The 247186-nt window shown below is 37.9% G+C and overlaps 26 protein-coding genes and 1 long non-coding RNA gene across 37 annotated transcripts; 13 read left to right on the top strand and 14 right to left on the bottom strand.

Moving 5' to 3' along the window:
* Positions 1–2729: 2729 nt before the first annotated feature.
* On the bottom strand, positions 2730–6656 carry LOC106169286 (uncharacterized). Its single transcript, XM_013548697.2, has 4 exons — positions 6035–6656; positions 5143–5350; positions 4633–4782; positions 2730–4254 (listed from the first exon to the last, which is right to left on the bottom strand). Exons 1-4 carry the CDS (start codon positions 6376–6378, stop codon positions 3427–3429), a joined length of 1530 nt encoding a protein of 509 aa, XP_013404151.2. The 5' UTR covers positions 6379–6656; the 3' UTR covers positions 2730–3426.
* A 1575-nt stretch (positions 6657–8231) lies between these two features.
* Positions 8232–12856, top strand: LOC106169288 (uncharacterized). Its single transcript, XM_013548699.2, has 3 exons — positions 8232–8732; positions 8904–9092; positions 12156–12856. Exons 1-3 carry the CDS (start codon positions 8252–8254, stop codon positions 12380–12382), a joined length of 897 nt encoding a protein of 298 aa, XP_013404153.2. The 5' UTR covers positions 8232–8251; the 3' UTR covers positions 12383–12856.
* Positions 12857–14234: 1378 nt separating this feature from the next.
* LOC147761582 (uncharacterized) lies at positions 14235–19358 on the top strand. Its single transcript, XM_087014155.1, has 3 exons — positions 14235–14783; positions 14939–15121; positions 19119–19358. The coding sequence occupies exons 1-3, from the start codon at positions 14333–14335 to the stop codon at positions 19331–19333; spliced, it is 849 nt and encodes a 282-aa protein (XP_086870281.1). The 5' UTR covers positions 14235–14332; the 3' UTR covers positions 19334–19358.
* Positions 19359–20998: 1640 nt separating this feature from the next.
* LOC106169287 (uncharacterized) lies at positions 20999–23981 on the top strand. Its single transcript, XM_013548698.2, has 3 exons — positions 20999–22275; positions 22503–22679; positions 23412–23981. Exons 1-3 carry the CDS (start codon positions 21837–21839, stop codon positions 23627–23629), a joined length of 834 nt encoding a protein of 277 aa, XP_013404152.2. The 5' UTR covers positions 20999–21836; the 3' UTR covers positions 23630–23981.
* A 2228-nt stretch (positions 23982–26209) lies between these two features.
* On the top strand, positions 26210–39151 carry LOC147761581 (uncharacterized). Its single transcript, XM_087014237.1, has 13 exons — positions 26210–26424; positions 29669–30153; positions 30376–30565; positions 30805–31482; positions 31895–32128; positions 33075–33386; positions 33717–33863; positions 34316–34783; positions 35089–35298; positions 35701–35808; positions 36127–36303; positions 36621–36808; positions 37184–39151. Exons 1-13 carry the CDS (start codon positions 26370–26372, stop codon positions 37403–37405), a joined length of 3474 nt encoding a protein of 1157 aa, XP_086870363.1. The 5' UTR covers positions 26210–26369; the 3' UTR covers positions 37406–39151.
* Positions 39152–40202: 1051 nt separating this feature from the next.
* Positions 40203–53392, top strand: LOC106169280 (uncharacterized). The gene is made up of 14 exons (XM_087012794.1): positions 40203–40382; positions 42309–42793; positions 43063–43252; positions 45842–46519; positions 46906–47139; positions 47776–48087; positions 48474–48620; positions 49135–49602; positions 49878–50087; positions 50536–50643; positions 50946–51122; positions 51416–51603; positions 52110–52284; positions 52480–53392. The coding sequence occupies exons 1-14, from the start codon at positions 40328–40330 to the stop codon at positions 52758–52760; spliced, it is 3708 nt and encodes a 1235-aa protein (XP_086868920.1). The 5' UTR covers positions 40203–40327; the 3' UTR covers positions 52761–53392.
* LOC106169293 (uncharacterized) lies at positions 53038–65277 on the bottom strand. Of its 2 annotated transcripts, XM_013548706.3 has the most exons (9): positions 64926–65276; positions 64244–64371; positions 63361–63842; positions 63065–63146; positions 62364–62568; positions 58295–60796; positions 57766–57902; positions 54084–54312; positions 53038–53698 (listed from the first exon to the last, which is right to left on the bottom strand). In XM_013548706.3, exons 1-9 carry the CDS (start codon positions 64984–64986, stop codon positions 53466–53468), a joined length of 4059 nt encoding a protein of 1352 aa, XP_013404160.2. In that variant the 5' UTR covers positions 64987–65276; the 3' UTR covers positions 53038–53465. The 2 variants fall into 2 exon arrangements, with proteins under 2 accessions (XP_013404160.2, XP_086868919.1); XM_087012793.1 differs by lacking the exons at positions 53038–53698; positions 54084–54312 and adding an exon at positions 55886–56151 and having other exon boundaries at positions 64926–65277.
* A 613-nt stretch (positions 65278–65890) lies between these two features.
* LOC106169290 (histone acetyltransferase KAT2A) lies at positions 65891–78919 on the bottom strand. Of its 2 annotated transcripts, none has more exons than XM_013548704.2 (18): positions 78787–78919; positions 78170–78378; positions 77765–77888; positions 77313–77458; positions 76972–77061; positions 76550–76731; positions 76033–76224; positions 75633–75745; positions 74966–75142; positions 74496–74632; positions 71478–71686; positions 70921–71047; positions 70432–70542; positions 70006–70149; positions 69358–69512; positions 68949–69012; positions 68601–68685; positions 65891–68246 (listed from the first exon to the last, which is right to left on the bottom strand). In XM_013548704.2, the coding sequence occupies exons 2-18, from the start codon at positions 78371–78373 to the stop codon at positions 68053–68055; spliced, it is 2454 nt and encodes an 817-aa protein (XP_013404158.1). In that variant the 5' UTR covers positions 78374–78378; positions 78787–78919; the 3' UTR covers positions 65891–68052. The 2 variants fall into 2 exon arrangements, with proteins under 2 accessions (XP_013404158.1, XP_086868921.1); XM_087012795.1 differs by having other exon boundaries at positions 74496–74629.
* Positions 78847–83736, top strand: LOC106169292 (sorcin). The gene is made up of 8 exons (XM_013548705.2): positions 78847–79059; positions 79594–79729; positions 79908–79932; positions 80214–80235; positions 80941–81091; positions 81560–81688; positions 82095–82168; positions 82706–83736. Exons 1-8 carry the CDS (start codon positions 78847–78849, stop codon positions 82730–82732), a joined length of 777 nt encoding a protein of 258 aa, XP_013404159.2. The 3' UTR covers positions 82733–83736.
* A 3425-nt stretch (positions 83737–87161) lies between these two features.
* Positions 87162–93458, top strand: LOC106169302 (SAP domain-containing ribonucleoprotein). The gene is made up of 10 exons (XM_013548719.2): positions 87162–87348; positions 88495–88591; positions 89125–89144; positions 89575–89681; positions 89942–90023; positions 90467–90537; positions 90731–90794; positions 91277–91348; positions 91734–91811; positions 92168–93458. The coding sequence occupies exons 1-10, from the start codon at positions 87277–87279 to the stop codon at positions 92207–92209; spliced, it is 705 nt and encodes a 234-aa protein (XP_013404173.2). The 5' UTR covers positions 87162–87276; the 3' UTR covers positions 92210–93458.
* An 81-nt stretch (positions 93459–93539) lies between these two features.
* Positions 93540–106234, bottom strand: LOC147761580 (uncharacterized). The gene is made up of 4 exons (XM_087013306.1): positions 105865–106234; positions 105455–105534; positions 102408–104004; positions 93540–95355 (listed from the first exon to the last, which is right to left on the bottom strand). The coding sequence occupies exons 1-4, from the start codon at positions 106016–106018 to the stop codon at positions 94295–94297; spliced, it is 2892 nt and encodes a 963-aa protein (XP_086869432.1). The 5' UTR covers positions 106019–106234; the 3' UTR covers positions 93540–94294.
* Positions 106235–108444: 2210 nt separating this feature from the next.
* Positions 108445–124504, top strand: LOC106169298 (all-trans-retinol 13,14-reductase). Its single transcript, XM_087013187.1, has 12 exons — positions 108445–108727; positions 111517–111699; positions 112625–112734; positions 113843–113980; positions 114398–114590; positions 114943–115143; positions 116149–116268; positions 116772–116898; positions 118338–118468; positions 119068–119234; positions 119584–119743; positions 120001–124504. Exons 1-12 carry the CDS (start codon positions 108520–108522, stop codon positions 120156–120158), a joined length of 1896 nt encoding a protein of 631 aa, XP_086869313.1. The 5' UTR covers positions 108445–108519; the 3' UTR covers positions 120159–124504.
* Positions 124505–125830: 1326 nt separating this feature from the next.
* LOC106169278 (medium-chain acyl-CoA ligase ACSF2, mitochondrial-like) lies at positions 125831–131803 on the bottom strand. Its single transcript, XM_013548689.2, has 5 exons — positions 131527–131803; positions 131023–131145; positions 129680–129886; positions 128334–129237; positions 125831–128151 (listed from the first exon to the last, which is right to left on the bottom strand). The coding sequence occupies exons 3-5, from the start codon at positions 129866–129868 to the stop codon at positions 127529–127531; spliced, it is 1716 nt and encodes a 571-aa protein (XP_013404143.2). The 5' UTR covers positions 129869–129886; positions 131023–131145; positions 131527–131803; the 3' UTR covers positions 125831–127528.
* A 3388-nt stretch (positions 131804–135191) lies between these two features.
* On the bottom strand, positions 135192–140010 carry LOC106169277 (medium-chain acyl-CoA ligase ACSF2, mitochondrial-like). The gene is made up of 4 exons (XM_013548688.2): positions 139740–140010; positions 137909–138123; positions 136384–137287; positions 135192–136200 (listed from the first exon to the last, which is right to left on the bottom strand). Exons 2-4 carry the CDS (start codon positions 138095–138097, stop codon positions 135578–135580), a joined length of 1716 nt encoding a protein of 571 aa, XP_013404142.2. The 5' UTR covers positions 138098–138123; positions 139740–140010; the 3' UTR covers positions 135192–135577.
* A 428-nt stretch (positions 140011–140438) lies between these two features.
* On the bottom strand, positions 140439–145814 carry LOC106169276 (medium-chain acyl-CoA ligase ACSF2, mitochondrial-like). Its single transcript, XM_013548687.2, has 5 exons — positions 145127–145814; positions 144628–144751; positions 143313–143519; positions 141886–142789; positions 140439–141666 (listed from the first exon to the last, which is right to left on the bottom strand). Exons 3-5 carry the CDS (start codon positions 143499–143501, stop codon positions 141044–141046), a joined length of 1716 nt encoding a protein of 571 aa, XP_013404141.2. The 5' UTR covers positions 143502–143519; positions 144628–144751; positions 145127–145814; the 3' UTR covers positions 140439–141043.
* Positions 145815–146409: 595 nt separating this feature from the next.
* LOC106169275 (uncharacterized) lies at positions 146410–148997 on the bottom strand. The gene is made up of 2 exons (XM_087014203.1): positions 148102–148997; positions 146410–147882 (listed from the first exon to the last, which is right to left on the bottom strand). Exons 1-2 carry the CDS (start codon positions 148802–148804, stop codon positions 147296–147298), a joined length of 1290 nt encoding a protein of 429 aa, XP_086870329.1. The 5' UTR covers positions 148805–148997; the 3' UTR covers positions 146410–147295.
* A 4234-nt stretch (positions 148998–153231) lies between these two features.
* LOC106164817 (uncharacterized) lies at positions 153232–157812 on the bottom strand. Of its 2 annotated transcripts, none has more exons than XM_013542846.2 (4): positions 157615–157812; positions 156231–156442; positions 155086–155962; positions 153232–154021 (listed from the first exon to the last, which is right to left on the bottom strand). In XM_013542846.2, the coding sequence occupies exons 2-4, from the start codon at positions 156417–156419 to the stop codon at positions 153399–153401; spliced, it is 1689 nt and encodes a 562-aa protein (XP_013398300.2). In that variant the 5' UTR covers positions 156420–156442; positions 157615–157812; the 3' UTR covers positions 153232–153398. The 2 variants fall into 2 exon arrangements, with proteins under 2 accessions (XP_013398300.2, XP_086870076.1); XM_087013950.1 differs by lacking the exon at positions 157615–157812 and adding an exon at positions 157485–157607.
* A 1783-nt stretch (positions 157813–159595) lies between these two features.
* LOC106164816 (uncharacterized) lies at positions 159596–163014 on the bottom strand. The gene is made up of 4 exons (XM_087012357.1): positions 162871–163014; positions 161924–162135; positions 160869–161745; positions 159596–160254 (listed from the first exon to the last, which is right to left on the bottom strand). Exons 2-4 carry the CDS (start codon positions 162110–162112, stop codon positions 159632–159634), a joined length of 1689 nt encoding a protein of 562 aa, XP_086868483.1. The 5' UTR covers positions 162113–162135; positions 162871–163014; the 3' UTR covers positions 159596–159631.
* A 709-nt stretch (positions 163015–163723) lies between these two features.
* On the top strand, positions 163724–173846 carry LOC106164836 (uncharacterized). 3 transcript variants are annotated; one of them, XM_087013341.1, is made up of 9 exons: positions 163724–163869; positions 168362–168410; positions 168735–168915; positions 169451–169677; positions 169853–170071; positions 170818–171285; positions 171328–171665; positions 172065–172175; positions 172401–173846. In XM_087013341.1, exons 2-9 carry the CDS (start codon positions 168362–168364, stop codon positions 172662–172664), a joined length of 1857 nt encoding a protein of 618 aa, XP_086869467.1. In that variant the 5' UTR covers positions 163724–163869; the 3' UTR covers positions 172665–173846. The 3 variants fall into 3 exon arrangements, with proteins under 3 accessions (XP_086869467.1, XP_013398319.2, XP_086869466.1); XM_087013340.1 differs by adding an exon at positions 165985–166101 and having other exon boundaries at positions 163728–163869; positions 170818–171665; XM_013542865.2 differs by having other exon boundaries at positions 170818–171665.
* Positions 173847–173915: 69 nt separating this feature from the next.
* Positions 173916–188620, bottom strand: LOC106164837 (putative transporter slc-17.2). Of its 5 annotated transcripts, none has more exons than XM_087013343.1 (12): positions 188190–188620; positions 181385–181512; positions 180201–180439; positions 179706–179939; positions 179344–179431; positions 179062–179157; positions 178452–178582; positions 177314–177478; positions 176725–176857; positions 175983–176133; positions 175514–175604; positions 173916–175289 (listed from the first exon to the last, which is right to left on the bottom strand). In XM_087013343.1, the coding sequence occupies exons 2-12, from the start codon at positions 181476–181478 to the stop codon at positions 175083–175085; spliced, it is 1629 nt and encodes a 542-aa protein (XP_086869469.1). In that variant the 5' UTR covers positions 181479–181512; positions 188190–188620; the 3' UTR covers positions 173916–175082. The 5 variants fall into 5 exon arrangements, with proteins under 5 accessions (XP_086869469.1, XP_013398322.2, XP_013398323.2 ...); XM_013542868.2 differs by lacking the exon at positions 188190–188620 and adding an exon at positions 186777–187612; XM_013542869.2 differs by lacking the exon at positions 188190–188620 and adding an exon at positions 185481–186762.
* Positions 188621–190521: 1901 nt separating this feature from the next.
* LOC147761579 (sialin-like) lies at positions 190522–196933 on the bottom strand. The gene is made up of 4 exons (XM_087013411.1): positions 196809–196933; positions 191910–192060; positions 191520–191610; positions 190522–191330 (listed from the first exon to the last, which is right to left on the bottom strand). The coding sequence occupies exons 1-4, from the start codon at positions 196906–196908 to the stop codon at positions 191139–191141; spliced, it is 534 nt and encodes a 177-aa protein (XP_086869537.1). The 5' UTR covers positions 196909–196933; the 3' UTR covers positions 190522–191138.
* Positions 196934–197707: 774 nt separating this feature from the next.
* LOC106150815 (uncharacterized) lies at positions 197708–199307 on the top strand. The gene is made up of 2 exons (XM_087013410.1): positions 197708–197844; positions 198321–199307. The coding sequence occupies exon 2, from the start codon at positions 198327–198329 to the stop codon at positions 199299–199301; it is 975 nt and encodes a 324-aa protein (XP_086869536.1). The 5' UTR covers positions 197708–197844; positions 198321–198326; the 3' UTR covers positions 199302–199307.
* Positions 199308–201307: 2000 nt separating this feature from the next.
* On the bottom strand, positions 201308–203802 carry LOC147761578 (uncharacterized). Its single transcript, XR_015334543.1, has 2 exons — positions 202868–203802; positions 201308–201737 (listed from the first exon to the last, which is right to left on the bottom strand). It is a non-coding gene; the product is annotated as an uncharacterized LOC147761578 (long non-coding RNA).
* Positions 203803–206964: 3162 nt separating this feature from the next.
* Positions 206965–209269, bottom strand: LOC106164815 (putative transporter slc-17.2). Its single transcript, XM_013542844.3, has 5 exons — positions 209111–209269; positions 208289–208522; positions 207730–207817; positions 207438–207533; positions 206965–207110 (listed from the first exon to the last, which is right to left on the bottom strand). Exons 1-5 carry the CDS (start codon positions 209267–209269, stop codon positions 206965–206967), a joined length of 723 nt encoding a protein of 240 aa, XP_013398298.3.
* Positions 209270–215924: 6655 nt separating this feature from the next.
* Positions 215925–224888, top strand: LOC112042638 (uncharacterized). 2 transcript variants are annotated; one of them, XM_087013585.1, is made up of 4 exons: positions 215925–216016; positions 222332–222533; positions 222838–222924; positions 223386–224888. In XM_087013585.1, the coding sequence occupies exons 2-4, from the start codon at positions 222332–222334 to the stop codon at positions 224030–224032; spliced, it is 936 nt and encodes a 311-aa protein (XP_086869711.1). In that variant the 5' UTR covers positions 215925–216016; the 3' UTR covers positions 224033–224888. The 2 variants fall into 2 exon arrangements, with proteins under 2 accessions (XP_086869711.1, XP_086869710.1); XM_087013584.1 differs by lacking the exon at positions 215925–216016 and having other exon boundaries at positions 222095–222533.
* A 5409-nt stretch (positions 224889–230297) lies between these two features.
* On the top strand, positions 230298–231570 carry LOC147761577 (uncharacterized). Its single transcript, XM_087014166.1, has 2 exons — positions 230298–230372; positions 230811–231570. The coding sequence occupies exon 2, from the start codon at positions 230834–230836 to the stop codon at positions 231455–231457; it is 624 nt and encodes a 207-aa protein (XP_086870292.1). The 5' UTR covers positions 230298–230372; positions 230811–230833; the 3' UTR covers positions 231458–231570.
* A 6703-nt stretch (positions 231571–238273) lies between these two features.
* On the top strand, positions 238274–240744 carry LOC147761576 (uncharacterized). Its single transcript, XM_087013820.1, has 3 exons — positions 238274–238501; positions 238789–238875; positions 239433–240744. The coding sequence occupies exons 1-3, from the start codon at positions 238300–238302 to the stop codon at positions 240077–240079; spliced, it is 936 nt and encodes a 311-aa protein (XP_086869946.1). The 5' UTR covers positions 238274–238299; the 3' UTR covers positions 240080–240744.
* The last annotated feature ends 6442 nt before the right edge of the window (positions 240745–247186 follow it).

The raw sequence follows: 247186 nt of genomic DNA, 5'->3' as shown, positions 1-247186 counted from the left end.
TTAACGACGCAGACTTTATGATAATGACATCACTAACTCTGAACTATACCGGCATTTTTTTGCAAAAGGTAATTTGCCCGAACCCACGAGAGCCTGCATTCGTTTTCGACAGTGGGGCTATCTTGTTGCCGTGGTGAACTGATATGTGTCACCTGGGATTCGAACTCGTTACCTGTCGTTACCATGGTTTGCTGATGGCTTGGTATGTTTTTTGCAACCAAGCACGCTACCGACTGCGCCGTGAGAGACCCGCCCATCCTCCGTACGTACGAGTTTCCTCTTATAGTAACCAAACGCAATTTTTAGAAATTGTTTTTGGAGCAAAAAAATATTATTTTGACCATCTTGGGATTCGAACCAGCGTGGGGTGTCTAGCTGCACGTCCAAGACGGCGGAGTTACCACGGAGCCATACAATCTTCGTTGGTAGACCATGGATCAAATGGATACGTTCTACCTTCTCACAGAGAGGGCCAGTTTTGATGTACATGTGTATATCTGCCATAAATATCGATTGCCCGTGAGCCGTACGTATTTCATCCCGCGCAACGTCAGTCCACGAACATGGTATTATCATCAACGTTGTTATAGTTTCTCATGTTCAAGAGGACTTATTTGAGAATCCGACACGGACCGTTCCTACAAAGATTACTTTTTTACTATGACTTTATTTTATGCTTAGATTAAACTTTGCCTTCACCTATGACGTTACCTAGAGAGCACAATGGGGCGATTTTAGTTTTAGCAACCCCATTAGAGGAGGGTATCATTAAAAAAGAAGCAAATGTGTACAAGCAGGTTCGCTTTCCATTTAAGCAATATTGCGACCATGCCAATTTCGAGAGAAACATAAGATTGGCAAATACATGTAATTCTTCTGAACGCAGTTTACAGGTGGTATGACGTGTTGCTATGCCATGAAAGCTACTGAATCACTCAAGTTAGGTCTTTTTAGATGATAAGATTGCCGGGAACGTTCCTATGATGATAAGATGCTGTTCTTTTAATCTTTTTTTTTTTTTTAAGGAGTTTACGTTTGATTTCACCTGTGACGTTGTAGAGCACGATGTGAGCCAAAGCGGTTCACAATTTGACGGTTAGAGTTGTGAGTAGTCTCTACCAATTCAGATGTCGACTATGGAGTTGCCCTGGGTATTGTATGACCATATGTTCAGTCTTGATAAGCAAGGCCAAATGGGGGCGGGGCAAAAAAAAAAAAAAAAAAAAAAAAAAAAAAAAAAAAAAAAAAAAAAAAAAAAAAACAACAACAACAACAACAACAACAACAACAACAAAATTTATGAAATAAGTAAAGCAATAGCGGCGAAATGACTTAAGAAAAATACTGAAAAACTCTTCTTGCTGATATCAAAACGAGCAGATCTTTTATTTATGATCAAAGGGCAATATGGCATGCACGTCGCCATGCCGTGTAAGGTTTTGACCCACTTCGAGTGTGATCTGTTGCGTACGTAGTAGATGAAGAAAAAAGATCAATGACCATCCCTGCCTAAGTATCATTTTAAAGACCAAAGTGAAGAGAAAAGAAGTATATTAACTACGCAGACTTTATGATAATGACATCACTAACTCTGAACTATACCGGCATTTTTTTGCAAAAGGTAATTTGCCCGGAACCACGAGAGCCTGCATTCGTTTTTGACTGTGGGGCTATCTTGTTGCCGTGGTGAACTGACATGCGTCACCTGGGATTCGAACTCGTGAGCTGTCGTTACCATGGTTTGCTGATGGCTTGGTATGTTTTTTGCAACCAAGCACGCTACCGACTGCGCCGTGAGAGACCCGCCCACCCTCCGTACGTACCAGTTTCCTCTTATAGTAACCAAACGCAATTTTTAGAAATGGCTTTTGGAGCAAAAAAATATTATTTTAACCATCTTGGGATTCGAACCAGCGTGGGGTGTCTAGCTGTACGTCCAAGACGGCGGAGTTACCACTGAGCCATACAAGCTCCGTTGGTAGACCATGGATCAAATGGATACGTTCTACCTTCTCACAGAGAGGGCCAGTTTGGATGTACATGTGTATATCTGCCATAAATATCGATTGCCCGTGAGCCGTACGTATTTCATCCCGCGCAACGTCAGTCCACGAACATGGTATTATCATCAACGTTGTTATAGTTTCTCATGTTCAAGAGGACTTATTTGAGAATCCGACACGGACCGTTCCTACATAGATTACTTTTTTACTATGACTTTGTTTTATGCTTAGATTAAACTTTGCCTTCACCTATGACGTTACCTAGAGAGCACAATGGGGCGATTTTAGTTTTAGCAACCCCATTAGAGGAGGGTATCATTAAAAAAGAAGCAAATATGTACAAGCAGGTTCGCTTTCCATTTAAGCAATATTGCGACCATGCCAATTTCGAGAGAAACATAAGATTGGCAAATAATTCTTCTGAACGCAGTTTACAGGTGGTATGACGTGTTGCTATGCCATGAAAGCTACTGAATCACTCAAGTTAGGTCTCTTTAGATGAGAAGATTGCCGGGAACGTTCCTAGTTAGATTAATTAAGATGCTGTTCTTTTAATCTTTTTTATTTAAGGAGTTTACGTTCGATTTCACCTGTGACGTTGTAGAGCACGTGATGTGACGTTAAAGACCAAAGTGAAGAGAAAAGAAGTATAATTAACGACGCAGACTTTATGATAATGACATCACTAACTCTGAACTATACCGGCATTTTTTTTTTTTTTTTTTGCATGCCTGGACCCACGAGTGACATGCGTCACCTGGGATTCGAGCTCGTGACCTGTCGTTACCATGGTTTGCTGATGGCTTGGTATGTTTTTTGCAACCAAGCACGCTATCGACTGCGCCGTAAGAGACCCGCCCACCCTCCGTACGTACGAGTTTCCTCTTATAGTAACCAAACGCAATTTTTAGAAATTGTTTTCGTGCAAAAATATATTATCTTGACCATCTTGGGTTTCGAACCCGAGTTTAGTGCCTATCTGTACGTCCAAGACGGCGGAGTTACCACGGAGACATTCAAGCTTCGTTGGTAGTCTGCGGATCAAATGGAAACTTTCTTCCCTATCACAGAGAGGGTCAGTTTGGATGTACATGCATGTGTATATGCCAATCATAACAGTAGATAGCCCTTGAGCCGTACACATGTATTTTATCCCGGAGTTTCCCCGGGTACTGTATGGTCATATGTACAGTCTTGATAAGCAACGCCAAAGTGTGTGTGTGTGTGTGTGTGTGTGTGTGTGTGTGTGTCTGAGTGGGAGAGGTTCCATAAGAAACATAAATAATGAATGATCTTCCTTATTTCCTGTGTTGTGTACCATTAGATAGAATTTAAAAAAATAATTGTCGATTTATTATTATTATTATTATTATTAGTCCATTGAGCAACAACTTCATGTTTCAGCCAACAGTTGGAAGAGACATTATTCACAGACGCCGTTAACACACTTCTGATCTGGTGTACAGCAAGTGTAGTAGTCGCTGTAAGCGCAGCACGCCTCGTCCGAGGGACAGGGGTGATCTTGACAAGTTAACGGACGGGGAGGAGGGGTTGGAGGGTCGTAGGTGCATCCGTCGCCATGGCATCGGGTGTCCTGGGCGATATTGGCGACTAACAACTCCAACGCTGACGTGTCCTGCATGGGGGAAGTGAAATTGAAGGGCCCAAACCAACGTGTACCAAACACAGGCCCGGTGGAATTATGGTAGGGCCGGCCGTCTCGGTACGATATGTTACACGGTTTCTTCAGTGTTGGCTCACATATCGAACTGGACAATAGAGAACGCATGTTCATTGCTAAGTAATCCCTGTAAAGTTTAGCGTGAGCCTGATCAGAGACGTCTGCGAGATAACGTAGATTGCGCGCAAATATCCCTTTGAACATTTTTGCGTCGTCGTTACATGTTTCGTTCCCCGCGTCGCAATATTCCATCAAAACGCCGTGTCGGGACGACAAGGTCATTGTTGCATTGGCAATCTTGTGAGCAGTGTTCAGAAAATTGGTCTGATTTGTTGCTTTGTAAAGTTCGACCAAGCTACCGATAAAAACACCACTGTTGTAAGTTCTTCCATAAACTCTGTTCGACGTGCAGTTGTTCAAATATATGCCGTCTGCCACCTGAAATGTGTCCGGGTCGATCACGTGGTTGTTCACCAAAAAATTGATGGTGAGGTTCAGTTGTGACATCAACTCTTGTCGTCTGCTTTTAGATGACGTCAGGCGGTAAAGTCGGGCTCCCAGCTGCATCATCTGGAAATGGAAATGAGTTACAAAAAATGATCATATTTCGCTTTACCCTCTACCAGGGTGACAGATTGAATTTTCATAGGTATTCACAGATATGCCTCTAGATAAATAGACAGTCATTAGGCTCTCTGTTTTTTCCCCATTTTCCCTATATAATCTGCCACCCTGGTAGAGGTCACCTTCGCCTTGCTTATTTCAAAGTTCCTTAAGAGCAATTCTTTTCACTATTTATGTCGCAAAATTTTAATTGGAAGCATTTTGCTTTAGACTACTGTGTAAACCTTAAATCCCACTTATCTGCATATCACGTATTGCTCATAAAGGACGACAAACAGTTTTGTGAAGGGCTATTTAAGAACGTCTCAAACTTGCGGTGTTTACCTGGACATTGGTAATCGTCTGCTTGGCGTTGACCTGTTGGTCGAACCACATGCCTCCATGACAGTTGTTCATATTTGTATCCCAGCCGTTTTTCCAGTTCCAATCGTAGATCTGCTGAGCAGACGACAGGAAAGTCGAGTCTCCAAGGACCTGGAATATTTTAGTTGTCCATGAAGGGAACTATAGGGCAGTTAATGGCTGCATTGCAGACTCTCGAATACCGAGAAGTCTATGTCTACATTTCTTAATTCTTATCTAATATAAAGACCTGTAGTCTTGAATAAATTTAAAAAAAAAAAAACAGTTTAAGATTTATTCCTTGACAAAAAAAAATTTTAAGAAGACAAATGGACACAGAACTCGAATAAATAAACATTCCAAACGTAGACATTTTCCAAGGTTGCCTCTCCTCCACTGTGAGTTTCAACTTTTATTGAATTGCTTCGAGTCGTTGAAAGAAGCTTGTACAGTAGTTGGTTTCCAATAAACTCTAAAACTCAGGGCGCTCACCTCGGAAATTCTTGCAAAGCTCAGCCCATACCAAGCCATATCGTCATAGGAAGGCTGTGGGGCGTAGGCCTCCAGTAGACTATACAGGTACCTAAGGGAACTGCGAACCACTGAGATGTAGCGAGTGTTGTTACCGTACACCATGAAATTAGTCAGAACCTCCAGAACCGCTCCATTTTGCCAAAATCCGTCGAAGCCGTTCCATACCGTGAAGCGAAACGGAAATTTGATATTGACAGATAGATGGATGTAAACATGTGAAAGCGAATAAGAAAATATGAAGTAAAGAATAGAAAGCAAAATTAATGTAACATTTCCAATTGTATGTTTACTAGCATTTGACATCCATATTTGATTTCCGGATTTTGAGGCTCTAATGGTGCTACAAACCCCTTATTTAATAGAGCTATTCTTAACAGGATACCAACAATAATATATCGCGTTGTGCTTTAAGACCTTAAGATAAATCGCGAAAGAGAATTAAGGGGCGGTTTTATGTAGTAGGAGACAGGAAATTGTAGTCTATTTTTATGCTTTAGATTAAAAGTGTGTCATTCCATTAAGAACTCTTTACAAACAATTGGAGGTATTATAGTTTTAGGCCGATTGTTACTTAATTCTAGAAAAATACAAATAAAATCTTAGTAAATGTATGTGATTAGTTGACGAAAGTCTGGGTTTTTCCACAGAAAAGTGACCCTCTGAGTCCCGTCAGTGTTGCACATATTGTGTAATGTATATAAATACACAATGTCAGGAATATGCCAACATTGCTTCCAATTGGTTCGCCACTGCCCTGACCCACATTGTTGAATTTTGTTAAATGACCTTGGTAATTTTAAGATTTAAATGAATTATTTTTTTAAGAAGAAAAAAGGACCCAGAACGTACCTGGTAGCTGAACAAACCCGCGATGGGAGATGGCCACCAGTTCTGTTGAAAGGCGTATTCTGTCCTGCAGGCCCAGTAGGCCGCCTCGTCCCCGCCAAACATAGCCAGGGTACACTGAGACGCCGTGTCGTTTCCATCTGATACGCCGGTCCCGATTGCAGCAATTTCTCGCGACCCAACTCTTGTCTGGTGTATCGGACTGGTTAAAGAGCTGATTTCGACGCTCGAGTTAAAAATGCGTACATCCTTAGGCGTATTGTATCTGCTATCGGCCTGCGATAGCAAGCCGCATAAGAGTATTAAACTGATGTGCAGTATCAAATTTACTTGCACGAGTCGACCCATCGTCGTTAATTTAACGCTATAACTTAACAGGGGACACCGTTCACTGCGCTGCGTAAACTTTCAAATTTCGTTAAGAAAAGCACTGCGCTAAGTACGGTAAAAGGTGGATGGAAACAATAGTCCAAAGCTCATACATGTAGCAATAGGTGTTACAGTAACTGAGAAACAAATGATGATGACAACAAGGTATTCTGGTATCAAATTGTGTCAAGATTGTTAGTTTACGCTCTAATAGCTGATTATTTCACCACACCTGCTGCCAGTTAATGCCTATCTCTTAACTAGCCCTCATTTGGTTGTCCTATCTACAGAGGTGAGGAGGTGACGGAAGGACCAATGACATCAAGCGTAGTTAATTATTTACCACTGTTCGATAATCAATAGCACGACGTTGTAAGAGAGACCATAAACGCATCTTACAAGTATGCAAGTTGACAAGCGAAGATAAAAGAAATTGTCCTTGAATAAATGTTTTCCGCTATGATTAAATCAATTGATTTACTAATTTATCATAAAAGAATACTCCGGAAATACTTTCTGAGTTTCTTGCACTCACCTGTCAGTATTTTCTATATTTTAGAATCAATGAAAATAATTTCTTAACAGATTAATGCGATGAAGTAATTTCACCCCAAAATTTATATTATCATTTTCAGACACACCTCACCTCTAGCAACCATGTTGACGTGCTTTTGAATCGTGCGCAGCATGGAATGCAGTGAGAGAATTGAGGTAGAAAGAATGGCGGGATTTGAAAAAGCCACACATAAACATGGGCTAACGACCTTTCGTTACCCAGAGAGTTATGACGAGTATCAGGGAAGGAAGATCAAAAGTTAATTAGTTTGAACAAAATTATGAGATTTTCGAGTTAAAATTTTACACTGGGCTACTCTGAATATCTTATACCGGTAGTGAAATAGTGATAATATTTTTGATTAACATAATTTATTGATAAAAGTGAAACCCAGTGGTTAATGTTAAGAGCAACTATAATAAAACACTTCATGTTTGAATGAAACTTAGTTAAAGGACTGCTTCTGGAGATTTAAAACTACTGCAATAAAACTGTTCATTCTATTGAAAATTAAAAAGTGCATATTGAATAAAGGAGCATCAGATTATTTTAGTCTTCAGTTTTGTCAAATCACATATACTGTTTGATGTTAAAAGACAATTGGATTGCTCCATAAATATATGATTTAGTTTTGCACAGATCTTCCTTTAGTTTATCTAAAGTAAGCCTATCTGACAAGGTCGAAGCTTCATCATAAGAGATTAAGAGACTAAGACGCGACAAATTGGACCCCATTTCCAGAGATTAGATCGATCTACTTTAGATCGACCTTACTCCCTGGGGGTTCACGCTAAATAGCTGTCAGCCGAGCGGACACGAAAGAATATTACCCCCTTGCAGCTTGTAGTAGGCAGGACGGACATTTAAGCCGGATTATCTGACAGTAATCTAGTGAGACTCCCCGCGGGGATAGATCGATCTAAAAGCTCTGGGAATACAGCCTTGGAATACATGTATCTGGAACGATTCCTATTACAGTGTTTTAATGCTGTTTTTGCATGTAATAATAAAAATGACTTAATGATAACCAACAATTTTAATTGTGTTATACAAATGTAGGTTTACTACCAATTTAAGTCGATTTTCCCAGCATAACTTAGTTTTAAAATGCAAGTCCCCTGCTGTAAACATATAATTTATACTGGATTTTTTATCACACTGTATTATTTGACTTTATCTAACTTATCTACATTTTGAAGAGTTTTATCCAGAGATTGATTAAATAAGATTAAAAGCCACACATGTCAGACAGGGATCGTGGGACCATGAAAAATCTCACCATCATTACTAACACCAATGCTCACTTGTCTCACACTCGCAAGCGTAATTTTTGTCACAATGAAGTCCATATCTTTTTTCTCATTATGCTTGGTTTTGAGTGTTTTATACACACAAGGTGCAGTTACAAATTCAGACTACCCTCTTTCGACGCAAAGTGTTATGAATGACAGCAGTGTTGACCGTTTAGCAGCGTGGGCAAAAGCTTGGATCGATGTCGTAAGCCGCGAGGCGATCAAGGCTAGAATGAAGGACGAGAATTTTACAGCCGAAGTACAAGACTTACATAGCTCAGACAACAACTTTGAAATAGTTCTTCAGGACGTAAAACAAAAAGTAAACAATGGAATTCAAACTCATACTTCACTCCAAGCAGACAATATGGCACTTTCTGGCAAGATGACAGCACTTGAACGCCAGGTTCAGCAACTTCAAACATCGTTACAGCAATTTGCAAATGCAGTGGCGGATGTCGATAGACATCAAAACATCCTTAGAGGTATGAATCAAACCATTATTTCCATTAAATGGTAAATAATTCTATAGGCCGAATTCAATATTTAGGACGTTTTGAAGAAAGCGTAAATCTGTAACTTACATTTATTTTATCTTAAAAATGGTTGTATGTTTTGAAACAGACCAGTTAATTAATTTATGCTGTATCCAACAGATTTCCACCCAGAATGCACGGGCTGGTCTGTTACGTTCCAAAACAAAGAGTACCATTTTGTCAACCCTGTGAAAGGTACAACCCATGCTACGGCGCGAGCGTGCTGTCATGTTATGCGGAAAAACCTGTTGGCCGTGAACAGCGCTGAGGAGTTTAACTTTATTGTGGCAAATATTCCTAGAGGAGCTTGTAAGTACAATATTGTTGACTGTAGTATTTTAACAATTATCAGTGTATGGTTATTAACCGTTCTGTAAAAGAGATGCTTGTCTGTCTTAAGTATCTACAAGTAATTCTTGCATCGCTTTCTTGCCCTCTATAAGTCGTGTTGCCACTCCCATAGGTCCAATAGTCAAATCCTGCAATGTTCTTTCCTATTGTCTTTACATAAATGCATTATTTAGGGCTAGAGATGTAAAATGAGCTTGGTTGCTACTTCTGAGACGTTGGACATTTTTCAAAATGCCTGCAAATTGTTAAGGAAAAATAGAAAAACGATCAAAAGTCGCCAGATATAGCTTAATTTGTGGCTGTGTTGAATGTATAGACTGTCGGAAGAACACAGCAGGATAATAGACTACATCACAACAAGATGCTGCTATTCAAGAAATCAAAATGGCGGCAAAGCATGCAGTAGAGGGTAAAGTAGAGCCGCAAAAATAATATATTTCTTCTATTATTAATTAAATTAAAACCATCTCCGCCTTTGATTTTTCTGTTCTTTTGTTAGCCACGACCCTTAACTAAAATATCATTATCATCTTATTTGACATTCAACTATATGCTTTGTGAGAACATAACCCCAAAGTAGTTTAGATGACATTTCCAATACAAGAGCCCCATAGTCGAACCAATGCATTCTTTGAAAGAATTGTATTTGTTTGGGTAAGAAAGTCAGCTTAGCTTGGCATTTCTTGCCAATTGCACCTGTTTGTACGTTGAGCACTTCACTCCATGATTCAAGATGGCCGCCAATTTGTTACGTAAACTTCAAACATTTCAAATCCCACTACAGGTTTATTTTGTTATTTTGTTTATTATGAAAACAGAGGTGCATATTGCGATTGATTTTACATCTCACAAGCCATATGAATTAAAAATAGTATGTTGGCCAAAGCGGTATATAAAAGGTAAAGAAAAACACTGGTGAAATATGCAGTTCTGTAAAAAAAGTTAACAGAAAATAACATTGCAGCGTTAGCGTTTTGGCAACTCGACTAAGTGCAGCGCACATGCTGTTCGTATTTCTGGCTGTCTCACCTATTTCTCGAGAGCAGTCGCGCACAGGTCAAACAGGACGGCTGAACAGAAATTAGGAGGTATAATTTTTACCACAGAAAGATCTGGGGATCGAACCCACAACCTCACGCTACAGACCTTCCCCCATCCCCCCCCCCCCCCACGACCTCACCACGCTTTACTATGTAATGAACCTTTTACATATTAAATCAATCTATAAATTTAGTTAAAAGCTTATTTTAAACTTGAGCTTCAACAGGGCATAACGTTTTTCAACTTCCTTAGATCAAAAAGCAATACATAAATTCCATGGTTCGTGTCAACAAGTAAATCGTATCACTAGCCATAATGTGTACAAAGGTTTTCTTTATTCTACCTAGAGTAATACCATTTTCTTACAGTGCACCATCCTCTTGAGACCCAAAAATGACAAGTACAATTTATTGGACACATTATGGGAAAATAAGGAGACAAATACTTTAATTGATCTGCTTTGTAACTTAAAAAATTGTCGATCTTTCACGCTAGACGTTGTTTGCAGCTCGACTTTTTGATTATTGAAAAATGACACGTTTCACTATGTTCTTCAACACTGGTTACAGTATACAGATTATACACCCTTTTAATTATTTATTAATTTATTTATTTTACTCAAAGTTTGTTTTAACCTAAGATAAATAAAGCACCGTGGTTTTTCTTTAGGCACCTCGCAATGTGTTGAATTATTTAAAAATAAAAAGAATCTATGTTTTGCGTTTTGTCTCCTGGAAATATGAGATTTTATCGTTTGCGCTGTCTTTGGACGATTTTAGGAATAACTAAAGAAGTTAAATACGCTGTAATTATTGTTCTTTCTTTAACATTTTATTTCTAATATTTAAATCCAGGATTAGAAAAATTGTTACATCTCAATCCTTAAAAAACGGGTGGAATAGATAACAAATACGATGGTGCGTATTGCCATCATGCGGCGAGATCATTATCAACAAACCAATAACGAACGGCACTAATCACTGTATTGTACTATCTTGATGTAACTGTGCCCCCCCCCCCCCCCCCCCCCCACACACACACACACACACACACACCCGTCCAATTAAAGATTCACTTCATGAGATTTACTTAAAGGTACATACGAACCGAGCATCGGTGTAGCGTGGATTTCCAATAACACATGTAAACCACTTCTCACTTCTACTAGATTCTTATACATGTATGTCTCAAATAAATTCGACATGCCAAGGGATAAACTGAATAGATCACTCGATCAGCCATAAAAGACCTTTAGACTGCCCCTTTCTTTACATTTTTTGGTTGTAAATTTAACATACTTTCGTGACCTACTTTCCTGCCCCATTGACATACAGCTTAGAATGCCAGCAGAAAAATCCGTTCAAACATCATTTTCGGGTAAAATTAAACAATGCCTTTTGGTAATTCTCTTAGTTATACTACTTGAAACTATATGCTGACATTTGGTTGGTTTTTGTGACAAAAATTGACTTTGTTTGCATCTTTAAGTTAATTAAAACTGATGCAGCGGCGATAATTTACACTTTATACAGTTTCTCTGAGGGCGATCACTTGTAGAATGATGGGGTATAATGAGCATAAAATATTTAATACCATAAATCAGGCAAATTTTAGCTTTTATTGGCAATATACAATATTTTGAAAGCAAGACACATTTCATGATCAAGAGTTTGATGCGGTACAGGTTCAGATTTTAAACTCACCACACTCTTGATCATAAAATTTGTCTTGCTTTCAAAGTTCGTGATCATGTAACAAAACAATTATTCGTCGCCTTACGGATTTACTGGATCCTCATCTGGGGATATTTGACCTGTGCAGACATTATCCCATTGATTCATTAAGGCATAATTTCAAGATGACATTTCTAACAATTTATCGTACGCAAAAACTTTACTTTCTAGTAAAATTTGTACTGGAGAAAGACGCCTTCTTTCAAACATCTTTCAAAAATATCTACTCTGGAAAAATATATTTCAGATCGTGGTTATTGGTTGGACGCAGAGTGTATTAACAGCAGTTGCACTTGGAAAAACAGTCCAGGATCTTCATTTTATAATCCTGTGACGTTTCAAGTGGGAGGAAGCCTTAATGATAACTGGGGAAAGAGGTGCCTAGTCCTACCATACCAGTATAAGCCGAATCAAGGGTACGTGGGGCTGGACTGTACAACGACCACTGAGTATACGGGGTTTATTTGTGAATGACTGTCTTTTCTGCAAAACTGCACATGCAGGCCTCATTAACGATAACTGCTGTTTGTGATCTCGAGCCACGGATTTGGGATGGCGAACCCTAAATTAAGGACTCAAACCGCGATTTCATGGCTCAAACATAATGATAATGGTCGAGGGCATTACATAAAAGAGCACGAATTATTTAGCAAGCTTTCTTCCGGGTCTTTTGCTGTTAAATAGGAATTCTTTTTCTCAAAATCAAAGTGTTTTACAATTCTAATACGCTCTCTTCAATCTACGACTTTTTCCATTTTTCCCTATACAATCTCTCACTGGTAGAATGTAGAGAATGCATCAAACGGGTAGCGGATTAACCTTGCACGATTTGCATTACTTTACTATTATTATACGTTCGTGTCATGAAATTGTCTTTGTATACATGTTTTCCGCTATGAATAAATAAATTGATTTACTAATTTATCATAAAAGAATACTCCGGAAATACTTTTGAGTTCCTTGCACTCACCTGTCAGTATTTTCTATATTTTAGAATCAATGAAAATAATTTCTTATCGGATAAATGCTATGAAATAAATTCACCCCAAAATTTATATTTTCTGACAGACCTCACTTCTTGTCAACCATGTTGACGTGCTTTTGCGCAACATGGAATGCAGTGAGAGAACTGGGGTAGAAAGAATGGCGGGATTTGAAAAATCCACTCATAAACGGCCTTCTCATTAAAAGACGATTAGATTGGCCAATAAAAATATGAATCAGTTTTGCACAGATCTTTTAGTTCATCTAAAGTAAGCCTATCTGACAAGGTCAAAGCTTCACCATAAGAGATTGAGCTGCGCCCGCCACAGTTAAGTGCGCGTGCTACACTGGGCAGGCACATTCTGTAATCGAGCGCACACTGCGTCCAAAAAGCCACTTCGAGATTTTTGTTATGCTCTGTCGGTATACACTGTGCAGAAAAATCAACCTACGCTACAGCAGACAACTTTTAAAGGATGCCTCTCCTCGGAGTGTCATCGTTTTCTGAATCGCTACAATTTGTTGGAAGAATCCTGTTCTTAGTTTCTATATACTCGTAGTTTAGAAAGGGGTTTTAACTTCGTCGAAATCTTATTGCGCTTAACAAATGTTTCCATGTTTGCCCTGGACTCTTGTGTATCCCTCGTTCCCACCGTCAAATCTAGTGACAACGGTGCTATCAGTGAGAAGATAACAAACTGTATACACTGGAATTGTACAAATAATTTCAAAACAAGGTCCTTTAATTGACTTTTTTTTTTTCGGAGGAGCACATTTGATTGAGTATCGTGACTAAGCTGGTCTATCTTATCTCCATAACGCTGGGAATGTCGTCTTAGTAAGCAATACAGAAGTCAAGTGCAAAACATGGTGAATACGTACAGTTGTGCAAATGACCATTTCTACAAAACTTACAGAAAACAACCAGATATATTCGTGGATGTATTCTGTCAATTCTGTCAACTATTGTTCATTGCCGCACCCCCACGCTAGTGTGCTATTATTTCTGACCCCATTCTCCTCCTAAGACGCGTATAAATGTATTCCCATAACAATGTTTTAATGCTGTTTTCACATGTAATAACAAAGATGACTTAAGTATAACCAACAATTTTAATTGTGTTATACAAATGAAAGCCTACTACCAATTAAAGTCGATTTCTCCAACAAATGTACTTTTAAAACTTGTACTTTTTCTCCTGCTGTAAACTGCATAATGTGTACTGTATTTTTATCACACTGTATTATTTGACTTTCTTTAACTTATCCACATTTTAAAGAGTTTTATCCAGAGACTGATTAAAGAAGATCAAAGACCAGACAGGTCAGACAGGGGTCGTGGGACCATGAAAAATCTCACCATCATTACTAACAGCAGTGTTCACTTGTGTCATAGTCTTTGCTGGAAGCAAGATCGTTTTGTGTCCTCTCGCCAGCGAAATGTTTTTCACAATGAAGTTCATAGCTTTTGTTTCATTTTACGTAGTTTTGAGTGTTTTAAACACACATGGAGCGGTAACAAGTACCAGCTACCCCCTTCCAACTCAAAGCGTTAAGAATTACATCGGTACCGACGGTTTAGCAGCGTGGGTCAAAGCTTGGGTCGGCGTCCTAAGTCGCGAAGCGAACACTGTCAGATTGAAAGACGAGAATTTAACAGTTGAAGTACAAGATCTACGTCGTTCAGACGAAAACTTCAAAAATAATCTTAACAGCGTGCAGCAAAAAGTAAACAAAAATATTCAAACTGTTACTTCTCTCCAAGCGGACAAGGTTGCACTTTCTGACCAAGTGACAGTGCTTAAAAGCCAGGTTCGGCAACTTCAAACATCGTTACAACAATTTGCAAAATATGTGACGGATATTACTAGACTAAAATACACCCTTAAAGGTATGAATCAAATAATAATTATTATTATTTTATTATAATTATTATTTTTATTTCTTTTCGATGACTATTTTATTGTAGAATGTTTAAAAAAGCGTAATTATCTCCGTATCTTCGTTAAATCTGATGTTTCTTTGATTTCATTTTGTACCCAATAGATATATATGGATGCGGCGACGTACGTTTTGTTAAATTCCAAAACAAAGAGTACTATTTTGTCGACTCCTTCAAGAATAAAACCCAGGATATAGCGGAGATATGCTGTCATCTCATGGGGAAAAAGCTGGTGGCGGTGAACAGTGCAGAGGAGTTTAACTTTATAAAGACTAATTTGAAAAATGGTAGGTGAATGTTTTTGAAAGTACTCCACAATTTTGAACAAGATTTTTTAACCTGAGATACATGTATGTGAAGAATGGTTGGGTGAATGTTTTTTAAAATACTCCACAATTTTGATCAAGGCTATTTTACCTGAGATATATGCATATCATTCCACCTCTATCTTTCCTTTTTCTGGTCCTCGAATAAATTCTTGAGTTGTTGCTCACCTTTTCAGCAAACGTACTGGTATCGTCTGCGAATCTCGGGCTGTTCAGTCGTTCTCCATCGATTTCGATGCCTGTTTCGAAGTTCACTCTCATGAAAATCTCTTCCAGTGCCGCTGTAAACATTACTGGAGAAACTAGGTAATCCTTCCGGACCCATTATGATCTTAAATTCCCTGCTAAAAATGCCAGTTCCTATTTGCGCTGTGCCTCCTCCGTGTCTCTCTTTTAGGATGCTGATGTGTTTTTCCTCGACGCCATGCTCTTTTCAGCGTCTCGAGGACTGCCTTATGTTAGATGAAATTAAAGGTTTTCTAAGACTGAGTTCCCAAGCCTTGATCGATCCAAGGGGTTTCTCGCTAAATCGCTTTTAGCTTAAGCGGGTTAGGTGTGTTTCACGCTTGCAGAAGCTGCTAAACTATAATTAATTACCCCTTAGCAGCTTCAGTAGGCGTGACAGACATGTAAGCCGCTTAAGTTGATAGCAGTTTAGCGAGAATCAGGTTGTGGAAGTCGCGGAAGTATTTGACAGGACTCTTGACAACGGAAAAGGTACCGTAGACCGTAGAAATCGAAGAATAGATAACTGCAAGCTGGAGACGATTTGGCCAGTACAACTCCTTCCAGAAAGAAATGAAATGTTAATGAAATGTTAATTAGCTTGTGGTAAGTTAACCCGTGACTGGAGTCTTTAATTTGGGCATTTGTGGTCTCAAACATAGGGTTCGTGTCAGAAAACGGCAATGATCGATAATGAGGTTTCTTTCTCACTTGTAACTTCCATTAAGTTTTTTTCCACTTAATGGTGGCCACCAGCATAGGCAATAGGCCTAGTGGCTGGGTTAATGGGTGAGCTTAGCCAATCTAATAGACTGTTTGTCTCACACTGTCTGTACTGGTATTTAGTGTATCCTGAGATCAGTCGTCGGTCTGGTGTACTATCAAGGAAGCTACCTAGTTTAATGTATCTTTGAAATGCTCCACTGTACACAAGATTGTGTTTCTTAATTTGAGCGGTAAGACACTGTAAAGACTGGATGCTTTAACAGCAAAAGAACCTCCTTATTTTATGTATTGATGGTTTTGCGTGAATAATTGTAACAATCTTACATTTGCGGCATCCACGTTCAAGAAACGTTCCCTCTTCGCTCTAGAAAGTAAAGCTGACATTTTTCAAGCTGTCGCCAATAGCTGAGACCAGCTAAACCTTAGGTGTTCCTAATGTATGACTTCTGTAGAATGTGTAATATTTGCACATTTCCTGCCTTGTCCGGAGACCAAAGCTGGCTTCAGTTGTTATGGTAATACCATTTCCAAAGATTTCCAAACATTTCCATAGCGTATTTGGTCACGTGTTTGAAAGGTACGAAGTATACAAGCTATTTTATCTTTCATTGATTTGACTTTTTTTTTAGATATACATGTACAGTGTATGTAGACTGAATGTTCAATGTACAGTCAATACTCTTAGTGATCCCCCAAGACCTGTAACTAAGTTTTTCAGTTTTAACAATTCCTGTGAAAGGTACCAGTATATGGTGTCCCTTTCGCCATTGTCTCATGATCTCCTATTTGAATATGTTATTGCTCTGAGCCCAAGAGCATATTTCATTTAGACTTTTCTATAACTGCATGATTTATGACGTCTGCTGTTTTGATGGAATGTTCTACTCGGGTATCATCTGCCAAGCAAGACAGTGAAAGAGCCGTGCACGTCTCTGTTTATATATCCAAAAATGATTAGAAAGAGAAGTGGCCCTAAAACTGATCCTTGTGGAGCTCCAAATTTTACTGGCCTCGGTTCAGATAATATTTCTTTGACGCCCGTGCGGTCGTGACCGATTAAATACGGTAGGACCGATGAAAATGGTGAGCTATCGGTCCTTTGAACCGGCAAAATTTTTCTGAAAAGTATGACACTAATTCCGAGTTATTCTGACTTGAAAGTATCATGTAACATTAATTCTCACCGACGAATCGTAAGAAAATCTCCCTTTTCTCCCATTTTAATGCTTTTCGTTTGTGGAATCCCTGGTTCCGTTATTAGGCGCAGTCACTGTTTATTCATTGTGTTACACATGTCACGAGGGCTTTTTAGACTGGGTTCCCATGCCTAGATCGATCCATTTGGATCGGTCTAACTCCCTGGGGTGTCTCACTAAATTGTTATCAACCTAACCGGCTTAAATGTCTGTCACGCCTACCGAATCATCTAGGGGGTAAAGATACTTACCCCTTAACAGTTTTACTATGCGTGAAAGACATTTAAACCTGTTAAGTTGATAGCAATTTAGTGAGACTCCTCAGGGAGATAGATCGATCCAAATATCCGTGGGAATGGTCCCTCATGATTGAACTTGTTTCACAGCCTAACACGTGGAAGAAATCATCGGCAAATTTAGTGCTAAATTATGACGACTGACGCCTTTCTCAAGTGAAAAAAAAATCCGAATAGCGAAGACAGTGACAACTTTCCGCGGTAAAATTTTTAAACGCGTTGCAAATCGCCGTCTTTCTTAACTAGGATACTAGGTAGGTAACTGAACAGTTCGAAGGGCGATTCCACTTACCGTGGTTTCTGAACGTAACATTTTCTTAAATATTCATACAGGGATATCATGATTTTTTAGACTATAATATCGCTGATCCTTGGCCAGGAAGCCGTTTACATGCTGAAGAGTCTGATAAAGTGAAGCGGTCAGCATGCTTCATGCCAAACTCTCCCATTTGGACTACAATTACTGATGTGTATTGCATCAAAATCGAATAAAAAGAATAATTTGTATTCAAAAGCGTACACCGCACAAAAAGGATTGTGAAGGTATAATAAAATCAAGAGAAATAAAACTTATATGAATTATTTATAGCGAATATTGTTATTGTTGAACACTGGAAATGAGTTCTTTTTTTATTTTATGGCAATAAAGCACCCAGTAAAGCCCCAGAGTTTTCGCCATATCCGTATCTGTTTAAGAAAACTTGTCGCACCACCCCACAGTACTCATGTACAGCTCCCATTTGCCATTGATTTGTATGCCATAATTTCAGCTTTTTACTATTGAAATATATTATTAATAGTATGTATTTTCAAACTAGCAGACCCTTACAAATAAACTGAACCCAAACAGAAAATACATGTACATACACGTATAATCCTTGCATGAAATTTCATACATAAGCACTCCTAGACCCCATTCCCAGAGATTAGATCGATCTACTTTAGATCGACCTAACTCCCTGGGGGTTCACGCTAAATAGCTGTCAGCCGAGCGGGCACGAAAGTTAATTACCCCCTTACAGCTTGTAGTAGGAGGGACGGACATTTAAGCCGGATTATCTGACAGTAAGGCCACACTTTTTTATTTTTATGGATGACATCCTGCGCGCGCACCGATTTTCGTCCGTTCTCCAAAAAAAAAAAAAAAAAAAAATTCCCCCCCCCATATTTTGAGAGCATGGATAAAGACATGTTGTTAGTTTGATACGTGTTTCTGTGGTAAATAAGTGTTTCCAGCTGTGTACTGAAAACATAACTTCTCTAAAGCAATTTTTTTTGGCCTTTTTTGTTTTTTTCGCCCGCTCGCACCGATTTTGGGGTCTCCAGAGGATGTCATCCATAAAAATAAAAAAGTGTGGCCTAATCTAGTGAGACTCCCCACGGGGATAGGTCGATCTAAATGTCTGGGAATACGCCCCTAATTACGGTTTGCGATATGATCTGTAAAGAAGATAAATGAAGGTAGAATCATTTCAGATAATTATCTGCTAAACAATATCTTTCACTATATTTCAGTTCACATCATGTACTGGACTGACGGGTATTGTTACAGGAAAAGGTGTTATTGGACACACAGACCTACGACCGTGTTTTACACCCCTGCCAGTAATGGAGGTAACGTGGGCGATGGGTGCGTTGCCTTTTCTGCCGCGTTTTTCTCCAAAGGGCAGGTGAAGTACCAGTACCTGCCGCGGAAGACCGGGTATCCCGCGGGATGTGTTTGTGAATAAGCAGACTTTTTATTCCGTTTTTTTTTTTTTTTTTTTTTTTTTTTTTTTTTTTTTTTTTTTTTTTTTTGTGTGTGTGGGGGGGGGGGGGGAGAGGGAGGAAGAATGGGACAATGGGGCAACTGTGCTTCCAAAGCTTAGGGGCAGGGATGCGCGTGACTTTGCGTCCCTCCCTGTGCACGACATTGCACGACATTGCACATTGCATGTAACAACTTATAATAGTGTTTATGGCCACATGTGCTAGAATGACTTAAGGATATATCCATTGAAAAATATTTTCATATCACATTATTTGTGTTTTTTCCTGTCATTTTCTTACTTGGTATTAATGTTTGATTTTGTATAACGGACATAGATTAAATGCTTTCGAAAAGTTGAAATAAACCCCCGAACATTATGGAGAGGTGAGGAGGGCGGTGAGCTGTTGAACCCTGCAAATACAGAGCGGTTTTATTTGACTGATTTTAGATACCACGAAACGCCAGCGTTTGCCCAATTTTGCCACGATTCAGGCTTTGTTTTTGAAATATACACTGCTATATATAAAAAATGGGATATGAAAATAAAGATGAAATGAAGATATCGATGTCACTAAGGAATGTGAAAAAATAACAAATTTAAAATATGTTTATGTTTTTGAATGTAGTTACAAGTGAACACCTGGTGAAATATAAACGCGAAAAATAAAATTTATTTCATTCATGCGCGTTGATGTTAAAATTTACCTTAATCTTCCTTTTATCTCTAAAATGCAACTTTCAGATTCACCTGGACAGACTTGCTTACTAAAGAACATAAAAACTTTTAAATTTCAATATTTAATTTCAATATTGAACATGCTGCTGAAATTCAATGAGATTAACTTTACCAAAAATAGCGTATCATTTTGCTAGCTGCGAAAGGGTCATACTGCATTTTTATAATGAAATGCGGCAGACATTAAACACTAAGTTCATCCCAGGTGCATATATGCAACTCTCTCTCTCTCTCTCTCTCTCTCTCTCTCTTAAAGCCCGTCTTCTCAGAGGCTGGGAAGACTATGCTGCCTTTTACAAAGAATCTAAAAGGCAGCGTAAAACGGTTTCTACGCTTCGTGACTCCACACGGATTAGCGCACGGCGCGGCAAGTTTTTTTTTTTCTGCTCAAATGTGGTCTAAGAGCGCATTCAGAACAGGGGACTAACAGATCCACGGATCAAATATGGTGACCCACTAAAGAGTATGCTGCTTAATTCCCGATTAGACACTGAAAAGATTCCATACATGTACAGGAATTGCGCAACAAGCATTTAAGTGGGTTGGCCTTATTTTATCCGCGGATCTCTTAGTTCGCTGTTCTGAATCCGCAAGCCATTCCTCTGTTATCTGAAACGACCCTTTGTTGTAGGAATACATATTTTGGATATCCAAATAATCATTATAGAATATGAATCAATTGGTTAGTGCAACGGACAATGTGATTAATTACACAGGTGCAACAGTATTGTGGAAAGCATGAAACGGCGCTCGATGTAGAAATATGTGTTGACCAGTGTTGATCTCATACAATTTTACATCTTTAAAATTATATATCGATGTAACTGAATCATTCATATCGTCTTAGTTGTTTGTGCATTGATCTGTTTTGTCATTCATAGCCCTTGTACTTATAAAATATTAACAATGAGTTGACGGGATTGCGGTTGAACTTATACAGGGGAGGAAGACAATCCAAATGTCAACTTCCGAGATAAGTTACCATTGGAGATTAATTAACATTTCAACCCACAGTGCCCTCTCAACCCAGATTCCTCTATAGTCTTTCACAAAACTGGGCTCATTCCCTATGAAAATATCGTTCTACATGGATCAGTCCAACTCCGCGGGGATTCTCGCTGAATGCAATCAGTTCAACAGTTTAACAAGCTTCCTATTGTTTCCAACGTACTCGTAATATCACCTGCTTTTTTCTATTCTACTCAACGCCAGGAGGAGGGGGGTATAACCTAAACTACTCTATCAGCTTTTATTTACTACCGTAACGCATACGCCAGTCTGGCATTATGTCTGACACGATTCTCCACCAAATTCAGCGGAATCTCGCCCGATTTTACCATAAAACGCGAGATTTGGGCTACATGTATCTTGAGCGTATCTTGAGTGTTTTAAAGTTGGTTTTACATGTAATGACAAAAATGACATTATAATGGCGGACAATTTTAAGTGTACTTTGCAAATTTATGCCTTCTACAGCAATTTTTAAATGTAGCCCTATGCTGTAAAAATATACTGTACTTTTTATCACACTGCATTATTTGACTTTATTTCACTTACATATTTACATTTTCAAGAACCATATCTAGAGTTTGATTAAATATGATCAAAGGCCAAACAGGGCATACAGGGATCGTGGGACCATGATATAACGTACCCTCATAACTATCATCAGTTCTCACTTCTGTCCAACTCATTGCTAAAAAACAAGATCGTTTTGTGTTCGCTCGCAAGCGTATTTTAATGAACGATGAAGACTATATCTTTTGTTTCATTTTACGTAATTTTGAGTGCTTTAAAAACACAGGGTGCAGTGACGAATTCAAGCTACCCTCTTCCAACGCAAAGCGTTAAGAATTACATCAGTGCCGACGGTATAGCAGCGTGGGTCAAAGCTTGGCTCGGCGTCTTAAGCCGCGAGGTGAACACTGCCAGAATGAAGGACGAGAATTTAACAGCTGAAGTACAAGATTTACATCGCTCAGACGACAACTTTGATTTGATTATTCAGGACGTAAAACAAAACGTTAAGAATGGAATCCAATCTGTTTCTTCTCTCCAAGCGGACAAGGTGGCACTTTCTGACCAGGTGACAGAGCTTCAACGCCAGGTTCAGCAACTTCAAACATCGTTACAACAATTTGCAAAAACTGTGACGGATGTGGATAAACTAAAAGGCATTCTTAAAGGTATGCTTGAAATAATTATCGTCATTATTTTAATCACCGTGTCTTTTGAGTGATAAATAATTTTATGGTAGAATTTGATCATTAAGAGAGTGTTGAGGAAAGCATAATTATTTCTATGATTTTAATTTATGATTTATGATTTATGATTTAATTTGATGTTGAGAAGGCTTTTACATTTTCAAAATTACCAGTTATATATTTTATGTTCCTGATCAATCCATTACCAGGATGTACGGGCCGCTATACTAAGCACCAAGACAAAGAGTACTATTTTGGTGACCTAATGACGGGTAGAAATCAGGTGATGGCGCAGGCATGCTGTCAACTTATGGGGAAAAACCTGGTGGCGGTGAACAGCGCTGAGGAGTTTAACTTCATAGAGGCTAACATACCTCAAGTTGAATGTAGGTGCAATGTTGTTTATTTTTTGTGATAGTACTTTCGCAAACTATCTATGAATAATTAAAAATGCGTCAAAGAGATCCTTGTCCGTCTAGCATGTCTGACGCATCTTATTCTTGCACCACTTTCTTACATGTACCTAGAGCATGCGTACTAGTAGTTCTAGCTGAGCTAAGACATACGGTATGTAAGGACAATACTTATGGTCACCTTATGCATGAAATTATACTCTGAAATAAGAAAACGCATGGCTTCTTCTGTGTACCAGCAGTCTGTCAAAACGCAATAATTTGAAACCGTGGTACTTTTAATTTGACAGTTATCAAGCGATACGTGCGTACTGAATTGTGAATAACAGAACTGCCTGTTGAAAGACAATTCGATGTTTTAAGACAGTTAAGTAAAAAAGTCCATGAAATACTTTGAATGTGTTACCCGACGGAAATTTTGTTGATTTTCTGCCTACTGAAACATTATACCCTCTGATATTAGGGGCAGACTAGTATACTACACAAAATCACGCTTGCAACATTTTTGTGACAGACTAGCGCCCCCTGTGGTCAGAGAGTATAGGTAATGCATAGTAGCATATTTTCAAACTGACACGAGATAACAACTCTAACAAATGATAGAGCACAAACACTGACTTGTTCACTACAGTCTGAACTAGGGAACTTAAACTTCTCTCAAATATTATCTTCTAAAGACATTTGCTCTGGTAAATTTTATTTCAGATTCCGGTTATTGGTGTGACGCAGAGTGTATTAACAACAGATGCATTTGGAAAAACAGCCCAACCTCAGTGTTCTATAATCCTGGCAGAGCGGGGCATAACACTGATGGCACAAACGGGCGAGAGACGTGTCTTCTCATGAAATGGCGAGGGAGTGTCCACTACGAGGACCTGTCGTGTACATCTACAGCCTTCACTGCGGGGTTCGTTTGCGAATGACAGTTTTCTTTGCAAGAGCGCACGAGGTGTGTAACAAGTGGCAATGAAAGAGGCATGCTTACAGCTTTATTTACAGCTACAGTATCCAGCATTTACTTCTTTTAGACACAAGTCAAGCCACGAGGCAAAAATCACCTAGATATTTCGTAGTCTCGTTCCCAGCAGCTGATCATTGATTTACCATCTCCGAACTGTACACTCCAACAGGAATTGTCTGTTTCGTATAGAATGTCTTTGAGCTGTTAAGTTTCTGTTTCTGTCTAATTATTTAGTTTAGACTAAAAACATTTTGCATTAAGAATTTTTCAACGGAACAGATATACTAAATGCAGAATAAATTGCCTGCAAGTGATTGAAACATTCATGAACTGCTGTTGACATGTAACAATTATAAACAATGTTAGACATATAGATACACTGCCACGTAACAATGTTTATGATTGTTACATGTCAAACAATCTACTTCTTTTGAAGCTGACTGTTTAATGAAGTGAAATTAATTAATTACATTTGTTTTTGAAGATTCGAGGAGTCCGAACTTAAATCTCATGATGATAATTTTAAAACATTTCCATCTGGCACAAATGAGTTATATATATATATATATATATATATATATATATATATATATATATATATATATATATATATATATGTCCTGGGGTGACACAAGCTGTCCGCATCTCTACGAATTGACTTTCAGCACGTCCGGAAAATCCCACCATCGAAAAACGCAACTGAGCTTAATCAAGCTTGAGTTTTCTTTCTTAATAAAGATTCTTCTTTTATCTTGAAAAACGCGCGTATGTTATCGACTTTGTTTTAAGATTTAACAAATGTTGGAGCCCAGTTTTGTTCCTTCAACGAAATATGTGATGGATTGTTCTTTGCTTGAACCGTGATTTGAAATTCGTCAGTGATTTCTCCGTTCTCCGAAAAGACCCTTTATTTAAGAGAGACAAATATTTTGCTGTCTAAATAATCATACTAAAAGTGGATAGTGCAATCAAGTGGATAGTGCAATGATCAATCTTATAAATTACCAAAGCAATATTTGTGAAGCGCTTCAAACAGAGGTAGATTTAGAAATATATTTTGAACAATGTTGCATTTCAAAATAACATATCGATCTTACTGAGTCATTCTCGTCATCTTAATTGTTTGTAAATTGATCTGTTTTGTCACTCTTCCCACCTGTGCTAATGAAACAGAATCTTACACAATGGGTTGTCGGGATTGTGGTGTAAATCATATTAACGGAATGAAGGCAATCCAAACGTCCACTTCCCAGATTAGTTTCCAGCGGTGTTACGTGTTAACAGTATCCTCTAAACAAAGGGCAATATACCGGTATAATATGTTACAAAATTGAATAAAAGACTAATTGAACTGAATTTTAACTCTTGATATCAGAAAGTGCACCCACAGAACCTTTTGGGAATATTCCTGGTGCTCAGTAATACAATTACTTTGATGTGTAGATAGAGATGAAAACGGGGACACTTAAACAGGGACTTAAAAGTATACTACTCGCGTTTGAAAATGTCTGGATGTAATATTTTCGATTTTCGATGTCTACACATCCAGAAAAGCTTTTGCCTTCTCGTTTTCAATTCAAACCTTAAAAACTGTAAACCCCCTCACAAAAAGAACTAGATGACCATATTTCCATCTGAAACTTCTGAAATATATATATATGTATTCAGGGGCGGATCCAGGATTATTTGAAGGGGGGGTCCAACGAAGTCGACCTTACCCCCCCCCCCCCCTTGCTGAAGGGCCTAGATAATTTTGCTAATTTAGAGGGTGAACGGTGTCATTTGGTACGGTTTAGAACTAGTCAAAATTCTGATTTTAAGAGGGGACTATTGGTGTGATTTTTTCAGAAATTGAAGAGAGGGGGTCAGGACCCCCCCCCCCAACCCCCCAAATCTGCTACTGGCACTGGAAGACATGGCCGTCTGAATGCTTGGCTAGACGCGTAGAAGCGAATGGAAATGGTAAAGAAGATCAAATACAACTTCATGGACAGGTTCAGCAATGATTTGAGAGTTGGAGAATTTTACTTTTTTATTTTTATTTTTGCATTTTTTTAATTTTTATAATAGTCCAGCAGAAAATTTTTGCTTGGCAAAATCTCGGACCCGATACATGTACCTTTGTCTAAACAGCAGGTGGTTAACTTGTGTCGAACTTGTAATTGAGAATAAAGCGCCACTGTAGCGTAACGGGATAATTACATGGTAAAACCACTCAAATCACACCGGTATTGTTAAGATAATACGCTCGATGTAAAAAGACCCGAAAGTGAAAATTGATTACAATATATGTTCGTCCATTAACGATAAGTGCGTGTAACGATTACAGGATAGGGTACCCTGAAACTGCCACTGTATGTCAATAAAAAAGAATCCAGTCTAGGTGGATGAATATTTGACATCAACACTTCCCCAGTTCGATTCTTTTGGATAGAAAATGACAGGGTATAGGCTGTACACGTTTGCGGATAACGAGACCTGTTGACCCTTATAATTTAAATATATGGCCTGCAATGTGATCTCCGTTTATACTGTGTAACTTACTTCATTTTAATTGTTTGTGAATTGATTTGTATTGTCAGTCAACTTAATGTATCCTAGAAACTTAAATTTGAACAATAGGCTGGTGAAATTCAAAGGCCACCAAAAGCCTTGACGGTTAATTGCGGGCGACAGTTTGCCAACAATACTTCAAATTCAAGATGTGGTCTGTACTTGTATGTATCGTCAGCTGCCTCTGTATCTGCAGGATTGAAGGTGGGTGTAAAGGATTATACAGTAAATGACGTAACAGATAATTGTTTATACATTGTACCATGGTAAAAATGGGTGTTTGTATGGTTATTTAGAAATACAACTTGAGGAAGTATCTTGCGGTGCGTTGGCGAATTTTGGTATGGTTTTTAACAAAGAGGTGAATATAAACACATGTGTAGTAATTGACATCGCTTTCCACTCTGACTGGAAACGGAAAAACCAATAACTTCGCTGTGCACAAAGCGTATCTTAAAGTAGTTTTGCGCCATCTTTTCTTATGTTAAGTTATTGTAAAGCTATTTGAATTATTAGAATGATTTGCTGAAAATATCCAAAAAGACTTACTTTAAAATGTGAAAAAATATTTAACAGAAGACGTTTAAATATGAGTTTTAAGGTCAACTTCAAAACTGGCATAGTTACTTTCAATTCTTATATAAAAAGAAATTCGTTTCACAATTTTGGGGGAGAAACAATTAAGCCCTGTCAGTATAATATTTGTTACACTGTCCCCCTAATTCACAGTGGCCAAGTGTAGAATTGTTACACAAAGGACTTGTAGTTTGCCTATGTCGTTCAAACTGATTAATAAGTTTAAACGATTTTTGTCGGATCGGAAAAACAATCATGTACTGTATCTTTTTTAAGAATGGAGTTATACTTTATGTTCTAAACTTTGGATTTATCAAAAGTCTTTTTAACTAATGTAGCTGCTGCATTTTGTATAAGTGTGAATTTTTAAAAGTTTACTCGTACTCAATCCAAAGAGAATAGTATATAAATAGTCAGGATTAGTGGTAACAAAAGCATCTCCTAATTTTGCGGTTGTTGCTACTTCAAGTAACTTACGAATCTTGCCTATCCTCCTTAGTAAAAAAAAAGATGTTGATTTACAAATATTGTTGATTTGCTTTTCGAAATACCAGATTAATCAAAAATCGCATATTAATCTCTCCCTCTTTCAAATGCTTTCACAGACACAATACCAATGCCAACATAAGGGTTTGTTGCACAGTCACGATGAAAGTAATTTCTCAAACGGTTTTCATCCTCAGGGCACCTTAAATTCTTATATGCTTTATTCATTGTAACGTATGCATCTACATGGATAGATGAAAATGTACAAAGGAATGCAAATATATATAAATATGAATAGTGATATTGATCAATAGTGATATTGTATGACTCCTTGTATGAAAAAAAATACAAAACATATTTGGCAGAGCCCAAATAGCTCTACCTACTCAACTGGTTATGGGTGCAGCACAGTCCCTTTTTTGGAAGGCTAACCATAAATACTTGGCAAGAGCAATAATATGTTCTTTATTCTTACCAGTCATTAGGGTTTTAAATTTATCCATTCTGGTAAGACGTTCAAAGTGACTATGTTGTTTTTTTGTATATTGAATAAAGATCATATCGAAGGTCTGTATAAAGGGGGCATGACACTAGGAAATGGATTTCATCTTCTATTGGTAGATCATAAATATTATGTGTGCAGTTAATCAGTCAATACTTTATATACGTGTATCAAGCGACTGTTGTGGTCATTCTCTATACCAGAAACATTTAACAAGAACAATAAAAAACATTTCCTTGTATGCAAACGTGAAAAGATGGACAGCGAAAAAAATTGCTGGTTTGCTAGCTTTCGGAGCCTTTTAAGGCAGCTGGGGTGAGTCCTCTCCGGGAAGGCAAAAGCATTAACACCCACTCGGTGATATCACGGCCAAAAAATGACCAAGATTCTGATGGATACGGCACTGTGGAATGCGATATACGAGAACTGAAGTTCACTTTTGACTTTTTTTTTCACAAACACGTTGCTTCTTGCAACAAACGTATGAGAAGGTATTTGCCACATGTTTGTTTAAAGCCTTTCATCACCATGAATGATGCATTAATCCATGGAATTACTAAGGTGAAGGATTTAAAACAGTGATTAGTGCCTGTGGTTACATCGATATGTCATTTAATGTGCATTCATGACGATTGTCTCCTTCATTAAGAGTAAGGCCATTAGTCGATTATTTCTTTCTGAAAATACTTTATCCCAATTAAAAGAAATAATGTGGATTGTAGAATAATGTAGATTTAAGGGCACACGTAAATAGAGGGTGGATTTCAAGTAACGCGCATTAACCACTTCTTATTTACACGATTAAATAAAGTCGACATGCCGAGCCATGAAGCAATTAATCCCTCATTCAACCAAAAAATAGCTTGAAAACTGCACTTCATTCAAAGTTTTGGGTCGTATATCGACCCAATTATCTGGCCAACCAGTCCGTTAATACACGTGCATTGCATTATCATCACTGTTACTCCTTATATGGATGTAGAACTGCTGAGGGACGTGCCGAAAAATCCTTTCATATATCATATGTCGGAAAATACGACACGAAATCTTTTGGAACATCTCTTGGTTTTAATATTTGAAACTATATAGTGGCCTTTGGTAGGTTTTGTGACAAAAACTTGACTTTAAATGTATCTTTGAAGAATAAAACAAAACATCGATATCGATTCTATACATCATTGTTCGGTTGACTACATGTACAATGAGGCAGGTTGTTTTATTTGTCCTTCGAATATATTATGAAAGGATCTTCTTACAAGGTGCCGTATTTTGCTCTTGTGATACTTATTACAAATAAAATGTCTCAATTGCAATTCTTAATTAGCCACATGGAAATAATGCGTAAAACATGTTTTGTTATATAAAGACAGTGAGCGAATTTAACATCAAAACCTATATCTTTGTAATTGAATACGTCACCAAATGTTTTTTTTAAGTTTGAAAAGTAAATTAAAAAATTGCACCTTAGCTTGAAAAGAAAACATTATTTGAGGTTACACACGATGGTTTATAACCATGTCAAATTCCGTGTAATTTAGGGGACGCATTCCTGAGAGGGCAAAGGCAAGGGGGTTGAACTCTAAGACGGAGCTACGCTGAGTAGGTTAATAATTCGTTTATATTAGTAAGCCTTCGATGCACACCAAAATCAGGGCATTATTGGGACGCAGAAAGCCAAAATATGTCGTTACTCTTTGCACATACCATTTCAAGTGTACTTTGTGTAAAAAAGACAAAATGCCAGAACTATCCATCTACCGAACGTACTTCGGCCTTGGGAGTTCAACCCACTTGGAAAGTACCATTGGACGCCAAGTGAAGAACAACGAAACTCGATCAAAATTATTTTAGTATTTTCTATAAACAGTTTCTCGTTTAAACCAGGTACTTGGAGACGCCCGGTAGGCTTTTGGCCTCTGAACGCAGATTATGCACAAAGTGACATCAGTGGCGGGGGAAACCATGGTAACGGATTTTCTGTTTCCTTGACGACCGGACATGACGGAGTCAATGATACTGCCTACAATTTCGGCGGGTTGGTATCTAGCTACATACACATCCCGAATAACGGACTGCTGGACGCCCGATACTCCTTCACGTTCTCTGCTTGGGTCTACAATGGTGGGGCAACGGCAAGTCCACTGTTCAGTTTCCATTTCCCAAATTCCGTTTTCGATGATTTTGGGTTGCTAATCTGGCAGTTTCCTAATACAACCACGCTTGTTGTTGCCTCTCCAAGCAGGAGTAACGAGACTATTAAAGTGCCAGCTCTCTACGGCAGTGGTGTGCTGACGTTAAACACGTGGATCTTCGTGAGTGTGACCTACGACTATACGACTGGGGATTTGATCATTTGGAAAGATGCTGAGGTAAGTATAGAGATACGATTTGTTGCCAGTGACAAGCCAACCAGTAGCGTTGTCCCTTCAATAAAATCCCTATGCGGATTTTGGCCAGAAACGTCATCAGATAAGTTTTTATTCATCAATTATGTGGGTGAATCTTAGTTTATTTCTCACGTATTCTCTATTTGATATCCTTTGTCTTAACGGTCAGTTCATCCTTATTGGTAAAATATGACTTCATTTCAGATAAACACTCAGTCAAACATAGGCCAGGTGGAACACGCCACCCAGTATGATGTATACGTAGGGTCCAGGTATGCCGCCTATAATTCGGACAATAGGTCATTTGCCGGCAGCGTGGCGTGTATGCAATGGTACGACGTAGCTTTACCTCAAGCATACATCAGGAATGCTCGCCTGATGTGTGTCCCAGAAGGTGAGTATACAGTAGGGTGGGGTAAATAATGACTTTGTTTGGGAAACTCTAGGGGAACAAGTGTTTTTTTAGTACATTTCTGGTGAGACATTTGAGTTATTAGGCCCAACCGCTGTGGGAAGTCATCCAACTGGACATACCAGTAGTTAGCTTAAAATTAATAATTTGCAAATACGAACACCCACGCTCTTTTGATGTTTTTTTCCTTTTTTGTAGAATATCTTGTGATATCATTTCAGAACTCCCGTATCCTGTTGGATGGTGGCCTCTTGAGTCCAGCTACAAAGGAACTGACGTAACCGGAAACGGAAACCATGCAACCCTCTCATCCGAGCTATATCCAACCCAGGGCCCTTTTGGCGGGAAAAACGACGCCTACGCCTTAGCGGGCACTATTAACTCTCACATCGTCATACCTAACAATGGCAAGCTAGACGTCCGTTATTCCTACACCTTTACAGCATACTTCATGCCAAAAGGGGGAAATGGTCCATTATTTGATTACGATACAGACGATCCAAACCACATCTGGGGGTTTCATATCTGGAACTACGGGCCCCAAAGTGGTCTCGCAGTTTACCACTATGACCGCTCCTTTGTATATCGAGGATTAACAACCAGAAGTTTCTTTGCAGACAGTGTATGGAGCCATCTTGCCATTACATACGACTATACATCCAATCAAGGGTTCTACTTCCGGAACGGAGTACTGGTGCATTCTTGGAACCCTACACAGCAAGAACTTGCCACTGCAGGTAGTAAAATCCGCATTGGTTATAAGCCTTGGGCGCATGGGGCAGGCTACCTGACGAAGGGGAGAATAAGTTGCATCAAGTTGTATAATGTGGCCCTGTCCCAGCATGACATCAAGCGAACCATGCGGAGGTGTACACCAGAGGGCAGCACAGAGTTAGACAGTGAGTACATTCTAATGATAGAGACCAATATTCCATGTTTTTTGAGAATGCCTATGTTGTTGAAAAGAAGCGTTGAGAAACGCGTTAAATGGCAACAATGTTAAGCTGTTATGAAAAGGCGGTTGCCAACCTAACACCTGTACACTTACGCACCTGCTAAACACATTCAGGTTACCTACTGCACGACTCCGGCTAATACCACATCTTCAAATGCAATGGCATATCACCAGCAAGCCGTTGAGGTTAACCTCCCACAAGCATATCTATATTACATTTTACTAGTACTTCCCTATGAATTACAATATGAACGATTTTGATAATACAGTCCACTTGCAGTTCCACCCCTTCCTTGAAAACACTCATCTCAATAAATGATTATGTTAAAATTCAATTGTTTGTTTGTTTGTTTCAGCACATCCACCCCCTGTTGGCTGGTGGCCATTGGACATTGCTCATGGCACCCGTGACGTCACAGGCCATGGAAATGAAGCTACTATGAGTGGTCTGACGTATGTCACGGGTCCTTATGGCGACAACAACGGAGCTGTTCGTCTCGCTGGAAGTATGGACTCGTATATCGAATTGCCTAACAATGGTTACCTGGATACTAGGTTCTCTCAAACCTTTATGACATGGCTTAATATAGGTACGGTGTGTTGCTATCCTTCCTTCTGCCATTCTTGCCCTGATGAAGTTCTTTTCCCACCTTATTCTTGTCTGTTATTGCTCAGTGCACCTCTTTGTTTCATCACCATGTTTCTATGTCCTTTTTCTTCTTCTCTGTCGATACAATAAAGACCTTCACCTCCACTACTGTCTCCCAACTGTCGTCTCCCTCCAAAGTCCACTTTTTAAATTTTCTTCCTTGAACTTAGTGTTAAACTTCTCCTTTAACCTCCACCTTTTTATCCTTGGTTCCACCTTCACTATCCTCCTTGCCTTTACCTTTAACTATAACACCCTTACTGTTAGTTGGTGCTGTTTGGTCACACTTTCGTCAGCTACAACCTTACGATCCCAAAACTTCCCTAGGTACTTTCTCTGGAAAATGATGTTGTCTAGTGCTCCTCTCTCTTGTTGAAGTGTGCCCTGTCCAAATCCACAACTGACTGGCCTTCAGCTTTCCTTATTCCAAAACCATTTCCCCATCACTTTATCATCCACTTAGTTTCCTACTCCAATATGTCCAATATGTTCCCAAATTCCCACTCTCACTTCCACCTCTTTCCACTCCCTTCTGCTTCTAGATCTATTCTTTGCTCTACTCCCCCTTTTCCTCCTCTTTGGTTGACAAGGAGTCCCTTTTACCACCTTGACCGTGCTGATTTGCCGCCAAAATGGTGGTCCTTGTTAAACCTGTCCACGACCTTTCTGATAAAGGAGGATCATATATAAATCCGTTTTGAGCAGATTTTGCTTATGTGACTAATTGTCTCACATGTCAGATTTGATTATTCAATGACCCTTTTCTTCCAAAACGTTTGTCATTTATCGTAAGAGGCCATTACAGAACTCACGTTATTTATACACGAATATTTCCGTAACCACGTGCAATAATCTCTCGTATCTTTTCCTATATTTTAATCACACAGACTCAACCACGGGTATAGGCCCTGTGTTTCAATACGACTTCCCGACACAAGCAGACGGGTGGGGTTTTTTGGCAATGTGGGTCTTCGCTGACACCAATTCTTATCATGTCGCCTTTCGTCGTCGTACCGATGGCTGGGGAAATGAAACATCAGCTACTCACGGAAGTTACTTCCTTCACGATCAATGGATCCATGTGGCAGCCACATATGACTATTCCACTGGTGTTCATACTGTGTACCGAGATGGCGAACAATTTGCAATAAATACCTTGGGGCAGTATGAATTGTCCACACAATACGCTGTTCGAATAGGTAAGTTTGGTTTTTCCTTTTACAAGAATTGTTTTTGTGACTTTATTCAACATCCTCTTCCACATCCGTAAGACTATGAAGATGCTATTAATCTCCCCACTGAATGCAATTTGAAATGTGTTAATTGTTTGGGACCCCTTCTCCCTCCCCCTCATCATCATGATCACAATTTCCTCAACTTCATTATCGTATTCTCCTCCTCATAGTTATTTTTAATATTTATTTCATTTCATTCAACACATACTTTCTGCAGTCCAGTTTCAATTAGAGCAATGTGTCTCAAAGGATCATATCATTTTTCCTGTTCTTAATGTCTCCCTTTCTTTTTAGGTGCTAAAAATGCTACCTATAATGACCACAGATATTTAAAGGCCGATATAAGTTGTGTTAAGTTATACGACGTGGCTCTGAGTGAATACCAGATTAAGAAGGCCATGGATATCTGCTCGCCTGAGAACATCCAAGGATTCACTGAAGGTACATAGAGCCCTGCGCACGCTCACGGTATATAGGCTGAGCTACCGGTGGCATTAGTTTGCATTTTCTCCTAGTTTTTGGGGACATTTTCTAGAAAATCGATACAATTAAAATGTATTTCTAATAATCTTATATATTTGGAAACGACGGTTACTCTTGGGTTAACAACTGTAGAAGAGTAATTATTTCTCTTTCAAAGTAAATTATGGTTTGATAAAATAAATCAAATAGTCGCCTGGAGAAGAGGGTGTGGTTTTAAGCTGTCCGTTGTCCTGGAAATACATTTCTTGTACTTTACAAGGCGGCCTAAGGCAATGGCGGCACCAGCTATTTTATTGATAAGACACACTTTGTGTTAATCAGAATTTCAATTCAATTAATTGTGATAATTAATTCAATTATAGAAAGCGGTAATGATATTAAAGAATAAACCTCCTGAATATCATCACTAGGTGAAGTTCAACCACGTCCTGTGGGTATGTGGCACCTCAACCAGCAATACGGAGCCAAAGACGTGTCTGGCAATGAGAACCATGGAATTGTGGGTTCTGACGTCACGTACGCAACCGGGCCTAAAAACGAACCGAACGGAGCTTTTGTCTTCTGCAATACCACTGACTGTAATGTCATGATCCCACAAAACCTTGCTTTAGATGTTCGGCGCTCCATGACTTGGAGTGTGGACATGTATCCTGAAGACAGCTCGGCAAATATGTTATTTCTTGCGTGGAAAATGGTTGGCGGCAACACCGGCCATGGCCCACATTTTTATGTCAAACTGGACAACAAATTTCACACCCTTTTGCATAAGAGAGTAGACTCGGCTGGAAGTACCCAAGGATCTTCTGCCACAAGTACTTCTGAGCTTTTTGAGAGGCACAAGTGGGTCTCCCTCGCCTTCGCTTATGACCAAGACACAGGTATATAATGCTCGAACTTACACCTGTCATTGTTTTCGGGATACGTGGGGTGGCGGGTCTAGGGTATGAGACCGTTCAAAGCCTAAGCATGCGAATACAAAAATGTTACTATTCACCTTCTAACCTATATTTCTATATACATTTGTTTTGTTATTATTATTATTATTATTATTATTATTATTATTATTATTATTACATTTTGCTCGTGATAGTTTGATTATAATTACAATTATTATTAAATCAAAATACTTTATTTTAATGAAATAAATGTTGTTGGAACTAACTCGTATATGGTATTTTGTCAGGTATCGGCACGTTGTGGATGGACGGTGAGGTGAAATTTAGCGCAGATTTCGGGCAGTGGGACCTCGGTACTCAGTATGACCTCCTTATTGGTACAGGCGTGAGTGCTTCGCACAGATTTATTGGACGTATGTCCTGTCTACAGCTCTACGATGTGGCGCTTTCTAAATCACAGATAATCACCGGAAGACAACTGTGCCAACCGCTGCAGGGTGAGATATATAATAAAAGTTTTTTTACTTCCTATCACATTTTCATTAATCTGATCGATTTTTAGTGTGGCATATGTCAAAATCCTACCAGTAGCATCTGGCCGAAAATGAAGAAATGAATGTAGATATGAATTAATCAAATAAATAATTCTATTGGTATTTATACCAAAATGAAATGAAATGATAAAATAGAAACAATAACATTGTTAAAGACAAATTTAAAGGGACACAGGTTTATCACTGGAACCATGGTTGGGTATTTCAATGCCATCTAGGACACGAACTCGTGTAAACAAGTTGAAAATTGTGGAGTCATATGTTTTTTAGCTTTTTTTAGTCACGGGGGGATTCTGAAAATAGTCAAGGGGTCAGTAGATGAGCATTAATTTTTTGTTTTTTCAGGATTTCCGAACCCAGTTGCGTTTTGGCCTCTTGAGACGCGATACCACGAGCTCGATTTAAGCGGTAATGGAAACAACATCATGAAATACGGAGTTATCCCCGCCAAAGGTGATTGCCGCTTTGATATCTACAATTAGTATGACATTTAACAGATATTAAAATTATCAGCTTTCACTGAAACAATGTATTGGCTAAGGTACAATCAAAAACAAATCTAGAATTCAGCACTGAACAGAACAAAAAAAAAAAAAAAAAAAAAAAAAAAAAAAAAAAAAAAAAAAAAACAGAAGTAGATTTTACCACTATGTAGGCCTACCGGCGGCACACAAAGTGTGGTAACCTTTTTCCTATAAAGTGGTGTAACTATCATACAAATACATATTACATTTAAATACGTATTTAAATTATTTCCTAAATTCCGTTCAGGTCTCAAGGACGAAAAAGGTGGGAGTATAGGGTTCCCAATAAATTCTTACATAGAAGTTTCTAATAATGGATCGTTGGATGTCCGTTATTCCTTCACATTCCTTGGCTATGTATACACCTCCTCATCATCTACAAAAGGACCGATCTGCAACTTCGAGCATGAAAACGCTTCTTCCGGTAAGAATAAATCGCTCATTGCTATGTAATGCACTTGTATAACTGTAATTGCATTTGCTTTGTTACATGTCTGTTCAAAATTGGTGTTATTGAATGACCATTTTTGTTATACTTTTTGCACAGCACTAATTTGTTCTCTGATATGAAAATGACAGGGGAAACGGCAATTTAAGCTGTTTGATTATGTCTTCTATAGATCCTTTGTGCGCTTGTCAGTAAGTAACCTGTGCTCTGGATAGAACTTTTTTCAATCTCATCTTTCAAATAATTTCACATTACCACAATATTTATATTCCACTATCGATTTTATGTTTAAGGCGGTTTTGGAACCCACGTTATGCAGATTGGCAACTCCGATATTCTCGTGAGACTTGGGTACAGGGATGGTACCTTGGGACCATGGTATAACGCCAGTGGTGTTCTGGACATGGATACTTGGACATATATAGGATGGACGTACAGTTTTGGCTCAGGAATGGCCGTGATCTATAAGAACGGATACGAGGTAAAGAATATACAGAAAAAAAGCCTTTCCAGCGACCTTTCGACTCTTCTGGTGATGTTGATGTTGGCGGTCAATTGTTATGTTTGATTTTTGTCATGTTAGGCACACATTAACTATAAATGTATACAACGTACCGTTAGCGCCTGAATGTATTCTCCATTAGCCTTCCGACCCAACTCCACGTTCATGGTTTGGCAATCCAGGACCCCCTTCCTAAAATCAATCAACTACTGGACCTACACCACCCCCTTCAAATAATCCTGGATCTGCCCCTGCTCAGTGATTGTGCTAGTTGCGACGAGAGTAGTATTACACGTTTCAGGTAACTTTTATTAGTGTAGAAATGTGCTATAAACACGTCTTCTTGTTTCTCAGGTCGCCAGTACGTATTTTGGATCGGTGGAGCACAGCACAATGGGAGCGCTACGTATGGGAAAAACTGCCGGGGATTCCCGCTCGTTCACAGGGAGGTTGAAATGCATGCAGCTTTACGACAGGGCACTTAACTGTACTGAAGTCAAGAAATCCATGAATATTTGCGGTTCAAAGGGCACGTTTGTTTTATTTATTTATTTTTTATTATTTTTTTTTTTTTAATTAAGAAGCGAAATTTCAGGCATGGATTTGGCAATTTGCTTTCACGCCTTTCAATCCAAAATACGTTTCGTCACACATAATGTACTTTGAACGCTGCACCAACACCATCGTCAAACATGTTACTTAGACAACGCCTGTTGATTACCTACGTCTTTTTTTTCTTTCTAGAAAAATCAGCGGAGTTCTTTAAGAGTCCAGTGGCACTGGGGCGTGGATTGCCAGGTTTTCTCACTTTGTCCAATAAGACGACCTGTTCACTGCTGCGCTGCACTGAATTGTGCAACAGAGAGGTTAACTGCCTCTCTTTCAACTTTGCGCGCCAATCAAAAGTCTGTGAGCTCTCGTCATACCACACGAGGTTTAACGGGACACACGGCATTGTAGACCTTAGAGATGAATACGTTTATTATGAACTGATGAGTAATTTGGTCTATATTACTGAGTCTTAGTCTTATTGCAAGTGATTAAAGTCAGACTGAGACAGCCGTTCAGGCACGGTTAGTGCAGTAGGCTGCAAAAATATTATTTTATTCAAAACTCAATTTTGCTCGGTTCACGTAAACACAGAATTAATTTATTATCAATACAGCCAGCTATTTAGATTAAAAATGATGATTATATTAAATATGACGTTTAACGACAATATGATTTTTATGACGGTCTTAGCATAACGTTGATCTAAAGCCGTGATGACACGAGAACCGAGGGTGACGGTCCAATCGTGACTATTTCAGCCCTATACACGACAGTATCTGAGACCACAGGTTATTGCCCAGAGGCAGGCCATCTCAGACCAGGGATTTTGAACGGGGGCGTCTCGATAGTCCGAAGGTTCATTGGTCCGAAGGTTCATTGGTCCGAAAAGTGGTAACATTTTCATCGATTTTTTAATCAAAGGTTCATTGGTCCGAAGGTTCTCTAGTGAACATTCGGACCAATGAACCTTCGGACTATTGAACTTTCGGACTATTGCTACGGCCCCATTTCAACCGGGTGTAACGAAACCGAGAGTCCGTATAACAGAAATTCCGCCCTCCATTTACATATAATGGTTAGGGATAGCCTGACCTTAGTGGGTCAAAATATAGGGCGAAACTTACCTGTACAAATGAATGTGAAGCAGACTCTATTATGGGGGACTCACTGTCACGTTACACCAGGACGACCTTCTGCTCTTTACTCTAAATTGTCTACTCCCAACTTACTAGAGTGCAATGCAGCAGACAATTAACGTCATGTTCACCTCACGTGTAAGCTTCAAAAAGGCTATAATTCAATATTCGGCCTCCTAAGTCCCGGCAAAGACTGTTGCATTTCACAAATTGTCTAAAATGCAGCTCTTTCAATTTTTCGTACCCCTAGAATATTTTTGCTGTCTTACTATAACAAACGCCTATATTGAGTCGGTGTTTATGTTTTCTGACAGTAGTAGCATTTGATTGAATGTGAAGCTTTCTTTCACTAACCCTACAATTTATTCCGTGTTACCCCCTCTGTACATTGTAATTCTTTCAAGCTAGAGCTACCTGAGTGGGATTAAATTAACCTACTCTTTGACAGAGACCGAATGGTCAATGGCATAGTTATTGTATTTGCTTATTGTAGACCGTTCCATCCAGAAGATACTGCACAAAATATTTAAATGTGATTTGGATTTTTTAATTTGTTTAATTTATTCATTGGTTGAACAATCAGTAAATTGTTGTGAAAAATCTTTTTAGAAGTTGAATAAAGAGCATTGGTTTGTGACATTTTCTGTGTCATTTTATGCATTGCGTTAGGAGTGACACTTTTGTGCTACGGGTAGTAGACATGTGAAGATAAAGTGTATCCGCAGACTAACAAATCCGCGGATCAAATATGGCCGACCCACTTGAAAGCGTACTGCGTAAGCTGAGCAGGGAATCTATTTGGTGTGTATAAGGGGATTATGCGGCAAGCTTTCACGTTGGTCGGCCACTTTTGATCCGTGGATCTGTCAGCCTGCAGATCAACTTGTTCTAAATGCGCTATAAGTTGCATTTTATATGTTTACACATCCTCCAAAGCTTCTTACATTTTCCAATACAAACGTTTAAAACGATAAAAGCCCTCACATAAAAGTACTCGATGTCGAAATTTCCCTCTGAAAATTGTGAAATATTTCTGTACTGGAAGACATGGCGGTCAAAAGGTTGGACTTCTCATTTTTAAGTGGCTTATCAAAAAAAAAAAAATAGTATAAAATATCGAGCCCGAGTGGATGGTTCGAGAGTAGGATAAATTTGCTTCTTATTTTTTTATGTGACTTGTCGGGAAAATCTTAGATGAGATACTTTTAAATAAACAGCAGATAACGAACTTGTGTCGAACATGTAATTTAGAATAAATTCCTGCTGAAGCTTACCGGGCAAATTACATGGTAGGACCACTTAAACACACTAGTATCGCTTAGATAATTTACTCAATGTAAAAAGACCTTTTTATTTGGGAAATTGATTATGGTTATGTTCCCCATCGGGTTTAATTAATGATATCGTACCCTGAAACTGAGACAAAAACTGCATGTCGATAAAAAAAATGACAAATCCAGTCAAGGCGGATGAATATTGGACATCAATACTTCACCAAGTTCGATTTTTTAAAAGAAAAAATTACAAAGTAGGCTGTTCTAGGCTGCGGGCGAACTTTCAACCCAAATTCACTAATAAATTTAATACATGGCCCGCATGTGATATCCGTCTGTGCTGTGTATAACCACCGTCAATTTAATTGTTTCTGAATTGATTTATATTGACCGTAAGCCTACTGCGTCTTGTAAACTTAGATTTTAAACCCAAGGTAGGCGAGACTGAGTTGTGGAATCAACGGGGGCAACAGCAATTAGAAGTCTACACGAATGATTGTGGACAACAGTTTTCCAACTGCTCTTGAAACTTCAGCATGTGGTCTGCACTAGTCTGGATTTTTGGCTGTGTCTGCATCTGCAGCGTTGAAGGTGGGTTAATGGATAATGCAGCAAACGAAGTACCAGATAATGTATACATTATGGATTTATGCAAAAAATCGGGGTTTATATGGTGATATAGATGTACAAGTGGATTTTTAGTTTGGTTTTTCACAATAACGTAATTATATAATTACATATGCAATAATTCACATCGTTTTCCACACTATTTACTGCACACAACCCGTTTATCTTGGAAAAGAATTTTCTCACTATCTTTGCTATTAGAATTATCATTTTTCATTTAAATGATCTTATAACATGAAAGGTTTTAATTTAAAAGTAGAGCGTTTGGAATTACAGAGAGTCAACGGAGCGCACGGGGGCAGCCTTAGGGAACAACGTTCGTGAAAGTATACACAGTTCTCACTTCAGCTGCAGCTTTGGTCATTGTGTAAAATTTGGATATTTTAGTTTAGTTTTTCCGGGTTTAAATGAGTAGATATATATGAAACGCAGCTGGTCTTCCGTGTAAGGCCGGCGTCATCAGGCTTTTAAATGGTATCGGAACGCATATACACCCTTGTTAGAGTTTGAGGAATTTTTCAACTCTTCGTGATGTATTTAAACTTAAAGGGATAATAACTCTTCGTATGAGATCTACATTTCATAATAAAAACCTTGTGAATAACTCATAGAAATATAATATATTCTGTTTTACCACACAAACAGCAGTTATAGCTTTTATTCTGATATTTGAACTTGTCTTTAGACCACGTGACCTCCATTGATGTCTATACTCTGTTAAAATCTCTTAAGAGATTTTAACAAAAAACCAAACTTTTAAGAAAAAAACCAGGGACTAACTTTGAATGTAAAAATGGATTCATTAACCATTGGTAAGTATGGGAAAATTGTTGTTTACTCCAGGAAAATTCATTTTTTGGCCGAAACGAAGAGTTATTATTGCTTTAATTGTATGATCTACTGGCTTGCTGATAGATAATCTATTGGATAATGCAGTTAACTTTGTCAAAACTTATGCAAGGGGATATCATGCTCATTCTCCGCATCTGAAACAAATTACAATTATTGAAATTATTGAAATTTCTTCAAATGCCGTTTTACTTGCAATCAACACATAACTTCTTACAACAAACAAATGGGGACATACACGAATTTGCCACGTTTGTTTAAATCCTTCCGTCACCGTGAATGAACCTTTATCTATAAACATATTACATAAAACTATTTTCAACAAGGACAAGCGAATGTGGTTAGACCGATGTCTTATTTTACGTGCACAAGTGTCTCCTTATTGAGCGTAAGCTTCCGCTTTAACTAAACACAAAAACGCCACCAGAAAGTCACTAATCGATCGTCATTATTCCCTGTATTGACAATATTTCCCCAATGAAATGGCATGATGTGGACATTGTTAAATATAGAGATTAAAACAGAATATCGATATCGATTCTATGCAGCATTGTTGGCTACTATGTGGCAGGTTGCTTTTTGTCTCAATTTTTATGACTATTGTTCGTGTCATTTGCAATTCTTAATTAGCCACAAAGAGATGACAGCGTGCTCAAAAGAGGTTTTGTTATTTAAAGGCGAGGTGGATTGATTTTAAATTTAAAAAAATTACGTCCTTTGATATTGAGCATCACCATACGAATTTAAAGTTTTAAAAATACACTAACTACTGCGCACAAGTCCAAAGATTTCGGGTCACATGCAATGATTTATAACCATGACGAAAGACCGCATAATGTGCTTTAGGGGATGCGTTAGTGAAGCAAGGGATTGGAACTCCCAAGACGGAGCTTCATTGAGTAGGTTAATAATTCTAAAATTTTGGTGAGCCGTTCGATGCACACTAAAATCGGGGCACTTTTGGGAAGAACAAAAAAAAACTCGATCAATTAATTAATTTACATGAAGTATTTTCCACAAACAGTTTCTCTTTTAAACCAGGTACTTGGAGACGCCCGATAGGCTTTTGGCCTCTGAACGCAGACTATACATATAGTGACATCAGTGGCGGTGGAAACCATGGTAGCGGGTTTTCTGTTTCCTTGACGACTGGACATGAAGGAGTAGGTAATACTGCCTACAACTTCGGCGGGTCTGTATCTAGCTACATACACATCCCGAACAACGGACAGCTGGACGCCCGTTACTCGTGGACGTTCTCGGCTTGGGTTTACAATGGCGGATCAACGCAAGGCCCGTTGTTTAGTTTTCATTTCCCAAACTCCGTTTACGATGATTTTGGGTTGCTAATCTGGCAGTATCCTGATACAACCACGCTTGTTGTTGCCCCTCGAAGCAGGAGTGATGGAGCAGTCTCTGTGGCAGCGCTCTACGGCAGCGGTGTGCTGACGTCAAACACGTGGGTCTTCGTGAGTGTGACATACGACTATACGACTGGGGATATGACCATTTGGAAAGATGCTGAGGTAGGTTAAGAAATATGATTCGCGGACACTGCCAGCACAAGCAGTGCGTCTGGTCGAGGTGAGGCAATAGCGTTGTTCCTTCAATAAAATCTCTATGCAGTTCTTGGCCAGAAACGTCATCGGATAACAGTTTGTTCAAAAAATGGGGGTGAATCTTAGTTATTTTTCACCTTAATTTCAAAATCTATGGTATGTTTTTTATTATTATTATTTCCTCTGTCATTTATTAATCTCTTCATTCTTATTAGTAAAGTATAACTTCATTTCAGATAAACACTCAGTCAAACATAGGCCAGGTGGAACACGCCACCCAGTATGATGTATACGTAGGGTCCCGGTATGCCTCATATAACTCGGATACTAGGTCGTTTGCCGGTAGCGTGTCTTGTATTCAGTGGTACGACGTGGCTTTACCCCAAGCCCATATCAGGAATGCTCGCCAGCTGTGTGTCCCAGAAGGTAAACATGCAGGGCCTTGTCTATGTTTGCATTCTCTTGGACTCTGATGGTACTTTTGCCTCGTGGCATCTTATATGATGGCAATTATGAATTGTTTGCTCTGATTGGGACGTCGAAAGCTCTATGTGCAATTCAGATTATGGATCAATATTTCCAATGGTGCCACCACTGAAAATAATTTTTGTGGTTGGGGATGCAATTAAGAGTCATCTAATTGGTCATATATATATATATATATATATATATATATATATATATATATATAAATGAATTATGTACAATTTACAAATGTACATTATTGCATTCCGGTCGTATTGATGTCTAAGCTTGCCCCTTTATTTTGTAGTATATATATTTGGCAAATATTTGGCAAATAAGAACACTCAAGTTGTCTTTTGTATATATATATATATATATATATATATATATATATATATATATATATATATATATATATATACCGATGATCTTTATTCAATATACAAAAAACAACATAGTCACTTTGAGCATCTTACCAGAATGGATAAATTTAAAACACTAATGACTGGTAAGAAGAACGAACATATTATAGCTCTTGCCAAGTATTTATGGTTAGCCTTCCAAAAAAGGGACTGTGCTGCACCCATAACCAGTTGGGTAGGTAGAGCCATTTGGGCTCTGCCAAATATGTTTTGTATTTTTTTCATACGAGGAGTCATACAATATCACTATTGATCATAATTCATATTTATATATATTTGCATTCCTTTGTACATTTTCATCTATCCATGTAGATGCATACGTTACAATGAATAAAGCATAAAAAGCATATATATATATATATATATATATATATATATATATATATATATATATATATATATATACAGACTTGACATTTAATATGGAATATTTCAGTTTCGAAGGTATACCTAGGTAAAAATACGTTCTTTTTTAAAATAACTCCGATTTCATATAAGATTTGTGAATGTAAAAGTATGCAGTCATGTGTGTCACTACCAATTAACTGACTTTCATGCATGTTGCGCTGCTACACTATGTAATTTGCAGTGATTTAATTGGATAGTGTTCCTTTGGGCTGATCAAAGCTTGGCTTAGGCAAAGCTTGGTTCTGTCAAAAAAGTATCCATATTTCAGCAACTACTGCATAGAAAAATTTGAAATTTTGCATGCAAGCGGCCAGTTGTGCAGTGCGTAAGATGAGTCAAGAAGTGCATTACAAATTTGTTAATCTAAGGCAGAATGGCGCGAAAAAGACAGACATCACCAGACAGATCATAGCGCCAAACGGAACGGTCCCCACAGTTTTATAGAGTAATGCCCAGACTGATGTACCTACACAGAGGTGACCCCCAATGTATCAAAATTTTACCTACAGGGTACAGGACCCACTGTCTTTCGGGATACGCTGCTGCAACTAAACAAAAAACACTTAGTCCGTTCAGAACGAGGGGTAAATTGCCACTAAAATGCGTTTTTCAAAGCCCTTAGCGAACACCAAACTGGTTTTAGCAGGTAAGAACACCTAATGACCTCCGAGGTACCCACTGTATACAGCAAAACATCGTGGTCTGTTTCTCTAATGAATTGGGGGCCATGAACGATTCTGGGTAGAACACTGAAACTGCGTGGCTTTCTTTATTGAGGTCAGATTTCACCTGTAACGCCCAATTAGTCAAAACAGAGTTTACAGATATCCAGAAGAGGCCTACGACGAAGCATATGCCGGGTCTAAAGTGACAAGGGTGATTGACAGCGTCAGTATTTGGAGTAGATTCCACATTGGTGCCAAAACACCAATGGTAGTCATCGACGAAAACCTGAACCAGATCAAATAAAGGGATAATCTCGGAACCACTTGACTATCATTTGATAGGGGGCACCTTAGGAACAATTCTAGGTTGCACGAGGAGGTTGCAGGTTCACACAGAGCACTTTTAATAGCAGATAACTTACAGAACCAAGGGGATGAGCAACTACCCTGGTCATCAAAATCGCCACATTTGAACCACATAGACAATATTTCGGTAGACCATTACTCACCAATCAACTGCCTACATGTCCTACAACAAAACTGGACCAGATTGGACAATTTCAGACCGATGCCTAGAATGCTATTCCAGATTGAACTCTAAAAACCTACCCTCAAGAAATGCCTTGCCGCTTGAGAGCGCTGACAACAGCCACGAAGAGGCCAGGCGTAACAACGACCATTACTGTGACTAGCAACTGACATGAGGGTCTTTTGTGGAGCGTATTACCCTTTTACATACGATAATTTGGAAACTATGGAGATCCAAAATATCTCTTTTAATGGGAGTCGTATGACATAGAATAGGCAATGTGTTTTTGTTTGTTTCTCTGGCGAATTCCATTAATGAACTGATGTCACAATGACATCAAATAGATAATTTAAAGTTATTAAAACACGATTTTAATCCTTATTTTCATTTATCAGTCCGCAAAATAGGAAAAAACTGATAAAAAATTATTTCGAAAAAAATATTCCATATTAAATGTCAAGTCTGTATATATATATATATATATATATATATATATATATATATATATCTTGGGATATCATTTCAGAACTCCCGTATCCTGTTGGATGGTGGCCTCTTGAGTCCAGCTACAAAGGAACTGACGTAACCGGAAACGGAAACCATGCAACCCTCTCATCAGAGTTATATCCAACCCAGGGCCCTTTTGGCGGGAAAAACGACGCCTACGCCTTAGCGGGCACTATTAACTCTCACATCGTCATACCTAACAATGGCAAGCTAGACGTCCGTTATTCCTACACCTTTACAGCATATTTCATGCCAAAAGGGGGAAATGGTCCATTATTTGATTACGATACAGACGATCCAAGCCACACTTGGGGTTTTCATATCTGGAACCACGCGGACCCAAACAATCTCGGGGTCTACCACTTTGACCGCTCCTTTGTAAACCGAGGCTCCACAAGCGTTAGTTTCTTCGCAGACAGTGTATGGAGCCATCTTGCCATTACATACGACTACGCATCCAACCAAGTGTTCTACTACCGGAACGGAGTACTCGTGCATTCTTGGAACCCTACACAGCAAGAACTTGCGACCGCAGGTAGTAAAATCCGCATTGGTTACAAGCCTTATGACAATGGGGCAAACTACCTGACAAAGGGGAGAATAAGTTGCATCAAGTTGTATAATGTGGCCCTGTCTCAGCATGACATCAAGCGAACCATGCGGAGGTGTACACCAGAGGGCAGCACAGAGTTGGACAGTGAGTATATTCAATGATTGAGACCACAGTCTGTGGTTCTTAAGAATGTACAATATTGTCTTTAAAGAAGCGTCGAGGAAACGCGTTTAATGGGAACCATATTCAGCTGTTGTGAACTTGCGATGGGCAACCTATCATCTATACGCTATGCATCTGCTGACAGTACATCTTCGATTGAACTGGCATGTTACTCCAGCGCGTTAAGATATCCGCCTATAAACATATGCGTATTACATATTACTAGCACTTCCCGATAAATAACAATATGAACGATTTTGATAATACAGTTCACTTGCAGTCCCACCCCTCCCTTGAAAACGCTCATGTCAATAAATGATTATGTTAAAAAATTCATTCATCTTTTTTCCCCCTTTTGTTTGTTTCAGCACATCCACTCCCTGTTGGCTGGTGGCCATTGGACGCAGCTCATGGCTCCCATGACGTCACAGGCCATGGAAATGAAGCTACTATGAGTGGTCTGACGTATGTCACGGGTCCCCATGGCGACAACAACGGAGCTGTTCGTCTCGCTGGAAGTATGGACTCGTATATCGAATTGCCTAACAATGGTTACCTGGATACTAGGTTCTCTCAAACCTTTATGGCATGGATTAATATAGGTAAGCTTGGTCTTTTTGTCGAAAGACCCCTCTGTGCTTCGTAACACCCCTTCTTCTGTCTCCCAGCTGTTTTCTCCCTACAAAGTCCACTTATTGAATTTCCTCCTTTTATCTTAGTGTTAAGACCCTCCTTTAACCTCCACCTTCACCATCTTCCTTGCCTTCACCTTTAGTTTTAATACTCCTAGTTGATGTTGTTTAATATGGTCAAACTTTCCCCTGGTTCTACCTTACAATCATTAAACTTCCCTAGGAACTTTCTCTGGCATAGGATGTTGTGCATCTGCATTCGCCTACCCCTCCTCTCCCCCCCCCCCCCCCCAACATCACCCAACATTATTGAGAATGCGGGCGTTACCATCTAGCTTCATAATATATTGTCAATCCAAATCACGTAGGAAGTATAATTTGGTGAGGGGTGTCTCATAACCAGAGGAGCATGTACAATTTTTCGAGCACGTTTTGGTTAATTGCCTAATTGTCTCACATATCAGCTTTGATTATTTAATGGTCATTTTCTTCCAAAATGTCCGTCAATAAAGGAACAAGTTCAAATTGCACGTTATTAATGCAAACATTTCTTCCTACCTGTGTGCAATAACTACTCATTTCTTTTCCTATACTTTTATAATACAGACTCAACCACAACTACCGCCCCAGTATTTCAATTCGATTTCCCAACACAAGCGGACGGGTGGGGCTTTTTGGCAATGTGGCTCCACCCAGACACCAATTCTTATTATGTCGCCTTTCGTCGTCGTACCGATGGCTGGGGAAACGAGGCATCAGCTACCCACGGAAGCTACTTCCTTCATGATCAGTGGATCCATGTGGCAGTCACATATGACTATACCGCTGGCGTTCATACCGTGTACCGAGATGGCGAACTATTTGGAACAAACAGTGTGGGACAGTATGAATTGTCTACACAATACTTTGTTCGAATAGGTAAGTTTGGTTTTTCTTTTCAAAAAGATTTGTTTTTATACATTTATTCATCATCCTCTTGCACACCGGTATTCTTATTCTGTCGTGAAGTAAGACCATGAAGACGCCAGACTGCATGCAATATCTATGGGTAAATGTAAAACGTGTTTTTTTGCGACCATTTGTACCTCAACATCATTATCATATTTTCCTTTTCTCTGCTCCGTCGTAATGTCCTTCTCTTGTTATGATTATATTTTTTAAACTTCCACATTTTTTCACTTCATTTACTTCAACACACATACTTTCTGCACTCCGATTTCTATTAAAGCAAAGTATCTCAGGTTCGTTTCACTTTTCCAGTGCTTTCTTTAACCACCTTATGTCTCCTTTTCTTTTCTTTTTAGGTGCTAAAAATGCTACCTATAATGACCATAGATTTTTAAAGGCCGATATAAGCTGTGTTAAGTTGTACGACGTGGCTCTGAGTGAATACCAGATTAAGAAGGCCATGGATATCTGCTCGCCTGAGAACATTCTAGGGTTCACTGAAGGTACGTATTGCCCTGCGCACGCTCGCGGTATCTGGCTGGGCTACAGGTAGCGTTAAGTTGCAAAATCTTTTATTTATTTTATTTTGTTTTAATTTATTATATTATATTTTATTTTATTTTATTTATTTATTTATTTTTATTTTTATTTTTGCGGGAAGGTAGGAGATTTTCTAGGAAAGCAATTCAATTTAAATTTCTATTTAATATTGGAAAACAACTGCTGCTCATAGGTAAAGGACTGTGCAAAAACGCTCTCTTTTAAAGTAGATTGTGGTTTGATAAAATACATCAGATAGTTATTTCGAGAGGACAGGTTTCTTCGTGTGACAGCATTTCGATGCCTTCCCCTGGAAAAACAAATCGTTTCTTGTAATATACAAGTGCGGCCTTAATAATGCCATTTTTATGATTAGACATGCTAGTTTTGTGTTTTATAATCATTATTTCAACTCAATTTATATCAAAAACAGTGTTTAAGATATATATGTATGACTCTCTTGAATATCATCGCTAGGTGAAGTTCAGCCCCGTCCCGTGGGCATGTGGCACCTCAACCAGCAATACGGCGCCAACGACGTTTCTGGCAATGAGAACCATGGAATTCTTGGCTCTGACGTCACGTATGCACCTGGGCCGAAAAACGAACCGAACGGAGCATTTGTCTTTTGCAATACCGCTGACTGTAATGTCACGATCCCACAAAACCTTGCTTTGGATGTTCGGCGCTCCATGACTTGGAGTGTGGACATGTATCCTGAAGATAGCTCGACGAATATGTTATTTCTTTCGTGGAAAATGGTTGGCGGCAACACCGCCCATGGCCCACATTTTTATGTCCAACAGGACAATAAATTTGGCGCCCTTTTACATAAGAGAATAGACTCGGCTGGAAGTACCCAAGGATCTTCCGCCACAAGTCCTTCTGTGCTTTTTGAGAGGCACAAGTGGGTTTCCCTCGCGTTCACTTATGACCAAGACACAGGTAATACTCGAACTTACACCTGTGATTGTTTTCGGGACATGGGGGTGGCGGGTCTAGGGTATGAGATCGTTTAAAGCTTAAGTATGCGAACACAGAAGTTTAACGGTTCACCTTCTAACTTATTTATATATTCATTTGTTTTATTATTATTATTATTATTATTATTATTATTATTATTATTATATTTTGATCGTGATAGTTTGATTTTAATTATAATTATTATTCAATCAAAATGCTTTATTGTAATGATATATGGATATATGGTATTTTGTCAGGTATCGGCACGTTGTGGATGGACGGCGAGGTGAAATTTAGCGCAGATTTCGGGCAGTGGGACCTCGGTACTCAGTATGACCTCCTTATTGGTACTGGCACGAGTGCTTCGCACAGATTTATTGGACGTATGTCCTGTTTACAGCTCTACGATGTGGCGCTTTCTAAAAGCCAAATAATCACCGGAAGACAACTGTGCCAGCTACTGCAAGGTAATATATACAATAAAAGATCGTTGCTTTCAATCACATTTTCATTAATCTGAGTGCTCCTGTCCCGCATGACGTACATGACATGACATGACATGACATGTCCAAATTGTACCTAGTAACTCCACTTACCCAGCCGCAAATGAAGAAATGGATGAAGATGTGATATAATATAAAAATACTTCTCTTGTTATTTATATAAAAAGCAATGTCGAAAAAATAATGATAATATTATTGATTAAAAAAAAAAATCAAAGGACGCGGGTTTATTATTGGGACTATGATACGGTATTTAAATTGCAGCTGCCTTCAATAACACTAGGACACGAAATCGAGTAAACAAGACGTGCAAGAACATTACGGATAATAGGTTATTATTCGTTATTCACATGGGGATTTCAAAAATAGTTAAAGGGTCAGTAGCTGAGCTTTTTTTGTTTTTCTTTTTTAGGATTTCCGAACCCAGTTGCGTTTTGGCCTCTTGAGACGCGATACCACGAGCTCGATTTGAGCGGTAATGGAAACAACATCATGAAATACGGTGTTACCCCCGCCAAAGGTGATTCCAGCTTTGATGATCTACGTGACATTTTAAAGTATTATCTTTCCTTGAAACCAAATAATGGCCAAGTAGAATCCCATAGCCTAATACATACAAAAACTAATCTTGAATTCAGAAGTGGAGAGAAAATGCAAAACAGGTAGATTTAGCCACTGTGTAGGCCTACCAACAACACACTACCTCTGATAACCTGTTTTACATGCATTTGGATTTGTGTGACTATCATAAGAAATATTTTATATATAGATATATATTAAAAATTTTTATACTGTATATTTTTGTACCTAAATTCCATTCAGGTCTCAAAGAAGAAGACGATGGGAGTGTTGGGTTCCCAACAGATTCTTACATAGAAGTTTCAAATAATGGATCGTTGGATGTCCGTTATTCTTTCACATTCCTTGGCTATGTATACAGCTTCTCGTCATCTACAGAAGGACCGATCTTCAACTTCGAACATGAAAATGCCTCCTCTGGTAAGAATAAATCTCTGGTTGCTTTGTTATGCACTTATATACTTGTAATTCCATTTGTGAAGTAATGCCTATTGCCTAAATTGGTTGAACGACCTTTTTATTACATTTTTGCACTGAAGTAATTTTTTGGCTGACATCAAAATGACCGGACACCTGACCATTAAAATTGTTTGATTATGCCTTCCATTGTATGTATGTGAATGGTATTCTCAATCTTTGTAACTTCTTTCTCATCTTTCCAACAATCCGACATTTACTACCCATGACCATTTATTCAATGGAAATTGTTTTAGGCGGGTTTGGGACCCACGTTATGCAGATTGGCAACACCGATATTCTGGTGAGACTTGGGTACAGGGATGGTACCTTGGGACCATGGTATAACGCCAGTGGTGTTCTGGAAGTGGATACTTGGACATATATAGGATGGACGTACAGTTTTGGTTCAGGAATGGCCGTGATCTATAAGAATGGTTACGAGGTAAAAGATGCTTTGTGATTGTGTTAGCTGTGACAAGATTGTGTCTTGCTGCAACAGTTATGTTTTGCGGTTATGCTATATGTATGAATAGGATAAACACACTGTTCATACACCCTATAGTAATTTATATGGAGAAATTGTTCAATGATCTTATCGCAAAAAAGGATACAATTTTTATCACAATTTGTAATTATGGCAACGTCTTTATGACCCACGACTGATCAAGCTGTTATTGCATGGGATACTAGTCTATTATAGAAAGCGAGCTTCCATCTGGTAGTTTTAAAATACAAGGGCCCAAACAGATTCCATGAACATAAAATTGTTGATATGCATAACTTTCATCTTTACATGTTTAGAAAGGTTATTTTTATATCGAGTTTGTATGGAGGTATTTATTTCTGCGAAGTCTTTTGAAGCTGTTAGTATTCAGACAACAATTTTACTGGCCTTATTACTTTAATGATTGTAGAAATGTGGCATAAACGCGTCTTCTTGTTTCACAGGTCGCCAGTTCGTATTTTGGATCAGTAGAGCACAGCACAATGGGAGCGCTACGTATGGGAAAAACTGCCGGGGATTCCCGCTCTTTCACAGGGAGGCTGAAATGCATGCAGCTTTACGACAGGGCACTTAATAGTACTGAAGTCAAGAAATCCATGAATATTTGCGGTTCAAAGGGTACGCTTTTCTTTGAAATGAAAAAGCTCAATTTCAGACAAATTCCCCATGGATTTGGCAATTTTCCTATCACGCCTCTAAATCCAAAATACGTTTCGTCACATATAATGTACTTTGAACGCTGTGACAACACACTTCTCGAACATGTTTCTCAGACAACGCCTGATGAGTACCTACGTCTTTTTTTCTTTCCAGAAAAATCAGCGCAGTACTTTAAGAGTCCAGTGGCACCGGGGCGTGGATTGCCCGGGTTCCTCGCTTTGTCCACTAAAACGACCTCCTCACTGCTGCGCTGCACTGAATTCTGCAACAGAGAGATTAACTGCCTCTCTTTCAACTTTGCGCGCCAATCCAGCGTCTGTGAGATCACATCGTACCACACGAAGTTTAACGGAACATATGCCATTGCGGATCTTGGAGGCAATTACGTTTATTATGAACTAATGAATAATTTAGACTACATTACTGAGACTTAGTCTCATACAAAGTGATTACAGTTACCAAAGAGACCAGTCACTCAGACTTTTTTTTATTCCATCCAGGTGAACAGTACACACTAATATCTTAGTATTTAGCCTCATTAAAAAAGAATTGAACATTTGAGACCCGTCAGTTTGGCACATTTCATGTAACATTTGCATAATTCTGACGTGCCCAATAATTTTGTCTGCATTATACCAAAATGCACTTCAACTTTGACAGAAATCAACGGCGATTGTGATACAAAGCCTTCATACCAAAACTACAAATGTGTGATTTTCTCATGTGACATTTTAATGGAATGACACAATACAGACCCTACTTCATCGATGGCCAACAAACCGCCACAAATGACACCTCCTTCACAAGCATCATAATGGCCTCAACAAATTATCATATGCGTCTATTTGCAAATCACAGTTCAAAAAGAGCAATTTTCTCGAATGAAGATTTGCAATTGACTAATGAGTAACAGGAGATTAACCAGCAGTTTTGCAAAAAGGAAGTTTGTGGTAAAAATCTCAGCATTTAAATCTACAGAATATATATATATATATATATATATATATATACCACTGGTCTTATATTATATGTTACAAAAGCATAATAAAAGACAGCATGCAATTTACACTATGCATTATTTACAAAATATAGACAATCCACTAATATTATAAGTTATTTTTACAGACTTAACCACTTCTTTACTCTTGAGAGTTCAAAATAGAAAACATCTTCTCAAGTACAGTTTGAAAGTCTTCACTTTTACTACTGTCTTCAGGAGATTCGGATATCAAACTTCGGGGTATCAAACTCTCTGATGATTCGTCTTCTGTTCCATAACCCGTTGACCTTGGCACGTGACTAGGAACGTGACTAACGCCTTGTAATAAGGGATCGCCATGCTGGTGGTCGCTGTTGCTACCTTTAATACGACCTGAAAGTACACAAATTCCAGGTGCTTTGACCGAGACTTTCCTTAAAAATCCTTAATTTATCTTTCTCTTCATTCATTCATTCTTTCTATTATTATTTTATATTATTATTATTATTATTATTATTATTATTATTATTATTTGAGTGTGGTGTTAAGGTTGAGTACATTTTCCCTTCACTCATTTTCCCCTTTATTAAACATCTATTATGAACGTTTCAATAACAATAATGTTTACGTTACCAAAGAAGTTTATCTAAAGCCCCCTACCCCTCCTCCTCAAAAATAAAATAAAATAAAATAAAATAAAATAAAAGAAATAAAATAAAATAAAATGAATTAATAAACTGGAACACCCAAGTCTTCGTGGCCAACATACACAACTCACCGCTAGGGAGATGTGTCAAATAGTGGACCAGCAATGAGTCTTTTTTCGGCGACTGTTGTGTCGTGCTCCTGTGTGTTGATGGCCCCGTGTTATTTGTAATAGATTGGGATGATACAGTGGCTCCACCTACTGTTGAGGAGATTGAACTATCAGGCGCCGGCACAGAAGGGGTGTCCGTATCTAACAGGCGCAGGAAATGTAACAGGTTGTTGATATTGGAGCTGTCCAGCTGTAATAAAGCGATTTATTATTATTATTGCTACAATTATTTTTTTTTTCAATTTCTGTTTCTGGATACGAGTAACCGATGAGATAAAAGGGACAACAATATCCAATAAGAGAAATAATCTGAAAAAATCATAAAATGAAAACTTAATTAGCTGTACAAATTGTCGTTTGTTTTACCATGTCACAGTAAAATGCCTTAGTACTAGTTGCAGTTATAATCCACACGAAATACACATATACACTCTTATGAAGAATCAAAAAGTTGGAATCCAATTTTTTAAAATATTTTATTGACCCATCTCATTTTTGAAACTTTACTTCTGGGATATTTCATACTGGCGATGTTGACAAAAAATTGAATCTTAATTGTCATTGTGTTTTAGTTTTCTTCCCTTTGGAGAAGAACATAAATTTCAGCATTTTCACTAATGAAATCCCCAGGAAAAGATAAAGAAGATAAAATACACAGTTCACTACTATTTTATAGGCAATAACATCTATCAAAAAGTACTGGTACCAGTTCAGGCGGTAAGCAGCTTGGGAGTGAAAATGAAGTGTTCCATTGTGCCGAATAACATAGTTAACCCAAAACAACAATTCGTCTTGTCCAGACATAGGTGTGTCTTGCATAAGTTTGGACATCCGTATTGCATTTTCCTTGTAAGACCCGTCATTAAGAACTTTGTTTATGGCATTCTCTAATGTTGCCTCAGAAAATGAACTAAACCCCACAATTTCACCAATTTTGGCGCGTTCCTTCAACTTTCTAGCTTGGTGTTGTTGATCCCAAAGCAGCGGAATTGCCACCACAGGTACAGCATGGTACAGCGTCTCCCACGTGCTGCTCACTCCACAGTGAGTGATGAACAATTTCGTGGCAGGGTGGGCAAGAAGATCGTTCTGAGGAAACCACTCTACGAGGTGGGTGTTACTTCCAAGAGACTTTGGGGCAATGCCTTGGTAGCGCCAAATCACCTTCTGTGGAAGCTTTGCAAATACTTTGGCAAAAACTTCAGCCTTGTCTTCTGGCAAGGTAGGAACCAAGGTCCCAAAACTCATCAAAATAACTCCATGGGTTGCAGATGCCATTAAGTCATTATAAAACTTGGGGAGAGGTTTGGGTGGCGTCCAGAGGAGTCCAGAGATGGGTTTGACATGGGGCATGACTGGTCTGGGGTAATCAAAGGCAAAATTGACATTTGCTGAAATGATGAGAGACACTCGTTGGTAAGCATGTCTCGAAGATGGCCAGTTTACATTGGGAAGATATTTCTGCCTCATCTTGTCCATGTGCTCAATCTTATTATTAGTCCACTGTTCATATTCCATCAAAATGTCTGTATTTTGAAGCCGTTCCCAGAATGTCATTTTGTCCGACAAATCTGCAAATGTATATGGCATATAGGAGGGAAACGTAGGTTGGTGGAAGAAAAACCAACTTTCAAAAAATCCGAAGTTGTTGTATGCTATACTGGGAATGTTTAGATATTCATTTAAAAAATAACCAATAGCAACATTGACAAAGTCAAAGAAGAACAGAGAAAATCCTGCACTTCTTAAACTTTGCACCATTTCCTTGTCACTAAACAAATGTTCAACCAATCTGTAGTCCAGCTGTTCAGTTTCTAAAATAACCGGCAGTGGATCCTTTCCAATGTAATTCATGGTAGCATTTAAGTCTAAGTTTCCTCCTTTGTTGACCCAAGACTCTGGCATCTTGTATGCAATCAACTCTATTCCAGAAATGTTCATCCTAGGCTTGTAACGATCCCCAACCAGCATGCTGACAGAGTGACCATGATCCCGTAACAGGACAGCTATCTTCTCTACATTCATAGTTCTAGAGTTAAAGAATTGAGTAAAAGGAAATAACAGGATTTTCTCTCCAGCACTATAGCCAGAGAGCCCTAGTAACAAGCTCATGGCTAGGAACAGTGGTACTGAAACTATAAACCCCATCTTCTCACTGACAAAGTCTTCCCAGTGACTTTGACCAAGTGTTAAGTGTATATCGTAATTCAGCCTAACAGGCACACAACTTGCCAGTTCAAACCTATCTTAAAGATAAGCTCAGACAGGGGTGTCAATGCCTTGGCATAAAACTTACTGCCTTTCGCATAATCTCACATCCTGTGTAAACAAAAAGAAATCAACTCTTTATGTATACAGTACATGAACTTAGTTTACACACAAACAGTCTTTCTTTACATTAGTGGTACTTAAAAAATACTGTACACACAGGGCTAATTCCCCGACTTTGAGTAGAATACAAAAAGGGGTAGTGATTATATATTTTGGAAACAAGAGGAGGTGGCTTAATCTATGAGACCATTCCCAGAGACTAGCGAACTAACTTTGGATCAAACCATCTCTGAGGGGATTCTCTTTTAATTACAATTAACTTGGGCAGCTTTGATGTCTGTCACTCCCGCTGAGGCTGATAGAGGTAATTTACTATCCTTTAGCAGCTTTAGTGGGTGTCCCAGATGTCTATGCGACTTGGGCTGAAAGCAATTTAGCTAGGGACCTCGTGGAGATGAACCGATCCTGTTAGATAGATCTAGGGATGGAAACAATGACTTAATTCAGGTAATAAATAGGTTATATGCAAAAACACACGGGTGGAAACAATGGTATAATACTTTTTTAATGGCTATGTTTGAGGTACTTTTCAAACTATTTACTAGACAAAGTAATTTAAGATTATGTCACCCATTTATACAGTGACTTTGCTCATTTAAAAGACATTTCCTCCAGACACCAAAATAATGACAAAAAGTTTTTAAAAATCAATTAATTCATAATAAATTTTGCCTCCAATAGTGGAATGGTGACAGATAACCTCACCTGCTCTTTTCATGGTGATAACAACTTGCCTACAGGTGACAGAGTTCACAGGGCTATAGATTTGGTGGGAGGGGGCATTCTGTTGGCCAACTGAGAGCACAGGTGAACTATTCTACGTCCCGTTGCATAATCTGCACGGAAGATAACTGTTCACCCTACCCCATGTCTTCAACACAGATAAGGCAGCAGGACAGGGAATAGTTCACCTGTACTCTCAGTAGACCAGCCAAAGGCTTTGAGATAGAGATAAAACACTGTTAACTACACAAATTTGTAAGCCCAGTAAAAGATTTAAATAGTTAATGAAAATAAAACAGGATTGCTAACCTATACATAGTGTCATCAAATTTAATCAATTTAAGGCACAGATGGAAATATTTAAGGAACCAGTTTTAAATCAAGAGCTGCCACACATTTGAACACACACAAACACACACTCAGAAAAGCATCCAAATGAATAAAACCATACAAACAACTTGTCACAAGTGTATTATTCATGCCTTCTCCCATGAGCTAAGACACACAAGTACAAGCATGTACACATCCACTCAGCCACCCACCCACACAGACTAAGGGACAGACAGACAGAAAGAAAGACTGCCCATACCTTTGGTACTCCATCAGCATCCTGCCCAGCAGAGGAGCCACCACCTGTGGTATCAGCCACATTCAGCACCTCTTTGATCTTGTTGTAACCAGTTACATTGCTGCTACCTGACTGAGTTTGGCTGTCATCTGACGAGACTGTAAAAACAGAGCATTAATTTAAAAGTTTCAGGACTGAATTGATAGGGGACTTGCAGACATGTTAAAACTTCTGTGAAACATTAATTTTGTCGCCCCAGTTCATTAGGATGAGGTACGTGCACACAAAATTCTATTCAGCAATTAAATATTTTACTCAGTTCAGTTAATGTTTGTATTCTTTTTTATTTTTCTAAATCAAATCTGGAGGATGGCAGAATCATCCATACTCTGATATCAGCCATTTTTGTGTTAAAAAACAAATAAATTTTTGAAAAAATCTACAAAAGAACATCTTTCTCGGAGACTGGGCATGGATAATTACATTTTTCCCAGTTTAAATAATTCTGTTAGGAACATTTTTCATTGAATAAGAATGCCATTCAACTTACCTGGTGGTGTCATCATGATATTATCAACAGAGCTCCCAGAATCTGATAACAATAGCTGCTCCTTTTCTTGCTGAGTAATGCCAATTTGGCCTTCACCTTGACCTAGAAGAGGAACGCCAGGGGGAAGCCCACTCTGCATCACAAGTGGTAAGACTTGTGAGGCTGACAGTGGAATCAAGGTGGGCCCATTGGGTGTATTAATCAGGAGACCAGTTGGAAATGTCTGTCCAGTATTGCTCTGCACACTGGTCAAACCAGCCTGTCCAGTTGGTAGGGATGATGGCATCATGACAGGTTGATTCTGGTGGTAGGTGCTTTCAGGGGTCACTGCATTCATCAGGTGAGTGAGCTGAGATTGACTAAGAGAAGCCAGTTGCTGTCCTGCCACTGTCATTTGGTTGGTTGGTTTTTGCTGTAGACTGGCCATTTTCTCCATTTCATTCTCAGTTTTAGGTTTAGGGGCAATCTTCCTGAATTTTTCTATCTGGGCTGCCATGGCCAAAGAGACAGACCCCTGCTGCCCCCTAGTTACAATTCTCACACCAGCAGACGTAGGTGCAGATATCCCAGATCCTGCAGAACTGGCACCATGCTTGAGGAGAATGCGTTCAACTTTACCACCAGACTTCAGCTTATGATGAGTGATCTCATACTGTTTAGGAGGAGCAGTGGCAATTTGTGGCCGACTCATTGTGTTAGATGTGACAGCAGTGATTGTGTTGGAGGAGCTGTGATCACACCAAGTACTAATGGGAAGGCTAGAAGGTATTCCAGCACTGATGACTGCGTCTGTCTTTTTTGCTGTTCTAATGAAACCCACATTCTCTGAGCTAGTAGGGTTAAGAATAGGTGGATTAGGCATGGACACAATTGCTGCATCCTCTGTGTTTGAAGTCACTGTGTTAGTTGAGCTCTTGCTAACCCTGTTGGCTCCCTCAGTCACTGTGTTAGTTGTTCTTGCCACAGATTGTGTTAGGGAAGCAGAAGTGAGTGTCCCACTGCTTCTCATTATTCCTAGCAATTCTTTCAGCACACTGGGTTGTTTCTCTTGTTGTTTAGCTGCAATATTCGCCATAGACAGCAGAAGAGAAGCTGCGCCCCCTGGTGGATTAGCTATTACTGGTAAAGATTCATTTTTCTTACCATCATTCAAATGGGTAGACTGGGTTTCATTTCTTACAGAGGTGGAGATATTGCATGGTAAAGTTTTGTTAGGAGACTGTGCAGTGCTTCCACCTGAGGCTTGATGTGCTGCTACTGTTGATGTTACAGTAACTGCTGGCAGTGTGCCCATTGCTGCTGTTGGTTGCATTAGTGATGTTACTGTTAAAGATGGCACTGGCACTGTTGTTTGAGAGGTTGTTGTTGTTGTCACCACTGATGGAACTGTTACAGAGGTCAAAGCAGAAGATGAAAGTGCAATATTTGAAACTGTCACTGGCTTGGAACTTGGCACTGGCTTTGAAGACAGGAGCTGTTGAATGTGAGTTAGTTCCTCTTGGACAAGAGGCTCAATTCTGAACGCCATGCCACCTGAGCTAGATCCCTTTCCAGTGGCATTTCTATCCAGTGCGAGCATGCGGCCATATGTCGGAGCATCCCCTTCACTGACCGTCAGCTGTACTATGGCAGTGCCTGTTTGGTCAAAAGCTACTGGTTTTATCATGGGAACAGAAGGTAATTTCTGCACCCTCTCATCTGCATTATTCTGTGAAATTTGGGCAGTGGTCACTGACGTTTGGGAAAATGGAGATAATGTGGACTCATGACTGGATAACAGTGCTGCATTTTGATTGGTTGTTCTGGAGGGGGATCTGATCTGTTCAACACTCTGCTCTGGTGGAACCATGGATGCCAAAACTTTGAATTTTTCGCCTTTATAGGAGAAGACTTTCACGTCTGATGACACAGAGCTCTTACTGGCTTCCCCTTCCTTTTTCTCTCCATCAACCTCAACCTGACCAGTTACATCTTCTGGGTCTTCCTCTGATGTGTCCTTTTCAGCAGACGACACCGTTTCCGCCACTTCCTGTTGATTTTGAGGCTGGACATTACTGGAGTTCTTATTAAGCAGTTTCAATATCTCAGTAGCAATTTCTCCATGATAACTGCTGGCAGAAATGTCCATATCAGCCTCTCCTGCCTCTTCCCCAGCCTGAGCGTTAGCTTTTTCTGCTCTTTTCTTTGTTCGGCTGAGGTATTCCTGGTGATTAATAGTCATTGTGCCATCGTCAAGTTTGCATGTCATCTGACCTATCCGGCCCTTGGTTGCAGGGGTTGTAGGAACAAAGATGAGAGTCTGAATATCAGGCTTCAGGGTCTGCTGGGTGTGTTTAACAGCCTCGTGGGTCATAAGACTGCTCTTGGTGCGGAACCCCTCTCCACACAGCTGACAATTGTAGATGGAGTTACGCTTGCTATGGCACTGTGAAATGTGATAGGTGAGATTGGAGCGCTGGTTGAAGCTTCTGGAGCACAAGGGACAGGCAAATGGTCTTTCACCTAAAACAAAAATCACAAATTAATTGCAACTGAAATAAATTTTACCGTTTAATACTCTATTTATACAGGATACTTATTTTTTAATTGCTTCACTTACAAAATTTACACAAGAGTCTATTTAATTAACAGTGTTAGATTTTTTGGGTTCAGTCTAGACTGTTTAACACTGATATCCAACTACAGTATGTAAAATTATCTTCATGAGTCCACTGTGTTTTTCCAACTTGAACACTATTGAATGTTAGTTGTCTAATGGTAACTTTAAAGTTTGTTACCTTGGCAAGCAGAAACTTGTGACAAACCAAAATGTTTACTTTCATATGCTGGTATATATGCATTTAGTTTTAGAAAACATTTTAATAAACAGTAAACACAGGAAATATATAACTATTCGACAAAATTTAAATTTAAAACTTTCAAGTAAGTCCATAACATTTTAATGAATAAAAGTGCTTGCAAATAATTGGTAAAAAAATTTATAGGCCAAGTCAAGTTGAAAAAGAATTTGAAACTTGTGAATAGAACAGATACTGTAATCCAGTGTAATATACTAAACATGTCAAGCAATTAAACTGCATTTTAAAAGAGTTAACTTACTGGCTTCAAAGCCTAAAAAATTGTATCAGCTGAACATCTCAAAGAAAGAACAAAACAAAGTTCAAAATATTGTGAAAAATAAATAAATTAAATAAAAATGGTTATAAAATGTAATACAATTGGCTAAACTTAGTAAGTAAACTTTGTGACTCATTTTTAAAAATTTTAAAACCAACTTCTTCACAATGCTAAGATCAATTAATTTGAACCAAATTATGACACTCTCCAACTCTGGATGCAGATTCAACACTCACCAACTGGCCAATATTAGAGCATTTCTACAACCTCCCCCACCCCCCCACCCCCACCCCCACCCCCGAGGCTCTCTCCCCAGAGCATTTTTATAATCTCACTTACAAATGTATATTCTTTCTATAAATGTGACTTAAGGCTTTCATTTCAATGCCAAACTTGACAAATTAAAAATCTGCATCCTGTTAACTGAGAAACATACCTATAATCATCTTGAAACCAGTGACAGAAATTACACCATATCCTATATATGTACATGAAGGTTATATACCAAAGTTTATCTTTATAGAACTAAACTGAATGCAAAACAGAATTTTTTAAGGATTCCGTTGTGTTTCATATGTTTAAAGACAATTAGAGAAATAAATCAATGGCACAATGATAATGTGAAACAAGAGCTGCCACTTCAAACCTGGTGATGACAGGTGAATGGTAATGGTGGGCAGGATCAGCAGCTAGACAGCAAAGGATTCTGTCATTTGTAATAAAAATGATGTGTATATCTTGCCTACAAATTACAATGCATTGTTCATTTTTCTTTTGTCAAGTCTGCAGTAACAATTATCAAGAACCCTGTTAGTATTCTTCACAGTTCACTACATTTCATTTTTAAAGTGCCAAAATACATGACTGATTGCTTTTTTTTTTCTGCAGCCGGTGCACCATGTCTAGATCAGTCCTACAAACAAAGGGTGTTCCACTTATCCCCCACTCTTACCTGTATGAGTGTACATGTGGTTCTTCAAGTTACCCTTCTGATGGAACTGCTTGCCACACTGTTCACACTTGAATTGTTTTTGACCCGAGTGGATCAGCTTATGGGCGTTCAGGGTGGAGACCCTGGAGAAAGCTTTGTTACATGTGGCACAAACGTATGGCCTGGCAGATGTGTGGGTGGCTTTATGTCTGCATAACACGCTGGACTTGAATGAGAGGACAAAATATAAGTACATGAATAGCATTGTTTCCTGTTGAAGATGCTCTAGATACAATCAGTCTTATACAGAAATATTGGAGATGAACAATTTTTATGCTGTAACTGTAGCTGTTGATTCAAAACAGAAATTACTATCATTGTAGTTTGTTTTAGTGCATCACACAGCTGTAATTTGTTTTTTTCTGAAAGCATATGCAGCTAAGCATGTAAATATATACAGACATTATGTTGTTTATAAGGAAGTTAGTTTTGAAAAGTGGAAATGATGAAAAAGTATATGTACAGGCAGTTATTAATATGCAAAGAAGGAAAATAAACTTAGCAAGTGAAAATGAAAATTACAGTTTTCCTACAAATTCAGTAATTAAATTAGTGAAACTTGGATCAAAAATGTGAAATCATTCATCTCCAATACCCAAAATTTTACAGAATGGAGAGGAAAACACTGATGAAGAATGCCACAGATTTGAAGTGCTACAAACCTGTTTAAACATTTTGCCACAGATGTCACACTTGTATTTCCTCTCCCCAGTGTGGACAGGCATGTGGCGCAGCAGTGTGTACCTTGACAAAGAGAATATTTTGAAAAGTCAAATTCTTTAAATTGTAAAATCAAAAATAGCAATTGGCTAAAATCTGTCCTTACTACTGTTACTGTATCAACATTTTCCTTTAGAGATCGATGGAATGATTTAATCTTGTATCTTATCAAAAATGCCAGCAAATTTCAAATCAGGTATATGCATGTAATTACCACTTTCAATAAAAAAACACCAACCTGGCAGTGAACTCCTTCCAGCATATGGTGCAGATATATTTAGTGATCATTTTGCCATCAGAGTCCTTGTGGACCTCAACTTTGGTGTTCAGAACAGCATCCTCATGTGTATTATTGGACATCTCGTCTGTGACCTTGTCATCATTTTCCGCTGTGATCTCTGATGCCTCTGTACTGCCACCAGTCTCAGTCTCATTAAACTGCTGATCAATGCTTTCATGGGGAGATTTCTCAGGGTCCTTACTGTCTTTAAGACTTTCTAACTTCTCAGAAACTTTTGGCTTTTTTCCTTTTGTTACTTTTATTTTCTTGTTTTTGGCTATCATTCCAGGTCTATTATTTCTGGGGCTTTTGTTTGGTTCATTTTTCTCCTTTGCCTTGATTTGTTGTTTCTTGGAAAATTTGTCATCATATGATATTTCTTTTTCTGATGCTTGTCTGTTGTCAGTAATGCTATCTGTCTGTTGCTGCATTGTTTCTTTCTACAAGAATTACAAGTAAATATTTATTCCATTTGTATATTATGTAAACACTAATTTCCACATAATAGGAATCGAATAAAGAAATGTTTCTCACAGAATTAGCTACTGACATCAGAAATAAACTATTCAATAGTTATATGTCATTGAAGTTGTGTTCATGCCTAACAAATAAAAAAATATTTTTTTCAAAACGCAAGTATTAGAATAAGTTTACTAGTAAGTGCTTGAGATATGTTACAACCACAAATGGTTCGAAATAAAAAATCTGTAATTATGTCAACACCGTATCACATTAAACAATGTTGTTTCCAGTCACAACAAATACAATGCCACACTGAAATGTCCTTTTTCTAAATCATCAGAACTGTGCACTATTTGTTTGATATGCCCCTTTTTATTACCCCAGATGATCTGCTTCTCCTCTGTTGTTTCTTCCCTCTAAGCCCCTCCTCTGCCAGTTTCCAGGGTATTTCTGGACTATATGGACGTGTGGGGAGGGTGGGCCTTCTCCTTTTCTGATCAACCTCATCTGTGAAAATAAGCCACAATCGAGTAACTGAAGCACTTTTAATATAGGATTTTAGCACTCAATCTTATTTTCCTCAAGGAAAAAAAAAATAATATCTCGATCTACACCAAAAAAAAAAAAAAAAAAAAAAATTCTTAAAAATTCTTTATGAATATCCAAACTAAAATCTATTTGACTATTGATCAAAGTCACCACATAGCTTAATTTTGATTAACATTAAAATAAGAGAATTATATTATAATATAGGGGGGGGGGGGGATACTGCAAAAATAGATCTACAATTTTTCATTATTATTACTATTCATTTATTTAAATTTATTCATGGGCGTGAAGCCTAAGACAAGATTGGTAGGATATTTTTTAAAAATTTAAATGAATTTATTAAAATAATGGAGTAAAAAGTAAAGCACAGTCCCTTTAAGTATTAGTTTCACAAGAAGGCAAAAGGCACGCGACCTTCACCTCCAGTTAATTTCACCGCAACAAAAGAGCAGCCATTTTGGACCCAAAAACTAACATCTTTAAACAGATCGAAAGAGGTCAGTTGTACACACCTTCCGTCTCCTCTTCATTCCCTCTCTTGTGCTTATTCCTTGCCAGGAAAGCCCGAGGCATTCTCAGCAGTACAAATCAACCATCAGCTACTTGAAATTTTAGTTGCGTCCTTGCAGCCGGCAGCAATCAAAACAAGTGCGGGTTAACGCGAATGTTTCAGTCCACAGTCACTTTTTCCGCTCATGGCAACGACAACATTGTTTACATTAGGCTCGGTATTGCTTAAATTTCGACAATATAAACACTTGCACACTCAAATACTTCGCTAAAGCCGTTTTCATCACAACTTCTTCAGGTGTCTTTGAGGTCACGGTTGCGATAGCTTTGACCCAATTTTTCTAATCAACATTTGTGAAGATGGCGCTTTTCTCAAGATAAGCCAATACAATGTTCGAATCCATGACATTTTAATTAAAAAAATACCATCTTTGCTTAAATTAAAAAAAATTTTGTAAGACTTATTCTAGAGACCATATAGATTCAAATATTAAAACACAGTGGGAGAAGTTTAGCTCGTTTTCGACAAGTAGCGTCCAAAACTCACTTTCGACATTTAGATCTACATTTATAAACACGTATGTTTTACCAAAACATCCATAAAATGACAGGAAAAAAATCAGGGTGACAAAGAATTCTTATGGTTTTTGGAAGACGTTAAAGAAGTTAGCAAAAGAACTCAAACCAAGTCTAACATGTATCTGAGAGAGGAAAAATTGCACATGCATATCTTAAGATTGGCTTTGATACACAGCAATCAATGGATGTTGCATAACAAATTTAACTTTAAATGAGAGTATTATCAAGGGTTTTACAACTGGGTCACCCATTTTGCTTCAATGTAAATTACTTGGTGTGAAAAGGCCTTACGTACTTTTAATAACTTTTTCCTAATTTTTATTTATTTATTTTTCCATATCAATGACAGACAAATGCCTTCTTACATTGTAAGTCTGAAAGTAAAATGTGCAGGAATGAAAACTTTAATTTATTCACTTATTGATGTTAAGCTTTTACAGAGATCTTGCTAGTCAGCTTTCATATCAAACAGCAGTTCCACAAATGTTGAAATACTGTTTGAACTGACCGGAGATCTTTATTGCGTTTTGAAAGCTGCTGAAAATCTTCAACAATGAATTAGTAAGAAGGTAACAAAAGAACACATGAAAAAAGTGATACAAAATCAGTGTACATTGATTTTTTATCTAGATAGCATTATTGACAATGGTATTCCAGATATAATTTCTGTCTGCTATGCAGAAAACATTATCAAACAAATATGGCTATTTTCCTATCAAAATATGTGGCATTACATATTACAGAAGAAAGGGAGGATTTTAGTCCCAGTCTTGCAAATTTCCAATTTATTTCATTATCCAATCCTATTTGCTAAAGAGTTTTGCATTTTCAGAAAATGCATTTCTTAGTAGAAACTAGAGGATCAGAGAGGCGATACCGCCTCCTGTTATAGTACCACCAGCTGGAGTAAGCGCATTTGTATGGAAAACCAAAAAAAAACGGGTCACGACCATCACCACCAGTGCTGAGCTTGACAAGCTCTATAAAATGCAATAAACAAGAGTTCTCAAAATATGCAAAAAGAAGTGAAAAAACAGCATAACTGTAAAAATAGTCTGATCAAGCTTATTTTTGAATTAAGCTGTATTTTTGTAATATTGATCACTCCTGTGATTTTCAAGACAGTCGACATTTGGGTTTTCCTTGAAATGTGTTATCAGCGTTGCATATATGTTGAATAAAAAGAAAACCCAGGAGAAACACTGGGCATATCTCTGCCAGTTTTGAAGATATGAGGGGCAGAGAATATGCAAAGTGCAGTTCATGGTGAAAAAGTAGGTCAAAGGTCAAATTCAAGGTCACAGTAAGATTGCCAAAATGTGAGTTCTTATTCAAGTTCAACAGTAACATTGGGCGTATCTTTGCCAGTTTTCGAGATGTAAAGGAGAGAAAATTTGCAAAGTTCAGTTCATGGTGAAAAGTAGGTCAAAGGTCAATTTCAAGGTCACAGTTAGATAGCCAGTATATGGCTTCCTATTCATGTTCAATAGTAAATATGGGCGTATCCCTGCCAGTTTTCGAGATATAAGAGAGCAAATTTGCAAAGTTCAGTTCATGGTGAAAAGTAGGTCAAAGGTCAATTTCAAGGTCACAATAAGATTGCCAGTATTTGAATTCCTAATTAAGTTCAATAGTAACTATGGACGCATCTCTGCTAATTTTGGAGTATTTCAAATCTTATTTTCACCACTAAGTCTTGTAACGTTGTACTTTTTGATATAGCGTAACTCCTAAACCGTATTGAAAACAAAAAAACGGACACTACTGCCAGTATTGGCATTGACAAGCTCTACAAAATGCAACAAACAAGACATCTCAAGCATTTATGGTTCCAGAATAAGAGAGAGTTTTCAGTTTCAGCATCTAATGGCTGCTTCTCCCGTGAAAATGCACCAATTGACCCCAAACTCCCAAAGATGAAAGAGTCCCTAATTGTAACCCCTCACTATGATATGAGAGCTTAGGTCTGTGTAGTTTCTGAAAATTGGCAAAAACAAAGATTTTTTTGCAGAAAATTCCCATTTTTAGAAAATTTTGGCTTGTTTGACCTTGAAATAAAGGTCAAAAGTCAAATCCAAGGGCATATTTGGAATCTCCACATATGACTTTCGGTCAAGATTCTGTAGAATTTTTTCCCATAATTCCTTCAGTTTGGGAGATATTTAGCATTGAATTTTCAAAAATTTTGACGAGGGTGCATTTGAACAAACGCCACGCACAGGCCAATGCACCAACTGAGACAAAAAACCAAGGGGTTCAAGTTGAGATTATATGTGACCTAAATCCAAGAGATGGGGACACAGGTCCTCGCGGTCTCGCGGAGAAGCGATAACGGTGACTTGTATCCCACGCCATCCTGCGGAGCCGGCAGAGCTGCAGGAGCCGGTGGAGCTGTACGAGACGGGTCGGGACTAAAACCATGAGTACCGCCAGCGTACAGACTGGTGGTACTAATTAAAATACAAAATATGAATAAAAAAATTCTATTGCACCTGTAGTCACTAGTCATCATAATGATTTTTCTTCCTTAAGGAAAAAAAAATTAAGTTCTCATTTTTCCCACAGCCCCACTTCCTTCATTTTACTTTGAAAAAATCTCTCTAAATTGTTAGCACACTTGTAGTACTCGGTGTCTGGACTGTTGTATGTGCGACAGTTTGTGAAGATTCTGGTCAGATCTGCTATAAAAAGTCTTTTGTGGCAGTAGTAGCGGCAACGTAGTCTGTCACTCATTGTTTTCAGATCTGAAGACAGAGAGAGAGAAAGAGAACTGAGGTTACAATTTTTCACATGTTGAATAGAATAAGAAAACATATTTCAAAATGCAATCCTAGTGATGAATATCCAATTCACATCAAAACATTTGCGCAAATGTAGTTAGATATTTCTCATTCTGATGCAGGTAATATGGTTAAATCAATTAAAACTACTACAAAAATCAGAAGCACAGGCTAACCCTGGCAGGAGGTAAAAGTGACACTATCCTTACTAACATCTTGAGTATCTTATACAGGTATGTTTGACATGTGGTGAAATTTGCAAGGCATAAACAGTTGTAAGTTTATACACCATACATAGATGGAGGTATATGCACTCACCCATTGGGTATTTTATATGATCATAGTAGTCCGGTGCGTCACTCTTGTCAACAGGTTTTAGAAAAGGCCAAGAATTTGGATGACTCTGAAAAAAAGTTAATTACACAATTCTACATGATCAAAGCCCATAAAAGAAACTAAAGGTAAATAACCCTGCATTCTGATACCAAAGAACATGATTTCAACAAAACACTCGGCATAACTACAGACATCACTATAAAGCAGCAGACTACCAATTCCACAGAGGTAAAGAAACAAACAAATTATATCCAGCAGTATATAATCATTACAGCAGATTTGGAGTGACATTTCATGAAATTAAATTTGTATGTTTTTTTCTATTTTTACCTTAATTTGTTGCAAAACTGACTTGAGAATTCCATACAGCTGTTCTTGATCCATGGGAGTTTTACTAAAAAGGAAAAAGATTAACAGCATTTTAATGCTTATCTTCAAATTAAATAAAGGTTTGAGCACTGTTTGTCATTGGTACATTGGTATTTACCTACAAAAACAAAACAGAAACCAATATTTAATTCATTTAGTATTACTGTCCCTACATAGTTAAAGATCCATACTTTAGACACATTCACATTACCCATAATTTATGACCCTAAACAGACTGACTGACGTCACAACTGGACCTAATAACACTTACTACAGTTATCCCACCAAAAACTTCAAACTATATTTCAGACAATCTAGTCTAAGTGAGTCCTGATGTGAACACGACCAATGACTATGATAAGCTTCTCACCCATAATCTGGGTCCATGGTGGGTTTCCACCCCGCTTCACGCACCCCAGGAATGCTTTCAATGGGAATCTGACGGACACCATCTTTGAAACACTTTAAACCAGCAAAGATTTTCTGTACCTCTTCTTGTTTCTTTTCAATGAGCTTCTTGACAACCTGAAAGAAAAAAACTCAAAATATTGTTATAGTAGAAAAATTAATATGCTCAAGTTTCAAGTGTGAGTTTGAATTACGGACAGACTGCTGCTGCCATCTGTAGGGCAGTCTCCAGAAAATCTAAAAGTGCTGCAATTTTTGCAAAAATTTAGTGCATGTAATTAGTTCCTCTTATCACTGCATGTTCAAAAATTTGCAAAAAAAAAAAAAAACTACTTCCTCTGCATCTTTTATGTTATGATAATATTGTAAAAAGTGAATCACAAGACCAGTTTATTTCATTTTATATAAGGGTATTGGAAGTAAGCTTTGGTAACCAAGTGTAGGTAGTAACTTAGCTTAATATTGGTTATACCTTTGAGTTGAGTCCATTTGTTTTTTACTATACCTGTGTTCATGAGTGTAAGTACATCAGTTCATTTTGTGTCTGACACCCAATAGTAAGACCTTAGAATGGTTACAATATTAAAGTAAGCAGATGCTCTGTGCTCACCTCCTTCTGTCTCTTGATAACATGAGAGAACTGTGTGTACTGTATCTTGGGGTTAAGTTCACACCCCATCAGTGTAGCTCCCTCATAGTCCTTGATATAACCAGCATAGGCCGTCTTTGGGAGCTTGATGTCTTTGGAAAAGCCCTGAAGTTAATGAGGAACATGATCCCTAGGAATTTTTGGGCAAAGTAAGCAAGTTTATTACCCAAATTAGGACAACTAATCAATGTAGCATTGATTGTTAATCATCTGTTTCTTCCATGTGATGCTGCTCAAAGTTTTACTCATAATCATACATAATGAGAATTAAAAAAAAAAAAAAAAAACACTCTCCCCCCCCCCCCAAAAAAAAAAAGAAAAAAAACTTAAACAAACACATATATTAGAAACGCAACAATTATTAGATCTAGATGTTACTAAATTTACCTGTTTCTTGAAGTAACCTATTGCAAATTCATCAGCAAAAGTGAGAAAATGTAGAACATTGTGTCGAATGTGGTAGTCTTTTAAGTGATTCATTAGATGTGTCCCATAACCCTGGAAAAATGCAGCATTATTTTCATATAAGAATAGCATGCAACAAAAATAGGTCTAGGAAATCAAGGATCATATCTCTGCCTATAACAGAGCACACCATGGATCAAAAACAATACACAACTGCTTATGATATCGAGACTGAACTGTTTTGCCTCTAATTTTCCTCTTTCACTCACTCCATTTTCCTGGGTTTGTTTGACAGCAACCAATTTGTTCTAGAAATTGAGACTTTCTTCTAGATTTTTTTGCCTAATCTTTACAGGCTTATTTTTTGCCCAATGATCTACCCTTTTTATACATAATCTAAAATGTAGATTAAATTTGCATTTTAAACAGTTTTATCCAAGTCTTTTTTACCTGTTCCCAATCATGACCTACCTTAACCTGCTCATTGGAAGTGACAGCACAGAAGACGATCTCAGTGAACCCTTGCATTGGGAACATGCGGAAACAGATTCCACCTATCACCCTGCCATCTTTCACCAGGGCCAGACACTTGTGTTTACTGGAAGAACAGAGGTGGTGTAAGCCTATGACACAGTGGAATGGATTTCACTTGATATCATTCTTGGAAAGAAATCAAGTAAAACAAACTTTGCAGAGATGAAAGTAAATCTTTAAAAAAATTCCAAAAATGCTAGAACTGAAGGCATGCAACTGTATATAGGAAGTTTAGATAAATCGTCCAAATATCTGAATGTCCAAATAATTATGAAATACTTTCATCTCCAACTCTGAACACATTTTTCATAATTTTCTCTTAAGTAGGAAGATTTCTAAAATGTATAAATATCATCTTCAGACTAGTAGTCTATTATGTACATTAGTCACAGTGACTATCACAGCTGAAACTGGACCTCTGAAAGCTAAAAACTTTTTTTTCTAAATAAATAAGCAAATATATATGAAACTTTCATCTGTGAACTATGACTTACGGGTCAAACACCAGCCTAGTGATGTACTCCTTGGGCATCCGGGGCAGCTGGTGGGAGAAAACATTCTGCATCCCTATCAACCAGAGCAGGGTTTGTCTGGAGGGCTTGTGACTGAGAGAGTTCCCCACCACATGGAACTCAATGGTGCCCTTCTTTTCTTCTATCCTGGCTGCCTCATCTCTGGCCGAGTGGGCCGTGAAGGCTGTGGTCTGAAAGAGGTAACATTTGTGTTATATTTTAATTTTGTGTTATAGTGCAAATTTATCGGCAAATGTGAGAAAATGTAGAACATTGTGTCGAATGTGATAGTCTTTTAATGATTCATTAGATGTGTCCCATAACCCTGGAAAAACATACATATAAATATGCATATGGACTTTTTATTGATATGTGTGGTATAGTTAGCTTCGTCCTTGGTACATGCTAAATTCCTAAGGAAGCTTGGATAAGATAATGCTCATTTGTGTGAAGGTGAATACAAAAGATAAAGTGACAAACATTTCTGTCCCAGATTCCAAGTTTCATCAAGCATAAAATTGTTTTGCATCTATGCTCTCACATCTAAGGTTTATATGCATGGCATAGTCTATATCCAGCAAATGTGTGGTATGGACCACACTTCCTACTCAAACAATGCAATTACTGCGGCATATAAGTTTTAAACAACTTGCATACTAGTACAGTGTTTGTGATATTTGCATTTTCTACTCCCTGCAGAAAAACATATGAAGGTTGTGGTCTGAACATACTAGTAAAACCTTAATCCTGAAAAAAAAAAAAAAATGAGCTGCTGTCTGAGATATGATCAAGTTATTACTTGATCTAGTGTAAGTAAAGAAAATGCTGTACTATTTGAATACTAAGCCAAGTGATACCCTCATTCTGGAAGACAGTTGAATAATTAACATAACAGATCATGAATAGTTAAACAGATTGAACAGACTAAGGAAAAGTAACTTTAACGATTGTTTTACAAACAAAATGTACTAACATACACTAAAAATACTAAAAAAATTTCTAATGAGCAGGGAGGGAAAAATAGATGTAATAAATGAATACATTTAATGAAGAGGAAAACCATAAGACCAGCTGAAAGAATCACATCACTAATATTAAGCACAGTCAACTAGCATATTCGAAGAATTTTCAACATGAGACCTTCCAACCAGCATATGATTATTTATTTATTAGTCAAAAAAGAATATATCGCTCAACCATAGTCGTGACTGGTCTTAAAATGACAGATCACAAGATGAGGCTCGCAGCTTATGGCAAACTCTGTAGTCACAGAACGGAGAGATCCCAGCGTATGTATTTCTTCATACTATGTCTGCTGGGTATTTTGATTTTCTATAAAATAACAGACAGCTACATAAAAGCTGGGAGAAAGCTATCTGCAGCCTCTAGTTGCCCAGAAGGAGGTTGCCACACCAATGACAGTGTTAAACTGAATAGTATGAATATGACTGTGGCCAACAGTTTTGACTCCGTGACACCAAATACTAGGTATACATCACATGTTGGTATGGATGGCAGTACAGAGGCATCCGGGATCAATGCTGTGTCAGATTTTAAGGGAGAGACATTGCCATCTAGAACAACACTGGATTATAATGGGATAAATGCACAAGCCACAAAGAACAGTTTGCTTATTCAGAAGTTACTACCATCTGCACATCCTCCAGAAGATTCTCCAGTTTTGCCATCTGTGGTGCTGCCACCTGAAGGAGAATCTCCTGAAAAATCTGTTGTGCTGCCACCTGTAAGAGAATCTCCTGAAAAATCTATTATGCTGCCACCTGTAAGAGAATCTCCTGAAAAATCTATTGTGCTGCCATTTGTAGGAGAATCTCCTGAAAAATCTATTGTGCTGTCACCGATGCAACAGCCTCTTGAAGAGTCTTTGATGCTGCCACCTTCAGGACAAAATCTTCAAAATCCAGTAGTGTCATCGCCTTTGAAGTTTAGTGATAATGCTTTAGGGCCATCATTTGCTGGACAGAGTCCTGTAAAACCAGAAGTGCTGCAATCTGTACAGCAATCGTCTGAAAACCTAGCAGCCCCCAATGTGGGACCTCCTGAGAAGTCTTTACAGTTGCCGTCTGCAGGATCTCCAGATCTGCCCATCCTTAGACAACAGTCACCTGAAATGTTTAACCCAATCCTGCAACCTGAAACACAATTTCCTGAAAAGCCACTAGGGCTGCCCTCTATGCAACAGTCTCCTGAAAAACAACCAGTGCTGCCATCTTTTGGGCAGTCTCCTGCAAGACAGTCTTCTGAGAAGGCCATAGTAATGCCACATGTACAATCTCCAGAAAGACAAGTCAATTTCCCTATTTTGGGGCAGTCCCCAGAAAAACCTCACATTCTAGATCTTCCAACTGAAAAGCAGGCTCCAGAAAATCCACCCCTGCAGCCATCAGAGAACCAATCTCCTAATATGTATAATGTGCTGCCATCTATAGGACAGCCTCAAACACAGAACATGATGAGGAAAAAATAATCAGGCCATGAAAAGTTCCACACCGTCAGATATAGTTCTGAACAGGCCATTTTCTATGTCATATAAGCCAACACAGACTTAAAGATATCCAGGTTGTCTGGGCAGGGTGTAATTGCACTGTTTGTGGTGGGAGCTCAGCCCATATCACATCTCTTAACAAGATACAGACTACTGTCCAGATAATGGGTTCTTATACCTGGACATGGACATAGACCTGTAGCATTGCACTTCTGTTCACATATAGCAAAGTTCTTTGAAGTGTGGGAAAAGATTATCTGTCACGCTAAAGTCAGGATTTGTTTATATGCAAATGAATAATATCTTACTCAAGTTGAGGCCTTAACACCTGGACATTAAAAAAAAAAACACTAAGATTTATTTGAGGTAATAAAAGATATGGACTAGAACATAATTTCTAAATAACTTTCAGATGTCATTTTACAAATACTAAGCATCCAAATGATATCATAGCTTAATGTGTTATAAAGGGGAGGGTGGGGGAGGGAGCATACCTCTGGCCCTAACATAAGATCTGGGTCTGAGATAGTAGCAATGACTTGGTTGACTAGTTCCATTGGAACATCACCATCGATCCGTCTTCTCTTGGACTCTTCTAGGACTGGCACGTCTTCCAGTTTTCTTTTCTCTGCTGAAATAAAGTGCACTGGTTGTATAACTCTTGGAGAAGCCATAAAAGTCAAAGTACCCCAAAAAATTAAGTCATATTCTACAATGATAGACATTATACTTATAATACTTGGATTTGGGACACACAAACTTGATTTTTTAGAATTAAAAAAAAATATATATGTCTTACACTTCAAATAAAATCAACAATATTGTTTCAAATGAGAAACAGTGTGAAGTCTCGTTGTTGCCTTTGGCAGCAAATATCAATTTCAATTTTGAGTGACAAGGCAAATATCCACTTGTGAAAGGTATGACAGTATCTTGGGCCTGTGACACAATACAGCAAACCTACCTGTATCTTTGCTTTTAGATGTCCTCCTAGCACCACTAATGAGTCCAGGACTAACATTGATCTGCGTAAACCCCTCTAGACTGGACGCTGTGGACGTGGTCACTCCGGAAGTCTGGAACCTTGCCAAGCCGCTCACACCGGCACCAGATGGGGATGTTACAATGGGAGATGACACATCTAGAAAAAATAAAACACACTTTAAATGCGCAAAGACCAATATTATTTATGGAAAGGATGAAAAACTACTTTTCTGTTACTGTTTATATATGTTACACATCAATGTCAATGTAGTGCTTGTGGGCCATAATACAATATATAAGTTCGTGAAAAGTGATAATGAAATGAGTATTAATATATGAAACAGAACAGTTCTCACCTTGTTAGGTAACAGACCAACACCTTAAAGGCGTGAAAGAGAATCGAAATAGTTAACCTGCATATGTGTGTGTATTCTAGGCTCTGTATCTCGAAAGCATCGCGCATTGGAAATCACCTTTCATTTCGAGGCTATCAGGGCCTTCATGGGGCGAGTATATGCCGAATTATGGAATAGAGACGCTTGTGCAATTTGTGATGCTTTCAAGTTACGGAGCCCTGGACTGAAGATACACTGTATTTGTTGTGATGATGGAACTGTCTTGGACAGGATATTTACGGAGACATTTACCTGTGGGTGTGGCAGGTGGCGAGTTGGAAATATTTGCAGGTTTGTGTGTAAATTCAGGATCCCAGATAGGAGAGGCAGCACCATACACCTCTTCTTCTAACATGGACAGAAACCTGGAATTTCACATTTAAATTATTTTTTAATTTTCTTGTTATTTATTGGCCATAGTAGTAAGATGAAAAGGAACAATTAATAATGGAATATATTTGTTTCAAAAATCAATTTGTATAAGCAATAATCCTGTACATCTGACATGTTTATATTATTCAAATTTTGGCCTTAGTATTATGTCATTAGTATCAACAAATTCAATCTACTGTGGTTTATCTGTAAGGGTTGCTTCTTTATCAGTTATTTAAAATAAAATAAAATAAAATAATATTTTTATCCTTGACTATACCTTGGAAAATGTGTCAGCACCAGTGTTCTTTTCTCCGGTGGCATCTTATCCTTCTCAGCTCTGAACTTGTCCAGCAGCTGTCTCCTCATTGTCTGGAATACTGAGCGCAGCAGTGTGCGGCCAAATATCAGTGTCGTCTCATAGCGTGGAAGACTGTCACAGAACGCTGGCACATGGCAATAGCATAACCATCTGGGGAAAAGTTAAAGTGGTACCCTCAATTATTACTGCAGAGACTATACAAACAAATGTACCTATGCACTAATTCCACTAATTCATTCAAATCTTTATACTACTATACTACTATACTACTATCTCCTTTTACGTCAAAGCGTCTAGGGCATCAACAAAGGTCCTCCACTGTTCCCTGTCTCTAGCCAGGTGTCGGGTTGTCCACCAGCTTTCTCCCAGTTGTTTTAACTCTGCTTCGACAGTCCTTCTCCATGTGGTCTTAGGTCTGCCTCTTTTTCTATGTTTGCTATTCAAATCTTTAGTAAGAGCCAATATCACATCGTACCTTGTATAATTCACTTTGTACGCAGACAGATCATCTGTTTGAGAGTTCTGTTTGCGTGCTGTTGGTGTCTCTAACTTCCAGTGGTTCAAGCAGTGAAGGAACATCTTAGCCAGATCATACATAGTCTGCCATTCTTTCTGTGCAAGGTGGCCAAATTTGTAAACTACAAAGTTTGTTACACCCTGCAATACCAAGATAAAATCTTAATATTCAGAATTTAATGCATTATCAAAGAACAGTCTCTCCATTTGCCACTGTTCTTCAATATGAAATTTACAAATTTCTAGACAAACAATTTTTCCTCAGCAAAGAGAATCATATAGTAAGTCGATGTTAATCATTAGTTTTGTAGTGAAGAAGACAGTTATACTATCTCTAATGAAATCCACAGACAGCAATTTGCTCTGATTATGAACACAAACCTTGGCAATACTGGGTTTTTCAAAGGGTGGGTTTCCTAAAGGACCTTCCACAGATGGTTTACTCATATTCAATATGCATTTTCGCAGAAGCTGCAAGTCCAAATATTGTGTCAAAATAAGAATGTTTCAATGTTTCAATCCTTATTCTCAGAAAAATTCACACTAATCAAATGATGAAATCACAATCTTGTTATGTTGAAACATTGCTTTCACTGAAAAAAATATATATGCAAAACTACAAAATAATTTGTAAAACAATTTAATTAAAAAATTGCTTTGCAAGATCAACTAAGACAATTTTTCCATCTAGAATGTGTTACAATATTCAATAAATTGTCTACCTTGAATAAATAGAAATAAACTTGTTTTGTGTCTGCATCTTCTTCTTTGTGGACACACATGAAAAGATTCTCTACATCTACAACTATCCCAAGAAGACGGTTTAATTCTTCCTCTACTACCGTTTCTAGATGAGACACATGGCAACCTGAAATAAATTAACAAAGCCATAGAAAATAAATACACTACAATTTATTTCACTTCTTACTTTGATCACAACTAATAAACTGGACAGTCATTTAGAACTTAAATTATGGAATTAAAAATGGAATAAAATCTCAAATTCAAGTGCAGAGACAGGTTGAGTAATAACTAGTATGGAGGATAATTTTTTTTTTTTTCCTGGGGAAAATTTTGTCGATTTTGGTTGTAAATCCTGTATAGAGTTGCAAATCCTGTATAGATTAGCTAAAACGTTTACTTACAAGGATCATACTCATTTTACGCTCCTTACCTAAAGTGTGACCACAGCTTCTGCAGGGGTCAGTCAGACTGGCCAGTGGCTGAGATACATCCACCGTTGATGGTGTGGGAGGAGGGTTTGGGTTCTTCCAGCCATTGCACTTACACCCTTCAGACTGTGAAAGAACCACAGGGGTAATAATTATATCCAAAAGCAGTCTTGTGTGTATGTGTGTGTGTGTGTGTGTGTGTGTGAGAGAGAGAGAGAGAGAGAGAGAGAGAGAGTGTGTTAAAATTCTCTGGCAAGGTAACGTATCGACCATCATACTTTGCTTTTCCGTGTTTGGGGAAAACTATGACACTTGAACACCGACATATATACAAAGTGAATATGGAACATGAATATTAGCACTAAGTCTATGAAGTCTGCAGAGTTTGGAATGGATATGATGCTAACCTTGCACGAAGAATACACTGCTAACTTCTCCAATTTTTTGTTGCGAGGGTAATTTCTGACTTGTGCTTTCTTCTGTGCAATGCGCTGCAAATTATTGGGCCTCCCCATTTCTCCAGTGGATGTTTGTACCTGCCCTCCCATCACTGGACGGGAACCAAGTTCCCCAGACAATGGGGATTGTCCACCTCTGCCGGCGGAAGCCATTTTGGCTGCATATGAAAACAATGAGTCTCGAAAGGAGTTGAGACTTTCCGAAGTCGAGAGTTTCAGACAGCAATAAATACCTATTTTACTTCAAGTTTAGATAGAATGTACTTTCACCTTCAAAGTATACAATTTTGACATGGAACATACGCGTGGTAAAGAAATTCACCAAGTTTCTAAACAGTAGCAATAATATTTATTTTCCAATTTCCTTACGAGGTTAGTGGTTATTCTGCACTTTAACGATGGGATTATAATTTTCTCATTAACATTGAATTATTTTAATATCTTTTTAACTAAATAAATATATATAATATAAATCCGCAATGCAAACTGAGAAAACTTATGTGAACTTAAGAAAACTCAATTAATACTGTTGCAAGCACATTCGCTGCGGAGCAAATTTGACCTACTTTCCGTTGCTGGGAAGACGTAAACTGACTTTCAACTTCGTCAACACTCAAAAGAAAACCATGTATCCGATGGGCCAGTCAGCTCCTCCTCCTCAGGGCGGAGGGTGGGGTCAGGCGCAAGGTTGGCAACAACAGCAGCAGTTCGGCCAGCCCCAACCTACCCATGGTTACGGCATGATCAACCAGCACCAGCCGCCTCCACAGGCCAGTGCCACCTACGGGAGCTACCATCAGCCGTTTTACAAGAACGTGTTTGAGACCAATGCCTGGCAGGTGGGGAAACCAAATAAAAGTCCAAATGTTTTTTTTTTTTTAGTTAAGTAATTTAATGCATTTATTATTTACTTATTTGTTTATTTATTATTCATTGTATGAATATTCACTTGTGCAAGAACATGTTTAGTTCCATGTATAATATTTTATGTCTTAGTTTATTGTTTCATTTTTTTTCTAAAGGTAGAGATCTTTGGGTTAAATCCCCCTTCTCACCCCACCCCCATCATTTATCCCCCACCCCACCCCCATCTGGCAAGGTTTAAAGGCATATATGTTTCCATTAACAACTTAATATATTTGAGTTTGCTAAGCAGTCTGTTGGAGGGTAATATAGATTCAACAGGGAAAATAAAATCAACAGTTTAAAAGTACAGGTATAAAAATTAAGTTTGATCCCAAATGTAAAGATAGATATTAATGTTCCTAATACTGGACATGTTTTCTAAATTATACTTTTTGAACAAAATGTTTCCAATTTTTATCAATCCTAAATGAATGTGAGTATGCACAAATATATATTAATTCTTTCAGGCTATGCAGTTCAGTACAGAGCAGACTCTTCAGCAAGTCTTCATGAGTTATGCTTCCCAAAGACTAGGGGGAATACAAGGAGAGGCACTTTGCAAAATATTGAATGAAACCAAAAACATAAGAGATTACTATGGAAGTAAGCTGCCAATAGATTTAATTCAGATTAAGCCTGATTTTCAGATTAATTTAGGGATTACACTTCAAATTTTTAAAATATTTCAGTGCTAAATCAATATAAACTAAAAATCACAAATTATGGTAATATATGCATAAACTGATTTTGTTCTTCAATCATTGCATTTTTTTAATTTTAGTTAGCTGGAGTCTTGAGCTATGCAAGTGAGTATGTTCAGTTCTAGAAAGAAGTGTGCAGCATATTGAATAATTCCTTTTTATTCTTCATAATTGTAGTCATAAATTTAGAGCCTTCATTATGTAATTTACATCGTCTTAAGAAATTGTGTTTTCTAATCTTTGCCTTTTTAAGGAATATATATATTTCATATAAATCAGTTCAGCCTAGTGTGTCAGATAAATTTAAAATGGCATTTCAAACTACTTGCTGCCCTGCCCTGGATATTATTATTATTATTAAAAATATTTAATTATTTTTTGTACAGGATAATGATTGCCATGTTGGATGTATCCTTTTAAAAACACATGAAACAGCTGCACGTCATAATAATAATAATAATAGTGACAAGATTGGGACAGATGAGGTTCTGAAATTATCTGCAGTTTCTTTTTCTTTTTTTTTCCTGTTTATAAGGTCTAACACTAACATGCAGTTGGTAAGCACAAGAATCAAATGTACACACATGTGCACTGGTTTTGCATTTTGAAGTGAAAAAATTAGTGAAGTTGACAAAGCCTACCAGTGTTTACCATCTGGTTTTGATTTATTTTACTTTGTGTTGTCATCTGAATATATATATATATATATATATATATATATATATATATATATATATATATATATATATATATATATATATATATATATATTTTTTTTTTTTTTTAATAAGATCTGAAGACATTTGAATTGTTTTGAAAATATTCAATAATAATTAATGTAGAAAATGCTGTATAGAAAACTCTTTTGCTTGCCCTATTAATAATCTTAAAATATATTTTAAATTAATTTTCTCCAACTCCCTAAAGTCACCATTGAGTCCTTGTTTTGTAACAGGGCTCATATTTATTCTTCCTCTGCTCATTTTGTATATGCACATAGCTGCAGATGGTGATTACATGTCATTTAAAAAAAACACACTTTTTAACACCACCAAATGTAAATATATATTGTGGTTTGTATTGTATTGTATGCATATTAACTTGATATATCAGAGAGACAGAAATGGTATAATGGGCTGGAATGAGTTCAGCGAATTACTCAAGTGTTTGGTATACTGGTACCAGACATTTTGCCAATATGATGTCAACAGGTCTAAGTATATAGAGGCCTCAGAACTCCACACTATCATATCTACTAAGTATGGTAAGTAAACTTATAAAGAAATATTATTAAACAATTTCTATTGTTTGAGTACATATAACATTAATCATTGTTCGTTTTGGTGCATGTGTTCAGAATGTCTGCAGCATACAGTAAAGACTTGAAAATTTTGTCACACTAAAAATTGTTTTAGAATGTATTTTAATGCCTTGGCCAAATTAAGTGACAAACTTGTAAAAAATTATTCAGCAACCCATTTTCAAGCTTGACAAAGTTTTCAAAGCAAAAAAAAAAATACTTTGATTTTAGGATTCAAGTTACTAGTATCTCAGCAAGCAATGACAACACTCTTGAAGCTTTTATAAATACTAGCAGTAGTAGTCATTTATTCATGAATTCCCATAATGGATTTAAGGAGACAAGTTTTCTGTCAGCAAGTAATGACAACATTCTTGAAGCTTATAAATACTAGTAGTAATTTATCCATTAATTCATTTAATTGCTTTTTAGGATACAAGCTGTCTCAGCAAGCAATGACAACGCTCTTGAAGCGTTATTCAACTGCCATGGATGATGGAAAATGTTTGATTGCGTTTGATGATTTTGTATCTCTTAGTGTCAGATTAAGAGCCTACACAGGTCAGTGTTTAATGCTTGGGATAAAGACAGTGGACTTATACAAACAATTACAAAAATTGAATTTGGGATTTAATTTGACACTTGCTGCAAGTTCCCAACAATCAATTACATATTATAAGTCGACCTGTAGTTTCAAAAATTGGCAGTCATGGCTGGTTTGGCTGACAGTTTCCCCATGTCTGAGTCGCCAGAAAAATGTGTGAAAAAAAAATACATTTTCAACTTGTGGTATGTTCCTCAAACTTTGAAAATGATATAGTAAAAGTAACAATTGTTTGCAGTGTTTATAATTTTCATTATGATTCATTTAGTTATGAACAGATATACTTATTTTCTGTCTTAATTATTTTTGTTATCATTTATTTTATCAATATATATATATTTGAAATCTTTTTTCTCGTTACAGAGGCTTTCAGAGCTAGAGATAGACAAATGAATAGGGGGCATGAAACAGGACAATACACTTATAGCTATGATGATGTAAGCTTTATTCTGATTTAAGTACCTTCATTTTAAAGTCATCTATATATTAAATATATAGCAAAGAAGTGCAATCTACTAGTATTTCAGAATAAAAGAGTTAATGGTTCAGGATTTTACTCTTAATGTTTAGGCCAGAATGTAATACACTTAAAGGGATAATGACTCTTTGTATGAGATCTATATTTCACAAAAAAAGAAAACATTGTGAACAACTCATAGAAATTTCAATATATTCTGTTGTACCACAAAAATGGCATTTATAGCTATTATTCTGACATCTGAGCTTGTCTTTAGACCACGTGACCTCCATTGATGGCTGTACTCTGTTGTTTATTCCAGGAAAATTTGTTTTTTGACGAAAATGAAGAGTTATTATCCCTTTACTTAAAGGCTTTAAATGAATTATTTTTGCTGTGAAAATAGAAAAGTTTTATCTAGTAGAAATGTATAAAATACTGGTACCTTACAAATTCATGCAACAATTTGACATAACCAAAAAATATTTATATTTTATTTCATTTCTTATTTTTTCAGTTTCTGCAATGTACAATGTGCCTGTAAGAAGCTAGCAGTTTTCCAGTCTTTTGGAGAAGAATACCAATATTTTTTTTCTGGATAAATTTACTGAGTGCTTGCATGCACTGGTACATGTACCGTATATTTAAGATACTTTCAGCATGAACATCAAGTCTAGTTACATATTCCAGCATAATTTTTTGTGTTGTTTATCTTATGTTTTACTAGTAAGATACAAACTTATATGCTGAAATTGGGAACAAGCACGTCAAATGAAGCATTGGGGGTGGGGTATTTCTCATATGATATCAGTTTTGTGAAGGGTCTATTTATTTCTTAAGTTACAATAGCTCAGATATGAGGTCTTAATTCAGCAGATGAACCAACAATTGTAAATATTGTACGAATATTTCTGTGAAGTAACTATGTAATTCATTGATGTCTAATTTCTGTGTAAACAAAGTTTCTATAAAGGTTGTGACTTATTTTTAGAGGGAGATAAAGAGAGGCAGCTGTGATATTGGTATTGCACCAGGCATATAGATGACTTTATTTTATGAAAATATTTCTCATTGTATAATCGAAAGTCAGACCATATACTTAATTGGCAAATGACACAAAGCACAATCAGTTTATTAAGGTGAAAAGGTCAGTATGGTTAACATGGCCTTGTAAGCATTACTTTCTGACAGCATCAATTTTCCATATTAAGTCCTAATATGTGCATTTATTTTTCTTTTTATTAATATGTATATTATCATTAATTATACCACGACTTGTGACATGTAATAGTATTGAAGACATGGGCCTTTGAGATTTGGAATCATGGTTACTAAGGATCAAGGGAAGCTAGTGTAAGCGAAGGTTTTAAATGATGTGGACATATAATTTATGTCTGGTTATTTGTTACTAAGTATCTGTTGTACATGCATTGAATTTTTTAATGAACATTTCATTTCACTTTCACATTATATCTCTCTGTCCATTTTTTTTTCTTTTTATTATTTATTTATAGAAATTAATGTGAGTGAATAAAATATTAAATATTACCTTTTGAGTTTGATTGACTTAACATAAATAGTAACATGTAACTAACATACAGCATGTTAGCCACTTGTTAACAGCAGAGTATTATTTTACAGATTTGGCACTTGAGCTTTAATATAAAAGTTTCTGAAATTTTCATATCGGATCAGATGTCTGAAAAATTGTAAAAGCTGTTCTGATTATCTTCAATACATATTAAAATAATTTACAGCACCCAAAATTGTTTTTATCAGATCAATAATGTGATTAGATCTGTCAGTCAGGTATTCCTGGAAATTTAGTTGCCCAATTTTGAGAAAAATTGTGGTGAGAGGAGCTGCTTCTCTTAGGCACCATTCCCTTAGAGACCACTGGTATACATAGATAGATCCAACTCTGCGGGGACTCTTGCTGAATGCAATCAGATTAACTGAATGACAAGCCTCCTGGAATTGAGTAAAATACAGAAAAGCTAGTAATTATACAAGTAGAGTTGGGCCCATCTACGTACTCCAGTAGACTATGGGACACCTGGTATTTAAGGGAATTGGATCCAAGGGCGTTAGTCCAGAAGGCCCTAAGTTTGACTTGCCCCGTTTCACAACCAAAATTTCATTGGTGGGCTAGTGGGTGGGCATTTTTTTTTTTTAACGCATCACACTTACATTGTGGCTTTATTTTGATTTTACACTTATTTTTAGCATACATAATTCACGTGGTGTTTTCTTCTGAATTGTATTATTTTCTCATTTATTTTTAATTTTTCATCCAAGGTAAAACTCAATGAGTGAAGGCTATTTTAGAAATGATAAGAAACAAAATTTGCATTTTACTTTTTTGTATTTGCACAAATATGAGATCGTAGAAAATATTTGCAAATTTTCCTTTTCATTTGGAATGAAAAAAGAAATATTTCCCAACACGTTCTCAACATATTACTACTGTTTTCTTTATATGAACATTTAATTTTACTTTTAATGAAAAATGTCCCCCCGTCCCTGCACGCGGACGCTTGGCGCCTGCATTGTTCATTTGCACATGACAGCGATCTTTAAAAGTGCACTCTGGGGGAAAAAATGAATGACCCTTTACACTTTACGGCTTCCTTTCTGCGTCGTTTGTGCCACCATGAAACTGGCATTGCTGTGGTCGTAGAAAGGAGGCACAAGCATAGCTTTGGTTGCAAAATGAATGCTCAATGATCGACCAGATTTTTTTTACTCTCAAACGGGGCAGTAGGGCCTACTAAGGGACGCAGAAGGGTCTCCGTCTAGTGCAAAGCTTCGAGTGTTAATTAAAAAGTTTTATTTAGGGCTGAGTCCAAATAATCCTTTTTTGATATATTTAATTCTTTATCTCTCTCTCTTTTTTTTTTTTTTTTTTTTTTTTTTTTTTTTTTTTTTTTAGGCTATTAGCATTTATCTATTTATTTATTGAGTCTGAAAGTTATTATGACATTAAAATCTACCCCCATTGCCTATAATTTATTGTGATAGTATAAAGGATGTACCAAACTAACGCTGTTTAAATTTTTGTAGCAATGTCCAAACGTAGAAAATTCTAGTAAAAAAAAGCTCCAATCCTTCAAATTACTTTTTTTAAAAATAAAAAAAAGAATAATGTGCACACGATGTAGTGTTCACAAATATAATTCCCGGACACGTAAATTAATTTGATTAGAGTCGATTGCTTGTGCACTCGACTCGTTTTATGGCCTTACCTGTAGTTATGTAACTTAAGTGGACGTGTGCAATTTGAATAATTAAAATTAGTATGTACCGCCAAATACTGCAGCACAGAATCCACCTATAGATAAGAAATACGTATAAAAAGATGTCTAGAATTAAGATCGGGGAGGCAGACTGAAGAAGACTCGAAGGTGACCGCTCGACGGAGCTATGGGAGACGGCTTAGAAGTTGGAGGCTTCACGTATAGAACATGTAGTTAGAGATCGTCAACCAATAAACCATTAAACTGGTCATTATGTGGACTTGGGTTTTCTTTGCGCGACCATACGTAAAGCTGACACGAACCGTGGAATTTTAAATTGCGTTATCCACTTTATTATAACGAAGAAAGTTTATTCTCCCTTGTGTCTTGTTTCAGGTGACAGCGAATGGTCCCTGGATCGCCGTGCCTGTGTCATCGCCTCCGACCCACCGCCTGCCGCGTATCCAAGGCTGAGGGTTTCCAGCGCTTCGATCCATTAGACCTATCAGTCCTGCGCCCTGGAACCCAAGTAACTATACAGCCGAGAGTGGTGGACCCCGCCGTTTTGCCGATGATTCCATTGAAAGACTAAACACTAAAAGACTCAAATGAATTTTAAAGACTTTAAAATATAAGGCGCTCATTTGCCCGGTTTCCAGAGCTATTTTTTTTCCTAAATTGATAAAGAAAGATATGAAATAAAGGGTTTTATCTCTGGTTTTCCTCCGGGCCTGTCTGTAACGTGTTCTTTTATTAACGTGCTTCGCTTTGTATATATGTTGTAAATATAATGTAGAGTGAATGTCTCCAACGTTGTAAATGAAAAAAAAAGTATTTTTTTTTTCTGGTAAAAAGGGAAGGCGTGTAGTGTTCACAAATATAATTCCCGGACACGTAAATTAATTTGATTAGAGTCGATTGCTTGTGCACTCGACTCGTTTTATGGCCTTACCTGTAGTTATGTAACTTAAGTGGACGTGTGCAATTTGAATAATTAAAATTAGTATGTACCGCCAAATACTGCTGCACAGAATCCACCTATAGATAAGAAATACGTATAAAAAGATGTCTAGAATTAAGATCGGGGAGGCAGACTGAAGAAGACTCGAAGGTGACCGCTCGACAGAGCTATGGGAGACGGCTTAGAAGTTGGAGGCTTCACGTATAGAACATGTAGTTAGAGATCGTCAACCAATAAACCATTAAACTGGTCATTATGTGGACTTGGGTTTTCTTTGCGCGACCATACGTAAAGCTGACACGAACCGTGGAATTTTAAATTGCGTTATCCACTGAGTAAGTCTAAAACGTAATGTCCTATTTCGAGCCCACGCTTGAATTAAGCGTTCTAAATTATATAAGTTTAGGACATTCATCATACGTATATGTCAAGGTACATAACAACGAGGTTAATTGCATGGGTCCCTTGACTCGTGGATTATTCATTATTTGGCCTTTTTTACGACACAAATTCAAAACATTGTAGGAAACGTACGTAGAGAAATGTATATATCTGCTTCATTTGCAAATACTCTAAAATGCGCACAAATACATTCCGGGCATTTTCATGTATAATTGTGAAATGAAAAGTTCATAAAATCAGGATTTGGTAACTTGCGAGTGCTAGTTCTTTCGATAATGGAGGTTAACAAATCGCACATCCGGGACATTGCCACAGGCTTTAGGCATTTGATAAATTTCTTTATCCATAAACGACTCTTGATACTGATTCTGTATAATAAAGACCAATTTTTATTGAACACTTATAAAGTAGAATCTTACATGTCGTAAAAATAATTCAAAATTAAATAATAAAGGCAATATTTACAGTTAAGTGTAAGGATACTCACAAATGCCTGTAACTACAACCCCAAACAGCATGGCGGACTCGGCACTGACGCTTGATGATCTGCAGGGAATGAAGGTAAATTTGGACATTTTGGTTGATGTTTTTATCCTTAAGGGAATGTTAAAGACGTGAGTAGCACGGTGGAACTTTTCTTCTTGTCTTGATTTAAAGAGATCATTTTAGATTTCCCAAACTTCTGATTTAACTACCATGTTCAAACCAATGGCAATAATTCCATAATGATAAAATCCCAGCTTTAGCTTTAAACCTGTAGTGTACAATGTCTTTCTGCGTCTGATAATGGTGTTAGTAATCCAGAGGCAACATGAACATGCTTTGCCATGTAAATGTGGCGGTGATAGACTAAGAAAACTACACGATATATTTAAAACTTATTTCTTAAATTCGCGGTACAGCAGTTACTTTGCACATTTTTAAGTATTTATGATTGGTCATGCTAAAGTGCACAACACCGCACCAGTTTTGCAGTATGATAAGCATCTATAATTTGTTTATACTAAAATGCGCAATGCAGCAGAACACATACAATTTAATTATTTATGGCGGGCCTTTGCCATATTGCCAAGAAGAGTCTATCACCAGCAATGACTGCATGCCCAACGTGGGTGAGGGCCAGACAATGTAAAGAAATTGTATCGATTCATTACGTTGGAATCAACTATATCAGTAAGCTAGTAAGGTATCACCCATTTTCTCGCAAATGACCATTTCCTTTTTTTTTTAAGTGTACTGTGCTGTGTTGCCCTGTATTGTGCATTTATGTATGACCCTTTATAATTTGCAATGTACACAGTGCATCACTCAGTGATGCATTAAAATGTAGAAAAAAAAAATTAAAAAAATGAAAACTGATATGTCTGAATCAGGGGCGGATCCAGAGATATTTTCTGACAGTCTTCCAAATTATCTTTGTTGATCCATCCACCATTTTTGATCGTCTTCCGACAGAAAAAATCAGATACCCCTCAATGTAAACTTAAAAATCTGACCGTCTTCTGGAAGACCCAGAAGACGGCCTAAATCCGCCCCTGTGAATGGCCAGTAGGCAGTAAGCTGATAAGATTGACTCAGGCTGCATTTTGAAGTGGTGGAATGTATGAGCACATCCACTTCATTTCTCATCACCTAACATCACCAGCAGTTAACAATCGATTTTCTAAAAAATGAGGCATTAATGTAAATCTTGTTTGCCCTGTGAAGGTGGCAGATCTGAAGACACATCTGAAGAACTTAGGTCTTCCTGTTAGTGGGAACAAAGCTGACCTTGTTCAGAGGTTACAGGAACACTTTGCCTCAGGTAAATGTGTGTGTGTGTGTGTGTTTTTCACATGTGGGTGCATACTACTGTTTGAGTGTGTGTTTGTATGTATGTATATGTGTGTGGTCGTTTGATTTTTATTTTGCTCTTGAGATGTGCACTGACTTTTGTCAAACTTTTTGCTTCAGGTATAATTGTAGCTTTTGATTTATTTATGTCTTCAGCAGTACTAAAAATGTATTGAACTTAGTCTAGTAGTTTACATTCCGTGACGAAGCCTGGGGCATAGTAAGCTCAGCAGATTCAAAGGCATAAGCCCCTTGTCTAGTTGTGGTTTTATCACTTGACAATAGAAAGCAAGTCCGAGCTTCCATCCTCCTATCCACAGTTAAGAGTTATCTTTCTGTACTTTGATAAGTAAAAGATGGACAAAATTAATTGATAAAATTCTGAAATTGCTTTGGTAAAAAGCTTTGATTTCATGAAATATTTTGCCTTAAAGCAATTCACAATTAGCTAGATTTCATGAGATATTCTTGTTATTTTGCTAATGAAGTCTTAATTCATTACAGCTAATGAAGATTTGCTGAATGTAAGTATAAAAGCAAAATGGATTTTTTTGGATAACTGGCATAGCTTAGACTTTTTACCAACAAGATGTAACATTTTAAAGATTATATCAAAATGTTAATGCAAAATATACATGATATGAGAAGTTTCATATGAAAAAGTATGATGTATTTCTATTAAGTTATTTTGAATTATTGTTATGCATGTAAGACTGTTTTAAATCATCTTCAGTACACAAGTGAGCAGGGGTTGAGATAATTTTAACATATGAACTATTTATGCATGGGTGAAAGTTTTCAGGATTTTTAGTCTCTATTTTGATGTTTTTTCATATGGTATAAATGAGATGAAAAATTGCAAGCTATGTCAGGATTTTCAGTTTTTATAACTTTCACCAATGTTTATGAGGTCACTGCAATGATGACTTGACTTGAACTAATTATCATTTATAGGATGATCTGGATGATGTATTAACAGAGGACCCACCACCCAAACCTGCCGCCCAGCCAACCACAGCAACCAAAAAACCTGTAACAGTTAAACCTTTGCAAGAGAAGAGGTGGAAAATTGCAATTTTTTACAATTCGGTTTATTTAAGATATTAAAAAGGTCGTACTAAAGAATTACAATTCTACTATGCTTTAAAAAAAATTCAAAGTTATTTGATTACTGTCTGGGATATTCTGACCTCAAGATACTTCAAAGTGTACATGCCAATTGCTTTGAAACTCAGCCTTATTTATATTTTTATAAAGAGTTTTATATGGGCCTATCAGATGGTTTCACTTGCAACTTATTTGACCAATTAATTCTCTTCAGACAATCTGTGACACTGACCAATAACGCCATTGGCGGGGGCGGTGACCATGTGACCAAAGTCTCAGGAATGACTGACGCGGAGGTAATACTCAGTATAAAGGGTAAAGTGATGAACGCAGTTACCCCACAGCTGGCACTTTGCACCAAAGGATAATTGCATTTGTATTTTGAGCTAAATACAAGTGCAATCATCCTGTGGTAACTTTCTGCACTGCGATATAATTTAAAGCTTTTGTATGTGGATGACTCATGCTGTAACTATCACTAACCACCTCAATAATTTACCAGTGATTTGAGCAAATTGAAAATCGTGTACCTTATCCTATATTATAAGAGTCCTTAGATTTTCTCTTCTTATTATAGAAAAAGTATACATTTGCTGATGTGCAGAATATGGATAATGTTTTAAGGGTAAAGACTACAGTTAGGATAACCTCCTCATTAGCTTTCACTGTTTGCATCTGACACATTGTTAGTATGGAAAAAGTAATAGAAACTGAATTATTGATGAACTCTCCTTTTCAGAGATTGGCAGAAATGGCAAAAAAGTTTGGAGTAGTTTCAGAAGAAGCTAAAAAAAAACTGAGAGCAGAAAAGTGAGTTGTTTAATGTAATACTACAATTTTTGTAAAAAGGGTGTATACATTTTTTGACAGCCATTTCATCACTCTAAGAGAAATAAAAGGCATGTCCTAAGGCAGTACACCTGATCTTTTTAAAATTTTTTCAGTTTTTCCCTTTGAAAGTATTTACATATAAGTATTGATTTTCGTCTCTGCTTCACTTCAGGTTTGGGCTTCCAGTTCCAGCTGACACAAAAACTAAAACATCTGGAAACATAACAACTGCTCCAGTAAGTGATTCCCAGGTTGCTGATACTTAGAAATATATGCAAAAAAAAAGTTATTAATCATAAAGTATTGTCCCTTGCTTTGGAGTATCAAATGTTTGTAATTCTCAAGGAGTATGTAACCCCTTGAAACGTATCAAGTGCTCCAGCGGGTGTCACCAAGGATATGTAGTTATATATATATATATATATATATATATATATATATATATATATATATATATATATATATATATATATAGGAACAGTTGTAATTGAAAAAGCATTATTTTGACATCAAATATTTAAAATGAAGTAAAGTAAGTAACTACAGCATGATTTCAAGAAGTTCTTTTGGCTTCATTTGGATAATTTGTTTTATTATTTTTTCTGGGTAGGGAAAACTCGTATGCATTTGTAATTCATTGCAACTGTTTTCTTTGGCTTAATATTTACATTGACTTGTGTAGAGATCACTTTTACAAGTTGCCATTGATGTTTTTCAGGCTGCAGACTTAGAGAAGCTGAAGAAAAGAGCAGAGAGATTTGGCATAACAACTTCATCCACTCTGTCAAATGTAAGTACAATGTCATTTTCATCAAGTGGACAACTTGTTGAATAAAATGTATTACATATTTTATAACTGTTTGCTAAGCTTTTCAAAAGATTGATTCAAAGCAAACAAGGCCAACATTTTAGGGACTGAAAATTTATTATTTTTTATTTTCTGTTTGGAAGGTAGTACTGATCATTTTGTTCATTGGGCATTTTGTTCTTGAAAAAAATTTTACCACAAGAATGTTTAGAGTAACATTTGTTGTGAGATCTTTCATAAACTGTTGGAGAACAAATTGCAGTATATATATATATATATATATATATATATATATATATATATATATATATATTTTTTTTTTTTTTAATGTAAAGAAATATGATGTTAGATTTGCTTTTATCTCAAGGTCGATAAACAAGAGAAGTTGCTGAAGAGAAAGGAAAGATTTGGCGTGGTTGTGGGTACCACAAATTCTGACGTCGAGGTAAACGAATGTTAATAAATTTACCAGTTATTGGTAATATAGTATATTCAACACTTTATATACAATCCTCTTTATATCTTAAACTCAAACTGAAGTAATTGACTGTCTTGAACTAACATATTTTGTCACATATAACCACATTTTGAACAACTGAAGCAACAGAAAATTAAATTCAAAAACACATCATAGAAAAACAGGGAGATTTCAGACTTTTTGGGAGTCAAAAATATCATTGGCCTAGGCCACCCTGGGACCCCACTTCATATTTTCCAACTTTTTTACTAAATGTCAGTCTCATCCCTGTACATATAGAATATTTCTGTGAAAAATATGTAAGTGTGTTACACTTGTTTCAGGAGAAAAAGAAGAAGAGGGCAGAAAGGTTTGGTCTGACGTGAAAAAGATGACAAGTAGGGCCAGGGAAATTAGGAAACAAGAACTTTTTTTTTCTCAGAAAATTAGTGCTGTATGTGTTTTATTTATTGTTACGCAAATGATGTTAAAGAGAACCCCAAACACTGAAAGAGAGTACAGTTTTTTACATTGTGAATAATCACACTCACATTCTCAGACTGTACCAAGTGACTTTCTAATACCAGAAATAGTTTTGCTTTGTATCATTACATGTCTTTTAATTGGGAAAGATATGAAGAATGTGGACTGTCGTAAGTAAATGGTTCAATTCAAAATCGTTTGAATTTGACCCGATTTCCATGGTAGTTAAAAATACAGTGAGAGTTATCTTGTTAAAGGCAGCATATACAATGGTATAGCACTTACAGCTCTTGGTAACAGAACACAACCATTTTTGTATGAATTAAGAACAAATAGAAAAAATGTATGTGTTTTGTACTTGTAAGCCTGTATGGTCGGTAGCTTTTTATTTTATTTAACTATATATTTATTTCCATTGATATGGTTTATTGACAATAAAATATCTGTGTTGAAAAAAATTGGTAACTAAAAGTAATTGTTTATTGTAGTATTAGTTAAGTAGTGGAAGAAGTATTTTTTTACATTGAAAAATGTTTAAAAATCTGCAGTGAAATGGTAATTTTAGAACTTAAATTTGAAGATCTTGTCAATGAAAAGAGTGACGGTGATTTTAATATGAAACTACATATGAACGATAAGTACAGTATTTATTTTAGTGACATCATTATAGGAAACACATTTTGATAACAGTTTAGATTGAGACTATTTTCTGTCACCTTTTATAAAATTTGGTTACAAATTATGACTGAAGCAGTGGGCCTTTCATTGGGTAAATACATATTTATTCAGAGAGATTTTTTGTAGTAATTTTTCTTTTTAAAGAGTAGTGTACTAATTCACTGCCTGCTCTTTTTTTCACATACGAAAACCCATAGCATTATTGAAGAGATATGTGGTCAGTTACACAAAGCCTTCATAAAGAAACAGCTCATTGCCATTAGGCTGTTCTGCTGAACCATTCCTGTTGAAGGGGTATTAGTACAAGAATCACTCAATAACAGACTTGAATTGTAACTTCTTAGAGTAGTTGATAAATAACAACTATCAGATGATTTAGATTCATTGATTTGAATTTGAAAAGGGTTTGAAGTGGTACCTGTAGAGAAAGAAACTTTGGTGTGTAAATAAGAAAATAAATTTTTTATTACATTACAGTATCCTTAGTTTCAATATTAGAAAAAAGACCAACAAAGACCAGCATTTTGTAGCTTTACTCAACAACATTAAAAAAAAAAAAAAAACTCTGCAATAATGATGATAACAATTATAATGAGAGAGCCAATGTGAAGTATGTGGTTAAAGTATTATAGTTTTGAGCATTGATATTTCACACAGTTTTTTTTTTTTTTTTTTTTTTTTTTTATAGTATATTTTGCTTAATTAAAATATTTTCCAAGTAGAAACAAGAGCAGAAATAAGAATTTGAAAAAAGTTTCCGTGCATTCTACTGGAGAGAGGTTGTGGTGGGATTTGATTTTTTTTTTAATATTGCTATATACATATGTACATTGTTTGCATTTCTGATAGGTCATTGCCTCACAAAGTGGTCACCCAGTATATTAAATGCATCCCTTTAAACAAGATACTTGGAAGCAAAATGGTCCTTCAATGTCAAAACTCATCAAAACAGCTCTGGGAAATCTGCTAAATGCTCTTAAATTTTTATTTCCTTGCAGTGTGCTTGTCCATGTGACTGCTAGATGTCTCGAGTTCAGTATTTATGTCCCAGCAAAATGTACATTTCACTTTTTTTGCTAATAACATGTCAAAACGAAACAACATCCTCGAAATACAGGATCTTGTTAGTGTATTCACCAGGGCCATGTTCTGCAAACTTTGTTAAAAAATTAAAACAAAACTGATATCTACATGGTTTCACAAAAGAGATGTGAGCCCATCCACCAAGTTTTTTTTTTCCTACAGTCCATTGTCAGGTGGAACACACCCTGTGTCTGGCATCAAGCTATTGCTAACAAAGTGCCTCATTTCTAGTCCAGGGCGTCTGCTCCATTTCTCGGCTGGGTTCCGCGGGACTGAGTCCGCCTGACTGGAGTCTCAGACCTAGATCTGTAGTGCTTGAACGAGGGGTACCTAGGGTGATGCTGAAACCTGCGTGTGGAAAATGGACGCAGTCGAGATCTAAAATTTGCTGGCATCTGCACGGCTGGAATGTACCGTCTTGGTGTGACTCTTCGAGAGAAAAAAATTCGATTGTGATCGAAGCCAGTTTCCACGTGTTCATTGGACAGTATGAATCCAAGGTAGCTGGCATGGAGACTGTTGCCCCCACGCTGGATAGTCACACTCCAGTTAGGGGCCACAGATGCACTGATGAAGTGAGTCTGCAGAAAGACTGACCCAAAACTCGGTGACGTCTTGATGACCTTCGGGCCAGAGTAAACGTGAACGTCGCCTTTAGGATCCTGATAGATCTTTATGCCATTTATGAAAATAGTCACTGCACCTGCCTTGTGAAACTCATAAGTACTGTTTTGGGCCACTTCTTCCAGGTGGGAGATGAGGCTGGGACCATATCCACGCGAAGAATAAAGCAAGGATACAGTGTTGTCCAGGGACATATCACAGAAGCCCTCCTCACTTCTGCTAACACTTGTGCCCTGCAGCTTGTGGCAGTCAGTCCCAGATGCAAACACGATGGAGTCTGTGGATAACCGAGCTCGTCGGTCCCAGAAAACTTCCACATTCGTTGTGGTCTGTTCCTGGTATATCTTTGCAGCTGCGTGGAAGATGCTGTTGGCTGTGCCGCGAGCATTGGTGGCAGCAACACACTTTTGCCTATAGTTCACCACGCGGATTGTTCTGTCCGTTGTCATTTCCACATGGACTTCTTGTCGTAGGATCACAGTGAGTAGGCCTGCAGGAGACACAAATATGGCTGGATACCCAGTTTGACTGAAGGAGGCATTGTCTGCTGCAGCATCCTGGGCTTGGTTGATGTTGGCTTGGTTGAAATACATTTGATGGGGGCATGCTGGCATGGACACACACTGACTGGCATCAGTTGAATTTGAGGGTGGGTATCCATTCACTGAAAGCAAAACTGGATGCTTTACAGGATCCTTAAAGGAGAATAGACTCATAAAAATCTATTTCTCGAATTCTGAAGATTCAGCACTCAATCTATACACTAGAAGTATGTTTTAATCGATCCCCCTCATTTAAAAATTATTTAAAAAAAAAAACAATTAATTAGTAGAAAAAAGCGTTTTAGTAAACCTCACCTCAATATGCATAAATGAAGCAACAGATCTGGGTCACGTGGTACTGTGACGACAATCACGATAAAGGTCTATGAGACTCAACTGAGCTGCATGGTGCATACAGACGGAGAAGTTAAGGAAAGTTGTGTTGAACGGAGTTGAGGAATTTTCGTTATGCCTCGGTGTGTTGCCGTGGGATTCACCAAAATTGCAGCTCTCGTTGACAATCTTTCTTTGTCTGTGACGGTCTTCCGTGACTTACTTACTAACTTCGGTGACAATAGTTGCGATGCTCTAGATCATGGTCACCTCAGGTGGTTTAGATCATGTCAAGAGCTGGTAGTCTTTCAGATTAATTGTCATCAGTTGGCAAACTTACTGATTGCTGATGCATTTTAAATGCATTGTAGTTGACCAAAAGCTCGTTTACAACAAACCTGTTAATTATGCACCGCTGCACTTCCCAACCCAGGTAATAACAGGTATCAAAATCGTCTTGGTGGGCTTTCATATTTTTCAAAATATCTCATTTATTTCATGGGGTGATTTTATTGGTATTTGTAAATGACGTTTAATATCAATATTTAAACAATTGAGTTCAAACACCGTCGCGAACATTAATAAAAGTAATTGCTCTCAGGGTATCTTGAAGCTTCCGTGGAAGAAAACGTGTTGAGGAAAAACAGGAAAAAGAGCGTTATATTAAAGAAAAAATGGGAACTGCTGTGATAAAATGGTTCGTTATCCTAATTCGTTTATGCTTTGAGGATTTGTTTCTGAAGATTATTTCATCTGTCAGGGTAACTTGAAGCAAGCCCAGGCATTACTTCCGTGGAAGAAAACGTGTTGAAGAACAAACAGAAAAAAAGAGCGGTATATTAAAGAAAAAAATAGGAACTTATGTACTAAAATGGTTCGTAATCCTAATTCGTTTATGCTTTGAGGATTTGTTTCTGAAGGTTATTTCATCTGAAGTATAAAATAATTAAAAAGATTTATCATTTTATACCTTGAAATACAAGTTCTGCGTCTGCACACAAAACTTGTTGCAAATTTGTATGCTTTGTCAAACCCAAAAACATGTAGCAGATCAAGGTAAAAGAGCATTGTTTGCTATAAGTAGCATGGGAAAAATCATTACTTGAATGTTTACTAAATGTGCAGTTTTACATACGTGAGTATAAACAAGGCAGCAAAGCTGTCAAATGTACAGACAAAAAACAGAAAATAAAGATGCAAAATAGGTAATTTTGTCAATTTTGATGCAATAATAAATAATGCTTATAATAGCACTGTCAGTCAACACTGAATTTTAATCATGCACAACAGGTAAAATGGTCAATAACATGAGCGGACCCAGAGATATTTTCTGACAGTATTCCAAAGTATCTATTTTGATCCATCCTCCATTTTGATGGTCTTCCAACAGAAGAAAAAATAGATACCAGGCAATATAAACTTAATAACCTGACTGTCTTCCGGAAGACCCAGAAGATGGTCTCAATCTACCCTTTCAATAAGATTACAGTTTCAGGACCATGAGTTTAAATTCACATGATGAAAGTCTCAATATTTGAAAAATGATGACAGTGCATAAAATAATATTACATTAGTAACATAATGTTTAAATACATAAAAAACAATACAACTGCTTATGTGGAAATACAGAAATGTCAGAGCCTCAGGCGGATGAGAGTTAAAAGTCACAAATGCAAGTGTTTGAGAAAAAATTATAAAGGAAAACATAACAAAACTAGAAAAGCGCTCCGAGAGTGCAGACCTCTGCCAAGGTAGCAATTGTTGATTATTATTGATTATTGTCCTCTTTGGCCCACTTCTGACAGTTCCTGAAAATTTCAGCAAAATCGGTCCATAACTTTTTGAGTTATGTTGATGACAAACAGGGGTGAAAATATAACCTCCTTGGCAGAGGTAAATATAATTCCAATGAAGCTGCTATTCAAACTTTTAATCTTGGAGTTTGATATATATATATATATATATATATATATATATATATATATATATATATATATTTATATATATATATATATATATTAAAAACTTATTTGCAATATTAAACAAAATTCACCTGCATAATTATCACTGCTTCCTTATTATTAATCTAGCAGAGAGCTTAATCTATGGGAGTTTACAGGGAAATATCGACAAGTGTGCTTTATGTAATCTCATTTCATGGCCTATTAAAGCAAATGACTTTATAACTCTGAAATTAGCTAAGTGATACCCAAGGGAAATTTACAGACTGACCCTCTCAAAGGTCTTTCAGGCCCATAAGTCACAACTTAAGAAAAGCACAAAACAATAATGCACAAAATAGGAGACTACCAATTCTGATGCAATAATACATTGTGTTTAACTGCACAGTCAACATCAAATTTTAATTTTGCACAACAGGTAACACCAACGAAAGTAAAAGCATAAGGCTTCAGGCCCATCAGTGTTCAAGTTTATACTTAGAAAGTGCCAGAATGAGAAAAATGAAATTTCACACAAAATTGCATAAAATTCAATAATAAATGATAACCCAATTGACCTGGCTTTCTAATTTGAACTGCATGCCAATCCTAAAAATCATACTCATAAGTTAAATATAATAATAAATAACACAGTTTTCTTTTCATAATGTTTGCAGTAGCAGTGCAAAAAGATTATTGTCAATTTTGATGTAACATTACATAATAAATTATAGAATAATTATCACCAATTTTTGATTATTGACTATAAATAGCATGAACATGTAGAAAATTTGATTACCATCTGGCTTCATGTCCATGGGAGCTCCGAGTCCCACAATGAATATGCCAAAAAGATAATGAATATTTCACTAAAATGTATAACTTCCAGAAAAAGAAGCCAATTAGACTGCTTTTCCAACTCGGGCTGCATTTTAGTCCTGTGTTTCTTTTTTGAAAGTTTGACAATCATAAGTAACACGGTTTTCCCATAATGGTCATCATGGCAGAAGCACCCAAAATTGTGTTTTCTTCTATTTTGATGCAACATTACATAATGCTTAACAGCATAATACATCAATTTTTAATAATAAAATACATGTGTCATGGATTTTCAGAAAATGTGACTAGCATGGGTCTTCAAGCCCGTGGAGGTTCTAAGTCGCACCTTGAAAATGCCAAGAAGTGAAAAATTAAATTTTCACAAAAAAACTGTTAAATTGCCAGAAAAATTTACCAAACAGACTGCATTGCCTACTGAAGCTGTATGTTAGACCCATGTTTCTTTCCTGTAAGTTTGAGAACAGTAAGTAACATGATTTCCCTTAAATGGTCATCATAGGAGCAGTGCCCAAAATAGTTTTTTTTTTCAAATTTTGATGCAACATTACATAATGTTTAACAGCATAATGACCATCAAATGTTATTAATAAAATATTAGTAACATGGACATTCAGAAAACATGACAAGCAAAGGTCTTCACGATCATGGAACTTCAAAATCACACCTTAAAAATGCCAACATGTGAAAAATTAAATTTTCACAAAAAACTGTTTAACTGCCAGAAAAAGTTATCAAACAGACTGCATTGCCTACTGAAGCTGTATTTTAGTCCCATGTTTCTTTCTTGTCAGTTTGAGAACAGTAAGTGACATGATTTTCCTTAAATGGTCATCATGGGAGCAGTGCCCAAAATAGGGGTTTCTTCAAATTTTGATGCAATATAACATAATGTTTAACAGCATAATGACCATTAATTTTTAATTATAAAATATTAGTATCACAGATATTCAGAAAATGTGACTAGCAAAGGTCTTCAGGCCCATGGAACTTCAAAGTCACATCTTGAAAATGCCAAAATGTAAACAAGACAGCACTGTTCTGAAATGGGTTTATTTCCATTTTTAACACTTTTTTAACATAAAACAAAATAAACATTTTACTGCCATTTTTTTATGACCAACTAAGAAAATTGATGAGATGAGAAAAATATCAATAGAACAGTGTTAAATGTCCAATTTCCTCCATTCTGAGATTCTGAACATAGTGGATGATTGAATCTGACAAACTGCAATGATATGAGTTTATTTCCGTTTTTGACACTTGATTACACAATACATGATAACAGGTTTAACATCATTTTTACATAATCAACTAACAATGTTGTAAAGATGCAGAAAATGTCAAACAAACACCTTTACGTATCTTATTACTTAAATAATAAGGCTATTAACATGCCTAAGAATTAAATCTGAGGAAATCTGAGGAAATGTGAAAAAACAGCATAACTTCTAAAATAATGCCCCGATTATGCTGATTTTCAAACTCAACCTGCATTTTAGTAAGACTGACCATTCCTGTGAGTTTAATTACAATTGGGCTTTCTGTTTTTCTTATATTGTGTTTACAGTGTTGCATATATGCTGAACAATGAAAAAACCGCATAACTACTAAAATAGTGGCCCGATCATGCTGATTTTCGAACTTGACCTGCGTTTTAGTAAGATTGATTACTCCTGTGAGTTTCATGACAACAGGCCTAACGGTTTTCCTTAAAATGTGTTTACAAGGTTGCATATATGCTGAAAAGTGAAAAAACAGCATAACTTCTACAATAATGGCCCGATCATGCTGATTTTCGAACTTGACCTGCGTTTTATGAATATTCATCAGCTCTGTAAATATAAAGTCAAAAAGTGAAACTGCCTTCCACTTATCGTGTTTACAAGGAAAGTGCACGGCGCCGGCGACGGCATCGGCATCGGCATCGCCATCGGCATCGGCATCGGCGACGACAGACGCAGGTGATGGCAATATGTACAGACACATCTGTGTCTGTACATAAAAAATTAAAAAATTCCAAGCACGCACAGCAAAATGTAGACTAACGCAAAACATCAAGAACAGCGTAATCTCAGCAAATGTGCCCCATATAGTAGCTTAATTTCCATTAATAATAAAATGATCATTCAAGTCAAAAATTTTCTGTCGATTTAATAAATGTTCTAATTTATCCAGAACAATATATTTATTTAAGAGGAGGCTAACTGAAATATAGTTTTATTATTTGTTTATTTTGTATTTGAAAATTGCCCATGTAACCCTGTTAATTAGAAGGTCTAAGCTGGATCAAGTCCGTGCTAAAATTCTTCCGTTGTTTCTCTAGCTCCTCAATAAACCCCGGTGTTCAGATTTTATCTAGTACCCCCAGGTCTGCGGGAGCTGCTCTTTGAAACTAAAGCACAGGTAGATTTTTACCTGAGATAAATATCGCCAGCCATTTAACCCTCTAATTAAGAGGTAAAGGAAGTTCCAGTTAGATGGATGATTAATATAGGACTTGTAAAGGTAACGGGCATTGTTTACCTCAGTTTAAGAAAAGTATGCAGGACGGAGTGTCAGCGGTTTAATAAAATTAATTGAATTTCACAAATAACATGGACCTCATATGCAATAATCCACAGTACCCTTTCCTCATTCAAATGCAGTGTTTTATACAACTTGGGATAACCATAATTAAATGCTCGTTAAAGAATTGACTAGACGGGAATGGTTTTACACAGCTTCATGAGGATTTAGATCCGTCGGGTAAGAGATTTGAATGAGTATTAACTTTTATCAGAAGCCAGAGAAGTCATCTTACAGGTAGACAATGCAGCTCAGTTTGACAGCTAAGCACGCTCTGTTCTCCAGTGGCTCGATTGTCGTCATCGGACCACGTGACCACGTTGCTCATTAACTCCCAGGCCGAGCAAATAGGACGTTTTTTAAAGCCAAACATTTACAAAATGAGCTTTTAATTTGTGTATTTGGATAAAGATATCGTTAGTTGGGCATGTTTTCTGAAGAATATGTTCCGTTCAGGCCATTCTGACGGCAAGAAGCAAATCCTTTAATACTGTACTTTGCCAAATTGGAATATAAAAACAAAATAAAATTTAAAAAAAGAGGCACAGGCACTTTGCAAAATAGAAGGTCTTTGAAGAGTATTATCGCGTAATTAACTTTAGGCCACACTTTTTTATTTTTATGGATGACATCCTGCACGCGCACCGATCTTCGCCCGTTCTCCGAAAAAAAAAATCACCACAACGAAGTCGGTTGTCGCAAACATCGTTATTAAATTCGCTGTAAAATGAGCTTTCTGTGCATGCATATTATTGCCACGAGGAAATATATCCGCTTTGCCGTCAAATTCATCTCTAGGATTACTTTCAAATTACACGTAAGTCATAAAGAGAACGGGGGCCGACGTTTTGGATTGGTATGCCAATGATATTGGGCATGGAGATATCACCTTTTTACAATTATACGAAAGGCTGGTGGCGGCCAGCGATTATCGCCCGGAACATTTCAGTGACATTCTGTCCAAAGCAGCACATACCAGGTTTTTTGTAGCAAAAAAAGGGTCGACAAGGGTGTCGAGGCATTTGGTGGGCTTAAGTTCGGACAAGCCACCCGACAGTTTGACTGCTTCATGTGAGTCGAAGTAGACAAAATGGTATCGACCGAAATAACCCCTAAATAGATTTGGTAATATGCATCATATCTATTCATGACTTTTTTTTACCTTTTACGAAGTATTCACAATGCTTTAATATTTTGAGAGCATGGATAAAGGCATATTGTTAGTTCGATACGTGTTTCTGTGGTAAATTTGTATTTCCAGCTGTGTACTGACAGCATTCCTTTACTTCAGCAGTAGGCCCTATTTTTTTTTTTTTTATTTTATTTTATTTTATTTTTTTTTTGAACTTTTTTTTTCGCCCACTCGCACCGATTTTGGGGTCCCCAGAGGATGTCATGCATAAAAATAAAAAAGTGTGGCCTTACATACACAAAAAATGCAATCTAGCTACCATAAAATGAGTCATTTAAAATTTAAAATTCCATATTCATGTTACCTGTCATCACCATGGAAGGGTTCTGCACAGACTTGTCTGCATAGACCACCTGTACCTGCTGAGCCTGCCGGTTACCCAGAACAGCCTGCACATTTGGGTAACCCACAGGTGCTTGGACGTAGTACCCAGCCCAGTTGGCCATGTCCCCAACAACCACCTGCTGTTGCTGCTGATTGCAGCCTCCTTGCTGTTGTCCCTGCTGCTGCTGATGCTGCTGCTGCTGCTGCTGGGGGTATCCGGAGTTCCAGTCAGAATCAGTGCTGTTTACCGAGCCCTGTTCGTCAGAGACGCCACCCCTGTCACTAATAACTCCACTGGGACATGCAACTAGACCATCTGGGGCTTGACTTCCATTAGGCTGGGGGAAAGGTCCCATGGCACACTGCTGTGTGCTTTGGGGATATGCCTGTACGATGTTGCCAACCATTTGCTGCGGCAAGCCCTCGGGCATTGTGTAGATGATCATTCCTGGGGGAACCAGTTGAGGCAAGGGATTAACCTGCGGCTGATGAGCTGCAAGGCCATTATCAGATGTGACATGAGCATTGTGCGCATTAAAATCCAAGCAGTCTGTTGTCTTTGTTGTAATGCCTTCTTCGTCGACACCAGGTGGAGCTGCGGTGTCACTCTCCTGCCCTTCTGTCTTTCTTTCCAAGTCCAGTTGTTCCATTGTGCTGGCCCAGTCAAGTGTCTCTTCACTTCTGTTCTCTTCAAACTCTTCTCCAAACTCCTCTCTTTGGGCTTTCATTATATCAGCCGTCTCTGTGTGAGTAGGGACATCATTGTTGCCAATATCAACAGCTGCTGTGGTCTCGGTGGAGGGATCATTTTCTGTCCTAGACCCACGTACAAAATCCCTGTCTTGTGTGTCTCGAGCAGTCATGGAGGAACTTCTTATTGCCTTTTGCTGCCTTTGCTTTTCCCGACTGTCAGTGAAAGTCCCATACTCATGGCAGCTGCTTGATTTGTTGAGGAGCTTACCAGAGGCGGTCTCGTCACGCCTGTTGGCGAAAAGGGCTGTCTTTTCAGATTCAGTGGAATGGTTGCTGCAGCTAGAGAGTGCTTCACCCGACTCGGAGGGGACCAATTCTCCGTTTTCAGTCAAACACTCTGTCTCGCCTACTTCATTATCTTGTTTGTCAACACAAGGAGTGGTTGTGTCCACGAAGTTTGCCTGCTCTTCATTCACACCATTTGTAACATCTTGCGTATCTTCTGTTGGAGAGGCGTGATTCTCTGCACCAGAGGTGTCATCGGGCAGTTTCCCTTCGCCACCAGTACACACGCGTCCAGTTGCGTCAGCTTCAATGGCATCGGTGCTCTCGTCCTGTTTGCCACATGACGTAGTTTCACCTGCTTCTGACTCTGTTTGCCCATCTGTTTCTGCGTGGCCGGCAGCGGCAGTTTCACTGATCGAACTTTCGTTCTTCACCTGCTGCATGGCCACCACCGTCTGCGGGTCACTCACAGGTTCGGACCTCAGATCAAGCGCCGCCACCAAACTGTCGTCAAGAAAAGCCTTGGTCGTGTCGATGTCAACCTCCGTGTCGGTGTCGATGTCGGCATCGTAACCGGTGGGAGTGGCTGTCACATCACTCTGCAAGAGATCAAATGTCGGCCTGATTTAAAATCTGCAATACCAATTCATGTCCAATTATTATTATCATTTTTTTCATGTGATAGCAGATAGATAGAAAACATCACCGCGTTTCACAGTGTAGCCTTCCCCCCTCCCCCTCTTATTCGACGCTACGTATACCAATTTTTCTTCCTAAATAGTTTACTTACCTCTGTTTTACACATTTTGGACGTGATTTATACCAGCTTTTACCAAAAGTCTTTTCAAAGCCCAAACTCATGATTAATCGCCATGAGTTTTAATTTGTTAAAGTCAGTCGCCATCTCTTGTATTAAAGGAATAATGAACTGCATCTCTGTCGTTTATCATTTAGCAGTCCTTTGTGAGTTTTCACGAAAAAAAAGAAGGGCGTCTTTGTACAGAAGGGGACCCAGCAGTAAGACAACTGTTACACCCCCCTCACACACACACGCTCGTGCGCGCACATACACACGGGCAAATATAGTATACACTGGGTCTTGCTCGCGGTCACGTAGGCCTACGTACGTGCAAGCACACACACACACACACACACAGACAAACACGTTACACGTGTTTCTTTGATCAGCCAGTGCCATGTCTATTAGTGGCTTTAGTAGGCCTATTACTTGCCTCAAGTAACATATGCATCTGTAACGTTTTGGTTAAGTCTCTATTATTAGGATAAATTCACCAAGATTACAGTCTATTTCCCTATTATATCTACAGTCTTAAATTAACTGCAGCTGTACCTCACCTCGCAATTTGATTTTTGCAGTTAAGAGCTCCCAGCTTTTCAATTCCACTGGCATGTGAATTTTTGAGATAATGGTCACGTTTGATGTCAATTTGTTTTCAGGTACAATGACCAGTCACGGGACTGTCACGCGCCTCGTGAGTAACGGGAAGGTTACTTATGACAGCGCATCGTGCGTTCCTATCTAAGGCCCTTTTCACATTGAGCGGTCCATTTTTCTGTCTTGCAACAGTTGAAGACTGGGGCGAATTCATATTATTACTATTATTATTATTATTATTAATATTACGTTGGGGGAGGAGGGGGAGGGTTACTCCCTTTCACAAGCCCCGATGTACCTTCCAAAAATTAATCCGGTTAACTTACCGTTTCGAACTTAAAGAGTTCATTTTAGGCCACTCTCTTGCGACTATTAATACTGAGTTTTCAGTCTCTCAAATTGGTACAACACAGAAAACTGAAAGGACCTAAAATTCATTTTCGTGATAATTCAAATGACTTCAGAATATAACAGTCATCGAATCTGCGTATCTCAATGCGTGAAATTAAAATTGTTTATTTTATGGGTGTGTAATTTCCTCCCCAACCCCACTCCCTCCACCCGGTTTCCAGTTTCATAACACCATAACACCTAACTTTCTGAGAGTACGAGGGAGGTAACTCTGTGCCATTTACCCCTATTTTTTTACGTACCTTTGACTTTTCCACTCTGATATCTACACTGCTGCAACTATCGACCCCATCTCCTATACTTTTGACAACACTTTCTTCTCCTAAAATGTAGATGAAGATAGGCCATCCAATGTATTTATTTTACTAAAATCATAGAGCTTTTAGGGAAACGAACATTAGAAAGAGAAACGAATGTATAACGATTAATAGAAAACAATAACAGAAGATTGCTGGCTTCTTTTTTAATTTCTAATCAAGTGCAATTAAATATATTTTTATCTAGACCTAATGTTGTTCGGAATAAGTTTGATAAGAGAAATATCTACACCGTTGACCATTATCCTATTTCAATGTGATCTAATGTTGATGGATTGATTTTTTTCGTTAAGAAGGTACATCCATTTAGAATAGCACAGTATGTGCCTACTTACTTTTGTGATTCGATTCAGTGGTACATGAATCGAGCGACATTACCGATATCTCATTAGTTGTAATTTCCTTGACCATTTTCTCCTTAGAAGGCAATGAAGCTAATAACCCGATACAAAAATCTCCAGCAGACTCGATTCGAGGGGAAAGAGACATCTCTTTTAATGCATCGCAAAATGCCGATATTCTTTGCAGCAAGGCTGTGAATCGGCGGATATTCTCCAAGACAGAAAAATGGAAAACGTTTTGTTCATAACGGTCTGTGCACGTTGACGTAACGTCGTGCTCGCGTTGTTTATTAGTTTCTATAGTAGCGGGTGACGTTACTTTAGCGACGTTACAAATAAGTTGTTTTGGTGACCGTCTTGTTGGGTATTTCGCACATAACGATTTTTTTTTCTTTTCTTTCATATTTTTAACATTCTGGAAGAATATACTTGCATGTATATTTAAGACAATATGTTGATAAGATGTATGTGTGTCAGGCACGGATTGTTTAAATGTGTGTGTGTGTGTACATGTGTGTGTGTGTGTGTGATAACGTGCGTGGACGTGTGTCTTGAGGGGGGGGGGTGGACGGGATTGCATATTTTATTCTGTTACAAATTATATGCGCGTGCATGCACCCTACTTTTTCGGTACTTAAAATAATAGAAAGAAAAGGTCTCACAAACTCACTAGCATTATAACTACATGTATACTTTAAACTATAGGCATAGAAAGTCAACAGAAACGTAGCACTTATCTTGGTGTCGTGTTATGTAAACAGACATGAGGCTTACAGGTGTTGCATAATTTATCAATGATTTATCTATGAGCGAGATACATAGGCTTAAAAGTTCACCCGCCCTGAGAAAAAAAAGTCGGATGAGCTTGGCTGAAAATAATAATCATATAGGCCTACCCAAAGGCACAGTCTGCCTGTAAAAGTAGGCCCTATATAGGACGCGTATGCATGTTTTGCTATATTATATTAAAGGCCATAGAACTGACGGGTGGTGTATATTTACGTTTTACGAAGACCCGATTGCTACCTTCAAAGGTGCAGCTGTTCTAACCTAGTTACTTGCTGACCTCGGGCAATCTTTTTCTCTTCTTGGTCTCATTTAAGCTCAGGTAAGTAGCATGATTAATTCAATAATTTTGATTACAGCTAGTAGTTTTTTTTTTTTTTTTTTTTTTTTTTTTTTTTACAATAAAGGCAAATGAATTAATGATCCAGTAAAATAACTAAGCTAATTTGGCCCCTGTATCAGTTTGGCAGGATTCACTGCCACAGATTCAACAACTTTTTGTTTACTTGAATCTTCATTTTTTCGGTTAATTAATGTTCAAAAAATTAATCAGTCATATTCATGATTCAGATTTTAATGCCAAATAGCTAGGCTTTCTCGGTCAAAAGGGGTAAACATAAAAACTCGAAAATAAGAAATAAAGAAAAAAGAAAGAAAGAGTGAAAATAAAATTGAAAAAAAAAGTTTTTTAAAATCCCCCTTCCAAATTACCAGTAGGCGTACTGCTCCTGGTATACAGCGCAGAGTCTTATCTGCAAACTATAGAACCAACCAACCAAATCTGGTTTAATCTCGACATCTGAGAAAGTCCATCTCTTAACCTTCAACATAGCTAGGCTTCACATTCGCTTTAATTTTAAATAAAAATAAACCAGTTTGTTCAAAGCCCTTCAGTCGTTTACACAGATGACCCCAACTATATCAGCTACGACTGTGCATATGTTGCATTCGCCTAATGCCGTTTCATTATTTGCGCATTTCTGCATCTATTTACAAATATTAAGCACAGCTCACTTATCTGTTATGATCTTGTAAATGTCACCACGTGGCCGTTGTTTACGATTTGTGTTACAGTAAAAATAGGTCAAGTAACGTAGTTAGTATCCTATATTTCATCTATTTTAGTCCAGTATGTTTAATGATTTTTGTTGTTGTATGAGGTTGAACGCATGGGATTCCCCCTTGAAAGCAATAAGTCAAATTTCACTGAAGTTTGACCTCATTGATGACTTTCTACTCGACTACTTTAAAAATTAATAAATAAACCGTAAATGCAAACAATAACTAATAATAGACCTACACAAAAGACTTCCAAGAAATCGGTCGTGGACTTATGGCGCGAGACAATTCCTGGAACCATCGCCTTATACACTGTGTAGGGTCCATTGGTCCGTTTTCTGACCAATCTCTTTCGAGTCGCAGACACAGAAATTAGTTATTTCTCTAAATTTTAAACTTTTCCAATTCGCTCTAAATGCTTTTCACGAAGGATTAGTAGTCTAATTTCACAATTAAAAAAAAGACCAAGTCATTTTTATTATAAATATTTTTCTGTTTATTTTCAAAATGAGTGAAGACGTAAGAAATCAAAATATAGGCCTATATATTCCGAACGGCGCTTTCAACAAAAGAGAACAGTGTACATACACGGTAGTAGGGGAATAAAACATCTGTATACTAAACTCTGATAAATGTTGATTCGCTCGGCTGTAACCTACGACGACTAATCTTGTACAGGATTCACGGCCGATTATCTCGGCGGAGATAGCGAGAGACACTGTAACCTTTCGCCCCTACCACTTGGACTCGTCCAATCATCATGTGTTCCATGTACTGCACTCTCTCACTCTCACAACACTGACGATGGCTTTCCTGTATCAGGCCATCCTTCTGGTCGCCGACTATCCAATATTAACAGGGATTTTCACCATTTTCTGTGGGCTTTTTATACCGGTGGCTTATTTCCTCACGTCAGGCTTCGCACCAAGCCCCTTTAAGAAAGCGACGAGCAAAAGAAAGGGCCCGGCGCGTCTGACAGATCGAACGTCGAAGGATAAGATATTAAAACAAGGTAACAGTGTTGTAATTAGCATCATATTGCATGTGTTTTTTTTTTTCAACGAGTGACAAGCGCAGCTGACGGATGTGGTGTAGACATGTGTGACTTGGAGATAAAACTGCTCTTTCTTTGACGAAATTATACTGCATGTATTGTACACGTCCGTGCCACATGCATGGCATGTCCCGTGCCGCTTTAAGTGCAACTTTAAATAACCCGTAGCTGCTACAGTATCCGATCTCCCGTTTGCGTACATAATAAAATTTTGTGGTTCATTTACTCAGACATGCTAACTGGTGGATGTGATAAAGATTCAATAGTCAGATCTAGTGCCAGTTCTTATACAGATGCGATAAATATACATGAACGTATTTGTAGCCTATTTCGTATTTGCTACCGGGCTTTTTTCGTCTTGCCCCGTACTGTTACTGAACGGCTGCACGTTATTAACTTGAATATCAGTGCAAAGTCTACGCCAAGCACACATTTGTGGTCGATATATGTAAGAACAGCTGCATGCTTCATATTGCTGAACAGCATGGGAAAGTATTGGCATTGATCAGAGCGACAAAAAGACGAGGGGGAATTTTTGACCTAGAACTGTTTTTATATTGATCCCTGATGTTTGTGTTTTTGTTTGTTCTTTTGATAATAAATATGTAACTAGATAGATGTGAGTTGTTGTCCCAGAATGAGTGAGTGTAGTAAATAAATAACTTAAATTGGCAAATAAATTACTTAATGGGTTAATAATTAACAGCAAACTACACAAGTAAACAATGTTAGGAATGAGATATAAAATGAATATATGTATAAATGCTGGAAGAAATGAATCCATAAATATTTATATAGATGCAGAATGAAATACATGCAAAGACTCATTTATATCTATGTGTTGATCGATCCAAAAAAAAAGCAATTTTCTTTTTAAATATGAAGATGAGTAATCAGCTGTCTTGATCTGAGCACAGCAATGAGCCCGGAGGGAGAGAGAGCGTTAAATGAACCCTGTCGAGTTATGGATAGAAGTAGACATCTGTGCTTTTATTTCACTGCAATCAATAAATGGCAAGATGGGAGGTGAATTTTTTTAATGGTTTTTTTCAGCACTTTTTATGTGGCCCAAAGTGCTCTATTTTATTTATTTATTTATTTATTTATTTATTTATGTCTTGGAGGAAGAGACAATATGCAAATGAAACATCCGTTTTTGTGTGGCTAAAATACTGTTTTGCCTTTCATTTGGCAACCCTTGTCTCTTGGCTAAAAATTAACAAGTCTCACATTTGTATCTGAAGGAGAAACCATGGAGGGTTTTTAATGCCACATTAAGTGAGTTATGCTGAAGTTAAATTGCCTATTAAGGACCATTTGCTACGCAATCGGCATTCTTTTTTAAAAACTATAAATGTATCTTACCCCAACACCAACAGTCTTTCAAGATTTATAGATATAAATTGTATATATAATCTTTCTTAAAGATCTGAACATGAAATGTGCTATCTGATGGATCAGTGGTAGTATTTCTTTGCCTGCCCAGTAATAAACAATCTTTTCCCTTGTTCCACGCAGTACCAGAGATGGGAATTTTCCTTCATTGGAAGATCTCCTTTATTTGTTTGCAGATCAATGCTAAATGAAAGATTTTATGTGCTCATATGAGAAGTCTTTGTTTTAAGCTCTCTCTGCCCCAGTATCTGGGCTCCCCAGCTTGCTGATGCCTATGCCTATGAATACACGCTGTAAACCTAGGGACAGATGATTAACTCAGAGTGGAATTATGCTAATTACCTAAGGGAACTTGTTCACAATAATTAGTATACAGCAATTAATAAGTGTACGGTAATAAATCTGAAAATTCAAACCCCTTTCTAAATATATTTTTGTAAGATTATAAGGTCTCATACCAGTAGATCTTAAGTGGATTCGATGTGGCCAGAATTGAGTACATTACATGGCCTAATTGTCAGAATATGTTGTGACTTTGAAATATCTACATGTAATTAACATTTAGTACAGGGTAGTCACACTTCATATCTCTCTGTCAGAGTACATGCCAGCTTGCACTTGTATGTAAAATCTTGTTCATCCATCTGCTACATATTTTGATCATACCCAGTTAAATATTGCTTAATTACTGGTAGATAATATCGTAGCATGGGTGTATGTAGTTTGATATTCCTTTCTGTACAGTTCCTGTATTATTATTATTATTATTATTATTGACAACCAATAAAGGGTTGGATAAATACAAAGGCATAACGACACAGTCAAATAAAATCACTAGTTGATAGAAATGAGAATTTTGATGGATATAATTAAAAATCATGATAAAATTCCAATATATACTTATTAAAAAGAATTAAAAAACTGAAAGAAACATTTTAAAAAAATGTTTGTCCTCTTAGGTAAATGGCCTTCCAGATGACGTCTGGATTGGTCTCTCAGGGAAAAACCTTGGAAGGGAAGAATTTGTCTAAGACCCCATTCCCATAGATTTTAGATCGATCTATCCCTATGGGAAGTCTCACTAGATTACTGTCAGCTTAGCCGGCTTAAGCCTCTGTCCCGCCTACTAAAAGCTGTAAGGAGGTAATTAACTATGGTGTGCGCTCGGCTGAGTGCAATTTAGGGTGAACCTTCAGGGAGTTAGGTCGATCTAAATCTTAATCTCTGGATCGCTCTAAATCTCTGGGAATGCACCCTAAAACTCTGCCATTTCACCTATTTCAGGTTCCTTTACAAAGAAAATCTCTTTACAAAATCAAATAAAAAATTCAGCAAGATGTAATCAATTTCAGGTTTTGCTACAAAGAAAATCCCACAGAATCTAGATGCCATTGTGATCGGGAGCGGAATCGGTGGTCTCTCCTCAGCCGCCATCTTGTCTAAGGCAGGCAAGAGAGTTCTTGTCCTGGAACAACACGACCAAGCTGGCGGTAGCTGTCATACATTTCACGAAAAGGGGTATGAATTTGACACAGGTAAACGACAGAATGGCAGGCTTATATTTTCTTGTATTGTTTTTTATAGTATTGTATTGTGTTGTATTACATGACTGTAGCTTTATAAAGCTACATGTATTGGCTAGATTACTTCCTTTTCACACAAACAATACAGTTTTAGTCAGATCATAATTTATGTGACTTAAAAGGTGTTAGGCAGTTATGTGTCACCTGTATATGTCTGTAATACCAGCAGTTTATCACTTCATTATATCTACCATATATTTGCACCTCTCCCCACAATATATACATATATATACACACACACACACACACACACACACACACAACAATGCCTGAGAGATTAAAACCTAATCAGAATTCTTATGTAATAGTGAACCTAATCTCATGCAACATATGTACATCCTTGCTGTATACATGCACAGTACAACGTGTGACTGATTTGTATCATTCTGTCGCAGCAGTGAGACTGTGAGGGACAATAATGCAGTATGCCCATTTACAATGAGTGTATTCATGTGATAATATCGAATATTTAACTTTTTTCTCACAAGTTTTATTATTTTATAAATGAAGAAACTGAAAGGTGTTTTTTTTCCAAAGAACTCGTGTATCTGGGGCTTTTTAAAGACTAATTTTTTTCATGCAGTGTGCTGGCTATATAAAATCACCTTTGGAATTTTGGCCTTGAAGCATATTACAAAAGAATTACTGACAATAGTAAAGGTTGTAGGAAAATTATCCGAGACCTACAGAAAAAACGCAAAACACCCCAAGATGGCTGCATGTTTGTCCTCAATATTTAAGGCAGCTGAAAGGATAAACAGAATATTGCGGCCCATTTTTTGAAACCCTGCCTTTTCTGTAGTCATGTAACTATACTGTTTATAATACCTCTGTCTATAATCTCTCTCATTATGTCTATAATCTCTCTCATTGCCAGGTATTCACTACATTGGGGGCATGCAAGATGGCAGTGACATGAGGCTCCTTCTTGATTACCTCACAGACAACAATCTAGAGTGGCACAAGCTGTCAGATACCTTTGATTATGTAGGTATTTCATGTGGGAAAAACCAGTGAGGAGAGGGGAGGGGTCCTTATTCCCTTGCTTTTACCATAAGCATCTTGAAATGCTTTAGCATTTTTATCAGTGTGATATTTGGATTCCTCACGATTAGAATTAATATAAAAAAGCATGAAAGTTTCAAAGCAGTGGGATGTTAGCACTAATTGTGGCCGTCCAAATGATGGCTGGACAGTTCAAAATGCTACATGTAGGTAATTTCATCTTAACTGGCAATGATCATTCAGCCAATGATAGAGAAGGAAATGGTATAAATTTTCTTTTCTTTTCTTTCTTATCTTAATAATGCTGCCGAAGGATGATTATAACCCTGTGCTCTCTTTGTCACCATCGATATAAATAATTGTAGTAATGTATCTCATATAAATGGGATTGCATAAGCAGCATTTTCTGTATTCATTTGAAGGGCAAGTTGTGAGCTTGCTTTTTATTAAAAATAGGACAAGAAATAAAGATTGGTTTTGAAATATCATTTTCTTTCCAAGACCTGCATGCACACAGTAAATTATATGCTTCAGGGCGTGCAGAAAATTCACACAATATTCACAATGGGATGTTTACATTGCATTCATAGTAGAATAACATTTTTATTGAATGCTTTGTTTACATACATGGCAAATTTACAATTTATTTGTACATGGAAGATAGGGGCATGGGTCTTTATTGGTAAAAAATGTTAGATTCACATCAAATAGCCTTGTGTATGAGAAGGTGCGATATAACAAGCAGAAATAATTAACATGTTTAACATATTGACTAAGGGGACATCCATTTTTATCATCATTTTCACAAGTCTACAAAGATGAGACTTTCCAAACCTTCCCCAGCCTTCAGAGAGTACAAGGTGCAGGTTAAAAACCTTAGCCAGCACACCCCTTTGGGTGAAAATCATCATTTTTGTTATATTTCCAAAAGTGTACAGAGGGCACTTACTCTCTTCTCCCCCACCAGAAAATGGTTTACAGACTTTTAAAAATGATGATAAAATGGTTGGCCCTTAAGAGCTTGAGCTAAAAAGTCTGGTTCAGTTCCTCAGCTTCTCATATTGATCGTGACATTGTCTGCCCTTTTCAGGTCCATGTGGATTCCTCCAAGACTCGGTCGACCAAAATCCCAATAGTTGGTGGTGGGTTTGAGGGCTATAAAGAAACACTGCTTCAACATTTCCCACAGGAGGAGAAGGCAATATGTGGATTTGTTGATCTATTGGAGGCAAGTTCTACTTACCTGATAATATAACATATATATAAATTATCCTGTTTAACTGAGTAATACTGAATATTGTTGTGATGTCTTATATCGTATACAATTAATTTTACCACCAAATGAGCAGCTATCGCGTTTATTCTAGAATCTATGCTTGTCATCAGACCACATGGACCTTTATAGATGGCTAAACCTCCGTAATAATCTCTTAAGAGGTTTGAGATTATTACAAAAACCAAACTTTTAGAAAAAAATGGGCTAACTTTGAATGTCGGAATGGATTTATTAAACAATTGGCAAGTGTTGGAAAAATCGTCATTTACCCAAGAAAAAATCCATTTAATTTTGGCCAAAAAGAACACTAGACTCCCCTTTAAGTTTTCTGGGGTGAACGACATGCCTTTAATAGTTTTTTCAATTCAGGAGGCCCGTGCATACAGTTGGCCCTGCGGCATCCTCAAAATGCTGCCCACCTGGGTGTCTTGGCTGCTCATAAAATCAGGACTCATCAATAGGTATATTTTGCTGACCCAAAAGAATACATTGGATGTTATCCAGGGGCTCACAGACAACAAAACACTTCAGACTGTCTTTGCGTATGTCTTCGCAGACTATGGTGAGATACTGTTTCCATGTTAGTAATGACCGACAATTTATATATATATATATATATATATACTAGTATATATATATATATATATATTTTTTTTTTTTTTTCCTGTAAATTGCTACAATCTAATACAGGGCAATTGTTATTACACCTTGTTATACACTGACCAATATTTCAGATGATAAATTATGTTGTATGTATGTATGTCTTAAATGTCATCGGTATGATTAGAAGTGATTTTCAGAACTTACTTTGCACACTTATGATTAGCCAAATTCTCTTCATGCTTTCTGCACCTAAATTCCCACTGTTTTACTGATTTGGGCATGTACAGTATGTAATAACTATTTTATTCTAGGGACTCTCCCGAAGTACAGCTCCTTCTTTACTCATGCTACGGTGCTGAACCACTTTGTGAAGAACGGTTCTTACTACCCAGTAGGGGGCACTAGTGAGATCGCCCACTGTCTCATCCCCACCATAGAGGAGTCTGGAGGAGGGGTGCTGGTGAGGGCACCTGTCAGTAAAATACTCTTAGATTTGGAGGGAAAAGTCACAGGTGAGATGTTAATTCAAGGAAATTATGCTTCCAGTCTGCACCTTTGCCATGTATTTTTCATCAAGATGGTCTCATGGAAACTAGTGCGATGTAGAGAATGTGTGTGCATGTCTGTGTGCATATGTATGTTGTATAGTTGGAGGTAAAGTTTCTGAACAATAGTACTGAAAGTAAAATATTTGTGGCAGAATTTTAAATGTCAGTGAAGTAACCTATATGAATTAACAGTATGACCGTGATACCAATTAATGCCATAAATTGCAGTTCAAATAAATTCTGATTTACAGCAAATTTTATATATATATATATATATATATATATATATATATATATATCAGTTTGTTACATAACAGATTACACTATATTATCTATAAATTAGATATGATGAAATTACACAATTAAAATAGTTTAGATATTATAAGCAAATCAAATAAACTAATAACTTAAAGGGATAATAACTCTTCGTATGAAATCTGTATTTCACAATAAAAACATTGTGAGTTACTCATAAAAGTATAATATATTCTGTTTTCCCACAAAAACGGCTGTTATAGCTATTATTCTGATATCTGAGCTTGTCTTTAGACCACGTGACCTCCATTGATGGCTATACTCTGTTAAAATCTCTTAAGAGATTTTAACAAAAAACCAAACTTTTTAGAAAAAAACCAGGGACTAACTTTGAATGTAAAAATGGATTCATTAACCATTGGTAAGTATGGGAAAATTGTTGTTTACTCCAGGAAAATTCATTATTTGGCCGAAACGAAGAGTTATTATCACTTTAACGAAGTGAAAACTGAAATTTGTCTATTTTTTTCATTATTTTATGTGTATATCCACATGTGGCACATAAGTATCATTCTTGGTTTTACCAATAAGCTTAATATTTTCAATCAACAGTAGGGTACCAGGTGTTTAATGAGACCTAGACTACTGGTAGATATTAATTAGTATGCTGTGCAACAACAGGTATCTTATCATATTGTTTGATTTGTCCGTCAGGTGTGTGTGTGACAAAGAATAAGGAGGAAGTGAACATCTTTGCCCCTACTGTGATCTCTGATGCAGGATTATGGAACACATTTGAGTCACTGTTGCCAAGAGAAGTAATGCTCAAGTCTAGTGAGTTTATTTTCTTCTTCATTCCTTTTTGCTTCATACAATAATATATATATATATATATATATATATATTATATATATTATATATATAGAATTTACTTCTGGTTTGTTTCGTTAATTAATATTTTGCATACTTTTTTTCAATCATCTTTTTTCTTTCATTCCATTCACTCAATGTTCAAATAATTCCTTTGTTCTATTGCTCATTTACTGTGGCAGCTGTTCGCCAGTTCAAGTGGCAAGAAAAAAAAAAAACAATCAAATTGCATGGGTGCCTTGACTTTTGAAGACTGTTCCTATTTATTTCAAGTTCTTATTAAGGCATGTTAAAACAGAAGTAGACAACACATGCCAGTAATGACATGTCCAATGTTTTGGGAGCCAAAAATATCAGTTTTGAGATCCATGCAGCCGGCCCCCTGCATCCCATACCATATTGTTAGACTTTTTCACTTCATGGCAGTCTCGTCCCTGTTGGTCCTATTTCTAAATTTTCTGTTTCAGAGTACTACAAGCCACTGAGAGATTTAGCTCAAAAACCTGGTGCTACGGCCATGCTGCTGTTTGTTGGTCTCAAGGGGACGACTGAGGAGTTGAAGCTGTCTCCAGCGAATCATTTCATCTATTCAAGGTAAACAGGATTTTGGATTATTTAGAACCGAGACACTAGTTAACATGTAGATTTCAATAGGAATTATACCCATATCTACCTGTTTTTTCACCAAGTTGGTAGGGTGTGTATTATTGATCTTAGATAAAGGATAAGGAAGTACTTGGTACTGTAACGGTGAGAGGCGATACAGCAGCAATGTAGTACATGATGTAGTGGCTGTTTGACAGGTGCTTTTCTTTGGAGCTCTCATTCTTGAATACTGGCTGGTAGCAAGTATTGATGTTTTCATCATGCAGGGATAATAATGGGACTATATTAAATAGATTGATAAATAAATAAATACATAATAATTAATTTTAAGTGAAATGATATAGTGATAGTAAGATATAATAAGATAAAATTTAAATGAGAATAAGTGTTGAAAAGATGAAACCATGATTATGGTCAGGACTTACAATAATAACAATAATGATAATAATCAATTTTGCAACTAAAAATTGGATTGTGCATTCACTATATAAGAGGGATAAAAGTAACTAAAACACATTAAGACATTGTTCACTAAAAAACTTAAAAGATTAATTCAGTGATGAAATGTTTAATCAGTCAATAAATTTAAAGTGTTTCAGTTTATGACCTTCCAGACAAACTTAAATATTTAAGGAAATAAATCATTGTGCCCAATTTGTACAGATTCTGAATTTGATATTCCTCTGTGAGCAGTCAGATTATTTGGTGACATTAATTTGGCTCTTTCCGATTTGTGATAACCATTTCTGAAAGCATTTTTTTTTCTCTTACCTCTTCTTAATTATCACTTGATTGTGGCAATATTGATTACCAAGTCTTCAAAAATACTAGACTTCATGTTGATTTTCCTGCCTAGTATTTAATGATAGGAAATGTTTTAGGAAATGGAAAATGTTCATCACGAGTCACTAATTGTCAGTGAGTATCTGGAATTAGTTTAGTTTTCACTGGGCTAATGTAGTGTGGTGGGTAAAAATCAATGCCAGAGAAGAACTGCTGAGATCACCTTAATATGCTGCAGAGATGCTATTTCATACTGTTATTGATTTTTCGCTGATCTGGAGTACAGTATCTAACAGTTATTGTCATCATTTTTATTTTAATTTATTTATTTATTTATTATTGTAATCAAGGAAACATTTTTACAGTAATGTGTGATGTTCAGTTTGATTTTATTTATTTAGAGAATTTATTTGTATGTGAAAGTAGCACTCAGACTAGATAAACTTAGCATTTTCTTATGATTTCCCATCACAGGGTTTAAGACAAATTAATGAAACAATATTGATTGAAGTGAGAACTGTTTGCTATTTGGACCCAATCCCTTGAGTGCAGTTCAGCTGTAAAGGTTAAAGTATAATGGGGTTCAGGATTGTTTGTAATAGCTATGTTTACATAAAGGATGTTTTTATCCATATTTGTTGTAGTGATGATGTAGATCGCAGTTTCACAGACTATCTAGCCATGACAGCCCAAGAAGCCTGCACAGCCGAGACCCCCATAGTGTTTGCATCTTTTCCTTCAGCTAAAGATCCAACTTGGCAACAGAGATACCCAGGTAAACTATTATAATAACTATTATCTTGAACCTAATGATTCCATCTGATTTGTGTGTGTGTGCATGAGAGAGAGAGAGAGAGAGAGAGAGAGAGTACAAACAACGACATCAAACAGTAGCATAATGATATAGAATTTGTATGAATTAAAGTTTATCTTTGTGGGAGACATTTTAAATATTTCTAGATTTCAGTTTTAACACATGGAAGTAGTTTGACTAGTAGGTGTTTTTATGTGCTGGAAAAGCATTGTTTAATATAAAGGCATGTAGAATGTGTTAGGTGTGACAGTTCTCAACACAAAACACATTGACTGGTTCCAATGAAAATCTCTTTGCCCCACAATTATCCTGCTGCTTTCAAATCCTAAAACTAATTTTCTTGACACCTTTAATAATTATATCCACACTACCCAACGTGGGAGTGGTGTTGGTATGTTTTTCCTTTTAACTCTAACTAGAATCTAGATAGCTTGTACTGGGTGACTCACGTTTACGCCATACCATGAGAAATAATTATTAATCATAGCCAATAATTTTCTCAAAATTCGAGGTTTGTTTGAAAATGACAAAAATGATAAATTATTTCAACTGTTTTCTAGGTCAGTCTGTTTGCACTGTGATCACCCTGGTGAATTGGGAGTGGTTTTCCCGGTGGGAGGATCAGAGGATCATGCACAGAGGGGAGGACTACGAAGGCTTGAAGAAGAAGTTTGCTGATCAGGCATGGGAGCAGTGTTTGAGGAAGTTTCCTCAGTTGGCAGATAAGGTAAAATACAGGAGGTTATTTTTTATTTTTATTTTTTTTAAGTTTTAGGCTATGAAAAAAAAGAAGAAAAAGTAATTTGGAAAACAAATTATAATGGTTTGAAAGATGAGCTAGTTTGAAAGATAATACATTACAAGTTGATATAAATTGATAAATTTGAATTTGAATTGCACTATAACAGCTGTAGTACAAGTGTGTTAGATGCATGCAAATTTGAATACTGCTACCAGTTGTTTTTCAGATAGAAATCATATTACAGCAACTTTTACTACCCCCCCCCCCCCCCCCCCCCCCCCCCAACTGGCTTTCTGTAAGACGTACCATACATTCTTCACACCTTGTATCCTAGGTGGAGTATTTTGACGTTGGCACTCCTCTGTCCAACAAGTTCTACTTGGGTACTCCAAGGGGTGAGATCTACGGACTGGAGCACGACTTCTCAAGGTTCTCACCTGAGATGACCTCTCATGTTAGGGCACAGACAGATATACCAGGCCTTATCTTGACTGGTAAGTTGATGGGGAAACAGCCAGGGTGTCATGTTAAAAAGGTCATTCAATTTTCTTCAAGTTATAAACTTGTGAGTTGGATGATGAATTGCGTAGCAATAAATAAGTTAAGTCATTGTGTGTGAGTAATAGAAAATGGGAGTCATTTATCTCAAAAATGCATGTGAAATCGATCTCTCTCTCTCTCTCTTCCTTCTTCCTTTGCTTCAGTGTAATCAGATTTAAAATTTCCTCAATTCCCACATTATATAATTCAGGTCAAGATGTCTTCTCCTGTGGGTTTGCTGGCGCTCTGTTTGCAGGCATCCTGGCATCCTCTGCTGCGCTGAACAGGCTGGTGTTCATTGACCTGATACTCAAAAAGCAGCTCTTCGGCCAAAAGAGAGACAAAAAAGAGATCGAGTTGGAGGAATGAAGGCGCACTGAAACAACGAGAAATGGGTAAAGACATTGTATAAATTAGTGAGAAATGAATGGACGAAGAAGTAAAGGATAAAGGTGGTTTGACAGAAGAGGAAAGTTTAGAAAAAGTGTCTGTTAGTTTTGTAGGAAAATTAGGCATAAGGAAAAATCAGGCATAAGTGGAGAAGAGAGATAATGGGAGTGAAAAGAAAATATACAAGAGGAAAAGATGGAGAGACAAGTGACTAGTATTCCTCTGTTGGTGCTCATTTCTTGTTAAATGGTGTCTGCCATCCTCTTTGGGGCAACTCAATTGGACAAACACAGATTGGTGCTTTTTTTTTATTTTCACTTTGCGATATTTAAGCTTGTGAAAGAGATTTTGTCCCCCATGGATACTGATGATTTTTTTTTCTAACAATGTATTAAGTATTACGTGAGAGCCAAACTTTGTTAACTCAGATTGCAATAATTTGTTGATAGAATTATTAAGTGCTCCAGGAATCTTTGTAAATTTTGCATGTTTGTGGCATGTGAGAGCCAAACTTTATTAATTCAGATTGCAATAATTTGTTGATATCATTATTTAGTGCTCCAGGATTTTTTGTATATTTTGCATATTTGTGGCATTGAATATTGTTTGTGTTATTGGTTGTTTGCCATCTACAGTCATGTTTCTAGTCAAGTGCTGTCAGTTACGCACAATTACGTCAGCAGGCCAGTATATACATAGAGTGATACACTGCAATTTCAGGACCGCAAGAGCCCTACCAAATGCCTGTAGTCGTAGAACTGAAGCCAGGCCAGTAAAATATATAAATTTGTTTGGTAATATATATATACTAGCCACAATTTCTTCCTTGGGCCAATGAGATTCCTGTGTTCTAAAGACTTTATAGGTTTTGACTCGGACTGAAATTACTTCAAAGGAAACTTTCTTAATTGCACCAGACTGACCTTGGAGTGAAGGTGAAGTGGGTTACAGAAGGATTAGACCTGTTTGTTTGGTGGTCTAATCTCAATGGAATGGCCTGCTGAAGCATGTTGTGCTGAACTGAGTGGAACCATCTTAATTAGAAACTCCTCTTAAAAGGCATAGAGTCTCAGTTACTATTAGGTTAATTACCAAGTTGACATAGTTTTTAAAAAAGTGCTCAATTTTCAAATTTTCAAATGTTAAAAAGCAAATACTAAACTTCAGGTAGTTGAACAGGAGATTATTTAACAAATTTGAAGGGTTCTGGAGAACACTTAGTAAAGAAAGTCTTGCCAACAGTGTTGTGATTTATAATAATTATTGTTTGGCACATATGACAATATTACTGTTTCAGTATTTGTTTTGTGATACTTTTTGTTATATTTGTAGCTATTTATGGCACCGTTATTTTTTGTTTGTTTGTTTGTTTTTTTTTGTATAACCTGCTACATATGCAGACCTGTCACATACTGAGTTTGTACATATATGCATATTGTTAGGATGTCTAATTATACACATGCAATTTTTGTTCACGTTGTGACATATGCTGTCTCACCTTTGTTATGCAAATATTTCACAGAATTTGAAAATTTAATGATACTCAACATAGGCAGATCAAGAAAGAGGAATCTGCTCCATCTACACCAATTACAGAATCGTTAATTGTCCCCTCCCCTCCACATCCTCCAGTTTTTCAAAAAGGTGTGAAAACCCAATCTTTTTGTCTACCCCCTCCCCCCCCCAAAAAAAAAAAAAAAAAAAAAAAAAAAAAAATCCAGATATTGTTAGAATATGAGTGTGATGGTACAGATCCTTCTGGACTTTCGAAAACAACTATGGAATATTAGGGTAAAACTTAAATGGGGATATCCAGGAGAGGGGACTCTGGTATCATATGACCTCTTTTCTGGTCTCTCCTATGAAATTACCAACTACATTTATTAATAATGTCAAAGAGCCAATTTTGAATTGATATAGATCTGTTGTTTGCGCTCAGGTTTTCAGTGCCATTTTGTTATATATTTATGTATACTGTCTTGTAAATATGGACACATTGTTAAGACTATGCTGAGTGACACAATGCCAGTAGTTGAAGCACCAAGATGTTTTCATATTTTAAAGAAATGATAAGCCAGATCTCTGCTGGCGCTTAAATGAGAAAGGTTGTGTTTTTCTTTAATTTATTAATTTTCCTCACTCTTGAAAGATAAACGCCGAAAAAAATGACTATGTACTATATTAAGATGCGTTTTTGTTTGATATGCAACTTCAATGATACGTTTTGCAATGGCTTTACTTAGCTGGCAAACTACATTTTTATTAAAACAGCAAATGTTAATTTTTATAGCAGAGTCCAGAAACCATTGTCCTTCCTTCAAAAGAACCAAACGTCACACAAAGGTAGATATTCGCTAAATTTTTGCTTTTTTCAAGGCTGTTTCCTTGATAATGAACATGTTGATTACATTGTGCATATTCTAGAAAACATCATTAGCATTTGTATGTTGATTCACTGTATTTTGAACTTTGGCTGTCTTGTAAAGATGGCAAGTACAACATGGTGATCACAGCAGTTGCTGTGCTAACAGGTCATATAAAACATAGGATAGTGCTTTAAAAACGAATGCTGATCTCACACTTGGGTAAATTTTCCATCACATTGCCACTATATTTGTTTGTAAGTATTGTATGGGAAACTTCAAAATGAGGTTGTATCACTTAGCACGGTTTTGATGATGAATTTATATGTTTTTCTGTTCGAGGTCTAATAATTTATATTTGCAGTATTTATGACATGTTATTACAACCCGGTGAACAAATCACGTTGGGACCACGTGGCTACCAAGTGACTGGTAAAAACCACGTGGTCGCGGCATGTTTGTGTTTACTGGGAAGGAGGTTTGCAGTTACTGGCACCTACCTCCTAAGTTAAACTTCTCTGTAATTTTTTCTTTATCAAAAAAAGCGCAAAAATTTATTTAAAATTATGTAAAGTGACTTGTCAGTGATATACATTTATACATTGAGAGCTATTCACATCGGAATTGTAAAACCAGACCAAGAACATATGCGTACATGTAGTGTGAAGTGATGACGTGGGCTTCTGTTTGGTTATTGAATTCCACTGAATCACCAAACTCAGGCCTACCCAACTACCAGACTCGGCACCGAATGATCCTCAAATTCACCGGTAGATCAGACCACACTACCCGTTTTCAAGGTGTGTGTCAGATCGCATTACACAGTATCATACCCTGAAAAAATGTTGAGTGGTGATGCAATGCTTTTCAACCCCGCTGAGAATCGTCACTATCACATCGCGTACTAGGCAAGAGCGGTGTCGCGTCTGATACTGTGAAATGCGTACTGATACACACCTTGAAAACGGGTAGTGTGGTCCGATTTACCAGTGAATTCAGGATCATTCGGTGCCGAGTCTGGTAGTTGGGTAGGCCTGAAACTGCTGCGTCAGTCAGATAAAGGGACCGGTCACGCTATTTCTGTCGTCTTTTATCTTTGTAGATATTTAGAGCATATGATTCAAGCACCTATTAAAGATGGTGGACTCGTTAACAATGTTACGCGAAATTTACTTGTAAAGCGAACTAGTTGAAACAAAGAAACCTGTTAAAAATGTCATCTAAATAAAATTTATTTGGGATATGGAACTACGTGTAGGACGAGACAAGGGCGTGAAACGATGAAAGTACTGAGTCTTAAAAAGAATTTGATGGTCGTTCTTCGCGCCGAATCCCTCTATACCATTCCTTGTGAATTGGACCAAGAATGGAATAACCTTTTTCCGTGGAAGACCCTTTTTCTTAATCGTAAAAAGTAGTGGTTATAACCTATTATGGTATCGTGTATTCTTTTGGCGTTAACAATGTCTATACCATTGACAATATACCAACAACAGGGGCTTTTTTCTGAATGAGTGAACATTTTTACCCTTTTTGTTGACACAGCTTGAGAAATGACGTAGAACCTAGCAGCAAATCAAATTTGATCCAGTTAGCCCGCTGAAGGCTCAGAATCATAGGATGTGGTGTACACGAGAAGGCGGCACCATTTTTGTATTTGCATGCAGTATTATTATTATTATTATTATTATTATTATTATTATTATTGCTATACTTGGGAGGTATTGACATCGTTCACCTGAGTGGGTTTAAAAGTCACTGATTGGTTTCGGAATGGTTATTTATTATATTGTGTAATTGTTTAGTTGTGTTTTACTGTGTTAACATGGCATTAAAGGATCGTTTACTGGGACCCTCTTCACAAACGTTAGTTTTGAGCTTGGCTTTAGACTGCTAAAATTATTGTAAGACCGTATCACGAACTATCGGCCCACAATAAAAGTCAGCTGAGAGTAAAACTTGCTTCAAGAGGAGCACAATTTGCTCTTTGGGATTTATCTTTAAAACTGAAAAACGAAGAAGCCTTAAATATTCTTTGTGAAACGAAACAGTGTGCTGATGTTGACATCTGTCTGAGCAAAAAAAGGATCTTTGACTTATTTAGTGAAACGCAGTCCCAGATGAGTATGTACTACATGTTACTGCACCGTTTAATATGCATGAACGTCGCTGAAATAGAAATGGGTTGGTCAAGAATGCCTATATTATCGTGACGATACACTTACTGTTACCTTGCGTTCGCAGATTTAATAAGAACTAGTCGAAGAGGGTTGCTTCAGAGCAAGTTGTGAACCTCAAGTGAAACAACAATAAGAAATTATGAAATAATGACAAGTTTAGTGTTCCCAGTTGTTCTTTTGGGTTCGCCCATTTATATTTTATGCTGAAATTTCATTATTTAAAGCTGATTTTCATGTTTTTGTCTATCTTCATATATTTTAAGCTCTGTATCCAAAAGGTTTTGAAAACATTTTACTAAAAAGTACATAAATCATCACATCCTTTAAAGATGGATTTGAAATAATTTTTGTTACACCATAAGTTTCATTTAATATAACTCGGAGAAATAGCAAAATGAAAATCGTTTCATATTAACCGAAAAATATTATTTGAACGAATTTTTTTCTGCTTCCTTTCTGTGCTGTAAATAAAAGTGGTCGATGAGCAGGTAAGACAAGTAGACCAAATTTACGACCAAAATTTGAAGATAGGTGCCGTCTAAAGCTCTTTAATGGCTGATCAAGTGATTAATTCAGTTTATACCTTAGCATGTCGACTTTATTTGAGTCGCATAATAAACTAGTAGAAGTTGTTTACATGCATTAATGGCAGTCCACGCTCCACCGACGCTCGGTTCAAATGTACCACAAAAATGACGATCAGCAATACATAATTGTCACATTGATCACCGATAGTAAACTTTTATGTACAGATACAGATGTGTCTGTTCATATAGCTCTCACTTGCGTCTGTTGTCGCCATCTGCTGTCGCTGTCGTCATGCACTTGCAATGATAACACGATAAGTGGAAAACTTTTGTCTTCAAACTTACAGAACTGATGAATATTAATAAAATACAGGTCAAATTCGAAAATCGGCATGATCGGGCCATTTTGTTTTCAAAAGTTATGCCGTTTTTCGCTTTTGTCAACATATTCTATCCGCCAGTATACAGATAACATGAAAACTGTGTCATATTTTACTTTAAAACTTGCAGACCTATTCATATGACTAATATACAGATCAAGTTCGAAAATTATCTTGATCAGTTTAGTTTTGGTGAGGTTATGCTTTTTTGTATGTATGTGGTTTTTTCCTCAGATTCGATCCCTAGGCAGGTGAACAGTCTCGTCATTGAATTAGATATGCTAAAGTGTTCTTTTGACATTTTCTTCTTAACAATATTGTTAGTTGATTACATAAAAATGGTGATATATCTGTTTTTGTGTATTGTGTAATAAAATGTAAAAATGGAAATAAACTCATATCATTGCATTTTGTCAGATCCAATCCTTCACTATGTTCAGTCTCAGAATGGAGCAAATTGAACATTTAAAATTGTTTTATTGACATTTTTCCAATCTCAGCAATTTTGTCAGTTGATCATAAGAAAATGATAGTAAAATGATCATTTTGTGTTTTGTAATAATGTTGAAATGGAAATAAACTCATTTCAGTACAGTTATCTCTTGTTTACAGTTTGGCATTTTAAAGCTGTGACTTTGAAGTTCCATGGGCCTGAAGACCTTTGCTAGTAATATTTTCTGAATACCCGCATTACCTGCAGTGCATAAAAAAAGATTGATGGTGATTATGCTATATTGCATCAAAATTGAAGAAAAGCCTATTTTGGGCACTGACCATTTACGAAAAACCATGACACTATACTCAGGCATACAGAAATGAAAAATAGGACTAAAATAACAGCTTGAGATGGAAACCAGTCTTATGTTACTGGAAAAAATACAGTTTTGTGAACATTTTAATTTTTCACATTGTGGCATTTACAAGGTTTGACTTTGAACTTCCATGGGCTTGAAGACTTTTGTTTGTTTTCCGAATATCCATGATACTTATATTTTATTATTAAAATTAACGGTCATATGCTGTAATATTGTAATATTGCATCAAAATTGAAGGAAACCTTTTGGGGCTGCCATAATGACCATAAAACGAAAACCATGTTACTTATGATTCTCTTTACTGTAAAGATTCATAGAACTGAAATGCAGCCTAAGTTGGAAAACCAATCTGATGTATTCTCTTCTGGAAGCATTGCAGTTCTTTCTGAAAATTTCATTTTTCACATATGACTTTTAAGTGTGGAACTTAAAACTCCCACAGGCATGAAGAAGAACGGAAATCAAATTTTCTAAATGTCCATGTTATGTATAACCAACTTGATTGGATTATGATTTTTTTCTTGAATTTATTTATTTATTTAATTATTTATTTATTTATTGAAATTATCATTTTTCTCATTCTAGCATTTTTAAGTTGTGAACTTGAACTTGCATGGGTCTGAAGCCTTTTGCTTGTTAACTTACATCGGTATTACCTGTTGTGCATAATTAAAATCAGTTGTTGACTTTGCAGTTACAGTTGAAGCATACTGTATAATTGCATCATAATTAACAGTAGCTTTGTGCGTTATTAATTTGTGCTTTTTGTCTGTACATTTGACAGCTTTGCTGCCTTATTCTTTTTTGTTGTCTGTATTTTTGACAGCTTTGCTACCTTGTTTTTAATATATTTCAACGCAAAAGGTGATATGCCTGGTCCCGCATTCGTTCTCGGGATATCCATATTGTGGGTCCAAAAGCTTAGCCTTTGTAGTAGGCGGGTTACCGAAAACCGGAATTCGAACTTTAGATTCTCCGTGCTAATTGTGGTTTGGGATTACCTTGCATTTTTTGTAGAACAATCCAAGTCTTAGTGGAATCTCGCTGACTGCAATCTTGTTAACTGAATGACACGCCAGTAAGCCTACAACCGCAGCTTTTCTAAAGCCGTTTGTTTAAGGAGCCTTCGGTTGGTTTTCCCATTACTTGTGGTAGGAAATTCGCAAAAAGTGACATAGTAAGCCGGTGCAAGAGACAAACCGTCACGTCCAATGGGACACTTTTCTTTACACCACTCTTTAACGTCAGCCAGTGACGAAACGTCATCAAGAATGACGCACGCGCAAATTTCTTCACCCAACCGGACGTCCGGTGCGCCAATGACAACGACATCTTTGACAGCATGGTGTTGCTTGAGGATTCCCTCTATTTCAGCAGGAAATAGTTTAAAAGTCGCACGCTTGATCATGTCATCTTTACGACCGCAAATTGTTATCCTGCCAGTCAAACTCATAACACCAATATCACCTGTACAAAACCAGCCAGTCGCATCAAACGCTTCTCGTGAGGCCTTCTCGTTGTCCACGTAGCAATTGGCGTAGATGGTTGGCGACCGCACGCAGATTTCGCCGCTGGTTCCGCGAGGGACGTCTCGGTGGTTTTCATCGACGATTCTCACTTCTGTACCTTCGTAAATTTCTTCCCCGTCTTGGCTATTGTATGTCTGGTTGCATAGGGTGCCCGCCATCAAACCCACCTCTGCCGTACCTGTTATTTAGACAGTTCTGTCCTTATTGTTTCTCAACATTAAATAACCACCAAAAGTGTTCTTGTGTATTTGTGTGTGCGTGTCTGTACTGGAGAAAGGAGGTGCTGTTCAAATGTTAGCCTATTAAACAATCATAGGAAATTCATGTGTAGTAAGAGAGAGACAGAGAAAGTTATCATACCGTAACATTCTGACACACCTTCCACGTTAGTCAGCAGGCCTTGTACTTTCTTTATGACATCTAGATTAATTCTCTGACCCCCTGTTATTATGTGCCGAAGAAAAGGCAACGAGTGGACGGAGGGATCGAATCGGGAGACAAGATCAACCATGAAATAGTGCATCATCACCGTATGCGTACATTCCTCCCTCTTCAGGATTTCCATGACGAAATCCATGTCTCCACCACCAATCACCAGAGCAGAATTCACCGTCACTCCTGTCCCTCCAAACACCGCCATTCTAAGCAGCGTCATGCTACCTCCCAGCCAAGTCATCGGCCGGTCGTTGAAGAAACAGCTGTCGTCCCCGAAACTCGACATGGCGAGGAAGGGACACTGGTGTAGATACTTGCTATGGGTGTATTGGACTCCCTTGGGTTTACCTGTGGAACCAGACGTGAATAAGACCAAAAGTGGGTCCTCTGGGTTTGGCGCCACCCATATCTTTTTCGCCACGACGTCCTCCCAGTTCTGTCCCTTTCCTGCTGCAAAGACGCTGCTGAGGGTCACAGTGCCCTCCGTGGTGACGTCACATTTTGGACCAGAGGTGATGGCGTCAAATTTGGGACCAAAGATGATGACGTCTTTATCTACGTTCTCGCTTGATTTTCGGGTGAGTATCTTTCTGCATACATCCACCTCTTCGTCTGTTCTTAAGTACATTATGAGAGCACGGCATCTGTATTGCCAAACGTCATCTTCAAGGGTGGCCAAGTTGCTGAGGAGAAGCGCGTTGCAGCCAATACGACACAATGCCAGCTGAACAGAAAAATATTCAATGCAGTTTGGCGCGAAAAAAGCCACGCGATCCCCAAATGTATACCCACGCTGCAGCAGTGAAGCAGCCAATGTTTTGGACTGTTTCTGCAAAACAATAAAGGTAATTTTAAAAAATCTTTAAGTGGTATTCTTTGTGAGTTAAAGGAGAACGCCACTATCTGAGACATTAAATGGCTAAAATGTTAGGTTATTATCCGTTGCATTTTGTTCATTGTTGATTTAGGGGTTATCCATTTTATCATCATTTTGACAAGTCTACAAAGTGTAGTCTTTTCCAGACAGCCTTCCCCTCTTCAGAGAGCAGAAGGCAAAAAGTTAAAATGATATGACTCTTGACAGCAATTTGGGTCATTATTTTAGCATTATTCAATACAATTGACGTAATATTTGGTTGAAACACCCTGCTTCTCTAACGAACCCCCGAAGTGGTCAAAATGCACAGAAAATAACTGTTAGGAAAACGAAATTTTAAAATAAAAAAAAAGACTAATTATCAAAAGCATATACTGGTATGAGCCCGGTATACCTGAAGTTCGGCAAAAGTCAGACATTCTCTCTGCTGCCTGCTCTGGTAAACCACGGCGGCGGTCTTGGTGGGCAGTCGGTCCGCGGTGGAGTCAAAGACTTCCGGCAGAGTGATGTAGGCGGTAGGAGTCGACATCGGGGTATGGTGGTAACTTGTTTTACAGGAGTAAAGTTTTCCCACGCGATCCATATCTCAGTTTGGTTAATTCTGGAATTGAATACATTTTTCGATAAAAAAAATGAAGTCCTTTTAGATATATATAGGCCTCATAAACAAACTAGCTGTTCGTGATGTTAAACCTCGGATTTGTGATTGCGAACGCCGATTTAACGACTCAAACCTCGATATCATGGCCTTAAATAACTCCTGCATTACTCCCGTATTGAAACTAGTTAGGGTTGGGAAAAATAACCAGTATGTAAACAACTTCAGGCCCGAAAGCTGGCCTAATTGTTTGTGCTCTATTATTAGATGCTTGCGACCGTTAATTTTACGTTCGCGCCATGAATTCGACATTTGCGATAATAAAATTCTTTCATCGTAAATGAAGCTTGGGATATGGAATTGGAAATGGAATTGTTTTCGAGCAACATAAAAGGCATACATGTATGTGACTACATATCCCAGCAAACACGTCACATTCGGATCACGTGGCCAGCACGTTGCTACCACATTATAACGTCATAGACACGGATTAACCACGTGGTACCAACGTGACGTGTTTGCTGGGATTCACCACTTTTAAAGCATAAATTATTTTCAAAGTACTTCAGAAACAAAGGCGTCCTAGCGTTGATGCTGGAAGAAAGGGTTTGGGTTTTAATAATTACTGTGAAAAAATTGCGCAAGCATATTGGTCTGCTTGTTTGTTTGTGTGCAGCCAACTTTTTTGTTTCACGATAGCAATCCCGTTTTCTTTAATAAACTTATACAGGCCTGTCTTTATTTCGAACTTAATTTAACCTTAATCTCTTCTTTTGATTTTTGATTTTTTTAATTTGAACTCGTGCTTTTACTTCATCAACCTGGTCCATTTGCTAAATTGCTTAAATTGTGTGCTTAACAAATCGTGTTATTATTGGAGAACAACAATTACTAGCCACCTTTGTACACAAAAGTTGTCAAAAGAGAAAAAAAAACAATAAAAACTCCTCCTCTTTTACCTTTGCCACAAGCCGCAATACTGTAGTGCTCTAGTAGCAAAACGTGCTGCTTTCAAGCTTCACTATACCTCACGCATGTGTTATTAATTTTTCTGAGTTGGTTTTTTTCCAACTGTTTTTTTTTTCTTTTCATAACATAAGTAACGCACTCAGTCATGCGTTTTTTAATGCGTGGCGTACCTGTGTAATTATTGATTCGTCTGACACTAATGTTACATAGGCCTTGGCATATGGAGTGTCTAAGTGGCGTATCTAGGGCATGACGTTTAGAGCTCTCACCCTGTGCGCCTTTATTACCAGTACCTGTATTTAAAAAAATCATTAAAAATATATTCTCAAATATTAAGATGGGCACCATTTCAGTGATTATCGTGGTCACAACTATCTGTGGATACATGCGCACCTGAAAGTAGAAGACATTATATGATACATGCAAATAAATCAAGTTCCAGGCCTCTGTTTATTCAGCTGTGCTGTTGACCTTGACGCAATTTATTGCGTGTATGTACGACTGGGTACAACCTCTCCGTCTCCAGGACCTGGCGTATATCTACTCAATGACCTAGATACAGATCTGCCGATATTTTCAGGACATTGATCTATTAAACGGTACCTCCCTTTACTACAAATTATCCCTACCCTACCCTTGAGAAAAATATACCATTAACTGGTGTGTATACTTACTCTTTATTTACCCTGTAAGTATCCTGTGACTTAAAAACACGCTCGGCTGTCACCTTGATTGGTTAGAAACGATTGTCGTAAAATCGCAACATAATTTAAAAACGAGTGCATTAACTTTAAAACCACATAAAACGATCTTACAGTGCCATAAAGCAAAGAAAACATACATGTACACCATAATCGGTTAAGTATTCAAAACGAATGTCGTTAAATCTCCATAGGGTCCCAAAGAGTAAATAAAAAGAGACAGACAACCTAGACGCGCATAAAAATTTAAAAAAAACATCCTAGGCTACATCGTTCTATTCATTGTGTGTAAATCCCACATCGGTAGAAATCTACGATAAACGATTTCGAAGTCCTCGTCGTTTTGACAGCAGGGGAATCCCTTGCTTTTAATATAGCGTGAAACGGCCCGCACGAAAATGAAGTAGATACTCCAGCGCAGTAGACTACTGCAATCATACTGCAAACATGCTTCAAATCTGCTTCGATGTGGGAGCTAATTAACATATTATATTTGAAACATGATTCTATCATGCTGCTAATCTACTGCATTTATGCTCCTCCTCTGTAAAAACCCTATGTAATGTTTGAAGTAGAATTGCAGTAAGCTATACTGCATTTCTACTGCAAATATGCTCCACACCACTACTGCGTTACTGCTTCTTTGCTACTTCGATACTACTGCATTTTCTTGCGGGGCTTTATGAAATGAAGCCGTGCCATTGGATCGGTATTTTTGGATTGACCCCGAGGTCAATTTATGTTTCTTATTCTCATTATTGTGCTGCTGACGATGGGTTTAGAATAAGCAAAGAAGAGTTTGCTATCATTGGCCTACCGATAGCATTTATTCATAGGCATGTATCGTGGAGTCATATTTCATTGCAATCATTCATATAATCAATCCAAAAATAGCAGTCCAAAAGGACCCCGTTTATCCTATACTTTTCATGATGAACTGCACTTTGCAAGTTTTCCGTCCCATACCGGGTATATCTCCAAAACTGACATACAGCATTGGTCAAAAAGGTTGTCCCACCCCCATTTCCATGTACTTTTATTTACAAATGATCACCTAACAGCTGTTAATTGTTAGAAATAGTGTTTTTTTTATTACGTATACCGTGTCTAACATGATTAATGGTTAAAAAAATACAAAATAGTGGTGAAAATATACATATTTTATACCATTTAGTAAAATTTATAAGAGGTACCCCCTCAAATCGACTGTTTCACTGTGACTTCTAAAGATGTAAAGAAATGACTATAAAATTAAAAAGACGCCATCAAATGTCACCAAATTCACACACAATTAGCATTAGGGTGTGCTCATTAAAGATCACGTGCCTAACAGCGTGTGCGTCTACCGCGTACTGCAATTATTTCCTGTAGACGGCGCGACAAGCCTTCAACATGGGTTACAATTCTGTTTTGTGGGATATTGTCCCATTCTTCTTAAACAAGTTGGGGGAGTTGGTCCACGTTTTTATGGGGTTGGTTCTCCTTTGCATTGCACACTCCAATACATGTCACAGTTGATTCGTAAGTTTGATATCAGGGCTCAAAGATGGTGGTTCCATCCTTAGACCATTATGTTTCTTCAACAAACAGTTGCCAGGCGAGAGATGTGAGCAAGTGTGCAGTCATGATAAAGCCTGAAGTTAACCCCAAAGTCAGTTCTTGAAGATGGAATGAGATATCAGCTTAGAATGCTACGTTCAGTGATCCCACAGGCACCTGAACCTGGCCATCCATCACTGGAAGGAAGTTGATTTTGATGCAGAATCAAATTATTTCTTGTATCCCATCGATGGTCAAAGAGGGTCCATAGACTTGTTAAAAATGCCTCTTGGAAGGGTGTGTGCAGGATAATATCGCCTGAGGTGTTAGATCAATCCGCATTTGGAGAACATTCCAAGCCCATGGTATTAGTACATTGTTCCTTTTGGAACAAAACGTAACAGGGGCATTTTGATGTAACATTCTCAACAGAAATCTCACTCCATTTGCAAGAGGTGACTTCAGGGATACTACTGGCTTCATTGTGACGACGCACTTGCTCACAGCTCTCGTCTGGCAAACGATTTGTTGCAGAAACACAGGGCTCTGAGGATGGGACAACCGTCTTTGAGTCCTGATATTAATCCTACTGAGCACCTGTGGCATAAATTGGAATGTGCATTGCAGAGAAGAACCAATTCCTAAATAATCTTGACCAATTCCGCCACGCTCTTTTGGATGAATGGGACAATATCCCACATTACAGAATTGTTACCCATGTTGAAGGCTTGTCGCTCCGTCTACAGGAGATAATTGCAGTACGCGGTAGACGCACACGCTGTTAGGCACGTGATCTTTAACGAGCACACCCTAATGCTAATTGTGTGTGAATTTGGTGACATTTGATGGCACCTTTTCAATTTTATAGACATTTCTTTACATCTGTAGAAGTAACAGTGAAACAGTCGATTTGAGGGGGTACCTCTTATAAATTTTACTAAATGGTATAAAATATGTATATTTTCACCACTATTTTGTATTTTTTTAACCATTAATCATGTTAGACACGGTATCCGTGATAAAAAGCACTATTTCTAACAGTTCACAGCTGTTAGGTGATCATTTGTAAATAAAAGTACATGGAAATGGGGGTGGGACAACCTTTTTGACCAATGCTGTATATATATATATATCAGCGTCAGCGCCGTCCCTAATAATTTTACGTAGTTAAACTTTTATCGTAGTCACAGACCTTTCATTTGACCTTGGTTGTCTTTCGCAGCGTATTTGAATCATGAATCTATAAGATTACTTTAGGCCTCAGGGTCATATAAATACATGTATAAGAAATCACTCGTTGGACCTATTTCTCTTTTCAATATTACACTACAAGCCATCTATACAAATGATCCATCTCCCACTTATGAAATACTTCTGAAATACGTGTGATAAAAAAGAAAGATGAAATCGACTTATATAAGGTTTCACCAATGTGACAAATACAGAACTTGCAGGAAAATATAGCACAGTCAAAAGGCTATATAGCTAGCATTCACTTTCAACACGAATTGTGTATTACATGTATATAACAACTGGTACTGATAAAATATCATATGATTGAGGCACAAATTTGATACCTTTTTACAGTGTTAAGGCGGGAAATTGTAGCTGTAGAACAGTTTATTTGAGTATAGTCTTGCATCCCTATCAAATATACCTTGGAAATAAAGTTCATGGTTATCGTCTCTTATAACAGGCATCATTTTAGTGTAGAAAGCCTTATAAAAAACACATTTGAGCAAAATTAAAGCAAAAAGGTTTAAATGACACACGTGTCACATCGGAAGTACCCACATATGAGAGTCAAAGTTTCAAATTTTCCAATGCCGCCTGTTTCACTAAAGTCTTTCAGTTTCACATTAGGAGTTGTTTGAAATGTAAAAAAAAAAAAAAAAAAAAAAAAAAAACTGCACAATTTAACACAGGCGCCACTGACAAGCCATCAGGTCCGACAGAAAACTTCTCAGCCAATGAGGACACACCATCTAGATTGACGCATGCACATATTTCCTCACCTCAGTCAGATTAGAGGTCCAGCCACAGCAGCGGCATTACTAATGATTTACATAAGGAAAAAGTAAACGTTACTATGGCGGCGGGTTTAAAACATTCACTCCTTTATTTCTTATTATAACATAATAAAACACATTCTTTATAGTCTCCAAGTCGCATGTTTGTAAAATACCTGAATTAATTTGTTCCATTACAATTCTTGTATAGTTAATTTAGTTCCAGAGGTAACTTGTGCTGTTCGGATTTTGGGTGTTTTATCAAAAATGTATTTCATTTTTAACGTCTCACGTACAAAATCAAAAAATATTTTGAGAGGGGGCACCTGGTTGATTTTCGATATCTGTTTCTTTGGATTTCTAAATATGTATATATATATATATCTTGCTACAAAAATGTTGCCCTCCATCCCTTTATAAGCACAAAGCGCCAGTTAATATTCACTCTTAGATGCAGCTATAGAGATTCAGTAATCCTACAATTGCAGCTTTTCAAAAGCCGTTTGTTTGATCAACCTTCGGTTGGTCTTCCCATAAATTGTTGTAGGAAATTCGCCAAAAGTGACATAGTAAGCGGGCGCAAGAGACAAGCCGTCAAATCCAATAGGAAACTTCTCTCTACACCACTCTTTAACGTGAGCCAGTGAAGAAGCCTCATCAAGAATGACACATGCGCAGATTTCCTCACCCAACCGGACGTCCGGTGCGCCTATGACGACGACATCTTTGACAGCATGGTGTTGTTTGAGGATTGCCTCGATTTCTGCAGGAAATAGTTTATCACTCGCTCGCTTGATCATGTCATCTTTACGCCCGCTAATTGTTATCCTGCCAGTCAAGCTCATAACACCGATATCACCTGTACGAAACCAGCCAGATGCATCAAACGCTTCTCGAGAAGCTCTCTCGTTGTCCACGTAACAATTGGCGTAGATGGTCGGCGAACGCACGCAGATTTCGCCGCTGGTTCCGCGAGGGACATCTCGATGGTTTTCATCGACGATTCTCACTTCTGTACCTTCGTAAATGTCTTCCCCGTCTTGGCTATTGTATGCCTGGTTGCATAGGGTGCCCGCCATCAAACCCACCTCTGTCGTACCTGTTATTGAGACAGTTCTTTAGTTAGTGTTTCTCAACATTAAAAGACCATCAAAAGTGTTCGTGTGTATTCGTGTGCGCGTGTCTGTGTTGGGGAAGGGGGTACTGCTCAAATATTCACGTATAAAGCAATCATAGCCAATTTATGTGTAGAAACAAAGAGAGAGAGAGAAAGTTATCGTACCGTAACATTCTGCCACAACTTCCACGTTCGTCAGCAGATCTAGTATATTCTGTATGACATCCAACTTCATTCTCTGACCCCCTGTCAGAATATACCGGAGAGAAGGCACAGAATGGACCGAGGGATCGAAAAGGGCGACAAGATCAACCATTAAATAGTGCATCATTACAATATGCGTACATTCTTCTCTCTTCAGGATTTCCATGACAAAATCCATGTCTCCACCACCAATCACCAGAGCAGAATTCACCGTCACTCCTGTCGCTCCAAACGCTGCCATACTAAGCAACGTCAAGCTACCGCCAAGCCCGGTAAAAGGGCGGTCGTTGAAGAAACAGCTGTCGTCCCCGATACTCGCCATGGCAAGGAAGGGACACTGGTGTAGATACTTGGTATGGGTATACTGGACTCCCTTGGGCTTACCTGTGGAATCCGACGTGAATAAGACCCAAAGAGGGTCCTCTGGGTTTGGTGCCACCCATCCCTTTTTCACCACGATGTCCTCCCAATTTTGTCCCTCTCCCGCTGCAAAGACGCTGCTGAGGGTCACAGTGCCCTCCGTGGTAACGTCAAATTTTGGACCAGAACTGATTACGTCAATTTTGGGACCAAAGATGATGACGTCTCTATCCACGTTCTCGCGTGATTTTCGGGTGAGTATCTTTCTGCAAACATCCACCTCTTCGCCTGTTCTTATGTACATTATGAGAGCACGGCATCTGTATTGCCAAACGTCATCTTCAAGGGTGGCCAAGTTGCTGAGGAGAAACGCGTTGCAGCCAATACGACACAGTGCCAGCTGAACAGAAAAATATTCAATGCAGTTTGGCGCGAAAAAAGCCACACGATCCCCAAAAGTATATCCACGCTGCAGCAGTGAAGCAGCCAATGTTTTGGACTGTTTCTGCAAAACAATAAGGACAATTAAAAATATACATCGTTAAGTGGTATTCTTTGTGAGTTAGTGGAGAGCGTCACGATCTGAGACATTAAATGGCTGAAATGTTAGGTTATTCTTGGTTACAGCCATTTGCAGAATTTTTGTTTATTGATCAATTAGGGGTTAACCAGTTTATCGTCAATTTGTCTACAAAGCAGGCCCGTAGCTAAGGGGGGTTCGGGGGGGTTCGAAAGAACCACCCTTTTTGCTGGGAAAAGGTCCACTCTGGGTACAATTTGATCTATGTACTTGAGGATTTTATGGTAAAAGGTCCACTTTTTCAGAAAACGAACCCGCCCTCTAAAATTGCTGGCTACGGGCCTTACAAAGTGTAGTCTTTCCCAGACAATCTTCCCCTCTTCAGAGAGCAGAAGGCAAAACGTTAAAATGATGACCCTTGACAGCAATTTGAGTCATTATTTGTATTACATTTCAACATCACCGACGTCAACATTTGGTTGAAACACCCTGTTACTCTAACTAACCCCCGAAGTGGCCTAAATGCGCAGAAAATGTCTGTTAGGAAGATTAAATTTTAAAAAGATTAAATTATCAAAAGCATATACTGGAATGAGCCCGGTATACCTGAAGTTCGGCAAAAATCAGACATTCTCTCTGCTGCCTGCTCTGGTAAACCACAGCGGCTGTCTTGGTGGGCAGTCGGTCCGCGGTGGAGTCAAAGATTTCCGGAAGAGTGACGTAGGCGTTTGGAGTCGACATCGGGGTATGGTGGTAACTTGTTTTACAGGAGTAAAATTTCCCCACGCGGTCCATATCTCAATATGGTAATATGGTTAATTCTGGAATTGAATGCATTTTCAATTTAGAAAAAAAAATATAAGTGAAAATATGCAGGCCTTATAAACGAACTGGCTGTTCGTTATCTTAAGACTTGGGTTTGTGATTGCGAACGTTGATTTAACGACTCAAACCGCGATATCATGGCGTAAAATCACCCTTGCATTATTGCCGTATTATATGTACTGGTAGTTCGGGTTGAGAAAAATAACACGTGTGTTAAAACAGCTTAGCAATTTCAATTTCAATTTATTTCTGTACTGGTACATAGATTGTCATGACCTTGTACAATATGATATACTAATGACGATACAATACAATTGGTGCATTACCATTTCTCTAGTTGGTTATTATGTTGCCTAGAGGCCAGGATGAAAGCTGGCCAAATTGTTTGTACTCTTAGATAATGCTTGCGACCACACGTTCACCCCATGATATCGCGGTATGCGCGATCGCAAAAGAGAGGATCGGGGTCGGCAAAAGCTTTTAACCTTTGTGAGGCCTGGATTTTGTATATTGGAAATTGTTTTCGTGGAACATAAAGTGCATCTGTGACTACATTGTTTGATTTTTTTGAAGCACAACGCATTTTTATAGTTATGGAGAAATAATGGCATAATGGCATTTGCACTAGAAGAAAGGGGTTTGGTTTTAATTATCAGTTGAATAATTTGGCGATGTTCTTTTTTTTTTTTAATGTCCTGATGTCCTGTTTTTTAGCAAGAATTGTCACTTGAGAAAGCCAATGCTCTATGGAATTCTTGCCTTCAGAACGTACGAATGACAAGGATACGTATGATTACCTTTCATCCACCAGATTTTACAGAAAGTTAACAACCAACCCAGAATCTATGTGGCGAAAATTAAGACTGAAATATTCCATAAAAATTTTAATCCATCTTTTTTAATGTACTTTTAGAGGTCTGTGATTATTTTGAACTTAATTTGATCTTTATGCTAATCTTCTAATCTTCTATTACATGTTCACAGTCAAAAAACAATAACCACCCCTCTTCTTTTACCTTTGCCACAAGCTGCATTCAGCCTTCACCTAACCTCAAGAATACGTTATTAATTTTTTTTCGTTTTCTTTTCAACTGCGTTACTTAATACACGGTGTGCGTGTGTAATTATCGATGCGTCTGACACTAATGTTACGTAGGCCTTGGCATATGTACGGTCTGTGTAAGTGGTCACGTATCTAGGGCATGAGGTAAGAGCGCTCTCTCTGTGCGCCCTTTTACCTGTATGAAAAAAAAAATATATATATATATATCCCAGATATTAAGATGGATTGATTATCGTAAGCATTATTATCTGTGGATGCATGCACACCTGAAATAAGAGGAGAGGACATCATATAATATATGTACATAAATTAAATCAAGTTCTGTTTATTCAGCTGAGCCTATAAACTTGACGCAATGTTGTGTGTGTACCTCTGGGTAACCGAGCCAACCTCTCCGTCTCCAAGACCTAGCGTGTATCTACTCAATTGCCTAGATTATTATTCACCGGGCATTGGTTTAATTTACGGTACCTGCATTTGCTACGAATTACCCCTAACCCTACCCTTTGGAAAAATATACTTGTACCTTTAACTGGTGTGTATACTTACCCGTTCTTTATCCTGTACGTATCTTGCGACTTGAAAGTACACCAAGAAGAGACGATTAATTCAGGTCTCCGCAGTTCTCCTCAGTTGACACCTTGCACTTCAGGGTATCTTGACGGCGAAAACTAGTCAACAAGCGGCGGGTTTACTGAGCGGCAGATTACTTGCTGTTTGTCTCTATTGGTTTAGAAGCCGACAGTCTGCCTCGACTCCGTATAGATTATTTTAATATTATAATGTAAAGCAGCGTACATGTTATATTATAAGCCACATGTTGTGCTTATAGGACGAAGAGTACGTAAGAACATATATTTTTTGAACTAGGTTGCGTAAGCCCTGTATTCTACACAGGTGGGATCCCCTGTTTTGTCTTGTGGGTTTCCAGTAATCCTCTTAGGGTTTTAAAACGTGATCATAAAATCACTTGACACTGGTACTTCAAGTTCTGTTAGCATAAAAACATTGAAATTTCTTACAAATTTTTTTTTGCGAATAATGTTGCTTTAAAATTATGCATTAAATACCATGCCCAATCAACTTGTCGTCGAACTCCCGTACGTGCATATATATATATATATATATATATATATATATATATATATATATATATATATATATATATGAATGACATGTGTCCTATCAAAAATACTAGCAGATGAAAGTCAAACTTTCAATATTTCCAGTGCCGTCTGTTTCACTAAACGTCTATCCCAGTAGTTGTTTGAAATATAAAAATGCACATATAACCCACTGACAGAGCATCAAGTCCGACAGAAAACTTACTTTTTACTAACTTTTAATGTAACCAATGAGGACACATCATCTACATGTATCATGAGACATGTCATATTTCCTTACCTAGTAATGATGTATATCACCCAAACCCAATAATGAGGTGCATTTCACATGCCAAAGTGTTCAAAAATAAAATTGAATGAATTCAAAGTTTTGATCAATTTTTTAAAACATATATGTGTATAGAACAAAAAATCACGACTGTCTAAATTTAAATTCAAATGTTAATTTTTACAAAGTCTTTACATTACGCAAAGAACCCTAAATGATAAAGTATGTTCCGGGTCATTTAATTTTATACCGCGTTCAGATAGATTTTGTAGTGATGCAGTCATAGTAAATTATACATGACGTAAGGATGTTTTGATAAATATTTAAACTGTAACTCAAGGGGCTTAACGTCATGGCTAATACTAGGTATCTACTTATTGCTATATATTGCTTTAAAATTTTGCCCTCTGTTCCTTTAAGCAATTAGCACCATTTATGATTCACTCTTAGATAAAGTAAGCCTATAATTGCAGCTTTTCCAAAGCCGTTTGCTTGATCAACTTTCGGTTGGTTTTCCCATTACTTGTGGTAGGAAATTCGCAAAAAGTAACATAGTAAGCCGGTGCAAGAGATAAACCGTCACGTCCAATGGAGAACTTTTCTTTACACCACTCTTTAACGTCAGCCAGTGACGACACTTCATCGAGAATGACGCAAGCGCAAATTTCCTCACCCAGCCGGACGTCCGGTGCGCCAATGACAACGACATCTTTGACGACATGGTTCTGCTTGAGGATTGCCTCGATTTCTGCAGGAAATAGTTTAAGCGTTGCTCGTTTGATCATGTCATCTTTACGTCCGCTGATTGTTATCCTACCATTCAGGCTCATAACACCGATATCACCAGTACAGAACCAACCAGTTGCATCAAACGCTTCTCGAGAGGCCCTCTCGTTGTCCACGTAGCAATTGGAGTAGATGGTCGGCGAACGCACGCATATTTCGCCGCTGGTTCCGCGAGGGACGTCTCGGTGGTTTTCGTCCAAAACTCTTACTTCTGTACCTTCGTAAATTTCTTCCCCGTCTTGGCCATTGTAAGTCTGGTTGCATAGGGTGCCCGCCATCAAACCCACCTCGGCCGTACCTGTAGTTAAGACAGTTCTGTACTTGGTGTTTCTACAGTGTATATAAACATGAAATAATCATCAAAAGAGTTCCTGTGTGTGTGTGTGTGTGTGTGTGTGTGTGTGTGTATGCGGGTATATGTGTCGTGGAAGGGAAGTGCTATTCAAAGATAAACGTATTAAACAATAATAGCAAATCTATGTGTAGAAACAGAGAGAGAGATTGTGAGTAATCATACCGTAACATTCTGCCACATCTACCACGTTAGTCAACAGGCCTTGTATTTTCTTTATGACATCCAGGTTCATTCTTTGACCCCCTGTAAGAATGTGCCGAAGAGAAGGCACCGAATGAACCGAGGGATCGAAACGGGCGAAAAGATCAACCATAAAATAATGCATCATTGATGTATGCGAACACTTTTCCTGCTGAAGGATTTCTATGACAAAATCCATGTCTCCACCACCGACCACCAAAGCAGAATTCACTGTCACTCCTGTCGCTCCAAACGCTGCCATACTAAGCAACGTCATGCTACCGCCAAGCCAGGTAACAGGGCGGTCGTTGAAGAAACAGCTGTCGTCCCCGATACTTGCCATGGCAAGGAAGGGACACTGGTGTAGATACTTGGTATGGGTGTACTGGACTCCCTTGGGTTTACCAGTGGAACCAGACGTAAATAAGACCCAAAGTGGGTCCTCCGGGTTTGGTGCCATCCATCCCATTTTTGCCACGAGGTCCTCCCAGTTCTGTCCCTCTCCTGCTGAAAAGACGTTGCTGAGGGTCACGGTACCCTCCGTGGTGACCTCATATTTTGGACCAGAGGTGATGACGTCATTTTTGGGACCAAAGATGATGACGTCTCTATCCACGTTCTCACGTGATCTTCGGGCGAGTATCTTTCTGCATACATCCACCTCTTCGTCGGTTCTTATGTACATTATCAGAGCACGGCATTTGTATTGCCAAACGTCATCTTCAAGGGTGGCCAAGTTGCTGAGAAGAAACGTGTTGCAGCCAATGCGACTCAATGCCAGCTGAACAGAAAAATATTCAATGCAGTTTGGCGCGAAAAAAGCCACACGATACCCAAATGTATACCCACGTTGCAAAAGTGATGCAGCCAGTGTTTTGGACTGTTTCTGTAAAACAATTAAGGCAATTTTTAAAAAATCGTAAAGAAGTATTCTTTGTGAGTCAAAGGAGAACTTCACTATTTGGGGCCTTTTTTTAAACTTTTTTTATGACATACTAAAAAAAAAAAAAAAAGATTTCAAGACGTGATACATTGTAGTAAAGAGAAACATTCACTGCTTTCCAATGTTATTCCAATGTCAAGAGAGTGAAATATATTCGAAAATAAAAACAAGTATTAAATTTTTCTTTGCAACCGTTTCCCGTGCAATGCTTTCACTGTTGATTTTGGTGTTATTCATTTCATCATCATTTTCACAAGTCTACAAAATGTAGTCGTTTTCCAAACAGCCCTCCCCTCGTCAATGTTTGAATGAAAACCCCTGCTTTTCTACCTACATTTAGCCCCTCAAATTCACAAATAGTCAAAATTCACAAAAATAACTGTTGGGAAAAACAAAATTAAAAAAAATCCCCCCAAAAAAGATTTTTAAATATTTAAAAGCAGATACAGGTATAAACCCGGTATACCTGAAGTTCGGCAAAAGTCAGACATTCTCTCTGCTGCCTGCTCTGGTAAACCACAGCGGCTGTCTTGGTGGGCAGTCGGTCCGCGGTGGAGTCAAACACTTCCGGTAGAGTGACGTAGGCGGTGGGAGTCGACATCGGGGTATGGTGGTAACTTGTTTTATAGGAGTAAAGTTTCCCCACGCGGTCCATATCTCAATATGGTAAATTCTGGAATTGAATGAATTTTCAATTAAGAAAAGAAATCCAAACAAAGATATAAAGGCCTTGTAAACGAGCTAGCCGTTCGTGATCATAAACCTTGGGTTTGTGATTGCGAACGCTGATTTAACGACTTAAACCGCAATATCATGGATAAAATAATAATAATGATTATAATTATAATAATAATGATAATAACACCTTCATTACTCCCGTATTGAAACTAGTTTGGGTTTGGAAAATAACTAATGTGTATACAGCATAAGTCCCGAAACCTAGCCAAATTGTTTGTGCTCTTTTATGTGATAATAGCGACCGCCATGATACCGCTATTTGAGTCGTTTATTCATGATCACAAAGGAAAGGCTTACTATCGCTAAAGGCTTTCATCGTTAATGAGGCCTGGAATTTGGAATTAAAAATAGAATTGTTTTCGAGCACCATAAAAGGCATCTGTGACTTCATATCGACCATTTTTGAAGCACTTAGTAATGGAGAAACAAGGAAGTCCTACATGTAGCGTTGACATTGGAAAAAAATGTTTTGGTTTTTATAATTACTTTTGTCTGCTCGTTTCATTGTTTGCAGCCAACTTTTTGTTTCACAATAGCGGCCACAATTTTAGACATATACGCATGAAATTTTTATTCATGCCCAGCTTAAAGCAAGCTTTAAAAATTTATCACTTTAAAAAACTTCAGAACTATGGAATTCCTTTTTTCAAAACATAAGGTGACAAGGATAAGTTGGATTATTTTTTAACCACCAGATTTTCCAAAATTAAGATCTAAAAACCAATCGAGATTTTTGTGGCACAAATTAGGAAGGAAAGATTCCAGAATACTTCAATCCCATTTACTTGAATAAACCTTTATAGGCATGTGTTTATTTCTAACTTAATTTCATCTTAATCTCTTTTTTTTGTGTGTGTTTATTTGATCTCATACTTTTAATGCGCCAACCTTGTCCATTAGCTAAATTGCATACACTGTGTGCTTAACAAATTTTGTTATTACTGAACAACAGCAAATACTAGTTAACTTTAACAATCAATTATTTATTTTTTCCATAACATTATTAACACTCTCCGTCACGCGTCACTTAACGCGCAGCGTACCTGTGTAATTATTGATGCGTCTGTCACTAATGTCACATAGGCCTTGGCATACAGTGTTAAGTGGCGTATTTAGGGCATGACCTTTCGAGTGCTCACCCTGTCCGTCGTTTTATACTAAAAGTACCTGTATTCAAGAAACGACACAAAAAATTACACATTAAAAAATACAATCCCAGATGTTAAGATGGGCGACATTTCAGTGATTATCGCGGTCACAACTATCTGTTGATACATGTACACCTGAAAGTAGAAGACGTACGATATGTATAAAAAATCAAGCTCAAGGCCTCTGTTTCTCCAGCTGAGCTGTTGACCTTGACTGAACTTTGTCAGTGTACCTCTGTGTAAGCTGGCCAACCTCTCCGTCTCCAGGATCTAGCGTATATCTACTCAAGTATTTATAGACCATTGATCTATTTAAAGGTACCTCCCTTTGCTACAAATTACCCCTACCCCCACCCTTGAAAAAAATATACCATTAACTGGTGTGTATACTTACTCTTTATTTACCCTGTAAGTATTCTGTGACTTGGAAGTCCACCACGAACAGGCGATGTATTCACGTTTTCCCAGTTCTCCTCAATTGGCACTATGCACTTCAGGGTGTCTTAAGGGCGAAAACTAGTCAACAAGCGGCTGTTCTGCTGAAAAACAGATTACTTGCTGTTTGTCTGTGTTGGTTTTAAAGCCGACAGTCTGCCTCGACCCCGTACAGATGATTTAAATATTATCATATAAAGCAGCGAAGTGCTATATCCTAGGTCACAACGTGTGCTTACAGGGTGAAGCGTACGTACGTGTAAGAACATACTGTAGCTAGGTCGCACAATTCCTATATTCTACACAGGCGGGATCCCTTGTTTTGTTTTTGACGTTTCCATATATTCCCTAAGGGTTTGAAAACGTGGTCATTGAGTCGCAAGACACTGATACTTGAAGCTCTGTTAGAATTAAAACATCATGTAAAAGTTTTGCTGAGAGAAATCCTGCCTAATTATTCATTACATAAATCCAAGCCGTGCCCAAATAACTTTTCGACCCGTACGTGCTGCTATAACTGTAACTGTAACTTAAGCTGATCTAGGTTGTCTTTCCAAGCGTACGCGCGCGTTTTGAATCAATATATAGGGTTAGGCCTCAGGGTCATACATACTGTATACATATATAAGAAATAACTCGATAGGCCTATTTACCTCCGCCAAGGAGGTTATGTTTTCACCCCTGTTTGTTTTTTGTGTCATCAACATAAGTCAAGAAGCTATGGACCGATTTTGATGAAATTTTCAGGAACTGTCAGAAGTGGGCCAAGGAACAGATGATTAGTTTTTGGTGGTGATCCGGATCAAAAAATCAATCAATAATTAAAAAAAACGAAAATTTAGGGGTGAAACGGCATTGGATGAAGACTTTTTTATTTTGTTACACATGCTACTCACGTTTTTGATACGAGCCATCTACTCAAAATGCTCAATCTCTCACTTATGAAATAGTATACTAGCAGTAAGCATTTGCCATTTATCTAGCTTTTAGAAATACGTGTGATAGAAAGGATGAAATCCACTGATGGAAAGTGACAGCTACAGAATTTGCAGGAAAATATAGCACAACAAATAGGCTATACAGCTAGCATATACTTAGAATATGAATTGTGTGATATTACTTGTACTGGTAAAATGTTTTATGATTAAGCACATATCTGAGGTCTTTTCGCTGTTTCAAGGGGGAAAATTGTAGCTGTAGAAGAACTTATATGAAAAATATCTTACATCCTTATCAAATATAGATTTGAAATAAAGTATGTTAATCTGAAAAGGAAATTGCAGCTGTAGAACAGTGAATATTGTCTTGCATCCCTATCAAATGTACAATTAAGTTTATGGCTGTCGTCTCTTATAAGGGTCATCATTTTAGTGTAGAAAACAATATAGAAAGCACATTTGATATATAAGCCTGTATCCAGTATAACTGTCTGAATGGCACGTGTCCCATCAAAAATACCAGTAAATGAAAGTCAACCTTTCATTATTTACGATGCCGCCTGTTTCACTAAACGTTTTTTAGTTTCACAGTAGCAGTCGTTGGACACAGAATAACTGCATGCATAACATTGGCGCCACTGACAAGCGATCAGTTTCAACAGAAAACTTTTTTTTACAACTCTAAATGATAACCAATGAAGACACATCATCTAGAATGACACATGCGCATATTTCCTTATATAGTAATGATGTTTTTACATATGATATAAATAAACGTTACCGTAATGGTGGGTTTAGAACATTCACTATTATTTGCTTCTTATTATAACATAATAATACACATTTTTTATTATCTTCAAGTTGCAGTTTTGTAGTAGATACATGGATTCATTTGTTCCTATAGAATTGTTATGTAGTTTAGTTCCAGAGGTAACTTTTCTTTTACGGATTTTGGGTGTTTTTTTTTTTTTTTTTTTTTTCAAAAATGTTTTTTTTTTATTTTTAACGTCTCACGTACAAAATAAGCACATTCTCTGAAAAGGGGCGCCGATTTTGATTTTCAATATCTACTATTTGCTATATTGCTTTAAAAATTGGCCTTCTGTTCCTTTAAGCAATAAACATCATTTATTATTCACTATTAATGAAGTAAGCCTACGATTGGAGCTTTTCCAAAGCCGTTTGCTTGATCAATCTTCGGTTGGTTTTCCCATTACTAGTAGTAGAAAATTCGCGAAAGGTGACATATAAGCCGGTGCAAGAGACAAACCGTCACGTCCAATGGGAAACTCTTCTTTACACCACTCTTTAACGTCAGCAGGTGAAGACATTTCATCAAGAATGACGCACGCGCAAATTTCCTCACCAAACCGAACGTCCGGTGCACCAATGACAACGACATCTTTGACAGCATGGTGTTGTTTGAGGATTGCCTCGATTTCGGCAGGAAATAGTTTAACAGACGCTCGTTTGATCATGTCATCTTTACGTCCGCTGATTGTTATCCTGCCAGTCAAGTTCATAACACCGATATCACCAGTACAGAACCAACCAGTTGCATCAAACGCTTCTCGAGAAGTTCTTTCGTTGTCCACGTAGCAATTGGCGTAGATGGTCGGCGAACGCACGCTTATTTCGCCGCTGGTTCCACGAGGGACGTCTCGGTGGTTTTCGTCGACGATTCTCACTTCAATACCTTTGTAAATGTCCTCCAAGTCTTGGCCACTGTATGTCTTGTTACACATGGTGCTTGCAATCAAACCCACCTCTGTCATACCTGTTATTGAAATAGATCTGTACTCACTATTTTTCAACATTAAAAAGATGTTCGTGTGTGTGCGGGCATGTGTGTTTGTGTGTGCTGTTCAAATGTTACGTATAAAACAATCGACAAATTTATGTATAGCAACAAACAGAGAGAGATTGAGAGAGAGAGAGAGAGAGAGAGAGAGAATGAGAGAGTAGCAGGAAGATGGGGGAGGGAGAGTTTTCATACCGTAGCATTCTGCCACATCTTCCAAGTTAGTCAGTATATATATTATCTTCTTCAAGACATCCTGCTTCATTCTTTGACCCCCTGTTAAAATGTGCCGGAGAGAAGGCACCGAATGAACCGAGTGATTGAAACAGGCGGCAAGATCAACCAAGAAATAGTTCAGCATCACTGCATGCGTACATTCTTCCCTCTCCAGGATTTCAATGACATAATCCACGTCTCCACCGCCGACCATAAGAGCAGAATTCACTGTAACCCCCGTCGTTCCAAACGCCGCCATACCGAGCAACATCATGCTGCCCCCAAACCAAGTCATCGGCCGGTCGTTGAAGAAACAGCTGTCATCCCCCATTTCCACTGTGTCCGGAAAGGGGCGTTGGTGTAGGAACTTGCAATGGGTGTACTGGACTCCCTTGGGTTCACCTGTGGAACCAGACGTGAATAAAACCCAAAGTGGATCCTCTGGGTTTGGTGCAACAAATCCCTTTTTCGCCACGACGTCCTCCCAGTTCTGTCCCTCTCCTGCTGAAAAGACGCTGCTGAGGGTCACATTGCCCTCAGTGGTGACGTTAGATTTTGGACCAGAGGTGATGAAGTCACTTTTTGGACCAAAGATGATGATGTCTTTATCCACGTTCTCGCGTGATCTTCGGGCCAGTATCCTTCTGCACACATCCACCTCTTCGTCGGTTTTTATGTACATTATCAGAGCACGGCATCTGTATTGCCAAACGTCATCTTCAAGGGTGGCCAAGTTGCTGAGGAGAAACGCGTTGCACCCAATTCTACTCAGTGCCAGCTGAACAGAAAAATATTCAATGCAGTTTGGCGCGAAAAAAGCCACGCGATCACCAAATGAATAATCACGCTGCAGCAGTAACGTAGCCAAAACCTTGGACTGTTTCTGCAAAACAATAAAGGTAATATAAAATCGTAAAATAGTACCTTTTATTGAGTTTAAGTTGTGCGACTCTATCTGAGGCCTTAAATGGTTAATATAGCACTTTCTACTCATTTTCAGTTATTTTCTGTTCATTTTGTTCAACTGTTCTTGAAAAACGATGATTTGTTCCTTCACTGATTTATTTTATATTACTTGCAAAAAAAAAAAAAAAAAAAAAAAAAAATCACTTAAGGCCCCAGAGAGTGAATTTTTTCTTAATTCTAATGTTTTTTGGGCATACAAGTAGCCAATGTTGCGCTCATGGATACGCTGTGCCTGTGCGCAGGAGAAATTGCAATGTGTGACTTATGAAAGTGAGAAAAACTGAGTCCAGAAGATACAGGAATGCACCATTTTATCTTGATGTTTCTTTCCGACCACATAGTTTCCTTTACATCTGAGAGCACTCCCTTAGTGGGCACATCTTATTTTAAGCTAGTTTCAGCTACGTCCCAATGTTAATAAACTGTGAATACATGCATATTTCAAACGGGATCAAGTGCCAAATTTCAAAATGTGTGGAATTCAATTAGTCTGTAGAAACACTAAGGCTCTATTCCCATAGATTTTAGATCGATCTATCCCCGCGGGGAGTCTCACTAGATTTCTTTCAGATAATCCGACTTAAATGTCCGTCCCGCCTACTACAAGCTGTAAGGGGATAATTAACTTTCGTGTCCGCCCGGCTGACAGCTATTTAGCGTGAACCCCCAGGGAGTTAGGTCGATCTAAAGTAGGTCGATCTAATCTATGGAAATGGGGTGTAAGAAGCAAATTTAAATTTAAAAAAATACAAATAAAAATTTTTAAATTATTAAGAGCATGAGCCCGGTATACCTGAAGTTCGGCAAAAGTCAGACATTCTCTCTGCTGCCTGGCGGTCTTGGTGGGCAGTCGGTCCGCGGTGGAGTCAAAGACTTCCGGTAGAGTGACGTAGGCGGCGGGAGTCGACAGCGGGGTATGGCGGTAACTTGTTTTATAGGAGTAAAGCTTTCCCACCCGCTCCATAGCTCAATCTTGTAAATTCTGAAATTGAATGCATTTTATTAGATTAAAATGTGTCAAGATTTTGAAAGAGAAAGTGTAATTATTTTTGTGCAAATAAAATGCAGCTGGTGATACATATTGGACATGCATGAAAAAAATATGTTGCAAGAACGGCTTTTAGTTGCATTTTTTGTAGTCAATTTTTTGCCTTCTGTGAGGGTCAATTATTTGCTATTGTTATTTACTTTATATTTTCTGAATTTTATCTATTTATTTATTTTTGCCAATGTTAAATAAGTTCAAATCCTTTGTTTTACAAATGTGTTTTACTGAAGAACGGTAGCGACTGATCATAATTCTCCCTTCAGACATCTTTACTCCGGTGAATTGCTGTGTTTTTACTAAATCAAACAAAACGCTACCTTTTACCTTTGCCACAAACCATATTGATTTCTGCTGTTTTCGAACTCCTCTTTACTTAACACACGAACATGCATGATTTCACGGGGTTTTTTCGACAATCATTCAGTTGGATTTATATTTATGATAAAGAACCCTCCGACATGTATTCTTTGTGTACCTATGTAATTATTGATGCGCCTGACACCAATGTTACATAAACCTCAGCATTCAGAGCTTAAAATAGAATATCTAGAGCATAAAATTTACAGCATTCACTCTGAGTGCCATTTTATAATTCTAATATTAAAAAATAAATGCCAAATATTAAAATAGGCACCATTTCATTGCTAATCGTGGGCATAATTTTCTGTTAATGTATTATAGAAATAAACCAAGTTCCAGGCCTATCCAGCTGGGCTGTAGATCTTCTTGTCTTTATCCATGTCATCATGCAGTCTCTCCCTCTTTCATGAAGTCTGGATGAGTGCTTTTAGCTGTGTATTAACTCGATGGCCATCATTATGATCCATTCTAATTAACTTTATTATGGTGTCACTACCTAGATATAAATCATTTACTTATACCTATAGGTATACCTCTTTCATCAGAGAAATCTCCGTAAAGGACACAGTGTATATACATACATGTACTTGTTATTTACCTTGCAGGTAAAGTGCAGGCGATGTATTCACGTCTTCCCAGTTCTCTCAAGTTGACATCTTGCATTACAGGGTATCGAGCCAGCTATAACCCAGTCAACCAGCTGCGGGCCTAACAGCATAAGTCTACTGAACGAGAAATTACTAGCTGTAAGACTATATCGAGCTAGACGAGTTGAATCATGGTTGAAAACCAACAAATGTGACTCGACTGCGTAATGACGATTTTTGCATCATACTATAAAGCGTGCACTGAAAGGTTCACGAAATCGGGGCATTTGTAAGCTCAGCATCGTGCTATATTCTATGGGCGCATTTGGGAGGGAGAAAGACACGATGTGTAGTAACTTGGTGCAAATATCATTTTAAATGTATTATGTGAACGAGAGACAAAGCACCAAAAATATCAACCTACTCAAGTTACCGCGTTCTTGAGAGTTCAACCCCCTTGTAACCCATCATCAGACGCGCCGATGTAACCCATCATCAGACGCACCTTTTGTGAAAGAATGCTTGAGTTTCTGCTCAATATCGCCAGGGGATATTTTAACTGTCGCTCTTTTTAGCAAGTCATCTTTATGTCCGCTCATCGCGATTTTCCATCTGCTTCGTCAACACTGACACGCTTGTTGCTCGTTTGGGTTGTCCTACAGTGTATTTATTTTTTATCTGAAATGCCATTTAAAATTGATTTCCTTGTGTTTTAAATTCTTCCTTTTCAAACCCTACATGAATTTGACCATTTCCTTTTATTGATAACTAACCTTACAAGTGAGCTTCCATTTTAATGAGACATCTTTAGCGCCGAATAACGTCAAATAATTTTAAAACGTTTAACCAAACCAAACGAAACAATATAGTTTTAATTTATGTAACTTAGAGAGACAAAGTGTAAGATTTTATTTTTTTTTACTTTAAAATACTAATTTCTTCTAATATTTAAATATTGATATTAAAATCAAGGGACATTTTCAGACACTATTGAATTTTCTGTCAAAAAGTATTGCATTTCAATTACTAGAACTGTACCCCACATACCAGTGTTTGCTGGGAAGCACCACGGAGCCACGGCAAAGAAAGTAATGCTGGAAGGTCTCAAAGAAAACTTCCCTCTCAGGCCAAAAAATTATTGTGTTTTTCGTGAGAAAAAAATTGAAAATGGCACGGATTTTTTTCTTTTTTTCTAATATACATTTATTGTAGACCTCCACAATTATGGTACGTGTAACACGCCTTGGATGTTATACAAAATGGTTCATCATTTAAATATTTTTCTCAGTAGAAATACATAAAATAGAATTCAGGCCTACCCAACTACCAGACTCAGCACCTAAGGATCCTGAATTAACCGGTATATCGGGCCACACTACCCGTTTTCAAGGTGTGTTTCAGATCGCATTTCGGAGTATCAGCCAGAACACCGACAGGATGAGCCCTGGCATGCTCGGCTGTCACCTTGAATGGATAGTAAACGATTGTCGTAATTCGCTATATGATTTTAAAACCGGGTGCATAAATTTGAAAGCCTCCTAGATGAACCTTAGGCTGCCACATTAATCTAATACAATGCAAAAAACGCCCTATCAAAAGTGGGTAAAACATTCAAACCGAACGTCGTTAAGTCCCCATTTATCCCCACAGAGACAATAAAATAGAGTACTCTAAAGTAAGAGTACAGTTTATGGTTGTTCAGCCGAGCGTGGATGAGCCCGCAGTCGTGCTACAAAATTTGTCCTGGGGTATGATACTCCGAAATGCGATCTGACACACACCTTGAAAACGGGTAGATTGGTCCGATATACAGGTTAATTCAGGATCCTTACGTGCCGAGTCTAGTAGTTGGGTAGGCCTGAAATTTAAGATAACCGCAAGTCTACCGTACCGGGTACAATGCGGGAATAGTGCAATGCCATCTCTATATTGCTACGGTATACAGGCTAACCATTAAAAAATGTTAAAAGATTCAGCTAGGCTACATGTACGAATGTCGAAAATCTGTACGATTCCATACTATTTCGCACGACCACAGTCTGCCGTCGCTCAAACGCCGTTAAGAAAAGTACATTATGCGCAGTAAGCAAGCACCGTGCGGACATCGCATGGCAAATGTAATCAAGGATTTTCTTTAAACACTACGTATTGGTACTGGTACTGGTGTATTTATTATTATCATTACACAAAGCAGCGGTCTTTTGTATACTTGAAAGAGCTAAAAATGAAATAAAATGTCTTGCACTCTTATCAAAGATACATTTCAAATAAAGAATGTGCCCAACGTCTCTGATAAAATAAAATACAGGTGAAGGTCAAACTTTCAAAATTTCCAGTGCCGCCTGTTTCACTAAACGTCTGTCAGTTTTCCCTGAGGAAGTCGTGGGAAATTGAGAAAACTGCACATATAACACAGGCGCTATTGATAGGCCATCAGGTCCGACAGAAAACTGCTCTTTACACCAACTCTTTACGTCAGCCAATGAGGACGCATCATCTAGTATGACACATGCGCAGATTTCCTCCCCTAACCGATCATCAGGCACGCCTATCACCACGACATCTTTTATGGCAGAATGTTGCTTGAGTATCGGCTCAATATCGACAGGAAATATTTTAACCGTCGCTCGCTTTATCATGTCATCCTTGCGGCCGCTTATCGCAAGTCTCCCGTCTGGGCCGATAACCCCGATGTCCCCGGTGCAATACCATCCAGCGTTGTCAATTACTGCCTTGGATGCTTTCTCGTTGTCCACGTAGCAGTTGGCGTAGATGGTCGGCGAACGCACGCAGATTTCGCCGCAGGTTCCGCGAGGGACGTCTCGGTGGTTTTCGTCGACGATTCTCACTTCAAAGCCGTCGAAAATCTCCTCACCATCAGAAGCCATGTAGGTGTTGCAACACCGGGCGACTGAAACAAGGCCGCACTCAGCAGACCCTGTAAAAACATCAGATTCCATTTACCAAATAGACCGTACAGGGTTGATATCATATTTATTGTTTTAGGAGGACGGGTTACACATTTACTTGTGTATCAGCCCTCTTGCCAAATTACCTTCTGTCGAGCCTCTGGTCCTGTGAGATGCATTCGAAAGAATGTGACTACCCACTTTAATCTTACCCTCACCCATAACCCGACTAATAAAGGCACCGTTTGGTGATTCTCAGGTGTTTCCGTACCTTGTCAACATTTCCAGTACTGAAATATACCGTTATGGTTTTTGGGTGATCAACTGGAGGGGGATAACCCCGTATTTATGCACAAACCCCGGTGTGTGTTACAGGTGTGTAATTGAAAGCATTCTGGCGCACGGAATTATAATATGGTATAGCGGGACAGCTGGGGAGGAAAGGAAGAAACTAACAAACGTTGTAAAAACTGCAAGTTAGATTATCGGGCAGGAACTCCCCAAGCTGGATGACACTTTTAAAGACAGAATGGAGAAAAGAATTGTCAACACCACGGAAGACTCTTTCCATCCTGCATAATCACTTTTTACGTTTTTACCAAGCAACAGTAGACTTTTAACTTTTAAAGGCAGTAAACGCTTTTTAAACAGCTTTTATCCAAGTGCAGTAACGCATTTTAATTTGATCTCAAAACTAAATTCATAATTTATTTATTTATTGTATTATTCTATTATTTTACTCTGTATATTGCTTCAAAAGGAAAATGATTTCCGATTTTTATAATTGGCTACATAAACTCTTATCTTATCTTATCAAAGACGATGGGAAATTTGGTCTGACCATTCCCCAAATCTCCAATCCTTAACAAAAGTGACTCTGCGGAAAACATACAAGTGACAAAAATAACTACACACGTTGGTTGGTACGTACAGTGTGGATAAAATACACAGGGTATACTTTTGAATAAATATTGTCTTTAAGAAGAAATTACTCTGATTATGATTAGATGAATGATTAAAAAAAGAAAAAAAATAGATATAATTAAAAATGAATAGACAAACGCATCTTTCAACAATTGGTGATATAACTAACCGTAACTATCCACGATATACTCAACGTGTGGCAATAGAGTCTGAATCTTCTTTAAGACGCCCACATCCATCCTCTGGCCCCCTGTTAAGATATGTCGTAGAGAGGGCATCGCGTGAATTTCCGGGTTATATCGACGTAGAAGATCCACCATGAAATAATACATAATCAATGCTTCTGTACACACCTCCCGCTTCATGACTCCAATTACAAAATCCATGTCTCCCCCGCCGACCACCAGAGCAGAATTCACCGTCACTCCTGTCGCTCCAAACACCGACATACTAAGCAAGGTCATACTACCGCCCAGCCAAGTCACAGGGCGGTCGTTGAAGAAGCAGCTGTCTTCCGTTATAGCCGTTGAATGCAGCACTCTGCAATGGTGTAGGTACTTGATATGGGTGTACTGGACTCCTTTGGGTTTACCCGTAGAACCCGATGTTAAGAAGACGCAGTAAGGGTCATCCGGGTTTGGCCCCACATCTCCACCTTTAATTTTGACGTCATCCCAGTCATGTCCCGCTCCTGCAGCCATGACGCTGGCCAGGGGCACGGTCCCCGCCATGGTGACGTCACATTTTGGACCAAAGATGATCACGTCTTTTTCCACACTCTCGCGAGATTTTCTGTCGACTAACTTTCTGCAAATGTCCACCTCTTCTTCGTTTTTTATGTACATAAACAGGGCACGACACTTGTATTGCCACACGTCAGACTCGAGGGTGCTCAGGTTGCTAAGGAGGAAAATATTGCAGCCGATGCGACTCAGTGCTAACTGGATGTTGAAGTATTCGATGCAATTTGGCGCGAAAAAGGCCACGCGGTCACCGCGAGCATATCCGCGTTGCGTCAGAGCTAGTGCTAGGGTCTTGGATTGGTTCTGGATGAAAAAAGAAATAAGTGGTTGATTAGCGATCAGAAGGTGAAATGAAAATAAGAAATATAAACCATTTCTACATATGATCTATTTTTTATTAATTCTTAAAAGAAACAAAATAATTCATTAACAAAGATATGGCACATTTCAAACGTTTTTTTTTTTTTTTTTTTTTTGAAAATTGATTAAAGAAGACAGAAATAATAGTTGTTCTTCATCTTTCTCCTTTTAATTGTTTTGTCACGGCATTTTTTTTCAGCGTACGATTTACCTGCAGTTCAGCAAATGTCAGGCATTCTCTGTTGTCTCGACTCTGGTATACCACCACGGCAGTCTTGGTGGGCAGCCTGGTCGCCGTGGAATCGAAAACCTCAGGCAGCGTGACGTAGGCAGCAGCAGTGGACAGCGGGCTGTGGTAATAACTGGTTTGAAGAGAGCCAAATTTTCCCAAGGTTTCCATCTCGTTATAGATGTGTAAAAGCCCTGTAATGAAAAACTAATAAGTTCAAAACGCTCATGTTATTAAGCTCCTAAATAATATAATGCTCTATTTAAGCAGTGACTCAATCTTAGTAGCAGTACATCCCGCCATGTTTCCGATGTTTGTCTATCTCCTTTTCAACATTTCACGAGCTGCAGTGTATTCAAGTTTCTCTTTAGAATGATATAATAATGTCACAAATTCATTAGTACCCTCAGGGGAAAGGGGGGGGGGCGTCCTTTTCTGAAATGATCACCGAGGGCGAAAATTAAGAGAAATTCAGGTCACATATGCCAGTTACTGCCAGTTTTATATCCTCGTTCAACAAACTACAGGTCAGAAGACGACACTGTCGCCCTTGCCGATCGGAGAGCTATGTATCGTAGTTGTGTGTGTGTGTGTGTGTGTGTGTGCGCGCGCGCGCACGCGCGAGCTTGTTCTTATAATAATAAGATGTATTTATTTGCAACTTAAAAAGTTGGATTTTACAATAAAAGCAAATAGACGTGAGATGCACAATCTTAAAATATACTTGTAAGTGTTAAAATGATTCGATACACATTAAAAGTTTATAAAAACCTCAGTTCTTAAAATTTGATAAAGCCCATGGGATAAAAGTTTTTGACGACCGTACAGTCCTCAATTTTGGCACAGTGTACTTATAAACCCGGCGCAAAGTATAGGAACTTTCATTTATCTCTGGCAGCAAATGATGGATTTTGTGCCCTTCAGAGTAAATTGTACATGTTATGCAATATCGTTAAGGATCATTCATCTCTTCTACAAGCAAGAGTGATAAGTTTCCATGTTTCAAAACATGCCCTATCGTAGGGCAGCTCTGGGAATATAATCTTACATGCTCTAATCTGGATGGATTCAATTTTATCAACTTGTTCTTGTGCTTATGAGCGAAGGGGTGTGTGCTCTTGTCAGTTCATGTGTGTATGCACACGGGTGAATCTGTGCTTAAAACATGGAATGAATGCGATTGGAACAACTAAGTTATATTTCACTGGCTAAGATCAATGACAAAATAGGCCCTACCTCCTGAAGAAAACACAATCATCTTTCTAATTCATCGAAGAACTCCATCGATGATTTAAGATATTTGTAAAGAAGCACCATCCATTCAGGTACCTCCATGGTACATGTAGTTATATCGTCTACAACTTACCGTCACAACGGATCTTTGTGCACCTTGCGCCCTTGGAGATAATCTTATAAGCCTATCGGTAGGCCTAAATGACAATGGCTGATAATGCACGCACTGTCATGTGACACGGGTGTGGCTTATTCAGGATATAACAAACAAGTCTATCCAGCCTGGGCCCCGTAACTCGACAGCATGGCGTATTGCAAATAGCAATATCACATAGAGACTATTACATAATTATATGGGACAAGTATGGGCGACCCTAGCTCCTACAATAGGAAACGTGTTTACTTTTTCCATAATTTCGGAATGGGGGAGGGGATAACTCGTTTTGCTTTTGAAAGCAGTGGGGAAGCACTCACACCCCTCCCCTTGCCCCAGGTATGAGTTTGTCAAACCTAGGACACATCACACGTTGGGTCCAAGTTCACACTTTTAAGGAAGTACTCTAATGGTCAAATCAAGATGTCGATTGTGTCGGGGCTTCTCTATCGCAATGTGTCATGAGTTATTTAGGCTATTTACTTAAAACAAAAATTGCGTGATATTAGTCGTGCTGGTAAAATATTATGATTAAGGCACACATCTTAGGCCTCTTTACCGTGTTAAGACAGGAAATTGTAGCTGTAGAACAAATTTATATACGAATAAAATTTGCATCCTTATCAAATATAGGCTTGGTTCACATGGAAAGTCTATTTTCTAAAAATCTGTTTTCTATTCGCGGTATCTTGTAATCACGGTCCCTGTGCCCTGAATACCCCGAGAATTAATTACAGCTTTGGAAGTAACTGGCTCGCGCCGCCAGTAATTACGCTGCGGGATAATCAGGGCACAGGGACCGTGATTACAAGATACCGCGAATAGAAAATATATTTTTAGAAAATAGACTTTCCGTGTGAACGGAGTCATAGATTTGAACTTAATGGTCATCGTCTCTATCATAACAGACATAATTTTAGTGTAGAAAACCATATAGATAGCACATTTGACATATAAACCTGTATCCAGTTACCCTAGGTTCTAGATTCCGGTATTGCCAGCTCGATCTTGATTTCATATATAACCCATATCAGCAATACCTAGTAAAAATGACTCCAAGGTATATTTAATATTTGCAAGCTAATTTTTACGTTGCTCTGACACTCAGGGTAGTATCCAGTATGTCCGAATGGAACGTGTCCCATCAAAAGTACCAGCAGATGAAAGTCAAACTTTCAAATTTTCCAATGCCGCATGCTATAAGTATTATTATGACACAAAGCTGTGGCCTTTTTTCATTTGCAAAGGGCGAAAAAAGAAAAGAATATTCTTTCATCCTGATCAACGATACATTTTAAATGAAGAATGTGGCGAGCGTCTGTAATAAAATTACCACTGTCAATTGGTATGGAAAACCGTATAAAATTTAAACATTGCAAACAGGCCTCCAAACAGCATAGATAACTGAAAAGTCCCCAGTAAGTGCCCTTTCAAAAATACACGCAGCACCAGGGCCGTAGCCTGAGCAAAATGCCAGGGGGGCAGTAAGCGGACACGAGGGGGACGTGGGTGTGGGTGTGCCCCTCCCACGGTGTGGAAAATTTTTAAAAACTGTATGTATAATACTGCATTCTGGTGCGTTTTAACTGTTATTTATTGCTCAATCAGAAGTCAGAAATCGTGGGTTCATTTTGCCATAAGTACAGTCATTTTTTCAAAACAGCCCTCCCAGATTTGTTGGGCAAACAGTCAGGGTAAACAATAACCTGATAACAGCCTGGGGGATAGGTCCCTAAGGGAGGGCGAGTTTTTTGGCATGAACTGAGTTGGCTAAAAACAGTACACCTTTGTAAACAGATTGTTGAATGATTAGCCTAGATTGTCTAGTGGCCATGAGTTCTGGCCACAGAATTGATACCAACTTTGCAGTTATTATTTTTACCTTTGAGATTATTTTTTTTTTTTGCACCTCAAATCCCAGGGGGGGGGGGCAGCTCCCCCCCCCCCCCCCCCCCCCCCCCCCCCCGGAGGCTACGGCCCTGAACACATATGGAAGTCATACTTTCAAATAGTCCAGTGCCGCCTGTTTCACCAAACGTTTATCAGTTTTCCCAGAGGCAGTCGTGGGAAATTGAGAAAACTGCACGGATAACACAGGGGCTATTGATAGGCCATCAGGTCCGACAGAAAACTGCTCTTTACACCAGCTCTTTACGTCAGCCAATGAGGACGCATCATCTAGTATGACGCATGCACAGATTTCCTCCCCTAACCGATCATCAGGCACGCCTATCACCACGACATCTTTTATGGCGGAGTGTTGCTTGAGTATCGGCTCAATATCGACAGGGAATATTTTAACAGTCGCTCGCTTTATCATGTCATCCTTGCGGCCGCTTATCGCGAGTCTCCCGTCTGCGTCGATAACTCCGATGTCCCCGGTGCAATACCATCCAGCGTTGTCAATCACTGCCTTGGATGCTTCCTCGTTGTCCACGTAGCAGTTGGCATAGACGGTCGGCGAACGCACGCAGATTTCGCCGCTGGTTCCGCGAGGGACGTCTCGGTGGTTTTCGTCGACGATTCTCACTTCGATGCCGTCGAAAATTTCTTCACCGTCAGAAGCCTTGTAGGTGTGGCAACACTGGGCAACTGAAACAAGGCCGCACTCAGCAGACCCTGTAAAAAAGCATCAGATTTCATTTAACAAATAGAACGTCAAGGATCATGTTTATTGTTTTAGGAGAACGGGTTACACATTAACATGTGTATCAGCCCTCTAGCTTGATTACCATGGCGCTCGTCTGTCGAGCCTCTGACCCTGTGAGGTGCATTCGAAAGAATGTGACTTCCCACTTTTAATCTTACCCTCACCAATAACCCAAGTAATAAAGGCACCGTTTGGTGATTCTCGGGTGTTTCCGTACCTTGTCAACGTTTCCAAAACTGAAAAATACTGTTTTGGTTTTGAGTGATCAACGGGAGGGTGGTATCCCCGCATTTATGCTCAAAGACAATGGGGAACATTGACTGCTCATTCCCCCAACCTGCTCTTTAAAAAAGTGACTCTGTAGAAAACATAGAAGTGCAAAAGATAACTACTCACGTTCGATGGTAGGTACAATATGGATAAAGTACACAGGATATACTGTCGAATAAATATTGTCTTTAACAAGAATTTACTTTGATTATAGTTAGATGAATGCTAATGGAATGTAAATATCTTTAAAAAATAATAATAATAATAAATGAATAGATAAACGCCTATTTCAACAATTGGTGATATAACTAACCGTAACTATCCACGAGATACTCAACGTGTGGCAATAGAGCCTGAATCTTCTTTAAGACGTCCACATCCATCCTCTGGCCCCCTGTTAAAATATGTCGTAGAGAGGGTACCGCGTGGATCTCCGGGTTATAACGACGTAGAAGATCCACCATGAAATAATGCATCATCACTGCATCTGTACACACCTCCCGCTTCAAGACTCCAATTACAAAATCCACGTCTCCCCCGCCGACCACCAGAGCAGAATTCACCGTCACTCCTGTCGCTCCAAACACCGACATACTAAGCAAGGTCATACTACCGCCCAGCCAAGTCACAGGGCGGTCGTTGAAGAAGCAGCTGTCTTCCGTTATAGCCGTTGAATGCAGCACGCTGCACTGGTGTAGGTACTTGATATGGGTGTACTGGACTCCTTTGGGCTTACCCGTAGAACCCGATGTTAAGAAGACGCAGTAAGGGTCATCCGGGTTTGACCCCACCTCTCCAGCTTTAATTTTGACGTCATCCCAGTCATGTCCCGCTCCTGCAGCCATGACGCTGGCCAGGGGCACGGTCCCCTCCATGGGGACGTCACAGTTTGGACCAAAGATGATCACGTCTTTTTCCACACTCTCGCGAGATTTTCTGTCGACTAACTTTCTGCAAATGTCCACCTCTTCATTGTTTTTTATGTACATAAACAGGGCCCGACACTTGTATTGCCACACGTCAGACTCCAGGGCGTTGAGGTTGCTAAGGAGAAAAATATTGCAGCCAATGCGACTCAGTGCTAACTGGATTGTGAAGTATTCGATGCAATTTGGCGCGAAAAAGGCCACGCGGTCTCCGCGCGCATATCCTCGCCGTGTCAGAGCTGCTGCTAGAGTCTTGGATTGGTTCTGGAAGAAAAAAAAGAAAAAAGTGGTTGATTAACAATCAGCAGGGGAAATGGAAACGAGAGATAATTCATTGAAGTTTCAAACGCTTTTCGAAAACTGATTTAAGGAAAATCAATTTATACTTTTTCTTCATTTTCTCCTATTACTGTTTTGTCACGGCATTATTTTTTCAGTGTACCTGCAGTTCAGCAAATGTCAGGCATTCTCTGTTGTCTCGACTCTGGTATACCACCACGGCAGTCTTGGTGGGCAGCCTAGTCGCCGTGGAATCGAAAACCTCAGGCAGCGTGACGTAGGCAGCAGCAGTGGACAACGGTCTATGGTAATAACTAGTTTGAAGAGAGCCAAATTTTCCCAGTCTTTCCATCTCGTTATAGAGGTGTAAAAACCCTGTAACGAAAAACTGATATTTTCAAAACGCTCACGTTATTAAGCTCCTAAATAATGTTCTAAATTGGTTTTAACCATACCGCGCTCTGTTTAAGCAGTGACTCAATCTTTGATCCAATGCATACCGCCATGATTTCTATGTTTGTCTATCCTCTTTTCAACATTTCACGAACTGAGATGTATTTAACTTTCTCTTTAGATTAAATTTAATAACTTGATAAATTCATCCGTAAGCTCAGGGAGGAGAGGGGGGCGTCCTTTTCTGAAATGATCTCCGCGGCGCGATAATAAAAAGAAATTCAGGTCATAGGTGCCAGTTTCTAACAGATTTATCTCCTCGTGCAACAAACTCCAGGTCAATATATGGCACTGTCACCCTTGCCGATCGAAGTGTTGTTTTCCTGCAGTGTGTGTGTGTGTGTGTGTGTGTGTGTGTGTGTGTGCACGCGAGCGCGCTTGAGCTTTTTCTTGCGCTTATGAGCGAAGGGGTACGTGGTCTTTTCTGTTCATATGTATATTCACACGGGTGAATATGTGCTTAAAACATGGAATAAATACGATTGGAACAACCAAGTTATCCACTGGTTAAGATAAATGGCAAAATACGTCCTGTAGAAAACACAGTCAACTTTCTACTTCATTAAAAATCTATCTCAATGATTTAAGATACTTGTACAGAAGAACCACCCTGAATCCTATTGTACACTTACAGGTACCTGGTAGATCTAAACTTACCGTCACAACGGATCCGTCTGCGCACCTCGCCCTTGGAGATAATCTTATAAGCCTATCGGTAAACTGGCAGTGGCTGATAACGTGCCCACTGTCATGTGACAACCTTGTGGTGATCCAGAAAAAAAAGTCTATCCAGCCTGGTCTACAAGAGAGGAAAAAGACCCATTCTGACCCCCAATGTAACATTCTGTTAAATGTCAAACATTTTCATGAGGTCTAGTCTTCTGTACACCCCAGCTCCTACAATAGGAAATATGGTTACTTTTCTCATATTTTCGGAAGAGGTGGATAACTTGTTTTGCTTTTTAAAGGGGAGGGGAAGCACTCACCACCCTCCCCTGGCCCCGTTTATGAGTTTGTCAAACCTAGAACACACCACACGTTGGGTCCAAGGTCAAGCTTATAAAGCTGTACTCTAATGGGCAAATCAAGATTGTGTCGCGGCTTCTCTATCGCAATGTGTCATGAGTTGTCATTTGAATGTGATTGTGTTCCCACGCTCTACAAGTAAATTACATAACGTCGGTTTGCTTTGTGGTATATAAATAGAACGAAAAATAAAGCGCAAAATGACATCTTTTGTAAATGAATAAGATATCTTTCTCGGTAATAGAATATGATATGGATCATAGTAATCAGTAATGCTATCTTGCGTCTTCTTCATATTTTTCAGGAAAGAGATAACGAACTCCCTGACTAAAAATGTTCCTCCTTTGAGCTTCACGGCACCTCTGACCTCCCGCTACCATGGTGATGACCCCTACAGATAAACTTCCCCATAACCTTGCCCCCGGTAATACACCTACAACACGTGATTGCTTCTTCTTTTCTGTTCGCTTGACCCCTGATAATCATATGTCACCAACTAAAGGTATTCAACGGTCTTATGTCAACATCTTCTGCTGTGCACAAATTAGCGTAGGGGTTAACAATAAGGGTGTGTGGTGAAATTTGCTCAACTATTTGTCGATCTCACATTTACTGTCTGGACCATTAAAGGTAAGGTGATTTTTCGCATTGTATGGGTTTTTCCTTTTCGAGGAAAAAACTAAAGATAAGTGTGTTCCGACGTCACGAAATATTATTGGTTTAATTATTGTTGATTGCTAGTGGAACGGCCAAACCAAGATGGAGATGGTAGCTGGATAACACCTTATGCTTTATAAAAGTTACACTCACAGTTGCGGGGGAAAACATTGTCCCTATTCCTCCAGAAAAATGGAAAACCGACATTAATAATAGTTGGATGACTAGCTGCAGTCAATTATTTACAATTATCATTAATATTTTACATGATGATTTGTTGGGATATATCGTACTCTGGAAGGAGACCTGTCCGTGGAGGAACGTGACTGATAAATATGTTGGTGCACATTATTTCATTTAATTAGTTAGAGACGCAAATTTATTGCAGCACACCCCATAACTACCACTCGAGTTATAATATGTGATATATTGAGCGAGATAATCTATGATAATCACTGACCAACAACTAAATTTAATCAAGCGAAAGAAATATGATTTTAGCATTTTTTTATTTTATTATTTTTTTTTTGCAGAGAAACCGTGTCTATAGGCCCTAACGAGATCAAAATATAGGATTATTCTTATATACATAGAAGACCTATATTGCGATAGCTTAGACATTTAAGCCTAAAGACTTTCATTTGTGTTTCTCATCACTGGTTGAATAGAAAAGTGAGTTATAAACTCTATGCATGTCTCACTGTTTTTTGATTATCAACATCGATAAAACCATTCACAGTAAATCCCTGTTATTACGTTTCCCAACTTTTTCGATTAAAAGTATCGATTCCCTTTTTGTACATTTCTGAATCATTTTAATTAAAACAAGGCCAGTATAATGAAAGTTACATATATCGGATTTCTCCGTGATATTATAGAAATATAACCTCAGCATAAGTCAGACAGTTATAAATACAAATATCACCGCCTTAACTGACCGCTCTCAATTAAACGTACAAAGCAGGAGTGACTTCGGACTATAGGGGATTAACGCGTTCTGTGTTATTGCTCACTTGACCGAGCCAAGTTGTTATTCATTTGTACTAATATATTATATTGTAATTTCCTTTGCTTGCTGTTCATTGAAAATCCTTTGTTTAGTCATCAGTACTGACGACTCTACCTGTTAGAAAGTGCCGTGACATGGTCGCAATTGGTTTGGACACACTAGAACACTTTATTTTGAATGTTGCCTTGTGCACTATTGGTTTTACCCACCCTCCCATTAATACAATCCATTCTCAATCCCCCGCTTGTACGGTCAGCTTAGCAAGCTGTATTAATAAAGGAATGCATAGAAATCATAAAGAGGGAAATGTGTGGAATAATCTAGCGCCCCTCAAGGCCTCTTTGGTTTCAGCGGATAATGCACACATAACCAACTTGCCTGCAGTGTTAGGTCTGGTCAAGTTTGTGTGTCCATTAGTTGGTGCGCTTTCTCATTGTAAGCTGAAATGTCCATATTATTGACAACTACTTGCACCAAGTCTGGCCAAGTATATGTCCATTATTTGGTATGCTTTCTCATTCTAAGCTTAAATGTCTATATTATTTACAGTGCTGAGATCCATTCGGAGAGCGATATCAAAGTATTGAGTATTATTATTATCATAACCATTATTATTTATTATTCTTAACCGTTGTGAATGTGCTCAAGTCTGTGATACTATATAAAAGATATCCATTAGATTTGAGCTCGGCCACGCTTGGGAGCACACATATTATTTATCTTGTGAATTCTTAGTGAATGGTTGGTGACGACATAGGAAAGCTGTGAAAACAAAAATGAACTGAAATAATTTTCAAATCCATAAATATCCCAAGCTATATAAGCCAATGATAAAATACTTCGATCGTATTTTATTCAAGTTAATTAAAAGTGCTCATTAAGGCTTGTTATATTTTTTGCTTAGTTAGAATATTGTGTAAATAAGAGAGTTACACCAAAAGGTTGTATAATTAATATCCATCAATTTCATTAATTCGTAAGTAATTGTATATTCTAAATGAATTTCTGTCATTCTTCTCCAAATATATAGGCATTTTTATATGTTGCTTGAAAGTTATGACTCTATTATTGTCTGCCAGTTAGGAGGTGAGCTGCACCTGCCGTCACACCAAAGCTTTCCCTACACGATAACTAGACTAGTTTGACTCACAAATTGATCGCATAAAACCAACTGCAAATTGTTAAGCAAATCAGAGGTAGGTCTCACTTAAAGTTAACTTAACAAACGCAGGCATTAAGAACTCCAGGTAACATAAGTAATCAAAAGCATTGATCTAATGGAGTGTTTTGACAACCAGACAAAGGCCCCTCTAGCTCATTCCAAATTCAGATTAAAACGTTAATCATAATATTATTTTAGTTTATTAAGACTCAAACTGGTGGAATATGATACATGCCCGATGCTATAATGCCTCGTTGAATATGAAGCCTGTTATAAGTAAACAACAAAGCACCGTCTTTGATTTCACTGCATGGGCATTGTTAATGTCCGTTTTCTATTTTTCTGGAGGAAGAGGAACAATGTTTTCCCCCGCTGCTGTGCGTGTAACTTTGTAAAGCACAAGCATACTGTTACGATTTTCAATTTTATAGTTTGCAATCAAGTCGAAATAACTGGGAAATATAAAGACGTTATTAAAGAGTTTTTGGTCGAATTTATTTCCTTTTATTTCAACATTGGTGCGAGTCTTATTCCATTGCGTAAATTTAAGTCCCTTTTGGCGACAGAGGTGAGACCGATTTAATGTTGTCCGTAAAAGCGCACGGCTATGCTTACTTCAACCCTTGGAAGAAAACTGTTTTATTCGTCCAAGTTCAACCACAGTTGTTCATATAAATCATAGGCAATGGGTGGTGTGAATAAATAGGAAATTATATTTTTGTTCTTGAGTGTTGTGTCTTGAACCTCCTCAAACAAAAACTATCCATGGTGACATGCAAAACGTTTTTTTACGTTTCTTCTGAGTGGGAGGAAAACTTACGCTCAGTTTTTAATCTGTGTGATTCGAGCTCTTAAAAAATAATTATTGAAACTTATTATCATCAAATGAGAATTAGAATTAGACGTCAGTCATTTTGAATCGAAGCAAATTGTTCATTCTCAGCGTAAACCGAAATTTCATCGTTTACGTGTCAGCAGCGAAAACGGCATATCAAAATGCTACTGGGCAAATATCAATTGAGTGCAAATGAAAATGAAAACCTGCCAAAAAGTCCAATTGCTTTCAGATCCAGTAATTTCATACCTCCTTTCCCGTTGAGGTGCTTTCAATTCATAACCTTATTCGCCGTGCGCGTTATAAGGACACGAATTCACTCCATCGTACCCGGGCATGTCCTCAGTGTAGCAGCCCTACTCCATTAGCTAGTATTATTTAGTACGCAATATTAACTAATGTAAATAAGGCGAACAATTTATCACTGTAGGTAAATGTAAATAAAAAATGCGTATTAAGCGGTGCCGATTCTATAAACGGTTATAATGAAGTCTAACCTGTGAATAGTAAAGGGAACGCAATATTGTGTATTGACTCACTAATGCGTTTCCGATACAATTTTGCTGAACAAAAAGCTTTGTCAACCTAACGGGCGACCTGGTTGACAAACAACCCCACTGTACAGAGAGTACGTGGTCCAAGTTCGTGATTTCAGTTTACACGCACATTTGTCACCTCAAAACGAAAATAGGTACGTCTGCCAAAATAGGAACACCTGGTGATTTACAGGTATAAAAAGCAGCAAGGTTTGAATTTGTACTGGCAAGGTTAATTTCACAACATATTAGTATTTGAATAATATAAATGAATGTGGAAATAATCGTAATTGGGTAGTAAAAAGTATTTGAATACTATAAATGAATGAAGAAATAATCGTAATTGGGTAGTAAAAAGTATTTGAATACTATAAATGAATGAAGAAAAATCGTAATTGGGTAGTAAAAAGCGAGGAGGTAACATGAGAATGATTTTATTGTTACGCTTCCCAAAATAATTGGTCATCAAAATAGCCAGTTTAAAACAGAAAAAAAAATGTCATTGAGTTACATATTCTGAGTAATCGTACCTCTAAAATCTGTGCATTGACCTTCAGGCAATTATTTTAGTGTCCCGCCTGAAAACCGTAAGTTTGATTTTTTTTTTTGGGCATTTATCAGCGGGTTTCGCTTCTGTGACGTACCTTTTTTTGACAGAACCACCTGTGTCAAAACTTATGAATGATAGTCGTTGAACTACTAGCTGACACATTGTTCTCTATAAGTTTTTGATCCCATCTTGGCCACTGTTTCTTTAAAGATCTATGTCATTTCTGCCATTACATTTCTGCCATTACTGCCCATTCAATGTGGGTGTTATGATTGTCTTCATCGTCCTGCATGCTTTGCCGTAGCAATGGTTAGCAGGTTCCCCGTGTTTTGTTTAAAGGCAAAAAACATCATTCTTTTATTATTTTTTTCAGATGAATTTGGCGTTGCCTCTGTTGTCCATCGCCACCTGCGTCGTGCTCGGTATGTAATGTAACGATTAGTGGATTTTTAAAAGATCAATCTTAGGAACTTCTTATGAAAATCTATAAAAACACTTTAAAAAACTAGGTATGCATTTTTTTGTATTTTGTTGTGTAAATTTTCTTTTTGAGTATTGCTTCAGAATAAGCCTAATGGTAGATCTGTTTCTTCATCGCCATAAATTTATCAGATCCCATTTGGACACCACATGACTATCCACTCTGTAGCACGTGGTCCACACGTGACGCGATACATACTTGTCACTCGTCACCAATTCACAGTCACAAATTTGTCAAAAAAAAATTTTTTTTCATATCATTTAAGCTGAGGCAGCCTGCCCAACCTTCACAACTGGTAACTATTTTGACGTCTGTATATCGGACAGCCAGACGGATTATAACGGCGCCGTGGATGGGTGCACGTCGATATGTGGGTTTCTTCCAGAGCCGTACCTGTATGATTCGTATACCGCCTTTACATACAACTTGGACGTGATTAGTGAGTTGTAAGTATATCAATACTGCGCATATTGTCGTGCTAAAATCAGTAAATATCAAAATCCCTGCTAACAACTGCCTTATAAACTCTTAACTAATTCACAAAGAGAATGCTTAGACGGGACTTGAAATGAAATTTGCCAATGTACGGGATATGTACGGCATCAACATCAAACTCATGCGTCAGTGTTTATGAATTGCAGCCTTTTCCTTTTTTACAGGGTGGGGCACAATACGAGGGCCAAAAATAAATACACAATCTTTATTCTCTCTTCCACTGAAAAATGCTCGTAATGGTCCATCTTGCTACCAGATAAAACTTATAGATTTACTCTGTAACTCACCTTTAAAAAGAAAAAGAAACCATTCTTATTTTAGAAAATGTGGGTTTTTACTTATGCCTCTCTTATTGCACCACAACAAGTAAAAAAGGTCTGCAATTCTTTAAAATTTATTAACACTGACGTATGAGCTTGAAGCTGTTTGATTTGTATCTTCACGTGTGCATGGAGATTTACTCACACCATTTCTCCGCCTCCTCAGATCTGGAGGCATCACCACCGCGTGGATCGGTGTCCAGAGCAACAACGGTGACGTGTGGAAGTATTCGGCAACGAACACCACCGTCACCAGGACCAATGCGTGGGCCGCTGGCTACAATCATAACGACACCGCCCCTCCTGGAGAGTGCTATGCTGCTAAAGTAGACACGAACATGGACTGGGAGCAGCATAACTGTTCTGCTCTCGGGTATTATGTGTGCTTCAGGTGTAAGTTGGATTGTTTTTAATCAATTTTTCCCTTCTCTTGTAAATATCATTGTTAAGTCTGTTGAACTCACATTCACCAAGCATTCCAACATTCCAATCCCCTAAGTGGACAAGAGTTTCAAATACGTTCATCTAATTTCGTTGCATCTAATTCTATGTCGTTTTTAACTGTTAGCGCTCACTGAATACCTCGACTGCGCAGCGCCACCGGAAGTAGCAAATGCCACGTGGTCAACAACCAACGGGATCAACTGCAGTGACGTGTGTTGTCATAATTATGCAAATGTCAGCTACACGTGTGGAAGTGGCTACACGTTTGCAGGGACCAACACGTCCACCATTCAGTGTGTAAACGGCACATATTCTGATGACGTCAGTTCCGGGGTTTGCGAAGGTAAGCGACGTGTATTCATATGATATCGTAAAGCATAACGCACAGGACATTTAGACTGATATAAAACGTCAAAGATTTCTGGTAAAGAAATATGCCGAAATAAAGGAACGTGATATATCTGATAACCTTCACACCATTAGTCACTACCACTGATATCTGTCCATGAGGAAATGTTTTAGACTTAAATGCCACTCATTACATGTAGTACTCATGCTTTAAACAAAGAGTTTTCCATCATTTCTCTCTGATATTAGGCCATGGAGGTCATCCTTCTCCCTTTAAAATGGGTAGATTTTTAACAAATTTACAGAATAATATTAGCGCCTAAAATATGCAACGATATTTGTGCATGTTATTCTGATTACAATTTACCACTTTTCATTAGGTAGAAGTATGACAATGTAAATAACTATCTCATGCACAAATTTGGCAGTTCAACGTAATGAAACGGATATCTGTATTTACCGTACGTTACGGGCGGAGATTACCGTATAAGAAAATTAATTTCAGTATGTCTGTATCTGCCCGGCTTTTCTTAGAAGTCAGTTAAGTGTTTGCAACATTTTGCACTGTGACATGTACTATGGTCAGTTAGTGAACTCTAGTCACCCTCAGCTACATGCTACATATATTTCATTTTGTAACGGTCGCATTGATGATGAATGTTGTTCATTACATATGTTACGTATTATAGTATTGTCGTGAAATCACGCCAAGAAATTGAGGTTTCAAATTGCATGTTTTAGCTGTTGAAAGCACAACATCTTCTATGCTAAGTTCCTCCAGTTCCTCATCGCCAACAACTTCCTCAGCAACGCCTGAGTCACTCACATCATCGCCGACCATCACCTCAGCAACGGCTGCTTCACAAATAACATCGTCTACCAGCTCCTCAGCAGCGACTGCTTCACAAATAACAACGGCGGCAAGTACGTCAGCAACGGGAGGATCATTAATAACATCATCAACGAGTTCCTTAGCAACGGCAAGTTCGATGACAACGTCAACATCTTCACTCTCGGCGACGGGGACGTCTTTTACGAGTTCAACGTCAGAAACAGGTTCCTCGTCTTCAGCAAATTCTGTGGTGTCAGCATCAAACTCACCCTCGACATCCTCCTTGGCAACGGTAAGTACAGCGTCAACGACAGGTTCTATGGCAGCCTCATCAAGCTCTGTGGCGTCTGCAACAAATTCTGTGGCGTCTGCAACAAGTTCTGGAACGTCTGCAGCAAGTTCTGTGGCGTCTGCATCAGGTTCTGGTACGTCTGCAGCAAGTTCTGTGGCGTCTGCATCAGGTTCTGGTACGCCTGCAGCAAGTTCTGTGGCGTCTGCAACAAGTTCTGGAACGTCTGCAACAAGTACTGGAACGTCTGCAGCAAGTTCTGTGGCGTCTGCATCAGGTTCTGGTACGTCCGCAGCAAGTTCTGTGGCGTCTGCATCAGGTTCTGGTACGTCTGCAGCAAGTTCTGTGGCGTCTGTGGCAGGTTCTGGAACGTCTGCAACAAGTTCTGTGGCGTCTAGCGGTACCAGCTCAGTCACTGTATCTACAACGACAAAAGGTGCAACAACACCTTCTACAGTAACAACAGAGGTAATTAACGGTCAAACAAAGAGAATGTTTAAAATCAAATTTGGGGCTTCGTGAAAATCGTTTTGGTGATATGTTTGTCAAAGCATACTTCGTCTGTTGCTAGAAATTGTTTTAAATGTTGCTTCTACGAAAAATGATGGTCTTGCATCAATTATAATTTCACGACAAAACTTTCAGCTGATATCTCAATATATATTAAACAATGCTCTTGTTTACCATATGGATATACACCGGCTACACAAAAGGGTTTTATATAACAATGGTCACGCCCCGCTTATTATATAAACAGATAGAGTATTAAAATAGACTTCTTCTGTTATTATAGTTACTGGCTTTGAAAGCATACTAAATTCATATGACAATGGTGTCTATATCTTCATTTGCGTGTTTTAATTTCAGGCCTTCCTACTGTGTTACAGTTGCGAAAATGTTAATATATGTACGGATGCTACGTCGTGCGCTGCTGCATGCACTGTCGTCACAGCGTGCACGGAGGGAAACAAATGTTTTGTAAGTATCATGATAATAGATAAGTTTCATTTAGCCCCCTCCCCACACACACTGTATGGCTCAATATACTCAGCCAAACGGTTCTGATTGTCTTTATTCATTACAATTTTTTTTCTGCCCAGACTTGGTTGATGAACGTAATTTACTTTATATTCACCTGCTCAAGTTTCATGCTCACGTTTAAAACAACGGTGTACGTTTGATATCAAGTTTCACTTATTTCAGGCCAATGCTACAAACCAAAACACAGCGTCCACCAATACATACCGACACGATAGAGGATGCATGAGCGCCGGTGACTGCCCGCCAGAGGGCTCTGCGCAATGTGTCTACACTGGTGGATATTCACAATACACGCAGTGCTGCAGTTCGAACCATTGTAACGCTATGAATGTGGAAACCACGCCAAAGTGTTCCGCGGAGAGCAATCTGTATTTGAACTCTTTTTCGCTGCTTTTCATTTTATCACTGTTCTCACTGATTCTGTAGGAAAGTCACGTTTGGAGCGGAAGGAAGTAAAATACTACGTTGTAATCTAGTAGCAGTAAATGCCCATTACATGGGGTTACGTGGGTACTACATTGTTTTATATTAGTGCCTTAAAAACGGATAAAAAGAAATGATATTGACATTCATGTATGACTATCACAATAAGCTTGTTGAAGCTGTACAAATCAATATCAATATACGCCAGTACCACTGCTAGTTTACACATTATAAATGTTTTTACGACTTATGAAGACTTATTATACCAGTGCTGTGATATTGTATACATAAAACATATAACACATTAACAATTATATTAAATGTAAATATGGTCAGATTTGGGGTTTTATACATTGTTTTATAGATTAGTGAGAAAGTGGGCAATGGGGCAAGTGTAGAAGAACATGTCGACTTGGTCAGTTCGGCGTGGCAGCGTGCAATATGATAAAGTGGCTCAGGGGACACGTGTCCGTTTTTGGCGAGATTGTAGACTGCACGGCTTGTTAGCGTTCTCATCCTGCTGCTTTATGTCTGTATAGATTAGTGCAAGATCAGCGTACTTGGCTCTTGTTTGATATTGGCTTTCTAACGTTTTTGGCGCCACTACAGACAATTGTGCATATCCGTTGGGCTAAATTATAAGGGACATTGTTAATATGGCTGGGATGTCATGAGTTGAATGGAAGGAATTGTATTTGCGTCGGTAGTTTTGTAAAATATACTAGTGCCAATGTGGAATTTTCCCCTTCTCATGAATAACAATTACATCAAAGAATGGAAGTTTTGGTATCGGACTCCATACACTCCTTGGTTATTTATAAAGAGTTTGGTTTTTGTAATCATCCCTGACTAGATTATTCTCTGAAGAGATTGTTGCAAAAGGAAAACATCTATGGGAATCAAGTGGTCCGATGGCAAGCACAGATTCCAGAATGTTTGCGATAACCGCCGTTTTGGTGGTAAAATAGTCTTTTTTATATTTCTGAGTTGTTTACATTGTATTTATTCTGTAATATGGATCTCATACGAATAGTTTTTATTCCTTTTATCTTCCTCTGACAACACCTGTATACATGTAAACATTGTTGTTAATGTTTATGTTGTGTAGTGTTGTGACTGTGAATACTTGATTTATTTCTACTTTCAGTAAATTTATATTTTAATAAAAAGGAGTTAAAAGTGCAATTGTTACTGTGTAATTTTTACAGAGATCATAATTTGAACCGTATTCAACCAACTCCAAGCTGTTAAATATTTCAATTTCTAAATTTATTTTTCACAGAATTGTGCGTTTTAAAATAGGTAAAACTGTGAAAAAATTAAATAAAACGATGACATGGCCTCATATAATGTTCATAAAAATCATGTGATAAATGTGTAGTACGATGTTAAATTTACAATTCAGTTCGTTCTTTCACAGCATAGTGTACTATGCTACACTTGATGCATTTTAAAATTTAATTAAAAAAAATCCTTAATGTGACAAATATAATTTAAATTCATTTAAACGATTCAAATAATTGTCATTCAATTTCATTATTTCATTTGATCTCACTTAACGCATCTAAGAATTGCATCGACTTATATAACGTATTGTAAAATCTTCAAGTCCCAAAAAATATATATGGTCACTAGCATAAAATGTTTGCCAGACTAATAAAATAACAGAAGTCGATTGCAATTTTCCATCATTCACAAGGTACAGAGAACATGTCTTGGGCTTGTTGCGTTTAGTTCCTTATTCGAATTTGTTGGAGTGGGAGGTCGGAGGGGGGGGGGGTGAAAGGGGTACCGCACCTCCGAAGCTATAGGGCGTAGGTGGGCTTGTCTGCTATACAATGTAGGTACGGGTCTTCCATCGTGATACAATACAACAGATCACATAACAACAATGCGAAACAAATCACACTAGAGACATTACAGCAATCTGAATAAGGGATTGCTTCAAAACAGTAGGATATAACAAAGTCACATCGGCATGTATATACTTAAATAAGTATAATAAGACCTAACGGAGCAAAAGGCAACACAAAAGTGCATTGTCATTCACATGATATTTAGCTCGATATTCGTGGTTTATACTAGTATGTCCTTATTTGATATAACAAATATTTAACAACACAGCACAATAACTTACATCACTACACGGTACAATGTGGTTCTAAGTAATATAATGCTATCCACTCTGGAAGGTGTCGTGAGTAATGTATATTAATATATATACTTTGGCATGGAATGCTCCCGCTTTCGAGTTAAGTTGCCAACCGCCTCTCCAAATTCTACACGCTATACCAATATAACTTAAACAATACACCACACCACACCGCAACACCAGGAAATATAATAAGGATAAAATACAATGTAGACGGCTTAAAAAAGCACGACCAAAAAAAAAAAAAAAACCCTAAAATTGCATGAGGGTTATACTGCCGATTGGTCATCATCATCATCATCTTCATTTTCAACATTCATTTTTTCTTTTTCTTCCTGTTCGCCTTCATAACGCAATTTCTCCGGTTTGCTCCACGGCTGCTCCTCACCGCTCGCAAATATCAGATAAAATAGCGCGCCAAAACAGTATACACCACAACTTATAAACAGAACACGCTGCCACTCTTCCCTTGTACCCTACACAAAAGATAAATGTGCATAAGGAAAACAAATAAAAAATGAATACATGGATTTGAAAAATAAACACATAAAGATCGATATAAACAAATACAAAAATGAAGACTAAAAACAGTAATTTCCTCCTTAGTTCTTAAATGTAGATAAACTCAGTTATACCTCTAACATTTTTTTTTTTTGCAAAAAGATAATAATAGGAAAACTGAGGGTAATATAACACTTACATTAGGCGTAAGGGCACTGACCATGCTGGGAGATATAATGCCCGGAAGTGTAGAAGCCATGTTGGTGATTCCATATATTTCACCAGCAAACCTGTATAATAAACAATTGAAAAGTTCGTACAATTGCAAGGCATTTCTTTTTATTTCTACAATGTACATGCTCACAAACAGATGCACAATGTAATCACAGATAAATGCAATGAACTTGGTCGTCTGTCAAAAATCTTGACACTTTTGAAGCGAGTGAAACTCAGAAGTCAGTGCTAGAAGTGAACGCAGAGGTTGAAAAACTACGCTCAGGCGTTTTTCCAAGATGGTCACAGAGTAATGGCAAGTGTCAGAAAAGATGAATGCGGAAAAAATGCTTTGTACCCAAGGAAAAGTAGTTTAACATTAGTTTTATACGGAAAAGTCACACTGAGCATCTTGGTCTAGTTTAAAATGAAGATTTTGGGTACATTTATCTCACCTAGGAGCAATGTCTGCATGGTTTATTTGATTTGCTGCCATGGTTCCCGCATAGAAGGTAACTCCCAATGTTAAAAAGGCCACGCCCAGCATTCTGGTGTCATAGTCTACAAAAGCTGTGGCAAGCATAAAGATCGCAGGGAAAAATCCGCCTAAAACAGAGAGAGGTAAGCCTACTAGTAAATGGTGACCTTGTAACCTTTATTCGTTGACTCCGACCAAAGACCAAAAATTTAATTATGATATGTGCGCGTCTATGAAATGTTTTTCGCTTTATATATGTTTTGCAATGTAAAATAAGCATATACATTTCTAAAAAACAATAATATAAAAAACTAACCTAAAATAAAATTAAAGAAAAATTGTAATAACAAATGTATTAAACAACAATCAAAACAGAGAAAAATAAAACAAAAGTGAAAAAATGAAGAAAAATGCTACATGCATCACCAATACCTCCGCCTTATACCCCGTTCTGATTTACCCTTGGGTACACTCAAATAATCATACATGGCATAAACATAATAACTATCATCTGGTATTGTTACACGTAATTGTTTCGTGGGTGGCAAAGCAAAACTGTCGACTTAAAAATGATCACCCCAGAAAAACATCTAAAAAAATGATAACCCCCCCCCCAAAAAAAAAAAAAAAAAAAAAAAAAAAAAAAAATCTAAAAAATTAAATTGCATATCGTATTTCGTTACATTCCATTCAATCATGTTGCTCACTATGATTCTCACCAATTGACTGAAAGAGTTTCCTAGTCCGCGTTACACTTAGTATGCCACGCTGTATTAGCTGGTCTGCGACCTGGCCACTGAGTATGATACCGAAAACCACGACAACGTAAGGTAAAGCGGAGAACAATCCATTCTGGAGAATCAAAGAGAAGGTTGCCCGGTAGAAATAAGGTACAAGCTAGTAATGTCAATATACTTGCTCTCACTTAATTTAAATTACACAGTGGTCATGTTTGTGTATAGTGCATGTAATAGAAAATAAATCTCTTCTGATAAAAGGCAAGCAGATTAGTACCTACTGTTGGAAGGGCGTGTTTCACGTCCTATACCTTTTATCATAATACATGTAGAATAGATTATATCTATCTATATCTACAGTATTTTCTCGTCGTCCATGGCGTTCTCTTTAAAATGAAATTCATTTGTAATGTTGATTAAAAGGCTGGTAACAAGCACCCGTGTAAGTTCTACAAGTATGAGAGAAGCAGCGGCACCAAAACACAAATATATTGGCCTCCTTTTTTTACATCAATATCAATATCAATATCAGTGCTGCCTAAGTTTAATGGACCAGAGTGACCTCCCTTACCTGTTTTATATCAAACTCCAGAACTTCTTTCATATAGATAGGCTGACTGGTCAACAGGGTGTAAAGGCCCCAGTTGTCACAGGTGTGCGCCACTATGATGGCCCAGACGGCTGGGGACTTGGCGATTGCCAACCACGGGACTGGTACTTTCTGCAAAGAGGGTTTCTATTTGGAAACCAACTTACAAAGAAGTGAGGTTTAACGATAAACACTTGGCCATCCTTTGAATAAAACAACCTAAATGATTTTTGTTCTAAAAGTGTTTTTAATGCGACAATATTCAGATAAATATTTAAAACCTGACAAAAACCTGACAAAAAGCTTCTTCCTCAAATGTACTCTTTAAATATAACGTATGGAATCCCCTGTTGGGCCATATTTTGTAATCAAAGAAAACCCTGAATACGCATTTAGCAACCAAAACGCATTTTGCAGCCCCCCTTTTTTTTAGTCACTGGAACGGTTATAAGTAATAAAGATAAATAGAAGTGAGATGTGAATGATGCCGTATCCGAAATCTGGTGTGGCTGAGAAAGGGACTTAGAATTTTGGGGATTGATAAACCTATCATCAGGGAAGTGCAAGGTCCTTTGGAAATTTCACGCCACTGGCTGTAGATGATGCCATATTTGCACGTTGGTTTTCTGCTAAACGTCTTCATTCTTCTTCATAAATCATTGCAGTGAGTATGTTTAAAAATTTGGGATAAACAGACTTTATTCAGGGATGTGCTAGGACACGTTCGTCACACTGATGGTCTAGAAAAAAAGGGAGGAAATTACAATGTGAAATATTAGAATCAGCCACCCTTATTCGCTTTAAATTTCAAAAGGGCTTATGCACATTCCTGATAAATATTTATCAAAACCCAAGTGTTTAAGTTCCTCATTCAATCCCACCAGATTCGGCGCACTGGATCAAGGCAACCCCATTCATTTCTCACTAAACATCACGATAGTACTCATGGCCGTTTGAGTGACTTAGAAAAAAAAAACAAAACAAAACAACAACAAAAAAAAAAACAGCCGGTTGCAAAATGCGTCCTCGCGGTTTCCTTTGGTTGCAAAATGCTTGCGTTGTAGAAAGTGTTCAGTTGCAAAATGCGGTCATACACCGCTTTTATTAATATTCGTCTGACCTCTTCTCCTGGTTGATGACCAATGGCTGTCTCTATGTACTCTCTCTCCGCTTGGCTTATTCTTGGGTGACTGGCGGGGGAGTCAAACACGAGCAAGTACCACCCGCATAACCAGATGAAACAGAGGCCACCTGGTATTTATTATTATTTTTGTAAAATTAAGAAACTGTTTTTGCAATTTCCAATTTTCTCTGTACACAGCCATGTACCTTTGTACCATGGTTAATGTAATAGAGAGTAAAACAATCCAATACAATACAAAGATACAGCTAACTGCTTAGATACTACATTTTTCCTTTAAAAAATGAATTAAAACTACCGTTATCGTAGACTTAGTTTAAGTCAAGCGAAGAAAGAGTAGTCTTTTAGTAAATAACCTCGAGTTTGGAACACAATAGTTGGTTGGATAAACTCTACGACAGTTCTTGGATCCGTAGAACTTGCATTGAATTTAAGATAAAAAAGCAAAAGAGACAAACAAATTTAACAAAAAATGGGAATAATCTAAGGAAATTACATGGGCATCTTTGTTGTAAACGGAATCAAAAAAGGATAAAAATTCTGTTTCTCGCTACCTGCTAATGTTTTGTTATTAGAAAATAAAACTTACCGTAAACGTAAAAAATAAATGGCCATCCGTTATCCAGCTGAATCTCACACAGTAATCCGGAAATCGATAAACAGATTACGATCCCAACAAAAGGGCCTGCAACATAACATGTTAGGCATAGACAGCAGAATTAAATTTCGATATTATTGACCTTTTCAATCATGTCCTAGCATTATTAGGGGCTATCTCACCTTTTGTCACATATATACTGTAACTGCGACACAAAGTCTAATTTTATTTTTCCTCTTTAACATGGAATCAGATAACTCTTTAAAAACGTACCTGAATAACAGAAGGTCATCAGCCTACTCCTCTCTAATGGCGGCGCCCATTTCCCCCACATTGCATGCATTGCCGGGAATACAAATCCCTGGAAAACACAGTGAGGATTGCTTATTTCAGTATGGGTACGAAAACCCAGACTAAAAATAAAATTTTCTTGTTCTTTCCTTTCTTATCATTAAACTTGAATGTAATTTCTATTCCTTGATTAATGTGTCAATAAAAAAGGGCGCCAGCAACTAGTTGCTTCATGTGGACAGGCATCTTCTTGTAGGATGACAAAATATTGCCCCCACTAAATTGCTAGAAAGTAACATTTATATCTTAATTAACGCTAAATCATGTTTGGTTGTGGAACTTACAGACGCTAGCCCCATCAGAACACGTGCTGCTATCAAAAGAGCGGGATCTGTCCTGGCCGCAATCGGCGTCACAACCGTCATCACTAACACAATGGCCATCGCTGCGCCGAACACGTGTTTCCCGCCATATCTTCCCGCCAGCCAGCCACCAAATATTTGGGTGCATATGTACCCATAGTAGAACGAACTCAATATTGTGCCTCTGAGGTTTTTATCCCAGTCGAATTCACCTTCCTGCAAAATGGTTGGCACAAACTATTATATGTCCAGTTGTATATAAAGTATTACCCGTGGTGCAAGATACTACAGAATTTGTTTCATGTCAGACAACTGAATAAATCCTTGTTTAAAACCAAAACTTAGTTTTGTTTGCTAAAGATTTGTAACAGACTATGGTCATTTTGATATGATACTTCTACTCAGAAATCCAATTTTTCTTAAGAGAAAACGCGGGAATATACATTGTACACACTGTATTATACTGATGCCACTTACGTATGTTCCTCGGGGGTCACTAAGGATAAAATCACTGCCGCCAATGGAAGCATTTTCTCCATTTCTTGCGCCATCTATCGTCGTATTGGTTCCATTTTGGCCTGGACGGAAGACTGAACCATCCTGCCTCAGCATGCAAACTATGGCGAAACTTATGTTTGTACGCAGGGTATACACGTTTATCATGCCAATAAAACCCATCAAGGACAGTATAACTCGACACGACGTCCAGAACGGAACTGTAAATGAAGAGAAGATCGTTAATGATGACGTAATTGGAGATTAAAAGGCAGCACATATCTAATAGTGACATGCACGCAGCTGTATTAATTCCATATAAAATCGATCATAGCATAAGGAGGCACAATTTTCAAATCCTTTTAATTGCAGTCGCTCACTGTGGTGGTACAGGAGTACGACGTGCACCAGTTTGTGCAGTAGCATTAGAGTAATCAGGATTGTCTTAATATTATGACCAGCATATAACAATAGCTTGGGCTGTTTATAAAAGACCTCATACATAAATCAGGGGCGGATTCAGGATTATTTGAAGGAGGGGTCCGCGGATGCGAAGCCGACCCTCAGCCCGTGGGTTCGGGGCCTGTTGGGGGGGGGGAGCGAAAATTTGTGGTATTTTTAGAGGGTGAACGGTGCCATTTGGTACGGTTTAGAACTTTGATTCAGCTTGTCAAAATTCTTATTTGAAGAGGGAACCTTTGGTGTCTTTTTTTTTCAGAAATCGAAGAGGGTCAGGACCCCCCTGAGCGCCTCCCCGAGATCTGCCAGTGTAAATGTGAGAATTATATCCCAAAATATGTAATTGGTCGCGTGAAGTGCTGTAGCCAGTGGCATACATTGTATCTGTGAATATCTAGTGAAAAAAATCTGTTGCCCTGGCAGATGGCGTTACTGTCCTAACTTTCCTCAAATACCGCCTTGAGTTAACGTTAACATACGACGCTAAGGGGTATCTTGCTAAAGTATCACGTTCAGCGCGGTAAAATATGATCCCCACAGAACTTTTTTTTTATTTAATGCAAATGTTTTTAAGGCGCAGCATTTGTATCTGATATTCGTAGAGATAAAACGACCAACTACTTAAACGGTCTAAGGGAAACACGTTTCAAGCTTTCGTGTACGCATGAGTAAAATAAACAATTTTCATCCCAGCCCTCATTACTAACCATGTTGCTCTTCTGACAGGGCGTTTTTCTCTTTCTCTGAAGTTGGCTCGCCAAGTGCCGTCAGGGAGTATGAATCATTCTTTGCTGCAGGCATATCGTTCCCGTCAGTGGTTCCCCCAATAAAGATTCTGGAGAATAAAATAAAATGATTTCATTTTTGTCGCCAAATTAAATCCATATGACTGATAATTGTCTTTTATCAAAATGACGAAAATGTAATATTGTACGAAGTTAAAAAAGGGGGATAAGCAAAATAACCGTTAAATAAAGTTACCATGCATACATCCCCCAATACATTTCTGTCCATAAAATATAACCAAAAATATATTAACATAATGCATAGTAAACACAATGGGGTATTATGAGATTAAGGTAAAAAATAATGTTGATTCTCCATGTAACAAAGGGTAGGCAAAATAATCCCTGCTCTTAAAAAAGAAAAGACTGATATGAAACAGAACTAACAAAGATAGTGCTCTTCAAGTGTTGCGGATAAAACTGTTCAACTGTACACCTAAGAGACAACGCTGGTGCTTTTCAGCAACAAAATGCTGGTTGACTGAACACTGATGCCACCTCAATAGAAATAGTAGCATAAATACCATTCCCACAGTTTTAGCTCGATCCATCTGGATCGACCTAACTACCTGTGGGTTCACGCTAAATTGCTGTCAGCTTCCGGGAGCCTAGCGCGCACAAAAGTTAATTACCCCTGTACAGCTTTTAGTAAGCGGGACAGACATTTAAGCCGGTCAACTTGACAGCAATCTAGTGAGACTCCTCAGGGGGAAAGATCGATCTAAATATCTGTGGGAATGGTCTCTATCCTACTAACTTTGGATCGATCTATCTCAGAGGGGGTTCTCATTTAATTTCTATCAGCTCAAGCCGGTTAACTGTCTGTCACGCCGACTAAAGCTGTTAGGAGGTAATAAACTAATTCGTTTGGCAGCTTTAATGGAGAGTCTAAGAGTGTATTCCCATAGATTTAGATCTATCCATCTAGATTGACCTAACTCCCTGGGGGTTTACGCTAAATTGATGTCAGCCGAGCGCGCACGGTAGTTAATTACCCCCTTTCAGCTTTTAGTAGGCGGGACAGACGCTTAAGCCGGCTAAGCTGAAAGTAATCAAGTGAGACTCCCCACAGGGATAGATCGATCTAAAATCTATGGGAATAGGGTCTAAGTCCCTTGGGCTGAAAGCAATTTGGCGAGGGGCCTCGTGGAGATGGACCGATCCTGTTAGATCGATCTAGGGATGGGAACCCAGTCACAATCCACAATAATTGCAGCCAGATGTGTGTGCCTGGATACATAGCTAACATAGTCCACACCGCCCTTGTCATCTGTTCACACGTGTAAGTGTGCAAACACGTGCTAAAATATACTCTTTGCCCTAGAAACAGACCGTTTCTTAAGTACAAGTAACTATTCTTTTAAACATAGAGGAGATATTATTTATATTATCTTTCTGTAAGGAGCCATTGGTTCAATTAAATTTTATGTAGATTTTACTTAATTAAAAAGGAAATTGTTTATTCTGGTAATGATCAACAAACAGGTGTATGCCTAGGATTTGTCTGTTTTACTACGTTAAACAAAAAAGTGCGATTGAATTGGATGAAAAAAACGGTGCACATTTGTTATTATTATTTTAAAAAAGAGGCGTCATTGTGCTTCAGATACAAGGCTAATTTGAAAGGCGTCTGGATTAAGAATTAGTAAACAAACATGGTTCAGCCTAGGAAAATAGTCAAGCGCAGAGGGTGGCGGCAAAAACGTGGATATATTCTGTACGGACCTAATGTACCAACATTAGGAAATGCATATTAATAAAAAGCTTATTCCAAAAGCTTTTTATTTCATATCCTTATTTATTTTACTACATAATAGTTATATAAGGAGATATAATGCGTACTAGGATTTTTTCAGAGAAAGATTTCGACCCGTTTCAAAATTAATTAGAACCCCTAAAGATTGCATTTATTCCCTAGATCTATACTTTGTCTGAAGAAATGTGCTTGCATGGGATTTCATAATACCAGATCCGTTTTCAAACAAGAGTCTTAGTCATAGGGTGCTTTCCCAGAGATTTAGATCGATCTAAAGATTAAGTTTTAGAGCTTTTAGTAGGCAGGACAGACGCTTAAGCCGGCCAAGCTGACAGTTATCTAGTGAGACTCCCCACAGGGATAGATCGATCTAAAAATCTATGGAAATGGGGTGATAGTAGGGGGTATCGCTGAGGTGGTAATTTTGTAAATTAGGATATTTTCGTAAATAGGCGCATATCAAGAACTTCAAGAACTCCTGCTGATGCTTCAAGGGACCATGCTGTCTGCACAAGTGCATTTGTAGTGGACTTCTAGTTTCAGTGTATAAAGATCAGATCAAGAAAACGTATTAAATATCATATCTCCTTACTTAATTAGTACATGAGAAAGTAACAATATGAAATGAAAAGCCATTTAAATAAGCTTTTTATTAATATGCAACTTGTCTGTATAACAGCCAAGCACGTGGAGTAAATACTGACTTCGCCTTTCACTTAACGAGTCCGCTGACTCCAAGACCATCTTGGTTTGTACAACAAACAAACAGAAGGCACGCAATCATTGTAATTAAACAATAAACCGGGTTCATCTAGTTCCTCTACAAGTTGCTATTAAATAGGATCCAAAAAATAAAGCGGGTTGTAACAGGTTATGTGCATGACTGAGACCCCATTCCCAGAGATTAAATCGATCCAACTAGATCGACCTATCTCCCTGAGGGTTCACGCTAAATACCTGTCAGCCGAGCGGGCTCGAAAGTTAATTACCCCCTTACAGCTTGTAGTAGGCGGGACGGACATTAAAACCGGATTATCTGACAATAATCTAGTGAGACTCCCCACGGGGATAGATTGATCTAAAATCTATGGGAATGTCTCCTAAGATCGATCGGTCTATGTAGATCGGCGCGATTCCGAGCAGAGTTGGATCGAGCTACGTAGACCGGTGGTGTCTATGGGAATGGGGCCTAACACACTATCTTGTGTAACGGTAAACCGTTACAACACCGAAGTCAAAGAGTTCAAAGATAATGCGCATATATCTTCAATTCGATAACATTATGACTTGAAAGACAAACATAGAGAGGGAGATTATGTAGCCTGCTGTTCATCAAATGAAGGCAGTCTTTATGTCATATTGCGTTACCCCATAAGTAAAAGAGAAATATTGTTTGAATATCGGCATGCAGTCAATATTGCACTTTTGTTCTTTATAATGAAATGATAATAATTATAATAAAACGAGTTTCATTATACGATATGTTCTTTTGTCGAAACTGAATTCGATGTTGTTGTCCTGAACAAATGTAAAAATAATAAATATCTGGGTATGTATTGCATTGTTAAGGTTTTTAGCGTGTAAAAAATAGTCAAGTATATACATACTGACAGGACATTTAGATCTTTGGGAATGATTTTTATGACAAAAATTACCCTTTATTGTCGAGCCTTGTCGTGTTCGGAATACTTTTTCCAAACGACTACATGTAGTTCTCACTGAGAGTTATGACCCTGTAAATCTCTTACCTTTCCCGAGATTTCACCGTATTCACTGGAAGCTCTGACTCAGGGGTAGTACGAGTTATCTATGCATTCCAATTTATACATTTTGCACCTGTGGCAGGTGGGACGGGCGTCATCCTGATGAACTTCAAATTAAGCCTCTCCTTACTCTTGGTGACCCCAGTCTGAATAGTGGTATAACCTTAAACATGCATCTACATGTGCTCTATGTTAGCCTTGCAACAACTGGTAAAGCCCCCTTTCACCTCGAGGTAACATTCCCACCTCTCTCGTCCATAGATTGGGTTAAGGCAATATTTGATAGTCAACATTGAACTCAAACATCAGGATATGTAGATAACGTATATTATATAACATGTAGTATAATATTGCGAATGTGTGAGATAAGGCGGTCAAATTGAAAAGTTCATATATCTTGACCAGCTAAATTGCAAGCTTGCACCACAGTGTATCAAATATCCACAAAGTACGTTGAAGGTTAGTTTATCTAGTAGGATTAGAACGCCATTATACTTACACCATCGGAGAGACAAAGCCGTAGCAGGCAATCGATATTTTGAGAAAGTCAATTAAAGGATCAGGAAATGACGTCACTCCCGCTAGGCGAAGGTCAAGAAAGCAAGTGAACAAATTACGTGGAAAGGGCGGGAAGAAGATGACGGACAAGTAGATGGAAGGATTGTGTGGAAAATGTAAAATAGGTTTTAACGACGTGAAGTTGGCGCTACAATGCGACAGGTGTGATATTCGGTTCTCTCAACTTCCTTAAAACCAATTAAAACGCATACCAAGTTTTTACTGACAGGCCATATTGCATTGGTTCTGCGCTGAATGATACATACCTTTTAAAGAGAACAAAACACTGCAAGCGGTAAAAAACGGACAAGGACAATAAGGAACGCTGCAACGATTTCTTGATGAGAATCGCGGAAAGGCCGCAAAAGTAGAATTAGCACTGCACAGTAAGGCAAGTATTGCCAAGTTGTCTAGCTTTAGACAATAGACAACAACGGAAATTAGTCAACTGAAGGAATCGATAAACTTGCTATTGGGAACAGACAAAATGTTTCAGGTGAAAACTCAGTCAATTTATAATGTAAAAAGTAGCGATAATCAACTAATGGAAAAGTTATGTAATAATTAAAGGACAGTGAATCAAGAGCGAATAACAGCATATAACATGTATATTCAGAACACCGGAAAAGGAGAGCTACCGGAAAGAAGATTACTTGTAACATGATATATACATATGCAAGAGGCTATGCCTTCTCACAGCGAGTGAGGAGTTCCCACAAAAACCGAAAAGGAAAGGTGAAAAAGCACAAAGCCCACAGGTGGGAAGAGCATTATGTCCTAATGTCGGCCCCTGATTGTTCACTTTGAAAACATGGAGGACAAGATAAAAATTATGAAGAAGTTTTACGCATCTTATAAGGACAAAAGTATAAATAGATCTATACCTACGACATGTCAAAGGAGGACCGCGAAAAGAACAGTAACTTAAAAGAAACAAGCAAGATAATTGAATGAGAGTAATGCAAAAGAAATGTTTCACTACGTAGTGACAGGATAACCTTTATTGTGATAAAGAAAGAGCAAAGGTGAGAAGAAAAACATGACAGCATCAGTGAAGATCCAAACGGCGTTTATGATTTTAAGAAGAGAGACAACTGTTTTTCATGGGATGTTTTAACACAAATATTTCTGACCAGGCAAAGGGCCAACCCCCGATCAAGAGTCCAGTAGGCCCGAAAAAGAGAAAAAATATTAAATGGCCTAATATTACACACTGCAACTACAGATCTTTTCTTACCTATCAATGCATGCTTTTGCTGTGCTAACCCGTTACCTCCCTCCGCCCCGCCCCTCGAAGGAGTAAAATTAACTGCTATTCTCCGTTCCCCTTGGGGCTGGGCTCCAGGCTCCCTAGACCTCTCTACGGCATGGGCTCTATCAAAAATCTGGCCCCGATATATCCTGCTGTTTCCCAGGTCACGGCGCGGACATTCTCGCGCAAAATGTCCTGGTTCACCGCAACTGAAACTGTTATCTCTGTCGCGCGTTGAGAGACTGACGTAAGAGGCGCAAGTCCACTGCGCCCGACCGTGGGCCGCTGGGTAAGGCCCCGAGACCACCACCGCCATATGCCGCCCTCTGGAAATCAGACTGTAGCTGCTGTAGATCTCATTCCATACTCACCTGCCTTGTCTCTCTTTTCAGTCTCTGAGTCAGAGGCCTCCTATGCAGCTGGCGCCACCTGGTTAACTCTCTACTGACAGCCTCTATTAATAAACACGTGCTCCCTGGAATCAACGTGACCTGTCACTTTGCAGCACAGACTGTCGCTGGCTGCCTAATATATATGGCATGCCCTGACTCAGCATCCCACATCGCCGTTCAGAATTTATTGACTGCGCTATACAGTCGGCTGTCGTAAAAATGTAGCGCCCTGTCACTCAGGTTCGTCGAGGGGCATCACTTCTCCCGGGATGCGTGTCTATGAAACCAGGTCATACCCATCAGTGCTCTCCATTTAATAAAGGCAAACAGACTCCCCATGAATGGATAGGGGCAAACAGACCCCAATGAACACCAACTTCTACAGAAGTAAGGTTAGATAACGGCGACACTGTAAAAGGAAACAGACTCCCTTGAGCCCCCCCCCCCCCCCCCCCCCCCCCACACACACACACACAGAGGAGCAAGAGAAAACTGATCCCCTGGGAGCTGTATTGACAGGAGTAACACTGGGGTCTACTCACCCCACCCCCCACCCCACCCCTGGCTCGGCATTGGCAAAAGGGACCGTCCCCGTCCACAACTGGACTAGCTTTCCTGATGACTGATTCAATTGTAAGGACCCCGTCGCTCGCATTGAAAACCACTTGCTGACTGCCATAGACAACTACCGAATCCTGGTTCCAGGTGCAGGTGGCGCTGACAGGCTGCCAGTCGCGCCCCCTGAAGTGTGCATTTTATAACTAGGGGTTGGGATAAAAATCTAAAATACCCTGTGTGGCCTCTGACAGTTTCATGAACAGACCCCTCTATACCATGTACTGTGTACGGTTACACAATATTTGGAGCCTCATCTGTAGGATGCTATTTTCCTGGTTCACTGACAGACTATGCACAAACATTAATTCATCCACTGAGGTTCAATTCACTAAAATTGTGTTATATGAAACCATCTATTCATCGATAAAAAGTACAATAACAGGCTCACCGTTACTTGTAATTATCCCTTGACGCAACTCCGCTGTCTTTGAGCAGGCGCAGTAGGTATTTTTTATGTTGCAGTCCTGAATTACCGGCTACGGCTGCTTCTTTCATTTCCTTCTTTCCTCTCCTTCTCTTGACGCAGCTCTCAATGCAATGCCAACAATATAGCGTTTGGAGCAGTTTCTGATCAATAATGATGTCTTAAAGCAGCACTGGCCATTCACCAATAACAGCAGCACGGGGAGCCTACTTTCGCACAGAGGTCAAACCCGGGTTAAGGCCTCTATCTTGCCGAACCGCCTCGTTTTCGGAGCAAAGACGCAAATACCTTGTTAGCATTCGGTGCGCGTCTTTGCTTACATTATTATTGTTATTTAGCTGTCACTGATTAAGCCATGCGGTAAAGCGCACAATGGAGAAATGCGATTTTCAGCTAGGCGTATACCTATACGCTTTCCTTGTAGTAGGAGAAACTTAATTATGCTTGTTTGTTTTGCAGCTTACAAGCAGCTAATCTCCCTCCTGTGGAAAATAGGGTTTAGTATTAACTGGAACAAAGACATAGTATTCGCGATCACACTACAAAAATAACCTACTTTGGCACAACAAAAGATTGGAAAACAAAAGTCGACATTGAAGTGTAAGAGGAAGTTGGAATTCCTGGCAGGGATACTCGCGTGGGCCTCCAACATCATTCCTCGTGAAAATACTCACCTTACCCTAATATCCGTAACTGCAACGGCATCGCAAACTTGAAACAACCCACACATAAATGCAGATTGAACCCAATTTTGATCAGGACCTTAGATAGTGGGCTACATGGCAATAATAAACACTCGTTAATTTGAGACACTCAAGCAATATGTTGTGTGCACAGGCTCCGGCAGCATTGCAAGCGGGGAGCTACATGTACCTCAGACCTACCCAACTACCAGATTCGGCACCTGAGGATCCTGAATTAACCGGTATATCGGACCACACTACCCGCTTTCAAGGTGTGTGTCAGATCACATTTCGGAGTATCAGTCAGAACAACGACAGGATGAGCCCACGCTCGGCTGTCACCTTTATTGGATAATAAACGACTGACTGCCAAATTAATCTAATACAATGCAAAAAAGTCCTATCAAAAGTGCTTAAAACATTCAAACCAAATTTCGTAAAGTGCCATGTACCCCCATAGAGACAATAAAATACCTGTAGAGTACTCTAAAGTAAGACAGTCTAAGGCTGTTCTAGGTAGTTTTCAAATTTATGCACGCGGTTTTAAAATCATATAGCGATTTTACGACAATCGTTTACTAACCAATCAAGGTGACAGCCGAGCTTGGATGAGCCCGCAGTCGTCCTACAAATTTTTTTTCTGGGGTATGATACTCCGAAATGCGATCTGACACACACCTTGAAAACGGGTAGTATGGTGCGATATACCGGTTAATTCGGGATCCTTAGGTTTGCAAAATGCGGCTCTACATTCTCCGGCGTCTGGTTTTGTACACACTAGCTGCCAGTCGGACAGCGCCGCTCTCAGCGTCAAGCACATTTGATGTGAAAGAACTGGCAGCGATAGTTCTTGTCGCCTTTCTGTCTTCGTGCTTAAGGGCAGCAATGTCGCTATTGGAATCCTTAACAAAGGGTCCTCACGTAATGTTGTTGCAATGATTGACTGAACGAACCGTGACTTTGACATCTAGCTGTGTCTCGCACGAAAGATTTTTTAAAACTTTCTCCAGCACATGTACCAAACGTTTACGCATGCAAAATAAAGCGCTTTTTGAAATAAAAAATGGCTAAATTGACAAAGTCTGCCATTGTGCTCCGTCTGGTTGATTTGATTTAATTTGCTTTCTGGTGTCGTTTAAGAAGGTTTATTGAAAATGTTTTATTGATTGTCTGTATCAAAAGATAAATCCATCGGACTTTGTTTAAAATGGCATTGTCTATACTATGACATTGTCTGTACTATAGGGGGATTCCCTTTGCATTTTTAGTGATACAAATGTAAATGTCACTCTTTGGGAATCCCCTCCCCTCACCCACTCTTAATAATGATTTAAAAAAAACATTTGAGAAAGTAAAAATGTATTTAAAATCGAAGGAAGGTTAAATGCAGGTAATGCTATAAGAAAACCCTTATGCGTGTGCGAAATAAGCTGATATAACATTTTGAACTTCTCTTCTCGTGTTTTGACGAGAGTTCTTATTTTTTAATTCAACAATAGGACACAATTTAACCTTGTAAAAATTGGAAATTTTAATAAAGTTAATAGTGTGACTTAGAAGATTTCTTGGTTATTATTTATTATTGGAATATTCAAAAATAATAAATAGAAAAATTATGCTGTATAATAATTCCTTATGATTGGCCTATTTATTAGCTAAATTGATATTTTGTAGAATTTACAGGCTAAAAAATGCAAAAGATGGTATGGTATGGTTGACCTCGTTCTCATATCGAGGCACAACGTGTTGTTCCTGTGCTGGTTTCTCCCTGTTTGTATCCGGTAAGAGAGAGGGATTCACAATTTGGTTCTAGTGTAATCCATTCACCATTTGGGATACAATCTTGAACATTTCAGTAATTGTGTAGCAAAATGTGTCTACGGTACTTAATTAAACTTTTCGTTTCAGAGAAGACAAAAAACCATTGAATAAAGTGCTGCTTTCATATTTTTCATGACATTGTTTTGTCGTCCTTTTCAGTAGCTAAATTGTTCGGAATGTTGCTCTCGGGTCCAATTGCAATCAATGCTTGAGATCGAAACTCTTTATCCCAATAACGTTCCTGAATGTATTATATTAACCTGAGTAATTGTGGAACAGGCTATTTAGTCCAAGTGTATAAAAATATGTTTAATAGTTTTACTCCATTGTGCCTGGTAACAGTGGTATTGTAAATACTAGCATTTGTCAAGGTATATTAACCCATTTTACAGGCACAAATTTTTCCACATTACACTGTCACATGCTCGTCATCGTTAACTTTTGCCTCTTTCTTTTCCTTTTGTTCGGCTTGGGGACTCAGATTATCCGGTTTGTTCCACGGCTGCTCCTCGCCGCTGGCAAATATCAGAAAAAACAGCGCGCCAAAACAGTAGATACCACAACTTATGAAGAGAACACGCTGCCACTCTTCCCTTGTACCCTACATAGAAGATATAAAACCCTAATATATACTTAAAGTTGAAATCAAAAAGACAATGTGACTAATAATTGTTTGACTAGCACAAAATGATGTTTAAAAAGTGATAGGCTAAATCGAAATTAAGATAAAATTCACAAAGCTTAGGTTGCATAGAAGGCAAGGAGACAGCGTTAATTAGCATGGACTTACATTAGGCGTAAGAGCACTGACCACACTGGGAGAAATTATGCCCGGGAGAGCAGAAACAGTGTTGCTGATACCAAATAATTCACCAGCAAACCTGCATAAAATTATTTTTGAAATGCCATGCATTTTAAGTACTGAAATGCACATAATGACAAATACTTGCTGTACATGTTTTAGAAAGTGGTGCCTACATTGCTGTTTTACACCCATTATTTTAAACAATTAATGTTCAAACGATGTATTCCATATAATCTATAATCTATATTCCAAACAAAATTAAGTTAAAGTGTTTCTGTAAGGTTCCTTCAATTAAATTAGATATTATGTACATGTGTACTACTAGCTGTCATATTTCGGTTTACTTCAAATACCTACTTAATTATACTACCTCACCTAGGAGCGATGTCTGCATGGTTAATCTGGTTGCCTGCTATGCCACCCGCTGAGAAGGCCACTGCCAGAGTTATAAAGGCCACGCCAAGCATTCTGGTGTCCCAGTCTACAAAGGCAGTGGCAAACATAAAAGCTGCAGGCAAAAATCCTCCTGAAAGCATAACGGTGATGACGTATGATATGACGTCACACTGATCCATGCCTCTCTTATAGAGACCATTCCTACTGATATTTAGATCGATCTATCCCCCTGGGGAGCCTCCCCAGCAGGCATAGTGACGTTGGATCAACGTTGAAAACAGGTTGTGACGTTGAATTGCCGTTGATCTACCTAAATTCAACGTAAAATCAACGTTGATCCAGCCACGTCAAAACACCGTCATAATGTGACGTTGACTCAACGTTGTATTTTGGTCATTGACTCAACGTTGTTGTTTGGTCGTCGTGATGCAAGACATGGATTGTAATTTAAAATATTAATTATTGAAAACGTGATACTTTGTTTATCAATACTGTAACTAACTTTATCAAAATATTAAAAACGGTGTTTTAAAGTAAAAATGACAGTTGTTTTGTTTCTTTAGTGAACTAGTGAATTTTCGTAACTTTTTATTCAGAAATACATTCCAATAAACTTCCTTGCAAGGTAAGTTAACACTAGGATGAATAAGTCGCTGTAAATGTGATGGAGTGAAGTTAACAAAGTTGACAGTTCTCGGTACCCTGTTATAGATAGACAGGTTGAGGTGACTGTGACTTTGTTATATATATATATATATATATATATATATATATATATATATACTTGACATTTAATATGGATTATTTTTTCCAAATCATTTTTCATCAGTTTTTTTCCTATTTTGCTGACTGATAAATGAAAATAAGGATAAAATCGTGTTTTAATAACTTTTAATTATCTCTTTAATGTCATTGTGACATCAGATCATTAATGGAATTCGCCAGAGAAGCAAACAAAAACACGTTGCCTATTCTATGTCATACGACAACAATTAAAAGCGATATTTTGGATCTCAATATTTTCCAAATTATTTTCTGTAAAAGAGTTACACGACTCACAAAGAACCCCCATGTCAGTGTCGAGTCACAGTAACGGTAGCTGTTACGCTTGACCTTTTCTGTTTGCTACCAGCGCTCTCAAGTGGCAAGGCATTCATTGGGTTAGATTTTTAGAGTTCAATCTGGAATAAAATTCCAGGCATCGGTCTAAATCTGTCCAATTTGGTCCAGTTTTGTTGTTGGACATGTAGGCCATTGATTCGGCCAGTTATGGTCTACCCACATATTGTCTATGTGGTTCAAATATGGCGATTTTGATTACCAAGGTAGCTGCTCATTCCCTTGGTTCTGTAAGTAATCTGCTATTAAAAGTGCTATGTGTGTACCGGGAATTTCACCGTGCAACCTAAAATTGTTCCTAAGGTGCCCCCTATCAAATGATAGTCAAGTGGTTCTCAGATTATTCCTTTATTTGATCTGGTTCAGGTTTTCGTGGATGACCGTCATTGGTGTTTTGGCACCAATGTGGTATCCACTCCAATTACTGACGCTGTTAATGACCTTAGTCACTTTAGACGCGGCACACACTTAGTCGTTGGCCTCTTCTGGATGTCTGTAAACTCTGTTTTGACTGGTTGAGCGGTACAGGTGAAAGCTGACCTCAATAAAGAAAGTCACGAGGTTTCAGTGTTCAACTCAGAAACGATTAGGGTCTCCAATTCATTAGAGAAACATACAACGACGTTTTGCTGTTTACGGTGGGTTCCCCTGAGGTCGTCCGGTATTCTAACCAGCTAAAACCAGTTTGGTGTTCGCTAATGGGCCTTGAAAAATGCGTTTTGGTGGCAATTTGCCCCTCATTCTGAACGGACTGGGTGGTTTTTGTTTAGTTGCAATAGCATATCCCGACAGATAGTGGGTCCTGTACCCTGGTGGTAAGATTTCAATACATTGGTTGTGGCTTCTGTGTAGGTACATCAAACTGTGCATTACTCTATAAAACTATGCGGACCGTTTCGTTTGGCGCAATTATCTGTCTGGCAATGTCTGTATTTTCGCGCCATTCTGCCACAGATTAACAAATATGCAGAGCACTGCATAGTTCATTTTACACCTTGCAAAATCGACCACTTGCATGCAAAAATTTCAAATTCTCCTATGCAGTAGTTGCCGACATATGGATACTTTTTTGACAGAACCATGCTTTGCCAAAGCCAAGCTATGACCTGCCCAAAGGAGCACTACCCAATTAAATCACTGCATATTACATAATGCAGCAGCGCAACAAACCTGGTATTCAGTTTATTGGAAGCGACACACCTGGCTACACACTTCTCTATTCACATATCTTATATGAGATCGGAGTTTTTTGAAAAAAGAATGCATTTTTACCTAGGCATACCTTCGAAACTGAAATATTCCATATTAAATGTCAAGTCTGTATATATATAACTAAACCTTGGAAATCCTAACTTAAGGGCCATACATATATACCCTACACATATTTAGCCATCAAACATGTCCTACTGCTAAACACATCCAGGCTAATAGGGTGTACCATGCTTAGAGGTGCAAGACATGCTTAGGAGCTAAATGCGTTGAAAAAATCAGACAAAGCAGGCACTTTTTACAGTGTACGTTATAATTGTGTACCTGTTTTGTACCAAAAAATAAAAACATTTCAGGTCATTTTAATGTCTTTTCATGCAAGAATGTTGTCTAACAACTGGGCTTCATACAATGTTGTTATCTGACCTTGATACATTGTTGTTATCTGACGTTGATCCAACTTTCAAATCCAACGTTTATCCAACGTCTTACCAACGTTATGGTTCAACGTTGTTTCAACGTTAAAACAACATAATTTGCCCGCTTGGTCACTAGATTGCTATCAGCTGAATCGTCTTAAATGTCTGTCCCGCCTACTAAAAGCTGTAAGGGGGTAATTATAACTTCTGTGCGCGCTCGACTCCCGGAAGCTGACAGCAATTAAGCGTGAACCCCAGGGAGTTAGGTCGATCCAGATGGATCTATCTAAATCTGTGGGAACCCAGCCATAAACAAAAGGCACACATACCCCCTGTTCATATGCTTTACTATAATACGATATGAAGTGCATCTGTAGGCATCTCAACATCGAAATATTTGTCCTATTTATAGTCAGGTGAGAATGAAATACAGACTTGACATTTAATATGGAATATTTTTTTCTAAGTCATTTTTCATCAGTTTTTTCCTATTTTGCTGACTGATAAATGAAAATAAGGATTAAAATCGTGTTTTAATAACTCTAAGTTATCTCTTTGATGTCATGCTGACATCAGCTCATTGGTTGAATTCGACAGTGAGGCAAACAGAAATGCATTGCCTATTCTATGTCATACAACATCCATTAAATGAGATATTTTGGATCTCTATATTTTCCAAATTATTGTCTGTAAAAGAGTTATACGCTACACAATGGACCTTCATGTCAGTGTGTAGTCATAGTAACGGTCGCTGTTACGCCTGGCCTCTTCTGTCTGTTACCAGCGCTCTCAAGCGGCAAGGCATTCCTTGGGAAAAGTTTTTAGAGTTCAATCTGGAATATTATTCCAGGAATCGGTCCAAAATTGTCCAATTTGGTCCAGTTTTGATGTAGGGCATGTAAGCAGTTGATTCGGCGAGTAATGGCTTACCCACATATTGTCTATGCGGTTCAAATGTGGCGATTTTGATGACCAGGGTAGCTGCTCATTCCCTTGATTCTGTAAGTAATCTGCTATTAAAAGTGCTCTGTGTGAACCGGCAATCTGACCGTGCAACCTAAAATTTTTCCTAAGGTGCCCCCTATCAAATGATAGTCAAGTGGTTCCCGGATTATTCCTTTATTTGATCTGGTTCAGGTTTTCGTCAATGACTACCATTGGTGTTTTGGCACCAATGTGGTATCCACTCCAAATACTGACGCTGTCAATGACCCGTGTCACTTTACACGCGGTACATGCTTCGTCGTAGGCCTCTTCTGAATGTCTGTAAACTCTGTTTTGACTAGCTTGGAGGTACAGGTGAAATCTGACCTCAATTAAGAAAGCCACGCGGTTTCAGTGTTCTACCCAGAAACGGTCATGGCCCCCAATTCATTGGAGAAACAGACGACGATGTTTTGCTGTTTACAGTGGGTACCTCGCAGGTCGTCTAGTATTCTAACCTGCTAAAACCAGTTTGGTGTTCGTTAAGGGCCTGGAAAAACGCATTTTAGGGCAATTTACCCCTCGTTCTGAACAGACTGGGTGGCTTTTGTTTAGTTGCAGCAGCGTATCCCGAAAGACAGTGCGTCCTGTACCCTGGAGATAAGATTTCGATGCATTGGGTGTGACCTCTGTGTAGTCACATCAGTCTGGGCATTACTTTATAAAACTGTGCGGACCGTTCCGTTTGGCGCTGTAATCTGTCTGGTAATGTCTGTCTTTTTCGCGCCATTCTGCCACAAATTTACAAATTTGTAAAGCACTCCTTAGCTCATTTTACGCACTGCAAAATTGACCGCTTGCATGCAAAATTTCAAATTCTTCTATGGGATAGTTGCCGACATACGGATACTTTTTTGACAGAAGCAAGATTTGCCTATTCCAAGCATTGACCAGCCCAAAGGAACACTACCCAGTTAAATCACCGCATATTACATACTGTAGCAGCGCAACCGACATGCAAGTCAGTTAATTGGTAGCGGCACACCTGACTACACACTTCTCCATTCACAAATCTTATATGAGATCGGATTTAAAAAAAAAAAAAAAAAAAACGAATTTTTACCTAGGCATACCTTCGAAACTGAAATATTCCATATTAAATGTCAAGTCTGTATATTTCTCAGGGATAAGGATTCAGGATTCTCACCAATTGACTGAAAAAGTTTCCTGGTCCACGTTGTGTCAAGTATGCCACGCTGTCTCAGCTGGTCTGCGACTTGACCACACACGATGATACCGAAGATCATCGCTACATAAGGCAAAGAGGAGAACAATCCATTCTGAAAGAGAATTGTGATGCTACCAGATATGGAATCCAGGACAATAATGGCTGAATGGCAAAGCTGACGTAATTGGATTTTGAAAAGCTGAGATACATATAAAATGGATTAAAGAAAAAATAGAGACGTTTGATTTTAGAGATGATTATATATATATATATATATATATATATATATATATATATATATATATATAGTGCATTCTCTAATGTTACCACTCACAAATGAAAGGGAAATCAAAGAACATTGCTACTAAAATCTACTTACCTCTTTTATATCAAACGCCAGAACTTCTTTCATATAGATATCAAAGAACATTGCTACTAAAATCTACTTACCTCTTTTATATCAAACGCCAGAACTTCTTTCATATAGATAGGTAGACTGGTCAACAGGGTGAAAAGGCCCCAATTGTCACATGTGTGCGTCACAATTATGGCCCAGACTGCTGGGGACTTGGCGATTGCTAACCACGGGACTGGTACTCTCTGCAAAGAGGACATATTTTATCTTCAAGTGCTATGTTTGGAAATTATTAGGCCAATTTTAAGTTGTTTTATATAGTTCAATCTCCTTGGGGGTAAAGCCCATTATTTATTTAGTGAACGTTCAAGAACATCCCATAGTGTATTAGGTATTGTTTTCAACAAATTCCATTGTGTAAGATGTGAAAATCAAATGCTACCAAAACTTACGATTTCTGGGTTCGCTATAAATTCATGTTAATAATATAGACCTATTAGACATATTATTTCGTGTTAAATCCTAGTTATCCTACAATCACCTTCAACCGCGAGATTCCATGAGATATAGCAGCGCACGCGCAGTAGGCACTTCAGCAGCAACACTTCAAGCAGTAAGTTACGTTTTCACGTGAGGCAGACCTAACATCGGAAATCAACGGTAAGATTGGGCCATCGGCTTTATTTATATTTTCCATTAGTTACTAAATACAGGATTTACGATCATAAATGTTTATTTTTCTTTGGAATGGCCCAATTTTCCTCATTTGATGATGTTTTCTCCCTTCTCTGTGTATTTCGGGCGCCGCCATTTTAAGTTTGAGATACTTTCTATAGCCAGACCGTAATCGGTACGGCTAAATAGACATTAATAGCGATTATGGTCGTAATCGACTTCGCTAAAATAATAATAGTAGTAGTTCTCCCGCAGTTAATAATTATTCACTGATTCTACCGTAATCGGTACAGTGAGGAGCCACAATTGATCTGGTCATTAGTGACACGATCACGGGAAAAAATTCACGGTTATCATTTACTGTGGATTAGACGGGAATATGTTTGTTGTCTCAGAACTTTTCATACACTATAATTAGTGTTTGTTCTGGCGGGTTACATTACGCTCTTTCCCACTTTCAGAGCGACATGGCGGAAGACGAAAACCCCAAGCCCGATCCTTTTTTGACTATGTCGGCAGCCATTACACAGATGGCCACTTCTGTGCAGGATCTGGGCACGTCCCTTGGGAAGAAACTTGATACCCTTGTGAGTCTGCAGAGTAATACTGCTGTAGTTAAGCAGCCACAGAGCGGCAGCTCTACTGATCTTGACCAAATGGACTGTGAGGTTCTTCTTGACCAGTTCACTTGCCCTTCTACCAGTGAGGGCGCCCAGAGTGATAATCCTTCTGCAGCTGACTGCATTTTTCACGATCTGTCCCAAGATCTGGAGGTGGAGGGCACTGGATCTCCAGTCCCTGAGGACATTGCAACTCTTATTACCACCTTACTCTCCTCTGGGTTGCCAGAAGATAAACTGAAGGACAAGCTGAATGCTTATCTCACACCAGCCAACATACCTCTTTTATGTAAGGTAAAAGTTAATCAGGTCATCTGGGATTCCCTGGACACGACTGCTAGGTCCAGTGACCTCAAACTCCAGAAAGTCCAAGGACTTATTACCAAAGCGTTGATGGCTGGGATCAGTGCGGCAGCTAAACTGAAGGCAGCTGGAGTGCAACAAGAGGATCTCCTCCAATCCCTTCGTCACACCACAGACAGCATTGTTTTTCTTGCCATGGCCTCCAGGGAGATCAATTTCAAGAGGAGGGACTTCCTTAAACCCCACATCCATGCTGATTATGTACCTCTGTGCTCCACATCAGTCCCTATTACAGAAGAGTTGTTTGGTGACGACCTCAGTCAACGTATGAAGGACATAAAAGAACTTAAAGTCACCAAGCAGGCGCTACAACCCCCCTTCAAACGGCCTTTTTTAGGGAGGAAGCCAGTGACCCCTTACCCCAGCAGGGCACTCCGCACTCAGTTCCAACACAGACGGGGAAAAGGAAGAGGATTTCCCCAGTACAGGAAGAAAGGTTACCCTGCCAAGAACTTATAAAGGTGGGCAATTCTAACTTTTATCGTGCAGGGAATTTAAAAAACTCACGCCATGAATGGGAAAAGATTACATGTGATTCTTTTATCCTTAATGCTGTTACTCAGTATAGGCTCGAGTTTATTGACAATTTACCGCCTCGTCCGACCTTTATACCTACCCCCATTAAATTTAACGAGCAAGAGAAAGAGATAATAGACCTAGAAATTCAGAACTTTTTGGATAAGAAAATTATTGTGCCTTGTCAACATAGCAGCCCACAGTTTATCTCTAACATTTTTATTCGTCAGAAGCAAAATGGCAAATTCCGCATTATCCTCAATCTGAGTCAGCTCAACAAATTTATTGTGTACCAGAAATTCAAAATGGACACGCTGGAGACCATTATTAAACTGATGAGAGAAGGGGCTTTTATGGGGTCATTAGATCTAAAGGATGCCTATTATTCTGTCCCGATTGCTACAGAAGATCAATGCTATCTCCGGTTTCTTTGGAAAGGGGACTTATTTCAGTTTACTTGCCTTCCCATGGGACTCACCAGTTCACCACGGATCTTCAGCAAAATCTTAAAACCTGTTATGGCCGAGTTAAGATTGTTAGGCTATGTTAATGCTATTTACATTGATGACACTTTTCTTCTGGGGGATTCTTATGATGAATGTGTTAAGAACATCACAGCCACACAGAATCTTCTCACTAGACTGGGGTTTAGCCTTAATTATGAGAAATCAGTCACTATACCTAAACAGCAGCTGGTTATGCTTGGGTTTTTGCTTGACTCTACAGACATGACTGTCCGTCTCACCCTCCAGAAAGCTACTCACATAAAAGAAATCTGCATTAGGCTCATTGATTCTCCAGTCATAACCATCCAGGTTCTCTCAGAAGCTATTGGAACCCTGTGTGCATCATTCCCTGGAGTCGAATTTGGACCTCTCTTTTACCGTGCATTAGAACGGGACAAAAATGCTGGGTTAGCTAGGTGCAAAGGGGATTATTCAGGTGTCATAACTCTCAGCCAACAGTCCATTAAACAACTGCGATGGTGGATTGATAATGTGCACAATGCTTTTAAAGTTATTTCACACACTGAACCCTCTCACATGATTACTACCGATGCGTCAAAAAAGGGATGGGGGGCAACTAATCAAGGTGGATCTTCAGTGGGAGGCAGATGGACTTGCACGGAAAGCAATATGCACATTAACTATCTTGAGCTTTATGCAGCATTTTTTGGTCTCCAGAGTTTCTGTAAGGAACTATGTAACACTCATGTCAGGATTAAGCTAGATAACTCTACAGCTGTGGCTTATATTAATTCCATGGGGGGAATGAAATCTCAGGACTGTGATAGACTAACTACTGACCTGTGGGTATGGGCCATAGAGCGCAATATTTGGCTCAGTGCGTGTCACATTCCTGGGGTTAATAATGTGGAGGCAGATTTAGCATCACGGAAATTTAATGACCGCACAGAATGGATGCTGAATAAAACAGTTTTCTACCCTTACGAAAATTTCCTATAGGATTTCCTATAGGATTTCCTATAAGATTTCCTATAGGATCCTATAAGATTTCCTATAGGATATCCTATAGGATCCTATAGGAAATTGTCCCTTTTTCCTATAGGATCCTATAGGAAATCTTATAGGATCCTATAGGAAATCCTATAGGATCCTATAGGAAATCTTATAGGATCCTATAGGAAATCTTATAGGATCCTATAGGAAATCCTATAGGATCCTTTAGGAAATCTTATAGGAATTCCTATAGGATCCTATAGAAAATCTTATAGGATCCTATAGGAAATCTTATAGGATCCTATAGGAATTCCTATAGGATCCTATAGGAAATCTTATAGGAAATCCTATAGGATCCTATAGGAAATCTTATAGGAACCTATAGAAATTCATATTAACTGATTTGAATATTTTTACAGCTTTTTATATATTGTTGGATCTTTGGCAAAATTGGTAATAGGCACTGGTCCCTCAAAACAAAAGAGAATATCATGTTTACATTCTTTATTCAATATGTATTAATGTATGTACATATTCCACAGTATGGTATGCAACCAGCTTACTAGAGAACTATTTTATAGATTTTTGCAAATTTAATGGTGTGGCTACTGCTTTTTAATTATAAGTTCTATAAGTTATCACAAGTATCCAATATGTCTTGTCAAGCTGTGGCGTCACTGTCTTTTTCTTGTGTGAGTTTGAACTCCTGCCAGAATGAGTGGCTAAAACCTCCCTTGGCCAGACCATGTCCATTGTCAGCATACTGCTTTAGTCACTTAATAATTGAAGAATTTCAGACAAAAGTCTTTTGCACATTGTTCAACTTTACTGTGATAAGTCTTTTGCACATTGCTCAACTTTACTGTGATGGCCTTCTTAACCTCTGCCTGAGTTGTGTTGAACCATATGCAGATGTATTCTGAAAGATAGACATTGTGAATTTCAATTAATTGTACATATCTACAAATATGCAAAATGATGAAGGAAAAATTTTCTAATGAGATCAATAATAATCATTGCACCAATTCTATTTTGAGCAATTCAAAGCCTTTATTAGTTTACTGAATTTTTTTCAAAGACAAGGTATTAAAGCTGGATAATTTGTAAAAAAAAAAAAAAAAAAAATATATATATATATATATATATAAAGAACATGAACATATTTCATAGCGGACCAAGTCCACAGGAACAATCAGAAACGCATTTTAAAATGGAGAAATTTGCATTGGAGAAAACTCTACTCTGGTTAAATATGCAATTGGGCCATTACAGAGCTGCCAGGGCCAAAAAAAGTTCCAAAAACTATAAGAAAACTCATTTCCGAGGGTAAACAGTAATTCCCTATTCTCACCAGCTTGACCTAAATCATCAGTCCAAACCACAAAAAGGCAATCCCCAAGTTAAAATTTATAGCTTTTGTGTAAGCAAAATGGTCAGATTTTCACAATGCACATTTCATTTCCGTTATGTATAGGTTAGCAAAAAATATTTTCAAACAAACTATGGTGTTTACCTCACATTAAGGGTTGAAAAGAAATTAAAGGGAAAGAAAACTTGGCAAATAAACGATCCTGAAGAACGTGTGAGGTAATGAAATTTGCCCTGACAGCCCCTCTAACATGTTAATTGTATGTTATTTATTTGCATGGGTCTTCCTCAGTTATATATCATGATGGTCCCTTGGAGGCAGTTGTGGATAACATTAAATAGATAATTTTTAATAAATCACAAACCAAAAGTTAAATGAAATGTCATTTTTTTTTTAGATTCAACTGCATTTAAAGAAATATGAACAATTGATCACAGTTTTTATCCTATAAGAAATAAAGAGACTAAACAATGATTGCATTATGTATCCTTGTTTCTTCATTATAAATTATAACTTGTTTAATGTAATATATATATATATATATATATATATATATATATATATATATATATATATATATATATATATATGATGTTTACAAGGTACACTACAAGTTAGATCAATTAATTATCTCATTTTCAATTTGATTAGATGATCCAATGCATTACTGTAATACATACCTTCCTCAATCCGATTTTTCTACACTCTGTACCCTTCCACTATGCTCCTGAATTTAAACTGTCTTGATAGCTGTATGCTCATTTGCTGCTTGTCTCATATAAACAAAGACTTAGACAGGATACCACACATCTGATAACACCTAATAGGCGGTTACTGTTACTAGTGTAACAATAGCTACAGGAGTAGTGACCTAATAATAGGTGCCAGGCTAACAAAAGAAATTCACAGTTGTTGAATATGTGGTTATGGCTGGTGGAGTAGGGCATTCTCTAGCTAACATCAGTTGACTGTTAAACCTTACAAGTGATTGAGCATGGTTTATAATGTATCTTTATATTATTTTAATTTGTCCCCATTTCCCATCCTTTATGAGGGACATTACTATACCCATAATGTTCACTTATACTTTTACATTATATTTTATATATTAGGCAGGATTGCATTTTCACTTTTTAAAACAGCCAAGGTCAAGTAAAATCCGATTAGATAAGGTTGACGTTTAATATAATAGAAAAAATATGAAGTATATAAGTGAATATGATCACACAAAAAGTAAAAATACATTATATACTGATATTAAGACCAGTTTCATTATTTTTCATTCAACCCAGCTTTATAAAAAATCACTATATGAATTAGCATAGGTTCCTATAGAAATTCCTGTAAGATTTCGTATAGGATCCTATAGGAATTTTTGTGATGGTCTGAAAATATATTTAAAATTATATACTGATATTTAGACCAGTTTCATTATTTATCATATAACCCGGCCTTATAAAAATTTCCTATATGAATTAGCATAGGATTTCCTATACGAAATATAGAAATTCCTATTAGATTTCCTATAGGATCCTATAGGAATTTTTGTAATGGTATGAACAAAAATTAAAAATAAAAATTATATACTAATATTTAGACTAGATTCATTATTTTAATTCAACCCGCCCTTATAAAAATTCCTGTATGAATGAGCATAGGATTTCCTATAGGTCCCTATAGAAATTCCTATAAGATTTCCTATAGGATTCTATAGGAATTTTTGTAATGGTCTGAACATAAATTAAATATTAAAATTATATACTGATATTTAGACCAGATTCATTTTTTTTTCATTCAACCCGGCCTTATAAAAATTTCCTATATGAATAAGCATAGGATTTCCTATAGGATCCTATAAGATTTCCTATAGGATCCTATAGGATTTCCTATAGGATCCTATAAGATTTCCTATAGGATCCTATAAGATTTCCTATAGGATCCTATAGGATTTCCTATAGGATCCTATAAGATTTCCTATAGGATCCTATAGGAATTATTGTAATGGTCTGAACATAAATTTTAAAAAATAATTTCAGCTTCAATGATTTGGTACAAAAACATTCCTAATGATAAAATATTTCTCCATAAAAGATTACTTTACAAATGATCAATTTTTCAAGATTTCTTTAAAATAGAAATTAAAGAATTTCTATGGAATCCTATAGATGACTATAAGATTGTGCATTATAAACAATAAAAAGGATTTTTGCTTTAACAGTGATATATAATTGACAATTCCACTGATAAAATTGACCTATATCAAATATCTTTTGTTTAGAATGATATTTGTTAATAAGATATGTATTTTTCTCAAGATTTTAACTTACAACAATTTCCTATAGGATCCTATAGGAAATCCTATAGGAAAGGTGCCCTATAGGATCCTATAAGATTTCCTATAGGATCCTATAGGATCCTATAGGAATCCTATAGGATCCTATAGGAAATTTTCGTAAGGGTATGAACTTACTCAGCGGTTTTTTTGAACCAGACATTGATTTATTTGCCTCTCGCCTAAATGCACAATTAGACAGATTTGTTTCCTGGCACCCAGAGCCTGGGGCTGCATATGTTGATGCGTTTCACCTGCATTGGGCACAGTTTAAACCCTATCTTTATCCTCCTTTTAGCCTCATTAGAGAGTTTCCGGTGCAGTTGGGATACGACGGCTAGATTGTTACGTATGTGCTAATGTATCCAGTAACGCGCTTCTCTCTTCGCGTTCCGGTAATGTCCCGGAATGCTGGCGCTCATTCCAATATAATAATAACAATATACGGCCCCGTAGCCATCTACTTCCAAGGGGGGATTCTTTTTTATGAAAAAGGAGACAAATATTACCCAAAAGTGCAATTTTTCCCGACAAAAATGGCGGTTCGTAAGAACCCCACGATCAACCCCTGACTACATGCCTGATAAACCAAAACTAGCGGCTCCTCTCTGTTAAAAAGTCGAAATTTGCATGAACGTACACTTGAACTATTGTAAAAAAGTATATAAGTCATATAAATTAGCAAACATAACCTTTAATAACTATTTTCAATAATCTTCCGCACTGGCTAGATAGGAGCGCTTGTATTCCGCAGACTAGATAGGATGACGGTATATGAATGTGGTGAACGTCACAAGTGCGCACAAACCGATGACGTATTAATCTAGCCGGCGTATCTCACCGGCAACGGAAACTCTCTATTACCCAGTGTCTGCAGAAAATCAGCAGGGACCAAGTCGAAGATTGCATACTTATTGTCCCCTTTTGGCCAACACAAGCGTGGTTTACCCAAGTTATGACTCTACTAGTGGACCACCCACTTGTTCTGCCACGCAGGAACATTCTCACACTTCCAGGAGCACCGGAAACGTTACCATTCAAAGCACAATTACTAGCAGTTCACTGCTCAGGAAAGCTTTCCAGGGCCAGGAACTTTCGGGAAATGTTGCCGACCTTATCCTCGAGTCCTGGTCAGATAATACAAGGAAGCAATACAATGGAATCTATAAGAAATGGATTTCCTTTTGTGGTCAAAGACAGACTAATGTTTTCAAAGCAGATCTGAACAGTGTGTTAGACTTCCTTTGCCAGTTGTTTCATGAAGGGGCAGGGTACTCTTTGCTTAATTCAGCAAGATCTGCATTATCTGCACTCTTACCTCCGATAGATGGGACTAGTGTGGGTGAACATGTTTTGGTCGGAAGACTGTTGAAAGGGGTGAAATCACGCAGACCTTCACTCCCCAGATACTCTCAAACTTGGGACCCTTGTATTGTTATCAATTACCTCACTCGTGCTGACAATAGTTCTCTCAAAGAATTAACACTCAATCTCTGTATGTTGCTTGCATTAATCACTGGACAGAGAGCTCAAACGCTACATAAACTGAAATTAAGCGACATGAATATTGAGACAGATTTCATCAGATTTACTCTGTCATGCCCTGTTAAAACTAGAGGGCCAGGACTTACACTCACCCTTCACCCTTATGAGGAACCCAAATTATGTGTTATGTCTCTCATAAAATGTTATTTAGAGAAAACTCAGGTCATTAGAGGAGATGAAGATCAATTGTTTATATCATTTGTTAAACCACATAACGGGGTGACCAACGCCACAATTAGAAGGTGGATACTGACTGTCATGAACAAAGCTGGGATAGATACTAATGTATTCAAAGCCCACAGTACTAGAAGCGCTGCTACGTCAGCAGCCTTTAGACATAATGTACCAATTGCCAGTATTCTTAGAGCAGGTTCTTGGAAGTCCGAAAGTACTTTCACCAGGTTTTATAATAGAACAGTGAGAATTATGGATAATAGCTTTGCAATGGGAGTTTTACACCATTAATTGCTTGTTGGTGATCTCTATGTTTCTCTAGGTGCCCGGTTGGCATTGCCAGGGCTACCATGTCACTATACTTATTAAATAATTATGTATTCAATTACTTGTGTTTAGTTTCTCTCTCTTGCCTCTGAAGGAACTGGTAGCCACTTTAAAATCTCATGGAATCTCGCGGTTGAAGGTGATTGTAGGATAATTGAAAATTAAACGAGACTTACCTGTAAGTTGAAGTTTGAGATAGATTATCCTACAATCACCGGAGACTGAGAGATTACATGCCCACCACTGCCCTCCCATTATAACAGGCTACCAGCTCCTTCACTTTAAAATGTGCCTACTGCGCGTGCGCTGCTATATCTCATGTAATCTCTCAGTCTCCGGTGATTGTAGGATAATCTATCTCAAACTTCAACTTACAGGTAAGTCTCGTTTAATTTTCAATTATGATCGTCTGACCTCTTCTCCTGGTTGATGACCAATGGCTGTCTCTATGTACTCTCTCTCCGCTTGGCTTATTCTTGGGTGACTGGCGGGTGAGTCAAACACGAGCAGGTACCATCCGCATAACCAGATGAAACAGAGGCCACCTGGAGGATGAAACATTTAGTTACACCTCGAACCACCTTCTAGAGTTTCCAATATTTTTATTGAAAATTTATTACCGCCGACATATTACGCTGAACATTTTGGTCTTAAGGCCACATAACCTCTTCGCCAAAATCAAGGTAAAATGTGCCAAAATAGAACACTGGTTGTCATATCATGCTCAATAATGTGTCTGTAATTTGTCTTCCTGCAAATTAAATGAACACAATAACAGATGTATTCGCAACTTATTTCCATACTATATAAGATATCCTGATGTCTTTTCCTGTTCCATCTTTTAAATTTTCTTTAGAAATGTATCAACTTACCGTAAAAGTAGAAAATTAACGGCCACCCGTTGTCCAACTGAATCTCACAGAGTAACCCAGAGAATAAGAAAGAGACAATGACCCCGACAAATGGACCTTGAAATGTAAATGTAGTAAATGTACATATAAAGTTCTATTAGCAACAAAATGTGTCAATTGTTCCGGCATACATGAAGGAAACACAGATACTTTGAGTACATATTCCGACATTGACATTGACATTGACAGATCCGTATTTAATATATACAAATGCCTTTTCCCCCCACATTTGTGTCTGTACACAAAAACGTACCTGAGTAACAGAAGGTCATCAGCCTACTCCTCTCTAATGGCGGCGCCCATTTCCCCCACATCGCATGCATTGCCGGGAATATAACCCCCTGGAAAAATAATAATATAATTAAATAATAATAATATATTTATTTCGAGTCTAAAATCCATAAAATGTTCAAAAGACTGTACAACATAAAGAAAAAGTTTATAGATAAAAATTATTAAGATATACATGTATATTATATAAATCAGAGCTAGACTAAAATTGTAATAAACAGTAATTAAAAGTGAAAAAAAAATACATAGAAAAGTTTGAAAAATTCAAGTTTAGTAAGCTTCTAAAATAACCATGTTCTGGAATTATATTCACCAACAATAAAGTTAAGTTCAAAGGATCAAAGCAAGTAATAAATGTAAGTGTACACATGCATGTCATTGTGGATCTAATATTGACATGTACGTGACTGTTTTTGCCAAGAAATATTTGCAGTGCATTAAGAATAATTATTGAAGACCATACGGAGCAGCTTCAGTCAAAACATTTTTGATCAGAGCAAGATTTTTGTTGAGGAACTTACGGATGCCAGCCCCAAAAGTACACGGGCTGCTATCAAAAGTGATGGATGTGTCCTGGTCGCAATCGGCGTCACAACCGTCATCACTAACACAATCACCATCGCTGTGCCGAACACGTGTTTCCCGCCATATCTTCCCGCCAGCCAGCCACCAAATATTTGGGTGCATATGTACCCATAGAAGAACGAACTCAATATGGTGCCTCTGAGGTTTTTATCCCAGTCAAATTCACCTTCCTGGAAAAATATGTAAGTCAAATAATTCGATTAAAATAAAATTAGGGGAAACATTATTTCTTCCACTTTACTATTGACAACCTTCCATCCACTTACATATGTACCAAGCAATGATTGAATTGAGTTTGAAAAGATTGCTTCAACTTGGAATGCTTCGACCTTTCTTATATTTTTCATGTATTTATCCACCTCATGGGTTGCCAGATTAGTTAATCATAATATATACATTTTTTATTTTGTTTTGTTCTTCTCGGACCAAGCACCCCACAAAAGTAGTCAAATCATTTTTTAAATTGATCAATACGCTTTGGTGAATTTCGCCTTGAGAAATTAAAAAAATTCAAAAGAAGTTGCACTTTTTCTTGGGAAAACACACAGGAGACGAGTAAGCCAGTTACATCTCAAATTTGAGAATCAACTGATCATGTGCTTAACCGTCAATATGAGGCTCTGACTGTGAAATACGATCAACTATACACATGTATACTGATTGTGTGCAGATTGCATTTACTCTGAAATAAAACAAATTTACTTGTAAACGTGGTTGAGGTAATAAACATGATTTATTGGACTGCGGGTGTCACTTACATTCTTTCCACTAGAATCTCTAATGGCTAGCATCCCAATTTGGTCATGATGGCCAGAAGTACTGTTTTCGGTGTTCACTGCGCCATCTATCGTCGCATTAGTTCCATTTAAGAAATTTGCGCTCCTCTCTGTCACCATGCATACTATGGCGAAACTCATGTTTGTACGCAGGGTTAGCACGTTTATCAAGCCAATAAAACCCATCAAGGAAAGACAAACTCGACACGACGTCCAATATGGAACTATAATTGAAAAGAGTAAAATGAATGAACGTAACATAGAGTATATTTATCCATAAAATTAATACATATAAATACATGTGATGTGATGTGATTATAGGCTACCGAAGTTTCGTTTGCATAAGCAAGAAAATACCGCGTATACTGGGCCATTATTGCGCAACATTCCCTCTTCCAAGGAACACTTCACTACATGTACGTTATTTGTTTATAAGTTCACCCGTACATGATGACGCTGACTTTTCATCTTTGGATAAATTACAAAAAAAAAAAAAAAAAAGAGCTAAATTGCAGAGCAAAAGCGAAGATACTGTAGAGAGTATAGCCGCGCTCTAAAGTTTAGCCACAACAAAACGGTGTAACATGTAAAGGCTACTATAAAAAGACGCAATGTTTGTTTACGTTCTGTTTACTGTATTGCGAAATATTCTAATGACATCATAATCCCGTTTTGCCCTTTAACAATTATGTCCCTTTAACATTTTATTAACTATCTTAAAAGATTGATGAACTTTGATCAGATAGCCTCTGCGCAAATCTAATGTACCCTACAGTGTACTCTTCCTTACTCTATCTTGGTTAACCTTTAGTTAATTAAGTAAAACACGAAGTATTCGACTTCTACCCCTCTATACAACTAAAACAAGTATTTCTTTGTTTTGACTCTGTACTAACCATTTTGCTCTACGGACACGATGTTGTCCTCTGGTTCTCCAACTGACATTTCCAGCGGAGCTACACGCTTCTTCAACGGCGTATTTCGATCCATGGTATGCCGCTAATATACCGCGTCGCAGAACAACGGCATACAGTCTGTATCATATGGAAAGAGCTTGGTGACTGCGACTCGGAATCGACATTATTTCATAGGGCTAATGTTTCTTGGAATTGATGTAGTTTAGAATCACCATCTAATCGTAACAAGACGAATTACCTTTGACACAACTTGCGGAAAAAGAAGTAGGGTATCTGTGGAGGTCACGCCCATCTGCTAGTCGTCCTCCTCAGCCAACAGCAGTTGACGACTATGGTTATCAACTCTCGTCTACCTTCTACTGGTTTCAGACATGCATAGCAATTCACTGATCCGAATATGAACGGCCTAAGCCATGTACACAATGCAACCCATGACCCTTTCTGTATGCATTTCTATTTTTCCTCAGTTCAGTGATATGACCACACCGTGACTTCTCATACATTCATGAAGATCAGAGATACATGAAGTAACCCGCTCGCAGCACCACATGCAAGGCTTCTTGGTGTTTTTTTTTTTTTATTCATTTATTTTTGAATAAAGAGAAATAGAAGTATTGCAAGTATATTTGTACTTTATGCGCACAAAGTATATATACAGGTTGAGCCATGACACTACATTCTTGAATAAGAAATAAGGTAATAATACACAAACGAACATGCAACGCACGCCTGACTAAGATGAACAAATATGTTACAAGTACATACCTGAATAAAGAGAAATGCACTTATTATATTGAGTGTACTGCACGAACACAAAGCGACTGTCGAGGTTGAACAAGGAAAGGCAGGCTCCATAGTGGAAAAGACCTGGAAGGGAAAATGAATAGAAAACAACAAAACAATAACAAATTAAGACAAAGACCATTACGTTAGCATGGCATATTAAACCGGTATTACTATACCAGTAGATAGACAGTAGAATTAATACATTTAAAAGTATCACGACTCTGCACTACTTCATCCTGTTACACACACACAAACTTGGAGTAATAAGAACACTCCAATACAGCGATGTCATATAGTCTTCAGTTATCAAGATCCTTTCCCTATTGAACATACTTACATTCAGAAGTCACTCAGAAATTGTAGGTATCCTGACTGAGCGTTTGTAAAAGCCAACAAAAAGAAAGAGTCAGAATATCCATCCACCAAAGCTGAGGATGTAAGTGACATGTAAGAATAACTATTCCTAAGTAGTAGTAAGCCCTACTATTAGTACATAAAGTAAGATTTATTTCAGAAAGCATTACGTATACAATCTATAAACTTTATATTTATATTCTCCAGCGTAGAGAATGCTGCAAAGCTGGTTTTATATTACACTAAAGAATTGTAATAAACACAAGAAAAATACTCTATATGAATATACTTAAAGACAAAAAATGACAAATTCTATAATTTGAACGTGGCTTTGTCTATTTCGGGAAGAGTCTATAAATCCCGCAAGCTTTATCGCATATTTTCCTCTAAGGTAGCTCTAAGGTTCCCAATTGTAGATTTAGAGACAAAAGTTCAGACATAGCTGGACTACATATCGCTGTTTGTGGTTCTACTGACTGTTCAGGGACACACATTGCAAAAACAAAACAAAATTTAAAAGTACCAATAAACCAGCATAGAAGACCCAGCGTTAATGGACTACAATTACTCTGAGATTTTTCCAACACACCAGAGACACTGGTCATATATAACAGATGATGAGGACTTCGCCATTCGTGACCAGGAGGAATACTAGGAGGCAAAAGCAGCACCAAAGGAGCTACTTGGGCGCGGGTAGAAAACCGAACACTCAACAAGTAAAAGAAGCCTCTTGTTTATCCTCTCGCACAAATGGGACGGGGTGGTGGAGAATTCTCCTAGCCGTTTGACAATAGATCGTGTGACAAGTCCTTTCAGGCCATTACCAAATGAAAGGTCAAAGTTATATATGAAGATAGTTGCTCATATCCTATGTGGCTTTGTTTAAAAATGATATATTGTATAGTATTTAACATGGCTAGGGGGTGGAGTTAAGAAGCAAGGACATCTTCAGGGAGCTGTCACTACAGGTGATATTGTTGGCAAGATCGCACTGTTTAGCGTCTCTTCTGGTCCTCAAATCAAATTCGGTCCCTTGGTTCTAAACTGTTTACAAGAGGCTCTGTTCTGGTCTTACACCTGTAAATGTCCATCATGACGTGTACAAACGTGTTCCCCAAACATGTCCTTAGCTGGCTCTCTTTTGGGCCCCAAACTTTTTCTGCGGTATAGTCTTCATTTGCAAATCTGCCAGTATGACGTTCGGGGAGGGGAGGGTGTTAATTACTTGCATTTTAGCAACCCAATTAACGCTCATTTGGTTGATTAGCGAAATCAACAGGCTAATTGGGTGCTATTTCACAGCATAAATTGAAATAGATAAACTGCAGAGTAACCTTGTGTCCCAAGGATACTGCTTATAATTATTTATCCCCTTCATGCTTCCAATCCAATACTTGTAACTGATAGTCTATGATACTCTGTTTCTTGATTAATGTGACAGATCCGAAAGATGAAAAGAGCACGCAGACTTGCTTTTGGCAGGCCTAGGTCATGTCACAACGAAATGGATACGGCATCTCAGGCCACAAAAATATGGCTTCACAGGGCAGTGAGTTGAACTCGAGAAATATCACTCTCAGACAAAACTCCGAGCATATATGCTCACCTTGCTTCTTTCATGTCTTTATAACAATTTTGTATTCAAACATCTAATAAAATTTGATATTTGAAAAAAAAAATTATTGCAGGATTTAACAAGTATATCACTTCGTACTTTGCACCATTGCTATTGTATGGCGCAGAGTACATGTTCTAAACAAGTATACCTGCAAACAGTAAAGATTGTTTAATATTAATAAAAATATAAATGTTAAATATAATAACTAAATCACTCTGCCGGCTAACTGGCTAGCGGTCATTGCCAAGATGAGTTTAATTTATAACACTCTCCTCTAGTTCGGGACATTACAGAAATGTGTGAACATGATATTAATTCTAGAAAGGGTATTTTATAGTGTTTGTAAATGTTAAAAAGAAAATTACCAAAAATATATAGATTTCCATATTGAGAAGACATGTTTCACTCTACTCCCACTGTACTCCCCCACTCCTGATTTGCTGGTCCGAGGAACTATATGTTTGTCCTAAGCTCTTGAACGAGCTTGATAGAAACCAAATGTGGAGATAGTGAGATTCTGTTACCCGAGCCAGACTACCGACTTACCGATCTTACAGGTTGAAATAAATGGGCAAGGGGGGGGGGGAGATATATATATATCTTCTTAACCGACCAAGCTAGATAACCACGAAACATGATGAAGTATATCAAAAGAAAGGCTCAATTTGAAATCTTTTTTTATTTCAGATCGTTATTTCATAACATGATAGTTGCATAAGAGATAAAAGGCGCAAAATAGAATATACGGTAAAAGGCTTCGAACAATTAAATAGATATACAATTAACGTTAAAGGGATAATATATCTTCGTATGAGATCTATATTTCACAATAAAAACATTGTGAATAACTCATAGAAATATAATATATTCTATTTTACCACAAAAACGGCAGTTTTAGCTATTTTTTCAGATATCTGAACTGGTCTTTAGACCACGTGACCTCCATTGATGGCTATACTCTGTTAAAATCTCTTAAGAGATTTTAACAAAAAACCAAACTTTTTAGAAAAAAAACAGGGACTAACTTTGAATGTAAAAATGGATTCATTAACCATTGGTTAGTATGGGAAAATTGTTGTTTACTCCAGGAAAATTCATTTTTTGGCCGAAACGAAGAGTTATTGTTATTTTTGTTATGCCTTGGATTGGCTCCATGGCCCAAAAGCAACAGTAAAAACTCTTTATCTACGGGTATGCGTCATATATGTAAACCCTCAATCAAATCCGCACATGGTCAGCTGTGTCATACTGTAGGAATTTGTTTGTTTATTGATAGACTATGTTTCTATTAAACCCACAGTTCTTAATAGTCATACCGAAACGTGCACTTGGCTGCCTCTTTTTGGGCCTCTAAATCATTTTCTTTGGCATGTAGTTTTTATTCAGAAGCATGCTAATATGTCGTTCGGTGGGGTGGGGGGTGGTGTTATTAAAAAACAATTTTATTTGTTTAAACGGTCATGTGATCGACAGGTAAGGTGATACTTCTCGGCATGAATTAAAAAAGATAAATTGATAAATTACAGGGTATTCCCTAGTATATTGCTAGTATAATTCTCTTATGCTCCCCCTCCCATCCTGACCTCTTGTAATAACTACCCATTGTTTTGATATGAAAGATATGAGAGCGTAAATTAACTTATCTCAACTGCACTCCAGGGAAGTGAACGTCTGAGTCACGTTACCGACGCTCACGTTTTACATAACGTTTTTATTGGTGTTTCATATCACTTTTAATAACTGTTGGCTGCTTTACCAGTTAGAGGGTACATGTACAATAACATAAACAAGAGAAAATAATGGAACATGCCATATATTTATGCCGATATTAAACTAAATATGTGTGGCTCTCATTTTCACTTTTTGTTAAAAGTTTTTTAACATTGAACATAATATTTTTAGGTTAGAGTGTCTACATCTGTAGCGGTGTTTTAAAGGGTCAGGAAGTTTACAGGTTTGAGACGCACCATCATGACAGTGAGTGAGGTGCCCCTCCCCCCCTCCACACACACACACACACACACACACACACACACACACACACAATCACCCGTTATGGGTGTTTTTAACTCCATGCAAAATGATGTATAGTTATAATTTGTAGAAAGCTTCTTGTAAACAGTTTATAACCAAGGGACCGAATTTGATTTGAGGACCAGAAGAGATGTATAGTATTTAACATGGCTAGGGGGTGGAGTTAAGAAGCAAGGACATCTTCAGGGAGCTGTCACTACAGGTGATATTGTTGGCAAGACCGCGTCCAGATACCCTGAGTGTCAGGGCACATTAAAAGCTAGCTTGTTCACTATTCATACCTTGTCATGGGATCACTTTTAGAGGCCCTGAGGAACAGCGACGATGTTCGATTTCCGTCAATCAAATAGAACTGATCCGCAGTTAATCTGCAGTTTAAAGTCACCAGTCCAAAATGAAACGTAAAACAGATTTAATTTTGCTTTATTTAATTGTATTTACTGTATATAAGATGAAAATTAGCAACAACAAAAAAACATATTTTTAAAGAAAAAGATATACCAGATGATTTGCACCTTTTGCTTATCAAAAGAATTTGCTCCTGGAGATATAAACATAATACATGTGCTTGTTGTGTGCCAAGCTTGACAGCTACATTGTATGCCCGATACCACCATAAGGACTGCGCAATAGCTACACCAAAAATCAGTTTTTAAAGCAAAATTTGCTTGTGTTGTGGCACTGACCTTGGAAAGCAAGATATTCTTAGTTCAAACTTCACACTCCGCGTCAGCCACACTCCGCGTCAGCCACTCTGCACAAGATAACGTCAGCGCAAGGTGGCACAGAGCTGTGACGTACAAAGCTTGTAACTTCCAAATAAGGAAGCTCCAGGCGGACACAGCTGTGACGTACGAGACTTGAGACTTTCAAATATGGAAGCGCCACAGGCAAAATTTTGCCGGATACGCCCGCCTTTTGACGGTAGTGGCCAGAGTTTGGTATTGCAGATATGGGTTATATATGAAATCAAGATCAACCTGGCAATACCGAAATTTAGAACTTATGGTACGCCCAGATGATGTTCATTAAATAGATGTCATCTGTGCGTGTGTCGTTTTTTGACGTAAATAATTTATTTAAGTGGTTTGACCCAATTTAGCACAGTTATACCATATTGTGCCATATTGTACAACAGTTTAACCGCACCTGTCTGATCAAGAAACTGAACAAATTAAGGTGAGTGTCATTGAACCATTTATAGAAATTGCTTCAACTAATTCCTAGTGCATTTTAGGGAAAAGAAAAGCTCCAACCAAAATTTAGGTTCAAGGAGGAATTCCGGAGACATCTAAAGGTGTTGCTATACCATGAGGGATTCCGTCATGAAGTTGGTATCTGGTGTTGTTGCTTGAACCTGAATGGTGCGAATTATTATTTGAAATATTGACTTTACATGTACAAGTTTCTGGAGTTTTTTTAACTGTTATATTGTCAGACCACTCCTCGACAAGAGCATGTCTCAAGTCATTCAATGTGGTAGGCTGGACCACTCATTTTCTTACAACACTATGTCAAGCGTCCCACCAGTGGTCTGTAAATTTAAAATCAGGACAATCTACGTGCTCAATTCCCTGGCCTTTGAAGAATCGCTTTGTTCCATGAGCATTCTTATATCACTGAGCATTGAATGGTTTAAAACATCAGGGTATAAGTATAAGCTTAGCACCTGTATATCTCATAGTCACATTTGTGTCGAAGAAATGTGCGCCGTTATTCATATGTTATTTCAAGGGTATACAGTGAGTAAAAGAGACAAAATTTTAGAAATTTTGGAGTTCAACCCCCTTGATGCATATACTTCCTATAAAGTGCACAATGCTGTAGACGAAATAGTCGCAGTGCATTAAATATTATAGCCTACACATTTCTTTAATCTAAATGCATAATTGACATTAACAATCACATTAGGATTTACACATTAACTTAAAGTTAAAAAGACTTGGTTACAGAGAGTCACCACATTTTTTCTAGTCTTACACCGATCTTCCTCCCCCCTCAGTCTTTTTATTCCATATGCAACTTGTTGTTATAAGATTTCCACTCTCATGCAATGATGACGCATCATTTCCTGTATTTTTTATTCCAAGAGTTTATTCCCAGGTGGCTTATTGACCGAATGTTAGAAAATTAGGTCATCAACTGCTGCAAGCCTGTTTTTTTATATTACAGGAATCACTCGTAAATTTCAAACCACTTTTTAGTATTCTTTGCTCAAAATGTTGATCAGTATTACCTACCCTCCAAAATGCTTTCTGATGAGTACCAACTCACCTTTAAGAAATCTGTCTAACCCCTTTTGTCGAATGTTATGGATAAAATCTTCCAATAGGCAATCAGTTTAATTTGCTTCAATGAAACGAGGATTTACCGTAATCAAATTTCCAGATTCGTTTGTGTTGTGCAGCAATGTGGCAAAGACGTAGATGATTAGAAGGTAGATTCAAGTGTCTTCTTGAAGAGCGGATAATGGTTAAATCAATAATAGGTTCAAAGGAAAACCAAAAATTGTTTTAAGAAGATTACTGTGAGGAGATACAGGGGAAAATCTGTTTATATAGATGCATGATCAATAAGTCTAACTACATTTACTAAAACTGGTGCTTTCTAATTGCAGGATGGAAAATCAGGAGTAGTTTTACATTAAATTACGGTTAACAAAATCTAGTGTACTACGTGATGCATCCGTTGTGAAGACTAAAATTATGCTTTTTTACAAGTGGAAAATTTGAACCAACGCCCTATCTTAGACTTCATATCTGTTCCTTAAGATATACTAAACTTCAAGGCAATTAAGTTTAAGGGTCTTTCCTCAAGACCAAATGTATACATTTTATGATGTACGTGCCTGTGTGTGTTCAGTAATTGTTCACTTATTCCTCAGAAAAATAATCCACCAAATATACATATTTTGTTAAAATGCTTCTGGTTTGCTGTATTAATCGCCTTCATTTCTGCTACCTTTTCCCCTGGGGTTATTATTACAGTTCACTGTAGATGTATTGTTCGTGCAGTCTACGTTATACACGAGAAGAAATACGTCCAATATAGGGGAGACCGGGGTTAGTTGGACCCCGGGGTAAGTTGCCCCATCTCCTCCCCCCCCCCCGTCCCCGCCCCTGCCCCCCCCTCCCCCGTCAATTTATGAAAAAGTAACTACGAGTTAAAAAAAATGGCCACATACTCTTGTGAAGTGTTTTACTTAGGCTGTGAGTTGAAATAAATGATTTTTGCACCTAAAAGTAATTTTGTTTAAGAAACTCAAAATCTTTTTTCATAGGCTTTTGATCGAATATAATATATGTAGAGGGCATTAAACTTAAGCTCATTGTTTCAAGTTTCACAGAGATGTATCATCTTTGCTCATTCCAGCACCACAAATGGCTGCCATCCTTTAAGTAAAAAGTGTGCACACGGGGCTAGTTGGCCCCCTTGGCTCGGGGCAAGTTGGACCCTTATATTACCCACAAACCGCAACAAAGCTAGAGACCATTGTTGAAACAAACTCAAAGGTTTAAAACATTTGTTACTTTCTTTTAATAAAACGAAAATTTATTAATCGTTTTCATTCGTTAAATACCTGCTTTATACCATTATCAGTTTATTCTTAATTAAAACAAAACAAATTTTATTGAGAGATATTTTGGTTCTTGCAACACATAGCCCCCCCCCCCCCCCCTTACAACGTGACGTACGGAAACCTCAGTAAATCTGCCTCGTTTGAACTTTTTATTAATCAAAGACTCTCAAAAATCAATTTAATAAGTTAAAATTGAAAAAAAATGTATTTCAAGGCGTTGACATGGGATACTTGCCAACTTGCCCCGACCCTGGGGCCAACTTGCCCCGTGGCGGGTCAAGTGGGCCCCCCTGACGTCAACTGCGTTTTTTTTTTGTCAATTTGTGAGCCATCTAGCATTATATTTGAAAAATAATGCCGTTGCATACGTAGCTCATTTCATGGGGCTTACTTTGAAACTGGCTTTGTTACTCTACTCATTCCTAGTTGGCTCTACAAGGCCAAAAGTGTCTCACTGGGCCAACTAGACCGGTCTCCCTTAAAACAAAGCAGCCATGTGGCTATCACAGTTTTACGATACTGCAGCTTCCGTTTATCGACTCACCATGCTGCTGCTTTTAACTGCCCTTGACCCTTAAAATGACCTTGAAATTAGCCTAATTATACTCACAATGCCCTTTTTTGCTTTCTTTTCGAATCAGATAATCTTAATGATTATAATTTACGTGGCACTTAACCTCTTTCCTCTTTAGAAATGACCTAGAACTTGAAATTCTAAATAGAATATTATTTCCATTTTTTGAAAAGGTACTGGATTTTAATGAGAAAATTTATTTTTAAGCTGCATTTGGATTGGAGTCTTATTTTGTTGCCATGGTGACTGAAGTCCAAAGCTTTTCAGATGTAGAATCTATCACAATGGTCACTACATGTTGATGTTATATTCTGTAATGAAAAAAAAAAAAAGAATCAGATTTATCCAATATATTTCCCCTTTCGCAGGACAGAAATACCGAACGCTTTCTGGAAATTCTTTGATCAGTGATAAAACTGAATGCAGACACTGTTATTTGGCTTTAAAAAAAGTGCAAGTAATGGCAGAAGCTCTACAAAATCTCCCTTAAAGAAATGAATTCTCTCACCAATTTTCACTGTCCGCCTGAACAATGAAGAACATCAACCAACTATATTTTGTTCTATATATATTCAACAATCATTCTTTTCCAGAACATACTTCCCAGAGTAAGTGTCATTGAAAAGCCACAGCCACGGCTACCACGCAAATTACTCTAGCTGTCACTCACACACACAATTCTTCATTTTCTTTCTCGTTTTAAACGTGTTCACAGCTCTCATTTTCTAAGCAGATATGAAATTTCTTAGTCGCTATATGACTCTAGATTATCACAATCGTTAACTTGTTTTCTTTTCACCCTCTAAGCACTGGAAGCTACAAAATCATTTCCATGTGATTGTTCTTAATTTTAACAAATCAGAAAACTGGTCCATTTTAATTACATCCTACTTTGCAATCATCAGAAAAGTTTAGGGAAATGACAGTTTACCGTATATCGGTAACCTGCAATCTACAAACTGTGATTTAAATATAATTTGGTACCTAATGGTAGCTAACGCAGTGAACAACCTCCCTATATTCAGAGTATACAAAGTATGAAAAAACAACCATTTAAATTATTCAAATGCCCAAAGTTGACTTCAGAAAACTTTTGGCTTGCCTATGATGTCCCTCTACCGACCAACTGAGCCGAGATTTAAGAAATGTGCCCCTGCAGGCACGACGCGCGGGGAGGCATGAAAGAGACGGAGAGACTATTGCAGGTCCGCCACATTTAGGCCGTGTCCAGCTAGCACTCGGCTCTTTTCATTCTGAATGGCCTCAATGATATCTCAGGAGAGACGATTAAGTCAAGCAGTGTCAAACTAATGGAAAGAGCACCTGCCATTAGTGTTTCTAAAAAAGGAAAGAAATTCCTTTCGTTAATAACCAAGCCCTGCTAGTGGTAAATACCTGCTGAAGTGGGCTGTCTTCCCTCTTTAAGTTGTCGACTAGCACTAGGCTATAAATATCTTTTCTCAAAAAGTGATAGATGCCAAGAAGGTGCAACCTGAATCATTAAAGATGCTGTAGATATGCATAGTTTAAACAATCAGCTTTAAATTACTGACAAGCTATTGGTAATCCTGCCTGGTTCTTTATGTTTCTCAGAAAATCAATTTTCTTTCAAACTGGTCAATGTGGACTTGATAATGACACTTACAGCCCCTGTGTTATCTTTGCTCGTTGTCTAATATATATGCAGTATGTGTGACATATATTGTTTCACTAATGAAGCAAGCTCTTACTTTCTATCCCGAAGAGCGCATTCAGAACACGGATCAAATAACAGATCTGCAGATCTGTTAGTCAATTGTTCTGAATGCCCTCAATCAGCCTCATCCCAACCACAGGAGGACACATAGAAAAAGATTTAAAACCAGATTCCATTAATTACCATGATATCAATAGGAAGTGCTATTACCAGTGGGGCACAACAATAATGTACTTTCTACATGAACATCATTTAAAATACGGTTCCTTCCGTTCTGTCCCAGAAGTCTTATTAAGGCCAGGAAGACACAGAGATCAATGGCAGATATCTTCTATTAATCAGACCAAAAAATAGCCTTAAGCTCTAATAAAGTCAAGAAAAAAGGGCAACTCAAAATTTAAGTACGAGTAGCAAATCCAGGAACCAGACAGTATGATAATTACAAATCAAGACCACTTGAATGCTCTAGAGTATGTGTGATCTCGACCCATCCATCCCTACCCCTCCATCCTTACCCACCCATCCCAACCCCTCCATCCTCACCCACCCCTCCCAACCCCTCAATCTTCACCCACCCATCCCTACCCCTCCATCCTCACCCACCCATCCCTACCCCTCCATCCTCACCCACCCCTCCCAGCCCCTCAATCTTCACCCACCCATCCCTACCCCTCCATCCTCACCCACTCATCCCTTCCCATCCGTCATTACCCACACATCCCTACCCGCTCATCCCTACCACTCCATCCTTACCCACTTTACCCGCACATCCCTACTCATCCATCCTTACCCACACATCCCTATCCTTCCATCCTTACTCACTTTATCCATCGATCCCTACCCATCCATCCTTACCCACTTATGCCTTCACGTCCATTTGATGTTCCACAGTGATTTCCCCAGAGGTAAAATAAAATGCCCATATGTTTAAAAAACACCACCAAAGGTCACCAAGCTTACCAACAATGAGCATCAGCTTGATCTCGTTAAAGAACACTTGTCTAATAGCGTGTGTGTCTACCCTGTAGCGTCCCTTTGGCAGAGTTAGTCCATATTCAGGCCCGTAGCCAGCGATTTCAAAAGGATGGTTCTTTTTTCTGAAAAAGTAGACCTTTTATAATAAAACCCTTCAGTACCTAGATCAAATTTTGTCCAGAAATTACCGTTTTCCTGACAAAAAGGGCGAACCCCCCAAACCTCTCTCGTCTGCTGGTTTGATAAAATTAGGAGGTTGGTTCTCCTCTGCATTGCACACTCCTATTCATGCCACAGGTGCTCCGTACTACACACAGGGCTCGAAGACGGTTTCTCCATCCTTAAAACTTTGCATTTTTGTAGCAAATCACTCACAAGACGAGAGCTGTGTCCAAGTGTATTGTCTTGATGAAGCCTGTTGTATCCCTGAAGTCAGCTCTTGCAAATGGAATGACATATTTGTTAAAATATCACAGTCATTTGTAAACAAAAAGCTGTGGAATTAGACCTGTGACCGCCGTTTTAACCAAGTCTGAACTAAATTAAGGTATGTTATACAAACGGATCTTAAACAGACATCCAATTTGGCCAAAGCCGGTTGCTAGTTTAGCAATAATCATTTGCAAAACCCATCATCATTGTGATCTGCTCAATTTATTTTTCTTCCAGATGTCTGGCGCTTCCACCGTACAGATGCATGACGTGAATTCGGGAGTCATTATTCGACCTGCCACATTAGAAGACCTTGATGAATTATACGAATTTACTGATCAAGTTCACTGGGAAGTGTCCAAAGAAACGTTGAAAGTTTTGCTTGAATTAGTTGAAGTCGGGCACTACCTTGTTGCTGACCTCCATGGCAAAATAATTGGTCAGTACAGATCGAGTTTTTTTTTTTTTTTTTTTTTTTTTTTTTTTTTGCTCTTGGTGTGTGCGTGTGTGTGTGTGTGTGTGTGTGTGTGTATGTGTGTAAAACTGTTCCATTTTTCCTAAAGAGTTTGGCGGAGAGAGAGAGAGAGAGAGAGACGGGGGAGAGGAATATTAGCCAATTTATGTTTTCAAGGCTCGGCCTAAATAGTGTGATTTTGTAAGAAAGAAATTTAATACTTACAAAGCATGTACTAAACACTCTCATATATTGCGATATTCTACTATAGTGCTGTTTATTCTTTCAGGCTCATATTTAATCATTTTACTGGATGGCGAAAACGCCATGTGTAACTTCCTGATAGTAGACCAAAAATACAGGGGCTCAAGCATCGGTACGTAAGTTCTATTTGGCATAAAGTTACGCAGATTTAATGTGTACGTAGCAAGAAGAGGATATAGGGGCCTTTATTTTAAATGTCCCAAAAAGATTGAAGTGATTCACCAATATAGTAACAGGCAATGTGGTCTCATTTTGACTTTTTTTCGATATTGTGCTATACAAAAGCATTACTCCTTTTACTTTCATGTTAATTAAGCGCAGCATAATTTTCCAGGATATTATGTGTGCTTTTTTTTTAATTTGAAAAAAGTTTATTTAAGACATAATTCAGTGCGTTTTTTTCTCTCGTAAAATTAACAAATAAAGGCCAACGACATAACTTGAGTAGAGAGGCCTTTACAGAATTTTACTCTCATGTTCCTGTTTCAAAGGGTACTGAAAGGTATTCCAATTACAAAGTAAATAATTATGTTATTTTTACAATTAATACGGATTATTTTTTATCAATTACAGCGAAGAAAATTGTAGCAAGGACTATGGAAAACGCTGGAGATAGAAACGTCGTGATTTATTCCATTTACAACCGAATACAGTCTAACATAAAATTCGGCCTGAAAATTGGTGGGCAGCATGTACGTCTTTGCGAAGGTCGTTTTGATGTCGGGACCTTAAATTCCGATGCCAAAATGAACCACTCTGTGATCAACGTTATCCCAGCAAATGAGGTGGACTTTGAAGCTCTTCTCACTTATGACACCTCTATCAATGTATTTCAAAGGAAAAAGTTCTTGAAAGCGTGGCTGGCAAAGCCGTCGGCCATGTCGTTTGCAGCACTCACAGATGGCGGTGAGGTCGTGGGTTATGGGCAGGTGCAGGACGCACCGCGTACGAAAGTCATATCTCCGCTCTACGCTGATAATCCGGAAGCATTTAAGTTGCTTCTAAAAGCTCTTCTGGAATCCATTCCTACTGAGTCTCGTGTAAATATGTTTATCAACGTCCATTATGAAGCCGGGATGGAAGTGATAAATAAAAACAAGGGAACCGTGAAAATGTTGCCTGAGGAACGTGGAACCTTCATGTATACCAAGAGAAATTTGGAAATACCCAAATTTGGGAGTGTCTTTGCATTAACTTGTATCGGTTCCTTTCCCGCATGATCGGCTAGAGGCACTTGCAAACAATATAAGCATTTTAGCGCTCAATCGCTAATAATACCATTTAGAGAAACTGATTGCTGTCTTTCTCCAGTATGCAGGCGAACATTATTTGTAAAGCGACTGATGATATATGAAATTTTTAAAGAGACATGAATCTTAACTAGAGAAGTTCACAATTCTGTTTTGTGGTGTAAAAAGTTTAATTTTTTACATTCAATAATGATTACTGACCTTTAACTTAAAAAAGTCAAAAAGAAGACACAAAAAACACACACACAAAAAAAACTAACAATGTTAAACAAAAGGGTGCAGCCTATCAACATAAGTCTGTTTTGCTGCTTAGCATTTGATAGGTAAAAATGTGTATTATTGTGTAAACCATTGATTAAACGATCAATCGACAATTACCCAGCAAACATAGAACGTTATAGTAACGTTATGGTAACGTTATAAAACGCTCTGTGTTCGCTGGGTAGTGAAGTCCCTTAATACGAGAATTAGTACACAATAATCCGTAAATGGGTATGGGTACATGTCTCATATACTATAAACAATACTTGCAATAGTGCATAGTAAAGTTACAAAACATTTCAGCTCAAGTAAAATTGATATCTGTCTTTTTTTCTTATTATATAAGTAAAATGAAAATAATGGTAGCCCTTAAGGCTTATTCGTTCAGAAAAAGCCTTTTTCATGTTTTAATATATATTTTTATCCTTTTTTAAGTTAACGGTCTTTGTATGTTTGCATGGTTGTTATATAATCCCTTTCTGTTTAATATAATTTTTTTGAAAGAATAGGTCTTTTATTATTAGAAAAAATAATTTGCCCTATTCATTACCTATTCAGAAATAAATCTCACAAAAACAAAAGCAAACTGTGTTGTTTTATTTAATGCTTTTTCTGAAAACACATCTTATTATTTTTATCAGTCCGATATGTATGTTTTTCTGGATCGATCATGACAAAGAAAAGCTATACTCCCCTAGCAAAAAAGTGTCACCCCTAACGCAATGCGTAAAGTGATACAGAAAAACATGTCATGAACCGATGTAATTCATTAAAGGGATAATAACTCTTCGTATGAGGTCTATATTTCACAATAAAAACATTGTAAATAACTCATATAAATATAATATATTCTGTTTTACGACAAAAACAAGAGTCATATTATTCTGATATCTGTGCTTGTCTTCAGACCACGTGACCTCCATTGATGGCTGTACTCTGTTATAATATCTTAAGAGATTTTAACAAAAAACCAAACTTTTAAGAAAAAATACTGGGACTAACTTTGAATGTAAAGATGGATTCATCAACCATTGGTAGGTATGGGAAAATTGTTGTTTACTCCAGGAAAATTCATTATTTGGCCAAAACGAAGAGTTATTATCCCTTTAAACTTTAGAAGGGATTTTTTTTCACAAAAAATTAACTGAATGTACAACCAATTAATAAGCTAACCATACTAAAAATTCAAAGCCACAATTTGGTACTATGTACAGTATCCTCTGGATTGGAGGACACATCTGACGTTTCTGTTCGTGCAGGGAGCCGAAAAAATTGTAAAGTTTGCACAGTGATGGCGTTCCACATACAGTGCAAAGATAGTATGACATCATTTCTGTTTGTATCTTTATCCCTCAGCTATCCATTTCTGATGACATCTCACACATTTAAATGAGGTTATGATCTTGGGATTGAGTTGGTCATTGGGTGTCTGAATCTGGTTCGCAAACAACCAGCCTACTGTTGCATTGGCTGTTCTTGGAGTAGCATTATCATGCTGAAACATAAATGGGTGATTATGGCCCCCCAAGAATTTATCGGCAGAATCCCTTAAGTTCCTTCCCAGTACTTGGATGCATAGGTCTAAGTTAAGGTTTCCGTTGACCCATGATAGCTCGGGATCGACTTAGATTTGGAAGAAACTCTGGCAACCGTAAAATAGTGTCGTTTTTAAAAATGGTTTGTTTCTTCTATATTCTGGCTGTCACAATCGTTTTTTAAAAACAAAACTGGAAAATGCGACAGTATAGACAATTTCTTCAGAGCCCATTGGCATATAAACTGCAAAACTGTCCTGTATGGTGCCCAGTTCTCTTGGTCCAAAGTGCGTCATAGTGATGCTTTCTAGTGCATTTTAGGGAATAGAGAATTTTCCTTAAAGAAGAAAAACAAAATGTTGGTTGAAGGCGGCATACTTTGGCGAAGAATGCCAGAGTCACCAAAAGGTATTGCTATACCATGAGGAATTCCGTCATGAAGTTGGTATCTTGTGTTGTTGCCTTGAACCTGAATGGTGTCATTTATTATTTGACGTATTGACTTTAGATGTACCAGTTTCTGCTGTTTGTTGACGGATCATTACTTGATCATTACAAGGTACATTGTAAGACCACTCCTCGCCAAGAGCCTGTCTAAAGTCATTCAATGTGGTCTGCTGGAACAATCATTTTCTTACAACACGGTGTCGAGCGTTCCACCAGTGGTCTTTGGAATTGAAATCAGGAGAATCTACTTGCTCAATTCCCTGATCGTTGAAGAATGGCTTTGTTCCGTGAGCATTCTGATTTCAGTGAGCATCGAAAGGCTAAAAATCGGGGCATAAGTAAGCTGAGCACCTGTGTAAATATATATCTCCTAATCACATTTGGGGCGAAGAAATGTGCGTCGTTACTCAGTGCATATGTTATTTTAAAGGTACAGTGTGAAAAAGAGACAAAATAATTTTTCGGAGTTCAACCCCCTTGATGCATATACTACCTATAAACTTCACAATGCTGTACACGAAATAGTCGCAGTGCATTAAACATTATGGCCTCCACGTTTCTTTAATCTAAATGCGTAAGTGACATTAACAATCACATTAGGCGTTACACATTAACTTAACGAAGTTTAAAAGACTTGGTAAACTATAAGGTTGCCCCACTCTGAATTCCATTTTTACCCTTTTTGCCTACAAATGATCGTTTTGGTTTTTTTTTATACTATATGACACATGATATTACTGATGGTAGAGAAAATACAAAATATCTGAGAAGATACCCATATTTTATACAATTTATTCAAATTTAAAGCATGCACAGCCTGAAACCTCGGGGATCTGTTGTTCCACAATGATTTCCACAGAGGTAAAATAAAATGCCCATATGTTTAAAAAAACACCACCTAATGTCACCAAACTTACAAATAATGAGCAACAACATGATCTCGTTAACGAACACTTGCATAATAGCTTGTGTGTCTACCGCGTAGTGTCCCATATTTCCTAAAGAGCTTGGCAGGGTTAGTCCATCAGGCCCGTAGCCAGCAATTTCAAAAGGAGGGTTCTTTTTCCGAAAGAGTGGACCTTTTATGATGAAGCCTTTGTGTACCTAGATCAAATTTTACCCAGAATGAACCTTTTTCTGACAAAAAGGGCGGTCCCGTAGAACTCCCAAAGCCCCCCTCGGCTGTGGGCCTGATATTATTAGGGTGTTGGTTCTTCTCTGCATTGCACACTCCAATTCATGCCACAGGTGCTCAGTAGTGTTATTATCAAGGGTCAAAGATGGTTTCTCCATCCTCAGAACATTAATTGCCTTTCAGTAACAAACCACTCACAAGACAAGAACTGTGAGCAAGTGTATTGTCACGATGAAGCCTGCAGTATCCCTGAAGTCACCTCTTGCATATGGAGTGAGATAGCTGTTGAGCAACCATCTCTGAGCCCTGATATTAACCCTACTGAGCACCTAATGTGGTATCTGGAATAAAAATACATTGATTAACAGATATGAGGTGATCATTTGTAAAGTAAAGCACATGTAATTAGAGGTGGGACCAAGTCTGTACTTAAAAAGACATGTAATACAAACGGATCTTTAACAAACATCCACACTGGCAAAAGCAGGTTGCTAGATTAAGTGTGAGATAATACACTGTCACCCGAGCTATATATGCCATAACACCTCGAGCGTCAGCGAGAGGTGTTTATGGCATATATCGCGACAGGGTGACAATGTATTATTTGACATACATACCGAGAACAAATATAGTCATTTCACCCTAAAACGCCCCCTAAAACTGAATAAAGTGACCCTATATCGCGCTCTAGAGATGTTATATGGAATAAACTCGTCCACGTGCGCTGGTCACCTCCCGCCAAATTCTTATGTAATGTCTGACCAATTTGATCAATTTTTGCTAAATACTTGTCGTGGACGTTCAACTGGCTTGAAAAGTATTTAATCAACCGTCGACACTGACCATGCGCGTCTCAGCTGAACCACACCTAGCTGGGACTGCTGGGGAAAAAAAGGTCCCAAGGCAAAACCTCAACCGGAGCAGAATATAGTTAAACTAATTTTTCACAAGAGCGAAGGAGAAGAAATTTATTCTTTGGTGATATTTCTGACAAGGAGGCAGTTTCGGAATATAGTCAAAGTCACACGGATGTTTATTAGAAGTTTATGGGAGTGATAATTATAGTTTAATTATTTTTTCTGACGCCGAGGAGGTTACAGAATATAGTCAAAATCAAACGGCGGTTTATTTCAAATCCACAGGAGTAATAATTCTACGTTGTGGTGATATTTTTTACTACGAGGCGGTTTCTGAATATACATGTGCTACATGTAGTTACAAGTTCAAAGGGGAATAGATTTGATTTTTACCAATATATCTGATAAAGAGGAAGAATGAACAGCTTTAAAACAAAAGGTAAATCACACAACCCTCATTAAAAAGTTATAGATTTACAAATAATTTGTATGCACGCATGGCTGAAATGTAAACTAATTTCCGTTTTCAAACCATATCCATATGATATGACTTAGTGTAATAAAATGATAAAGAAAAATTGTTAAACGTGAAAAGCTTATATTATTTTTTTAGAGTGTGAGAGATTTCAAATTTGTCAACTGGTATGTATATAACGCAAGTAAAGACACTATTCTCTTGATGCCAAGAAGGCCACATGATCACTGTCTTCGGCTTTCAGCATTTGAGAGACCTCAACTGATTTAACCAAGATGTAGTCGTGAAATTCTAGACTACATCGAGTTTAAATCCGAGTTTTCCGATAGACGCTACGCAGAAATGTCGAGGGAAGCGAGATATTTTTGGGTAGCGGCTCGAGGTTGCCCTCGATCTTCACTGAAGCTTGGCTAAATGGACAGGCTTCAGTGATCAGCATATCGCCATGGTCATAAAACATCCCTAGGTATGTATCAATAATAATTGGATAAACCCATCAACATTGTGATCTATTTAATTTATTTTTCTTCCAGATGTCTGGCGCTTCCACCGTACAGAAGCACGACGTGACTTCGGAAGTCATAATTCGACTTGTCATATTAGAAGACCTTGACGATTTATACAAATTTACTGATCAAGTTCGCTGGGAAGTATCAAAAGAAACGTTGAAAGTGTTGCTTGAAATAGTAGAAGTCGGGCACTACCTTGTTGCTGACCTCCATGGCAAAATAATTGGTCAGTGCAGATCAAGTTTTTGTTCGTTGCCGTGTGTGTGTGTGTGTGTGTGTGTGTGTGTGAAACTGCCCCATTCTTCCTAAAGAGCTTGGCAGAGAGAGAGAGAGACAGAGAGAGAGAGAGAGGGGTGGAACTTATTCAAATTCAATTTAATTTACAGTTTGTACCTGTAGTGGTGCATGCATAAGCTTTATTACAGTTTTCGAAATCTGTGCCAAATGAATAAATATCTAATACAGATTGAGGTTTATAATTAGAAAAAATATTAATTGAAATTTTCACCTCGTGCAAAGATGAATAATACATTTAAATACATATAATAAGTTATCTCGTTCAATTATGGTCATTGTACACCTACGTACTGAAATAAAATAAAAGTAAATAATGTAAAACGAATCATAAAAAATTATGAATACGAGAGTACCCAAATGTATACGTTTTCGTGTACTGATGCATACATATAAATGTGCTTTTTCGAGAACAATAAACGTATGCGACGTTAGCCTAACGATCACATTGCATTTGTATGCGCATGAGCAATTTTTCTCATACCTTGACAGACGTAATAAGAGCACAAGTGTAATATGCGGCAGCTACTCCGCGCACGTTGTCTGTGACCCTACAGTTTATACTGAGGTAGACATATTAGCCAATTTATGTTTCCAAGGTTCGGTCTAAATAGTGTGATTTTGTACGAAAGAAATTCATACTTACAGAGAATGTACTAAAAACTCTCATATATTGCGATATTCTACTAGTACTGTTTATTCTTCTAGGCTCATATTTAATTATTTTACTGGATGACGAAAACGCCATGTGTAACTTCCTGATAGTATAGACCAAAAATACAGGGGCTCAAGCATCGGTACGTATTCTATTTGGCATAAAATTACGCAGGCTTAATGAGTACGTAGCATGAAGAGGATATATATTTTAAATGCCCCAAAAAGATTGAAGTGATTCACCAATGAAGGGCCTAGATCAGGCAATGCTGTCCCATTTTTACTTTTTTTCGGGATTGTACTATATAAACGCATTAACCTTTTTCTTTCATGTTAATTAAGCGCAGCATAACTATCCAGCATATTATGTGCGCGTTTTTTTTTTTTTAATTTGAAAAAAAAAGTTTATTTCAGACATTCATTTTATCATCATTAACTATCAATACGTTTTTCTCTCCAAAAAACTTAACAAAAAATTGCCAACGACACCACCTGAGTAGGGCAGTCAAAGGTGTTCCCATTACAATATCAATAATTATTTTATTACTACAATTAATAAGGGTTATTTTTGTCAATTACAGCGAAGAAAATTGTAGCAAGGACTATGGAAAACGCTGGTGAGAGAAACGTCGTGATCTATTCCGTTTCCAACCGAATACAGGCTAACATAAAATTTGGCCTGAAAATTGATGGACGGCATGTACATTTTTGCGAAGGTTGTTTTGATGTCGGGACCTTAATTCCCGTCACCAAAACGAATCACTCCATGATCAACGTTATTCCAGCAAACGAGGTCGACTTTGAAGCTCTTCCCACTTATGATACCTCCATCAATGCATTTCAAAGGAAAAAGTTCTTGAAAGCGTGGCTGGCAAAGCCGTCGGCCATGTCGTTTGCAGCACTCACAGATGGCGGAGAGGTCGTGGGTTATGGGCAGGTGCAAGACGCGCCGCGTACAAAGGACATATCTCCGCTCTACGCTGATAATCCGGTAGCATTTGTGCTGCTTCTTAAAGCTATTCTGGAATCCATTCCTACCGAGTCTCGTGTGTTTATGTTAATCAATGTCGATTATGAGGCCGGAATGGAAGTGATAAAAAGAAACAGGGGAACAGTAAAGGTTTTCCCTGAGGAACCCGGAACCTTCATGTATACCAAGAGAAATTTGGAAGTGCCCAAATTTGGAAGTGTCTTTGCATTAGCTTGTATCGGTTCCTTTCCCGCATGATCGGCTAGAAGCACTGGCAAACAATATGCACTTTTTTAATCGTTAAACTATACATATAAATTGCCATTTTTATGTATAGTTTAAAAAACTGATTGGATTCTTTCTACTGCATGCAGGCGAACATTATTTGTTATGCTTTGTATTTGAGCAAAAATATTCATTAGGTTGGTAGTTGGATCATAAGTGAAAATTATCAGACAAGCCGAAATATTTTCTATAGAAGCTAACGGTATGAAAATATTTCGGCTTGTGTTTGATAATTTTTACTTAGGCATTACGTTAAATTTGAAAAAAATGTTATTATTTAATTGTATTTTGTATAAACTGTTAATGTATGGATCAGTCGTCAATTGCCCAGCAAACACAGAACGACGTTACACATTTACCATAGCGTTTCTGTAACCAGAAAACGACATGGTAACGTTATGGTAACGTTCTGTGTTTGCTGGGTAGGGAAGTCACGAGAATTAGTACATGAAAATTTCGAATGGGAATGGGTACATAATTATAATAATTGTTTCGTGTACTATATACAATACATGCAGTAGCGCATAGCAAATTCACAAAATATTTCAGTGCAAGTAAATTTGATATGTCTTTTTTTTTTAATTATAGAAGTAAAATGAAAATAATGGTAGCCCTTAAGGCTTATTTGTTCAGAAAAAAAACTTTTTCATGTTTGATATATTTTTTTGTATTTTGCTTTCAAGTTAACGATCTTAGTTTGTTCACATGGCTGTTATATAATCTTTTTTCCGTTTAATATAATCTTTTTGAAAGAATGGGTCTTATTTTTCTAGAAATAATTATTTGCTATATTATTACCTATTCTGAAATAAATATCACAAGATATTTTTTTGAAAATGACCAATAGGGTTTGCATTCCTAATTGATTTACATTATGTATTCACAAAATTAATAGTTTCTGCTTACTTTGTGGTATGGTAACTTTTCCCAGAGTGTATATTACTTTCATCTTCAAAGTAACTGTTGAGCGCATCTACAGGATATTTCTAGTTTTTTGTTATCTGTTGAACATATCTGTTAAATTTTGTAAGAATATTAAAAATATTGGGTTCATGACGAACTTAAAGTCTACATATCTGTTGTAAGATCTACTTTAGAATATGTTGTGCAAGTGTAGCATCCTGGACTGACCAATTGCCAGGCTGAAAAAATTGAATCCGCCCAGAAAAGAGTCTTTAAGATACTGTATCCTTATATCTCGTACAAAATAAATGTGTTCCCTTGCAAACCAGGCGCAGTAACTTATGCCTTGAAATGTTTGCAGGCATGTGTATGGAGGAGCATAGACTGAACCGTTTATTACCGAAAGTTAAAGAACATTCGCATTGAGACACTCTCAGAACTTCTTTGCCCCAAAGGTTAGAACTGTTAGATCTGCAAAAACTTTTATCCTTTGGTCCCTCGGAATTTTAATGTAAAAACACTAAACTGTTTAAAGAAACTGATTGATAAAAACATTTGTAAGTGAACTATTTTAAGGAAACTTACTGATTTATTTTAATGTTAATTCAATTCTTTCATGGTACTGAATTATTGTTAAGAAGCAGTTTGGATTTTATATTTTAATCAGTACATCAAACACAATTACATGGAGTCTCATTTGCAACACTAGTACAGCAAATGATAAAAGTATAAATGAAAGAAAACGTATGACTGTCGTGAATTTTAGATTTAAGAATGATTGTGAAACGGATATGGCGAAGATAAGTTGGAATGATTGACAGCAATGATTGTAGTCAGAACTACTGTAATTAACGAAAAAAGCACAGAAAATTAAAACGTTTATGGGAATAGGGAAGTTCCTTCAAAGAAGAAAAACAAATTTAAGGTTCACGGAGGCATACTTTGGCGAAGAATGCCAGAGTCACCAAAAGGTATTGCTATACCATGAGGAATTCCGTCATGGAGTTGGTATCTTGTGTTGTTGCCTTGAACCTGAATGGTGCCATTTATTATTTAAAGTATTGACTCTACGTGTACCAGTTTCCTCAGTTTGTTGACGGATTATTACTTGAGGTACATTGTTAGACCACTCCTCGACAAGATCCTGTCAAAATCATTCATTGTGGTCTGCTGGACCAATCATTTTCAATACACGGTGTCAAACGTCCCACCAGTGCTCTGTGGTATTGAACTTAGGAGAATCTACTTGCTCCATTCCCTGGTTATTGAAGAATGACTTTGTTCTGTGGGCATTCCGATTTCAGTTACCCTAGGTTCTAGATTCCGGTATTGCCAGCTTGATCTTGATTTCATATATAACCCATATCAACAATACCGGCTCTAGTGACCAGCGGCCATGTTACACTTCCATCAATCAAATAGAACTGCTCCGCAGTGAATCTGCAGTTGAATGTCATCAGACCAAAATGAAACGTAAAACAGATTTAATTCTGCTTTATTTAATTTTATTTGCTGTATTTAAGATGTAAAGTGAAAAAATAAATAATATTCTTCGAACAGAAAAGATATATCCAATGTTTTTGTATTTTTTGCTTATCAAAGAACATTTAGTCCTGAGATGTACACGTGCGCAATACACGTGCTTGCCGTGTGCCAAATTTGACAGCTACACTGTATGCCCGATACCACTATAAGGGCTGCGCAATGGCTACACCAAAATCAGTTTTTAAAGCAGAATGTTGCTTCTATTGTGGCACTGACCTTCGACTGCAAGATATTTTCAATTCAAACTTCGTCAGGCACTTTGCTTCTTGTCTCGTCTGCACGAGATAACTTCAGCGCGAGGCGGGAAAGGCAGCTCCAGGCGGCCAAACCTGTGACGTACGAGCTCGAGACTTATGACTTCCAAATATGGATCCAGGCGGACACAGCTGTGACGTGTGACTTCCAAATATGGAAGCGCCCCAGGCAAAATTTTGAAGAAGAACGCCCTCAGATTGTCGCTGTTCGTCAGAGCTAGTAAAAGCGACTCCGTCACAAGGTATATATTTAACAAGCTAGCTTTTACGTTGCTCTGACACTCAGGGTTATTTCAGTGAGCATTGACAAAAAATCGGAGCATAATTGAGCTGAGCACCTGTGTAAATGTATATCTTCTAGTCTTATTTGGGGGGCAGAAATGTGCGTCGTTACTCAGTGCATATATTATTTCAAGGGCACAGTGATAAAAAGAGACAAAACTAGAACTTTTGGGAGTTCAACCGCCTTGATGCTTATACTACCTATAAACTTCACAATGCTGTACACGAAATAGTCGCAGTACATTTAACATTATAGCCTACACGTTTCTTTAATCTAAATGCGAAAGTGACATTAACAATCACATAAGGTTTTACACATTAATTTAACGAAGTTGAAAAGTGCTCTGTGGTATTGAAATTAGGAGAATCTACTTGCTCAATTCCCTGGTCATTGAAGAATGACTTTGTTCCGTGGGCATTCTGATTTCAGTGAGCATTGACAAAAAATCGGAGCGTAATTGAGCTGAGCACCTGTGTAAATGTATATCTTCTAGTCTTATTTCGGGCGCAGAAATGTGCGTTGTTACTCAGTGCATATATTATTTCAAGGGTACAGTGTGAAAAAGAGACAAAACTAGAACTTTTGGGAGTTCAACTCCCTTGATGCATATACTACCTATAAACTTCACAATGCTGTACACGAAATAGTCGCAGTACATTTAACATTATAACCTACACGTTTCTTTAATCTAAATGCCTAAGTGGCATGAACAATCACATTAGGATTTACACATTAACTTAACGAAGTTAAAAAGACTTGTTTAAATAGGTTGCCCCACTCTGAATTCCGCACCTTTCTGATCAAGAAACCGCGAAAAGTTGAGGTGAGTGTTATCAAACCATTTAAAGAAATTGCTTCAACTAATTCCTATTGCATTTTAGGGAACAGAAAAAAAACCTTAAAGAAGAAAAACAAAGTTAAGGTTTAAGGAGGCATGCTTTGTCGAAGAATACCAGTCACCAAAAGGTATTGCTAAACCCCGAAGAATTCCATCATTGAATTGGCATCTTGTGTTGTTGCCTTGAACCTGAATGGTGCCAATTATTATTTGAAGTATTGATTCCATATGCACCAGTATGCGTATTACTTGAGGTACATTGTAAGACCACTCCTCGGCAAGAGCCTGTCTAAAGTTATTCAGTGTGGGCTGCTGGACTAATCATTTTCTAATAACACGGTGTCGAGTGTCCCATCAGTGCTCTGTGGAATTGAAATCAGGAGAATCTACTTGCTCAATTCCCTGGTCATTGAAGAATGGCTCTGTTCCGTGAGCATTCTGATTTCAGTAAGCATCGAAAGGCTAAATAATTCGAGGCATAAGTAAGCTGAGCATCTATGTTTATGTATATTTCCTGGCCACATTTGGGGCGAAGAAATTTGTAGTTACTCAGTGCATATGTTATTCAAGGGTGCAGTAAGTAAAAGAGACAAGACTTAACATTTTAGGAGTTCAACTCCCTTGATGCATATACTACCTATAAACTTCACAATGCTGTACACGAAATAGTCGCAGTACATAAAAAATTAGCCTACACGTTTCATTAATCTGAATGCTTAAGTGACATTAACAATCACATTAGGCTTTACACATTAACGTAACGAAGTTAAAAAGACTTGGTTAAAGGCTGTCCCACTCTTAAGTGTGTGTCCATGATAAGACCAGTCAGAGGGTGGCAAGGTGGGGGTCAACAGATTTCAACCAAATTCATAATATAGTTGCATATATAGGAGATATTCACATTGAAGGCAACAATCCCAAAATAAATTATTGGATATAATTATAATATAATATTAAATGTTTTGGCCATTTTTGGCTTAATTTTCAGCTTCGGTCAATAAAGCCACTTCATAAGCAAATATGTTAAAACTGATGACTTTTTAAAATAAATTGATAATTTACCTATTTAAACCAGCCATTTGCCATTGAGAATATGTTACTTAATTTCAGTTTAACCCATAAACTAACGAGCTACGCCCATTTTTATAACCCCACCCCCCAAACTCACTTTTCTACCAAGCAATGTTCAAGCATTCATATCTCTCTTTTTGCAGGGTTGACAGCCATAAAATTGTATAGGGATCCTGAGCATATATTGGTCTCATCATACAAATTTTAAAAAGTGTGTTAAACACAACAGAAGATATTGAAAATGTGCCTCAAACTTAAGCAATTTTAGCAGAAAACCAAACGACCGAAATCAAGATATCACTACATTTTGAGATATTACCTTCCAATAATCAAATTTAATCAAACACTCACAGCCAGGAATTCAAACAATGCTTTGATAAGGGCAAATCTATCCAATTTTTATAAATACAAGATGGCTGCCATCAATTCTGTCCCAAAATACAGTTACCGCAATTCCTCAAAATAATCAAGAGGCCCATTTTTGCAGGTTTTTTTATTTTGAGATCTGTAATACAGGATTGCTCAGATATTATTCTTTTCAAACAGAGCCATACAACTTCTGAATAAATTAAAATGATTAGTGACAAGTTATTCAACCCCCCCCCCCCCCCCACACACACACACACATTTTATGAGTTATTACTGTGCATATCCAATGTCATCAGCATTGTGTATATACCTTATTTTCAGGGAGCAAGAGAGAAAAATAAAAAAAAAATCACAGAGCATTTTTCTAAAGGCAAAAGGGAATGACTGTCTCATTTTATCAGTTTTCCCAAGTGCAACACTAATTAATCCACTTGAAATGATTTATATTGCATTTTTCAACCATTCTTTTTCCTTTCAAATGATTCATAGGTTAAAATCTGCTGACCCCCACCTTGTCGCCTTCTGACCGATCTGTCTGGCTTTCTCATGGACGCGCTCTTAATTCCTTTTTTTTATGTCTACAAATGGTCATTTTGAATAGAATTTTTTTGTCTGAGATACCATATGACTCATGATATGACTCATGGTACAGAAAATACATAATACCTGAGAAGGTGCCTATATGTTATACAATTTATTCAATTGTGTAGCCTTTTACACAGATGTGACCTTCCCAGCTGATATCAGACATCAGACCCCACTCTCTCAAGCCTTTGATTATCTACTAGTCTGATTCCACACTACCACTCTTGACACTCTGTTTCCTTTCAGCTAAGAAGCTGTAAATCCAGTTTGAAATAATTCCTGGGATACCTAATTCAGACAGTTTTTGATTGAGCAGTTTGTGGTCTATTCTATCGAATGCTTTGGTGTAATCGACCAAAAGCATTCTGGCATATTGTCCTACAGTGTCAGTCTGCCTTGCAATAAGGTCTATGGCTTCGATCAGTGCGTATGTCGTACAACTCCCTTTCATGCTGCCGAACTGCCTAATGAAACTGTGTACCTAGATCAAATTTTATCCAAAATGAAACTTTTCCTGACTGAAAGGGCGGTTCTTCCGAACCCCCCGAACCCCTCTCGGCTGCAGGCCTGATATTATTAGGGGGTTGATTCTACTCTGCATTGCACACTCCAATTCATGCCACAGGTGCTCAGTAGTTTTATTATCAGGGCTCAAAGCAAATCACTCACAAGACGAAAAGTGTGTGCAAGTGTATTTTCTCGATGAAGCCTGTCGTAACGTTGAAGTCAGCTCTTGCAAATGTGGAATGAAATATATCTGTTAAAAATATCACCGTCATTTGTGAACAAAAAGTTGTGGAATTAGAGCTGTGACCGCCGTTTTTACCAAGCATGTGCTTATAAAGATATGTTATACAGACGGATGTTTAACAGACATCCACACTGGCCAAAGCCGGTTGCTAGTTTAGCAATCATCATTTGCCAAACCCATCACCATTGTGATCTGCTCAATTTATTTTTCTTCCAGATGTCTGTCGCTTCCACCGTACAGATGCACGACGTGACTTCGGGAGTCATTATTCGACCTGCCACATTAGAAGACCTTGATGAATTATACGAATTTACTGATCAAGTTCACTGGGAAGTGTCCAAAGAAACGTTGAAAGTTTTGCTTGAATTAGTTGAAGTCGGGCACTACCTTGTTGCTGACCTCCATGGCAAAATAATTGGTCAGTACAGATCGAGTTTTTTTTTTGTTGTTGCTCTTGGTGTGTGTGCGTGTGTGTGCGTGTGTGTGTGTTTGTGTGTGTATGTGTGTAAAACTGTTCCATTTTTCCTAAAGAGTTTGGCGGAGAGAGAGAGAGAGGGACGGGGGAGAGGAATATTAGCCAATTTATGTTTTCAAGGCTCGGCCTAAATAGTGTGATTTTGTAAGAAAGAAATTTAATACTTACAAAGCATGTACTAAACACTCTCATATATTGCGATATTCTACTAGTGCTGTTTATTCTTTCAGGCTCATATTTAATCATTTTACTGGATGGCGAAAACGCCATGTGTAACTTCCTGATAGTAGACCAAAAATACAGGGGCTCAAGCATCGGTACGTAAGTTCTATTTGGCATAAAGTTACGCAGATTTAATGTGTACGTACAGGCCCGTAGCCAGGGGGGGTTCGGGGGGTTCGAAAGAACCGCCCCTTTTGCTGGGAAAAGGTCCACTCTGGGTAAAATTTGATCTAGGTGCATGAAGTTTTCATGGGAAAAGGTCCACTTTTTCAGAAAACGAACCCCCCTTTTGAAATTGCTGGCTACGGGCCTGACGTAGCAAGAAGAGGATATAGGGGCCTTTATTTTAAATGTCCCAAAAAGATTGAAGCGATTCACCAATATAGTAACAGGCAATGTGGTCTCATTTTGACATTTTTCGATATTGTGCTATACAAAAGCATTACCCCTTTTACTTTCATGTTAATTAATTACGTTTTTTTCTCTCATAAAATTAACAAAAAAAGGCCAACGACATAACTTGAGTAGAGAGGCCTTTACAGAATTTTACTCTCATTTTCCTGTTTCAAAGGGTACTGAAAGGTATTCCAATTACAAAGTAAATAATTATTTATTTTTACAATCAATACGGATTATTTTTTATCAATTACAGCGAAGAAAATTGTAGCAAGGACTATGGAAAACGCTGGAGATAGAAACGTCGTGATTTATTCCATTTACAACCGAATACAGGCTAACATAAAATTCGGCCTGAAAATTGGTGGACGGTATGTACGTCTTTGCGAAGGTCGTTTTGATGTCGGGACCTTAAATTCCGATGTCAAAATGAACCACTCTGTGATCAACGTTATCCCAGCAAATGAGGTGGACTTTGAAGCTCTTCTCACTTATGACACCTCTATCAATGTATTTCAAAGGAAAAAGTTCTTGAAAGCGTGGCTGGCAAAGCCGTCGGCCATGTCGTTTGCAGCTCTCACAGATGGCGGAGAGGTCGTGGGTTATGGGCAGGTGCAAGACGCACCGCGTACGAAAGTCATATCTCCGCTCTACGCTGATAATCCGGAAGCATTTAAGTTGCTTCTAAAAGCTCTTCTGGAATCCATTCCTACCGAGTCCCGTGTAAATATGTTTATCAACGTCGATTATGAAGCCGGGATGGAAGTGATAAATAAAAACAAGGGAACCGTGAAAATGTTGCCTGAGGAACCCGGAACCTTCATGTATACCAAGAGAAATTTGGAAATACCCAAATTTGGGAGTGTCTTTGCATTAACTTGTATCGGTTCCTTTCTCGCATGATCGGCTAGAGGCACTTGCAAACAATATAAGCATTTTAGCGCTCAATCGCTAATAATACCATTTAGAAAAACTGATTGCTGTCTTTCTCCAGTATGCAGGCGAACATTATTTGTAAAGCGACTGATAATATATGAAATTTTTAAAGAGCCATGAATCTTAACTAGAGAAGTTCACAATTCTGTTTTGTGGTGTAAAAAGTTTATTTTTTTACATTCAATAATGATTACTGACCTTTAACTTAAAAAAATCAAAAAGAAAACACAAAACACACACACAAAAAAAAACTAACAATGTTAAACAAAAGAGTGAAGCCTATCAACATAAGTCTGTTTAGCTGCTTAGCATTTGATAGTTAAAAATGTCATTGTACATGTATTATTGTATAAACTACGTATTGATTAAACGATCAGTCGACAATTACCCAGCAAACATAGAACGTTATAGTAACGTTATGGTATCGTTATAAAACGCTCTGTGTTCGCTGGGTAGTGAAGTCCCTTAATACGAGAATTAGTACACAATAATCCGTAAATGGGAATGGGTACATGTCTCGTATACTATAAACAATACTTGCAATAGTGCATAGTAAAGTTACAAAACATTTCAGCGCAAGTAAAATTGATATTTTTTTTTCTTATTATATAAGTAAAATGAAAATAATGGTAGCCCTTAAGGCTTATTCGTTCAGAAAAAGCCTTTTTCATGTTTTAATATATTTTTTATCCTTTTTTTTTAAGATAACGGTCTTTGTATGTTTGCATGGTTGTTATATAATCCCTTTCTGTTTAATATAATTTTTTGAAAGAATAGGTCTTTTATTATTAGAAAAAATAATTTGCCCTATTCATTACCTTTTCAGAAATAAATCTCACAAAAACAAAAGCAAACTGTGTTGTTTTATTTAATGCTTTTTCTGAAAACACATCGTATTATTTTTATCAGTCCGATATGTATGTCTTTCTGGATCGATCATGACAAAGAAAAGCTATACTCCCCTAGCAAAAAAAGTGTCACCCCTAACGCAATGTGTGAAGTGATACAGAAAAACATGTCATGAAACGATATGATTCATTAAAGGGATAATAACTCTTCGTGTGAGGTCTATATTTCACAATGAAAACATTGTGAATAACTCCTATAAATATAATATATTCTGTTTTACGACAAAAACAGGAGTTATAGCTATTATTCTGATATCTGTGCTTGTCTTCAGACCACGTGACCTCCATTTATGGCTGTACTGTGTTATAATCTCTTAAGAGATTTTAACAAAAAACCAAACATTTTAGAAAAAAACAGGGACTAACTTTGAATGTAAAGATGGATTCATAAACCATTGGTAAGTATGGGAAAATTGTTGTTTACCCCAGGAAAATTCATTTTTTGGCCAAAACGAAGAGTTATTATCCCTTTAAACTTCAGAAGGGAAATTTTTCACAAAAAATTAACTGAATGTACAACCAATGAATAAGCTAACCATATAAAAATTCAAAGCCACAATTTGGTACTTTGTACTGTATCCTCTGGATTGGAGGACACACCTGACGTTTAGAACTGTGCGTGCAGGGAGCCGAAAAATTGTAACGTTTGCACAGTGATGGCGTTCCACAAACAGTGCAAAGATAGTATGACATCATTTCTGTTTGTATCTTTATCCCTCAGCTATCCATTTCTGAGGATATCTCACACAAAACTGGAAAATGCGACACTATAGACAATTTCTTCAGAGCCCATTGGCATATAAACTGCGGAACTGTCCCTGTATGGTGCCCAGTTCTCTTGGTCCAAGGTGCGTCATAGTGGTGCAGTATTGTTGGAGATTCGGACATTTGCAAGGTATAAAATCATTTTATTGGGGATTCGGGGGTTTTGTTCAGTTGAATATATAAAGCCAAACAGGTTAACCAAACACAATGACATGAGGTCTCATTTGCTACACTAGTACAGCATATAATGAAAGTATAAATGAAAGAAAACACATGACTGTCGTGAAATTTTAGATTTAAGAATGATTGTGAAACGGATATAGTGAAGATAATTTGGAATGATTGACAGCAATGACTGCAGCCAGAACTACTGTAACTTACGAAAAAAAGCACGGAAAATTAAAACGTTTGTTTTCGTGCGAGTGTGTGTCCTCTCATTTTTAAGGCATAAAAGATACATTTAAATGTGACAACGCATTTTTATTGTAAAAAGCTTTTTATAAGCACATTACAATTATGACAAAATTAAGAAAAATTTTACGTGGCTGCACTGGAAATTTGCATGACCAAACAGTTGCTTCACTGGCACTCTCTTGACTGGCTAAATAGTAAAATCACACAGTATACCAGTCTACGGGGGAAAGTATCGGGTTATCATATATATATATATATATATATATATATATATATATGACAACAAATAGAGTGAACAGCAACACACGTGAGTAGAGCCCTGTCTATAGATATAACAGACATGATACTGTCAGTGACATAAATGCTTGATCCGTGTTCTACAAACAACTCTATAAAACTGCTAACTTCAGTATTCACATATCGTGGAGAGCAAAGAGGTGCATTCTGTGTACATACTGTATGCCATGTGTATAACGTGTATGATGCAGGTACATATGTCCCTTTAAGTCGGCATAGCGAATATACCAGTAGCACATAGCGAATATAGCAAGGCGTCAGTCTCTCTCTCTCTCTCTCTCTTCCAATTCTTTCCAATTCGTACTTCGACACTTTTTTGTTTTTCATCATTTTTTTTTCTTTGTCAAGTCCATTAATGAATAAGAGTGGGAAGAGTTGAAGTCAAAGTTCGCTATCAAAGTTCAAATCAAGGTTTAATGTACACTTTCCATGTATTCAAGTATCATATCGGTTGCCATAGATTGCCACTGCTCTTCCTTTATGGTTTGTTCCGTAGGCGCCCGTATGAAGTTGATTATCAGTTGCGGAAGCGCTGCAGCCGCCAGGGATGCAAATGACTTCCCTATTGTTTTCAAGCGTTGAACTTGGTGATAAGCATGCAGAGCGAGCATTATCACAACTAAAATCAGAAACGACAGAAGAGAAAGGATTACAGCACAAAGAAGTTGTCTTTTCAAAGGAAGAATCTGAGTGTATATTCGTTTCCAAAGAGCCTTCTCCATTTTTCTGATCCCGCTAGCGTGCAGGTAGGATGGTTGTTTTGGTGGGCGCTCAATTTGAATACATCGGCTGTGTCGTGTGCTATCATTGGCTATTGAGGAATAGTTGGAAGAAGTGACCTCCAAGAGGCGAAAGGTTTCACAGTCCTCTCCTGTCGCGGTACCAGTCGATGAGTCAGAGAAGTGATTTGCTTTTCGGCATTCATCGTAAGCCTTAAACACAATGGTCTTGAGTGTGCGATATTTCTCCTGCATGGTGTGAAATGGGATATAGATGTAGTAGGCCCCTGAGAACAAAAACACTAAATAGGGAAGGTTCTGATCGCTGTTTATGAAAAGACCAGATACAGTAAAAATGACTACCCAGCATATTGTTGAACACGTGTCAATCAAAAGAAAGACGAAATAAAGGAAAGGAAATAAAGAAATAAATGCGTATGGAAGTTTCAATCTTCTCAGCACTGGGTTACAATCCATTTTGCTGAGTTGCATGCCTAGCATGACCAAGAATACGAACCCTACCGGCATAAAAGGCAAAATAAAGGGCATAAGCACTGAATACAAGACATTGGATTTGAAGGCTTTCTTCAACACGTGAAAGAATGTGCGTGGCTCAAGGTGACGTCTAAGGGATGTCACGAGGCAAATGTGACTTGGTGGAAACCCTGCATTTCGATTGGCTAAAAATGTGACACCGATATCCTTAAAAAAAGCCCCGGATGCCAGATTATGGTACGTGTGAACGGGTGTGACAAAGACAACAAACACAAAGCTCCAGAGCGTGAGTGCGACTGCGAAAAAAAGATAACCCACCCAAGGTTGAATATCCAAGAGTATACAAGTATAAGTAGACGCTACAGGGTGTGTAAATATCCAAGACAAAATAGTTACCCGTAACAAATTCGTGTACGCACAATGACCTTTCCATAAAAATGGATACAGCCTGAGGTTGGTCACAACAGAAAAAAATATCATTGCGTGAACGATCACAAACGCCAATACCCTGTATAGAATGGTCAGGCAACTGTTAGGCCTACCTTTTTGGGCAAAAAATAATTCGTTAAAGGGCGTCAGGTTGTTGTAGTATTCAAACTGTTGCAGTTCTTCCTGGGCAACGTCGCTAAGATACAGTGAATATCTTGACGGAATTGCCTTAAGTATCAAGAGAGGGAGAAAGTAAAAGATAGTTCCAGTAAAGAAAGTTTGGGCAATAAAAACTATTACAGATTCTAGGCGCGGTGTCCTCACGTAGTCAAGAGTCACATTTTCCTTTGAGCTGTTTAATAACATGTCTTGACTACAGCCAGTGCGTCCTTCCAATGGAAGTGACAAATTTCTGAGATATGACTTTACACACAGTTGCAAGTCTCCGTCATTTAATGATACGTCCGTCATTGCGTCTGAAATGCTAATCAAAATGGCGGATGTTATGCTGTACAGGCGGCATTCTAAATTTAGGCCTTTCCAACAAGAGTCGGGCTTCTGGACTATATCGACCTCAAAATCATAAACTTCATTTTTGAGAGTCCACAGTGAAAGGGCAACAAAGAATGGATACACTTGCAAATAGGGGTGACCGGTCGAATTCTTTAATAACATCCAACTGTAGTTCAATTCCATGCCCACGGGATCTTTGTCGGTAACTGTCGAGTAACTAGCATCCGTCACATTTGGAACAATTACAGTGTATCTAAACTTCATCCCGAGTAGTTGGCGTAGTAATCTTTGGCCGTTTTCGGTGAACATTAATTTGCAGTTCTCGGGGCAGCTAAGTATTACGGAACCGAGGGAGGGTGGAGGCTCAGGCAATGCTCGCACGGGGCATACAAATGACGTGAAGAACGTTAAGATTAAGTACATTAAAACGGAACCGATGACCGCCTTGATTGCCATTTTCTTTGCTGGTTACCAATGTCCCCCGAATGACAACCTGAAATGAAACAGAAAAACACGGGACTAGTTCATTAGGAGCAACGTCAAGGCAAGAGAATACGAAAATGAACAAAAAAAAGATGTAGAAACTGACTCTCACTTTCTGTCCAATACAGAAAGTTCTTTAGGCTAATGAATAGGAGCTACCTTCTTCACGAGAAAAAATGTTTTGTATTATTAGTTTTACCGAAAATGCCATCTTGTGGATAGTTACACATTGCGTAACGACTTTGTTATTGAAATTTCGTGTATTGCAGTGGTGTGTGGTGCACAGCAGAGTTTTATTTATTTATCTTTTTTAACCCTCATCCACAAGGAAATGGAACCCTACGTAAACCCTGAAACCGGGCCTCAGAGGCCCGGTGTACCATGAAAATCTGACTCCCCCCAAAAAACATTCAAAAATCTAATTTAATTTGAGTAAATGACTATGATCTTGTAGTATGCATAATGGAGGACACATTGGCACTTGTTGTTAGTTTGCAGGTGAAAATTTTCATGAAAAAAATAAAAAAAATTAAAGATTTGTATTTTACCACCCAAGGACTCCCCTATGAAAAAGCTATTTATTTGACATTTGATGACCATTTCAACATCTTTTCTTTGGGGATACTTCATGAGGAATATATTGAAAGTACTTGAAAGTTTAATGGTTAAAAAATTGGGTGAAAAAAATAATAATAATAAAAAAACACATTAAAAAATAAGAGAAAATTAAAATTTTATATTCTAACACCCAATGACCCCCCTATGAAAAAGCTATTTATTTCATATTTGATGATCATTCTGACATCTTTTCTTTGAGGATACTTTATGAGGAATATATTGAAAGTACTTGAAAGTTTGATGGTTAAAAAATTGGGTGAAAAAAATAATAAAAAAACACACGAAAAATAAGAAAAATTAAAGATTTGTATTCTAACACCCAATGACTCCCCTATGAAAAGGCTATCTATTTGATATTTGATTATCATTCTGACATCTTTTCTTTAAGGATACTTAATGAAGAATATATTGGAAATATTTGAAAGTTTGAATGGTAAAATACTGGGTATGCTATATAAGAAGAATTCAGTAAAAAGGCGATGGGGCCAATTTCTTGAGTTAAAAATGTAGCATTTTGACATGGAAGTGCAAAACCTACAGGTAGTAAGATGAATACTTGTTTTAAAAATATTCACCAAAATTTTCACCACCAAACTTTCAAATAATAACAAAATGTACATCTCTGTGCAAACTATGTAGACTATGGTATGGTGACTGAATATAAAATAGGTCCTTTTCTTTATGGGAATCCAAATCTCATGGGTATAAAAATGAAGATTTTCATGATTTATTTTTCATTCTTTCACTCACTATTTTATCATCAAACTTTTAAATATTTCCAATATATTTTTCATAAAGTATCCTAATAGAAAAAATGTCAGAATGATCATCAAATATCAAATAAATAGCTTTTTCATAGGGGAGTTATTGGGTGATAAAATGCACATTTTTAATTTTCTATTTTTCATGCTTTTTTTTTTTTAGTTTTTTCACCCAATAGTTTACCATCAAACTTTCAAATATTTCCAATATAATCTTCATAAAGTAAATTTAAAGGAAAGATGTAGAAATGATCATCCAATATCAAATAAATAGCTTTTTCAAAGGGGAGACAATGGGCGGTTAAGTGCACATTTTTAATTTTCATATTTTTTTCATGAAAATATTCACCTGCAAACTTAAAAAAAAGTGCCAAAGTATCCTCCATTTTACATACTACAATATCACAGTCATATACTCAAATAAAATAAGATTTATGAACATTTGTGGAGGGGGAGTCAAATTTTCATGGGGAGTCAGATTTTCATTATGAAAATCTGACTGGGGGAGTCAGATTTTCATGTTACACCAGTCCCTTGCTCGCTTTACCTCCACCTGGGTGCATGAGTATACACTGTGTATGAAAAACGTTTTTTTTTTCTCAAAATGGAAAGTTTCGCAAAGGTAGAGCAGTCTATCAGGTATGTAATAATGATATTACATATCTGCATATC

Source organism: Lingula anatina, chromosome 5, assembly GCF_051362555.1.
Source record: "Lingula anatina isolate TDL-2025a chromosome 5, LinAna3.0, whole genome shotgun sequence".
NCBI lineage: Eukaryota > Metazoa > Brachiopoda > Lingulata > Lingulida > Lingulidae > Lingula > Lingula anatina.
This window is presented reverse-complemented; position numbering and strand designations above follow the sequence as displayed.

Bases quoted from the DNA above. Each gene is read 5' to 3' on its own strand.
- LOC106164817 (XM_087013950.1), bottom strand. From the start codon at position 157,506: ATGATTGTGTTTTCTTCAGGAG. The intron at 155,963-156,230 runs GTAAATCGTACG...TTTTTCATCCAG, and splicing joins TGACATTTGCTGAACTGCAG to AACCAATCCAAGACCCTAGC. The intron at 154,022-155,085 runs GTTAGTTATATC...ATGTTTTTACAG, and splicing joins GTATATCGTGGATAGTTACG to GGTCTGCTGAGTGCGGCCTT.
- LOC106169286 (XM_013548697.2), bottom strand. From the start codon at position 6,378: ATGGGTCGACTCGTGCAAGTAAATTTGATACTGCACATCAGTTTAATA. The intron at 5,351-6,034 runs GGTACGTTCTGG...GTTTCGCTTCAC, and splicing joins GCGGGTTTGTTCAGCTACCA to GGTATGGAACGGCTTCGACG. The intron at 4,255-4,632 runs GTAAACACCGCA...TTCCATTTCCAG, and splicing joins AGACGATTACCAATGTCCAG to ATGATGCAGCTGGGAGCCCG.
- LOC106169293 (XM_013548706.3), bottom strand. From the start codon at position 64,986: ATGCCTCGGGCTTTCCTGGCAAGGAATAAGCACAAGAGAGGGAATGAA. The intron at 57,903-58,294 runs GTAAGTTGAATG...CTGTTTTTACAG, and splicing joins TATCATGATGACACCACCAG to TCTCGTCAGATGACAGCCAA. The intron at 54,313-57,765 runs GTATGGGCAGTC...GCTTTATTACAG, and splicing joins ATGCTGATGGAGTACCAAAG to CTGGACAGCTCCAATATCAA.
- LOC106169290 (XM_013548704.2), bottom strand. From the start codon at position 78,373: ATGGCTTCCGCCGGCAGAGGTGGACAATCCCCATTGTCTGGGGAACTT. The intron at 70,150-70,431 runs GTAAATTTAGTA...CATTAACTTCAG, and splicing joins TAGGTTACTTCAAGAAACAG to GGCTTTTCCAAAGACATCAA. The intron at 68,686-68,948 runs GTAAAAATAGAA...ACTTTTTTTCAG, and splicing joins CAGTTTTGCAACAAATTAAG to AGTCATCCAAATTCTTGGCC.
- LOC147761580 (XM_087013306.1), bottom strand. From the start codon at position 106,018: ATGTCTCTTTCCCCTCGAATCGAGTCTGCTGGAGATTTTTGTATCGGG. The intron at 104,005-105,454 runs GTACGTAAAAAA...GATCTCTTGCAG, and splicing joins TCAGAGTGGAAAAGTCAAAG to AGTGATGTGACAGCCACTCC. The intron at 95,356-102,407 runs GTAACATGAATA...TTTTGCTTTCAG, and splicing joins CCCTTCCATGGTGATGACAG to TGAATGGATACCCACCCTCA.
- LOC106150815 (XM_087013410.1), top strand. From the start codon at position 198,327: ATGGCGGAAGACGAAAACCCCAAGCCCGATCCTTTTTTGACTATGTCG.
- LOC106169287 (XM_013548698.2), top strand. From the start codon at position 21,837: ATGAAGACTATATCTTTTGTTTCATTTTACGTAATTTTGAGTGCTTTA. The intron at 22,276-22,502 runs GTATGCTTGAAA...ATCCATTACCAG, and splicing joins ACTAAAAGGCATTCTTAAAG to GATGTACGGGCCGCTATACT. The intron at 22,680-23,411 runs GTAGGTGCAATG...ATTTTATTTCAG, and splicing joins TAACATACCTCAAGTTGAAT to ATTCCGGTTATTGGTGTGAC.
- LOC147761581 (XM_087014237.1), top strand. From the start codon at position 26,370: ATGTGGTCTGTACTTGTATGTATCGTCAGCTGCCTCTGTATCTGCAGG. The intron at 32,129-33,074 runs GTACGGTGTGTT...TTAATCACACAG, and splicing joins TATGACATGGCTTAATATAG to ACTCAACCACGGGTATAGGC. The intron at 36,809-37,183 runs GTAAAGAATATA...CTTGTTTCTCAG, and splicing joins TCTATAAGAACGGATACGAG to GTCGCCAGTACGTATTTTGG.
- LOC106169288 (XM_013548699.2), top strand. From the start codon at position 8,252: ATGCTCACTTGTCTCACACTCGCAAGCGTAATTTTTGTCACAATGAAG. The intron at 8,733-8,903 runs GTATGAATCAAA...TGTATCCAACAG, and splicing joins ACATCAAAACATCCTTAGAG to ATTTCCACCCAGAATGCACG. The intron at 9,093-12,155 runs GTAAGTACAATA...AATATATTTCAG, and splicing joins AAATATTCCTAGAGGAGCTT to ATCGTGGTTATTGGTTGGAC.
- LOC106169280 (XM_087012794.1), top strand. From the start codon at position 40,328: ATGTGGTCTGCACTAGTCTGGATTTTTGGCTGTGTCTGCATCTGCAGC. The intron at 46,520-46,905 runs GTGAGTATATTC...TGTTTGTTTCAG, and splicing joins GGGCAGCACAGAGTTGGACA to CACATCCACTCCCTGTTGGC. The intron at 47,140-47,775 runs GTAAGCTTGGTC...TTTATAATACAG, and splicing joins TATGGCATGGATTAATATAG to ACTCAACCACAACTACCGCC.
- LOC106169277 (XM_013548688.2), bottom strand. From the start codon at position 138,097: ATGGACCGCGTGGGGAAATTTTACTCCTGTAAAACAAGTTACCACCAT. The intron at 137,288-137,908 runs GTATACCGGGCT...ATTGTTTTGCAG, and splicing joins TGATTTTTGCCGAACTTCAG to AAACAGTCCAAAACATTGGC. The intron at 136,201-136,383 runs GTACGATAACTT...TCTCAATAACAG, and splicing joins AGTTGTGGCAGAATGTTACG to GTACGACAGAGGTGGGTTTG.
- LOC106164816 (XM_087012357.1), bottom strand. From the start codon at position 162,112: ATGGAAAGACTGGGAAAATTTGGCTCTCTTCAAACTAGTTATTACCAT. The intron at 161,746-161,923 runs GTACACTGAAAA...TTTTTCTTCCAG, and splicing joins TGACATTTGCTGAACTGCAG to AACCAATCCAAGACTCTAGC. The intron at 160,255-160,868 runs GTTAGTTATATC...GCTTTTTTACAG, and splicing joins GTATCTCGTGGATAGTTACG to GGTCTGCTGAGTGCGGCCTT.
- LOC106164837 (XM_013542869.2), bottom strand. The intron at 178,583-179,061 runs GTAAGTTTTATT...AATAAATACCAG, and splicing joins ATTTATTTTTTACGTTTACG to GTGGCCTCTGTTTCATCTGG. The intron at 177,479-178,451 runs GTCAGACGAATA...GTTTCCAAATAG, and splicing joins GTCATCAACCAGGAGAAGAG to AAACCCTCTTTGCAGAAAGT.
- LOC147761576 (XM_087013820.1), top strand. From the start codon at position 238,300: ATGTCTGTCGCTTCCACCGTACAGATGCACGACGTGACTTCGGGAGTC. The intron at 238,502-238,788 runs GTCAGTACAGAT...TTATTCTTTCAG, and splicing joins CCTCCATGGCAAAATAATTG to GCTCATATTTAATCATTTTA. The intron at 238,876-239,432 runs GTACGTAAGTTC...TATCAATTACAG, and splicing joins ATACAGGGGCTCAAGCATCG to CGAAGAAAATTGTAGCAAGG.
- LOC147761579 (XM_087013411.1), bottom strand. From the start codon at position 196,908: ATGATCTTCGGTATCATCGTGTGTGGTCAAGTCGCAGACCAGCTGAGA. The intron at 191,611-191,909 runs GTGAGGTAGTAT...AATTTTATGCAG, and splicing joins CATGCAGACATCGCTCCTAG to GTTTGCTGGTGAATTATTTG. The intron at 191,331-191,519 runs GTAAGTCCATGC...TCTTCTATGTAG, and splicing joins TCAGTGCTCTTACGCCTAAT to GGTACAAGGGAAGAGTGGCA.
- LOC106169276 (XM_013548687.2), bottom strand. From the start codon at position 143,501: ATGGACCGCGTGGGGAAACTTTACTCCTATAAAACAAGTTACCACCAT. The intron at 142,790-143,312 runs GTATACCGGGTT...ATTGTTTTACAG, and splicing joins TGACTTTTGCCGAACTTCAG to AAACAGTCCAAAACACTGGC. The intron at 141,667-141,885 runs GTATGATTACTC...TCTTAACTACAG, and splicing joins AGATGTGGCAGAATGTTACG to GTACGGCCGAGGTGGGTTTG.
- LOC147761577 (XM_087014166.1), top strand. From the start codon at position 230,834: ATGGAAAACGCTGGTGAGAGAAACGTCGTGATCTATTCCGTTTCCAAC.
- LOC106164836 (XM_013542865.2), top strand. From the start codon at position 168,362: ATGAATTTGGCGTTGCCTCTGTTGTCCATCGCCACCTGCGTCGTGCTC. The intron at 168,916-169,450 runs GTAAGTATATCA...CCGCCTCCTCAG, and splicing joins TTGGACGTGATTAGTGAGTT to ATCTGGAGGCATCACCACCG. The intron at 172,176-172,400 runs GTAAGTATCATG...CACTTATTTCAG, and splicing joins CGGAGGGAAACAAATGTTTT to GCCAATGCTACAAACCAAAA.
- LOC106164815 (XM_013542844.3), bottom strand. From the start codon at position 209,269: ATGAGTTTCGCCATAGTATGCATGGTGACAGAGAGGAGCGCAAATTTC. The intron at 208,523-209,110 runs GTAAGTGACACC...ATATTTTTCCAG, and splicing joins GAGATTCTAGTGGAAAGAAT to GAAGGTGAATTTGACTGGGA. The intron at 207,818-208,288 runs GTAAGTTCCTCA...TTATTTTTCCAG, and splicing joins TACTTTTGGGGCTGGCATCC to GGGGTTATATTCCCGGCAAT.
- LOC106169298 (XM_087013187.1), top strand. From the start codon at position 108,520: ATGGCTTTCCTGTATCAGGCCATCCTTCTGGTCGCCGACTATCCAATA. The intron at 112,735-113,842 runs GTAGGTATTTCA...TGCCCTTTTCAG, and splicing joins TGTCAGATACCTTTGATTAT to GTCCATGTGGATTCCTCCAA. The intron at 119,744-120,000 runs GTAAGTTGATGG...TATATAATTCAG, and splicing joins ACCAGGCCTTATCTTGACTG to GTCAAGATGTCTTCTCCTGT.
- LOC147761582 (XM_087014155.1), top strand. From the start codon at position 14,333: ATGTTTTTCACAATGAAGTTCATAGCTTTTGTTTCATTTTACGTAGTT. The intron at 14,784-14,938 runs GTATGAATCAAA...TGTACCCAATAG, and splicing joins ACTAAAATACACCCTTAAAG to ATATATATGGATGCGGCGAC. The intron at 15,122-19,118 runs GTAGGTGAATGT...ACTATATTTCAG, and splicing joins AAAGACTAATTTGAAAAATG to TTCACATCATGTACTGGACT.
- LOC112042638 (XM_087013584.1), top strand. From the start codon at position 222,212: ATGTTATACAAACGGATCTTAAACAGACATCCAATTTGGCCAAAGCCG. The intron at 222,534-222,837 runs GTCAGTACAGAT...TTATTCTTTCAG, and splicing joins CCTCCATGGCAAAATAATTG to GCTCATATTTAATCATTTTA. The intron at 222,925-223,385 runs GTACGTAAGTTC...TATCAATTACAG, and splicing joins ATACAGGGGCTCAAGCATCG to CGAAGAAAATTGTAGCAAGG.
- LOC106169275 (XM_087014203.1), bottom strand. From the start codon at position 148,804: ATGTACATAAAAACCGACGAAGAGGTGGATGTGTGCAGAAGGATACTG. The intron at 147,883-148,101 runs GTATGAAAACTC...TTTCAATAACAG, and splicing joins AGATGTGGCAGAATGCTACG to GTATGACAGAGGTGGGTTTG.
- LOC106169302 (XM_013548719.2), top strand. From the start codon at position 87,277: ATGCCTGTAACTACAACCCCAAACAGCATGGCGGACTCGGCACTGACG. The intron at 87,349-88,494 runs GTAAATTTGGAC...TGCCCTGTGAAG, and splicing joins ATGATCTGCAGGGAATGAAG to GTGGCAGATCTGAAGACACA. The intron at 90,538-90,730 runs GTGAGTTGTTTA...GCTTCACTTCAG, and splicing joins AAAAAACTGAGAGCAGAAAA to GTTTGGGCTTCCAGTTCCAG.
- LOC106169278 (XM_013548689.2), bottom strand. From the start codon at position 129,868: ATGGATCGCGTGGGAAAACTTTACTCCTGTAAAACAAGTTACCACCAT. The intron at 129,238-129,679 runs GTATACCGGGCT...ATTGTTTTGCAG, and splicing joins TGACTTTTGCCGAACTTCAG to AAACAGTCCAAAACATTGGC. The intron at 128,152-128,333 runs GTATGATAACTT...TCTAAATAACAG, and splicing joins AGGTGTGTCAGAATGTTACG to GTACGGCAGAGGTGGGTTTG.
- LOC106169292 (XM_013548705.2), top strand. From the start codon at position 78,847: ATGTATCCGATGGGCCAGTCAGCTCCTCCTCCTCAGGGCGGAGGGTGG. The intron at 81,092-81,559 runs GTAAGTAAACTT...ATTGCTTTTTAG, and splicing joins TATCATATCTACTAAGTATG to GATACAAGCTGTCTCAGCAA. The intron at 81,689-82,094 runs GTCAGTGTTTAA...TTCTCGTTACAG, and splicing joins CAGATTAAGAGCCTACACAG to AGGCTTTCAGAGCTAGAGAT.